Raw genomic sequence first — 243793 nt, forward strand, 5'->3', positions numbered from 1 at the left:
ATCTCAGCAGAAGTTACTTTTAAACGAATTTGAATACTAGACAGCGGATACCGATGTATTTTGGTAGTTGGGATTCAATTAACCACAGGAATGGTCAGCCTCTGTTCAAGAGTATACCTCATTAACATGTCATACATATCATCCTTATCTAACTGGATCATGGGAGGGGATTGCTTATTGTTCACTAGTTGAACAGATTACAACTTACACATTAGAGGAAAAAGTAATATATCTTATATTAAAATTAAATATCTAAATTATTTACTTTAATTATATATCTAATTAATTAATTATCTTCTTGAAGAAGAGAAAGCTCTACAGCATCCTGAGCCTCGTAGGGGAAGACACCCGGCTTGTGACGATCCCATCACCACCCACCTCCAGAAATTCCAACAATTAATTTTCCTATATTCCTTTTTATTCTGGCTGGATCTCTGCAACAACTCCTGATGAATGATAATGAAATGAATTTTTTTGTAGCATATAAAAAAATACCCTTCAATAAAGGCTAAAAATGTGAAAAACCGGAACTCAAAAGCAGAATTTCCAGATTACAGGCTTAGATGATATCACTCTACTACGGAGATCGACTAACTTGTATTAAGTCAATAGTTTAACAAGGTTTTTTATTTTTTATTTAATTGATTACAAAAAAAGAGGTTCTAAATTTAACCCAAATGTATTATTTTATGTAGGGCCTATGTTCAAGACTTTTACAATAAATGCACCTACTAGTATTTCGAAGATTTTTGTTTTTAATTATATTTTATAGAGAGGGATTTCCTTTTGTTTTATTTCCTTCCTTTGATTTCCTTCAGTTCATATCCGTGGAAGAAAGAAAAATCTTTAAAGGGATGTTACTTAATCAAGCCGAAGATTTGGAAATACTTAAAAATTCTTTTAATTGTCATCGTTGTTTAGTAATGGATTGTTATAGCACTATTATTCTGATATTTTCAATCTTAAAATAAAACTTCAAAAAATTACTTAGAAAATTTATTTTAACGTATCATAATATTAATCCTAATATAAAATATAAATTTAAAACCGATTTTTAAAACGAATTGGCTTATATTTTATACGAGTGTTCGTGTATAAAATGACGGAAAAACTGTTACAAATTTACGTATGCGATACAATATTAGTGAACGCTCTTTACACCATCCTTCTGATTTCCCCTTTCCTTATTTTTTTATCAAGAAACAAGTTTTTTTTATTTTTGTGTTTTTGATAAATTATTTTTTCGATTGAGGTAGGTTTTTTCTCCTATCTACATTATAAAAATAAACGGTTCTTGTAAAATTAACTTAAAAAACTTTGAATTAAATAAATTTTAAAGTCGACAACTAATTAAGAGTTATTAATTTGTAAAATTATTTTACGAAATTGTCAAATAAGATAGGCTTAAAAAGTGGTGCATAATTTTGCACCACTATTAACGTAATAATATTTAATTTTTATGTGGTGCATAATTTTGCTGCATTAAACTTTTTTAACAGCGCCAAAGTTAGTTTAATAAACGTTGAAATCGAAAACCTAACAAAATTCTTTCCGAATTTTTAAAAATTTGAGAGCCCAAGTATAAAGAAGGCATTTTTATTGATTATGATGGTTTACAAAATATAAAAATTTAAAGATAAAAATTTTGAATAAAATGTTTTTTTTTTTTTATTTTAGGGCTCGTTACTCTAAGGGAAAAATTTAGAAAAAAATAATTTATAAAAATGTGATCCCAAACAAAAAAATAAAAATCTTTCTAAAAATATTCATATATAGATTAATCTTAACCAAATTTACTCTGGTAAAGTTATCTCTAAATCTAACAAATCCTTTAATAAAGGCTAAAATAAGAAAAAGGACATTCTCAAAAACCCTTTTTACATTCTCGGTCTAGGTTTATAATTAAAAAAAACTGAAATATACATTCCTTGATAGCTCTTTACATTAACTTTCAAAATTTTCTTGAAAAGTATTTAAACCGAAGAGGAAGATAGAGAAAAATAATAACATATATTTCGGTTTTAAGAGGTAGTGGGATGGTTGATGTTTTGAATTTTTTGTTTTTTTGATTATTTATAAATGCATCGTTGGTAACAAATTTGCTTTAATATAGTTTTCTCTAAAATTCCATTGAAGAAAATCGAAATTTTTCTTCAAAGCTACGTTTTTTTTTTTAATTATATTTTTTAGACAGGGATTTCCCTTTATTTTATAATAGTTTGAATAAATTTTCAAGGCTATTTATTTTATAATTTCGTAGAATTCTATACAAAATAATAATAAAGAATTTTGAAAAAAACTTATACGATCAATTCTCCGTATATAGATTATAGGGCGTTTCATAATGTTCTTAGGAGTTATAAAAATTCAGTACAAAAAAGTATTTCACTAACCTAAATGAAAGTTGTACGAGGTGATGCAGAAACTCAAACGGTTTTTGTTAAAATTTATAAATGTTCAATATGTGTTCCTCTGGTGACACGGCACACATCAACACAAAAGTCTAGCTCTTGCCAAACTCGTTCTAACATGTAATTTTCGAAAGAGCTGATTGACCTGTAGCTTATCGATTCCACCAATGCGTGCGGCATTGGTGGAATAAACACCTTATCTTTCACGTAACGCCAGAGAAAGAAATCACATGGCGTGAGGTCTGATGATCTTGGTGGCTACAGCATAATGTGTTGGTTTTCTTCAGACGCACTTCCTATCCAGGGCCGATGTAACGTTGTGTTAAGGTACTGTCGAACCACGTTATGAAAATAGGCAGGACAACCATCTTGCTGGAAAATGAAGTCGTTGAGTAGCTGAGGCGTAAGCCATAATTGCAACATATCCAGGTATATCATGCCGATTACTGTCATTTCCATAAAAAAGAACGGCCCATACACTGCCTCACGAGAGATCGCACAAAAAACGTTTACTTTCGGAGAATCCCGAATGTGTTCCACATAAGCGTGTGGGTTTTCAGTTTCCCAAACTCGCACGTTATGACGGTTTACTTTGCCGCTAATACGGATAATAGCTTCATCGCTGAAAATTATCTTGTTTAGAAAACCTTCATCTAACAACATCTTTTCCTGTAACTGTAAACAAAAATCGAGCGTACGTGTTTTACCTCCATCAGAAAGACGCTGGATTAATTGAAGACGGTACGGTTTGCATAATAAACGTTTACGGAGAACTCTCCACACTGTTGTTTTCGGAATTTGTGATTCTCTGCCTGCAGCCGCAGTCGATTTTGACGGGCTGCGAATGAAACTTGCACGCACACGTTCGACATTGACTTCTGAGGTTGACGGACGACCTGATTTTCGCTTGCACAAGCAACCGGTTTCACTGAATTGTTTATACCGTGCATGAATTGAATTGTTACTTGGTGGCTCCTTATGAAATTTCAACCGAAATGCACGTTGCACAGAAATTACTGACTTTGACAAGTGAAATTCTAACACACAAAACGACTTCTCGTTTCTCGTGGCAGCCATTTTCTCTACTGTCGACGCCTAGCGAGCAAATGGTTTACTAACTGCCTAGTATATGTGGAAAAAAACTATTTGAAGTACTCTTTTGTACAGTACTTGTTTTATTATTATGAGTGAAATAGTTTTTTGTTAATGAATTTTCGTAACTCCGAAGAACATTATGAAACGCCCTATATATGGAATATACAGAGTGTTTCGAGGCATATTCACCGAACTTCAGGAACTGATTCAGGACACCAAAATGAGCAAAAAAGTTCATGTCGACATAAATCCTATTTTGCTTTGTTTTCCTTCTGAACGCCATTTTGTAATTCTCAATAAAAAAATTTATTTCTCAGGAACGGATAAACCTACTTTAATTAAATTTGACAGATTTAAGACTAGTGCCTTGTTCTAAAAAATAAAAAATTTTGAAAACGTCACTTTTCAAAAATTTAAAAATGGCGGCTATCTTAATATTTGAGACATTTAACCCGTCAGTACGCTGGCGGATCGTAATGCAAGCTGATAATTTTTTGCCTGTTTTTACTTCCTTCACAAAATTAATAAAAATTATTAATAATAAATAATAATAGTAAATTAATAAAAATAATTTAGTAATAATAATAAAAATTATCACAATGCACACAATATTCAATACACATGTAAACAATATTTATCTTTAAAAACGTTTACTGTAATTTATTTTGAACAGCAAAGAAAAAAAACAAATGTAGTTACTGGTTGTTTAGGATTAACGTCTTCAGTTCTCAAACTTTCCAACTACACCGTTATACTCGTATATCCATCACTACACGAAACATCAACTACACAAAGTGGTGAAATTTCTTGCTACTGCCCTAGAGAGGAAATTAAATTCATGCGGTATTGATATGCGCTTTGAGCTAATTAATTTTAAAAAAATTTAAGATGTTAAGAGACATAGAGGTAGATGTTTTTTATTTTAGTCATAGAAATAAAATTAATTATTCTGCTACTATTACCATCTCTCTCTCTTTTTCTGTTAAGCCTCCAGAACCACCGTAAGTCATTACTTCAGAGGATGACGTGAATGAATGTAAATATAGTGTAATCTTGTACAGTCCTACAACAGTCGACCATTCCTGAGATGTGTTTAATTGAAACCCAACCACCAAAGAACACCCACCGGGTTGCTCTAGTGGTGAACGCGTCTTTCCAAGTCAGCTGGTCTGGAAGTCGAGAGTTCCAGCGTTCGAGTCCTACTGAAGTCAGTTATTTTTACACGGATTTGAATACTAGATCGTGGATACCGGTATTCTTTGGTGGTTGGGTTTCAATTAACCACACGTCTCAGGATTGATCGAACTGAGACTGTACAAGACTACACTTCATTTACACTCATACATATCATTCTCATTCATCCTCTGAAGTATTATCTGAAAGGTAATTTACCGGAGCTAAACAGGAAAAAGAAAAAAAAACACCAAAAAACACCGGTATCCACGATCTAGTATTCAAATGTGCATAAAAGTAACTGCCTTTTTCTACTGGTGATAACATTAACTACAAAAAATAATAAATATAATAAAAAAATTTAATATTTGTAATAAGGCAGGTGTAAAAAATGAAAAGCGTTAAAAACATAATGAAAATATAATTTTTTTTAAATTAAAAAAAAATATTAAAAACAGCTTCAGGAATATTTACTAGCATATAAAGAAAATATAATTATATACTATGAACAAAAATAATTATAACTATATGCAGTAAACAAAAATAATTAATTATGTTGACCATATTAGAAAAAAATGAATATTTAAATCTCTCACATATGAAAAAAATATACATTACAACAAAAAAAATTAAAAAAAAAAATTATAAATTCATAATTAACGAATAACTAAAATGGTAACTAAAATGGTACTTATTAAATTGCTTAGGATTATAATAAATTTTATTTATTAAATTAATAAAATTTCGTAATTAACATTTAAAAATCCACCGGGTTGGTCTAGTGGTAAACTCATTGTCGCCAGCTGATTTCGAAGTCGAGAGTTCTAAGGTTCAAATTCTAGTAAGGACAATTACTTTTTACGGATTTGAATATTAGATCGTGAATACCGGTGTTCTTTGGCGGTTGGGTTTCAATTAACAACACATCTCACGAATGGTCAACCTTTGACTGTATAAGACTACATTTCATTTACACTCATACATATCATCATCTGAAGTAATAACTTACGGTGGTTCCGGAGGCTAAACAGAAAAAGAAAAAATTTAACATTTAAAAGTATATTAAATAAGGAACCAAAATGATAATCTCGTTATATACCAGTAAGTTGTAATAGTAGCAAACTAATATATTCTATTTTAATAACTGAAGTAGTAAATGTTTATCTATTTTTATTCATTTTAACCAGTATAAAGTTACAAGCATTCCATGCCAGGCTTACTAGGAAAAGTAAGAAACGGTTTCCCAATTGCTTTTTCATTGAGCCAAATATAATAAAAGTCAGTTTAGGTATCAACAAGGTTAGATTAAGTAGTACGCAGAATGGCGTTTGGTAGCACGCTACTGTGATTACGACATTTGGGGTGGCTAAGCAGTTGATTGCCCGGCGAGTGAAGGTAGGCTGGGTGCATCGGGTCCGCATGCGTGACCCTAAGGACCGATGCTTCTGGTGTTGGGGCCTGAGGCATATGTCGTTTGGATGCATGGGTCCTGACCGCACCAAACTGTGCTTCAACTGTGGTTAGGAGGGTCATCGGCGGGCCCAATGTCCTACTTTGCGGAGGTGTGGTGTTTGTGGTTCGGAGGGCCACACGCTGGACCGTTGTACAGCCCGGTAATGGGATTTTTCCACTTGCTTGCTTGTCGAATTCTTCTACTGAAGGATAACAGCTCTCTGCTGAGCTGCCATTCGTTTGTGCTAGCAGACGTGGAGGGCAGTGATGAGGCACGGAGACTCTCTTGTCTTCTTGTGGGGGGAATGAAAAAGACCGTAGTCCTGACGAGGATGCCCTTTTAGGTGTTTCTGTTAGAGGCAAGAAGTCATGAAGACCGAGTCCCGGTTCCTGGGGTGGGGGAACAGGAACGGCATAGTCGGGCCTGGTAACTCTACCCCTGGAGTTAGAGGCAGATCATAACATACGATCCGATTGGCAAGCCGGCCTGTCCGACCGATAGGCGGGGAGGCTTGTTAGAGTAAATGGACACCCCCAGACTTTGTCGTGCTTCGTTGTGGAATCCGATCTAGGGAAGGAGAAAAAAAATGTTAGCTTAGGTAATCAACTTTATATATACGAGTATATATACAAATTCTCAGTATTCTATAAATTGAAAGGGCCACCTATCAGAATATACAGAATATGTTAACTACGTGAATGAACGATAACGATACAAATAAACGATCAATAGTTTGCCCTTTGTTCAATTTTTTTATAAAAATAGTTTTATTCAACTTTCACCATCAGTGCATGCTGAATTGTGGTGAATTTGATTAATCGCCTCCAATGTTGGAGAGTAACATATATAATTTGTATATTTAACGTTAATTAGATGAGGTTAGCGAGAGAAGCGAGCGTAGGTTATGTTTGGCTTAAATTTAAAATTCCTTTTTTTTACGAGGGTTTCTCGTAATCTATTTATCTTAGAAATTGGTATTGGGTAATTTTTTTTTAATTTCTAGTTATCGTTTCGATCTCCAACCAACGTTTATCTGTATTTGTCGACGGCGAAGATCCGAATAAGCAAATATTTCGGTCTTTCACCGATGTATTTGGTATATTCGATATTCACCGGAGAATATTGACATTTTCTAATTTCAGTTTATAACCGGTAACATAAAAGCACGACACACCAAAAAGTCATATTTGTTTACTGCTGTTTTTTTGTTACAATATATATATATATATATATATAAATTGTACGCGCACGCATGTGTATGTTAAACAATAATAATATCGTGGACGATTTCTTTACAAATATAGTATTGAAATGATAATGTTTTTTCAATGTCTAATTTTTGAACATTCGTAAGTGAATGATAAAATTTATTTTACTTTGCGTAATATGCTACTATTTTTATATGTTATAAATAAAGTTTAATTTTGTTTTTTTTATGTAAAATAATAACTTCTAAACCAATAGTATTGATATAAATCTTAAAAATTCAAATTCTGGTTGAAAATTAGAACAACAAAATTTCCTGGCTCATCGAATTATGATGAAGAAAATTGACGTATTTATATTTAAAAGGTTTTGAATGAAAATATATTTTGCAATCGATACTTAAATAAAAAATTGTGTCCGAAAAAAATCATGGAATATAGGCAATTTAAGTTTTTAAATTGGAATAGTATAGTTAAAAGAAAAAACGAACTTATAACCACATATTAAGGCATCCTAGAATAGTCGCTTAAATATGGGAGGGACAAGTAGAAGGAAACAATTGTGCAGGCAGGCAACGTTTGGTATATGTAAAACAAATTGATAGGGATGTAGGATGTAGGGAGTATACCAAAATGAAACGACTGGTACTAGATAGGGAATTTTGGAGAGCTGCATCAAACCAGTCAAATGTCTGAAGACAAAAAAAAGTTTAAAAAAATTGTGTTACGTGCTTTCTGATTTCTATCGTAACTTAATAAAAACAACTTTTGTGATAATTGTACCTATTTAACGATATTTTACAAATGACTCGAGTAAATTATAAAAAAATATTTTTCTAGCGGGTAAAAATTATAATTTTAATTTTAAAATTACAATAAAAAAAATTAACTTATAATAATCCAATTAATTTTATTGGGGTAAATGAAAGGTCAATTAAATGTAAATAAAGTTAAAGTAATAGGTATATTTAAGTTGCGGTAGATTTCCATAAACCCGTTATATTGTTACAATGACAACAGTACTTAAAGAACTCCCTGTCACACTAAACTATGTCCTCGCCTAACAAAGTGTAACCTCATGTCCTTCAGAGTTAACTGAACTGGGCGTAGTCCAAGGTTGACATTGATAGAGTTCAAAATTCAGCCAACCAACGGTCAGTCAGACGATTGTAGCTAACTAGACTACGAACCAGTTCCATTTAAAAGTATGAACTGAATTTATTATAGAATCTACTAGGCTAAAAATAAACTGCCATAAAATATACTTTGATCGCTCCAAAGAGTAAACAATTATGTAATTTATATTTTTAAAAATCAAGTATGGTCCCTACACATAAATATAGATATATAAATAAATTATTATTCTGAAAACCGTTTGATCTCATCAGCATTACATCAGATGCTATACAAAATCTTAATATAACTGGTAAATTGTACTAACAAAAAAAATAATAAGGTGGCTAGATTATTTTTTTAAAGTAAATTAAATGGTAAATAAACAATGGCGTAGCTGAATAAAAGTCTGTATAAAAAATTATTACAAATTCATACTATGCTGACAAGATTTATTAATAATTAGCAGACCCGGCAATGCTTCGCTATTGCCAGTTTCCTTTTTACCCTTTCCCGTTTTCCCCTTTTCTCTTTCCACCTTTCCCCCGTTTTCTATTTTCCCCTTTTTCCCTTTTGCTCGCGCGTAAATCGGTCTATTAGTTTTTTGGTCTTTAGCGGACACACATACGAACATGCCTTTTATATATAAATATATATATATAGAATAAAAAAGTATGTTTGTATCTTTGTTTGTTTCTTTCGTAAATATCTCGACACCGGCCCTACCTAGCGGGTATAGTTTTTGCAAAAATATTTATTTTCACGTAACTAATATTCATATTCTGAATATGAACCAAATCGGACCTTAAATATAATTTTTCTAAATATCTCAACCCCAGCGTCATTTAGCGGGTTTATTTTTTGCAGAGATAATTATTTCCATGTAACTAACATGTATTCTGAATATGAGGCAAATCGGATCATAAATACAAATGTTTCGAAATATCTCGACGCCAGCGCCACCTAGTGGGTCCAACTAATTCAGTCACCTTCGCGAGCGTGCGCACAACAACTCACTAAAGTTTCATCGCAATCGGATGAACGGTTTAGGAAGGCATAAGAGACATATAGACAGACAAACATTCATTTTTATATATATATATAGTTAGATGAATGTTAAGTACCTACCAAATCAAATCAGCTGATTTTGAAGTCAAGAGTTCTAAGGTTCAAATCCTAGTAAAGGCAGTTACTTTTATACGGATTTGAATACTAAATCGTACAGTCTCAGTTCGACCAATCCTGAGATGTGTGGTTCATTGAAAATCCAACTACCAAAGAACACCGGGATCCGCGATCTAGTATTCAAATCCGTACAAAAGCAAATGCCTTTACTAGGAGTTGAGCGCTGGAACTCTCAACTTCCAGATCAGCTGATTTGGGAAGAAGCGTTCACCACTAGACTAACCAGGTAGGTTACAGATTAAAATAGTAATGAGAATAGGCTCACGGTTCCTAAAGGAATAACCGGTCCTTTTTCATTATTCCCTTCCTAAGAATTGTATGGTGTATAGAAATATTAACCGAAATAAACGTATATAGACCGTTCATCCAGAAACTAAAAAAAGATAAAACTAAAAATAAAAACGAATTAATTTTAAATCACCAATTATATAACCCAATCTATATAATAAAGGACCAAAGGAATAGAGGATCTGGTTTTCTTGGTCTTTCGTTTTTCTTTTTTTTAAATATAAGGTAATTGCGTAAATTTTTTCACTAAATATCTATTTACAAGACCGGATGAAGGAGTGCAGTTATTGATAATGCAATTAGCTGACGGCTGTCTAAGTAAGTAACAGTTGCTTCCGTAGCGGAACTTGATAGAAGTTAACCTGTAAATCAAATTGTCTGAAGTTTATTTCCTATTCATGGGATATAATCACAGATTTCTATATAACTGGGTAGAGGATCCCGTGTATTGAAATTGGTAAAATTTGAAGCATAAACTAGCAACACCAAATGAACGGTAGAACTAAATAAAATGAAACGGTTCATGCGCAGAGGTAAGAGTGGGAATAAAACCACGTTTTAAACCGATGCAGTAGAAGCGTTCTGATTTTGTACTTTGAACACCGATCTCTATATAACTGTATTTCTAATCTCTATATAAATTTTCTACAGCTGTCTGTAAATTTCTACTTGTGTAGAGAAAATGACCGTTCGGTTTTTTTTAAACTCCCGGACAACCGTTAGGTATTGCTTCAGAGGATGAGATGAATAATTTTTAGCGTGTGTGAAAATTCCATGCCTGACCGGGATTCGAACCCGCGACTTCCGGATGAACAGCCGAGACGCTACCTTTCGCGCCACGGAGGCCAGCTCTTTTGGTTATCTGATTTCAGTAAAATAAACTTCCCTACCATCACGATTATAGTCGCGCAAGAGTACAACGGTTTTATTTAGTTCCCAGCCACTCATTTGAGGCGCTAGAGTATGCTTCAATATTGAACTTGCTTTACGTGATTAGGATCTCCTATCCAGTTATATAGAGATCAGTGGGTATAATCTATGGTAAACTAGTTTCTTATGTTCTTGCTGGATAAAGATGGGGATTTATTTTTCTAACAGTTTAGATTTATTTAATATAATGTGCACCAAGAAAGATCATACAGACAAAAATTTTGAACCATCTCTAAAAAAAAAATATTATCATACAATAAAAAAAATAAAGTAAAAATGTTGATTGAATCTGAAACTATTTCTGCATATAACCGATACGGTATCTTTTACTAATCATCCTTAATTTACGTGATAAAAAAAGAAATCGTTTTATTAAAAGTTTTTCACTAGTTGACAAAAAAAAAAAAATAGGTGTTATATACTTATTAATTAAACTTCGGTATTAATGTAGTAGGCGATCTACCTCTGTTGTTAGTTTGTATATGGCTCCAATGAAATGCTACATTGAAATAAGAAAATAAGTAAATAAAATTATAAATATAATTAGTAGTATAGAATGTTTACATTTAGCTGTAATCACCCCCCACCACTTTACAGCAGAAACTCACTAAATTATACAATACATTAAAGAATCTCCCCCCCCCCAAACTTTACAGCCGTATGTAAGTAAATTATACAGTACATTAAAGAACATTCTTTCTAGTTAAATTTTCTCCACGAAAGCGTGTATTAAGCACAATTCTGTGTTACAAATAATTAAAAGTTTATAAAATAAACTAATTATGAAGGTTGTTTTATTACTTTGCCGGTTAACAGTGAGTAAGTCACTATATTTTCATATATTAATAAACAATATGCGATTGTACTTGGTTTAAAATTCTCTACAACTTCAATATTAATTTTCAAATTAATAACGCCATTTTTAACTATTCATCCTGTCGTGAATAATCAGTCACGTACAAGGGATATTTGTTTTTACAATCTGAAAATGTATATGGTGAATCGGTCAATTTATGATAAGAGTGTTTAAATTTGACAAACGTTTTGTACATCAACATTCAGTCTCCCTCTAAATCCTCGTATGGATAACAGTTTGAATTTATGAATACTTAAATTTTTTTAACGTTACACGAATCAAATTCTGACGCAGAAACCCTACAATAACATATATAGGTTTATCTAATTGTGATGATGTTTTTACATTCCAGATCATAGACTTTGTCTGTGGGACTATTGGATTCTGATGAATTTCTCAACTTCTAAATGGTATACGCAATTCGTCATTTTTTTCTCTCAATTTAGCCAATTACAACTAATATTGACTCGATACCTTTAAACATGATACAAGCCATCCAACATCTGTTATTTCTAGTCTAGATTTATGATCTGAAACGGTGGAAAATATTGCGTTCACATCATCACTAGTACGTTTCAATAATAATTATAGTCTGTTGTTTATAATTATTTTTTTGATATAAGCTAAAAATTAAGTTGGATACTATAAAAATTACTCCGAACCAAAATAAAGAGAGACTTGTATTCTGTGTATAAAAAATGCACGTAAATAAAAATAAATGGTCGCATTTCCACACCACGCAGGAGGTAGCAACCGCGGCGCGTTGAGATTTTTTTTAACGAGTGATACCTCTCCCCAAATAATTCGTTCAAAGTTCACGGTTTTTTGCATTCTTATTATAATGAAAATAATTTTAATAATGATGTGGTATTGATGCTAACATTCACTCTTTACACGAGGGCTATTCAGAAAGTAAGGAACGTTTTGGAATTTTAAAAACTTTTAAAAAACCAAGTACAAGTAAAACATTTTATTATATACATGTGAAAGAGGGACTAAAATACTACTTTTCAACATAATCACCATACAAATTCAGGCACTTATCATAGCGGTGGACAAGCTTTGAAATTCCTGTGTCATAGAATTTTGCCGCCTGTGATCTCAACCACTCAGTGACGCGTTTTTGGCACCCATCTTGCACAAAATTTGTGGTAGCCTAGCTTCTGTAAAACAATTTCAAGCAATAAAGTCCGTGAAACTTATGGGAAACATAGAGAAAGCTCAGTTATTGTGAAACGGCGGTTTTCACGAATCTTTTCGTCAACTTTGGAGACCAGATCGTCATTCACAATGCTCGGACGTCCACTCTTCTCTTTATCGTGAACGTTTGTTCGGCCATTTTTAAACTGAATGCACCACTTCCTGACAGAGAAGAATTCAAGAATTTCTCGGTAAACATATTGATTCACAATCTGTTCTGTAGGCAAAAACTCCTTATGGACATTGCCATTACTATCGAAGAAACAAATTAGCGTGGTTTTGATTTGTTTATTTTTGCTTTTTTGGGATGTGGTTAGTTTGAAGTGTGCCACTCCTTGCTCTGGCGTTTTGTTTCTGGGTCGTACTCAAATATCCAAGATTCATCACCAGTAATAACATTTTTTTAGAAAATCAAGATGAGTTTCAATCCGTCCTAGATCGCGACACACTTCCACCCTGTTATTTTTCTGTTCAGTAGTGAGGTTTTTTGGGACCAATTCTGCACAAACATTTATCACGTCCAATTCGTCTGTCAAAATTTGATTGACTGTGGTACGGTTCAAATTCAATTGTTCTGCAATCATTCTAACAGTTAATCACCGGTCGTACAACATCAAGTCTCGACTTGCTCAACATTGTCGTCACTTTTTTACGTTAAAAGTCTTCCAGAGTGTGGATCATCCGCAACTGATTCCCGGCCATCTGAAACTGCTTTAAACCACCTAAAAACTTGGGCTGGTGACAAAGCATCATCTCCATACATCCTTTTCAAATCTGAAAACGTTTCAGTAGCATTCTCACCGAGTTTAACACAAAACATGAATGCACAACGTTGCTCATAATTATTATCACTCATTTTTGTAACGCACAACAAAAACTCTTTTCACAAAAAGTTTGTTTGCGTCTCACATGGCAACATTAAACTAAAGATATTAATACCTAATATAAATCAGCTGTTCATATAACCATATGTTTACTAGTAACTTTACAGTGTTGCCACTTTGGCTACCAAAAAAAACTAGTCTCATCTCATTACTTTATTTACAGGTCTTGTAAGTCAAAGACTGCATTGGGAGTAATAACACAACATTTAAGTGATGTAAAAATCTATTGATAGAAGAAAATAGAATAGATGCAAATGCTCGGACAAAATGTATTCAACATGTAATCAAAGACGATAAAAGCATGGGAAGTGGACAAAAGTTCAACAAACAATGAAAATTTCAACAGACAGCAGCTTATCGGGTATTGAATAAACACCTTGAGGTAACAGTATTTTTTTTTTGTTTTACTTGATGAAATTTTAATATAGCAGTAACATACATTCTTAAAATTATATTTTTAAAATAAATATATCATTTTATTACAATTTTCTAATCTTTGTATTAGAAAATTTGTTTTCTAATACAAGTTATTTTTAACTCATTTTATGTTAAAACTAAAGAGAAGTGATTTTTCTAGGATGGACTGTGCTGAATTAAATAAAATTGGAATCATCATACTGTAATGTTTTGATTTGCTGCGCGCTTTTGTGAAACAAAATATAGACTGAATATCTTAAAATTAGGCCATAAAATAAAATGATCAATCTTTTGCAATTTGATAGAATCTGATTGAACAGTCCCTAGTCTAACTACTTTAACATATGATATTATTAGACTTCTTATTATCTTTGTTTAAACACAAAATTAATTTATTTTAGTTATTTCACTTACTACCAAAAAGACATTTTCTTCAGAACAATATACTTTTCAAAAATGTGTTGGTTCTTCATAATTCTAAATATTTTTCTCAAACATTATTGTTTGGGAAATTACAATCTCAAAATAGCGATCCTGAAACCATCAATTACATTTCTCTCTAAGACCTGATATGATAAATTTTATTATATACAGTACCTCTACAGAATCCTGCATTCTATTGGAAATCTCTATTTCAATAATTCTTTTGTTATTTTACATTTTGTATTAATTTTATTACTAAAAAGGAGAGGAAACACTGACAAAATTATAAACCAGGTTAAATTTATTACTTCAAGTTCATGGTTATCAGCAATAAATGCAGATTATTCTGAGAAATCTCTTAGATTTAGTTTCTTGATTACTGGTTTCCAACAAATATCTTGTTGTTGAAAGGGTGGAAGATTGATGATTATTTTATAGATTTATTATGATAAATTAATCATCACCCTGATTTGGAGCTTGTGTGGGGGAATATGAGATAGAACTTTAGTAGGACGTGAAAAAATGAGCTACCTGACTGGAATTCAAACATGGGACCTTCTGGATGGAAATATCTTCTTTTTTTTTAAAAAAAAGAAAGACACTATCACTCCATCATGAAGGTTGGTAATTAATTATGTTTTATTCAACTTATAACTTATTGAAATTTAATCTTTTCGAATTGTTTGGCATAGTTTTTTTAATAATTAGCTGAATGCATTGTAATTTTTATTTTGAAATCAGTATCCTAGTAACCAATTTTAATTCATTTAAACATGTTTTTCATTTACTTAAGGATAGTTAAAAAATGCATAATGCAAAAACGCAAAAACGCAAAATGCATTGGTGAAAATTAATATTAGTGAATTAGCTATAAAAATTTTAATGAATTTAATTAAATATTTTTGTGTTGCTACAGATTAAAATGGAAATAATATACACTCTGAGAACAAATTGAATTTCTACAAGAATGGTAAAAATCTACAAAATCAGAAATGCAATTAAAAAGAAAAAAAGGATGAACAGTAAAACAAATGACAAGAATGAAAGAGAAATTTTTAAAAACTACAATTACAATTAATATTCATAAGGAAAATTTCAATATTATATCTTATTGAAGAGAAACTGGACAGATAAATAGATATTATTTTTAGTCTATATTAATAAGAATACAGAATAATATATATTACTCTTAATTTTATTCAAAAACATACAACATATGGTAAGTTTTAAATTTTTTATATTTTTTCTGTATTTTACAAGATCTTTTCGTCCATCCTTTGATACTAATGTAAGTAAAGATAATCATCCCATCTCATTTATTTTTTTATAACTGTAAAACTTTGTAGAGTAAATTAATTAAAACTGAAAAATTTTACATTAGATTATAATGTGCAATTAGATAGTGTTCAGCCTATTAAAAGATGAATCACACAGTTCTTTTCAATTTCCAAACCACTTTTGCAATGATAGAATGCAACATTTATCATATCTTAATTTTGATAATTTCTGGTTATTACATGTGATTTTTTTTCATCATAAGAAATATTAAGGTTTCTTTGAAAAAAAAAGAAATTATTATATACATACAAAATAACAATTTTATATATATATATATATATATATATATATACACGAGTATATTATGTATTGTTTAACGATTTAAATAAAAACATAAGATATTTGTTAAAGAATATTTTTAATTCAAAAGCTACTTATATATATGTATACATTATATATATAAGTATGAAAAAAATAAACATTGTTACCAAATACTATATAATTACCGTTTAAAAATGTTTCCCAATTAAAGGATAAGTTGTGTAACCTACAACCAACAAGTTACAATGTTTTTTTTTTATGTAAGCAATAAGTACTTATCTAAGTATAATACAAAAATATTGTATTATTGAATTTATAAACTATGCATGAAAACAAAAACAAAAATTATAATTTAAATATATTTTCTAAATTTTTATTTTAGTGAACTGAATTCAATTAAAATGTTACAGAATATTTTAATTCAAATAAATAACCTTTAAACCAATCAGAACATAAAAATACATTTTATAGATCAAAACAATTGTATTTAAAGAACATATTAATTAATTAAACATAAACACGTAAAGTTATAATAAAATATAAAAATATTTTTCGTTAGGCACAGTTAGATTTTATCAGTGACAGCATATTGTTGTTATTCACTGGAGTTTCAGCTGAAGTTATAGCAATACAATTTTTATCCAATACGTTTTTATTCACGCAGTAAAAATAAGGGAAACCAATGACGACACTTTAGATTTTAGAACTGTCAGAAACTTCAGACATTATCCTACTTTAAAAATTAATAGATACATTAAAGAACAATAAACAAAGTTCAGAAGAAAAAACACTTTTGAAGTAAAAAAATTAGAATAAATAATTAAAAAAGTTAAAAATCATCCGTGCATTAATATAAGGTCCTTAATAATAAAATAACTAAACTTTAGTAAATTTGGTAGTTCAAAGATTCAATGAAGAATTAAAAATGGTCTAAAATAACACTGACTGGATAATTAGAAATAGTTTGTGGAATTGGCATCAGATGTATTATTTCCAATCTAAATATTCTGAGTTTGTAACAACAAAAAATCAGTAAAGTAATATATTTCAGTAATTTGGGTAATAAAATCTTGTAAAACTATAAATTATAATTAAGATTTATTATTGCATATTTGTAATTCAAACCAAAGGCTTAATTTTGTAAACATACAATTTATACCGATGTTAAAATAACAGTATATTATGTAATCTGTTACATATAATATGATATTACATTTGCGTGTAATTCTGTTTTATATACAGGCACAATAGGTTATACAAACACCCTTTTTTTTATTAATATTTATCTTTGTAAGTAGTAATATATATGAAACTGACATCTGGATATTAATTTTATGTTGCAGATGCAAAACAGAATCAGAAAACAGAAAAAAAGAAGAAAAATGGAATCAGTGAATACAAAACATAGAATACAAGAGATATTTTAGGGTCAGATATTTTCAAGAGGATGTTGTAATCAATAAAAGATTTTGAATTTGGTATAGGGTTTTGATTTTTGGGATTTTGTTTTTTTTTGTATCGGGTATAAGTTATAGGATTAGTATGGTAATAGGATATAGGGTGTAGGGTATAGGATTTGTAAATGGTAAAAGGGTATTTTTAAAAGGTTGCTATAATCAATAAAAGATTTTGATTTTGGTATAGGGTTTTGTTTTTGGGTTTTTGGTTTGGAATTTTGAGTTTTTTGGTATAGAGTATAAATTAAAGGCTTAGTAGGATAATAGGATATAGGGTATAGGATTAGTAAAGGGTAAAAGGGTATAGGGTGTAGGGTACAAGATGCAATTGTGTAGGTCAAAATTATAGGTAGCGATTTCATATCCATAACCAATAAAGTTTATGGAAATGTAATTGCTACCTATGCTACCTTGCTTAACCGTACACGCCCGTAGGAATTATACAGGCTGTACATCCTGTGTTGTATGAAAGGAGAGAAGGTTAGCACTCCCCTAGACAAGACTGTACATCCTGTGTTGTATGAAAGGAGAAACGGTTAGCACTCCTCTAGACAAGGCTGTACATCCTGTCTGTACATCTGGAAAAACAGCCTGTTAGACGGTTCCTACGACCGGCAAAGGCATTAGGAATGGTAATATACAGCTGCCAGCTCCGAGCTGGGAAAACAGCCAGTTGAACTGTTCCTATAAGTGGTTTTTTAAACCTCACGGAGGTTGTACGACCAACTTGGTATATCCGAAAGGATTGGGTGATTGGGGGTAACAGACGAAAATTAAATCTGGTGTAAATTCAAAATTTGTTAGGGTATATCATCCTCCCTTGTTGTTGTCGTGTACTAATCTCCCGCCTTTGACCGGGGAGACTTTTGAGTCTTGGTGAGTGGCGTCGGTTAATGTAGGGTAGGAAAATTTCCGTTTACTATTCACAAAATAGCGCGACTTTTTATAGAAATCAATTGTAATCAATAAAAGATTTTGATTTTGGTATAGGGTTTTGATTTTTGGGATTTTTGGGTTTTTGGTTTGGAAATTTGAGATTTTTAGTATAGGGTATAGGATTAGTAGAGGGTAAATGGTATAGGGTGTAGGGTACAAGATGCAATTGTGTAGGTCAAAATTATAGGTAGCGATTTCATATCCATAACCAATAAAGTTTATGGAAATGTAATTGCTACCTATGCTACCTTGCTTAACCGTACACGCCCGTAGGAATTATACAGGCTGTTTATCTTGTGTTGTATGAAAGGTGAGAAGGCTAGCACTCGCCTAGACAAGGCTGTACATCCTGTCTGTACATCCAGAAAAACAGCCTGTAGGACGGTTCCTACGACCGGCAAAGGCATTAGGAATGGTAATATACAGCTGCCAGCTCCGAGCTGGGAAAACAGCCAGTTGAACTGTTCCTATAAGTGGTTTTTTAAACCTCACGGAGGTTGTACAACCAACATGGTATATCCGAAAGGATTGGGTGATTGGGGGTAACAGTTTAGACGAAAATTAAATCTGGTGTAAATTCAAAATTTGTTAGGGTATATCATCCTCCCTTGTTGTTGTAGTGTACTTATCTCCCGCCTTTGACCGGGGAGACTTTTGAGTCTTGGTGAGTGGCGTAGGTTAATGTAGGGTAGGAAAATTTCCGTTTACTATTCACAAAATAGCGCGACTTTTTATAGAAATCAATTGTAATCAATAAAAGATTTTGATTTTGGTATAGGGTTTTGATTTTTGGGATTTTTGGGTTTTTGGTTTGGAAATTTGAGATTTTTAGTATAGGGTATAGGATTAGTAGAGGGTAAATGGTATAGGGTGTAGGGTACAAGATGCAATTGTGTAGGTCAAAATTATAGGTAGCGATTTCATATCCATAACCAATAAAGTTTATGGAAATGTTATTGCTACCTATGCTACCTTGCTTAACCGTACACGCCCGTAGGAATTATACAGGCTGTTTATCTTGTGTTGTATGAAAGGTGAGAAGGCTAGCACTCGCCTAGACAAGGCTGTACATCCTGTCTGTACATCCAGAAAAACAGCCTGTAGGACGGTTCCTACGACCGGCAAAGGCATTAGGAATGGTAATATACAGCTGCCAGCTCCGAGCTGGGAAAACAGCCAGTTGAACTGTTCCTATAAGTGGTTTTTTAAACCTCACGGAGGTTGTACAACCAACTTGGTATATCCGAAAGGATTGGGTGATTGGGGGTAACAGTTTAGACGAAAATTAAATCTGGTGTAAATTCAAAATTTGTTAGGGTATATCATCCTCCCTTGTTGTTGTCGTGTACTAATCTCCCGCCTTTGACCGGGGAGACTTTTGAGTCTTGGTGAGTGGCGTAGGTTAATGTAGGGTAGGAAAATTTCCGTTTACTATTCACAAAATAGCGCGACTTTTTATAGAAATCAATTGTAATCAATAAAAGATTTTGATTTTGGTATAGGGTTTTGATTTTTGGGTTTTTGGTTTGGAAATTTGAGATTTTTAGTATAGGGTATAGGATTAGTAGAGGGTAAATGGTATAGGGTGTAGGGTACAAGATGCAATTGTGTAGGTCAAAATTATAGGTAGCGATTTCATATCCATAACCAATAAAGTTTATGGAAATGTTATTGCTACCTATGCTACCTTGCTTAACCGTACACGCCCGTAGGAATTATACAGGCTGTTTATCTTGTGTTGTATGAAAGGTGAGAAGGCTAGCACTCGCCTAGACAAGGCTGTACATCCTGTCTGTACATCCAGAAAAACAGCCTGTAGGACGGTTCCTACGACCGGCAAAGGCATTAGGAATGGTAATATACAGCTGCCAGCTCCGAGCTGGGAAAACAGCCAGTTGAACTGTTCCTATAAGTGGTTTTTTAAACCTCACGGAGGTTGTACAACCAACTTGGTATATCCGAAAGGATTGGGTGATTGGGGGTAACAGTTTAGACGAAAATTAAATCTGGTGTAAATTCAAAATTTGTTAGGGTATATCATCCTCCCTTGTTGTTGTCGTGTACTAATCTCCCGCCTTTGACCGGGGAGACTTTTGAGTCTTGGTGAGTGGCGTAGGTTAATGTAGGGTAGGAAAATTTCCGCTTACTATTCACAAAATAGCGCGTCTTTTTATAGAAATCAATTGTAATCAATAAAAGATTTTGATTTTGGTATAGGGTTTTGATTTTTGGGATTTTTTTTTGGTATCGGGTATAAGTTATAGGATTAGTAGAGTAACAGGATATAGGGTGTAGGGTATAGGATTTGTAGAGGGTAAAAGGGTAATTTCAAGAGCTTGTTGTAATCAATAAAAGATTTTGATTTTGGTATAGGGTTTTGATTTTTGGAATTTTTGGGTTTTTGGTTTGGAAATTTGAGATTTTTAGTATAGGGTATAGGATTAGTAGAGGGTAAATGGTATAGGGTGTAGGGTACAAGATGCAATTGTGTAGGTCAAAATTATAGGTAGCGATTTCATATCCATAACCAATAAAGTTTATGGAAATGTTATTGCTACCTATGCTACCTTGCTTAACCGTACACGCCCGTAGGAATTATACAGGCTGTTTATCTTGTGTTGTATGAAAGGTGAGAAGGCTAGCACTCGCCTAGACAAGGCTGTACATCCTGTCTGTACATCCAGAAAAACAGCCTGTAGGACGGTTCCTACGACCGGCAAAGGCATTAGGAATGGTAATATACAGCTGCCAGCTCCGAGCTGGGAAAACAGCCAGATGAACTGTTCCTATAAGTGGTTTTTTAAACCTCACGGAGGTTGTACAACCAACATGGTATATCCGAAAGGATTGGGTGATTGGGGGTAACAGTTTAGACGAAAATTAAATCTGGTGTAAATTCAAAATTTGTTAGGGTATATCATCCTCCCTTGTTGTTGTCGTGTACTAATCTCCCGCCTTTGACCGGGGAGACTTTTGAGTCTTGGTGAGTGGCGTAGGTTAATGTAGGGTAGGAAAATTTCCGCTTACTATTCACAAAATAGCGCGTCTTTTTATAGAAATCAATTGTAATCAATAAAAGATTTTGATTTTGGTATAGGGTTTTGATTTTTGGAATTTTTGGGTTTTTGGTTTGGAAATTTGAGATTTTTAGTATAGGGTATAGGATTAGTAGAGGGTAAAAGGGTATAGGGTGTAGGGTACAAGATGCAATTGTGTAGGTCAAAATTATAGGTAGCGATTTCATATCCATAACCAATAAAGTTTATGGAAATGTTATTGCTACCTATGCTACCTTGCTTAACCGTACACGCCCGTAGGAATTATACAGGCTGTTTATCTTGTGTTGTATGAAAGGTGAGAAGGCTAGCACTCGCCTAGACAAGGCTGTACATCCTGTCTGTACATCCAGAAAAACAGCCTGTAGGACGGTTCCTACGACCGGCAAAGGCATTAGGAATGGTAATATACAGCTGCCAGCTCCGAGCTGGGAAAACAGCCAGTTGAACTGTTCCTATAAGTGGTTTTTTAAACCTCACGGAGGTTGTACAACCAACTTGGTATATCCGAAAGGATTGGGTGATTGGGGGTAACAGTTTAGACGAAAATTAAATCTGGTGTAAATTCAAAATTTGTTAGGGTATATCATCCTCCCTTGTTGTTGTCGTGTACTAATCTCCCGCCTTTGACCGGGGAGACTTTTGAGTCTTGGTGAGTGGCGTAGGTTAATGTAGGGTAGGAAAATTTCCGCTTACTATTCACAAAATAGCGCGTCTTTTTATAGAAATCAATTGTAATCAATAAAAGATTTTGATTTTGGTATAGGGTTTTGATTTTTGGGATTTTTTTTTGGTATCGGGTATAAGTTATAGGATTAGTAGAGTAACAGGATATAGGGTGTAGGGTATAGGATTTGTAGAGGGTAAAAGGGTAATTTCAAGAGCTTGTTGTAATCAATAAAAGATTTTGATTTTGGTATAGGGTTTTGATTTTTGGAATTTTTGGGTTTTTGGTTTGGAAATTTGAGATTTTTAGTATAGGGTATAGGATTAGTAGAGGGTAAAAGGGTATAGGGTGTAGGGTACAAGATGCAATTGTGTAGGTCAAAATTATAGGTAGCGATTTCATATCCATAACCAATAAAGTTTATGGAAATGTTATTGCTACCTATGCTACCTTGCTTAACCGTACACGCCCGTAGGAATTATACAGGCTGTTTATCTTGTGTTGTATGAAAGGTGAGAAGGCTAGCACTCGCCTAGACAAGGCTGTACATCCTGTCTGTACATCCAGAAAAACAGCCTGTAGGACGGTTCCTACGACCGGCAAAGGCATTAGGAATGGTAATATACAGCTGCCAGCTCCGAGCTGGGAAAACAGCCAGTTGAACTGTTCCTATAAGTGGTTTTTTAAACCTCACGGAGGTTGTACAACCAACTTGGTATATCCGAAAGGATTGGGTGATTGGGGGTAACAGACGAAAATTAAATCTGGTGTAAATTCAAAATTTGTTAGGGTATATCATCCTCCCTTGTTGTTGTCGTGTACTAATCTCCCGCCTTTGACCGGGGAGACTTTTGAGTCTTGGTGAGTGGCGTCGGTTAATGTAGGGTAGGAAAATTTCCGTTTACTATTCACAAAATAGCGCGACTTTTTATAGAAATCAATTGTAATCAATAAAAGATTTTGATTTTGGTATAGGGTTTTGATTTTTGGGATTTTTGGGTTTTTGGTTTGGAAATTTGAGATTTTTAGTATAGGGTATAGGATTAGTAGAGGGTAAATGGTATAGGGTGTAGGGTACAAGATGCAATTGTGTAGGTCAAAATTATAGGTAGCGATTTCATATCCATAACCAATAAAGTTTATGGAAATGTAATTGCTACCTATGCTACCTTGCTTAACCGTACACGCCCGTAGGAATTATACAGGCTGTTTATCTTGTGTTGTATGAAAGGTGAGAAGGCTAGCACTCGCCTAGACAAGGCTGTACATCCTGTCTGTACATCCAGAAAAACAGCCTGTAGGACGGTTCCTACGACCGGCAAAGGCATTAGGAATGGTAATATACAGCTGCCAGCTCCGAGCTGGGAAAACAGCCAGTTGAACTGTTCCTATAAGTGGTTTTTTAAACCTCACGGAGGTTGTACAACCAACATGGTATATCCGAAAGGATTGGGTGATTGGGGGTAACAGTTTAGACGAAAATTAAATCTGGTGTAAATTCAAAATTTGTTAGGGTATATCATCCTCCCTTGTTGTTGTAGTGTACTTATCTCCCGCCTTTGACCGGGGAGACTTTTGAGTCTTGGTGAGTGGCGTAGGTTAATGTAGGGTAGGAAAATTTCCGTTTACTATTCACAAAATAGCGCGACTTTTTATAGAAATCAATTGTAATCAATAAAAGATTTTGATTTTGGTATAGGGTTTTGATTTTTGGAATTTTTGGGTTTTTGGTTTGGAAATTTGAGATTTTTAGTATAGGGTATAGGATTAGTAGAGGGTAAAAGGGTATAGGGTGTAGGGTACAAGATGCAATTGTGTAGGTCAAAATTATAGGTAGCGATTTCATATCCATAACCAATAAAGTTTATGGAAATGTTATTGCTACCTATGCTACCTTGCTTAACCGTACACGCCCGTAGGAATTATACAGGCTGTTTATCTTGTGTTGTATGAAAGGTGAGAAGGCTAGCACTCGCCTAGACAAGGCTGTACATCCTGTCTGTACATCCAGAAAAACAGCCTGTAGGACGGTTCCTACGACCGGCAAAGGCATTAGGAATGGTAATATACAGCTGCCAGCTCCGAGCTGGGAAAACAGCCAGTTGAACTGTTCCTATAAGTGGTTTTTTAAACCTCACGGAGGTTGTACAACCAACTTGGTATATCCGAAAGGATTGGGTGATTGGGGGTAACAGTTTAGACGAAAATTAAATCTGGTGTAAATTCAAAATTTGTTAGGGTATATCATCCTCCCTTGTTGTTGTCGTGTACTAATCTCCCGCCTTTGACCGGGGAGACTTTTGAGTCTTGGTGAGTGGCGTAGGTTAATGTAGGGTAGGAAAATTTCCGCTTACTATTCACAAAATAGCGCGTCTTTTTATAGAAATCAATTGTAATCAATAAAAGATTTTGATTTTGGTATAGGGTTTTGATTTTTGGGATTTTTTTTTGGTATCGGGTATAAGTTATAGGATTAGTAGAGTAACAGGATATAGGGTGTAGGGTATAGGATTTGTAGAGGGTAAAAGGGTAATTTCAAGAGCTTGTTGTAATCAATAAAAGATTTTGATTTTGGTATAGGGTTTTGATTTTTGGAATTTTTGGGTTTTTGGTTTGGAAATTTGAGATTTTTAGTATAGGGTATAGGATTAGTAGAGGGTAAAAGGGTATAGGGTGTAGGGTACAAGATGCAATTGTGTAGGTCAAAATTATAGGTAGCGATTTCATATCCATAACCAATAAAGTTTATGGAAATGTTATTGCTACCTATGCTACCTTGCTTAACCGTACACGCCCGTAGGAATTATACAGGCTGTTTATCTTGTGTTGTATGAAAGGTGAGAAGGCTAGCACTCGCCTAGACAAGGCTGTACATCCTGTCTGTACATCCAGAAAAACAGCCTGTAGGACGGTTCCTACGACCGGCAAAGGCATTAGGAATGGTAATATACAGCTGCCAGCTCCGAGCTGGGAAAACAGCCAGTTGAACTGTTCCTATAAGTGGTTTTTTAAACCTCACGGAGGTTGTACAACCAACTTGGTATATCCGAAAGGATTGGGTGATTGGGGGTAACAGACGAAAATTAAATCTGGTGTAAATTCAAAATTTGTTAGGGTATATCATCCTCCCTTGTTGTTGTCGTGTACTAATCTCCCGCCTTTGACCGGGGAGACTTTTGAGTCTTGGTGAGTGGCGTCGGTTAATGTAGGGTAGGAAAATTTCCGTTTACTATTCACAAAATAGCGCGACTTTTTATAGAAATCAATTGTAATCAATAAAAGATTTTGATTTTGGTATAGGGTTTTGATTTTTGGGATTTTTGGGTTTTTGGTTTGGAAATTTGAGATTTTTAGTATAGGGTATAGGATTAGTAGAGGGTAAATGGTATAGGGTGTAGGGTACAAGATGCAATTGTGTAGGTCAAAATTATAGGTAGCGATTTCATATCCATAACCAATAAAGTTTATGGAAATGTAATTGCTACCTATGCTACCTTGCTTAACCGTACACGCCCGTAGGAATTATACAGGCTGTTTATCTTGTGTTGTATGAAAGGTGAGAAGGCTAGCACTCGCCTAGACAAGGCTGTACATCCTGTCTGTACATCCAGAAAAACAGCCTGTAGGACGGTTCCTACGACCGGCAAAGGCATTAGGAATGGTAATATACAGCTGCCAGCTCCGAGCTGGGAAAACAGCCAGTTGAACTGTTCCTATAAGTGGTTTTTTAAACCTCACGGAGGTTGTACAACCAACATGGTATATCCGAAAGGATTGGGTGATTGGGGGTAACAGTTTAGACGAAAATTAAATCTGGTGTAAATTCAAAATTTGTTAGGGTATATCATCCTCCCTTGTTGTTGTAGTGTACTTATCTCCCGCCTTTGACCGGGGAGACTTTTGAGTCTTGGTGAGTGGCGTAGGTTAATGTAGGGTAGGAAAATTTCCGTTTACTATTCACAAAATAGCGCGACTTTTTATAGAAATCAATTGTAATCAATAAAAGATTTTGATTTTGGTATAGGGTTTTGATTTTTGGGATTTTTGGGTTTTTGGTTTGGAAATTTGAGATTTTTAGTATAGGGTATAGGATTAGTAGAGGGTAAATGGTATAGGGTGTAGGGTACAAGATGCAATTGTGTAGGTCAAAATTATAGGTAGCGATTTCATATCCATAACCAATAAAGTTTATGGAAATGTTATTGCTACCTATGCTACCTTGCTTAACCGTACACGCCCGTAGGAATTATACAGGCTGTTTATCTTGTGTTGTATGAAAGGTGAGAAGGCTAGCACTCGCCTAGACAAGGCTGTACATCCTGTCTGTACATCCAGAAAAACAGCCTGTAGGACGGTTCCTACGACCGGCAAAGGCATTAGGAATGGTAATATACAGCTGCCAGCTCCGAGCTGGGAAAACAGCCAGTTGAACTGTTCCTATAAGTGGTTTTTTAAACCTCACGGAGGTTGTACAACCAACTTGGTATATCCGAAAGGATTGGGTGATTGGGGGTAACAGTTTAGACGAAAATTAAATCTGGTGTAAATTCAAAATTTGTTAGGGTATATCATCCTCCCTTGTTGTTGTCGTGTACTAATCTCCCGCCTTTGACCGGGGAGACTTTTGAGTCTTGGTGAGTGGCGTAGGTTAATGTAGGGTAGGAAAATTTCCGTTTACTATTCACAAAATAGCGCGACTTTTTATAGAAATCAATTGTAATCAATAAAAGATTTTGATTTTGGTATAGGGTTTTGATTTTTGGGTTTTTGGTTTGGAAATTTGAGATTTTTAGTATAGGGTATAGGATTAGTAGAGGGTAAATGGTATAGGGTGTAGGGTACAAGATGCAATTGTGTAGGTCAAAATTATAGGTAGCGATTTCATATCCATAACCAATAAAGTTTATGGAAATGTTATTGCTACCTATGCTACCTTGCTTAACCGTACACGCCCGTAGGAATTATACAGGCTGTTTATCTTGTGTTGTATGAAAGGTGAGAAGGCTAGCACTCGCCTAGACAAGGCTGTACATCCTGTCTGTACATCCAGAAAAACAGCCTGTAGGACGGTTCCTACGACCGGCAAAGGCATTAGGAATGGTAATATACAGCTGCCAGCTCCGAGCTGGGAAAACAGCCAGTTGAACTGTTCCTATAAGTGGTTTTTTAAACCTCACGGAGGTTGTACAACCAACTTGGTATATCCGAAAGGATTGGGTGATTGGGGGTAACAGTTTAGACGAAAATTAAATCTGGTGTAAATTCAAAATTTGTTAGGGTATATCATCCTCCCTTGTTGTTGTCGTGTACTAATCTCCCGCCTTTGACCGGGGAGACTTTTGAGTCTTGGTGAGTGGCGTAGGTTAATGTAGGGTAGGAAAATTTCCGCTTACTATTCACAAAATAGCGCGTCTTTTTATAGAAATCAATTGTAATCAATAAAAGATTTTGATTTTGGTATAGGGTTTTGATTTTTGGGATTTTTTTTTGGTATCGGGTATAAGTTATAGGATTAGTAGAGTAACAGGATATAGGGTGTAGGGTATAGGATTTGTAGAGGGTAAAAGGGTAATTTCAAGAGCTTGTTGTAATCAATAAAAGATTTTGATTTTGGTATAGGGTTTTGATTTTTGGAATTTTTGGGTTTTTGGTTTGGAAATTTGAGATTTTTAGTATAGGGTATAGGATTAGTAGAGGGTAAATGGTATAGGGTGTAGGGTACAAGATGCAATTGTGTAGGTCAAAATTATAGGTAGCGATTTCATATCCATAACCAATAAAGTTTATGGAAATGTTATTGCTACCTATGCTACCTTGCTTAACCGTACACGCCCGTAGGAATTATACAGGCTGTTTATCTTGTGTTGTATGAAAGGTGAGAAGGCTAGCACTCGCCTAGACAAGGCTGTACATCCTGTCTGTACATCCAGAAAAACAGCCTGTAGGACGGTTCCTACGACCGGCAAAGGCATTAGGAATGGTAATATACAGCTGCCAGCTCCGAGCTGGGAAAACAGCCAGATGAACTGTTCCTATAAGTGGTTTTTTAAACCTCACGGAGGTTGTACAACCAACATGGTATATCCGAAAGGATTGGGTGATTGGGGGTAACAGTTTAGACGAAAATTAAATCTGGTGTAAATTCAAAATTTGTTAGGGTATATCATCCTCCCTTGTTGTTGTCGTGTACTAATCTCCCGCCTTTGACCGGGGAGACTTTTGAGTCTTGGTGAGTGGCGTAGGTTAATGTAGGGTAGGAAAATTTCCGCTTACTATTCACAAAATAGCGCGTCTTTTTATAGAAATCAATTGTAATCAATAAAAGATTTTGATTTTGGTATAGGGTTTTGATTTTTGGAATTTTTGGGTTTTTGGTTTGGAAATTTGAGATTTTTAGTATAGGGTATAGGATTAGTAGAGGGTAAAAGGGTATAGGGTGTAGGGTACAAGATGCAATTGTGTAGGTCAAAATTATAGGTAGCGATTTCATATCCATAACCAATAAAGTTTATGGAAATGTTATTGCTACCTATGCTACCTTGCTTAACCGTACACGCCCGTAGGAATTATACAGGCTGTTTATCTTGTGTTGTATGAAAGGTGAGAAGGCTAGCACTCGCCTAGACAAGGCTGTACATCCTGTCTGTACATCCAGAAAAACAGCCTGTAGGACGGTTCCTACGACCGGCAAAGGCATTAGGAATGGTAATATACAGCTGCCAGCTCCGAGCTGGGAAAACAGCCAGTTGAACTGTTCCTATAAGTGGTTTTTTAAACCTCACGGAGGTTGTACAACCAACTTGGTATATCCGAAAGGATTGGGTGATTGGGGGTAACAGTTTAGACGAAAATTAAATCTGGTGTAAATTCAAAATTTGTTAGGGTATATCATCCTCCCTTGTTGTTGTCGTGTACTAATCTCCCGCCTTTGACCGGGGAGACTTTTGAGTCTTGGTGAGTGGCGTAGGTTAATGTAGGGTAGGAAAATTTCCGCTTACTATTCACAAAATAGCGCGTCTTTTTATAGAAATCAATTGTAATCAATAAAAGATTTTGATTTTGGTATAGGGTTTTGATTTTTGGGATTTTTTTTTGGTATCGGGTATAAGTTATAGGATTAGTAGAGTAACAGGATATAGGGTGTAGGGTATAGGATTTGTAGAGGGTAAAAGGGTAATTTCAAGAGCTTGTTGTAATCAATAAAAGATTTTGATTTTGGTATAGGGTTTTGATTTTTGGAATTTTTGGGTTTTTGGTTTGGAAATTTGAGATTTTTAGTATAGGGTATAGGATTAGTAGAGGGTAAAAGGGTATAGGGTGTAGGGTACAAGATGCAATTGTGTAGGTCAAAATTATAGGTAGCGATTTCATATCCATAACCAATAAAGTTTATGGAAATGTTATTGCTACCTATGCTACCTTGCTTAACCGTACACGCCCGTAGGAATTATACAGGCTGTTTATCTTGTGTTGTATGAAAGGTGAGAAGGCTAGCACTCGCCTAGACAAGGCTGTACATCCTGTCTGTACATCCAGCAAAACAGCCTGTAGGACGGTTCCTACGACCGGCAAAGGCATTAGGAATGGTAATATACAGCTGCCAGCTCCGAGCTGGGAAAACAGCCAGTTGAACTGTTCCTATAAGTGGTTTTTTAAACCTCACGGAGGTTGTACAACCAACTTGGTATATCCGAAAGGATTGGGTGATTGGGGGTAACAGTTTAGACGAAAATTAAATCTGGTGTAAATTCAAAATTTGTTAGGGTATATCATCCTCCCTTGTTGTTGTCGTGTACTAATCTCCCGCCTTTGACCGGGGAGACTTTTGAGTCTTGGTGAGTGGCGTAGGTTAATGTAGGGTAGGAAAATTTCCGTTTACTATTCACAAAATAGCGCGACTTTTTATAGAAATCAATTGTAATCAATAAAAGATTTTGATTTTGGTATAGGGTTTTGATTTTTGGAATTTTTGGGTTTTTGGTTTGGAAATTTGAGATTTTTAGTATAGGGTATAGGATTAGTAGAGGGTAAATGGTATAGGGTGTAGGGTACAAGATGCAATTGTGTAGGTCAAAATTATAGGTAGCGATTTCATATCCATAACCAATAAAGTTTATGGAAATGTTATTGCTACCTATGCTACCTTGCTTAACCGTACACGCCCGTAGGAATTATACAGGCTGTTTATCTTGTGTTGTATGAAAGGTGAGAAGGCTAGCACTCGCCTAGACAAGGCTGTACATCCTGTCTGTACATCCAGAAAAACAGCCTGTAGGACAGTTCCTACGACCGGCAAAGGCATTAGGAATGGTAATATACAGCTGCCAGCTCCGAGCTGGGAAAACAGCCAGTTGAACTGTTCCTATAAGTGGTTTTTTAAACCTCACGGAGGTTGTACAACCAACTTGGTATATCCGAAAGGATTGGGTGATTGGGGGTAACAGTTTAGACGAAAATTAAATCTGGTGTAAATTCAAAATTTGTTAGGGTATATCATCCTCCCTTGTTGTTGTCGTGTACTAATCTCCCGCCTTTGACCGGGGAGACTTTTGAGTCTTGGTGAGTGGCGTAGGTTAATGTAGGGTAGGAAAATTTCCGCTTACTATTCACAAAATAGCGCGTCTTTTTATAGAAATCAATTGTAATCAATAAAAGATTTTGATTTTGGTATAGGGTTTTGATTTTTGGGATTTTTGGGTTTTTGGTTTGGAAATTTGAGATTTTTAGTATAGGGTATAGGATTAGTAGAGGGTAAAAGGGTATAGGGTGTAGGGTACAAGATGCAATTGTGTAGGTCAAAATTATAGGTAGCGATTTCATATCCATAACCAATAAAGTTTATGGAAATGTTATTGCTACCTATGCTACCTTGCTTAACCGTACACGCCCGTAGGAATTATACAGGCTGTTTATCTTGTGTTGTATGAAAGGTGAGAAGGCTAGCACTCGCCTAGACAAGGCTGTACATCCTGTCTGTACATCCAGAAAAACAGCCTGTAGGACAGTTCCTACGACCGGCAAAGGCATTAGGAATGGTAATATACAGCTGCCAGCTCCGAGCTGGGAAAACAGCCAGTTGAACTGTTCCTATAAGTGGTTTTTTAAACCTCACGGAGGTTGTACAACCAACTTGGTATATCCGAAAGGATTGGGTGATTGGGGGTAACAGTTTAGACGAAAATTAAATCTGGTGTAAATTCAAAATTTGTTAGGGTATATCATCCTCCCTTGTTGTTGTCGTGTACTAATCTCCCGCCTTTGACCGGGGAGACTTTTGAGTCTTGGTGAGTGGCGTAGGTTAATGTAGGGTAGGAAAATTTCCGCTTACTATTCACAAAATAGCGCGTCTTTTTATAGAAATCAATTGTAATCAATAAAAGATTTTGATTTTGGTATAGGGTTTTGATTTTTGGGATTTTTGGGTTTTTGGTTTGGAAATTTGAGATTTTTAGTATAGGGTATAGGATTAGTAGAGGGTAAAAGGGTATAGGGTGTAGGGTACAAGATGCAATTGTGTAGGTCAAAATTATAGGTAGCGATTTCATATCCATAACCAATAAAGTTTATGGAAATGTTATTGCTACCTATGCTACCTTGCTTAACCGTACACGCCCGTAGGAATTATACAGGCTGTTTATCTTGTGTTGTATGAAAGGTGAGAAGGCTAGCACTCGCCTAGACAAGGCTGTACATCCTGTCTGTACATCCAGAAAAACAGCCTGTAGGACGGTTCCTACGACCGGCAAAGGCATTAGGAATGGTAATATACAGCTGCCAGCTCCGAGCTGGGAAAACAGCCAGTTGAACTGTTCCTATAAGTGGTTTTTTAAACCTCACGGAGGTTGTACAACCAACTTGGTATATCCGAAAGGATTGGGTGATTGGGGGTAACAGTTTAGACGAAAATTAAATCTGGTGTAAATTCAAAATTTGTTAGGGTATATCATCCTCCCTTGTTGTTGTCGTGTACTAATCTCCCGCCTTTGACCGGGGAGACTTTTGAGTCTTGGTGAGTGGCGTAGGTTAATGTAGGGTAGGAAAATTTCCGTTTACTATTCACAAAATAGCGCGACTTTTTATAGAAATCAATTGTAACCAATAAAAGATTTTGATTTTGGTATAGGGTTTTGATTTTTGGGATTTTTTTTTGGTATCGGGTATAAGTTATAGGATTAGTAGGGTAATAGGATATAGGGTGTAGGGTATAGGATTTGTAGAGGGTATAAGGTATACGATTAGTAGGATAATAGGGTATAGGGTATAAGGAATAGGATTAGTAGAGGGTAATAGGGTATAGGGTGTAGGGTATAGGATTTGTAGAGGGTAAAAGGGTAATTTCAAGAGCTTGTTGTAATCAATAAAAGATTTTGATTTTGCTATAGGGTTTTGATTTTTGGAATTTTTGGGTTTTTGGTTTGGAAATTTGAGATTTTTAGTATAGGGTATAGGATTAGTTCCGCTTACTATTTCCGCTTACTATTCACAAAATAGCGCGTCTTTTTCAGAATAGGTTTTTTACATTTTCAGGTGAAACACTGATGAAGAAACTATTTTTCATTAAATGCAGCTGACTAAAAAGATGAAGTTAGATGATGTGAGAAATTATGAAGATTAAATGCCGCTGACTAAAAAGATGAAGTTAGAAGATGTGAGAAATTATGAGGAAGATTACTTTCATGACAAATGAGAATTAGAAAAGAAAAAAAATAATGTAAGCACTTTCTTGTCTTAGTTTACAGATTTTATTTCTAATATATTTAACATTATCTATAAATGTTATTCTCTTTATACAGGTATGTGGTTTTTATATTCATAAATACAAATAAGACGTATTAATTTTAAATGAAAACAATTGTTCTGTTGAAATTTTTAATTTATCATAAGTACTGATATGATAAAATTATTCTATTTATCTGTCCAGACATTTTCAATAAGATTTGAGTTAATAAATGGCATACTGATTTTTAATTGCTCTTAATAGTTATTAATTTTATTTTGAATAGTTTTTGTTTCTTTTGATACTGATAAATGTGGCGGAATTGTGTTGTTCCTGGATCATTTATCAATAAATTCCTTAATAGTGAAAATTGTTATCTAGAGTCCACAGACAGAAAAAATTTCTTTCAACTGTTTGTCTTCTGCCGGTGAATTTGAAAATATGTGAAAACCAGTGAATGAGCTGAAGATGTGGATGTTTCTACCGATAGTACATTATCACTATATAGGTAAGACAAATTCTTAGTTTTATTCTTTTTAATTCAGTAAGGTTTAATTTATTACATTACAATATAAGAAATTATGGTACATTATTTTAATATTTTAAAAACTGTTTATCTATGCTGTAACATAGAATTCTCTATCTTGAACAATCTTCAATTATTTTTAGTTGTAGTCTTGTAGGTCAGCTGCTGAATTCTAGCGGCAATATCAATATTAAGAAATTTACAGAACTATTTTTTAACATGGCTAATATATTCACAAATTAATTCTATAGTAAATGGATTAAAAGTTATTTGTTATATAATTTGTTCAATATCACCATTAATATTATCTAAAAATGTAATTAAATCATTCTAGTCAGACAGATTTTTATAATAAAATACTAATTTGCTAGCATTATCAATTCGTTCAAAGTACATGGTTTTTTGCATTCTTATTATAATGGCCTCCTCTATGAATCATGACACCTTGCCGTTGGTGAGGGGGCTTGAGTGCTCAGGGATACAGAGTAGCTGGACCGAAGGTGCAACCATATTGGAGAGGTATCTGTTGAGAGCCAGACTAAGGAATGATTCCTGAAAGAGGGCAGCAGCTATTTCAGTAGTTGTTAGGGGCGTGAGTCAGGACGACTTAAACGGCCATATCAACATCACTCAGTCCTCTGAGTACTGCGCAGCTGAAAGCAATGGAAAACTACAGCTGCTTTTTTTCCAAGAAAATGTGGCTCTCTGCATTTTCATATAGCAATGATGGAGGCGCCTTCCTTGGTAAAATATTCCTGAGGCAAACTAGTCCCCCGTTCGGATCTCCGGGTGGGGACTACTAAGGAGGGGGTCACTAGAAAATTAAAAAATAACATTCTACGTGTCGGAGCGTGGAATGTTAGAAGTTTAAAAAAGGTTGGTAGGCTGGAAAATTTAAAAAGAGAAATGGATAGGATAAATGTGGATGTAGTAGGAATTAGTGAGGTTCGGTGGGAAGAGGAAGGCGACTTTTGGTCAGGTGATTTTAGAATAATAAACTCAGCTTCAAATAATGGGCAGGCAGGAGTAGGTTTCATAATTAACAAGAAGATAGGGAAGAGAGTAGAATATTTCAAAACGCATAGCGATAGAATCATAGTAATAAGGATAAAATCAAAACCTAAACCGACGATTAACGTCTATATGCCTAAAAGCTCCCATGATGATGAGGTAGAGTGTGTATATGAAGAGATTGATGAAGCAATTAAACACGTAAAAGGAGATGAAAATTTCATAATAGTTAGAGATTGGAATGCAAGCATTGGAAAAGGCAGGGAAGGAAATATAGTAGGTGAATACGGGCTGGGCAAAAGGAATGAAAGAGGGGACAGACTTATAGAGTTTTGCACAAAGTATAATTTAGTAATTGCCAACACCCAATTTAAAAATCATAATAGAAGAATATACACTTGGAAAAAGCCAGGCAATACTGCAAGGTATCAGATAGATTATATCATGGTTAAGCAAAGATTTAGTTATCAACTCGTTGACTGCAAAACTTACCCTGGAGCAGACATTGATAGCGACTATAATTTGGTGATAATGAAATGTAGATTGGGGTTTAAAAACCTGAAGAAAAGGTGTCAGATGAATTGGTGGAATTTAGAGAAGCTTGAGGAAGAGGAGCTAAAGCAGATTTTTGAGGACATCGCAAGAGGTCTGAGTAAAAAAGATAAGGTAGAAAATGTAGAAGAATCGGAGAATGTTAAAAAGAAAATTATTAAATCAGAAGAAGCGAACTTAGGCGGAACAAAGAGAAATGGTAGAAAACCTTGGGTTTCAGACAATATATTGCAGCTGATGGATGAACGTAGAAAATATAAGAATGCTAGTGATGAAGAAAGTAAAAGGAACTATCGACAATTAAGAAATGCTATAAACAGGAAGAGCAAACTAGCGAAAGAAGAGTGGATTAAAGAAAAGTGTTCAGAAGTGGAAAGAGAAATGAACATTGGTAAAATAGACGGAGGATACAGGAAAGTTAAGGAAAATTTTGGGGTACATAAATTAAAATCTAATGTGTTAAACAAAGATGGTACACCAGTATATAATACGAAAGGTAAAGTCGATAGATGGGTGGAATATATTGAAGAATTATACGGAGGAAATGAATTAGAAAATGCTGTTATAGTGGAAGAAGAGGAAGTTGAGGAGGATGAAATGGAAGAAACAATACTGAGATCTGAATTTAAGAGAGCATTAAAAGATTTAAATGGTAGAAAGGCTCCTGGAATAGACAGTATACCTGTAGAATTACTGCGCAGTGCAGGTGAGGAAGCGATTGATCGATTATACAAGCTGGTGTGTAATATTTATGAAAAAGGGGAAGTTCCGTCAGACTTCAAAAAAAGTGTTATAGTCAGGATACCAAAGAAAGCAGGGGCAGATAAATGTGAAGAATACAGAACAATTAGTTTAACTAGTCATGCATCAAAAATCTTAACTAGAATTCTATTCAGAAGAATTGAGAGGAGAGTGGAGGAAGTGTTAGGAGAAGACCAATTTGGTTCCAGGAAAAGTATAGGGGCAAGGGAAGCAATTTTAGGCCTCAGATTAATAGTAGAAGGAAGATTAAAGAAAAACAAACCAACATACTTGGCGTTTGTAGTCCTAGAAAAGGCGTTCGATAACGTAGACTGGAATAAAATGTTCAGCATTTTAAAAAAATTAGGGTTCAAATACAGAGATAGAAGAACAATTGCTAACATGTACAGGAACCAAACATAAACAGTAATAATTGAAGAACATAAGAAAGAAGCCGTAATAAGAAAGGGAGTCCGACAAGGATGTTCCTTATCTCCGTTACTTTTTAATCTTTACATGGAACTAGCAATTAATGATGTTAAAGAACAATTTAGATTCGGAGTAACAGTACAAGGTGAAAAGATAAAGATGCTACGATTTGCTGATGATATAGTAATTCTAGCCGAGAGTAAAAAGGATTTAGAAGAAACAATGAATGGCATAGATGAAATCCTACGCAAGAACTATCGCATGAAAATAAACAAGTATAAAACAAAAGTAATGAAATGTATTAGAAATAACAAAGATGGACAAATGAATGTGAAAATAGGAGAAAAGATTATGGAGGTAGAAGAATTTTGTTATTTGGGAAGTAGAATTACTAAAGATGGACGAAGCAGGAGCGATATAAAATGCCGAATAGCACAAGCGAAACGAGCCTTCAATCAGAAATATCATTTGTTTACATCAAAAATTAATTTAAATGTCAGGAAAAAATTTTTGAAAGTATATGTTTGGAGTGTCGCTTTATATGGAAGTGAAGCTTGGACAATCGGAGTATCTGAGAAGAAAAGATTAGAAGCTTTTGAAATGTGGTGCAATAGGAGAATGTTAAAAATCAGATGAGTGGATAAAGTGACAAATGAAGAGGTATTGCGGCAAATAGATGAAGAAAGAAGCATTTGGAAAAATATAGTTAAAAGAAGAGACAGATTTATAGACGACATACTAAGGCATCCTGGAATAGTCGCTTTAATATTGGAAGGACAGGTAGAAGGAAAAAATTGTGTAGGTAGGCCACGTTTGGAATATGTAAAACAAATTGTTAGGAATGTAGGATGTAGGGGGTATACTGAAATGAATCGACTAGCACTAGATAGGGAATCTTGGAGAGCTGCATCAAACCAGTCAAATGACTGAAGACAAAAAAAAAAAAAAAAAATATTATAATGAAAATAATTTTAATAATGTGATTATTGCTGTTAACATAAAAGAGTGGTGATAGATTACAGCAGTATGTAAGGTAGTGGTGGAGGGAGATTCTTTAATGTATTGTATAATTTAGTGAGTTTCTGCTGTAAAGTGGTGGGGGGTGATTACAGTTAAATGTAAACATTCTATACTACTATAATTTAATCAAACTTAACCCATGCTCGCTTCGCCCGCTAGTCAAGGTTAGCTAGCAAGTGAGCGTAGGTTGTGTAATTAGATTATATTTATTTACTTATTTCAGTATAGTGTTTCAGTAGTACCATGTAAGAACTTACTAATAACTACAGCGATAGATCGCCTAATACATTAATACCTAAACTTCTTTACAAACTTGCTAAATTTCAACTCGATTGAAATCGAGTGATTTTTAAATTGTCCATTGGGATTTTTATAACGTTTAAATAGATAATTATCGGGTGTCCAAGAATTATCTGAAAACTTTGATGTCTTATTAGAAAAAAAGTATGTTTTATAATGAATGGTTGGGCTCTCTTTAACAGGTAACTCATAAAGTTTCCTTCAGTAAATACTAGATAACGCTGTGATAGTATACGTAACCGATACGTCAGTCGCCATGAATCCACAGATGAAAGAACAATGCGTAGTGATTATTGAAACAAAATCAGACACACTAGTTCGACACAATTTTAGAACTCGGTGTAACTTAGCCACCCTCCAGTACAAGTATTCGTTCACGGTATGATAGATTTAAAGAAACTGGCAGAGTAGGGTGCAGGCAGGCCTAGAACATAAGATGAAAAAATGGAGATTATTCATCAGCCTTATATTCGCAGCCTGGGAAGTCGACTCGGAGTGCAGCGCGCAAGTTAATTCTTCCACAATGTACCGTTAACGACGTTTTGAAGAAACGATTAAAACTGCGTCCATATAAATTACAAATATTGCAGAACACAAGAGATCATTGCAGCAAGACCACACTGCTAGAAAGAAATATGCTGTAGAAAAGAATTGAAAATAATTATTACCTTAAAAAAGTTATGTTCTCAAAGGAGGCTAAATATCAAGTACCTGGAAAAGTGAACACTCAGAACGTTCGAATATATCAACGAACTTACAAGTTACACTTGACCGTATTATAGGTAGCCCAAAAATTGTTTGGTGCGGACTGCTTCACGATCGTGTGACTGGACTTCTTTTCTTTGCGGAAACGGCAGTAAACACGAATATCTATGTGGACTTTTTGGAAGTGTTTGTTTACCCTCAGCCAGGAATCTGTATTTGATCAATGAGGCAAAACAATCGCCGACTTTCTCTTCCTAATAGGGGAAACTTACATCGACATCACCTTGAAGACGGGCGATTTTCACAGGAGTACCAGTAGTTGGACTGTCTGGCCTAAGGCCAGTGGGAGTGATCATAGATTTATAACCTATGAAGTTACTTACGGAGGCGATCTCAGTGCTCCAGATTGAGGTTGCTATAAAATAAGGAATGTGGATCAGGACAGGCTGAGGCGCGAGTGCGTAGTTGCATTACAGGAGTTGGAGTTTGCGAGAGGGTGGAATTGGTGGCTGAGCAGTTTGGCCATCAAGACTGCCTGCGACAAAGTCCTACGGCGGCCAAGGCTGATGCACAGACTCTTGTGGCCAGTCAGCTGATCTCACAGTGCCTGGAAAAATCACTGCCTACAAAATTATGTTACCAACCAAAGTCATTGAATATTCTGTCCAGTATTCGAAGCAGGTTTGGTAGTCGGGATACCACTTTAACACCTGTGGCAACCTACCAGGCGTTCCTTCATACTCTGTTTCCAGACGTTCAGGAGGTTGAAGCAGAAATCGGCGTCTGGGCGGGGGTAACACCCTTCCCTGGCGTGCAGGCTGTGGATCCTGTATACATTGACTGGTATCTTGAATGGCACTGAAAAAGGCACCAAGTGTTGTCCAACTTACCAGGATATTTTCCATCATTTGCTGCCTGTCATAAGAAAGCTGCTTGGCAGACTGTTCTCGGGGTGCAGGTTGCTTCCTGAGTTTTTGGAAAGTCGCCTTGGTGAGGTCTGGAGAGGATTCTAGTGAGGTTGGCAGTTAGTACAGAAGCCGTTAATGAAAACTATTTTGGACACATAATGTACCCATTGAACGGGATGCAAAGAAATCGTGGTGTTTGTCTTTTTTCATTACTATTATTAAAAATTTTATCAACATATAAGATTGTTTCCTTAATAGAAAATTTTTTAACTGTATTTTAAATACAACGGCAACGGAAGCTTAATAAAACCCTTTCTTGCAAACCAAAATATGAGTCCATATAGTATGAACTTGATTAAGATTAAAAAGAAATTGTGTTGCTGAGTCTTTAATGAAACTGTGAATGAAACAGAAATTATATCTGCAAATATATTCAGTTTGCTACGAAATAGTTTTTACAGAAATGTACCAGTCAAATGTGTAAATTAACATTTGACCCTTTGTTATAAGTCTTGTATTAAAAACTTACTTTCTCTGATTTCTTAAATCTTTCATAATTTTTTTTTATAAATCTGAGAAGTTTAAATAAAAATAATGTATTTTTCTTATTATAAGAGAGATTATAAAGAAGACTGATTACGCACATATTGGAAGAAATAATTAAATGCTATCTGAATGGGAAAACAGGAATAAAGATTGGAGGAAGAAGATAAGACATTTTACATGTATACATTTTGCTAATGACATGTATCTTTTACTGGCGGAGAGCCAAAGTAAACTAAATCAAATGCTTGATGACTTAAATGAAGCTTTCGAAAGTCAGAGTATGAGGATAACAAAAAGAAGACAAAATGTATTAGATAGAAAACAGGAGAGGATTAAGATAGGAAATGAAATTTTAGAGCAGGTGAAGAAATTTCAGTACTTAGGGAGTTTTATAACTGATGACCTGACTTGCATAGTAGAAATTAAAGCAAAGCAAAAATATCAAGAAGTAAGCAGGCAGTTAATAAGAAGGAAAGATTGCTGCATGGAAAGTTAAACTTAGTATTAAGGAAGAGATTAATGATTTTCTTTGGAGTGTGATGCTCTATGGAGCTGAAACATGGACGACGAGAAAGATAGGTGGAAAACAAATTGAGGCTTTTGAGATGTGGGTGGGGCACACAATGATAATTGTCAGATGGCAAGATTATGTTATAAATGAAGAAGTATTAAGGAGAATCAGAAAGAACAGGAAAATGCTAGATTTGACTGAATATAGGAAAAGGAACTGGCTAGGACATTGTATGAGAAGAAGGTTTATTAGTGGATGTGATGGAAGGCTTGGTAAGTGGAAGGGAAGAAAGAGATTTAAAATAATGAATGGAACTATGGAAAAGGGAAAATATGCAGAAGCAAAGAGGTTAGTGAAGGATAAACCAAGGTGGAGAGCAGCAGCTGTGACAGGACCTGCCCTAATGGCAGAACAATATGAATGAATTATTGATTACATAAATGCAATACCCATATTTTACTTTTTACAGAAGAAAAATGGAAATATTCCTTTTCTAGCATTAGCCTTGGTCTATTCTGTGGTTACCTGTGTGGTTGAATAGCTGCCATACTGGTAAGGTGAATATTGAGTTAAATAAAATCATGAGAATAATTACTAATACAGTCTCCTCCATCCCATGTAGATGGCTTCCAGTGTTCTAATATAACCTCACCCCCAGTCTCAGTTGCCAGAATGACCTCGCACTATTATGGAAAAAGATTATTAATGCAGTGGAATCAATCAACATGACTCTCAGTGGATTAACTAATTGGCGCCTAAAATCTCAAAATCTGCATGGGAACTGGTCCAAAAGGTTTTTAGGAGGATTTTAGTATCAAACAACAATGACAAATCTCATGGAATGAAAACTACAGCTGTCAATGAATGAGGTGGTCAAGCACAAGTGCTGAGCTTTAGTCTACCAAGATAAGTATGGTGCAGATTTAATCACATCAGAACTGCACATGAAAATGTAATTACTTTTTTAATAAATGAGATATGACACCTATGCCTGATTGTGAGTGTGGTAAGCTACTCCAAACTGTTGAACATATCTAATTAAGAACTGTCCACAGCAAGCATATGAGGGAGATCTAAAAGATGTATATTGTGTTACCCCACCTGAAGTCAAATGACTGAAAAAACTGGATGTCAGCTATCCTAGAATTTGTAATCATATCTACATAAATATTATATATATTCTGCTTACTTGAATATTTAGTTTAATTATTTTGGATGCAGCACATCTATATACCATCAAATAAATAAATAAAAGATAATATGAAAAATAATAAATGTATAAAACAAATGAACAAATAATTGTTGAAATAGCATTAAAAAATGATTAAAAAAGTTATTATAACATCTAGTATTTCTGGTTTTTCTGTTAAAATAACTGATAACAAATGGGATTAATTAAGGAGTGGATAAAACATTACATTTAGTTGTGACTGTCCTTGCAGCATGCAGACATTTTTCTCTCTTGCGCAATGAATTTTTATAACAGATTTTACTTGTACATACTCAATCAATGTCAACACAACCCTTATTCTTAAAATGTAGATAATTTAATCAAATCAATCAAAATATAAATTTAAGAATATATATTTATAAAAAAAACATTTATTCTGATAGACTTAATGCTTGTTTAGAGCAACATTTTAGTTTGTATTTGTCTCAATTTGAAATTTGATGGTTTTATTTAAAATTTAGTATGCTTAGAAAAGGTTTATTACATAAAAGGGTAAGGTTTTATTAAAACGTTTATCAAGTGTTTTACCGGAGAGATTTGAACGATCTTTACATTGTTCAAAACATTTTTGGGCATATCTGTTTAGAAATTCTTAGTGTTATCTTTTCTTGGAAAACCAATTCTACAATTTCTTAATTGTAGATAATGGATCAAGTTTTGATCTTTTTTAATTGATTCCCTACCTAGAAAACCAAAGAATTTTTGTGTCAAAATGTTTTTGTCTCAGGTTTTCAGTTTCTCAGTTTTTTAAAAGGTGTTTTAAATTGACCAAATTTTGAATTTGTAATTGGCTGATACTTTCCTGTTCCTACCTATATTATTAAATGCCCTTCATAGATTACATGCATCAACTTACTCCTTCCCACATTAACCAATCTCACCACTTCTGCTAAGATTCATGTTACAATCAGTTCAGTGGTAGTTAAGAAGTCAAATTATACATACATTTACTTTCATTTACAATTTGCTCATTTATTTCCACAACATAAAATAATATTATAAAGAAACATTACGTACGAAGAAATTTAAAACGTTTGACTGAATTAAAAAAAAAAAATTTAGTTATAAACAATGCTCTCAAATAAAAAATTAAAAACTTTAAAACCCATAAAATAAAAATACTATAAAACTAAAAATTAGACTAAAAAAAAATTTAAAAGTACGCAAACAGTTCCTTTTCCTGGAAGAATTAACAACCTACAAATGCTTCATGAAAAAATTGCATTTTAATGAAAAAATTGCCAACAGTTTCCTAGAACCCATAGTATGAAAAAGTGTAGACGGCTTTATTAATATTACATTTTCTTGCTTTGAGAAAAATTTAATGAAACCACAGACGAAGAGTAAGTAGAATTTTAATTTGACATTTTAATCTTTTAAAAAATCTAACAAAAAAATCTTGTTGTTTTATACTTCTAACAATCTAAAGATGATTAAGAAAAATTAATTTATTGCTTTCACATAGAAATTATTACATATGCCATCGTTACTTTCCCAGCTATGATATATGCTGCTACTTCAGTCATAAAACATAAAAGGGTAAACATCGATAAAAAAACCCTACAAGTGTGGTATTTTTTAAGTTTTGTGCCTTAAGGAAACATTAAAAAAATAGATATAAATAAATTATAAAAATCTGTAAAAAACGTTTTTATTCCAATGCGCCCACGTCCAAAAAAATTATTTTTGTCTGATGGATGTTTGTGCTTATTTATGTCAGCCTGTATTTGGTCTTACAACTCTGGACTCTGATAGTAGAGTCTTGGTAGTAAGGTACCAAAGAGGTATTAAATAAGGGGAAAAATGTACTAAATTTTTCCAAAAATTTGAAAAAGCAGTGGGCTGATTGGCCAAAAGAGTCTCAAATCTTTACTGGGGCACTTTAGCAAAAAAATTTCTCTTTTACAAAAGCTAAATTTTTTTTAATCAAGAAAACAAATTATCAAAAGTTATGTAATATTCACTCATCCCACTCTTGGTAAATTATTCCATTTACCAATCATCTCAAAGGTACAAATCATAAATCCATCAACACAGACAATTACCTTATTGTTATATACAAATTCAGCAGTAAAAAGACCACATCTTATCACACTTGGTTATGAAATTATAAACAAACAAAGATACACAATCTAACCCACTTTTCGACAACCTTTCAAACGTATATTTCAGTCTAATAAAAAAATAAATAAAAATATCTATTTTTCTTTTAAATACAGCTATTTATTTAATTAAAAGAAGAATGAAAAAAAAGTGATTCTACATCACCTGATGTAGAATGAAGTAGCATCATCAGCTATTGAAGATGATATGGCGAATAATAATAATAATTTGAAATTAATTATTAAAAAATGTTTATCTATAAAATTTGATTCTGTAGGTTATTTCAAAAATTTACACTTTCAAAAAGACGAACACATTACTGATGATATATATGTCTTGAGTATGAAGTATGTATGTATGAAAATGAAGAGGCTATATATATATATATATATGGTAAATATGTAAATTTACAAAAAAGTAAATGTTTGTTAGTTGGATAAATATATAGTATATTGCCAAACAGTTATGCAAATATTGGAAAGGAAACAGGTTCTAAGTAAAGAAATAATTCATATTATTTAAAAAAAAAGATATTTATTTAATTAAAGAAAGGAAAGGAAGAATGTATTGTAGAAAGGATAGAAGAAAATAGAAATTAAGAATGTTGTGTTGCGTGAACATGAATTATGGACCAGTAAAATTTTGAATATTTAATAGCTCTGCAGTTTGTTGATATAAGTGTACCAGTTTAAGACGTAAACCAATTTTTAATTACTAAATTTTATTCATGCTTTAACTTGTGGGACAACAACATGAGGATGATTAACACCAGGAGCGATTGCTTGATGTCCGACAAGAAGAGGCTGCCCGGCATAAGTTAATGGTTGTGCAGAATAAGCAGTTATTCCATGATGTCCGACTTGGTGAGGAGCTCCATAAACATGACCAACACCAGCAGGAATTCCAGAAGCTACATATGAACCAGGAGTAATTACTGGATATTGACCTAATATAAAAACATCAAATGTCATTAGTAGCGGTTAAAACTACAGATTAATAAGTAAACTAAATTCATGAGAGCTCATATGGTTAGCACAGAATAATTGTCTTCATTAATATAGTACAGTGATTTGCTAAAATAAATTTATTTTCTAAGAATAACTTGTATGATTACAATCAGTCTTGTCTTGAAGCAAAAGCATAAGTATTTTGTATACTTACGTATGTTAAGTGCTACAATATTGTTATATAGGTTGCAGTTGACCTGACTTGAGTAACAAGTCACTCCTGAAAATTTCACAGTCACTCTCAAGAATAACAAGATCTCATGTTAGCCTTACTGAGGAAAAGTGAAGAGTAAAGTGTGAAGTGGTTTTCTGTTGCCTTTTTTTATTGAGTCTAATGTTCGATTTTTTATTGGCATATTAAGCTTACTGAAATACAGGTAATATTCAGTCCTATAAGTGATACCTTCATTCTATTCACAACAATGAATGACTGTTTAACTCATTGGGTAGGGTTCTTTTTTATTAATGCACATAATTTTTATGCATTATAAGTCCCCATTGTCTGGTATTCACGTCTTTACCAGTGTGTAAGCTGTCACTTTTTCTAAACCTATCTATCAATCATTGATGAAATATTTGTGAATTTTATATTCAAATGGTGAGGTGTAGGATATCAGTCGCCCAGGTCCTGTATGAATTTAATCTTTCTAATGTAGGATTTAATCTGTAGAATTATTCAGTGTAATATAAAGAAATAAATGAGGAAGGTAGATAAAAATACAATTGTCACACAGAAGGGAGACTGAGGGAAGAATAGGACACCTCTGTAAATACTTGTACAGGTCTTAAATGTTAAAGAACATCACTATTTTCAAAGAAAACAACTATGCCTGGTGTCTCGTACTTCAAATACTTTTTATCCATTACAACCATAGACTGAAAGAAGTAATGTAAAGCAAATGTACCCCATTTGTTATAAAAAATGAGTACACTGCTTCAACTCAAAAGGGGATATTCTTATATGAAAGTCCAAAATAAATAAATTGGAAGAGAATTGATAATTTTTATTGTTTTCAACATTGTTATTCTATCTAAATTTAAATTTTGTCTACGATCAAATTGATTTGTAAGTTTCATTAAAAATGAAATAGTATTTCAGAAATGATAGTTTAATAATCATGCATTTAGACAGAATTTCATTTGTACAAATACTAGATATTTATTTTATAAACTTAATGTTATTTATCCAAGCAGTGTAAAAGTAACTGCTACTCTAAAATTATGTGAAGGACTGAATAACATTTTAAAATTAGTATCACCTCTGTGTTTGCTAAACACAACTGTAGATATACAGTTATATATATAGTGTTTACAATTGTAATTTTAAATTCCATCTATTGTAGAGACTAAGAAGAACAAAAAAGTTTACACTTAACAAATTATTGTATTATAATTTCAAGTAAAATTATTTTTAAAAAATCAATTTTCTTTATATTAAATTATTTTAATTACCAGGCAATGCTCTTGAGAATGCGGATGGTTTAGCAGACATAGAGCTGGCATGTTGGATAAATCCTTGTTGATCATGTACTGAGTATGCAAAGTTATCACCATTTCGCTCAGATGTTACAACAGAGGAACTGTATACTGGTGCTGGGACAACAGCAGCATTTGCAGCAACAACAGAGAGAAGTACAATAATAGTGGTCTGAAAAATAAAAACAAATGTATAAATATATATAGATAATAAAAAACAGTACAAATGAATGTTTTTTTTTTTTTTTTTTTTTTTTTGTATTGCATATGAGCAACCAATTGATATATCAAAAATTGCAGATTTAATTTTTGATTTGAGGTACACATTTTTTCATTATTCACTATTAATTTCACTATTTCCATAAATATTCAAACTTACAAAAGAAACAACCATCAAAAAATAAATTAATAAAATAAAATAAAATGGCGGGTAACTGAAAAATACACAATAAAATATTTTTTTACATATTCATCATTTTGGAAACATCCAATTTTATGTTTCCATTTTATTGGATGTAGTTTTCTTTTTCTGATTATAAGCAGGATACATTAAACATTTTTGAACTGATTTATATATTTTTTTTACTTGATTTATATTTAAGGTTTTATAACCTTAACAGATGGAATGACTTGTGATGAAAAGCCAATAACTAATCAAACTGAAACAAACATTCCATAAAATAACAAGCACCATTATATCAACTACAATTACTGTGTATATAATGAAGATTTCTTATTTTCTTCACGGAGCTTAATGTAGTGTTGCACATCAACATGCCAAGCTCACCAAAATGTAAGTGATAAACAATAATCGACACCTTCACTCTGTTCAAAGGGAATGCTTGTAAAGTGACCATCATTACTTTTAGGAAAAGTAGTACTAACTGGTTTGTCTTGTACTACAAGTTCAATAATTAAGTCACCATCATAAGAAAGACTGACATAGATAATATAAATAAAAAAAATTAATTTATTCCTTTCTGTTGTAAAGCAATTAATTATACACACTACCTTGGAATAAGAAAAAAAGATTTAAATAACTAAGATAAATTTACATTGGTTTAAAAATTATAACAAGTTTTTTTAGATAAGGTATCTCATTTTACTCATCAGCTTATAAATGCTGCTCTATTTTCATTGTTGCTCTTCAAATGCTCTTGAAAATTATAATATTAATTTTCAACAATGTTTTTACAGGTACTTACTTAAATTAAAAAGAAGAAACAAAATTTTAAAAAATTATCAACTTTTAAAAGTTTATTAATTTTCCACATGACATTAATGAAAAAGTAGGCGATTAATAATTGTAAAAGATGGACATATATTAATTTTGTTTTATATATTTTTAAATTAGTTGAATACATTGCTCACATTAACATTCTACCAAAATGTGTTAGGCCCATCAAACTGTGATTGGCCTACTGAAATGCAAGTAACTACTACTGACAAGCCACACCTTCATTCTGATCACACAGGAACTGGCTGAATAATGAACATCATTACTCTTAAAAAAGCAAATATAAGTAATGACACTTGAACCTCAAGTTACTTTATTCTACTTAAAATGGAGAGGAACATTATTCAATAAAACACTGTCTGATATACTTCTGGAGAAGTTCCTAGGCATTTTATAGCAACTGGTGGTAGGACTGAGAAAACAAACTGATGGTATGAATGGATTGTTCATGAATACAAACAATAAAAAAATACTTTTATGATGCAAGTAATGTAAAGTATGGCAAAGGTTATATATACTATTCCACAGCAAAAGAATTACTGTACTGTAATTTATTATTTACGCCTAATAAATTAACGATAAAACTTTGGTTACAATAGCTTATACTCTTAAAACGAAGAAAGAATCTATATATATTAATATCTGAAATACACAGTGATCTAGCTCATAAAAATAAAGAAAAACATATATTTGGATAAATTCCTTGTTTTTCACTTCATTTTCCCTCTGTTCACAATTTTTTTTCTTCAGTAAAAATTTGTATCATAAGAATGGATGGAAATATTTTAATGGAATTTGATTTTACTTATGAAAATTCCAAAATATTTGCCACCAGAATTTTTTAATCATTAATAGCTTTGTAAATATTAGTTTTATCAAATGATGTTTCATTAGATGAAATTTTAAGATGATTTTTTCATACAAAATAAAACCAGAATTTTCTACACTTTACTCAACATGTTTAACAAATATTGGTTCTATTTATTAATTATCTTCACACAATTGCTTAACTATTATTTCATATTATCTATTAATACACCTTAACCACTACTTTTTTTTATAAAATTATTTTTATATTTAATAATACTGCTCTAACAACGTTTTCCCTTGATCCTTCCAGGTAAATAGCGGGACAGTTCCTTTTTGTACTGTTGTAGTAACACGTCTGTTCATTCAAGCTGTGATCTACTGAATTAGTTATTTTTTTACCAATTTGAATAAAATTTTTTATTTATTAAAAACATTTTTTTTTTAAATATAAATTTTAATGAATCATACTATTTAATGTAAAACATACATTGTAAAAGTAAATTCCACCACTATGGGAAGTTTTAATTATTTTAAGTTATTCATAAAAGGACTTAAAATAATGGAATATAATAGGAAACAAACCTTTTATTTTGTTAAATTAATTTTTTTTTTTTGAAACTAGTTTTACTGTTTTAAAGTCAGAACTGAAAACAGATTACACATCAAAGCTTATAAGAGTTTAAATATTACATTAAAAAAAATAATTAAAGCAATCGATCAAATTATTTTATTTATAGTATTGAAAATTTATATAAAATAACAAAAAACAGTGCACATTGGTATCCTATCTAGAGATTAGTAATGTCATGGGAAATATTAAAAATTGATTTTGGCAATGAACTTATAAATAATACTAATTGAAAAAATAAAAACCCCTAATTTTTTCACCTCTATTATTAAAATGCAAACAATTTTCATTAACTTCTGAATCTTAATTTTGTAGTTATTTTTTTAATTAGTACCTTTACATATTTAATTTACCATTATTTCATGTGCTTAATATTTTTAATTATTAATTTGCATTTAAACAATTGTATTTTTTTTATAACTCTTTGTGTATTTTATGATGCTGCTCTGATCAAGGTTTCACCATATTTTTGATATTTTCCCTTAATTTGTTTAAGTAAATGCTGCAACAATTACTTTTTTCATTAACAGAGTAGCATTTCTACCCATTCCTAATATGATTTGTGTAATATTTTGCTATGTACTAGTCAGAATAAAATGTTTATTTATAGAAATAAGAAAAACATAATTTTTATAATAATAATTTTTTATCTGTTAATTATGTATACAGTATAATTTTATTTGTTTAAAATTGGTATTGTTCCTTTACCTTAGATACCAATTACTTCATGTTAACTAAAACCAATCAAATTATTGTTACTTTTTGTAAGAAGTTTTTGATACTATTAATATTAAAATTGAAATTTATATCAATGTAAGATTGATTAATTTATTGTGTGATAAGATTGATTTATTAGTAAGAAATAATTATTAAGCTTAAAATATTAGATAATAGAAGATTTAAAATTTCTATTCTTACACAGGCTCAATAATTTGCTTTGATTGAATAAAACATGATAGTCTTACCGAGTACATGATGATAAAGAATGCGCTATGTTCGTAACGACGTAAATGTGGTGTGATGAAGTTAGGTACAAGAACTGTGTAAGCTGAGAAGATTCTCATCAGTTTTATACTCTTCGTTGAAAGTAAAACAACCAAAATTAATTTCCTTATAAAAGAATAAAGTAGAGAGAAGAAAACAAGTATCCTGAACTTTTAAGTTTTTTTTCTTTAATTTTATTATTAGTTTTGCTTCATTTTATTTATTTAATTTTTGTTGGTCCTTTTTCTATTCTTCTATAGGATACCTGTTAAGTCATGATTGTGGCTGTTGTTGCATTATAAAATCCTGTCAGGACAACATTTAATGTTTAATTTTATTTTATTTTTGTAATTTCTTGCCTTGTATATCTATCTGCTTAGAAATAAGGACTTGAATAAATTAAGTATGAAATACAAAATAAATAAATAAATGATTAAATCTGAAATACGACAATCTATACTAGATATTATTAATGTGACTTAGGTTCTTACATAATTATTTTTTTGACAAGAATGAAGGACTATGTACACACAAGCATACACACACACACACACACACACACACAACAAATATGCATTTACACACTGACTTGTACTACTGTACTCTTTTTTTCTTATATCATCTCATAATAGCATCCTGGGAAAAATATTGATAATGTGGTATATAAAATTAAATGTTTTTATTTTTTACAAATTATAAAATAATGTATTATTTAAATAAATACAATTTCAATCTAATTTTCTTAAATAAAAAATTATAATTTTAAAATAAAATGTAATATATATGCTAATAAGAAATAAAATAAATTTAATGTATTGAGTATTTTGTGACAAAGGAATCATATTCAATGTAAAAGTGTCAAATTCTAAATTTTTGTTTTTAATATAATACTTTTATTGTAATCAAATAATGACATTAACATATTTGTTTAGTTCACTGATCATGACAAAATAAAAAAGTCGACTTATAGAAATATTAAAAAATTAATGGTAAGTATAGTTCTTTAAGAAGATCTTTTCAAAGCTAATTATGCAGCTCCTTCTTTAATGGAGTGGAGCTGCTGCTAATGTCACCTATCTTCAAAATAGTTACCTTTGAAATTATTTTCTGGAAGAATAACTCCCTTTTTTCTTTTTTGCTCACCACATAAGCTTGAAGCTTGTGCATGAGATATGGAAATGGAATTATTGTAGTGTATGAAAAATGCCATGCCTGACTGGAATTTGAACCCATAATTAATTTATAAAAAACTGTTGCCACATCAAAAAAAAATATTTTGTATCTTTACATTATCTGTTCTAATTTTCCTGTGGCTGTGACATGTAAAATACAAGTGGCACTAATGATGAGTAAATACAAGTGGAAGTAATGATGTTCACTATACAGTAGCCAGTCCCTGTGGTAAACAGAATGGAGGAATTATTCACTCTTAAGTTCTTCTAAGAAGCCTGGCCTGATGTGATTTTTTTAAGAATGACTGCATAATTTTTGGAATGACAAATACATTTATGGGACTTATATGTACATACACACACAGATATATATATAATATATACAGAGTAAATCAGGTCAATAAAGTTTTGGGTATAGATTAGTCAGCGAAAGGTAGTTGACCTATAGACTGATTCTGGACTTCCAGAGGTGGCTAGACTGCAAGCACAAGGAACTGGGGTACAAGTTAACCCAGTTCCTGATTGATCTCAGAGTTGCTTCAAAGCATACCCATGTGCATGGGCATTGAGATCTTTTACCAAGTGGTGTTATTGCTACAGAAGGGAGGACAATGAAGAAGAGATAGTGTTTGAATGTAACCGATTCTTGTACCACAGGCAAGTATGCCTGAGAGAATTTGGCATGCTTATTCCTGATAACAATTTGGGAAATATGCTGAAAAATGAATGGGCAGAGCATGCGATGTTGAATATTGTGCTAAAAATTATCTGTACAAAGATGGAGTTAGAAGTACAGGGGTAAATTTTCCTCTACTTTCTCTTGTGGCTGTGTTTGTAATGAAAGAGAGTCTCGCCCCAAGGGAAGGTAACAGAAAAAAAGAAAGAAAAAAGGTCTTCTTGGATGGATATATAGGATCAACTTAAAGCTAGGAGGTAATGAATTAGATATGAGTTTAGGTTAAGCAGTCAACATGAAATAATGGAATCAGGCCTGAAACTAAACATCCCAGTAAAAATTAAAAAAAGTAATCTTTCAAAGATTCTATACAGAATTTATGTATGTAAGTATGTATGTTAACTGGTATAATCATAATCATTGTAGATGATCAAACATTGCTCCCAAAAACAACTTACTTGCTCCCTATTAAACATAGGTATCAAGAAAAGCAATCATCTTATGGCAGGTTTAAAAGAAAAGAGTGAAAACAATATGCTACTGATTTCTTCACTGAGCCAAATGTATACTTGCATATCAGCTTTCCAAAATGTAGGTGATACTCAGCTCTAGAAATGACACATCTCTCTGTCCATCACAGCAACTGAGTTCATAATAAACATCATTCCTCTCAGGAAAAGCAAAACCAACTGTTGCCTCTTGTATGTCAGGTGCTTTGCATATGTCACAGCCAAAAGAAAGACTGAGAATAAAGCAAAATATTAAAGTATAGCTACTTATATTTTAAATATGCCGCCACAGTCAATAAGATCTGAAAGCTATTTAAATTAGTTTAAAAAAAATTTAAAAGAACAGGTTTGGCCCCAAATATTTAGTAAAAGAGAATAAGGGCTGCAAGATTATGTTAATGATAGAATTACTGTTTGTACAATTTTTGTTTTTATACAGTAATACCCCGAACTTACGCGATGGGTGGGGCCGAGCGATAACCGTGTAAGTCGAATTCGGGTAAGTTAGGGTACAATTTTGCATATGAATACATACAAATTATGTTTAACTGGGATCGGGGACTAAAGATAACAATAATTTAGAAGAAAAATGCGTAATTAAATCATAGATAATACAGTACTTACAACAAATTATGTTACATATTATGAATTGCAAAAACCTAAACCGAAGATATTTGACGTAGAAATCTTCATAAAATCAAAAAAAAATCTTCTCACGGATCAACGACTTTTTCTTCTCACGCAAAATTTCCTCGTAGCTCGCTAATATTTTTAAATCCATGTTTTGTAGCAGAAATGCGCTCTTCGTTGGAGTCTATGTTTTCCAAAATTTGTAATCCATTTTCAATTGAACTTTCTCTCTTTTTCCTGTTTAGCCTCCGGCAATTACCTTTAATACTTCAGAGGATGAATGAGGATAATATGTATGAGTGTGAATGAAGTGTAGTCTTGTACAGTCTCAAGTTGGGTCTTGGTGGTTGGGTTTCAATTAACCACACATCTCAGGAATAGTCGAACTGAGACTGTACAAGACACACTTCATTTACACTCGTACATATCATCCTCATTCATCCTCTGAAGTATTATCTGAAAGGTACCATTCCTGAGATGTGTGGTTAATTGAAACCCAACCACCAAAGAACACCGGTATCCACGATCTAGTATTTAAATCCGTGTAAAATTTTCATTTGAACTGGCCTTCTCTCAAGTTTCCAACTGTCATTTGATCTTCTGATTGAACTGAGTCTAAAGAATCAGATTCTTAAATGTTTTGTTCTTGCTCACGTATTTCTATGGCCTCGTCAGTTGACAGCACCTGATTATGTGAATCCAGCAGAGAGACTACTGCAGAACACTATATATCACCTTGAAGCTTGGTCCAGGATTACTGGTTTCACATTTTCATCCGAAAAAACAAAATTGTGTAGTTTTTTCTCGGCTACGAAACCCTTCTATTCCCCAAATTTTTCTGAACGGTGAGACTATTACTATCTCTACTTACGTCAAGTTTTTAGGTTTAATTTTTGATAGCCGTCTTACTTGGGTCAAACATTTAAAAGAATTGAAAACAAAATGTTCCAAAATTCTAGATATGATGCGAGTCCTTACTAACACCAACTGGGGAGCCGATAGATCATGTATGATACGTTTTTACTATTCCTTTGTTCGCTCCCGTTTAGATTACGGTTGTGTGGCCTACTCATCGGCTCGTCAAACCGTGCTTAAAATGCTGGATAGTGTACATCATGCTTTCCTTCGGCTTGCCACAGGCGCGTTTAGATCTAGTCCTGTCGCAAGCTTACTGGTAGACTGTGGTGAACCATCACTTTGGGATAGACGAGACCAGCTTTTATTATCGTATTTTGCTCGTCTCAGAGGACAACCAAATCACCCGGCTCTTGAGTCAGTCTTTAGAAATCCTAATCTAGGAAAGTATGAGGACCATCCACGTCGTACTGCACCGGTAGGTATCCGTACCTGGCGTCTGCTGCAGCATATAAATGTTGACAAACCGTCATTCTTTCCTATATATCCTTGTTCATATCCTCCGTGGAGAATAAACCTTATAAATTTTTATTTTGACCTGACCACATACAATAAACAATCAACACCATCTATTGTCTTTCAGCAAATGTTTCAGTGTGTTCTCTCCAAGATGAAACCAGACGCGGTTGTATACACTGATGGATCGAAACAAAACGATACAGTTGGGTGTGCATTTGTTGTTAATGAGAGAACTTATATGTTTGGTCTACCCGGTATTACGAGTGTGTTTACCGCTGAACTATACGCTATAAATAAGGCTCTAAACATCATTAACCCTAAATATAGAAAAATTCTTATTTGCAGTGACTCGTGTAGTGCTCTCCAAGCCTTAAAGAACTTTTATTCCAAACATCCTATCGTCATTGAAATTTACAACGCAATCGCTGAGTTGAATAATCGCAACACAGAATTAAGTTTTTGCTGGGTCCCTAGCCACGTAGGGATTCCAGGTAATGAACATGCAGATTCCGCTGCCAAAGAAGCATGTAACCAGCCTCCTTTCACCACCCGAGTTGCTACTTCTGATTTCATTAACTATGTAAAACAATTATTAAGAACAAGGTGGCAAGGTGATTGGACAGCTACTGTTGATAATAAACTCCGTCAGATTAAAGATTCTGTGTTACCATGGAACTCCTCATACAGAAAACCCCGGCGTGAGGAAGTAGTTCTCTGTCGATTGCGGATAGGACACACGAGAGTCACACACGAGTACCTGTTTACATGAGGACAACCACCTCTATGCGCAAGATGCAACTGCCGCGTGACTGTGCGCCACATACTCGTGGACTGCATATGTTATGCGGCATTGCGTCGTAAATTTAAATTACCTAGTAACATCCGTGGTATCTTGCGTGATGATAAGGAGGTTTTAAACCGGATGTTTATATTTTTACATAGTATAGGGTTAATGCAAAAAATTTAATACTGTTGCTTATATTTTTTAATACTTTTAGTTTTTTAATAAGTTTATTGTTTTTATTATTTTTTTTTTTTTCTCTGAATGTTTGATATTTTTATCCGATTAGGAGCCTTTTACACTCCTTATCGGAATTTGTTAAATTTTATAAGTTATTTTTTAATATTTTAAAGACTGACTGTGATATTAGTTGTAAGATTTTTGTGATATTAGTTGTAAGTTTTAACTCCTTTTTTAATTTTAAGTTTTATTTAGTTTTAATACGATAGTTTTTAACATAGTAGTTAGTTTTAAGTTACATGTTAGTATTTTTGTTATCCGAGAATGGGCCTTTTACACCCATTCCGGATTTGATTTCCTGTGATAGTAGTTTTAAGTTTTAATTACTTTTATTTATTTATCGATTCTCCGGGCGATGATAACGACCATTCGTTTTTCGCCCAAAAAAAAAAAAAAAAAAAAAAAATTCTTGAACGTCAATCACTATTCACTTCTAAATTTAAATTGTCTGGTAAGACAACTTCTTCAATCACATTACTAATTTCATCAAACTCTGGCGCTGATTCCACCTGAGTTTCAGTGGTGAGAAAAAAAAAATTGCCACAGTTTTTTTCAGACGCCATTTAAAGTTTTTTATGAAATTTCATTCCAAGTTTGTCCAATGATTCTTACGGCATCTAAAATATTGAATTGTTTCCAAAAGTCTTCCGAGAGCTCGTTGTTTTGTCTCAGCTTCATGGAGACACGCAAACGATCGTCTCGTGTAATAAGCTTTGAATGTTTTGATGACTGCCTGGTCCATCGATCGAAGCAAGCTGGTTGTATTTGATGACAAAAATAGAACTTTCATGTGTGGATCGAAATTAGTTAAAGTAGCAGGATGATGACCTGGTGCGTTGTTGAATAACAGCTCACTTTAAATTGGATTTGTTTAAATTGGCAACAAAGTTCAACTTCAGGTATGAAGTGATGACCAAACCGTCTTCAAAAAGGGAAGCGTCACCCAAGCTTTACGATTCAACTTCAAAATCACGGGCAAACCAGCTCTAGATTTATTTTTTAATGCTCTTGGATTTTCTGAGCGAGAATCACCAGCTACATTCGCGCCAACCATCACTGTCAATCGATCTTTCGCGGCCTTAAAAGCTTTCTTTTTTTTCTATTTAGCATCCATCCGGTAATTACCTTTCAGATAATACTTCAGGGGATGAATGAGGATGATATGTATGAGTGTAAATGAAGTGTGTCTTGTACAGTCTCGGTTCGACCATTCCTGAGATGTGTGGTTAATTGAAACCCAACCACCAAAGTACACCGGTATCCACGATCTAGTATTCAAATCCGTGTAAAAAATAACTGACTTTACTAGGACTTGAACGATGGAATTCTCGACTTCCAAATCAGATGATTTGGGAAGACGCGTTCACCACTATACCAACCCGGTGAGTACGGCCTTAAAACTTGGAAAGGTTTTCTCTTCACGCGCGATAAAAGTTATTTTAGGCATCTTCTTCCAGAACAGGGCAGTCATTGTTTCCATCTCAGCTATAATTCCATGACGTTTACAAATGATGCTTAAATTTAAAGATTGAGCATTTTTCATAGCTTCAAGAATTTTTTTCCTTACCTTATATAATAAGGTAAAATAATACCTTAAACAAACAACTGTTCTGACTGTCGATTCCGGTAGATCAAACTTCTTTGCCGATTAAAAATGTTTATTTTTGCATCTAAATCTTTGATAATGTTAAGTTTACATGCGTTGACTCCGCGCGAACTATGAACGACCATGTCGTAAGCTGAACTGAACACTAGTGGGGAATTGCGTTGAATCGGAAGATCAAAAAATCGCGTGACTGGATCGGCGTAAGACGGGGATAGCGTAGGTTCGGGTACTACTGTATTTTACAATTAAAAGTAAAAAACAACAAATAAATGTCTTCAGCACACAGAGAAAGTAAACACAGTATTATTTAACTCTGATATTTTATGGAAATCAGCTTGTTTAGTATGAATCTTGCTGTCTACACTTAATTGTTATTTTATAACCTTCACTTTCCAGAATCCTGGTGTTTCAACTGTTGGGAAATCTTTATGTTGTAAAGAATATAGTTTTTCGTGCAGAAAAAGCATATTAAGGTACCTGGTTTTTTTTGTCCATTAGGTCTTTGGACTTATTTTAGTAACGTAATTTTCCAACTGCGTCTTGGCTAGTTTCCTGCTTACATTTACTATTTTCAAAATGTTATATAACAGGTTCTGCAGAGAGATTTGTATCTTTTTTCAACTGTGTAGGTATTTTATATATAAATTGACTGAAATTTCACATAGACTTAAAAACAAATTGTAACAGTGTAAACATTGTAAAAAAATTGTAAAATACCCCTTTGTATTGCAAACAAAGTGGCACCCTTTTAAAATAGAATTCCAGTTTTCAGTAATGAAATTTTATTCACTTGAAAATAAATAACAGTAATGATAGAATAGGTTAAAAATAATATTATAAGCTTATAAGTTTATATTATAAGTTATATAATAATATTATAAGTTTTCCCATAATTTAATAAAAACTAAAAATAGTCAAAATGCCTCTTCACAGTTGTGCGTAGAAAACATTGCTTTACAAATAAACAAGTCTAAAACAGTGATTAAACAAGTTGTTAGGTTTTAAACAATTTCTTCTCATTAATCTCTTTAAGCCCTAATTAATATTTAGATTATGGAAAGTATACATACTCAATATATCCAGTACAGCAACTGGTATTGAAATACACCTGCAGTTTTAATCTGAAAGAACGTTATTTTATTTGTACCTTATATACAAATAGAGTTATACAAACCCTATCTAAATTTATGTAAATAGGGTTTGTTTGTATATGCATTGATTTAGCAGCCAATCTATTTTATTTATATTGGCTGGTAAATAAAATACGTACCTACAGCCAATAAAAATACAAAACTGGTTATAAAAGAAACAAATTAATATAATATAATCTATGAAGTTCCTGATAAGATTCCACAGAAAACTTTCCTTAAATTGAAAATAAAAAATTGTTGCAAAAATAAGAAAACTATCTATTGTAAGTAATTATTCAAACTGACCAAGATGATAAAAATGTTCTGCCTCTCTTACAAACCTGATAACTCCGAAGAACTTTAGCAATCATGTAGTACCATCTTCTTGGATATTAAAATGATGTGAATTAAAGTAAAATTTCTATGACCAACGCACTTTAATTTTTAAGTGAAAAATAAATAAACAATTTAAAGGTTTTTTTAATTATTCAAATTTTTACATATATGTAATATTGTTGTTTTCTTATTTGTACATTATATTATTTCATGATCAAGAGTAAAAATCAAATTAACTAATGATAAATTCATAATAATTACTACATTTTTCATCCAAATCTTACAGATTTGTATCTAGTTCAGGTAAAACACTCCTAACAAATAAATTCTCTACCTCATGTCTTCTGTTTTAGATTGTTATAAGGAACAGAATCTGGGTGTTAAAACCTGACAAATGCTACCCATCTAATTTCAAAACAAAAAGGAGTAAATGACAATTTCCAAAAAATTTGAACAATTTTTGTATTTTAGAGATATAATATGGATGTAAGTAATTATGCAAAGCCGCATTTAAATTCATATAAAATTAAAATTAATTATATTTTAATCTGAAAAAATATGTTAGGATTTAATTAACAGTAATGTTGGAGTGAATTTAGTTATAATAAATGTCTTACACAATTCGGTTAATAAATATTTGTAAGGCAGGATAATATAAAATTCTTATGTATTAATATTTAATACATAGATTAAGTTCAAGATATTCTTGAACTTTTCTAAAATGGTTAAAATTCTAGATATATTAACAAAAGCTTAATAAGAACAAAATAAAAACGATAAAACTTGCAATAGTTTATCTCAAACAGTTTTTTCAATTTTTTTATCATGGTTTTTAAATTTTTCACCATTCTTAATGAGGAAAGTGTTTTGAAGACTTTTATTATGTTTTGTAACTTTAGGGGTTCAGCTACATAAATTGATTTTTTGAAAAATATGTAAGAATCAATAAGAGTAAAATCAAGAAGTTAATTAGCTGTAGAAGCAGTAACATAATATCCATTTTTATAAGGGATGATCAGAGATCAAGGACAATTTAAAAACAGGTGCAAAACTGGTTGGAGAGAGCAAAGGACAAAGAGGACAAAGGACGTATTGATTTCCCTAATGTGAAGGCCTTGAGACATTGCAGTTTCCTTTTTTTATGTTTTAGAATCTCAATTGTCACTTTTACAATGTTTATAGGTGTTTGCTTTATCTGCCTTACCATCCCACTCATTTTGTCTTCTGTTCTCTCCTTATCCAACAGGGATATATGTATGCGTGGCTAGTTATTTAATACTTACTAATATTATAATTAGATCTAATATATAATAAGATATCTGAACAACTTAGCAAACAAATTATTTACTACTAAGGTTACAAATTAACTACAAAAAATTAACAGGTTAATATAGACTGGTTGTTGCTGACTAGTACATAGAAATTAGCATATATTTTACATATAAGAGAATGCTTATAGCTAATTTGATATTAAAACGTGATTTACACTCAAAAATGTTACATTCAATATCTATTTCTAAATCATGCTAGACTTGCTTTCATCCAGAAATCCTGGGTTCAAATAATCCCGGTGTTGGCATGGTATTTTCATATACTACAAAAATTAGATTTCTATTTCCCATGCACAAGTTTCATTACTTCCAATGGTGAATTAATTCAGTAAAAAAAGGCTCTCCTTATGTATTCTGTAAATCTAAGTTACTCTACCAGTTTGCTGATCAAAAATAAAGAAGAATAACAAGTTGCTGAAACTGATTTGTTTGAATCTCATCTAGTTATACGATAGAATCTTTATCATTTGTAATTTTAAGCAAATTACAAATTTTAGGGAAATAGATTTACAAATACATTACACCTTATTTGGTTTCTTAATCTCCTAAATAAGTGACCTCACATGACTTCTAAAAAATCACATAGCTATTCTCAAGAATAATAAGCATACTGTGCCACATTTACCAAGAAAATTGAGTAATAAAATGTTTTCCTACTATCTTCGTAATTATATTTGTTCATAAGCGATAAGTTCATACTTTTCACACCAAGGACTGGCATAGAAAAAATCATTACTATCAGCAAAATCACCTTACACAGGTATATATCAAGTGATTAAATGCACTAATGTAAACTGGAAAACTATTGTTAATATACATTATTATATAAAGATTAGTTATAAAAATAAAACTACTTCTTGTCAACATATACCATACTAGTTTACGACTGTTTACATAAACAATATTTTACATAATATGCAACCCACATCAAAATTATTAGAAGGGAAAATTTAATAAAAAAATATAAGTACTCCCAAAAAACTTGTATGAAAAAGAATAGGCATCATTAGTTGCCTATTAAATAATTACATCATTTTAATTCAATCTTAAGTAAACATGAAAACAATAATAACTTTTTAATTAATTATAACCACAAGATATTTTCTTTAAAAAAATCTTCTGCTAATGTTTATTTAAAAAAACTTACTACCAGGTTGAAAATGTGTTTTGTCATGTATAATCCTTTAACATAAATTAAAAATAAATAAAAATTTTATTGAGTTTGGTATCTTCTCCTTTTACTCTCTGGTGAATATAGCTATAATAAATGAGGAAGTTATGGTACCTCATATTGGGTTTTTTTGCAAATCTTTACATTTTAGGGTTCAACTAGTTCATCTACATCACAAAAACAATATGTTTTTGTGTACATATATATGTTGAAAAAAACTTTATTAAAACAAATGTTTCCTACAATGCATATATAAAGAATCTGAAAAACATTTTTTTCAAAAAATCAATCCCCTCCTCTTAAAATAAAAACATATGTTTTTTGTCCTTTTGCTCTATCTCCCTTCGATTTAAATATTTTTCAACAATTTTTTTAAAGTTTATAATTCATATATAGAGTCATCAAGAAATGTTTACAATTTTTTAAAAATTATTTTTGTTTTAAGTATACATTTGTAATTTTATATTTAACATTATAATAACTTACTAAAAATATTAAAAAATTTGATTACCAGAAAACTTTTTGAATGGTGTTAGTACATTTTTGTTATGGTTTATAAAAATCCCTTTCAGCATGCTGGAAGGCAGAGGTAGATTTCACTGGTGCTAAGTAGGGACTAAAAAAGATTTCCACCTTAAAGTTAAGAAAAATTTCAAATTTACTCCATATGACAATGGTTGCACGTGAAAAAGAGTTTCACATGTTTAGCATACACCAAGCCCCGTCTTCTTATAATTCCAGCAAAATTTGGTCATGACTTGCCATTAGGGTTGGTCATATCAAAAATTGTTTCTGACAAAAGTTTTAGGTAATGTTTAAAGGGCTAATGACCACTTTAAACTGACTCGATACTATACCTATTAAGGGAGATGTGACTTTTTTGTCGTCGTGCTCCCATTTTTTCCATCCCTTGGACCAATGGTTGGTGATATCAAAAAACTTTACTTAGATAAGTTTTAGGCCCTTATACAAATAATAATAGGAACTTTAAACGAATTCAATACTTAAAAAGAAAGTTATAGCAATATTTTGTTTTTTTTAAAAAGGCTCCCATTTCCACTCCCATGGTCTGATTTTGCCCGTTAACAAACTTGACCAAGATTTTGGGTCATTATACTTTATGTATCAATTTGAAAGTGATTGGTGGAAAATTATGGTAGTTATTGTGTCCACAAGAATGTGAAACATACATAAACATGAGTATATAAATGTATATATAAACTTTTGAACTGATGGTAGTTTTGGGGTCTGTGGGATGTGAAACGTGAAAATATGTCAAAATTTTCTGGAAGTCGAATCATGGTACCCATTACAATAGATAGCGTTCTTATGAAATCTACCTAAAAAGATTAAATTATTTTATTGTAAAAATAAAAGACAGACCAGTAATGTTTGAAATGCAAAAATTTTTAAGTTTTTTAACAAAAAGTTGATAAATAAGATCTCTGTATTAAATTGGGTGTCATTTTTTATGTTCAACCACTTATTTTTAATGTTATATCAGGGAACTGATGATTCTGGTAAAATAATCACAAAAAATAAATTAAAAAATATATATATTTCAATATCTATTGTATTTTTTATTAACAATGCAAATAAATATTAGGTGCCATAACTATAATTGTTGTCGGTGACCTTACACTAGAAAATGGTAGAGCCATTCTTAAGAATAACAAGTTTCTCATGTCAAGGTTACTAAGGGTAGAGAAGAATACTAAGCCTTTTTTACTAAGCCAAATATTTTGCATTATTACATGTCAGCATTTTAAGGCTGATGAAATACAATAGACGATAGTTGGCTCTGTGATATTTTACACTGTTTACCACAGGCACTGATTGTATAATGAATATCATTACTCTTAGAGAAGGTAAATATTATTAATTTACTTGTACTTAGGATGTTTTACCTGGGTCACAGGGGTAAAAAAGTCTGTAAGAGATAGTGTAGAGAAACAAATTAATGTATCTTTTTCTATGAGATTAATGGATAATATTTTTAAATTCCACTCATCAGGGAAATTAAAAAAATGGTTCTCTATATTATTTAATACTTAAGAGTACTCCTCAATACAAATATGACAAAAAAAAATAATTATGAAAATTATGAAATAAATTGATAAAAAAAATTGGAACTTAATTTTCTTTATTGAAAAAATGGACCATTGAACCCTAAAAGGACCTTGGAATACTGAATCTATTAATATAAACAAGATTTATTAATACAGATATGAATACCAGTACAGTAATTTTTGAAGGATAAAAAATAAAAATTTTTAACAAGTTTGAATTTACTAAAATTACAGTAAATGCTATATATAAAAGTACAGATTTTGTCTTATCAAAAATAGAGTATTAAAAGTAGTAAAATTTTTTATTTTCATTATTTTGTTATTTTTATATATTTGGTGCTTTTTAATAATTAGTTTAATAACATAATTTTATGTAAGGTTATTAATGTTAAAGAAAGACTAGCTTCAATATAATGTAAAAATCGTGAAATATAGTCGTAATTTAACAAAAAAAAAAAACCCACAAAACTACAGTGACTGACTTCTTACATAATGAAACAATATATCTAGTTTGATTATCTCTTTTTAATTTAGTTAGTGAAGCAGCATTGAACATGATCGGACCTGATATAAGCTCTAGTTTTGCGGTCAAGATCAAGGTACTATCACAAAAACTAAACAAACCAATAACTGGAAATAAACCGGTTTCTGAGATTTATGGAGACTTACAAGAATTAATTATTTTTATACTCCTTTATGCCATATGATATCAATAGTTGTTTTATTTAAAATTCTTTTATTTCTGAATACCAAACCATGTTTTAATTCTCATGATTATAAAAAAATTCTACCATCTGTCATATTAACAAATAACCAGTAATTTATTTTAAATTGAAAACATTTATTATTTGTTTCTTTAAAACTTTTTATAATATTATAAAAACAGAAATGTTATGATAAATTATTTCTTTTATTATATTTAAAAAAATTTATTAATAACAAATGATACTAATTAATAAAGTATAAAAATAAATATATTTATAAGTTAAGTTAAAATATTTATTTTCTGATTTAATAAATTTTTTGAAATAAATGTTTTGATACTAAATAGATAAAATTATAAATTATATTCAGAATCATCGATCTTGAGATCAATTCCCATTATGAATAGAAATTTTTTTATCATCATACATATCTATTTTCTTCAGTTCTGTAGGATAAATCAGTAAAGCTATCAATAATTAACTTAAACTTCATTAACATAAATAAAGTGAAAATGAGAAATTTTTAAAAACCATTAATAAAAAATTTGTTAAAATTTAATACTAAATAATAATTTTGATTTTTAAACTGTTATTATTGGTAAGTAATTAGAAAAAAGTATGTATGTAAAATAAATTTAAAAAATAATATTTTTTTATTATTAATAATTAGGCAATAAAAATAATTACAAACTTTCATTTATATATTTATTTATTTGATCCTTTTTTTGGATACTTTTTCTGGATGACGATTGTTTAACAGCTGAAATGGCCGCTAGTTTTAGATTTTATTTAAATTTTTCTGGCATATTCTTGTTTTTCAATTTATTTTAATGACCATTTATCATAACTCTTTGTACCATACCATCATATGTGTATATAAATATTTGAGATAACTTTTCTACCAAACTGCCTTTATCCTGTCTGGTGAAGTGTTTGTCAAATTCAATTAAAAGATGTGATAATATAAAATAATCTTTCGAAAGGTTCTTCTTCAAGCTTTACGAAGATGTTTTTGTAACATTGCAATATATTATCAGTCACCTATCATTCATAAAGGAAATTTTCCTGCTGTCTTCCAATGAATGTTTACTAATGGACCTCTCAATATTCTCGCATGGATGAGATCAACATAACTTAATTATTTGCTGTTTTAGAGTAGATCTGGATTATTTACATAAGACTGCATTATAATATAAAGGTAATATATTATAAATGTCTCTGTTTAAAATAAATAGTTATTAGTATCATGGTATGTAAAAAAATTTGTCCCATTATTCTATATCTATGCTCTCAATACCTAGCAAATATTTATAAGTTATTATAGTAGATTATACATGTTATTATTATTTATATACAAATAAAGTGCTTATGTAATAGTTACTCATTACATTAGATCCAGTCTAATGTAAAAATCATTTATTAAAAAAAAAATATGTTCCCCATAAGTGGAAATTAAACACAAAAAACAATTTTAAATTAAAAAATGTGTAGAGACAAGAGAAGCAATTTTAGCGTTCAGTTTAATAGTAGAAAAAAAATTAAAGAAAAATAAGCCAACACACTTGGCATTTGTAGAGGCTTAGAAAAAGGTATTTGATAACGTAGATCTGAAATAAAATGTTCAGCATTTTAAAAAATTTAGGGTTCAAGTATAGAGATAGAAGAACTGTTAACATTTAAAGGAACCAAACTGCAACAATAGTAATCGAAGAACATTAGAAAGAAGCTGTAATAAAAATGGGAGTCGGACAAGGATGTTACCTATCCCCATTAATGAAAATCTTTACATAGAACTAGAAGGTTCTATGAAATATAATATATATAATAAATATAATATAATATAATTATATTAAAGAAAAATTTAGATCTGGAGTAACAATGCAAGGTGAAAAGATAAAGATGCTACGATTTGCTGATGATATAGTAATTCTAGCTGAAAGTAAGAAGATTTAAAAGAAACAATGAATGGCATGGATGAAGTCCTATGCAAGAACTACCGCATGCTGATGATATAGTAATTCTAGCTGAAAGTAAGAAGATTTAAAAGAAACAATGAATGGCATGGATGAAGTCCTATGCAAGAACTACCGCATGAAAATAAACAAGAATAAAACAAAAGTAATGAAATGTAGTGGAAATAATGTAGATGGACCACTGAATATAAAAAAATAGGAAGAGAAAAGATTGTGGAGGCAGAAAAATTTTGTTATTTGGGAAGTAGAATTACTAAAGATGGATGAAGCAGGAGCGATATAAAATGCCGAATAGCACAGGCAAAACAAGCTTACAGTCAGAAATATAATTTGCTTATGACAAAAATTGATTTAAACGCAGGAAAATATTTTTGAAAGTATACTTTTGGAGTGTAGCTTTATATGGAAGTGAAACTTGGATGATTGAAGTACCTGAGAAGAAAAGATTAGAAGCTTTTGAAATGTAGTGCTATTGGAGAATGTTTAAAATCAGATGGGTGGATAAAGTGACAAATGAAGAAGTGTAGTGGCAAATTGATGAAGAAAGAAGCATTTAGAAAAATATAGCTAAAAGAAGAGACAGACTTATAGGCCACATCTTAAGTGATCCAGAAATAGTCACTTTGATATTGGAGGGAAAGGTAGATGGGAAAAATTGTGCAAGTAAGCAGTATTTGAAATATGTAAAACTAATTGTTAGGGGTGTAGGATGTAGGGGATATACCGAAATGAAACGACTGGCACTAGATAAGGAAACTTGAAGAACTGCGTCAAACCAGTCAAATGACTGAAGACAAAAAAAAAAAATAAAGCAAAAACATAACAAAAACCTATTTTTTAAAACCAATTACATTACTGTAAGATAAACGTTCACATTATCATTGCCCAAACATGATATATTTGTTGGAAATAAAATAATGTTAGAAAATGTTAAAAATTAATTAAAAACTAAAACCCGGCGATGTAAAAATACATCTTAAAAAGGAAAAAACCTGTAACATATGCTGAAAGCAAAATAAAAACCCAAAGATATGTCACATTATTTATCTCAATTAAAGTAAAAAAATTACCATCTTCTTTACGCAAATGGCATAAATTGCTGAAACACACTACAGTAATTCAAATATTTGAATATAAACTGATGGCGCTAAGAAATCGTAAAACATAAGACATCATCATTTTATTATCCCCTACAATAGTTTGCATATTAGCCCGTAGTTTAAACTTGCGATGCAATGCCACATAACAGATACAAACCACAGGGATATGGCACATGTTAGTTGGCAGTCACAGTAAGCATAAAGGGGATCATCTGCCCCCTATTGTCCACTATGTGTACCCTATGTGCAAATAAGGCACACTAGGGCAAATAGAGCACAGTTTATGTCCCGTAAACTGCATATAACATAAGCAGAACAAAGTTAAATAGATTTTTAAGTATAGATAGATAATGTAATATCTATTAATAGATTTTTAATATATAACTTCTAGTATCTCAAGTGATTTACATCCATTATGAGATGAGGACAGCATGTATTACATTAAGTAAAAATTTAATATACCTCTTTCAGTTATAAATTTATTTCACTAGAATAATTTTTTCTCAAAATTTCTTTTGTGTTTAATTCTTTAATGCAGATCCAGTTCTGGAACTACAGTGGCAATCATAAATGACAAACATAGGTATAGAATTACTATTAATGGTATATTTTCTACTTTTGCTGTAACAATATAAATTCTGCAGTTTTCAGAATACAAATGAATTCTTCAGTTTTTCTATTAATTTTCTTAAATTTTTGTTGAGTTTCTTAAAGTATTGTTAAAATTTTCTTAAGAAACTTTTCTTAAAAGTTATTCATCTTTTGGACAATAGGATGTTATTTTTACACGGATTTGAATACTAGATCGTGGATACCGGTGTTCTTTGGTGGTTGGGTTTCAATTAACCACACAACTCAGGTACGGTCGAACTGAGAATATACAAGACTACACTTCATTTACATTCATACATATCATCCTCATTCATCCTCTGAAGAATTATCTAAACGGTAGTTACCGGAGGCTAAACAGGAAAAAGAAAGGATGATAAGCCAATCAGATAAAATTTTCACATTACATTTAGACAAGATAGATCATTCACAAGATCTTCTCAGCCTTTCTTAAAACTGTTTTTTTATTAATTACTGCCATAAAGTAGACCTTGACTGTAAATAAAAAAATTCTTTCAGATGTCCTCCTTTTTTACAGATCATCCTCTAAAATATACACAAAAAAATTCTATCCCCTTATCCTTACTTCATCAAAATCAAAAAAAGGTTACACAGGAATTTAACCAAGTAAATTTGTTGACTTTAATTATTGTTGCAACATTACTGTATTAATGTTTCTACTTTGAAACAAAGGATGTGATAAAAGATGTCTGGAGAGTTGAGTATGAATTAGAACTTGAAGGTTATTGTATTGAATCCTTGATCTCCTCCATAATGTCTACAAATTCATAACCTCATTAAAATTAATAATATAACCTCATTTATTAATATCAATTATTAATATAACCTCATTGAATTGTTATTTCATATTCAAGGATTCATTAAAGTTTTTATTTGACAAATGTATATCTTTCTTTTTGTTTATAACAATTGTAACTTAAATTTTTAGTAAAAAATACTGACAAAAGTTTACTAAACTTTCTGAGAATTTGCATATAATTTAACATTTTTATCTGGGATTATATTGAAAATTATTATTATTCTTACTGATTTTTTATACATTACTTTCTTTCATTTCTTTCAGGCAAAAAAGTTTTCATTTCATTTATTAAAACAGAAAATAAAAAAAATTCTTTTAAATAATGAGAATTTAAAAAAAAGGAAACAAATTATAAAATTCTTTATTTTCCAGTTTAAAACGTTATATAGATAATACAAACATTATATGTTACACAGATCACATCAGGAATAATAGGTTTGCTAGGTGTAACAAAAAGTAATTTCTTCAGTTATTGCCTGGAAGGTTCAAGGGAAATTATGGAAAAGCCTTTGTAAATATTTTTTTATAGATTTGTAAATATTGAGTTCATGTAAAAATTAAACATAGTGTGTCACAGATTGAAGGTTTTCTAATTAATAGTTATTATTTTACTATACACATATTAAACTGGGCGGTAAAACTTGTCATTGTAAATCAGCTGACTTCCATGTTGAAAGTTCAAAGGTTCAGATTCTGATAAAGGTTCAGTAAAAATGATATTTTATAAAGAGTTTTTGAGCAATTTTGTTAGGATTTGAATACTAGATTATGGATACCACTGTTTTTTGGTGATTTGGGATCAATTAAGCACACATCTCAGGAATGGTCAACCTGAGTCTGTTCAAGACTACATGTTTATCAGTACATTTACAGTTACATCCCAGTTTCTAGTGACTTTAATTGTTGGTGCGACTATAAATAAAAAGATATTAAAAAATATAGATAAAAATAATACAAAATGTAATATTACATTTTAAAAGTATGTATGTATATATAAAATATGGCTCAACTTGAAAGACCATATAATAAATGGGTCCTATAATTTTTTATTATTATGTATAATAAATGTTTTACAAAGACGCCAAGCACAACAAATTAAACTGCTTCAAAGGAAAAAATGTAAATATGCAAAAGTTTAATAACTGCTAAATCAGTTATAAAAAATTTATAAAAAAATCAAACCTATGATAAAATAATAGTTTAAATAATTAAGAGTATATTATTCCCTATATTAAATATTTATAAAGTCAATTATCAGTTTTCAATGTAGTTAAAAGAATAAATTGGAAAACATATTACACCCAAAACTGTTTGAATATCTAAAACTAGATGATCATTTTGGTTGTTAAACAAATTATCAATAAACACAGAGAAAAAAATGTATAAAAAAATTAACTTCAGTAAATTAATACAAATAGAGACATTATTACAATAAGTATTATAATCAACAAATGAACAATTCTTATTTCTTATGAAACACTACAAATTAGCATTTATAAAAAATTTCAGTCTGCTGATCTTTTTTTTTTTGATGATAATGAACAATAATCAAAATACCCATTTAGTTTTAAATTTTTATAAGTAGTTTTTAAGCATAATCTTGTTTTTAAATTTATTTTAATAACAATTTAGCTCTTTATTTGTATTTAAATTTCCATTGTTCTTGATTTGTATTAAAAAAAAAGATGATTTAGGTTAAATATTAAATTGTCTCATTGTACAGTAAGAAGAGTTCAAAATTTATATATTTTCAGAGTTTTTAAATTCATTTGTGATTTTTCTGTGAGTAATGTTTTGTTTTGTTTTCTTGTTGAAGACTCCATTGCACCAGTTTTTTAAATTCATGAGTCATCTTTTTCATGTGTGTTTATTTATTTATATTGTGTTTTTTTTTTTTTTTTTTTTAGGAGTGTCAATGAATATGCTATTATATCTATTTGTAGGCGTTACATGTTTTATATAGCATTGATTCTTTCTAAATGATACTCAGATGAACTTAGGTGTTCTTAGGTACCCACTGGGTTGGTCTAGTGGTGAACTTGACATCGCAGATCAGCTGATTTCAAAGTTGAGAGTTCTAAGGTTCAAATCCTAGTAAAGATACTTTTACATGGATTTGAATACTATATCGTAGATACCAGTGTTCTTTGGTGGTTGGGTTTCAATTAACCACACATCTCAGGAATAGTTGACCTGAGACTGTACAAGACTACACTTCATTCATACATATCATCCTCTGAAGTATAAAACCTTATGGTAGTTCCAGAGGCTAAACAGAAAAAAAGGTGTTCTTAGGCGATCGTATTGGTTTATTTACAAAGAACCTTCTGTACAAAGTCATAAAAGTCAACCCTAATATCTCTTCTATTGTTTATAAAAAAGTGAAGTGTTTCAAAGTATAATAATCAGCAGCAGTTTGTTACTACCATCTTGTAATCAACTGCTGTATAAATACCAATTTGTTAATCTGTTTTAGTGAAAATTAACACTTTTTCCTTCATAATTTTTAAACAAGCTTAGAAATTTTCTCAATCAATTTACAGTATTTATGTTAATTTATGAGTTATAAAATAATTTATTCTAGTTTTTTTGTGATATCTAAATAATAAATAGTTAACTGAAGCAGACTTTTGATTTGATTTTGTAAAACACTTGAAGATGATTTTTTCAAGATTAATTGCTTTTCTACGATTTCATTTCTGTTTATATAAAAAATATAAAATACTATTTTAACTTCTAATAATATTATTGTATCGTTGCAAAACCTATATCAATCCTGATTATAAAAAAGGTGCATGAAAATGCTGTAAAATTATTAACTTTTCTTAACAATTAACAGGTAAAGTTTTACATTAGGTGGTTGCATATGAAATTCTGTCTCTACTTTGGTAATTTTGATGTAAAAGCTAAACATATATATGATGCGATCATTTTATTATGCGTTATTTTAACAGTCTCAAAGTAAAAGTTTGCGTAAATTATCATTGCAGACAGGAATATTGTATGGGAGTGCATAAAAGGCCAAAAAGAAATTAGGTCTACATGCATAGCGAATACATTGCGTAGAGGAACTCAAACCCCTCAGACACTGTTAAAAGTATAAGGTACTGCCAGTGGTTTATCAACCAGGTTAAAAGTAATAGGATGGATATACTGGATGTGTTTTTTAGTAATGAGATATATTTTCTCCTTAGCGGTTACATCAGTAGTCAGAACAACAGATACTGATCAACTCAAAATCCATTCATCTTACATGAATCACCACAGAATGTAAGGGTTTCATATGTGATTTCTCAACAACTAATAGTAGGCTCCATTTTTTTTAACAAAATCCTTGACAGTCTGTCATACCAGGATATAATTATGCAATGTGTAGCTCTTCTACAATCTGATGAATATATATATATAAATATATATATATATATATAAATATATATATATATATATATATAATATATAAATATATGTAATAATATACAATCATCCTTAAAAAAATAATAATTTTACAAAGTTTTGAGCAAATAATTTATTAATTCAGCACATATTTAAAAAAAATTATGTACTTAGATAATGTTCACAGAAAAAAAAAATAAATAAAAAAAAAAAATTCATTTTAGCACAAAATAAAAAACAAAACAACATCAAATTATTCATGTAATGTAATTTTGAATGCAATAAAAGAAACCAATAAACATCTAATTCCAAAAGAAACAGAAACACAAATAAAATAACTAACTTTAATTTTGTAATTACCCATAACTGTTACCAAATTTGTAATTACCCAACACCAAATTTATTGTTTTAAGCTTTTAATTCTTTAGGCATCTCAATCACTGGATATGTATAACCAATATATGGGACTGGAGCACCTGAAAAATAAAAACATAATAATTAGTTATATTTATATCAATTAATAAAAAAAAACATTTAATACCAGGGAGTAAAATAACTTCTTTAAAAAAATTGCTCCCTGAATAAAAAATGTTATTTATTTAATGACGCTAAGGAGGGTTACTCTTGCAAAGTTTTGAATTTAAAAAAAACGAATTTAGATTAAGGGCTACAAGACATATCTGTTTCTTCTAATTAACACAGAAATATTGGTGAGACTTAAACTACCATCAGCAACTTGTTAAGACTATATGGTGTGTCATTACTGATAAAAATAAATTATTGTTATCTCTTCATTTGCTCTACTTGCTCAACCATATTGCTGTAGTCACTACAGCAGGTCTCTTAGTTGTAGAAAACACCAAAAATTGCAAATGTACCAGAAAGAAAAACTGTTTCAAATTTTCAATCCTTAGATTAATTAGTGTGGTTCTTACATAATAATGAAATAGGAGAGGGGTTCTACAGAAAGAAATTTTTGCTATTATTAGTGCTCCCAGAAAATGTTGTTTATGATACCTGGAAATTCTTCCACCAGGCTTTATAACAAAATATTTATGTTCCATATCTCTCAGTACCTATTATTGTATAGTTAAGATATGTTGTACCCCATTTAATTCTGATCTATCCTGATCAGGTGCAATCGTCTTCTTCTTTTTTTCCTCATCCTTTCTTCCTTATTTTTTTACAAGTAACATGGAGGAGTTGTTCCACTAGTAGATCTGTGCTAGCATCTTATGGTAGCATTCTGGAAAAACTATCAAAAGTTGCCACCAGAAAATCGTAAAAATTTTATCTTTCTGAAAAAGATAAAACTTTTCCCAAGATGTCACAGTATTAAAAATACAAATAAAAAAAAAGCTCATATAATGAAAGAAATTCCATGACATCTTGCTACATTTAATTATGATAGAAAAGGATGTTTCATAATATCTTGTACTGTTGAATGGGTTACTATCAGAAGTTAACTCTGAAAATAGATGAATAAAATTAAACATTTGGTTAAAAAAATAAAACAAACTGGTATTAGCACATATATTGAGGAATAGTCACAAGTGGAAAGCCAAAAGCTAGTCAGTGAAAGTAAAATGGAAGAAGGAGTTGACTGACTAATAGGAATGCAATAGAGGCTTTATCCAGTAAGCACTCTGTTATATGATTGAATTTTTGTTCAACCTCCTGATAGGAAGACTTTCTTGGAAGGATCTAGGACGCTTCCAAGAAAAGGAAGGATCCGTCGGTATAGTTTGCCCTGCCAAACTACACAGAAGGAACCAAAGTGGCTGACCCTTGAACTTACCCAAGAAAGAAGGAATAAGGTTAGCACTTACAACTTGAAAGTAATTTACTACTTTTTTATTTTGATTTTAAATATATACTGATAATCGTCTAAATACTAAGCCAGTAAAATATGGCCAAAAAATTGCAGTTTCACATAACACATACTTACAAACCATGGTAATTTAAAAGAATATTTTAAATTATTTACTTACCTTGAGGTAAACCCAAATGTGGAGCATGAATTATTGGATGAGCACCATGTGAATATGCTACTGGTGCTGCTAAACCTGATGCAGCTGGATGTACAAAATTCACTGTTGAAAGCAAAATAAGAAATATTTTTAATAAACGCCATAAAAAATTAACATAATATTATAGGAAATGAGTATTAGTGGGATATCTACACTATATTATTATAAATACATCATATATTTAGATATAATATAAATAAAGCTAAACAACATAAAAACTTGGCATGTGTTATCTGAACTTAAAATAACTTTTTATACAACAAAAAGGAAAATGAGTTTTTTTGGATCTTCAGTCTTGAGAGAGGGAAGATGAAGATACTAAACTAAAAATTGGAGCACATTAAACTTAGAAGTTTATTGTGAATACAGAAAAAGCTTTAAAAATTTATTAAAGACCAATGATTAAAAATGTTGACAAAAGGGTGTTCTTCTACATGACACTGAGCAGCTCCATTCATTAATTTGGACAAACGGTCGAGTAGTTCCAGTGGAAGATATTTAATGTTTGAATATAAAAATATTAAATCAACCCCTCCCCACCCAACAGCTCCATCAAGACAAAGGGTAAATGGGTTTTCCACTTCTTCATTTTTGTAATTGAGATAGTAAGTAGCATTATTTCATTACTAATTACATTACTTCTATATCAATGAATTAACTTAGGGAAAAAATTAATAATAGCAAGGTGTGAAACATTGCGATAACTGTTATAATTATTTATTTTCTATAAAAAATCAAGTTTATCTGAATTATATTCCAATTCTAAACTTTATGTTTAATTCTCATTCAAGTTAACCCATAAAGAACAAGTTATACTGTATAGTTAAATTTCTTATGTAATTTTCTTTTCCTGCAATATATTATTTATATAATCACACTATTTATTTAATGTAATGCTTGTTTAGTTAACAGTACCCCCAAAAAAATTTATTCAATTAATATGAGGAGTCTTGAATCTTGAGGGATTTACCTAAAGGTAAGTAAATAATTTATTTTTATTAATTTTTTATGGCCATTTTTCTTATTTATTCAATGAGTTATTTAAGTGGGATTTGGATTTTTATACCTAGATATTCTTCCTGAAATGAATCATTTTGAGGGTATAGTATATGAAAAACTGTAGAACATGAAAAATAATATCACTGAACATTATTACTGTGATGTCCTAAACGATAAACAATAATAAATAAAGATATAAAAAGTAATTTACAAGTATTATATTGAAATTATTTTCTATGTAAAACACATTTCACTTATCATTTCACTTACATCAACATTACTGTTTTATCATAATGAATCAGTTTATTTATAAATTAAGTCAACATTTGATGAACACAGTTTATTTGTTTATTATAATCTAAGTGTACCTACAAATTTACTAACTATAAATTTTATACAGATGGTATTTAATAAAATATTAAAAACACTTTGTTGTAGAAAAACTTCTATGTCAAATTCTCATTTTTTTTATTCAACATGTAACTTGGCATAATAGATAAATTTTATATATATATATATATATATATAAAATACTCATGAATATAAATATTACAATATTTATGTAATTAAATTAATATAATTCAAATAAAATTACCTGGATTCATCGAATTAATAGCATCTATAGGAATTGTCTTTGGTGCTAATATGCCTATTTGGCCACCATGAGTAGGTGCAGGTAAATGTAAACCTCTTGCTTCATGTATGCTATAGGAAAAATTTTCACCATTTACTTCTTGTTTTACTGAAGCTGATGCAGTATCTAATGGAAGTAATGATGCTGTACTTATACACATCAAAAAAAGAAATCCATATACCTGAAACAAAAATAATAAAGATTTTATCTGAATAAAAGTTTTTTTTAATTTTTTTAAAAGCAGTGTTGTATGTCAGGGAATTCATATTCATTGTTTTTTTAAAAGAAAAATTTTACGGTCAGAAAAATTGTTTTCATCAATTTACGTGTCATCATAACTTATATCATTACTTATATAATAACTAAAAAGTACTTATTAAAAATATTGAATCCTTACATTAACAGGTTGCTCCTAAAATATAGTCATATCTTTTGCTAGGATTCTTAGAATTATGTCTCATACAAAATTCAAATTTACAATTGAATAAAAAATTATGATTTTTTTTCATTGTTTTTGATTTTGTTTTATTTCCTTCTTATTATACTGTATTTAATTTTTTAATTATTTTAAACATCTTTCATTATTTATTAACATATTACTTACATGATTAATTTACTTTGTTCTTAAATTCATAGAGGAGATTCTATAATACTGCATATTATTTTATCAAAAAGAGCAACATTGTTGTATCATTATTGCTACATAAATTGTACAGATAGGGAACATTATTATTTGTGTCCTATTGTTCCTAATTAAAACAGAATAGTTTTCTCTGAGAGTGGTGATTTCCAATTTTTGTGTACAGAGTGAAGGTGTCACTTGTAAGGCTAAATATCACTTTATAATATCATTTTGGTGGGTTTTTATACTGAAGTAACTGTATTTGAAGATACAGCACAGTGATGATAATGGAAAAATACTTCATTTATCATTTTATTATTTTTGCGAATGTTAGTTGATTAACTTGCTTTGTCAAGAAAAATTTCTATAAGAATAATTGTATAGTTGTAGAGCTAAATACAATTTGTACTGGGTTTGGCATGTTAATTTACAATTTTATATTTGGCTAAATGAAGAAGGTGGTAATAGGAAACTACTTTGCACCTCACTTCCTTATAAACCTGGGATGGGATGCTTGTTATTCTTTAAAATGGCTGTAATTTTTAGGAATAACATTATGGTTATGATATTTGACATAAATTTATTTATACAGCTATTGCAATTCATATGTGTATATATATATATATATATATATCTACTCTTTCTTCTTAGCCAAATATTTTCTGATAGACAACTTACCACAAAAAAGAAGATATTATGTGTGCATGATTTTGTAATAATTTACAAACTAAATTTCATAAAAAATAATAAAATTTTAATTTGTTAATTGTTATGTAATATAATACCAAAATTTTATGTACTGCAGGTAATTTTTTAAAAAGTTATAAAATGATACTTGTTTTCAGTTTTAAGAATTTCAGATAGTTGATCACCATTTAGGATATATTGTTTATAAGGACAAACAGCAAACAATTTATCGAAGTTAATCTAAAACTGCCAGACAAGTAGTAACATAAGCACAGAAAAAACTTAAACTGAACTTTATATAGGTTTTTTTCAAAAAAAATATTTTGCATTACCAGAAATTTCTATTTTTAATTAATGTGCACCTATTAAGTTAGATATACACATTTTTTTTTTTAAATGGAAAGTACATAAAATTTTATTTCATTAATAACTTCGGATATTTTTCATATTTTTTTCTTTATTGTTATTATTATTGATTGAGTTATTTATTGTAAATTTTTTTACAGAGGTTAATAATTAATAAATCAATATATTTAAATTAAAAAAAAAAGGAGATGAACTCTAATTCGAACCGATACGCCTTCGCCTTGTAAGATCCAAATATTCATTAATTAAACTTTTATTTGGCTATAACCCTAGAACCAATGAAAATAAGTACCACTTATGATATATCGTTGAAAAGCTCTCAATGAGGGCTTATTACTGCGGTTAAAAAAATTAAAAAATCCAAATTTTTTTTTATTTTGGGCTTTTTTTGGACACTTTTGGTCTAGATTGCAGTGAAAAGGAGAGGTGCACAATTAGATGTTACAAGAGTACTAAATCCAAAATTTCAAAATCCTATGGTTAATCGTTTTTGAGTTATGCGATATACAAACATAGGTACGTACAAACGTCACGCCGAGACTAGTCAAAATGGATTCAGGGATGGTCAAAATGGATATTTTCCGTTGAAATCTGGAAACCCAAATTTTTTGTGATCACAATACTTCCTTTACTTCGTACAAGGAAGTAAAAAACGATTGGGAAATATAATTAAACCATCATCGATTTTTCCCGTTATTTGAAACAAGTTTACGTTATCCTATTAGTATTTAATTCACGGTAAAATAAATATTAAGTATTTTTAAAAATAATATAAACCCGGCGGTCATTCTGGAACTGTAGCTTATCACTATACAATGACATTCAAAAGCTTTCATGCGACAAATACACTCTATTCTCGTTAGAGAAAACATGAATAATGAACATAATTACCTTCAAACGAAGCAACTATAATTGCCATTATCTTATATGCTTTTTATGTATCAAGAAATAAGAAAAACTGAGACGTATCCCTTTAATCAAAACCTTTCTGAAGGAAAAATTCTTCCTAGAAATATTTAAAGTTTTGTTTTAATTTCTTTCCGCAGAACATTTCGGCAAGAATAAATCCCCACAAAGTAAACAGAAAAACGGTTTATAAATAAATCAATTTTTTTTATTCAATAATTCTATTTGATAAAATTTTTATTTCTTTAAATTTAATGTTTAAATGTTTTTCATTTTATCCTAGAAAAATTAGAAAACCTTTTCCTAAAAAAATATTTTTAGGATTATCACTCATAAGTAACTTTATATTTATAAGTAAAATATATTTTACTTCATTTAATCAGTTAAGATGCTTTATAAAAGTCATTTTTGGTTTACAAACAATAAAATGTATAATTTTTTATGTTACATCTTAAGGTTCATAAAAAATAATTTAAAAAAAATTCTTTTAAATAAATATTAAATTTTTATTATATTAATATATATATATATATATATATATATATATATATATAAACAAAAAAAACAAAAACAAGTTATATAGTTAAAATTACATAAATAAAAATTACCGGTCGCATATTGAAGTTTAGTTGTTATATGCTGTGCTAGACGAGTAAGTTGAACGGTATTAAATAGAAGAGAACAGTAGTGTATGGATTTTAAACCGACGCAGCATTTTTATACGGGAAAGAAGGAAGTAAGAAAAAAAAAAGGTCTGGATTGCTGATATTCCAGACTAGATCAGCTTCTAGTATTGCAAGTTAGTTTTGTAAAATAAAATTAAATAAATAAATACGGTTAAGTAGTTTCTTGTCTTCGATAAAAATCATCAAGTTTACGGTCTAGTTATTTGTAATTGTAAAATAAAATTACAATACTTCTAGTAGTAATTCTATATATTTATTAATTTATTTTTTAATAATTAATTATGAGAATGTACGATACTTAAATAGGGGAAAAACTAGTAAATTTTCATACGTAAAAAGCAAAAACCAAGCTGTTTTTAATAACTCAATTTTATTAATTAAAATAATATTTTTGAAAAGTTATTTAAAAACCTAACATCTTCATAATTTCTGGGCCATTTAATATTAATAATACTTTAGTACTTTTAAGCGATGATCAATAATAATATTTGATAAATTCGAATTTTTGCAATCTTATACTTGTTATTCTTTTGAGTAGCATTATGTTGAAATATTGTTTTGCTTAATTTAACAAAATACACCACCTCTTTTGGTGAACCACAAAACAAGTTATAAGTATAGCAAATTACGAAAAGTAATATTGAGAATAATAATAATGGTCACGTCTAGTATGTAACTTACCTAATGGACGTGGCCATCCCATCAAGTAATAACCTCAACATTAAACACAATTAAAAGCTGCAAAAATATACAGAACTTGCTTTTGAAGTTAAGGAAATGTGGAATCAAAAAGAGGTTTATATAATCCCGATTATTATATCTGCGTTGGGAATAATACCATCTACTTTGCGCAACAGTCTTGAAAAACTGAAGATCCAGTGGAAGACCCACGCGCTAATACAAAGGAGCATGGCGATTGACATCTGCCATGTTGCCCGGAAGGTACTTAATAGCAAGCCTATTAAGGTACTTAATAGGTCAACAATAGCAAGCCTAATCTCGTTGATATAAATTACTCCGAGTTTACAGGATGTCACTGGCAAAAAGCTGTGAAAATGTGGAATAATAACAATAATAATGATAATAATATTCCCTAAAAAAAGCCTTGCCTTAAAAGATTATTATTTGCAGACACTACTTCTGCGCAGAAGTAGTGTATGTACTTAAAGAAATGAAAAATTACAAGGCAAGCGGAGACGACTAAAGTTTTCGCAGAAATATGGAAATATGCTGGAGACACAGTACGAATCTCTCTAAACCTGGCATTAACTAGAATTCGGTTAACGGAAAAATTCCTGGATTATTGAACAACTGCTATCATCCATCCGATTCACAAAAAAAGGTGAATAAAGCAAACCAGATAGTTACAGAGGCATCTCGTTCCTAGATTGCACTTATAAAATATTGTCCAGAGTAACTGATAATAGAATAAAAAAACAATCAGAATTTGAATTGGGAGAATATCATCTCCCTATTCTCTGGCGGGAGGTGGTTTAGGCCCTGGAGAAATTTCCCAGAATAAATTATTAGGTTATAATTAGTAATGGCTTATTATAAAAAAATTAAATAAACCTTTAACAATAAACATCGTAGATTTTAGGAAAGTGTACTGTAATTGCATTAATTGTGTACTGTAATTTACATGTAATTGCATTCAGAGACCATCAATGTTAAAAATTCTGAGAAATTTCGGCCTACATCCAAACTTAATTAGAATGACAAAATTAAAATTAACGGTCAACAAATCAAAAGTTAAATTTAGAGGAGAACTCTCTGAACAGTTTCCCAAAAAACCGGATTAAGGAAGGGCGATTGGAGTCTTCTCTTCTATTCAACTCCACCTTAGAATTTATCATACGGGAGTGGTACAAGAAAATCCAAAGTATATCGAAATAATTAGGATAGAAGAAAATCTAAATCTTAACTGTCAAAGATTAGTAGACCTCACTTGCTATCAAACGATCTCCAAGAATCAAAAAAGCAGATAAAAACGCTACAAAATATAGCGCCTGATAATAATATAAGCCTGATAATATCCTTTGAAAAGATGGAAATAATGCTAATAAACTCTCCACTCGCAAATAAAACCACAATAGATGACCAGTTAATAAAAATCAATAGATTTAAATATTTGAGAGAAATTTAGATGCAAATCTACACAAAACAACCGAGTCAACAAATTAACAAACGCACAAAAACTCACCAAAAACACGTACAATAAAAAATATCTGTTCGCAGTTTCGGAACTGAAACATTACAAAACTGTGATCCAACCGGAAACAACAAACGGAAGTGAAATTCTGTTTAAAACAGCTAACTCCGCGGCTGTAGACACAATCCTGAAAATCGAGAGCAGGATAACACGAACGTGCAATAATAAAAAATATCAGAAAGATGGACACTGGAGAATTCTCTCCGATGAAACAGTATACAGAATTAGAACCTATAACCAGTAAGATCAGAAAAAAAAAGAATTTAATTCTTAGGACACTTAATCAGAACACCTAGAAACAGGTTGTCAAGACGAATTATAGAAAAACTCTGGAATAATAAATACAACATAAAATAGATCACGGAAATTAAGGAAGATTTGAAAGATGTTGAAATAACAATAAAAAATTTAACAGTAGAAAAAACCGATGAAATTAAGAAACTGAAAGAAAGAACAAACTACATTACAACCAAGAATGAATAAACAGGAAGGGTGATTTCAAAAAGGAAAAGACAAACAAGGTCTGAAAGGATGAAGAAATATTGTTAAAACAGGAGACTAAAAAATTCTTCTTATTGACTAAAGTGTACCCATATTGGCCAGAAATAACTATTGTAATCCTATTAACAACAGTCAAATGGATGACGTTATACAGAGTGATTCAGGAGGATAGGGCAAATACTTTGACAACTCATTCTAGAGGCTAAAAATAAGAAAAAAGTTCATATAAATATAGGTCCGAAAACGCTTCGTTAGCGAGTTATACAAGGTAACAGATTTCGCCCGAGTTTCAGTTCTTCCGGGTAAATTAAGGCTTTCTGAAATTCTGGGAAGGTCAATTAAGGGGTAAATTCAATTTTTTCTTATGGTTTTTGAGCTGGGAAATCGAAAAAAAGGTCCCAGAACTGTAACTCTCTTAGTTTTTAAGATATCCCATGAAAAACGCCAAAAATAGGGTCAAAAAACACATTTTTTTACGTTTGACGTACAATAACGTTGTTAAATTGGCAATAAATCATACATTTTTTAAACATAAATTATAGAGAATTTAATTATAAGAAGATTGATGTAAATAATGGTAACAGAAAATAAATTAAATTTTAAACATGTCGACTTTTATTAACAACAAAACCGACGAAAGTATGTTTTCTTGTTAAAACCAACAAAAACTTAAACAGTTATATAAAAAAAAAAAACAATAAAACAAATGTGTCTAATAGATACAATAATTTTAGACATACGGAAAACAAGTTGGCAACACTGATTTTCTCATCACAATTTGTTTAAATACTAGTCATTGTTGTCAGTTAATTGTGGCAATGTGTTAAATAACCTTTCGCTGATCAATCGTGTTTGCAGTATTACGTCGAATTCTTATCGTAAAAATTTCAGAAAACTGTTAGGAAGTGTAATTTTGTATTCATTTTACAGTGCATAAAAATCAAGTCTGTTAAAAAAAAATGAAATTCTGTTTAGTTTTATTTTGAAAAATGCCGCGTATCTTCACTAATGCCGAATATACCGACATGATTTTCATCTATGGATTTTGTAATGGAAGTGCTGCGGCAGCGGTTACGAAATATCGACATAGTTATCCTGGTCGTGTTTATCAAATCGTAAAGTATTTATTAGGAATTTTAAATAATCTTCGTGAGAATGGTACACTTCCCAGCGTTCATATTTCATCTGAACGACAAGCACAAATCATGCTGATGATGGTGAAAACATTCTGTAGATGGTTCAACCTAATCCGGCAACGAGCACACAATTAATTGCAACACGGCTCAATATTTCACAAAATAGAGTATGGAGGACATTAAATAATAATGGATTGCATCCTTTTCATATTCAGAAAGTGCAACATCTCCAGCCTGGTGACTACGCCAGCCGGCTGCAGTTTTGTCAATGGGTTAATAGGAATCAACATTTAATTCAATTTATACTATTTTCGGATGAAGCTACTTTCACTCGTAACGGAATAAACACACGGAATGCGCATCGGTGGTCTGAAGAAAACCCACATGCTACAGTGGAAAAAAAACAATTTCAGTGAATGTTTGATGTGGTATCATAGATGACCAATTAATTGTCCTTTCATACTACAACATCGTGTCACAGGGAGAAATTATTTGGAATTTTTACGTAATGAATTTATTATACAGAGTTATCATAAAAGAATGGTGCGGTTTCAGTAATTCATGGGAAGATTGTAGGGAAATTTCTAGATGTTATATTGGTATCCCTGAAAGCCTCCAACCCAAAAGTTTGTTTATCAGCAGTTGTAACCACAACGCCAGTTCTTGTATTGTTGTTGCGGTGAGTTTAGCGAGTTACTATGTTCTCGGATAAAGACAAAGCAAAGTGTGTTTTATTGATAGTTGAATTAAAATTCGTAATTTTAGTTCAACGTGCGTTTCGACGTGAATTCGGAAGAGATCCCCCACACAAAAATAACATAACATGTTGGTTCAAACAATTCGAAGAAACCGGATCGGTTAAGAAACAGAATTCAACCGGCAGACCAATTGTACCAGATGAAACGGTTGAACTAATTAGACGATCGGCAATTAGAACTCCTGGGAAGTCCATCCGCGTCGAATTAGGTATTCCAAAATCAACAGTTCACAAAGTTTTACATAAAAAACTGAAATTACACGGTTATAAAATCCAGATACTACAGAAATTGAAACCCGATGATTGTGTAAAACGTTACAATTTCGCTGTTGAAATGTCGGACAGAATAAGTGAAAACATATCATTTTTAGACGATATAATTTTTACAGACGAAGCTACATTCCATGTGAATGGATGCATTAACAGACACAATTCACGAATATGGGGCTCTGAAAACCTACATGCGATTATTGAGAAACAACGCGATTCGCCTAAAGTTAATGTTTGGTGTGGTGCGATGAAAAATCGTGTAATAAGGCCTTTCTGAAAAAACAATTAATGGAGTTGTGTATCTTGACATGTTAACAGATTATCGCTTTCCTCAGCCGGATGAACTCGAAAACATTCATCGACTTCATTTCCAACAAGATGGTGCTTCCCCGCACTTCAATCCGGTCACGGACGCTTTGAACAAAAAATTTGGAGATCGATGGATAGGCCGGCAAGGACCCATACTTTGGCCTCCAAGGAGTCCAGACCAGATACCTTGCGATTTTTTCTTGTGGGGGTACATCAAAAGCGTTGTTTATACACAAAAAATTCGCGACCTAAACCGCTTAAAAAACAGGATTAATGAAGCAATGACAACCGTTAACGAAGAAATGTTAACTAATGTTTGGAGAGAAGTTGAGTATCGTTTGGACATTTGTCGAGCGACTAAGGGCGCACATATTGAAATTTATTAATTATGTAAAAAAATGTTTGAGACGAAAAATTTGAAAAATAAAAAGCATAAATTGTAAGTAATTCTGTTTTAATTTAAACCATGTTCAAAACCGCACGATTCTTTTATGATAACCCTGTATTGCTGGAAAATATCCTCTTAGCAAAACGAATTGAAATGTATTACCAACTTGATTGAGCTCCTACACATTTCACCAATGAAGTAAGGCAATGTCTTGATGAAATGTTTGCTGGTAAATGGATAGGACGTGGAGGGCCGGTTAATTGGCCACCGAGATCCCCAGACCTCACTCAGTAGGATTATTGTTTGTGGGGACGGTTGAAAAATGAGGTTTACAAGGAAAAAGTAGACACACGCGATGAACTGATTGCTCGCATTCTCAACGCTGCACCTATAATCAAGGAACGCAAAGATACCGTTGGACTGGCAACACAAAATCTAGTACAACGCGTTGAAAAGTGCATTGAAGACAACGGTGGCATTTTTGAAAGTTATTAAACCACATGAAATACTACTTGTAAGCAGCATTTCATCATTATCATAAAAAACAGTAAGTATTCTTTCTTCCTCCAGTTATTTTCTACTGTACATTTTAAAATTTAATTTGTTTTCTGTTGACATTATTTAAATCAATCTTCTTATAATTAAATTCTCTACAATTTATCTTTAAAAAATGTATGATTTATTGCCAATTTAACAACGTTATTGTACGTCAAACGTAAAAAAATGTGTTTTTTGACCCTATTTTTGGCGTTTTTCATGGGATATCTTAGAAACTAAGAGAGATACAGTTCTGGGACCTATTTATTTGACTTCCCAGCTCAAAAATCATAAGAAACAATTGAATTTACCCCTTAATAGACCTTCCCAGAATTTCAGAAAGTCTTAATTTACCCGGAGGAACTGAAACTCGGGCGAAATCTTTTAACCTGTATAACTCGCTAACGAAGCGTTTTCGGACCTATGTTTATATGAACTTTTTTCTTATTTTTAGCCTCTAGAATGAGTTGTCAAAGTATTTGCCCTATCCTCCTGAATCACTCTGTATAATTTTAACTCTTTCAAAGTTATAATAATTGTAATTATTGTCACGAAAAAAATATCTTTGGGAAGTTAAACCTTACAAATCACTTGATGGAAAAAAAACTGGCAAACGGTTGCGTAAATTTTTTAGGTTCATCCTCAAAAGATTTTTATTTCAAATACGCTGTATGGTTTTTAAATATTATTAAGTTTAAATTAAGTTTTGCATACAGCAGTGTTGGTAAAATATAATTTAATTTAAATATAATATTAAAATCAACTTACCAGTGGATTAGTTAATCCTCAAACGTTTTCGGCTATTCCGCCATCTTCAGGAGGATTGATCTTATAATAATTTAGAATTAAAATATAAAAGTACGTAAAATTCACAACATAAAATTGTTAGAATCATAACAACTGATAGTCGTAAATTAAAAGTTTGTAATTGCAAATTCTGTTAATTGTTATTAACAATTGTGACATTGATGATAATATTGTGAACTGTTGTCACAATTCGTATTCTACAATTTGTAAAGGTTCCAAATATTGCCAGCAATATTTCACTATGGGTTAGAGAGCGCTGAATGTAACAACGTTACAGAATAAAATAAGGAAAAATATTAGAAGTTATTAATGAAATAAAATTTTATGTACTTTTCATTTAGAAAAATATGTAATTTAATAGGCGTACAAGGAAGTCGTGTGGTGTCCACATCAGATTCTTCAGATAATGACATTAAATTTAGTAAATCATATAACTGTCTGAAGATGATTACTGACTATGATCGGTACAATATTTCGATATATACAATGCCATTACAACTACTAAAAGAAGTTCTAGGTTATTTATTTATACTTTTTTTTATTATACGATATATATACTAGTTTGATTTGAACTGTGGTAATTATTCCGCGGGTCATAAAAAACCTACCGTTAAAATTTCGTAATAATTGTTTCAATAGTTTTTGCGGTTATCCGGATCAAACGAAAAAGAAATCTTTTTATATAGTAATGAGATTTCTTAACGAAGTTTTAATAAGTTAAAAATCGTGGGATACCGGGAAAACAAAGGTATTTTCCGTTATTTCTTTAAATAAATTGCATTTAAAGTTAATTACATAAATATAATATAAATTTTATATATTCTATCAAATTGTTTGAAAAAAGATCAAAATTAAATAATCATAATACATTAGAAACGGTAAATGTAAAAATAAACAAACATAAAAATATCAAACGCTGTTTTATTTAAACATTACAATTAATCAATATAAACAGACTCTTAATACTTTAATATTAAATGGAACGTATAAAATAACCCACGAGACTGTAAAATATATTTTCGATTGCAAGGTTATGGAGAAACATTAAAATTAATTATTCTTAAAAGCAGCAATAACTGTCAAGAAAATATTTCGAAGTAACGTCTGTAACAGTTAAAAGCAAAACTTTTTTTTTGTTTTAAGCATTCAACCGTTATTTTAACTACGGTTAAAAAACAGCTGTTAAAAGAAGATTTTAATTTATTATTTGATAGTAAATATTCAATGATTTATTATAATATTAATAAACGATGTACGATTTGGTGAAGTTAAGTGGTATTAAATCTGTTGTATTATTTATATAACAATTAAAAATTTCACCGGAACGACAACAAAATGGAACTTGATTACCTCTTCTAGTATCAATCCAATTTTCTTTTTCGCAAAGTCGAAAGTATACAGTAACTTTAACATTAACATTTTTATTTAATGTCTTGCATACTATTTTTCCAACAGTTTTACGTGATGCTCCGTATAAAGATATGCATATTTTTGAACAAGATTTTGCACCTTTTATATTATGCGGTAATGGTATTTTAATATCACTTATAAGTAACGGTCTATTGTCATCATTCTTTTGAAATATCGCGCATGAACATCTTCCGTGAAATATACTAGTATCATTTTTTCTTGCAAATGTTATTGTATTGAATAAAATTGAAATTATGTAAAATAAATTAAAAATATATTTTATTTTTATCATAATAAATAATTAAATCGGAAAGAATAAACGTGAAAGATTATAAATTATCTTGAAACGATTCTGATGTTCCAGTTTTTAAACCTAAAATAATAAAAAAAATACTAAGTATATAATATTAATTTTATCGTTAAATATAAATTTATAAATAGTATTTTCTAAAGTAAGTAGGAAGAAATTTGAACAAAGCCTGGAAGGAATATAAAATAAAATATCTGATAAACATTTTATACTACCATCACCAAAATGATAAAATAATAATGACTTTTTATAAAGATATATTTTAAGATTTTTAAATTGAAAGATTCTTGCCCGAAAACCGTTAACAATAAAATACTGGAATGTCGTGATTGGGAAAAACGTTTATACAATTTTTTCATAAATTTTGACAAGGTAAAGACAAAAAAAAACACTAAATTTTTTTTAATTACGGCATATTACAACATGTCCTGACTGATTCTTAAACGCCCAGAAGGAACTACTGATGAGAATTTATATATATGTTCATACGGTGTAAGTGAACACTAAGAAAGTATAATTTCTGATAACAAATGAAGACATCAATTTGATTTTTAGGGTGTGTAATCTTCATGTGAATATCTAAAAAAGAATTTCTAGATTTTACGAAACTCGATCTTTCAAAATGATTGCAAATTTCTCCCATTTCCGAATATACGAAACGAGATATTCACTAGATTTAAGCTTGAAAAAATACTCTTTTGATAAATATTTAAAAACCATTTTTGGTTTTGTAAATTTCGAGTTTTACGGGATACAACGGTATACGGCGAGACGGCTCAACCAATCCAGCCGTTGTCACTGTTACTGTATGTGCGACGCGACTACCTGCACCTCTCTCTCTTTCTGTTTAGCCTCTACAAGTAGCTGCATATACCAGCAGTTACTTGACTGTAAAACATAAAATAAAAACAAAAAACCAAGTACGGTCACCACCTGGTAGTGCTTATCAGGTAATGCTAACAACCGGGCAAAAAACGTTTTTATTTTTACTATTTGTAAGATGGAGTCGACTATTTTGAAACCCGCATTCTTCAGATTATTCAAAGTTTTGGGTCATGTACTGACCAAATTGTTGCTCTGAAGAAATTACAATACGTTGATAGTTTTTATATATTGAATAGACTTCAATTTTTATTTATCGTTATTATTCTCACAAGCACGAGTTTAATGAACACAGGGGTGTACTCAGAGGGCAGATTGAGAGGGCTGGTTGGAAAGAGCGAATGAACTATTGACCGGTACATTATTATACCTCGATAAAGACAAAAAAAAAGATTAACTTGCATACATCATAACTACGCCGTAAATTATCTTTACATTTCTTGGTTTTTGTTTTTTTTTTAGAGGGATTATGGAACATCAAGAAATGGAAAAAGAGAGAGTAAATTGTGTGTGTGCGCGTGCGCGCGTTTTTTTAGCATTAATAATCCTTGATAATCTTGTTTAGTGGAATCAAATATCTTAAAATTTGGCACATAGATACATAAATGGCATTAAAGTTTAAAATGAGAATTTAAAAGAGATCAGGGGATAGAATGTTCATACTTCGGCCCAAGCCGAGATTATGACCGAAATATGACTTTTATATGAGCTCTTTTAAAATTAACATTATGTTTAAAATTTTCAAATTTTTCCACATTTGGTTCTTTTAGCTTTCTTTTTCTCTTTAGCCTCCGGAACCACCGTAATGTATAACTTCAGAAAATGATATGTATAATTGTAAATGAAATGTCTTGTACAGTCTTAGGTGGACCATTCCTGAGATGTTTGTATGATTAATTGAAACCCAACCGCCAAAGAGCAGCCGTTATGTACGATCTAGTATTTAAATCCATATAAAAGCCTTTACTAGGATTTGAACTTTAGAACTCTTGACTTCGAAATCAACTGATCAGAGATGGTTTTTTTAGCTACAGAGTGATTTTTTAGTCCTGTTATCCGATTTTAAATGTAATTTAAGAAAGGGAAATTTAGGTGGAATAAAAAAATGTATTTGTTACTTACAAAAGAGATTTAATAAAAACCTATTACTTACATAATTGTTAAAGAATATGCTCAAAATGCCCACCCCTTGCGGTTATACACGCACGGACTCTTTTCAGCATATTAGCAGAAACCTTTTTAAGAGTTGCATCGAAAATATTCGAGATTAAGTCTGTAATATTAACTTTAAGTTCATCGATAGTATGAGGATTGTTTCTGAAGTCCTCGGACTTAATATAGCCCCACAAAAAGTAGTCAGGAGATGTAAGGTCTCAGGATCTTGGAGGCCATAAGCCCTTGCATATTATTATTCGATCATCAAAGAACTCTTGCAGAAAATCCACGGTTTCTCGAGACGTGTGGCATGTAGCGCCGTCTTGCTGAAACCGGCAATACCGTTCTTGAGGTTCCAGAAGGGACACGAATTGGCGCACAATATTCCTGCATACTTCAACCGTTTACTGTCTGTTCGAAGAATACGGGTCCGACTATACGATGACGAGATATCGCGCACCGCACACCAATTTTTTCAGGATGCAAAGATTTGTCTTGTAAAGCGTTAGGATTTTCAACCGCCCAAATTCGACAGTTTTGACATAACCATCGTGATGGATCCAAGCTTCATCACTAAAGAACATTGTGTTTAAAAAATCGATTCTCTTATCGTTTACGAGAGACCTAAACCGACGGCAATATTGCAATCGCTTGTTTAAACCTGGAGGCTGAAGCTCTTGGACTAATCGTACGCGATACGGATACGATTTCAATTTTTTAGCGACTTTCTGAACACTTGAATATGACAAACCGTCTTGCGTGGAAAGTTTTCGTAAACTTTTCCGTGGAGAATCCAGCAATCTTGTTTTCACATTCTCTAAAACGTAATCTGTCAAGCGAGTCGGTCGACCGCTTCCGTTTTCTTCGCAAACACTATCTGTCTCTTAAAATCGGTTTGCTAACCTAGAAATTGACATTTTTTCTGGCGGAGGAACACCGACAAATTTAATTTGAAATGATTCTTTTACACTCGCGTACGATTTCGTAGCAAAATATCGTTCAAGAATGAAAACTCGTTGTTCTGTAGTAAAAGACATTCTGTTCGTAACACGACCGGAAACATCACAAACGTTTTCACAGTTCAAGGAGAATCAACTCGCACTGCCGTATCTATACCGGTTGAATAGCGCTACCAACTTCGTGTCACAAAAAAAATTCCCTTTCTTAGAAAAAAATTACCAGACATTAACAATTGGGTAATAGGACTAAAAAAGCACCCTGTAAAACTTGTAGACTTACATTTACCGAAAACTTTAGCAACACGTACTTTTTTAACTACTCGTATCTTATTTTTTATTGTTACCCTCGATCCTTCATACATGTTTTTAAGCGCTACATATTTTGACAATCCATTACCTGAAAAATGTAACTGGTTTTCTATTATTACCGTAGAAAAAAATATAATTTTCAGTCTTAAGCTGGGTGAACCTTTGCTTAATTTTTAAATAAATCACCATGTATAGAATTCAGGATATATTTTTATTTTGCAAAACGTAATTTTCGCAAAGTTTCCTTTGTCTGAGATTTCGTTTCTGTAAGCGGTTAACAACTCTGATGAAAGAAATTGAAAAAAATATTATCTACGGGTTTATCAGCCTTCAGTTCTAGTTTATCGTGGTTCCTGTTCGAATGATTAATTGGGGCGAATCTTACTTTTTTTAACTTGTTACTTTTTAAAAAATATTGTTTGATCAGAAACCTTTCAATGAATATTTGTTTCTTCTGTAGTTTACTAAAACCGATTATACCAAAAACTCCATTATTTTAAGATATTAAACCCTTCCTGATAATGATTTTACATCGCGTGATTACATTTCATAAAACATTTGATTCACCCAATTTTGTAAAATGATGCTATAATGGGTGTAATGTAAATAAAAGCATTTAATGAAAATGTGTTCTTTTTCGGAAGTATTGCAATGGCGAAAAATTTCGGTTTTCAACAACGGAAATATCCAATTTGACCGGCCCTGAATCTATTTTGAGTAGTTTCGGCGTGACGTCTATACGTACGAATGTATCTCGCATAACTCAAAAACGATTAGCCGTACAATGTTGAACTTTTGGATTTAGGACTGTTATCACATCCAGTTGTGCACCTTCCCTTTTGATTGCAATTGACTGGACTAAAAGTATCAAAAAAAGCCCGCATGGATTTTGGGCTTTTTCTTAACTGCTGTAATAAACCCTCATTGAGAGCTTTTCAACGACGTGTCATATGTGGTACTTATTTTCATTGGTTCCAGAGTTATAGCCCAACAAAAGTTTAATTAATGAAATATTTGGATCTTACAAGGGGTAGGCACATCGGTTCGAATCCGACTACATTATATTTTTCATTTAATTTAAATATATTGATTTATTAATAATTATTATCCTCAGATTGTAAGCAATTACGATAAATAATAATTCAATAATAACAAAAAAAGATATGAAAAAAACGTAATAAAAAATATATGTAATTTAATAGGCGTACAAGAAGTCATGTGTGCCCGCATCAGAATTTCTGATATATGCCTTAAGATCTCAAACCGTTATCAAAAATGGTTTTATCAACGATATAATTTGAGAACATGAAGCAAGAATTGGGTTTTTCACCTTTCAGTATTATCCACTTTTCTGTACGAATACCATTTTTACTACAACATTGGACTACATGACTTCTGCCTTTTTTTCCTGATTTTAAAGATATATCGCAAATGTTAAACACGCGTAATACAACTAATCCGCTTGTCTCATATCATTTGTTTCAAACATTTAAAAAATCTATCTCTTTTTCTTAGATTATTTAGAACTCTCTCGAATTCTACGCTTCTAAAATTAAAAAATTTGATAATTGTGTAACCTAGCTATTGCAGACTTCAAATGAGAAAATATAAAATTCCAACAAACTAATGAATTTATCCTAGCGTTTCTTATTAAGTTTAATATTAACTTTCGGTACTTTTTCGCAATCCGACAGCCACTTTTTTCAATTTTTTCTTCCAAATCAGTGGGTATTTAGGATATTTGAAGAGAAATTATCTAATCAAACTTAACCTACGAGCTTAGTTTAAGTTTGGTTAAATTATATTTATAAGAAATTTATTTGGAAGACCCATGTTTGAATAAAATCGACAAGTAGAAATAAAAAAAAATAGATTATCGAAGGAAGCAAGCGTAGGTTAAGTTTAGTTAAGATTATATTTATAATTTCTCTGCAAATACCTCCAGATACCCACTGATTTGGAAGAAAAGATTGAAAAAAGGTGGCTGTCAGATTCCGATAAAACCTTAACTTTGCTTTGTTTCCCTTTTATTTGTAGAGAAAATGTGATTACTAAATTCATTATTTGAGTTTACTAAAAAAATATAAGTACGTAAATAAATATATATATATATACACATTTCTCCATAATTATTTAAAAAATTATATCTTTTTCGCATTCCTAGGTTTTCCATGCATTAAAAAGACTTTTTAATTTGTTTCTGATTTTTTTTAATTAGGAGAATATTTTATTTTTTATCAGGAGTTCATTTAACCTTGGAGTAAAAAACGATCAACAGCCTCTTCAAACAGATTTTAAACATTGTTTATTTTTATTATCAAATATCTTTGTTTTAATTTTTCAATATATATTATTAATCTTTTCCCCAGTGAAAAAAAAAGGTTTGTGTTGTAATAATAATAATAAGGTTTGTGTTGTGTAATAATAATACATAATATAAACGGTTTTTGTTTTAAATGTTAAAAAAACATTTAAAAATAATATTTAATGTTAATTAGTTTTTCTAACCCAACATTAGTCCAACTAATTCAACATTAATCATTATAAGTTCTGTATATAATCCAAACATACGAGTTTTCAGTCTTCAAGAACATTTAACATTTATGAATACCTTAAAGCATAACTAATTAAAAAGATACATATAATTTTTTTTTTAAATTAATTTAAATTTACTTACAAAAAGATAAATATTCTATAAGAAGTATAAAGTTTAATGATTCTTTTATAATATTATTAAAGTTAGAAAAAATCAAATATAATGTTTATTTCGCAGAATAAATTATGTAAATATTAAAAATTATTCAATTATTTTCACGGCCTTGCATTAATATTATTACTGTTATTAATGCAGTAGAATATTTACTCCTTTATTAAAATCAGCTGTTCTGTAATACTAAATAATAAAAAAGATTGTTTTTAATTTATTCTTCTTTAAATTTCAATTTTTTTAGTCGATGCCAATATTTAATGGTTTTTAATTTGGCGTCGACTTCAAGAAGTAAACATTTAAAGTAGAATTGAAAATTTATTATATTTATTTTTTGTTTTTTTAATTAAAAATATGAACAGGCATATAAAAAAAGATACTATACATATGGACAAAACTGTTGCGCAGTTCTACACTAAAACACAAGAATTTTCATTTCCGACGCCCTCACTATTTCTCAGTCAGAAACGTAAGTTGTGCATACTTTTAACGTATAAAATAAACGTATAACAACGTACGTTACATCAACGAGTAGACTCTACACACAAGCATTAAGTTTCAACTGTCTCACCGTTGTAACTCGCTGCACGAATGAAAAATACACCGCTATACATTGAGGTTATGTTGTGTTGTCGACTAACTAAGCATAGCTGAAGAACGACTGGACCGATTTTCATAAATTTTTTACACGCACAACTTCTGATATCCTACCGATAGCGTATCCAAATTTAAATGAAGCTGATCGACTAGTTTTGGAGATTTAAGACCCAAAAAATTTGATAGGTAAACCTGATTTAAAAAAGGAAAAACTAAAAAGAACTTTTTTTTATTATACAATATTAAAGAACAGCTGGTTTTGAAAAAGGAGTAAATATTTTACTGTAATTAATAATAATGGAGCACCATGAAAACAATTTTAATGGATAATTTTACAATGGTGGCATTGATAAAAAAATAAATTTTGTTGTAAATAATAGAAATTTAAGACTGAAAAATCAATATTAAAATAAAGTTTTGTTTAAATAAATTACTTGTGTAAAAACCGATTACATAAGATTAGAAAAAGACTATAATAAACTAATGAAAATTTTCTGATCGTATGCCAAGAAACAAAAAAATAATTTTACCATTTGTTATCACAAATATCAGATTTACTTTTTATTAATGAAGTAATATTACTTTATATTGCATCAACCCACAATATATTCATATATAAAATCAAAGGTCAAATGTAGAATAAGAAAAAGAGGCGCTAATAAAGGTAGATATAATTTACGAAGTATTTTCTAATTAAATCTACCATTTAAAAATAAATGCGTAACTGAAAAATAACGTAAATAATCAATAAGTTGAATCGATATACGTCCATGAAGTAACAAACCAGAAAATTAAAAATTTATTTTTACTTGTATAATTTTATCAAAAATATTTATTATATAATTTGTTATTTAGTTAATTCTCCTGAATTCTAAGCTTTTAAAATTAATAGATTTGATAATTTTGTAATCTAGGAATTGCAGACTTTGAATGCGAAAATAAAAATTCTAATACAAACTAATGAATCTATCCTAGGGTTCCTCGCCAGGTTTAGAATTAATTTTGGGTATTTTTTCGGAATCCGACGGCCACGTATCTCAATTTCTTCTTCCAAATCAGTGGATATTTAGGGTATTTGCAGAGAAATTTTCTAATCAGACTTTTTTTTTTTTTTTTTTTTTTTGACTTTGCTCCCCTGGGCCGGTCCGACTGGTTGGTATTACGCCACTCAGGGGAGTGCCTGTTATACTCTAATGGGCCTCCCCACCTACCGGCTGTATGTCCGGCAAGGCAGGTCGGCCCACCGGTCAGGTCTTTTGAGTCTCGTTTGCCCTTCTGTATCGCTACGCCATACCTTGGAAAGTCGTGACGCATCGACGGGTCTTTTACACTAGTATAGACCTATTCTCCCTCGGAGTCCCCGGTGGATCCTTGGAACTGACACACCTAAGCATGCCAGCCCTCACCACTGGGGCTATCCACCCTACCCCGTTCACTCAGAAGCCCGGTTTCCTCTCGTCTTCGTTTTTTACTGTTAAGATATTCCTGACAGTTCCTTCAATTCTTTTCCGATTGTCCTCACTATGTAGCATGTTACTCGTAATCCCCTCAGGTCTCATCGTTGATAAATTTGTGTCCCGTCTATTTTGTATCCATCTGATGCATTCCTTGAAGGTACGGTCTGCATCGTCCTCAATGCCGCAGGCCGGCGTTTGTCTTCTCCCAACTCTGTGAAGGTAATAATTCTAATCAGACTTAACCTACGTTCTTTGTAACTCTTATCCCTTTGTTATTATGATCTCTTTGCGTAAAAAAATGTGCAAAGAACAATTTAATTTCCATATTTCACAATTCCCTAAAATAGTTTTTTATTTTATATTGGCGCTGCGAATTTTTACGATAAAATTTCAGTTTTATTAAAGGAATTTGCGAGTTTTGTACAAACTACAAAAAAAAATTTAATAGAATAAATTATTTATTTATATCGGTGGTTTGTAGCCGTAAAAAACCCTTGTTATATTAGTTATAATTATACAAAAGTATAGTTTCTTGATTCCATAATAATCTGTTTTTTGCCTTCGATAATATTTAAATAAATTTGAGAAAAATTCTTACAAAGAAATCTGTTTCTTTTTTAATTTTTTTTTATGACCAAGTTAAATCTACTTAAAAACGAATCTGCAATACTTACAAGTTTTATCTCTTCTTTTTTTTGTTTATGATTTTTTTACCGCTAATTTTTTTATTCTGGTTTAACCTCCGGGACCACCGTTAGGTATTGTTTCAGAGGATGAGATGAATGATTTGTAGCGTGTATGAAAATGCCATGCCTGACCGGGAATCGAACCCGGGACCTCCGAATGAAAGACCGAGACGCTACCACTCGCGTCACGATGGCCGGCACTCGCTCTTGGACTATGTATGTGAGATTCACGGTACGAAAATTTCAGTCAAATTTTGAAGCATTTCCTCTTATCTATTTGCTCTGAAATTTTGCATACAGGTTTACTCCTGTTGACAACACATTTTAGTAAAATTTTCAAGTCGCTAAAATGGCCCTAAGTTGCTAAGTGAAAAAAATGCCCCTTGCACTTATGCAAACTCATTTACATGCATATTTTCTTAGCGAAAGATAACCTAGCCTGTTTCGGTAAGTTTGGATTTAAAATTCGCACACGTCTGTAATACATAATTTTACCAAAACGTAGGTCTCTACCTACTATTACAACCGACTGGAGCTAAATGATAACACGCTATTAGTTTTATAAACAAGCGAGACTAGTGTATACAGTTGCTACTAGAAATTCTATACAGTAGCGATCAAAGTTTAGGGAAAATTTAGTACTTTTTAACCGAATCCGAATTTTCAAAGAAAATGCAAATATCTCAAAAACGGTCGGTCCTAGCACTCTAAAAAATCTTTTCGACGCCCCTCCAACATGCTCCATTCGCTCCCAGTAGTACCCTTTGGATGATAATATTTTCAAGTGTCCCCGGGGCGTCGTTCGGAGGAAGTGTGATGGGGTAACACGGTTATATCTCGGCAACCGCTCGTCCGATTTTCACGATCCAAACGTGTGTATCAACAGGTCAAGCGCTAACTGTTTAACGCATCGGGTACACTCCTGATCGACCGGATCTTGGTTATCCGGAAATTAAATCGTTTGGTCCTATGTTTTGATCGCACTCACCCGGTGTAAAACCTACCGACCCGATATTTCGCTAAATACGCTCAAACCTGTGCGCTAGCGCAGCTGTAAGGTATAAAATTACGAAGACTAAAAAGTAGAAAATAAAAAATATGTAAAAAAGTCTTTAAAACATCACTCTTAAATTAAACACATTAAAAGGTAAAAAATAATTTTAGGACGGTATGTCAGAACGGCTTTGACAAGCTTTGATAGCGATATGTAAGTAAGATTATGTGAAGCGGTGTTTTAAAAATTCTTTTTACATTTTTTAAATTTAAATTACAATTTATTCTGTACGAAAATTTTAATAATCTTCAAGCACGCCAACAGACGTACATATGTACCTACGAACATTACCCTCCTTTTGTTGGGGGTTCTTGGGTCACGAAACGTCGGAAAAATGTAAAAAATCCCATACCCCATTTTTTTATCGATCGCTATACTTTCTTTCTTGTATAGCTCTAGAGCTACGAAGCTAGGATAGTAAAAATTAATTAAAACAGTTAATAAAATCAGTTTAAAATAATTACTTCTGGAGTGATGTCCGAGTATAATTGTACAACAAACGTGTGGAGTTATGCCGAGTATTCAAAAAATTATGTTTTGAAACGATAAACAAAGAAAAATCTTATAAATACAAATATTTAATAATTTATTTCAAAACGTTTTCAACTACTCGTTCGTGTATTGTAAAAAAAATTATCTAAAGGTCTGCCTTATTAAAAACAGAAAAAAAAAGTTAACGATAAAATTAATTGAAGCCAGGGTAAAAACAGCAGCAAAAGTCACTGAATACGATAGCAAGAGCCGACTGAAATTGATACCAAATAATTTTTTTAAAAACGTTTTATTTATAAGGTTTAATTCCTTTTTGTCGATTCAAAAGTGTAGTTTTAAATAATTTTTCATTGCCGACCGTAATATATAAAAATATAGTAAATACACAAAGAAGTTTTGTATTGCATTACTTGAAAGAATTTTTAAGAAAGTTCCATTTTTGGTAATCCCAAGAATACAAGGCGCTCCTGTAGTCTTGCCAAATTGTTATTAATATGTGAATCTACAACAGAAACCGATAAAGAGATTTGATTTCAATCATAATAAATAATATACATGATAATTTTTCTTGGCAATATAGAATCGTATATATGTATGTATCCAACAGAGGTTCACTGCCAAGGACAAAATACATGTATAAAATAAGAAGACAAGCGATAATCCTTTAGATGTAACGAACGAACAAGGGACTCTACTATCCAGTTTTCTATATATGGAAAGTCGTCAACAGGCTTTTGTTAAGGCCATTATGTCTGGAAGAACGAACAATAAAAAGAAGAATTAATAGAAAGAGAGACATGTTGGGACTGGATAAAGTAATGTTAAACGGACTGCAAATGGGTGACAGAGAAATAGTTTTCTTTCTTGTCGTCATCATCGGTACTTTAGAATAAATAATTAGCTAATAACTTACAACTAATTCGCAAACTGGATTCTTTAATACTTACAATTTTTTTGTAGGCCTACCTATTAGTTGTAACATAATATCAATCTTGAATATATACACGTACGTATATATAAGCGAGTACACGCAAGCTCGTGCACACACGATATGTGTACTCACGTTTTTTAACAACTACAGGACAAAAAAATAGTTATAACATAATTTTAATTTATTATAACATCATTTCTCATTATTATACGATCACTTGTTTGTTGTATCACGACATTTTATTTTGATTCTGATAAATTACCTTATTATAGAAAAATCAGTGATTGATGACATCAAACAAAATTTTATCTCCCGATATTTTTTAACTCAAAGTTATTAAAAAACTCCAAAAATTGAAACGGCTCATGTAATGCACAGTTAACTGAATAATTAATTACTGCGTGTAAAGCGCATCAGAAGATTAATTTAATTAATTTGAAAGTAAATATTATTCGCTTTATAGCTAGTACCTGTGACGAATAGAATGGACGTTCCGCTTATATAAAAAGATGTCATGGCAAATTTCGCCTGCCCTTCCCATCTAGACAAAAGACTACCTTCTGGATCCCCTTTATGTTCGTTGTAAGAATAATATTGATAAATAACAACAATTAAAGTAAAAAAATCTCTCTTTCCTCAAACGTTTCCCTCGTTCTTGAAATAGAAGCTTTGTAAGCTTCTACTGTTAGATGAAAATATCCCTATTGGTTCTCCTTTCCATTATCCTATATATAGGGGAGGGAACAAGGTAGAGAGCTGAAAATCGGTCACGTTATAAAACGTATAGTCTAGTTTTTTACGTGAAAAACGAAATCAAAAGCCGTATCAGGTCGTCGTCCAAGAAAAAGATTAAAACTTCACCCCCAAGGTGGTTAGGACCTCAATTTAAGGCTTAAAATCTTCCCTTATTTTCTTTTTTCTGTTTTGCCTCCGGGAATTACCGTCAGGTATTACTTCAGAGAATGACTGAGAATGATATGTACGAGTGTAAATGAAGTGTAGCCGTGTATAGTCTCAGGGCGACGATTCCTGAGATGTGTGTTTAATTGAAACCCAACCGCCAAAGAACACCGGTATCCACAATGTAGTATTGAAATCTATATACAAATAACTGCCTTTACTACAACTTGAATGCTGGAACTCTCGACTTCGAAGTCAGCTGATTTCCGAAGGCGCATTTATTCCTAGACTAACCCGATGGGTTTACGTTAACTTTTTTTTCTTTTTCCTGTTTAGCCTCCGGGGATTACCGTTCAGATATTACTTCAGAGGATGATATATGAGTGTAAATGAAGTGTAGTCTTGTACAGTTCCAGTTCGACCGTTCCTGAGATGTGCGGTTAATTGAAACCCGACCAACAAAGAACACCGGTATCCACGATCTTATTATTTAAATCCGTATAAAAATAACTGCATTTACTAAGACTTTAAAAACTTCCCTGCGATAACACAAATGTATCCTAAAAATTTTAAAGCGCTGTTGGAAAAGGACAGAACCGCCACAAACTTTTACATTTATACAGCATGTCCCACGAAGAGAGCTTTTGATTTAGAATCACTCGCCCGTTCTTGCATTGATTCTACTGAAACTTTACAGACCTTTTAACAAAGGTTCTAAAAATTTTCTGTGAAAATTTCAATCTTCTAGAATTTATATAAACAAAATGGCGGCTTTAAAATTAAAACTTCAATTTCAGGTAAACCACATTTTTTATTCGTTACAAAATAGCTGGTAAAAATGATTAAAGTAGATGATAATTACAGCTACAAGGAAGTCCGATGTTACCGAGTGTCAAATGCGCAGAGTCGCACAGTTTCATGGATACATATGATAGATAAGACCTTTTCACAAGTAAGGTTTAACTAATTTAAAATATACTGTAAAATTTGATTAACAAAACTAGAATAATTAAATATAATTGATAATTATTCACGGTTAAGACTAATTATTAACTTGTTTTATTCAATTTAAACAGCTGTTTAACAGTGCATCATCTGTTTTTAAGCATGTTAATAGCCATTTTGTTCATATAGATTCTAGAAGGTTGAAATTTTCACAGAACATTTTTAGAACCTTTGTTAATCGGTGCAGAAATGGGTGAGTGATACTAAATCAAAAGCGAATATCTCTTCGTGGGACACTGTGTATTAGATACGAGTATTTCCTGTATTTCGGTGAGCTTAGCTTATTAATATAAAATGTAATCATTAAAAAAGACAACGGGAACAGGAAACTGCTTTACTTTTCAATCTTTTAGTAAAGCTAGAATGGAAAACTTGTTATTACTTAAAATAGTTGAGTAATTTTGAAGGAGGGCAACTAGTAATTTATGTCAGGACACCTACAACAATTAAAGTAGTCAACGGAAATCACTGAATTACCCGTTGAGGAAGTACTTATACTGTTTCGACATCTTTTTTTTTTGTAAATTTTATATATACCACGTTACGAATACACTATCAGAAATAAATTTATTGAAAAACCAAAGATTAAATATTTAATAAATTAGTGAAAAAGACAGTACTGTACAATAGCAGAAGAATGATCTCAAAGACAAACGTTAGTCGTAAATATGTATTAAATAATATCTAATGTGTAACTACTAAATCACAGATAGAAATGGTGGTTATCGTCAGAATTAGGTTGGGACAGGATGTGACATCACATGTGATGTCACATCCTAGCAGACTACAACAGCTAACCCTCCGGGTTGGTCTAGTGGTTAACGCGTCTTCCCAAATCAACTGATTTGGAAATCGAGAGTTCCAGCGTTCAAGTCCTAGTAAAACCGGTTATTTTTACACGGATTTGAATACTAAATCGTGGATACCGGTGTTCTTTGATGGTTGGGTTTCAATTAACCACACATCTCAGGAATGGTCGAACTGAGAATGTACAAGACTACACTTCATTTGCACTCATACATATCCTCATTCATCCTCTGAAGAATTATCTAAACGGTAGTTACCGGAGGCTAAACAGGAAAAAGTAAAAAGTAAAAAGACTACAACAGCTGTTCGTCAGTGCTATCAACCTTTGAAATATTAACTAAATAATAATTATTTTAAGTGTACAAAATAATTATGTTGGCAACCCTGTACAATTAAAAATTTTCCAGTTCAAGAGGACGAGGGAAAAGGAAAATTCCGTCAGGAAAAAAGGGAAATTACAATATGACGGACCCTACGTCGCATGACAAAAATCCTACAACGGGATTGGCAGTTGGCGCAGTATTCCCATCTTAGCATTACTGATGAAAAGTTTCTCATATCTCATCCCATCTTCATCCCTTTCGTCTAAGAAAAATAGTAACCGCCATTTTATAACAGAATATTTTATGGAAAACCATTATACATACGTTGTTTCGCCTAATAATAAGGGAGCATTATTACGTTTCTAGCAAGGAGCTTGGTAGAAATGATATGTAACCTTGTCATAAAATTAGACGGAATATCAAAAGGTTAAATTAAAACAGAGCATTGCTTCACTCGGTAAGTAGTGTTCTAAATTTTAATTAAATGTAAAATGGGTATTACTGATTAAAGATTTTGAGGTAATATTTAAAAAAGTTTCTTATTACAAGATCTTATAATGTTCAGCTAATAATTTAAATACTCCAATTTTTATTTACTGATATCAAATAAGGGGAAATAATTTTTCAAAAAAAGAAAAAAATTGGTAATCTGTTCGTATGACATCACTGAACAAAAATATATTCATAAGACAGTTGGCATACACCCAGATTACCATAAACAGATCACTAAAAAATACAAAGAAAAGAAATACAAAAATGTGGAAATAGGCCAATAGTTTTATATAAAAAAAGATCTGTAACATGAAGTAAATTTTCAATTCCATTTAAAATAAATTTAAACAATTTTACTGCAAACTAAAACATGCAAATTACTAGTATGTAATAAAATTTTTCACAAACACTGAAACCAGTAAATTTAGTTCTTTTTAATTTGTGATTTGCTGTTTTTAATATTTTACTTTCCAAGCGAATATAGCTAGAATATCTATAATAAAGGTTAAAGTATGGTGAGATCATAACAAAAATGAGGTATCGGGGTTTTTTTTTAATTTTTACGTTTTAGGGTTCAACTACTTCATCTAGACCAAAAAAAAATACGTATGTATGTGCGTACGTATATGTTCATGATTAATTTCAGGATTTACTAATTTCGATTTTCTTCAAATTTGGCTCAAATATTATTTAAATATATATATTATTTAAAAATTTTTTCTAATTTTTTTTTAGACACTAAAGGGGTTTTAAAATATATATTACTGATATTTTAATTTAACCGGAAAGAAACAGAAAGCTAATTATGTGAAGTAAAACATATTAATAAAATACATTGATTTAAAACAAATTAGAAAAAAAAAATTGTATTGAATTATATATTATTATCTAGTTGTATTATATATTAAAATCTGAAAGCAAGATTTTTTCTGAAACATAAAAAAAACTTTTTCTTTATAAAATTTAAACTGAGTTTTAGTTACTTTTTTTACATAATACAAAATTAATTCTGGAAATATTCTGTTTATAATAAAATTTGATAAAATTCTGTACATAGTTTTCTACAGAAAGATAAATGATTGACATGGTATTCTTGTATTTTTGGAACAATTTAAAGTATATAATAAATAAATTTATATATATATTTATAAATTATAAGTATATTTGTAAAAAAATGATTAATTATTACAACAGCAGGACGCGACGCGCTTTAACAGAAGTTTAGTGAATCCCAGCGCAATCTGTCGAGTTAACACTGAAATGTATTACAGTACTTCCTAAAAAGCCTAATAGATTGGAGTCGAATCAAGTCCGCTACGAGATGTCTTTATATGGTTACTTGCTTTTGCCGTCGAGGTCAATTTTTTTTTTTGCAGTTTTATATTTTTTTGTCAAGTAATCGGAGACGGGTGCAGTCAGTCGTGCCGTATGTACAGAAGTAACAGTGGCGTAGCTGTGCTGATTTAACCGCCGCGCTGTTCACACCGTCGCACCTCCCTCAAAAAATCGAAATTAAAAAAAAAGCGAAAATGGTTTTTAGATATTTATCTTAAGAGTATTTTCAAGACCAAATCAATTGAATACCTCATTATGTATAGTGGGAAATCGGGAAAATTTGCAAACATTTTTGAAAATTCTTTTACCTTTCTTCATCCCTTTCAGAGTCGAATTTCAGAAAATCTAGATATTGATTTTTAGATATTCACATCAAAATTACACACTCCAAAAATCAATTTGATATTCTGAATTTGTTATAAAGAAATTAAAAAAAAAAAAAATAGTACATTCCATTGTTACTCCATTCTAACCCTTTAAACTCAGAATTTCAATAAATGCTTTAATATAATAATCCAGAAATATAATAATGAAATAAAAGGATTAATCTGTTTTTTCCTTGATGAATATCTTTAAATCACAACTTCACTCTCATTGGGGGCGAAGAAATAATCAATATCTTAGCCTTCAAGAAAACTAGGGCCTCGGTCGATGTCTTAAAATCTTTCCAGGGATAATAGGAATACATTCTCCAAATTTGAAAGTAATCTCTCAATTGGTTCTCACATGATGCAATAACAAACAAAATGAAAACCTTTATATATTACTTTACTTTATATATTATATATATTAACTTTACTTTACATTAACTGTATATATTTTCGAATAACCGTGAACTGTTAGGTAGAGAGTGTACCTGATGCATGCAAACGTTAGTTTTCAACCTTCTTACAAATATCCCGTTTAAATTTTGAAAATCGGATGATTTTTTGTAGATATATTATAAGAGTACCCCATTGCACCTCCCAAACCAGCACCCCAGGGGCACCTAGTTTGTTACCAGTTGATGAAAATGATTGGTCTAACCTCCCACGAGGTGCTTGCATATCTCACTCTAGCCTCACACGCAATCCCCACGGGAAGCCCATTATTGCTAAACAGAAATTTTCTAATTTTATTTAATGTAAATTTAATTCTATTATTTTTGTAATATTATTCATTCAATTGATTTGAATCATCCAGTTCTTTATAAATATATTTTTTTTTTCTTCAAGATGAAATATATCTAAAAACCTTATGCCAAGAAAGATGGGTAAAAATTTGACTGTGATTGATAGAGTAGTTTTTTGTTTATCCCAAAAAAAACAAACTCCACTCAAACAAACCTGTGGATGTTTGCAACTTTTTGAACTAGCCAATGATGATGATGAAACATTTATGCAAAGGATTATAATGGAAGATGAAAGGTGGGTTTACGGCTATGACATTAAGACAAAAGTTCAATCATCGCAAGACTGGCAAAGGATCTCCATGTCCCAAGAAAGCACATCAGTCTTGATCCAATGTCAAAGTGATGCTTTCTGTTTTTTTTTAGATTTTAATAAAATACTGCATTTTGAATTCTTGCCTCAAGGTGAAACAGTGAACTGTGCATATTATCTAGGCGTTTTACAACTGTTACGTGAAAAAAATCTGCAAAAAGAAGCCAGAGTTGTGGCAAGACAATTCATGTTTCTTTCACCACGACAATGCACCTGCACACTCAGCTTTGTCAATTTATCAGTTATGTGTCAAAAATTGATTAGCTGGATTGTTTTATCTCATACTATGTAATATCATACAGGTTCCTTAAAATTCTGTTAGTAATGTACTTGGTCAAACTCCCTACTCGCCAGACTGGCTCTTTGTGATTTTTTCTTATTTTTTAAATTAAAATCAGTTATGAAAGGATGCTGTTTTAAGACTATTGATGACAAAAATTAAAAAAATAAAGTTCAGTTATTTTCTGAACAGATCTCATATATTTCATCAGCCACCATAATTTTCTACACATTTGACTGCATTCATCTATTTTTGTAGAGATACTATATCTGTTATATGAATCATCACTCAAAACTTCATGTATCTGGAATCTACAATTAATTAGCTTAAATTAATGAGAAAATCTATAATATATTAATTTTTTTTTAATTCTATGAGTTTCGGTATGATAATAATGATTACATGCAAAATGAATGTAAGTAATAATGAGCAAAAACAAGATGAAGAGAGTTACTTACTGATCTTGATCACATATTGGCTAAAAGATGTCCAATTTATTTTACATCATAATGGTTATTAATATTTCCTTCCCCGTAAGTGTTTGTGATTGTCCTTGTCTTTTATGTCTTAATGTTTACTGTGAAGTTTGTGTTTTTAAAAAAATGTAAGGGCCCTTTATACCCTTACATATGATGATCCTGATGGAGATAATAATTTCTTTTAAAGAATGTGACGAAGGCTAATGACCTTAGCAGTCGATGCCCATAAAAATTCAGTTAAAAAAAAAAAAAAATATTTCCTTAAAATGTAATTAAATGTCAGTGTCTTATTAGATATTATCATTTTTTAATATTTTTATAGCATTTATGCCATCTTTGTACCAATTAAATACATACAAAGGTCGGGTAGTTGTTCAGATAGAGTATCAATTAATTATTTTCCCATTAGAATTAAATAAGCGAAAAAAGTATGAACATTCTTATAATTTAATTATTTTATAAATTTTTATATAAAAAATTGTGATACATTTGAATTTTACGTAAGTAAATAAATAAAAAAATATTTCTTGTGATCAGAATATAACATTGTTATTGTCCAAATCTAGATTTCTCTTAATATAATAACAAATCTGCATGAAATCATTATTTTCATGTGCAAATTCATAGATTGTATCAAATTTAATTTGAGATAAATGAAGTCATGATTCCATTTTATATAAAATATGCAGAAACCTACATTCAACCAGTACCTCATTGTTCATGAATTGGCTAGAATATGTTATCACATAAAACATCATTATAGTCAGGAGTACATCCTTTGAATCTCACTTGTTGCTTGCATTATCTTATTGGTTGCTCATCAAATCTTACTAGTTGCATCAACCAATCTCGACAGTCTCTTTGTTTGCATTGAAATCTTATTCTTTGCTAACATCAAGAATGGGTATGTATGTACACACAATTCCATGGCAAAAAAGAAAGTGACCCAGAATCTACCTGGAAAAATGTATGAAACCTGATGAATAACTTGATCCATAGCAGCATCTCTCACAAAATTTAAAACGATGTATTAAGAAAATCCTCATCAGATAAACCATATACTTATTTACTAAATGAATTCAATAAAAATTCAGAAGAGTAATAGAAATTATTAATGAACTTTTTATTAAAAGCTTCAGTTTAGTAAATGTTTATAAATATGGTTAGTATTCTTCAGGGGCCAAAAAGTGAGTTGAAAGCTTATTTAGATATTTTGAATACTTTTATGATTTTTTGAAGGAGTCCTTCAGATGGGAATATAAGTAAGCATATTAATTAAACTGATAAATATAATTTTTGTTTCTTAATATGCGGTACATGATTTTAATCTGTTTTTTGATGCTGAAAACGAATATGTACTCCGAATCTTTCTAACACCCACCATCTTTGAAAAACATTTAAGTTTTAATTAAAGGATTTTTTCCCCTTTTCAATGTATTGTTAGCATTTTAAGCTCCTATATTATATTTTGTTAGCTCATTTTTTATTGTTTAACTTTGTTGTCATAATTTGTAAGCTATTTATAAACAATACTGGACAAATAATTAAATCATATCATAGTCACATATTATCATATCATATCATGGCTATCATATCTAATTCTGAAAAGTTAGCGTTCATGGTCTTGACCATGGACAGACATGATTAATCTTGATTAATCATGTCTGTCCAGTCATAACATGTAGCAATTAATACTGCTGTGTTGTTTAATTAAGCAGTGGATTTAGGAATGAATTAATTTTTTTCAGTCTCATTGCTGCTGTAAGTTTGTTAACAATGCAGTGTATTAATGCCTTGAAATAGTGTTTGGCTTTTGTTATGTATGTGCTGAGATTATTGTAAAATCATATAGAAAAAACATTACACCTTTAATTAAAAAAGCATATCATTTGTACTTTTAGTGTAAAATTGAAAATTGGAGATCAGGATAAGAAGTGGACTCCTCATATAGTATGCAGTTTTTTTCCTGTCTAGCCTTTGGTAATTATCGTTCAGATAATACTTCAGAGGATGAATGAGGATGATATGTATGAGTGTAAATGAAGTGTAGTCTTGTACAGTCTCAGATCAACCATTCCTGAGATCTGTAGTTAATTGAAACTCAACCACCACAGAACACTGGTATCCGTGATTATGCACTAATTGTCCTGTATATTTAAGAAGATGGCTGAAATGTACATGGAAGGCTTTGCCATTTGGTGTACCTATGGTTTGGCGTGAACCAAAGGAGCATGTAACCGATTGTTACTTTTGTTTAACAAGTGTGTCTGGAATTTCTAAAAAATCTAAACATACTATAAAATATCTTTCACTGCATTCTGCAATCAGGCAGATTGTACCTTACAGTGAATTTATTCCAGTTTATGAGCCACCTGTGAATGTATGTTTCGAAAGCAGTAATGAAGAATTGGTACTGAAGAAGACAGTAATGATTTTGATTTTGAATTATCTTCCAATAAGCCACATCTTATATCACAAGGTGAATTGAATGACTTGGCTAGGAATTAAAATTTATAAAAACATCAAGCTGAACTATTAGGATCAAAACTGCAAGGTTGGAATTTAACTCAAAAAAAAAAGCAAAAATGTTGGGCTTTTGAAGCCAACAAAAAGTACTTTCTCAGTACTTTATTGATGAAAATAATTTGGTTTACTGCACAAATATTGATGAGCATATGTTGCACTTAAGACAAGTTTATAAACCAGACGACTGACACCTTTTCACGTCAAAGTATAGTTTAAAAGTGGTTCTACTACACAACAGTAACAAATATCCTTTGATACCAGTTGCTTATGGTAATTATTTGAAAGAGACATACAATGTGATGAAAGGCATTTTTGGAAACATAAATTATAAAAAAACATATCTGAAACATAATATGTTGATCTGAATGTTATAGCTATTTTGTTAGGCATGCAGTTAGGCTATACTAAGCACGTGTGTTTACTTTGCGAATGAGACAGCCGAGCTAGGGATAAACATTATGTTACCAAACAATGGAAGAAAGAGACAACTCCAAATGGGAAAAATATTGTTCATGAGTCTTTAGTTAAACCCAAAAAAATATTTTTACCCCCTCTCCATATTAAGCTAGGACTAATGAAACATTTTGTAAAAGCAATGAAGAAGGATAGACCCGGATATTTAAACATTAGGCAGAAATTTCTGAATGTAAGTGAAGGAAAATTTAAAGAAGGAATATTTATTGATCCTCAAATAAGAGAGTTGGTCAAAGATGATATATTTAACTCAGTGTTAAATAATGTAGAAAGTGCAGCTTGGGCTTCATTTAAAGACGTTTGCAAAATTTTTCTTGGCAAACAAAATTCCGACAATTACCATGATATTGTTAATCAACTTCTTACTTCATACAGAGCTATGGGATGTACCATGTATTTGAAAATACATTTTCTCCACTCACATCTGGATTTTTTCCCGGACAACTTTGGAGATGTAAGTGACGAACATGGTGAATGTTTCCACCAAGACATTTCAGTGATGAAAAGCTGCTGCTATAAAGGGAAATGGAATACTAACATGCTAGCTGATTACTGTTGGGCATTAATTCAGGATGTGCCTAAGGCTATAAAAGAAAAGCATCACCGAACTCATTCTAACACAGGTATGCCATGCAAAATGATAAACTTTACAGATTTTAACTATATTTCCCCTTAATTTTATTTGAAGCATTACTTATTTAATATTAACGGTGATAGAAAAATTGTATTTACAGAATTGTAAATTATGCAAAAAAGCAATTCAAGAAATAGTATCGGACTTAGAGAAACATTAAACAATTTTTTTTTGTCCATCAGTGTTATTTAATATTGTAAATAAGCTTAGCATTTATTGAGAAAGTTCAAGTCGAAACAGTGTTTATTATTAATGAAATAAATCTGACCATCTTTCAGGAATTTAACTTCTAATAAACTAACCAAACATTACACACTAAGGGCAACAAAAATAATAACATTACCACTAAAGGAAATACTACTGGAATCAATAAAAAATAATGGCTGCCTGAGAAGCACAAGCAATAATTAAATCCATATTTAATATTAGGTAGATATAATCTAATAATCCAACAAGGAACAATAATTTTTAAACTGGTAAGTGCTATAAATTTTTTTATTATTATCTTAGACTGCAGAAATGCTGCAAACAGGGTAGCAATGAATGGTCTAAAATTTAAGGAACCAAATTCTTAATATATGTTGGGAAGAGCACGCATGTCAATGACTCCTCACTTGCTTGAATAAAGATTAAAAAAAAAAAAAATAATAATAAACACTTATCAGAAACATATAGAAAATAAACAGGTGATTTTGACTGCCCACTTGCTGGCTGAAAGATATCTTTTATTATGTCATTAATAGTCCATATGTAATAATCCATAAATTTTGATGGTTTCTTCCTTTTATCAACATGTTCCACTTTTCATACAATTCATTGCCTTTATTTTAAAATTTTAGAAAAATAATGAAATAGAAAGAACTGATCACATAATTAGTTACTTTCAACTATATATATCTTGGCTTTCAGTTACGAAATAGGCTTAAATTCATGAATAAAATTCATATTTTTTGTATTTCTTCAGTTTCTGTAAGAAAGTACTTCACACAATCTTTAAAAAAGAATAAATATCTAACTAAATTGTAAATCAAGTGATTTATCTTGTTCTTAACCGGTAATTGACTAATTTATTATCTCATAATAAGTTATTATGGTATATTTCATTAAAGTCTGTTGCAGTAATTTATCAACCTCTATTATTACCGACTGATCGCATTGCATTTATCAAACATTTTTGTACAAACAGACATAGATATACATAAACTAATTAAGCGGTTGGGAAGTTGTGAATCAGCTGTTGAGTGGTGCAAGGATAGCTGAAATTCAGGCTGGCATTTACTTAAATGGCTCTGAAAAGAGCCATATGATCTGACTTCCCAGAGATAAAACAGTGATAGGTAAGCCAGTCTACTAGTCAAAACCTCATCGTAGTTGTTGAAAGAACTGTAGTTTGCCATCTGGTAGCTGCAGTAGGAAACTTTATTGGGAAATTGGATATGGTGAAGTGGCCAATCTTCTTGTGTGTTCAGAGTGTAGAAAGTACTAAAGAAAATGCTCAATCTTCTGAATATGCAGTCTTCTTCTTCTTATGTTTTTATAACTGCTGGGCTGTAGTGATGGGAGAAGGATGGAAGTAATGTTTAGGACTTAGTATTGGTCAGAATAATGATCATTCTGATTGGTAGCTGTGCCTTGCCTGCACACTATTTATCAAACCTGAATCTTTCAGTTGACTGCTTCTAATTGGCTTATAACATAGTAAAATAACTAATCTCAACTGCCAACTTTGAAGTAATTAATACGATAAAGAAACATTTTTAACTTTGATGAAATATACACGTGTGAGGTAAAACATACTTTAACAAATTGTTCATTGAGATAATAAAAATAAGTTATATTGATGAATATTACTATCCATTATTATTTATGGTTTTTTAAATATCTAATAGATTATATGAAATCATTATTTTGAGCAGAAACTTATAACATGTAAAACCTTAATAAAGTTTTATAAATTTGTTCAGTAATTTAAGTAGAGTTTGAATACAAGGAAGAATATATATTATTGACTATCATGTCAAAGAATGATAACTTTTTTTTCATCTGTTATTATTTATACTTGTATGATTGAATCAAAGCCCTAAATTTTGTTTGGAAATTCAAAGAATGATGAAAATTTCACAAACTTTTGTAACTATCATATTTTATCTTTGTCTCAGCAAGAGATGTGCATATCTAATTAATAAGTTAAAATACCTAGTTCAACCTTTGTATCTCTTTTTTTTTTAAATATCTAAAATCAATTTAAGATCATATTATAGGGGGATACATTACTGGCTGTTACAACTTAGTATGCAATAGTCCTACCAATTGCAGAATTGAGATCAGTACTACTTAAATTTATGTTTCAATACATAAAGATTTAAACTTAAATCAAATTTTCATATAAAATCAGTTTTCTAGTAGTCACTTGGAATGCATGATGTATGAATGTTTCTGCAATTTAGTTCTGATCTAAAAATAATGATTTTATAATAAAGTAATTTTAATATGAAGTATCACAAAACTAGACATTTTTATTATTAATATCTAAGGCAAACTAGTAGGATTTCCTCTCTTTTATGCAATTGGGAGTCCCAGTTAGGCATTTCATTTTTCATTTATAAACATAGCTTAAATCTTTCAATTATCAAAGTCCAGTAAGAGTACTTTATTAAAGAATTCAAAATATATGAAGGTAAATAAACTGCATCACTTCATTCTAATTGATTTGAAAATAATAACTGAAAATATGAAGGTGAATGCCAAAATATGTAATAGAATAGCAAAGACTTTTTTTTGTCTTCAGTCATTTGACTGGTTTGATGCAGCTCTCCAAGATTCCCTATCCAGTGCTAGTTGTTTCATTTCAGTATACCTCCTACATCCTACATCCCTAACAATTTGTTTTACATATTTCAAACGTTGCCTGCCTACACAATTTTTTCCTTCTACCTGTCCTTCCAATATTAAAGCGACTATTCCAGGATGCCTTAATATGTGGCCTATAAGTCTGTCTCTTCTTTTAGGTATATTTTTCCAAATGTTTCTTTCTTCATCTATTTGCCGCAACACCTCTTCATTTGTCACTTTATCCACCCATCAGATTTTTAACATTCTCCTATAGCACCACATTTCAAAAGCTTCTAATCTTTTCTTCTCAGTTACTCTGATCATCCAAGTTTCACTTCCATATAAAGCGACACTCCAAACATATACTTTCAAAAATCTTTTCCTGACATTTAAATTAATTTTTGATGTAAACAAATCATATTTCTGACTGAAGGCTCGTTTCACCTGTGCTATTCAGCATTTTATATCGCTCCTGCTTTGTCCATCTTTAGTAACTCTACTTCCCAAATAACAAAATCCTTCTACCTCCACAAACTTTTCTCTTCCTATTTTTATATTCAGTGGTCCATCTACATTATTTCTACTACATTTCATTACTTTTGTTTTGTTCTTGTTTATTTTTATGAAGTAGTTCTTGCATAGGACTTCATCCATGCCATTCATTGTTTCTTTTAAATCTTCTTACTTTCAACTAGAATTACTATATCATCAGCAAATCGTAGCATCTTTATCTTTTCACCTTGCTCTGTTACTCCGGATCTAAATTATTCTTTAATATAATTAACTGCTAGTTCTATGTAACGATTAAACAGTAATGGGGATAGGGAAAATCCTTGTTGTACTCCCTTTTTTATTACAGCTTCTTTCTTATGTTCTTTGATTACTATTGTTGCAGTTTGATTCCTGTAAATGTTAACAGTTCTTCTACCTCTATACTTGAACCCTAAATTTTTTAAAATGATGAACATTTTATTCCAGTCTATGTTGTCAAATGCCTTTTCTAGGCCTATAAATGCCAAGTATGTTGGTTTGTTTTTTTTAATCTTCCTTCTACTATTAATCTGAGGCCTAAAATTGCTTCCCTTGTCCCTATACTTTTCCTGAAACCAAATTGGTCTTCTCCTAACACTTCTTCCACTCTCCTCTCAATTCTTCTGTATAGAATTCTAGTTAAGAATTTTGATGCATGACTAGTTAAATTAATTGTTCTGTATTCTTCACATTTACCTGCCCCTGCTTTCTTTGGTATCATGACTATAACACTTTTTTTGAAGTCTGACGGAACTTCCCCTTTTTCATAAATATTACACACCATTTTGTATAATCTATCAATCGCTTTCTCACCTGCACTGCGCAGTAATTCTACATGTATACTGTCTATTCCAGGAGCCTTTCTTCCATTAAAATCTTTTAATGCTCTCTTAAATTCAGATCTTAGTATTGTTTCTCCCATTTCATTCTCTTCAACTTCCTCTTCTTCCTCTATAACACCATTTTCTAATTCATTTCCTCCGTATAAGTCTTCAATATATTCCATCCACCTATCGACTTTACCTTTCATATTATAAATCGGTTACCATCTTTGTTTAACACATTATTGGATTTTAATTTATGTACCCCAAAATTTTCCTTAACTTTCCTGTATGCTCCGTCTATTTTACCAATGTTCATTTCTCTTTCCACTTCTAAACACTTTTCTTTAATCCACTCTTCTTTCGCTAGTTTGCTCTTCCTGTTTATAGCATTTCTTAATTGCCGATAGTTCCTTTTACTTTCCATCACTAGCATTCTTATATTTTCTACGTTCATCCATCAGCTGCAATATATCGTCTGAAACACATGGTTTTCTACCAGTTCTATTTGTTCCGCCTAAGTTCACTTCTGCTGATTTAAGAATTTCCTTTTTAACATTCTCCCAACATTTTCTACCTTATCTTTTTTACTCAGATCTCTTGCGATGTCCTCCTCAAAAATCTTCTTTACCACCTCTTCCTCAAGCTTCTCTAAATTCCACCGATTAATCTGACTCCTTTTCTTTGGTTTTTAAACCCCAATCTACATTTCATTATCCCTAAATTATGATCGCTATCAATGTCTGCTCCAGGGTAAGTTTTGCAGTCAACGAGTTGATTTCTAAATCTTTGCTTAACCATGATATAATCTATCTGATACCTTGCAGTATCGCCTGGCTTTTTCCAAGTGTATATTCTTCTATTATGATTTTTAAACTGGGTGTTGGCAATTACTAAATTATACTTCGTGCAAAACTCTATAAGTTGATCCCCTCTTTCATTCCTTTAGCCCAGCCCGTATTCACCTTCCTTGCCTTTTTATAATGCCTTTTTATATTTCCTTCCTTGCCTTTTTCAATGCTTGCATCCCAATCTCCAACTATTATTAAATTTTCATCTCCTTTTATGTGTTTAATTGCTTCATCAATTTCTTCGTATACACACTCTACCTCATCATCATCATGGGCACTTGTAGGCATATAGACGATAACAATCGTTGTCGGTTTAGGTTTTGATTTTATCCTTATTACAATGATTCTGTCGCTATGCATTTTGAAATACTCTACTCTCTTCCCTATCTTCTTTTTCATTACAAAACCTACTCCTGCCTGCCCATTATTTAAAGCTGAGTTAATTATTCTAAAATCACCTGACCAATAGTCGTTTTCCTCTTCCCACCGAACCTCGCTAATTCTTACTACTACATCTACATTTATCTTAATTGGTAAATCTACCGGGTTAGTCTAGTGGTTAACTCGTCATCGTAAATCAGCTGATTTCAAAGTCCATAGTTCTAAGGTCCAAATTGTAGCAAAGGCAAAAATAAATTTTTTGCAGATTTGAATATTAGATAGTGGATACCAATTTTCTTTGGTGGTTGGGATTCAATTAACCACACATCTCAGGAATGGTCTATCTGAGACTGTACAAGACTACACTTCATTAACATTCATACATATCATCGTCATTCATCCTCTGAAGTAATACCTTACCGTAGTTCTGGAGGCTAAATGTAAAAGAAAGATAATATCCCTGAAGTAAAAGTTACATAATATATTCGTTGTTTATATTTTAATGTCGAAATATTACAAAATAGAACTATAAACAAGTGTTCCCGTATAAAGTAATAAAAAATATTATTACAAAATACGAATAATACACGCATATAATAAATTATAATATGAAAAATAAGTTTAAATTAGTAATATATTATATTACAATACGAATAGGGAAGGGCAGCTTACACTTTAATATCAACGCTTCACTTTATATTTAAATGGCTTGAAAATAATGACGTGATGTTTAATAATTAAATGTTTAATATAAACAAGGTGATGGTTTTATATGGACTTTTATTAAAAATCAATAAAATATCTTTAATAATTAAAAATAAATTATTGTTTTTATTTTTACGAAAAATATATTTTTTTCAAACGGAATGAATTACCCAGTTTTAAGGGGTTGGGTAAAACCCCACCAAATTACAAAATAGTTTATTTCATTATATTTTTGGACAATTTAATGTTTTAGGTAGATTTCATAAGAAAGCTACCTATTGTAATGGATCATGATTCAACTTCCACAAAATTTTGACATATTTTTGTGTTTCACATCCCCCAGACCCCAAAGCCACCGTCAGCTCAAACGTTTATATATATATATATATATTTATATATAAATGTATATATTTTCTTCTTTTTTTTTCACTTTCTTGTGGACACGATAACTGCCTAATGTTGCGCCAATCACTTTCAGATTGTTCCTTAAAAATAACTGGTCAGAAAATCTAGGTCGAGTTCATTAACGGCCAAAATCAGACCATGGGAATGGAAAATGGGAGCCTTTTTCAAAAAAAACAAAATATCGATATACTTTATTATTAAATAAAATATCGAATTTGTTTAAAGTTCCTACTATTCTTTGGACAAGGGCCTAAAACTTATCGAAGTAAAATTTTTTGATATCACCAACCATTGGCCCAGAACGTGTAAAAAGTGGGGTTTTGAAGACAAAAAATATCATACCTCCTTTAGTAGGCACAGTATCAAATCGGTTTAAAGTGGTCGTTAGTCCTTTAAATATTACCTAAAACTTTGTCTGAAACAATTTTTGATATGACCAACCCTTATGGCAAGGGATGTTCAAAATATTGCTGAAATTGTTAGAAGATTAGCTTGTCGTATGCTAAACATGTGAAACTTTTATACACATGCAACCAATGTGGTATTCAGAAAATTTGAAATTTTTCTTAATTTTAAGGTGGAAATCTTTCTTATCCCCTACTTAGCACCGATGAAATATACTTCCGCCTTCCGGTGTGCCGAAAGTGATTTTATTCAAATGGCCCTTAACCAATTTAATAAGTGTCGGTTGTTACCGTTATAGGTAATTATTTAAAATTGAGATTTTATTTTTACTATTGAAACTAACTCTTGTCCTTTTAATAGCTTTCATTTAAATTAGCGATTTTATTTTTAAAATTGGAACTCACTCTTCTCCTTTTAATATTCATTATAAAAAATAGACATTTTATTTTTATAATTGAAAACCAACTATTCTTTTAATGTATAAATTTAATTTAAAGTAGATATTTCATTTTTAGAACTAATTACTAACTCTTTCCCTTGACATAGTCATTTAAAATAGTGATTTTTTTACAATTCAAAACCTCCTCCTTTTATTCGATTACTTTAATAAGTCATTATTTAAAATAGAGATTTTACGTAATTTTTATAGTCTACTTATGTACTAAAACTAGTAACGGTATTATTTTGAGATAATTTATTGATTCATTCATTAGGAAAATTCAAGATGACAAGCCTCGCGTGACCAAAATACTGCACTACGATTGAATCCCAACATCAAAGAAGAAGTGAAGTGTAATTGGCTCTGAGAGTGACAGACAACTTGGGAGAAGGACATCGAACGTCGACTTAAAATAATATTTATTATTCGCAATGTATAAGTTTGCAATTATACAATTAGTTTATACTTTATATAAATTAAACAAGTACATATGCGTATAAATATTATCTAGAGTAAAAACTGCATAATTGAATAAGTAATACGTTTATTATTTAAAAATGCAATTTTTTTAACATTTTTACTTTTTTTAACTAACTTACTTTTTTTAAGTCGTTTCTCTCACCTGAATGATAATGTAGCTAACAATTTTTTTTTTTTTAAATCGGGGACCACCGTCTGTTATTGCTACAGATGATGACAATTTTTGTAGGGTGTGAAAATGCCATGCGTAACCGGGATTCGAACTCGGGACCTCCGGATGAAAGGCCGAGACGCTACCACTCGCGCCACGGAGGCCGGCAGCTGAGAAACGTTTAGCAGCAGTAGTGTTAACAGCTCGAAATGCTCATACCCCTCGTCATAAAAACATAGAATACGTCATCTTTTTCTTATGAACATTTCTTTTTTTCAGATTGATTTTCGCTATTCCACAATCGATAATATATTAAAAACAATTCTATACCAAACTTAAAAACATAACGGATAAAAACATTAAGCCATACAATTAGAAAAATAAACTTATATTGTTAAATGGAGTTATTTTATTTTTATATTTAGTATACTTTTTTTATCCGCACAAGACCAACGGGTAACCCCCTAGAAGACGTTGCCTCGGTTAACCTTATGTGACGCGGTGATGTCTAGCTACCACCCTTCAACATTTTCCACCCATTAGACCTTCCCAACGGGGTACCTCCTGGTTCATTGAAGCAACACGACCTCCGTTTCTGGATGCCGTGATGCCTCTCCACAGGAGGGCTACCCTCCCGTGACGTGAGAAAAGCACGTCGGATGAATCAAATGGGGATAAAATACTTGGAGGGCTTTGGCTGCCTTGATCATGAAGAGAGCAGCATCTGAGAGAAATATAAACACTCTTTTAACTGCAGAACATTCAGGAAATATTTTTTTAATACGCTCGTTCACAAATCTGGCGATCGTAGAACGATTTGTCTTTTCAAGGTCTTTGTATGTCCGTTCATAGGAAGAAGAAGGCTCTCTAGTTTTAATGCACCGACAATTAAATTCGCAATGTAACGGCCACAACTCTCGGTAGTTTCGTCGGCTGAAATCCAAATAATGCTATTCTCGAGTTCATTGCGCATTTCTTCCATAACATGTAATCTTTACGCAATATTGATTCATCTGGTGTGTTTTGATTCAAGCAATATTTTCGCAGAAAATCTTTGAACGTAGAATTTGTAAGTTCGTGAAGAGGAATATTACTTGTAACCAATGCTTCAGGTAAATCTACGCTAAAATAGTTTTTTTGTTTACCTTTTGAAGTGATATCACTGCTACTTGTCGCTGTTATAAGTTGTTCTTTTACAATCCTGCGATATGAAAACTTGTCTTTACGAGCTGGTCTATTTGAAAATTTTTGTATACGAAATATTTTTCTCGCAAACTCAAAACAACAACATATAAAAAATTTCCGTCGTATGTAAATGTTCCAGGATAGTCAACTATCTACGAAGAGACTTTTTTTTTTTTGGAGGCATGGTACAAATTAAATTTTGCTGAAATAAATAAAAAACTAAACTAAAGAGAAAAGCGCTTCAACAATAACTTGCGTAATTTAATTGCCTAGTGGGAGGAGTGCGCACGCAGTAGGCGTGCGCGACGCAGATCGGTATCGTCCGTCTTTGTTTCGCGTGATTCTGTGTTTTATTTGGGCACATAATAATATTATCCTGCCAAAACCATAGACGCGCGGCTGGAGAGCATAGACGTGAGCTCTAAGAGCCGTGCGGCTAATAGGTTTGACCGGCTACAACGTAAGATTTCATTTATTAACTGGGTATCCTACCGAAAATTATTGTAAATATAGCGAAAATACGCATCATCACTAGATGTTAAGGAAAATATGCAATAACCGGTGAGAATGGGCTTAATATGCAAATACATATAATCCGGTCTCCAATTATCAGCAATAAATGCAGATTATTCTGAGAAATCTCTTAGATTCAGTTTATTGATTACTGATTTCCAACAAATATCTTGTTTTTGTGGATTTATTATGATAAATTAATCATCAACCTGATTTGGAGCTTGTGTGGAGGAATATGAGATGGAACTTTTATAGGACGTGAAAAAATGCATTACCTGACTGGGATTCAAACCTGGGACCTTCCAGATGAATTTTTGTTTTTTTTTAAAGAAAGATACTATCACTCCATCAGGGAGGTTGGAAATTTTTATTTTATTCAACTTGTAACTTATTAAAATTTAATCTTTTCAAAGTGTTGTTTGGCATAGTTTTTAATAATTAGCTGAATGCATCGTAATTTTTATTTTGAAATCAGTATCCTAGTAACCAAACAACTGATTCTCATTTTATTTAAATAATTTTAATTAATTAAACATGTTTTTCATTTACATAAAGATAGTTAAAAAATGCTTACCGTAATTGATTAAAATTAATGTTAGTGAATTAACTACATAAATTTAAATGAATATAATTAAACATTGTTGTGTTACACGTATTAAAATGGAAATAATACACACTCGTGAGAACAAATTAAGTTTCTACAATAATGATTAAAATCTAAAAAAATCAGAAATGCAGTTATAAAGAAAATGGAGTAAGGGGAGAAATGTCAAAAATAAAAGAGAAATTTTCTGAACAAAAATTTCAATTAATATCCATAAGGAAAATTTCAGTATATCTTATTGAAGAGAAACTGGACAGATAAATAGATATTATTTTTAGTCTGTATTAATAAGAATAGAGAATAATAATATATGTTACTCTTATTTTTACTCAAAAACATTCAACATATGGTAAGTTATAAAATTTTTATATTTTTTCTGTATTTTACAAGACTTTTTCATCTGTCCTTTGATACTAATGTAAGTAAAGACATCTCATCTCATCTCATTTATTTTTGTATAACTTTAAAACTTTAGAGTGTAAACTAATTAAAACTGAAAAATTTTACATTAGAATATAACGTGCAATCAGATAGTGTCAGCCTATTAAAAGATGAATCACACAGTTTTCAATTTCCAAACCACTTTTGCAATGATATAATGTAACATTTATTATATCTTAATTTTGATCATTTCTGGTTATTAGATGTGATTTTTTCTCATCAAAAGAAATATTAAGGTTTCTTTGAAAAAAAAGAAATTATATACATACAAAATAAAAATTTTATATATATATATATATATATACACACACACACACACACACACACACACACACGAGTATATTATGTATTGTTTAACGATTTAATTAAAAACAAGATATTTGTTAAAGAATATTTTTAATTCAAAAGCTACTTATATATATGTATACATTATATATATATATGTGTGAAAAAAAAGAACATGTTTACCAAATACTATATAATTACCATTTAAAATTTTTTCCCAATTAAAGGATAAGTTGTGTAACTTACAACCAACAAGATACAATGTTTTTTTTTTTTTTATGTAAGCAATAAGTACTTATCTAAGTATAATACTAGAATATTGTATTATTGAATTTATAAACTATGCAAGAAACAAAAAAAAAAATATATAATTTAATATATTTTCTAAATTTTTATTTTAGTGAACTGAATTCAATTAAAATGTTACAGAATATTTTAATTCAAATAAATAACCTTTAAACCAATAAGAACATAAAAATACATTTTATAGATCAAAACAATTGTATTTAAAGACCATATTAATTAATTAAATATAAACACTTGAAATTATAATAAAATACAAAAATATTTTTTGGTTAGGCCCGGTTAGATTTTATCAGGGACAGCATATTGTTGTTATTCACTGGAGTTTCAGCTGAAGTTACAGCAATACAATTTTTATCCAGTACTTTTTTGTTTTACGCAGTAAAAATAAGGGAAGCCAATGACGACACTTTATATTCTAGAACTGTGATTTATGGATCTTCAGACATTATCCTACTTTAAAAATTAATAGATAGATACATTAAATAATAATAAACAATGTTCAGAAGAAAAAAACACTTTTGAAGTCAAAAAAATTAGGATAAATAATTAAAAAAGTTAAAAATCATCCATGCATTAATATAAAGGTCCTTAATAATAAAATAACTGAACTTTAGTAAATTTGGTAGTTCAAAGATTCAATGAAGAATTAAAAATGGTCTAAAATAACACTAATAAAGTGTTATTAGTGTTATAACACTAATAACACTTAGTTATTAAGTGTTATTAACTTAATAACAAAGTGTCTGAAATAACAGTAATTTGGGTAATAAAATCTTGCAAAACTATAAATTATAATTAAGATTTATTATTGCATATTTGTAATTCAAACCAAAGGTTTAATTTTGTAAACATACAATTTATACCGATGTTAAAATAACAGTATATTATGTAATCTGTTACATATAATATGATATTACATTTGCGTGTAATTCTGTTTTATATACAGGCACAATAGGTTATACAAACACCCTTTTTTTTATTAATATTTATCTTTGTAAGTAGTAATATATATGAAACTGACATCTGCATATTAATTTTATGTTGCAGATGCAAAACAGAATCAGAAAACAGAAAAAAAGAAGAAAAATGGAATCAGTAAATACAAAACATAGAATACAAGAGATATTTTAGGGTCAGATATTTTCGAGAGGATGTTGTAATCAATAAAAGATTTTGAATTTGGAATAGGGTTTTGATTTATGGGATTTTGTTTTTTTTTGTATCGGGTATAAGTTATAGGATTAGTATGGTAATAGGATATAGGGTGTAGGGTATAGGATTTGTAAATGGTAAAAGGGTATTTTTAAAAGGTTGCTATAATCAATAAAAGATTTTGATTTTGGTATAGGGTTTTGATTTTTGGTATTTTTGGGTTTTTGGTTTGGAAATTTGAGATTTTTAGTATAGGGTATAGGATTAGTAGAGGGTAAATGGTATAGGGTGTAGGGTACAAGATGCAATTGTGTAGGTCAAAATTATAGGTAGCGATTTCATATCCATAACCAATAAAGTTTATGGAAATGTAATTGCTACCTATGCTACCTTGCTTAACCGTACACGCCCGTAGGAATTATACAGGCTGTACATCCTGTGTTGTATGAAAGGAGAGAAGGTTAGCACTCCTCTAGACAAGGCTGTACATCCTGTCTGTACATCCAGAAAAACAGCCTGTTGGACGGTTCCTACGACCGGCAAAGGCATTAGGAATGGTAATATACAGCTGCCAGCTCCGAGCTGGGAAAACAGCCAGTTGAACTGTTCCTATAAGTGGTTTTTTAAACCTCACGGAGGTTGTACAACCAACTTGGTATATCCGAAAGGATTGGGTGATTGGGGGTAACAGTTTAGACGAAAATTAAATCTGGTGTAAATTCAAAATTTGTTAGGGTATATCATCCTCCCTTGTTGTTGTCGTGTACTAATCTCCCGCCTTTGACCGGGGAGACTTTTGAGTCTTGGTGAGTGGCGTAGGTTAATGTAGGGTAGGAAAATTTCCGCTTACTATTCACAAAATAGCGCGTCTTTTTATAGAAATCAATTGTAATCAATAAAACATTTTGATTTTGGTATAGGGTTTTGATTTTTGGGATTTTTTTGGTATCGGGTATAAGTTATATTAGTAGGGTAATAGGATATAGGGTGTAGGGTATAGGATTTGTAGAGGGTAAAAGGGTAATTTCAAGAGCTTGTTGTAATCAATAAAAGATTTTGATTTTTGTAGTGTTTTGATTTTTGGAATTTTTGGGTTTTTGGTTTGGAAATTTGAGATTTCTAGTATAGGGTATAGGATTAGTAGAGGGTAAAAGGGTATAGGGTGTAAGGTACAAGATGCAATTGTGTAGGTCAAAATTATAGGTAGCGATTTCATATCCATAACCAATAAAGTTTATGGAAATGTTATTGCTACCTATGCTACCTTGCTTAACCGTACACGCCCGTAGGAATTATACAAGCTGTTTATCTTGTGTTGTATGAAAGGTGAGAAGGCTAGCACTCCCCTAGACAAGGCTGTACATCCTGTCTGTACATCCAGAAAAACAGCCTGTTGGACAGTTCCTACGACCGGCAAAGGCATTAGGAATGGTAATATACAGCTGCCAGCTCCGAGCTGGGAAAACAGCCAGTTGAACTGTTCCTATAAGTGGTTTTTTAAACCTCACGGAGGTTGTACAACCAACTTGGTATATCCGAAAGGATTGGGTGATTGGGGGTAACAGTTTAGACGAAAATTAAATCTGGTGTAAATTCAAAATTTGTTAGGGTATATCATCCTCCCTTGTTGTTGTCGTGTACTAATCTCCCGCCTTTGACCGGGGAGACTTTTGAGTCTTGGTGAGTGGCGTAGGTTAATGTAGGGTAGGAAAATTTCCGCTTACTATTCACAAAATAGCGCGTCTTTTTATAGAAATCAATTGTAATCAATAAAAGATTTTTTTTTTGGTATAGGGTTTTGATTTTTGGGATTTTTTGGTATCGGGTATAAGTTATAGGATTAGGAGGGTAATAGGATATAGGGTGTAGGGTATAGGATTTGTAGAGGGTAAAAGGGTAATTTCAAGAGCTTGTTGTAATCAATAAAAGATTTTGATTTTGGTATAGGGTTTTGATTTTTGGTATTTTTGGGTTTTTGGTTTGGAAATTTGAGATTTTTAGTATAGGGTATAGGATTAGTAGAGGGTAAAAGGGTATAGGGTGTAAGGTACAAGATGCAATTGTGTAGGTCAAAATTATAGGTAGCGATTTCATATCCATAACCAATAAAGTTTATGGAAATGTAATTGCTACCTATGCTACCTTGCTTAACCGTACACGCCCGTAGGAATTATACAAGCTGTTTATCTTGTGTTGTATGAAAGGTGAGAAGGCTAGCACTCCCCTAGACAAGGCTGTACATCCTGTCTGTACATCCAGAAAAACAGCCTGTTGGACGGTTCCTACGACCGGCAAAGGCATTAGGAATGGTAATATACAGCTGCCAGCTCCGAGCTGGGAAAACAGCCAGTTGAACTGTTCCTATAAGTGGTTTTTTAAACCTCACGGAGGTTGTACAACCAACTTGGTATATCCGAAAGGATTGGGTGATTGGGGGTAACAGTTTAGACGAAAATTAAATCTGGTGTAAATTCAAAATTTGTTAGGGTATATCATCCTCCCTTGTTGTTGTCGTGTACTAATCTCCCGCCTTTGACCGGGGAGACTTTTGAGTCTTGGTGAGTGGCGTAGGTTAATGTAGGGTAGGAAAATTTCCGCTTACTATTCACAAAATAGCGCGTCTTTTTATAGAAATCAATTGTAATCAATAAAAGATTTTTTTTTTGGTATAGGGTTTTGATTTTTGGGATTTTTTGGTATCGGGTATAAGTTATAGAATTAGGAGGGTAATAGGATATAGGGTGTAGGGTATAGGATTTGTAGAGGGTAAAAGGGTAATTTCAAGAGCTTGTTGTAATCAATAAAAGATTTTGATTTTGGTATAGGGTTTTGATTTTTGGTATTTTTGGGTTTTTGGTTTGGAAATTTGAGATTTTTAGTATAGGGTATAGGATTAGTAGAGGGTAAAAGGGTATAGGGTGTAAGGTACAAGATGCAATTGTGTAGGTCAAAATTATAGGTAGCGATTTCATATCCATAACCAATAAAGTTTATGGAAATGTAATTGCTACCTATGCTACCTTGCTTAACCGTACACGCCCGTAGGAATTATACAAGCTGTTTATCTTGTGTTGTATGAAAGGTGAGAAGGCTAGCACTCCCCTAGACAAGGCTGTACATCCTGTCTGTACATCCAGAAAAACAGCCTGTTGGACGGTTCCTACGACCGGCAAAGGCATTAGGAATGGTAATATACAGCTGCCAGCTCCGAGCTGGGAAAACAGCCAGTTGAACTGTTCCTATAAGTGGTTTTTTAACCCTCACGGAGGTTGTACAACCAACTTGGTATATCCGAAAGGATTGGGTGATTGGGGGTAACAGTTTAGACGAAAATTAAATCTGGTGTAAATTCAAAATTTGTTAGGGTATATCATCCTCCCTTGTTGTTGTCGTGTACTAATCTCCCGCCTTTGACCGGGGAGACTTTTGAGTCTTGGTGAGTGGCGTAGGTTAATGTAGGGTAGGAAAATTTCCGCTTACTATTCACAAAATAGCGCGTCTTTTTATAGAAATCAATTGTAATCAATAAAAGATTTTTTTTTTGGTATAGGGTTTTGATTTTTGGGATTTTTTGGTATCGGGTATAAGTTATAGGATTAGGAGGGTAATAGGATATAGGGTGTAGGGTATAGGATTTGTAGAGGGTAAAAGGGTAATTTCAAGAGCTTGTTGTAATCAATAAAAGATTTTGATTTTTGTAGTGTTTTGATTTTTGGAATTTTTGGGTTTTTGGTTTGGAAATTTGAGATTTTTAGTATAGGGTATAGGATTAGTAGAGGGTAAAAGGGTATAGGGTGTAAGGTACAAGATGCAATTGTGTAGGTCAAAATTATAGGTAGCGATTTCATATCCATAACCAATAAAGTTTATGGAAATGTAATTGCTACCTATGCTACCTTGCTTAACCGTACACGCCCGTAGGAATTATACAAGCTGTTTATCTTGTGTTGTATGAAAGGTGAGAAGGCTAGCACTCCCCTAGACAAGGCTGTACATCCTGTCTGTACATCCAGAAAAACAGCCTGTTGGACAGTTCCTACGACCGGCAAAGGCATTAGGAATGGTAATATACAGCTGCCAGCTCCGAGCTGGGAAAACAGCCAGTTGAACTGTTCCTATAAGTGGTTTTTTAAACCTCACGGAGGTTGTACAACCAACTTGGTATATCCGAAAGGATTGGGTGATTGGGGGTAACAGTTTAGACGAAAATTAAATCTGGTGTAAATTCAAAATTTGTTAGGGTATATCATCCTCCCTTGTTGTTGTCGTGTACTAATCTCCCGCCTTTGACCGGGGAGACTTTTGAGTCTTGGTGAGTGGCGTAGGTTAATGTAGGGTAGGAAAATTTCCGCTTACTATTCACAAAATAGCGCGTCTTTTTATAGAAATCAATTGTAATCAATAAAAGATTTTTTTTTTGGTATAGGGTTTTGATTTTTGGGATTTTTTGGTATCGGGTATAAGTTATAGAATTAGGAGGGTAATAGGATATAGGGTGTAGGGTATAGGATTTGTAGAGGGTAAAAGGGTAATTTCAAGAGCTTGTTGTAATCAATAAAAGATTTTGATTTTGGTATAGGGTTTTGATTTTTGGTATTTTTGGGTTTTTGGTTTGGAAATTTGAGATTTTTAGTATAGGGTATAGGATTAGTAGAGGGTAAAAGGGTATAGGGTGTAAGGTACAAGATGCAATTGTGTAGGTCAAAATTATAGGTAGCGATTTCATATCCATAACCAATAAAGTTTATGGAAATGTAATTGCTACCTATGCTACCTTGCTTAACCGTACACGCCCGTAGGAATTATACAAGCTGTTTATCTTGTGTTGTATGAAAGGTGAGAAGGCTAGCACTCCCCTAGACAAGGCTGTACATCCTGTCTGTACATCCAGAAAAACAGCCTGTTGGACGGTTCCTACGACCGGCAAAGGCATTAGGAATGGTAATATACAGCTGCCAGCTCCGAGCTGGGAAAACAGCCAGTTGAACTGTTCCTATAAGTGGTTTTTTAACCCTCACGGAGGTTGTACAACCAACTTGGTATATCCGAAAGGATTGGGTGATTGGGGGTAACAGTTTAGACGAAAATTAAATCTGGTGTAAATTCAAAATTTGTTAGGGTATATCATCCTCCCTTGTTGTTGTCGTGTACTAATCTCCCGCCTTTGACCGGGGAGACTTTTGAGTCTTGGTGAGTGGCGTAGGTTAATGTAGGGTAGGAAAATTTCCGCTTACTATTCACAAAATAGCGCGTCTTTTTATAGAAATCAATTGTAATCAATAAAAGATTTTTTTTTTGGTATAGGGTTTTGATTTTTGGGATTTTTTGGTATCGGGTATAAGTTATAGAATTAGGAGGGTAATAGGATATAGGGTGTAGGGTATAGGATTTGTAGAGGGTAAAAGGGTAATTTCAAGAGCTTGTTGTAATCAATAAAAGATTTTGATTTTGGTATAGGGTTTTGATTTTTGGTATTTTTGGGTTTTTGGTTTGGAAATTTGAGATTTTTAGTATAGGGTATAGGATTAGTAGAGGGTAAAAGGGTATAGGGTGTAAGGTACAAGATGCAATTGTGTAGGTCAAAATTATAGGTAGCGATTTCATATCCATAACCAATAAAGTTTATGGAAATGTAATTGCTACCTATGCTACCTTGCTTAACCGTACACGCCCGTAGGAATTATACAAGCTGTTTATCTTGTGTTGTATGAAAGGTGAGAAGGCTAGCACTCCCCTAGACAAGGCTGTACATCCTGTCTGTACATCCAGAAAAACAGCCTGTTGGACGGTTCCTACGACCGGCAAAGGCATTAGGAATGGTAATATACAGCTGCCAGCTCCGAGCTGGGAAAACAGCCAGTTGAACTGTTCCTATAAGTGGTTTTTTAACCCTCACGGAGGTTGTACAACCAACTTGGTATATCCGAAAGGATTGGGTGATTGGGGGTAACAGTTTAGACGAAAATTAAATCTGGTGTAAATTCAAAATTTGTTAGGGTATATCATCCTCCCTTGTTGTTGTCGTGTACTAATCTCCCGCCTTTGACCGGGGAGACTTTTGAGTCTTGGTGAGTGGCGTAGGTTAATGTAGGGTAGGAAAATTTCCGCTTACTATTCACAAAATAGCGCGTCTTTTTATAGAAATCAATTGTAATCAATAAAAGATTTTTTTTTTGGTATAGGGTTTTGATTTTTGGGATTTTTTGGTATCGGGTATAAGTTATAGGATTAGGAGGGTAATAGGATATAGGGTGTAGGGTATAGGATTTGTAGAGGGTAAAAGGGTAATTTCAAGAGCTTGTTGTAATCAATAAAAGATTTTGATTTTGGTATAGGGTTTTGATTTTTGGTATTTTTGGGTTTTTGGTTTGGAAATTTGAGATTTTTAGTATAGGGTATAGGATTAGTAGAGGGTAAAAGGGTATAGGGTGTAAGGTACAAGATGCAATTGTGTAGGTCAAAATTATAGGTAGCGATTTCATATCCATAACCAATAAAGTTTATGGAAATGTAATTGCTACCTATGCTACCTTGCTTAACCGTACACGCCCGTAGGAATTATACAAGCTGTTTATCTTGTGTTGTATGAAAGGTGAGAAGGCTAGCACTCCCCTAGACAAGGCTGTACATCCTGTCTGTACATCCAGAAAAACAGCCTGTTGGACGGTTCCTACGACCGGCAAAGGCATTAGGAATGGTAATATACAGCTGCCAGCTCCGAGCTGGGAAAACAGCCAGTTGAACTGTTCCTATAAGTGGTTTTTTAACCCTCACGGAGGTTGTACAACCAACTTGGTATATCCGAAAGGATTGGGTGATTGGGGGTAACAGTTTAGACGAAAATTAAATCTGGTGTAAATTCAAAATTTGTTAGGGTATATCATCCTCCCTTGTTGTTGTCGTGTACTAATCTCCCGCCTTTGACCGGGGAGACTTTTGAGTCTTGGTGAGTGGCGTAGGTTAATGTAGGGTAGGAAAATTTCCGCTTACTATTCACAAAATAGCGCGTCTTTTTATAGAAATCAATTGTAATCAATAAAAGATTTTTTTTTTGGTATAGGGTTTTGATTTTTGGGATTTTTTGGTATCGGGTATAAGTTATAGGATTAGGAGGGTAATAGGATATAGGGTGTAGGGTATAGGATTTGTAGAGGGTAAAAGGGTAATTTCAAGAGCTTGTTGTAATCAATAAAAGATTTTGATTTTGGTATAGGGTTTTGATTTTTGGTATTTTTGGGTTTTTGGTTTGGAAATTTGAGATTTTTAGTATAGGGTATAGGATTAGTAGAGGGTAAAAGGGTATAGGGTGTAAGGTACAAGATGCAATTGTGTAGGTCAAAATTATAGGTAGCGATTTCATATCCATAACCAATAAAGTTTATGGAAATGTAATTGCTACCTATGCTACCTTGCTTAACCGTACACGCCCGTAGGAATTATACAAGCTGTTTATCTTGTGTTGTATGAAAGGTGAGAAGGCTAGCACTCCCCTAGACAAGGCTGTACATCCTGTCTGTACATCCAGAAAAACAGCCTGTTGGACGGTTCCTACGACCGGCAAAGGCATTAGGAATGGTAATATACAGCTGCCAGCTCCGAGCTGGGAAAACAGCCAGTTGAACTGTTCCTATAAGTGGTTTTTTTAACCTCACGGAGGTTGTACAACCAACTTGGTATATCCGAAAGGATTGGGTGATTGGGGGTAACAGTTGAGGTGAAAATTAAAACTGGTGTTAATTCAAAATTTGTTAGGGAATATCACCCTCCCTTGTTGTTGTCGTGTACTAATCTCCCGTCTTTGACCGGGGAGACTTTTGAGTCTTGGTGAGTGGCGTAGGTTAATGTAGGTAGGAAAATTTCCGCTTACTATTCACAAAATAGCGCGCTTTTTTATGGAAATCAATTGTAATCAATAAAAGATTTTGATTTTGGTATAGGGTTTTGATTTTTGGGATATTGGTTTGGAATTTTGAGTTTGGTATAGGGTATAGGATCAGAAGAGGGTAAAAGGGTATAGGGTATAGGGTATAAAATGCAATTGTGTAGGTCAAAATTATAGGTAGCGATTTCATATCCAAAACCAATAATGTTTATGGAAATGTAATTGCTACCTATGCTACCTAACTTAACCGTACACGCCCGTAGGAATTATACAGGCTGTACATCCTGTGTTGTATGAAAGGAGAGAAGGTTAGCACTCCCCTAGACAAGGCTGTACATCCTGTGTTGTATGAAAGGAGAAACGGTTAGCACTCCTCTAGACAAGGCTGTACATCCTGTCTGTACATCTGGAAAAACAGCCTGTTGGACGGCTGTTTTTCCAGACAGGCGTGTTTTTTTCAGAATAGGTTTTTTACATTTTCAGGTGAAACACAGATGAAGAAACTATTTTTCATTAAATGCAGCTGACTAAAAAGATGAAGTTAGAAGATGTGAGAAATTATGAAGATTAAATGCTGCTGACTAAAAAGATGAAGTTAGAAGATGTGAGAAATTATGAGGAAGATTACTTTCATGACAAATGAGAATTAGAAAAGAAAAAAAATAATGTAAGCACTTTCTTGTCTTAGTTTACAGATTCTATTTCTAAGATATTTAATATTATCTAAAAATGTTATTCTCTTTATACAGGTATGTAGTTTTTATGTTCATAAATACAAATAAGAGTAATTAATTTTAAATGATACAATTATTCTGTTGAAATATTTAATTTATCATAGTACTGATATGATAAAATTATTCTATTTATCTGTCCAGACATTTTCAATAAGATTTGAGTTAATAAATGGCGTATTGATTTTTAATTTCTCCTAACAGTTATTAAAATTATTTTGAATAGTCTTTGCTTCTTTTGATACTGATAAATGTGGCGGAATTGTGTTGTTCCTGGATCATTTATCAATAAATTCCTTAATAGTGAAAATTGTTATCTAGAGTCCACAGACAGAAAAAAGTTCTTTCAACTGTTTGTCTTCTGCCGGTGAATTTGAAAATGTGAAAACCAGTGAATGAGCTGAAGATGTTGATGTTTCTACCGATAGTACATTGTCACTATATAGGTAAGACAAATTCTTAGTTTTATTTTTTTAATTCAGTAAGGCTTAATTTAATACATTACAATATAAGAAAATATGGTACATTATTTTAATATTTAAAAAACTGTTTATCTATGCTGTAACATAGAATTCTCTATCTTGGAAAATCTACAATTGTGTAGTTGTAGTCTTGTTGGTCTGCCAAGAAATTTACAGAACTATTTTTTAACATAACTGAAGGGAATAATATATTCCCAATAGCAAAAAGATTATGAGAATTTTTTCATATAAATTAAATACATATAGTATGTGTTTACAGTATTACATGCCATTTTTCACACTCTTATCTTTCATTACAATTCTTGAATGATCTCTCCATCTTCTTTCTGCAGGTAGTCATTCAAAAACTTTCTTAAGCAAATAGTTCTTACTCATCCTCATTATATGTCCATACAAAGTCAATAGTTTCTGCTCGATTTTATTCTTAAACTGCCACTTTTCACTTTCATTCTTTTACAAAATTGAACATTCAGTGAAATCATAATATTCTACAAGGACCTACAATAAATTTCAGAATTATCATTTGCAAGTAACGTCATGAAAACTGGACATAATTTAATGACATGTAAATTTTATACATGCAGATAAAAATCGTGAATTAAACTAATTTAAATGATATAAATTTAAAAATATATTAAATTTAAAAGAAATAATATATTAGTTCAAGAAACAGAACACAAATCAAATATAATATACTGGATACTCAAATTCCATAATGGATGGGTTTTCTAACAGTTTTATGACAATTGCCACTAACAATGATGTGTATTACTGAGGCTGAACTACATTTTAGAACTGAAAAAATCTTATATAACCATATTTCCAAACATTATTCAGGAAGCAAATCTGTGATATAACTACTATTTTATAAAAATGAAATAAATAAGTTTTCACAAAAAAAATTTTTCAGTTTCAGCAAGTAATATAATTTTATAAATTAAATGCATTTATTGATATGAGAAACATTTCATACACCATTTCTTTATCATACCAAATGAAACTCTAAATAAAAAATTTCATGTAATATACAATTTTGATAAATTTTATTAATATAAATTACATTTGAAAATGTCTTTATTTAGAAACTTTCAGTGTAATCTTTTTTACACTGAAACATTTTTTTAATATATTTTTTATATAAAAAAATTATTTAATCTTTTTTAAAGTTAAATTTTTAAAAAAGAATGTTATATTAACTGATGAGGGTAACCCTTGAAAGCGCTTTTATATAAGTGTAAGGTAAGAAATATTATTGAATTCTGTACTCCAGGTGGTAGACTTTTTATAATTCTGTCTTTGGTATATATATATATATATATATATATATATATATATATATATATATGTACTACCAAATTAAAAACACTTAGCACATTTACGGTAAAGAAATGCAAAATAACTCTTCAAAGAAACACATAAAAATAAAGCTGGTTAAACTGTTGTTCAGCTACTAAAATAATTCATACAATATACTCAACAAAAAATGTGGGTACTATTTTTATACTGTTAAAATTTATTTATTCCATAATTTTTTTTTCTTCCAAAGGTTTATAAAGGAAATCATTAAATTATAATTCGTAATCAGCAAATTCAAGTATCTCGGGAAACCATCATGCTCAACGTCTCTGAAAAAAAGCAATGAACAAACGAGTATGCAACCTGGAATTCGCATATCAACTCATCCAATTCTATGATCACATTTCTTGTATTAATGACATAAGACTCAAAACTTATCCTCATACACATCAAAACCTAAAATAACAAAAGGATCGATGATATGGGAAAAGATATGAAAGAAATAATCACTGATGAAGAAACAAAAACCGGAACACATTTTGAGACTGTCAAAAATTTCTAAAAAAAAAAATTTATTTAAATACAACTGGTATAAAGATAAAATATCATATCCAAAACTTTATTCCCCATTATCAAATTTATATTTTCCTTTTTCAACAATAAAATGGTTTAATATTAGCAAAATACATATCACCCAATATTGTAATGTTTTAAATTAAATAAATTAACTTCAAAAGTGAGAATAAACATTGAAAGCTCTAATAATTAAATTTCTTAGTTTTAAAATACAGGATTTTGTAGTATTAAGATGAAAAATCCCAGTAATTTGCCGGTTCATGATTAAACCTAAGTACCTAATACATTCATCCTGTTATATTTTAACCAAAAATAACAAAATCTGACTCCTTGCACAATACAATTAAAAGATGTATAATATAAAGATTTGGTTTGCTTGGGATTTCTCCTGCCACCACCCCATTCAGTCGCCCTAAAGCATACCACAAAATATCTGTGCCACAAATGGCTACTGAGCATCTAAACAGTTTAGCGACCAGTGTCCTAAATAGCTCCTAGAGCTTACCTAACAGTATAAGCGGACTAAGCGCGGTGCCATACACAACCAGCTTACGTGCCCCAACCGCTCACTTGTCATATATTTACTAAAATGGGTAGGCGCACCCTGTCAACAACTAAAAATATGACATCCATAAATTAAAATTCATTTGTACTAGACAGCAATTCCCTGCCACGCCTAAGCGGCCACTGAATGCCAGCAAGTACCTCCACCACATTAAAGCTCTTGGAGCCTTAATTTGCTGGTGGTCAGCCATATATATCGTAATGTTAGCTTCCCACAGCAGTGCGGTAGGAGTCGTTCCCTTAAGTAATCTACTGATGTCAGTTGAATAAAGCAACCGCATCAAAAAACTCCCACACGGTCTGACAATGTGGTTCTCGCCACATTGACTCAACGCTTGTGAGTGGCCAATTTTACTCTTGACCTCTAAGTTCCAGACTGGCCTGGCCACAGGCCCCCCCAAGAGCAGGACAATCGAACATCAGGTGATCATTTAACTAAACTTCCCGACAAACGCACAGTTGCCAGGCGGAACCAAAACAAATATTGGTTTAACATGGTTGATGAGCACCTGGGCATCTGTTGCCCTTAAAAATGAGCTTGAGGCATACCATCTCCTCAGATCTCGAATAAATTTATACACTGATGTTCACATAGCTGTGGTGTGCCATTCCAGCTGCCATGCATCCATCGCGAGGCTCTGCTCAAAATAAAAAAAAAGCTTAATATTTTAGTAATAAAATAAATTTTGATAAAACCAATATTTATGGATATAACAGATTGAAAAAATAAAGATGGCCACCATTTTGTAATTTGAGAAAGTATTTAATTCCTGATTTTTTTCTAATTTTACAACTTTGTTACCAAGACGCTTACCAAATATTAATGTAATTTGTCTGTCTGAACTTGAGATATAAATTTTTTCATAAAAATAACAATGTGGCGGACAGTGAGAGTACGAAGGAGAAACTGCCATTTTTCCTAAGGACATTTTTTGTTTAGTTTTACAAGTAGAATCTGAAAAAGTATAGCCAGCCCACCACTTTAGAAACACTCTGTATATCTTGAAAGTTATTTCTAAATACATATAGATCTATAAACAAGAAGAAAACTAAAGTAATGACATGTAGTAGAAATAAAGTTTATAATACTAGTTCTATGTGTAGTAGAAATAAAGTATATTCAGTGGTCCACTGAATATAAAAATAGGATGAGAAATGACTATGGAGATAGAATTTTATTATTTGGGAAGTAGAATTATTAAATATGGATGAAGTAAGAGCTTAAAAGTTTTTATAAAATGTTGAATAGTACAGGCAAAACGAGCTTTCAGTCAGAAATATAATTTGCTTACATCAAAAATTAATTTAAACATCAGGAAAGCATTTTTGAAAGTATGTTTTGAGCGTAACTTTATATGAAACTGAAATTGGAATAAGTAAGGGATACTTCCTTTATAACGCCTACAAAGCATTGTAAATGAGAGTAAACTTGATGGTTTCTTATGTTTTTTTGAAATTAAAAATCTAATAAAATGTCTAAGAATTGAATCTACCATAATCTTCATTACCATTAAATTCTTCATCTAAGAGTCACCTTACTTCATTAGTGAAATATTTTGGTGCTCCATCAAGTTGATAATACATTTAATTTTATTTCGCCAGTGAGAAATTTTCAGTCACTGTAAGAAGTTCATCATTTAGAAATTCCAGATAATTTCTCATCACACATTGTTCTCATATGAAAGAGCCTATCAATTAGTTGCCAATCATGCCACACCAAACATTTATTGAAAATCATTGCTGGAAATTTGATTCAACTATAACATGTGGGTTTTCTTCAGATCACAGATTTGAATTACGTGTGTTGTTTTTGTAATTATGGGTAAAATAGCTTTGTCTGAAAATGGTGTAACAGAATAAGTGATAAAAATTATTGTTAACCCATTAAACCTTCAGTCATCTGGTTGGGTCATCAATCTGGAGGTGTGGTACTTTCTGAACATAATGAGTGTTTAAGCTGAAAGACTGGCACAGAATAGAAATGAATAGAGTAGTGCATTAAACCAAATGACTGAAGACAAAAAAAAATCATTAACAGTGGCCTCTATCAGTTTAAGGAAAAACTGAAACAATGTTCACAGATGATCAGTTTGTATTTAGAAAAAAAAAAAAATCATGGATTTACCAATATTAACTCTATCACTTTATACAGAAAAAATGGAGAGGAACAGAAAAAAACTGTATAAGCATTTATACAATGAAAGAACAGCTAAAAAAGTTTGAAAACAGTTTTTGAGTAGTCAAGCAATTTTATTCAATTACACTGGTCAACATGGTTTTTATCTCACGAGTACCAATAGCTGTAGTTATTGCAGTTTTTTTAAACTGTTTTCAAATATGTATTCAGAATTTCTCCATCACCTACAGTTTTTTGTTATTTAAATTTTTTTAAATATTTTTAAAACGTTTTTTCATCCAGTTGTCCATTGTCAAGTAAATCCTCCAAGAGCATTGTAAATATGTTGGAATGAGGGAATTCAGAGGATAGTGTTGCTACTGTTGTGTAGGTTCACATGTGATCTAGTGTAGCACACATTCATCAGAATGATGTCAGTTGTGAGATGGTGTGAACCATTAAACACATCATTGTGTAGCTCTGTGTGTCTGAATTTATTGTGTATTACATATTTACAGCTTTATTTTTTTTAATTAGTTGATAGTTACAAAATGCCTAGAGTTTGTTTAAAGCATCCTAACAATTTTTATTATGTATTTGGTGAAGTGACGCTCAAGCCCCTAAGGTGAAACCTTACTCCAATAGTAAAAAAGAGTTAACTTTATTTTGGGTGTTTGGTCGGGGACCAAATAAGGACCTGGGCCCAATGTATCTGGTGTTTATTGTGTTCCAGGCTTCTCAGTGCATGGAAAAATGTCACATGCCTCATGCCATTTGCATAATCCCTATGATTTGGAGGGAACCCAAAGGTCACTCTTCTGACTGCTATTTCTGCTTAACAAACATTAAAGGGATTACGTTAAAATCAACACATACTGTGGTGTACCTTAACTTACAATCTAAAATGAGACCAGTTCCACACTGCAAAGAATTGTCTATGCCAAAACCTCCTAAACATGTGAAATTAGATGAAGAGATCTCAGATTCTGATGGAAGTAAGGAAGAAAAAGAAACAAATTCTGGTGATAGAATTCTGATTGTCATTCTGAATTTAAAGACTATTTCTCTGAAGAAAATGGCTTAGTGATTTATAATGACATTTCTTCTCTTATGGAGGCACTTTGTAATAAACATAACCAGACAGAATGGCACTTGTTCATTGATTCCTCTAAAGTTAGTTTAAAAGCTGTGCTTCTACGTAATGGCAATAAATTCTCATCAGTACCTGTGGCTCATTCTGTTAATATAAAAGAAATATATGAAAACTTTAAATTTATATTGTAAAAGCTTCAATAGTGAATGAATGGAATATTTGTAGTGATTTGAAGGTAATTGCACTTATTCTTGGTCTGCAACTTGGTTACACAAAATATTGTTGATTTTTGTGTGAATGGGATAGTAGGGCAGAAAAAAAACATTTCATTAGAAAAGAATGGCCTAAACATGAATCACTCATTCCTGAACAGAAAAATGTAAAACATGACCGATTGAGTAATCCTAAAAATGTGTTTCTACCATAGCAAACTAGGATTAATGAAGTATTTCGTCAAGGGCATGAACAATATTTCTGGTTTCATGTACTTAAAACAGAAGTATTCTAAAATGGGTCCACAAATATGATCACTAATGCATGATGAAAAGTTTGAGGAGCTATTACATTCTATGTGAGTAAAATGTTAGAATATTGTCTAGTTAAGAATGCAGAAAGTATTAAAATGTTAGAAATTATATATACCTGTCTCTTGGAAATCTTGCATGATGGGGAAACCGATATAATATTTGAATTCAGGAGAAAAAATACAATTAGAATCACGTACTTCTCTTCCTGAGACAAAAAAAATTCATTTTTATTCCCCAGTTATAGCAGTTTATAATCAAAGAAAAAACATCAAAAATATTAAACAAGATAATGTATTTGAAGTTCTGAAAAGTTAGAATATACTACACAAATTGAAGATGGACATGATGGAATCTGTACAGGAATGAAAAAGCCACAGTACATGGAGGGTGATGTATGCAGAGATCCAAAAATATTCAAGACAAAGATATTAACCAATTAGAAGAGGCTTTAAAAGGAGCTGGAGAGAAAGTAAAAGAGAAAGTATTGTTACAAAATTAAAAAATAGACAAGTTCAGATTTACTAATTCAATTAATATAGCAGAGAATAAAGAAAAGATACAAATCCATACTAGAAAAAGTGGATAGGATTGAATGGAAAAATATATATATAACATTAGGATAAATAATCCAAAAAGAAGATAATTATTTTCAAGAAAGACAGGCAAGCCAAAAATGTTTTTGATTTAAATTATGTACTAAAAGAAGTGAGTTCATTTACTTCTTGGAGAGTAAGATCAATATAAAACGGCAAAGTAAATTAAATATTGTAAACAAGAGAAAACTGTGGGGGGGGGGTTCACAAAAATGTTTCACAACACCCTTGATTGTGATTGAGAGACTTGGATCCTGGGAGCAGATGAGGAGAAGAGACAAAATTAATTTGCGGTATGGTTCTACAGACAATATATGATAGAAATTAATTGTATCAACAAGATAAGAAATTTTCAGAACTGTGATGGAAGCTAAAGTCTACAGAAATCTGCTGCTATAAGACAAATAAAGTTTGTAGGGAATTTGTAAGATATAATGGACTCTTAAAATTGACAGTGCATAAATGCATTAATGAAGAAAGAGAGAGGGAAAAACAGTATTCATGTGATTAGATAATGAAAGATGTAATACAATCGTTACACTGAAATAGAGAGTTAAGTAGGTGTATAGGTTAAGGTAGAGAGCCAACCAATTATCACACTGATCATAGAAAAGATTACTTTGTACATCTAGAATATTTACTAAGTTAATAAGAAAAATACTGATTTTATTGATCTTGTAATAAGATATGTTTTATGCTTCTATTTCAATTAAAAAAAAAAAAACAAATGTTAGAATAACTGTTTAATTTTGCTATTCTTATAATACTATTTTGATTCTGTAACAAGCTAATTTTTTACATAAAAAAATTTGAGGATTTCCTAGTATTATTTATTATCGTAGAATCAGTTGTAGTGTTATTCCAACAGAGAAAAAGAGCTTACTGTGCATAAAAATAATTGGGATTTTTAGAGCAGGTGTTGATATTTCATACCAAAAAAATTATTACAAAAATCCATATAAATTGTAATATACAACTGATTCTTCAGTGGATAAAAGTGGAGAAAATATATTTGAAAAATTATTCTTTTATTTGAAATATATTTTTCCAATAATGGTAAAAGAATCATACAAAAAATAAGCAAGTTTTTAAAATTATAAGTATCCTACTTAAAATATTTAGCAGCTTAACATCTAATTACAGATGGTTAGATTTTTTATAAGATGAATTTTAGGAAAACTGGGAAGCCAACTAGGATATAAAAGAATAACTTGAATTTCATTAAAAAAAATCTGATGTGGACACTACACGACTTCCTTGTATGCCTATTAAATTACATGTACATATTTTTTAAAATGAAAAGAACATAAAATTTTATTTCATTAATAACTTGTGCTATTTTTTCATATACTTTATTTTTATTATTATTATTGAATTATATTATTAATTGTAATTTTTTTCCAATCAGAGGTTAATAATTATTAATTGATCAATATATTTAAATAACAAAAAAAAAGTTAAAAAAAGGAAATGAAGTCGGATTCGACTTATAAGATATAAATATTTTATTAATTAAAATTTTTTTTTTCTCTAACTCTGGAACCAATGAAAATAAGTACCACTTATGATATATCATAGAAAAGCTCTTAATGAGGGCTTATTACTGCATTTAAGAAAAACTCCAAAATCCAAATGTTTTGGATCTTGAGCTTTTTGAACACTTTTGGTCCAATCAATTACAATAATAAGGAGAGGTGCACAACTAGATTTTTACAACAGTCCTAAATCCAAAATTTCAACATCCTATAACTGATTGTTTTTGAGTTATGTGAGGTACATACATAAGATGTACATATGCATGTGTATCTTATGTACATACATAAAATGTACATACATCTGTACGTATGTACTTTAAGTAGTTTGTATATATAAACTAGTCAGGGATTCAGGGATGGTCAAAATGGAGATTTCTGTCGAAATCTGAAAACCGAAATTTTTCACTATCACAATTATTACCATTTCATAATCAATTAACATTGGAATACAAATGATTTTACCACTCCACTGAATTCTATGATGAAGTGATAATATTTTTACCTTTCAAATGAAAAAAAAAATCTTTGTTTTAATCCTAATCAGTCTTGGAATTTTTCTTATAATAAAAATATATATTTTCCCATTTGAGCTTATATAATAAGCTCATAGATAAGCTCATAGCTCATAAGTGATGTAGGTCATAGATAAGAGTTTTTGGTATCTTATTAAAAAAAATTAAAAACTTTATAATTTGGCCTGATGTAGAACCTTGTAAAATAAAGTACCAAGTATAGGTAAAATGCACAAATCAAATTCATGTTTAATAAAACATTTCCTATGGATTTCTAAAGTTAAATAACCATAAGTTGCAGTTTACATTTTGATGGTAATAAACATATTTTTTGGCAATAGGTGATTAATGACAAAAGCATAAAACAATAATCTTCTTGTTTTGGAAACAACCGATTTAAAAGATCAAGGTTCTTTATCATCATCTAACAGGATATGTCAACTTTGGAGAATTTACAAAAGATTCTGCTTTTCCTAGATGTGTTTTGTGAAGAATGAATACCATTATGAACTGAGACCATCCATTTCATCATTTCTTAATATTAGAATTTAAAACATGAGACTAGGACAATGGTCTTTATCATGGCTCAAAAGGAAGTCGTAAGTGAGCATTGCTTCTTATCACAGTAACTAAAGTTTTCAATTGCAAACTGCTAAAATATCAAAGGTAATGGAACAGCAGTTAATATCATTTAAATTTTAAAAAAAGTTTCTGCATATTATTATACGGTAGAAAAAATGTATTAATTAGAAACAATGAAACAGAACTTGATCTGAATATAATATTACATATACATTAATTATTTACATGATATAACATTTTATCCTTAAGGTTATTCATGAAGATTTATATCATTGTAAGGTTAAGGTCAAGATATTAGTAATTAATATGAAAAGGAAAGGACATTGAACTTTTGCTATTTTTCTATTATTTAATTATGATAGTCTTTTGTTTAGCAGAACAATAATAAAAATAAATTATAACAGTATTATTTAATCAATCGGATATATAGTATGACTGATGGTATCAGATATCAATAAATTAATACAGTGATAATTTCTATTTATTTTTTCTGCATTAACTTAATCCTCCAAATGTCCTTCATTGATGGTTTGAGGTTAAATGTTTGCGTGAAAATTTTGTAAATAATTTATATATACATATATTAACATATAACTAATATTATATAACTAATGCTAATTATAAAATTTTATTTGTCAGACTACTTATATAATTTATCACAAAAGTAAGCATTATAATAATGTTTTCTAAATGCACTAAATTAAAATTACGCTTATAAGCTTTGAAGATAGCAAATTGGAATGTGGTACAAAAGGTTTTACTTCTAGATTGTAAGACAATTAGTTTTATATATCACATTACACAGATTGTGATAAGTCTAGTGTTGAGGAAAATAAAATATATAATAAAGCAGTTGGCTTTAGGAAGGAAAATTACAATTGAATGTCTAAGAATGTTGACAGAAAAAGTGTTAAATGTGAACAAATAAGTATGTCTATTTTTATTGACTAGGAGAAAAAAAATCTGATGGATACATGGATAGAATGGAAGAATACAGGATTAATTAATTAATACAGAATTATTTATGAGAAGACGGAATTATAATTCTTAAGTAGGAAATGTAGAAAGTGAAGAAATGGGTTTGAAAGAGAAGGGAGAAAAGATGTTATTTATCATATCTGTTTTTCATCATACACACAAATAAAAAATAAGGAGAGGGCTTTGTAATAAAAGAAGAAACAATGAAGACAACAGTGTGCAGTAAACAAATAGTGTTAATAGAATCAATGGGAATAACTGCAGTTTACGTTGAAGAATACTGAAATAGTATGGGATTAGTGTGAAATGAATAAATATTAAAAAAAAAAATGAAAGTGATGAGAGTTGGTAAGAAACAAGACTGCTTTAAATATAACTGGAAAGAAAGGATTTAGGAAAGGTAAAGTCATTTAGGCATTAAATAGAGGTTTGGTGGTTTTTTGGTGCAGAAGATATACAGAAGTATGACAAAGAATATTGTATGAGGAGAAAAAAAAATTGAAAAGATGCAAGGATTATTCATAATAAAAAGACTGTGACCAGATATTTGTGTGATCTATTATCACATGAATCTAAATACTGAATATCAGAAGTATTTGAATAGTTGTGAATGTAATTGTGAAAAAGAATGGAGAAAAAGATAAATTAGCAAAATGAGAAGTTAGAAATAAACAATGAGAACAGCAGAAGAAGGAAATTAGATGCAGAAATAAAAAAAGTGGAATAGAAATTATCATCAACAAAAATAGAGATGTTTACAGAACATTAATAGAAGAAAATGATGAAAGGAAATGAGCGATGATGATTAGCGGCAATGAAAAGTATGAGCAATGAAAAGTACGAGTATGCTCAGTTTTTGTCTTCAGTCATTTTACTAGTTTGATGCAGCTCTCCAAGATTCCCTATCTAGTGTCAGTTGTTTCATATCAGTATATCCCCTACATCCTACATCCCTAACAATTTGTTTTACATATTCCAAATAATGCCTGCCTGCACAATTTTTCCTATCTACGTGTCCCTCCAATAGACTATTCCAGGTTGCCTTAAGATGTGTCCCCATCTTTGTTACATGAAAATGCAGAGAGCTAGATTTTCTTGGAAAAAAACAGCTGTAGTTTTCCATTGCTTTCAGTTGTGCAGTACTCAGAAGATTGAGTGATGGTTGATATGGCTGTTTGTCTTCCTGACCTATGCCCTTGCTACTGAAAGAGCTGCTGCCCTTTTACAGGAATCATTCCTTAGTCTGCCTCTCAACAGAAACAACACTGAAGGTTGCACCTTTGGTCCAGTTACTGTGTATCACTGAGAACAAGCCCCCTTACCACTGGCAAGGTTTTACGATTCATAGAAGGGGCTATTCAACTATGAAGACATACTCACCAAAGAAGAAATAAATTTTGTAAGTAGTGAAAAATATAAACTTGACAGGAATTCATGTATATAAATGTGATAGAGTATTACTACATATATATATATATATATACATATATATATATATATACATATATATGGAAATAAATAAATCCTCTGGATGATATAGAAATAAATATATTTTATAATATTAATGATGAATACAGTAGTTATGTGAATCAATATTTACTGTAACACTAAAGTACTGGGTTAACATTTTTGTGGAGTCTGTAAGTAGAAGGAATAATTAACAGAACAGCATACTGTTAGTCAGCATTTACTTTATTGGTCTGTGTAATCTAAATAAAGCAAAAAAGATAACACCTTTTCCTTACCAATTGACATTGGAATACAAATGATATTACCACTCAACTCGCTTGTATGATGAAGTGATATCTTTACCTTTCAAATGAAAAAAAATGTTGTTTTAACCCCGATCAGTGTTGACTTTCTTATATTAAAATTATTAAATTCATATTAACATGTCTTAAGCTTATGCAACAAATTAAATATCTAACAAAGAACTTTGGCTTAGGTTATTTTATGCTGTATCAAAAAATTAATGTTATCAGTTCTTACGCAGTCTTGGCTCCCATCAGTTGCTTCCTGTTCTAATCAATTCTGTGGGAGATACTAATAGTAAACACAAGGGTGTTATGAAAGACCCCTGGGTTGTCCATAACACCTATCCTCACATGATCTCACTAAGAATAAAATAACTTTACAGGACTTAATATCTTTGACATGAACCTAGCTGGATCAGATGACCTACATTCATATAACTAAAAACATGGGAAACTGAATCACTTTTAAGGAAGAAAGGTGGGTAATGAAAAATGATCTATCCTCAGAAGAACTGCAGTTCACAATACCATGAAACCCACTCAGAGGAAAGCTCAAGCCTCTTTCAAGCAGCAAAGCCTATTGCAATTTTATGGAAGATTGAATATTTTTAACAAGATGAGGGCAGTACATTATTGAAAAGTGATGTCACATTGACTTGCTTAAGTAAATGATACAACATTATTTTCCTCTAGAAATTGATACACAAGCTACAAAATTTCTAAAGGAACAACCTTGTCCATGCCTGGGATTATTTGACAAGTAGAAGTATCCAACTGTGCTATAAACAATTATGGTAGAACTTTACTGCTAATTATAATTTTGATTATGTTACTATATTTTTTTTTACTACATGATTATATTTTTATATTATATTTTTCCAATTTCTTTTGGGTTGGATATATGGATGACTTTCCTGACACCAACCTAATGGAGCAAACGTAGTATGAAAATTTGTAGCATTTAACATATCTTAAAGGGATTTGAATGTCAAACTTTGAATGAAAGACTCCTCCATGGAGTGAATTATTTAATATTAATAAACACAGTAATTATATTTATTTTAAAAAATCTTTTTTCAATGGTACTTAAATAAAGGTTTAATAGTAATATTAATACTAAAATAAAATTAGCACCCTTTTTTAAACAAATTATTTATATAAAAAAAAATTCTAATACTTGCGAAAATGAATCTAGTCTCTTGTGCTTTTTAAATTTCTTTTGAAAGTCTTAAATTATTTTCTTACTGCTGTAAGAGTTTGCTCAACAAATTGAATTTTACTGTTTTAATAATCTTTCCCATGAACATAAGCATCCATCTTTGACAGTAGTGAAATATTGCTATGAATTATCTATTAATACTTAACACCACTTACCTGTTTATAGCGCATAAACATACACATACACATACACACGCACACATACACATACACACACACGCACACAGAGAGGGGGGTGAGAGAGGGTGAGAGAGAGCGAGAGAGAGAGAGAGAGAGAGAGAGAGAGAGAGAGAGCTCTTTCTCTCAAAAACACTACTGTCTTTTTATTACTCAACTTTCATTAACATTTTAGAAACTCTGATTTATTAAACTACTAAGTCATTTAACATAAGGATATATTTATAACTCCAGTCAAATTAAGAATTTTAGAGAAAAATGTTATCAATTAAATGAGTCTTTTTAAATGTTCTACATTCTACACTGTTGCCAGCAAGCATACTCATATTACATTGTATATGAGGTGTATATGAGGATACATTGTCGCATTTACATGTATATGAGGAAAAAACTACTTTTTAGGCATCTACAGCATCAATGATAAACTATTTTATTATTATAAAAACATGTTAAATTGAACAACTAAAAATGTATGCACAATTATTGTGCTACAAGATTCAGGGAATAAAGGGTGACCTGGTGTATGATAATAAAGAAAAATGAAACACTGACTGGGAGCCATTGTGTTTGGAGATTATTGAAATGTGTGCAGTATAAATTATTGGATAACTTTAAAAGTTTCACAATAACAAAAATTAGTTATTGAAAATTGTAAGAAGGATATAATATTTTTACTAAATTTGAAGATCGAACCCTAAAAGATTGTCTTCCTGGTTTAATTTAAACCTAACATTTTTTGTTGAAATCCCTTAATGTCAGTATAGTATAAAATCTGAGTTGAACTGAATACATTCTCTCTGACTACAGAAGAATCTCTTGGAAATCCAAAAATTGAATGAAAATATATATTCGTGACAACTTCAATAACTCAACTTTGTATCTATGTAATTTAAGTATGTTTAATGATACTGAAATTATGTAAACTTAAGTTAAGATTTTGGATGTTTTATCTATCCATACTCTTATGTAGACCTGAACAAATTATATTTTTCTACTGTGTATATATTCACTAAATAATATAAAAATCCAAGAAATTGTACAATTATGATTAAGTGACTACAGCAGAAATGGTAAATTGAAGTAAATGAAACCAAAACTTCCAAGGATAAGACTGAAATCAACATGTCAAGGAGATTAAAATGTTCTATGAAGAGATCCTTCATTAACTGTTGTGGTTAAGTACAGTGAGTGGATCTAGTAACTGTACTAGGTACATAATATAATAAAGATTTTTTTAATAGCTACTGGTTGTTGCACAGCAATTCAACGAAATGGAAGTATTTGATAGTTATGTAGCTTTTTTAAAAATTAAATTTTATTTTTTAACATTTATGACTTGAATGTAATTTTTAAAATTCAATATTATTTTAAAAGGAACTGGCAATCTGATGGATGATGTACCTCCAACTACATTTCTTCCAGCAATGGTCCCTGGGATATGAGTGGCCACATTACAATACTTAGTGATCGATAATCATAAATTAAGCGATTAATGATCAATCACTGATTAACTGATTCATAAAATGTTCAGTAAATTTACGAATTCTCAATATATCTTTGTTGAAACAGGACTAATAGACAGCTGCATCTCTCATTCATGTAATGAATAGCTCGTTACATCACCAGATCATTTGGTCAGGTTGTTTTTAACTAGAATCTAACAATAGAATGGTGGCTAGGAGATGACATTCAGAAATTGACATTATATCAGTTAGTCCTGGATTCGAATAGTCAGTCTCATTTAAGGAGAGAAAATTTACAGAAGACAAGAGGTGTCTACAGAAGAGTATTTACAGAAGAAGTGTCTTCTGCATAGAATGTGGGTCAGTCACTTGAATTAAGAAGTGTTCAGCCCAACTTTAAACATACGTAAATGAAACTTAATTTAAAATTGTAATTATTATTTTTTAAATTTTGGAAATCATCTTGATTTTTTTTAAAACTAATTCTGAATTAGCTTTGAAGAAGCAAAACATTATCAAATAATAGTGGTACTGTGCTCAAATTCAACCAACACATTATAAGAGATACTTCAACTAAAATCTATCATATAAAATCTATCATATTTGTATATGTTTTCTTATAAAATTAGTGCTTGTAATAAAATAAATTTATTACTAAGGTTACTGTAATTCTTCTGTGGAAAATTTGATGAATAGTACTAAAATGTATTAAACTATTCATAAAAATTTATTCAGAATGACTTTGTCTGGACTAAAATTAGTTATTCCTTAAATCTGATCTGAAAACAGTTAATGTAGCATCACATAATGGATATTATACCAGGTAGCGTAGTGAACAAAAAAACCACTTAGGGTGTTTCAACTGAAGAGTAAAATAATGTTTCCATGGTTTGTTTCCAATTTCACGGCAGATGTAGTACATGGGAAATTTTATATTAGCATCAAAATTATTATATTCTTGACAATTGTGATACTAGTTGTACATACTAGCATATATATTTTATTTTTCCTAAATTTCAGCCTTCAAAATGACGATAAAATTTCCCGCAATGTAAAAAAAAATTATGAATTTTAATGAAAAAACATATTGTAAAATTAAATCAGAAAAAATTAGACAAAATATTTTGAAATATTATTGGTGATTTACACATTATGGTGTATCACATTTATCAGAAATTATACTAACTGTAACAGGGAAGGAATGGAAAAACTTCTGACTCTTAAGGTTTTCTATTATAATTGAAAACTTAGAATATTACATTAGGTTACTATTCTGCCTAGCAACTTATTTAATTAATTATACAATGAAATTAGTTAAAAGGAGATTTGTTTAAAGGAAAAATATACAAAAGTTACATGTAGGGGTTATAAGAAACTGAATATCAATAACAATCCACTCCTAAAAATGATATAACTATTCCCAAGAATCCCATACAAAGTAAAGTGAGGGTGAAACAAGGTGGTGATTTTTGATTAACCAAACACAAGTGATGTTCAGATTTACAAGTGACACTTTTAGTTGAGCACTAAAAGGACAGGCTGTTTAGTGAGAATCCAGAGAAACTTTGAAGCAACTCTGACTTTTTTCTTATATTTCAAGTGATTTACATCACCATAGTCACAAGATAGATTGAAACAGATACCTTAAAGCAACAAATTAATGTATAGCACTTTCTATTGTAAAATATGAATTACTTCTTACACTGTTTCAACTTGGCAAAGGATAACCTTTTAAAATTAAACAAAAATATTAATAATAAAATTATTTATTAAAAATACGTAAAAGATAAGTAATATTTATTATTACTAATATTAAATAGGTTTGTAAGATAATTAAAAGTGACCATTCTGTTTGTAGTTCAAAGTTTTGTTGGATGAATGAGTTACGATTTACATTGTCAAATAGTCAACAAGTACACAAGAACCTGTTTTTAGAACCTAAATAAGTTTGTAAACCTATACAACCTGATAATTCTATGAGAGCTGAAAATCTTAGGAAGTAAAATACTGTAAATTAAAGGGCATAAGTAAGATAAAATGCTATTGTTCAAAACAATATTTAATAAATTGGTTACCATGATCATGAAAAACATTGTTGTGCTGGTTCATTATTTTTTTCTTGGTCATTCATAAGTGACTAGTGGATATTAGATATCTTTTAGGAAAAAAAATTATTTTTTAGGAATAAAAATCCTAACAATCCTTATAAGTCTGTTAGCTTGTCCAACATAATGCAGCTGAATCAATTAAGAAATCTGAACTTTGTAATACAATTATTTTCTCCATATAAATGAGAAAAGTAAAACAATTAAAAAATATGCATGTACTAATTACACGACTGCCCAAAAAGGAGTGAAATGTATTTAGAATGTATGTATGTTCCACCATAGCAGTTCAACAGCAAGGCTATTTATAGCCTAGGCTATAAATATGGCTATTAATAACTTAGTTCATAGGCTACTTTATATATATATATATATATATATATATGTTTAAATAAATTAAAAAAATTTGGAAAAAATTATACTATGTACAAATAATGCAGCAAAATCAATATGTTGAACAAAATGAAGAATATCATTTCCAAGATATAGGCAATGGGAAGTTTATAGTACTTGGGCATTATAACCGAGTTGGATATTTTAACCATGTCATACTGGCATAAAGCCTTCACTGATCCAATGGCAATGGTCTGAAATTTAAGGGGTTCATACTTCTACATTACACTGTCATGTAATGATCTGCAATGGCCGGACATCCTACTTTTTTAATTTTTTAAGTTGTGTTTTTTAATTTTTAACAGATTTAAAACACGTTTTAAATCTGTTGTATACAATATACATTAAAAAGTAGGTTCTGATCTATAGAGATGTAAAGTCGTTGGGAAGTAGGTATAAATGATTAACATCCAATGGTACATAAGGGTGTAATGACTCAAGAACACCCAATAACTTCTCATTCTGTTTAAAAACAGGCACTCATTAAGCTATGTTAATTGAGAAATAAAATTATTTGACTGAAAATTTTAATCAATTTTATTTGGATTTAACCATTAACCAGATTAAAAAAAAACCTTTTCTTCTATTAGTAAGCTACTCAGTACTGAAAAAGTAAAAAATAATTTGTTTGTTGTACATTACAAATTCATAACAAAGTATAAAGTTATTTGAAATTTCTAAGATATTAATTCCAAAAATTGTCAACAAATAATGCTCCCTCTATTTTCTATATTGTTAGCTCAAAAATTCTAAAAAAATTATGGTTTCCATTTTTTAACAGCAAAAAGCACTTATAAAAATTTAAGTTAAAAAAATTAAATTGTCAATTAAAAATATTTTATACTTATAAATGAAATCCTTCAATCTTACATGTCATTTTTTTTGTAAGGACTGGAGGTACAAATCTGACCTTTTTAAGTTTAATAAAAATATTTTTTTAATTTTTTAATTCCAACATATAATGTTTATATGAAAAATTCTGATGTGGACACTACACGACTTACTTGCACACCTAAAAAATTACATACGCATATTTTTTGCTGCACTTCATTTAAACTTACTTCATTTGAAAGTGAGGTATGATACTCCAATTCTTTAATAAAGTGGACGGTTACACAATTGAATTGTGGACACCACATGCATCACATTTTTTTGTGATGTCTGTATCAGCATTTTATATTAGTTTATATATTAATTTTCTTTCGTGGTGCTGAAGTAGTTATGTGGTGTAAGTGAGAACGTGTTGGATCTGTAACCATGTGCACATCGATTCGAATCCGACTTCATACGTGTATTGTTTTTTAACTTTTTTTAAAAAAATTTAAACACCTATTATTCATTAATAATTATTAACCTCTGTAAAAACTTTTGAATTACATTGAAAAGTACATAAAATTTTATTTTACTAATAACTTCTGATTTTTTCATATTTTTTTAATTGTTATTATTGAATTATTATTTATTGTAAAACTTTTTAAAATCAGTGGTTAATAATTATTAAGAAATCAATAAATTTAAATTAAAAAAAAAACTAAAAAAATATATATATGAAGTCGGATTCGAACCGATGTGCCTTCTCCTTGTAAGAATCAAATATTTCATTAGTTAAATTTCATTTGGCTATAACTGTGGAACCAGTGAAAATAAGTACCACTTATGATATATCGTTAGAAAGCTCTCAATGAGGGTTTATTACTGCAATTAAGAAAGAGTTCAAAAGACAACTTTTTGGGTTTTGGGATTTTTTTAACACTTTTGATCCAGTCGATTGCAATCAAAAGGGGAGGTGCACAACTAGATACTACAACAGTTGTAAATCGAAAATTTCAATATCCTACGGCTAATCGTTTTTAAGTTACGCGAGATACAAACGTACGTACAGACGTCACGCCGAAACTAGTCAGAATGGATTTAGGGTTGGTCAAAATGGATATTTATTTTTAATCAACTAAATGTAAACTGATATTATAAAGGGTCTTTAAACCTAACTGTAAATAAATAACGTAACATCATAAAATAAATATAGAATGAGTTACTTTATTTATATCTTGAATCTTTTAAAATTATTATTATTATATCTTAAAACATCTGTTACACCTATCATATCCATAAAAGGTATCATGAACTGTTAGATATTGCGGTGGTATAACGGTACATCATGTTTTCTATACTTTCAGCATATAAAAAAAAAAAACAAAAGAAAACCAACAAAACTGCATTATTATTTTTTATTTCTTTTTAAGAAGAAGGATTTTAATGATTAATAAATAAAAATGATATTTTAAACCAGGTTATAAAACGAATTAATTGTAAGAAAAAGGTATTCAAATAAAAGAAATTGTATTTAAAAAACTTTGAATCGGTATTTGTAAATGAATGAGACACGATGAATAAAAATCAAAAAAAATTTTTATTACTAAATATCTTGTCTAAATTAACTGACTTGTCGATTATATAAGCTTCTGATTTTTTAAAAAATCTAGATTTTCCAAGTTTTTTGATTTAAAATAATTTTACAAATTATTTAAAAAGATGTCATCAAAAATTACTCTTCGAGGAAGGTAAAAAAAAATTGTTAAAGTCGAGTCGAATTTCAGATTCTGAAGTTCTATTTCTTGTTTACAGTATATTTTTTAAATGTAGTTATATATGAAACAAAAAAAAATTGTAAAGAAAAAAAATCACCACCAAAGAAGCGAAATTTTGTTAAAATTAATTGAAACAACAATTTTTTTTTTTGTTTCCGTAGGGGGAGAAAAAAGCTCTGCCAGCCGCCGTCAGGTCCGCACTGATGGCAGTGCGAGGCTCTCACCCACTACAAAAACCTCCCTTCTTATCGGCCTTCTCTCCTATCGTAGTCGAGATACATTCCCGTTTTCGCTATTGCTGAGCATCACCTCGATTATATTATTGGCCCCCTCCACATCCTGATCCTCTCGCATTCATGACAGCGACTTGTATGGCATCTGCCCATCCTGTACAGATAGTCCCGGAAACATCCATGTCCACACAGGAACTGGGTGAATTCGTAGCCTGTTACTATGCTTTCGCTCCACCCAGTTCCACCAGACCGTCAGTTGTTTCCTTTCTGTCCCGTCCGGCCACTATTGAAGCTTTTGCGCTTGTAAGTTTATGGGTGGCACCCAAGCTATAACCGATAACATTTACGTAACATTTTACTAGTTCGTATCATGAATCGAACTCAATCTCAATAGAATGGAAGACCAGTATATTAACTACTTTACCAAAACACTTAATAAAAAGTACGGTTGAGCTGAATTATAATATGAATAACGAAAGAAACAACATTCTGGAAAGAGGAGATCATGAAATGAGAATTACTTATTGAGGGGGTAGATGTCGGGATGAAAACAAATGCAGTGAGACGCCGATTATCCGAACGCTGATTTTCTGGTTGTCCAACTATTCGGTCTGCTTACTTTCGCACTAAACAAATTAAAATAAAATTAATATAATATTTAAATAATCTAAAATACTATTTAAATAAGGCTTTGCTTCAACAGGAAATGTATTATTATCGATTTTTGATTTTACTAGATTTTTTAATTATATTTTTACAGTTCGTATGGCACAAAACATACGTAACCTGTGTTAAACTAATTATAAAATTAACTTCTAGAAACTATAAAATTAATTCATAGTTATATAAATTAGTAAAATCAGGTCGTTATAATTAACTATCTATTTATAAAATTAACTTCTAAAGATCGATGGAAACACATTAATGATCCATTATGATCTACTGTAGATCAAAACTGTATTCTTTGTCCTATCTAAGTTTGATAACCTTACCCAGGGTAGACTGCGTTATTTTAATGACGTCATGATGAAATGACAGTTTGTCTCACTGGATTTACCGTTAAAACCTGATAAATGCACTGATAATCGTAAGAGTGGAAAACACCTTCAGAATGTCAAAGTGAAAATGTGTCGAGAGCAAAGAAGCACCTTTTAAAAAATGGGAAGAACTAAAAACACGCTCCTGGAAGTCACAGAGATGATAGCTAAAAAAAGTACGGCAGTCAAGAAACATACGAAATCGGTTGTCTCATGAAATTGTCAACTTGTATAGGAACGAAGAAGAGGATAAAGCAGTACCAGTCAGTCCTGAGTACATTACGGTAGATTATCGACTGAAATCCAGAGATCGTATCGTCATGATAAAAATTCTTACATCCAAGAAACCCGCAATAAAATTGAGGAGTTGCAAGAATAACGAAACGCGGCTCATGTTCAAAGAAATAAAGAAATTTGCGAACACCTTCAAACCAAAATCTTAGATTATAGAAGAGGCAGATGGTACACTTCTTTTCAGACTATCGGGAAATTGGAGGAAAATAGAAAGAGCACTGCAGCAATCTATATCGTCATGTCTAAGCAGAACTCACACAGGTAGATTTAGTGTCCAAGAGAGAACCAGAAATTCTCAAAGAAGAGGTACGGACAGCAATAGACTGAAAGACAACAGTCAACAAGTTCAGATAGCGTTACTGCGGAAACGATCAAAGCAACCGATGAATTGAATGTTAAGACTACGCACCAGATCTGTAAACACATATGGTTAACCGGTAAATGACCTGATGAGTGGGCAACCTCGGAGTTCATACCCCTATATAAAAAAAGCCGTACACAACGCTGCGAAAATTAAAGAATTATGTCTCCACATGCGAGTAAAATTTTGTTGTATATACTCCATGAACGTCTACGATACTATTTGGATAGATAAATTCCTACAGAGCAAGCCGGATTCGTCAAAGAAAGGAGTACGCGTGAGCAAATTCTAAATAATAGGCAGCTGACAGAGAAAGTCGAGAGTTCAACACTCCTCTTGTACTAGATTACGTCAAGGCTTTCGACTCGGTGAGGTGGAAACATCTGTGGCAAGTACTGAAGGAGATGGGCGTTCCTGATCATCTTATTACCTTCATTCGGTACCTATATGTAAAGAAGGGTGCGATGGTTAGACTGGAAAATGACACAATAGAGCCATTTTATCCGTTGAGAGGAGAACGACAGCGATGTATTTTTTCCCGATCTTATCCAACATTTATGGTAAATATAATATGTGTAAGAGCCTGAAAATCTGGAATAGCAATATACGAATAGAAGACCGGCGTATAACCAATTTAAGGTTTGCTGACGTTACGACCCTGTTCGCAGGCTCTGAAGGAGATCTTCGACTGGGTTCAGCACGAAAGTGAGGCATTAAGAATGAAAGTAAACATCGGAAAAACAAAAGTTACGGTTGTAGAGCAGAGCAGAGCCAACGTCGTTAGATCGTTGGCTCTTCTGCTGAAATACGAAGAAAAATTATCTTGGTGAAGGAGGCGCTTTCAAAGTTGACTGTTATTTGGAAGGTAGGGTAACCACAAATAACACAAAGCTGAGACTGTTTCAGGTATTTGCCTTCATTTACGGCAATGAGACCTGGACCATCAAGCTGGAAGACCGGAAGAAAATTTATGTGTTCGAAATGTGGGCCTAGGGAAGAATGCTCCGTGTCACACGAACGGAAAAGTGGATGAACAACTCGATTATAAACGAGCTGAGTATACAGAGGAGGTTGTCCACAATATGCTTCCACCGCATCCTCAGCTTATCAGCCATATAATACATAGGCTCGGCGTAAATATTGAGAAGCTAGTTATGATGGTTTGGAATTATGTGTCGCAACTCAAAAAAGAAATTTTTCCAGGAAGGTAATGAAAAAAGTATTAACAAAGTGGTGGACACCTTTAATTTTGATAACATTTTTAATATACTCATACCTTATTTAGGATCTAAGTTGTTCGTTACAATTGAAATTATTCGTCTGAAACGCCTTTCACCCGAGTAACGTCCCTCGTAATCTACAAAGTAACCTCACAAAAAATTTCGTAACTCAGCACTGTACAAGTTTAATAAACATTAGCCGGTAAGGAATCGCTTCGCTCGCTCTTCCCGTGTAGCCAAGGAGCGAAGCCCCCTGTACCCTTGCTGTGTTCGTTAGCCTCATGGTTGTGAGAATAATACCGATAATAAAATAATAAATACTGTTGCAAGAATAAAAATTGAAGCCTGAAAATCTCTCTTTCGTCCAACTTTTCCCTCATTCTTGATATAGAAGCTCTGATAGTCCCATCATATCCCCCTCCCCCCACGGGGGCTAGCGCCTCAATCTATGCCTTAAAACTTTCCCTAGAACACGAAAGTATCGTGAAAATTTGAAAGCAATCGGTCGGTTGATTCTCGCAGGTCACTTTTAGTCTTCTATTAGAATATAACATTTGTTTTGCTTGATTTCGTATTAGCATTATGCACGCACACGCGAGAGCTCACATCCAACCACCCTCGCGCGCGCTAACGGACAGACAGACAGACGCGCGCGCATGCTCTGTCATGCACTGTCTCTCTATCGCGCGCGCGCACACACACTCACACAGTTTTTTAAAGAGTATAGATTATTTTTAATAGTATTGATTATTTTAGTATAGATTATTTTTTTAATAGTATAGATTAGTTAGACTAAATAAAGTAAGGTTAAGCTTAATAACCCACCGGGTTGGTCTAGTGGTGAACGCGTCTTCCCAAATCAGCTGATTTGGAAGCCGAGAGTTCCAGCGTTCAAGTCCTAGTAAAGCCAGTTATTTTTACATGGATTTGAATGCTAGATCGTGGATACCGGTGTTCTTTGGTGGTTGGGTTTCAATTAACCACACATCTCAGGATTGGTCGAACTGAGAAATGTGCAAGACCACACTTCATTTATACTCATACATATCATCCTCGTTCATCCTCTGAAGTATTATCTAAAAACGGTAGTTACCAGAGGCTAAACAGGAAAAAGAAAAAAGAAAAGTTAAGCTTAATGTATGGATTTTGGTAAATGTGGAATATATATTATTTATGGAGTAAATAACTTGGTTTAAGAGAAATTTAATTAGGTTTAGGTCAAGGTTAGGTTTTCCTTTCCGCGGGAGGAGAAAAATCTGCTGTCAGACGCCCAGCAGTCCGTACCATAAATAATTTATAAATTTATTAGAAACTTACCGTCATTTATTTGATGAAGTTAAATTGAAGACTTCTGCTCAAATTAACCTAACTTAACCTTAAGCAAATTTAAACTTATTCTTAAATAAGAATAAACTTATTCTTCAATTAAATTTGTTTAAACCAAATTTAAATTGAAACCAAATTATTTAGTCAGCAAATAATGCATATTGCACGTGTACAGTACAAAATAACGAAATATCTGGTACTGCATAACTTATAAGGAACATAACTCTGGTGAAAGGCATTTACGAGAATAATTTCAATCGTAACGAACTTAAGTCCTACATAAGGTATATTCCAAATTTCATAAAAATCAGAGTATACAATTACCCCGGACTAATATCGAATAAGTCTCAAAACAATTTTAATTTAAAACTTATAATTTCGTGCATTAATTACATAAGATCGAGCGAGAGTTACTGGATTTTTAGTTCTTTCTTCAGTTAACCATTTGTTATTAAATTCTAATTAAAAATATATTTTACCCCGGTTGATTTAAAGATAAAATAAATTATTGATAAAAATATCAAATTATAAAGATATCAATAAAAACATCCAATAAAACAGAACTATCATAAGCAAGATGCGTAGCTAGCTATCTATTAGGTAAGGAAGATTATAAAATGAGAACAAAATGTGGTATATTGTAATATAACTTCTTTTAATGTGGCAAAATCTTTTATGTTATAGATAGAATATGGATGTAAGAAACCAATAATTAGTGTATATAGAAGACATCTATTGTAAGTAATATTAGAGTGAAGATTTTCAATGAAAGACAGTAATAGAGAAGAAGAGAAAGAAAATTAAAAAGAAAAAAAGAATCGTTTTGATAAAATCCCAATAACTCGTTTAATGTTTTCATATTGTTAGCCGTGAATCTTTTTTATAGTTAAAAAAGAAATAATAATAACAAAGTAAAGATGGGATACAGTCGACTAGACAATTTATTGTGTGATGAATTCAATCGGAACGTCCTCTACATATTCTATGATAGACCTAATATAACAGAATGAAAAATTTTAAATAAAAAAAAGCATGTTTTCGATTATGATAAATAAAGAAAGAGAAAAAAAATAAGGAAGAAAGGAGAAAGAAAATTGACGATGAAATTGCAGAGGTATTGACGATGATCGAGGCTGTGTACCTGGTAATACGATGGTTTTTTAACGTGTGGTTGCCCCCTACCTCGGATGGGGGCATCGTATTCTAACAGCAACGGCACCGCATATTCCAGGTAACATAGCATAACATCGACACAACACTTCTCCGCGTCCAGTTCAACAGACAGAACTGGTTCTCGATATTTTAAAAGCGAACTTATCAAGTCACCGTTGGTTCAGTCGAAAGCAGTCATCAGCACTGAATTAAATTCGTCGGTTCAAACTTGAACTTGCTAAGTTTGGCTTTACACCCGCTATGATGCTGTGCGGCAAGGTGAGATAATATTATGTAATTATTCATTTATTTATTATTATAAAAAATTGTAAATAATAAATATGACCGATATTTTAAATATCATACTTAATTATAACGTGTAATATAAATATAACATACAAAAATAAACAATTTCTTTACAATAGTTGGTAAACCTGTTTTATTTTATAACAATGATTTTTTTAAAATATAACTTTTATACTATTATTTTTTCAATTTTTTTTTTTAACATGCCTACCGAATTTTTAATTTTAAAGATTTAAAATCTTGACTCCTTGTAAACTAAATAAATTATCTGAATGATAATTTATTCCTAACCATACATAATTATAAAAAAAACCAAGAAAAGCTTTTTTTTATTTATTCTGCTTTTAAATAGTAATAAATTTACATTAATTACATAATGCCTTCGAATGCAATAAATTTAAATCGAATAAAAGTAATTTTTATTCATTATTTTAATGATAATTACTTCTTCACGGAGTCTCCGACCAACGTTTTGTTGTTAAGTTGTATTTAATAACGTATCCTGGTATATAGAAAGCAACAAATGTATGAACAATGGATGCAGCTATTTTCAGACAAAAAATCAAGAAACATACGTTAGATAAATATTTGGAAGCTTCCAAAATATCATATGAATTAATCAGCCGAATAATTAATTAATACAATATAAAATATTAATTATTTTTACCCTTTAAATGATTTTTTCTTTTATAATTATCTTATAATAAAAACTTCAAAAATTAAATGAGCATTTAGATTGTTAAATATTCATTCGTAAATATATGAAAAAAAATTAACAAAAATAAATATAAAATAAAACAAAGAATAATTTATATTTATAAAAACAAATTTTGTGGTTACAATTGTTTTTATTTATCTTTTTAATAAATATAAAAATATTCTTTTTGTACTTTTTGTTGGGTTTCTTTTCTTTTCATTTACTTTTTATATTTTCGTTACACTTTGTTTTTATTTATATTTGCTTCAACTAATTTATCTTTAGCCAATTATGATTGTCCACCAATGAAAATTAACATCTAGTTTTAGATTTTATTTTAAATTAAATTTAATATAGATTATACTTTGTATTTCGATTTTTATTCCAGTTATTGTTTATTTAGCCAAATGTCTTACGTCAAACACATAACTAATTTTTTTTTTGTCTTCAGTCATTTGACTGGTTTGATGCAGCTCTCCAAAATTCCCTATCTAGTATTAATCGTTTCATTTCGGCATACCCCCTACATTCTACCCTAACAATTTGTTTTACATATTCCAAACGCTACCTGCCTACACAATTTTTTCCTTCTACCTGTCCCTCCAATATTAAAGCGACTATTCCAGGATGACTTAATATGTGGCCTATAAGTCTGTCTCTTCTTTTAGGTATATTTTTCCAAATGCTTCTTTCTTCATTTGTCACTTTATCCACCCATCTGATTTTTAATATTCTCCTATAGCACCACATTTCAAAAACATAAAATTCAAATTTATTTTCTATTAACTTAAAAGTTTTTTAAAAAAATTTATATGTTATCATTTTCAAGAATGATCGACCTGAGTATGTGTAAGACTACATCTCATTTACATGTCATGCATATCATTCTCATCTCAATAAGTTTGGGGGGGGAGGTATTGCTTATTGTTCACTTGTTGAACAGATAATAACGTACACATTAGAAAATAGTAAATTTTATCTATTTAAGAATTAAAATATATATATATATATATATATATATATATATATATATATATATATATATATTGTGTGTGTGTGTGTGCATTTATATATTGTTAATATTAAAATTTTTTGTAGGTATATCTAAGTAATTTATTATAACAATAATGAGACTAGCTCAACGGAATAGAGATTAGCATAACTTGTTATTATTACTATATGTATACAATAATGTTTGATTTAAATACGAACACATGTTTTCTTAGTAAAAATAAATTTAATTACAATAATTAATTAAAGGTAAATATTTCAGTGGTCTATAAATTTTACATGTTTGGTGCCCTTTACAATGTAGACAATAACGTAATGTATTAATTAAATTTATTATAAAAGCAAGAAGAAAAGTAAAAAAAAAAAAAATTGTTTTTATTACTACATAGATAAATTAAATTTAAAAAAAACAACGTTTTTTGGATTTATTTGTGTGTTTAGAAAGATTTTTTTGTGTTTACTGATGCTTTTGCGAAATTTTTATATACATATTGAAGACAAAAGAAAACAGATTTTAAAGGTCAAACCTTGACCTTAACTTTTAAACAACTCATCTGTTACATTTATGCAGGATTTAAATAAAAAATAACAGTTATTTATTAAGCAATTTGTAAACATAATAATAAATACATAATTTATAATAAAAATTTATAAACTTTTTTTTAAATAAATTATAACACATCAATTCTTCATTTTTAAAACAAGTTAATTTTTATTTTGTATACCACTAAAACGTTTTACTTGAAATACACTACATTTAATTATTTATATCTAATAATATATATATTAATTTATGATTTTATACTCGTATTACATAGCAAACAAAAAACAAATATTATTTTAAATTATATTAATCTATCTTAAGCTGAGAATGTATAAACTGTAAAATAGATCTATTTCTTATTAATATGTTAGTAATCTGCTTACTAATGGGAAGAACAATTTTTTAACTAATTAATAATAATAATACGAGATGATTAATACAATCCTATTGAATATATTTCGTTGATTATTTCTAGAATAGCTAAACGTATAACTTATAAAAAAAAGTAATAAAACCATTCAATCAATTTATAAGCTTTTACGCATACCAATTTCACAATTAATTAAACAATAGAAATATAATTCTTCGTGTAAATAAAGTAGCTAATTATTATATAGTTAATTCCTTTATTATTATGATCTTGAATATACATAACAGTTAAAAAGAGAAAGATAAGATGTATAAAATTGTTGTTGAAAAATACCAAAATATAACTGGAAATTCGATCTAAGATTAGCTGATTTAACTTAACCTTGTTTTTAAACTACGGTTTTCAATGATTTTTATACTTTATTAGCAGCCTAAAATGAAAATCAGTCTCAACAGAAAATAACATAGTCTTTTCTAATAGTAAAAAGCCATCTATATCAAATCTTATTAGGGAAATGAGGAATGAAGTAGTTTCCTACTATCTTCTTCACTAAACTGAATATATTGTAGTATATCAATATACTAGCGGTGAAGTATATTCCTGAAAATTATATTATAATTACAACATACTTATTCATTTTATTTATCATCAGAGCGATTGATTTTATAGTAATAATCATTACTACCAAAGAAAGTAATCCAAGTTACTACCCCTTCAACCTAAAATACTTTTCAAGCCATAAGAATATATTTTGATATCTAGTTAATAAAAAAAAAAATAAAAAAATAAAAAAAAGAATAAAATATATCATGAATCCTTTTTTGAAAGATAATGCAGTAATGCGTTATACAAGAATATATATTAATTTTTTGTAAATATGAGAAAACTTTTGTGAATTTAAAATTTAAATCACTCTACTGTTAACCAAAAATATTATTTATATCTAAAAAAAAATGTAGGTGGAAAAAAACAACGGATTGGTTCCCTGAAATATAAGATAGTTTTAGAAACCACCCACACACACACACACACACACACACACACACACACACACACACACACACACACACACACACACACACACACACCACATACACAGAGAGAGAGTGAGAGGGAAAAATTATACAGACTTTTATAAAAATTACCGTTATAAAAATTATCTTCTATGTAGGAGGAGCAAAAAAGTAGCCAGGTTTGTTTTAGTAAATTCGTAGTTTGTTAGGTGGTTAACAATATTTACTGTAGGTGGCTGCATGAACATCTAGTGACGTGTAAGAGTGAGTGACCCTTGGTGACCGTGTAACATCGTATATATGTGAAAGTGTGTGTGTGTGTGTGTGTGTGTGTGTGTGTGTGTGTGTGTGTATGTGTGTTTTAATATACTTTAAGTACAATGTAGAATTATATTAAATTATTATTAATTGCTTACAATTATATCAATTATAATGTAATTTACTAAATAACATCATTAAATTCTACATAATTTTAAAGACTATTAATCCTGAATCAACTACAATTAATAATTACATTATTAAAATAACATAAACAAAAAACTTAATGATAATTTTAAAAAATAAACTGGAAACTAATAAATTACTAATTTTTCTAAATATAATAAAACGATTTTGAAAACAAAAAGAACACTTGTAATAACATTTTAAATTTAGGCTTTTATAAAATCAAAGAGAAGAAAATACTAATTTTTAAATTTTGGTTGATTGCAAAGAGTCAACATTGAGAGAAAAATTGGATAGAAAAATTGAATTATTTTATTACCTTTTCCATTTTAATAACTTCCTTTCTTTTTCCTGTTTAGCCTCCGGTAATTACCTTTCAGATATTACTTCAGAGGATGAATGAGGATGATATTTAAGTGTATAAATGAAGTGTAGTCTAGTACAGTCTCAGTTCGACTGTTCCTGAGTTGTGTGGTTAATTTGGTTAAAAAAACCCAACCATCAAAGAATGTTACACGGTGTTAATTTTACACGGATTAAATTAATCCGTGTAAAATTAACCGACTAGGACTTGAACGCTGGAACTTTCGATTTTCAAATCAGCTGATTTGGGAAGACGCGTTCACCACTAAACCAACCCGGTGGGTTCCATTTTAATACCTGTTTTGAAAGTTGTTTATTTTTAAATTATAATTTTTATTATAATATGGCTATAAAAGATCTCATCCGTATGAGGTAATTTTTTATTTAATAAATAAAAAATGTGCATATTAATAAAAAAAAGATAAAAAAATGCAAAGAAACGTTAACTATTACAGAGCGTGAGCTAAGGCTCAGATCGGACTCTACGGGCTCCTTAAAGTCGGGATATTAATTAATCTCAAGTTGTTTAGGTAATTTTTCTTACGTGAAAATAATGACTTTTGGTATTAAATCTTTTTATATTATGAGTGTAAGCAATATAACACAAAGTAATTATAACGACTAATAAACATTAAACATTTTTAAGTAATAGTCTGTTACCAAACATTTTTTTGTTAAAAAAAATCTCTATTTATGTTACCCGGTAGAACTTTATTAGAGGAACAATAGAGAAACCTCTACAAAAATAAAAACGGCTACGAAATTGCTAAATTTTCCCTGCAAATAAACCAAGATATGATACTTGACCGATTCCATTTACCTATCATACCTATATCACCCCGGATCCAAACTTTAACAGGACCGATGCACCTTACATAGAAATCCCAAATTATTAACCCAAATAGATGGAAAACACACACACAAACTTATAGAATTTACCCTTTTTTCATTTCTAGATGTTCCATCACCCCATAAATTCAAAATCACACTTAAAATAAAAACGGGAAGGTTTCTTCAGTGATTACCGTACTTTTCTTTATTTATAGGACATACTATACTTTAATTGCAATAACTGTAATAAAAGTAGAAATAATCATCTTAATCGGTGTACGTGGCTTTAAGTAAACCTTAAACATACATTTAAAATTTACATATGGAAAATATTAACAACGTTCCCCCTTTACTTTCCTGACATCATAGCTATGCTACAAGAAGGAAAGTGTGGTAATTAGACAAAAAATGGAGTACGGATTTTTTGCATTTCTCAACGTTTCATGACCCAGAGAACAAAAAAAAAAACAAACAAAAATAGAAGGGTAGGTATTGACGTGTTTGAAGCTTGATAACTTTTGAGAGGATAAACCGATTTTGATGAAATTCTGAACAGAGACTAGTGACAGTAGGGGGAAACGCGTGGATATGGAGCAATTTGCAGGTAAAAGTTTGGTGTCAATATCTTAAAGGGATGGGGTAGATAGTTTTTTTGGGTCAATTTTCTCAGAATTTTGCAACATAACGCTACATTTTTTGGTTTGAACCACCTAAGGATCACGATGAATAGCATTTAATCTCCTGTCCTTCCAGTATTTAGTCATTCTTTTTACTGTCCATGCTAGGCATTTTAAGATGTTCTTTTTCTCTGGAAGTTTAACTTCTGAAATTAACGTTCTGAAATGTATATGTTTTTTGGTATCTTAAGAAGTTTTAGATACTCATCGATTTCTTGAAACCGTTTCGTTTTAGTTTTCCTTTTCAAAAAAATTAAATATTTGTTTTTCCATTTTATACAGATGTCCGTCAAATTTTAATTTTCTCTTCCTGAAAAGATGATCAATTCTCTCACAGTTTTTATTACCCACTATATATAACTCTGTATTAAGTTCTACTTTTTATTAAGCTTATTCAGTACATTACCGTTTAAAAAAAAGATTTGCCTGCAAATTGTTCCCCTTCCCATATAATTGAAAATATGATATTAGTTGTAAGTCTTTACCGATATTAGTTTTAAGTTTTATTTATTTTTTTAATTTTTGTTTTTAACTTAATTTTAAGTTTTATTTCATTTATTATTTTAGTTTTTAACTTATTTTTTATGTTAGTTTTTTTAGTCTTTCTATTATCCGAGAATGGCCCTCCTCGACACCCACCTCGAACTTTGTTAATTTCTGTTTACTTTTAGTTTTATTTTAGATTTTAGCTGTGATATTAGTTGAAAGTTTTTTTTTAATTTTTTAGACTAGTCTTCATTTCCTTTATTTTTTTATAAGAAAAAAAATTTTCCAGGCGATGATAACGCGTAGGCATTTTTCGCCCTCGAAAAAAAAAATATCTAATTGAAAAAAAAAAATTATTTATTCCATATTTTTAACAGAATTTGTTTAATTATCGATTAAAATATCGATTTTTGAACTAAAAAAAAAATTTTTCATGTATCATTATTATTCCACTAAATAAGAATAAATAACCAAAACCAGAAAAGTATAACAACCTTTAATTATGTCAGCTTTTATTTATGCTTTTTATGTCAGTTAAAAAAAGCTGACAACACACTTGCAGGACTTTCCGTCACGCGGCTGTTTATAAATAAAATACAATTAATATATTAATGACAAATTGAAAATATCCCGTTTTATAATTACAAGATATTATCTAATATTGGCTTGAAGTTAAAATCGCAAATTTTAAATCTGGTATTACTAAAAAAAAGCTTCTATTTCAACAATTTAAATAATTAAAATCATTTCAGCGCCCTTCAAAATGTATAAATTGACACCTCATACGAGCATGTTTGTTACTTTCTGCACGAACCCTAAAGTGGAAGTCAAAGTTCAATTTTATAAAAAAATCTCTTTTAAAACAGTATTGATTACAATAAAAGAAAGGGAAAGAACAATTTAAAAAATGCATGAGTTTTGGTCCGGTCCAGCCGTTTGGTGGGATTAGGAACTCCCACCCAATTTAGTAATTTTTTTTTTTATTTAACCTCCGGGACTACCGTTAGGTATTGCTTCAGAGGATGAGATGATTGATTTGTAGCGTGTGTGAAAATGCCATGCCCGACCGGGATTCGAACCTGCGACCTCCGGATGAAAGGTCGAGACGCTACCACTCGCGCCACAGAAGCCGGTGCGAAAAAAAATTAATATATAGTATATATAGTAAATATTAATATATATGCTTAATTTGACCACAATAGAAGAAACCACAATTAAAAACAACCATAATAGCGATCACAACAAAGCTTTAAAATTTAGAGCATTTTTTTGGGGGTGGTGGCGCAATTTTTCAAAATCTTTTTTTGAAAATATTGTTATTTTTTAATCGTTAACAAATATGCCTAAAAAAATATGGCCTAAGACGAAATCTCGAGATACTGCGGGTGACCTTGCTTTATAGTCTCACCGCCTTGACCTTTTAATTTGAAAATTTAATAACATCAATTCCCTATTATAGAAGTAATCTGACCAAGTTTGATCAAATCGGTCCAGTAGTTCTGGAAATATAAGGTGATTTAGAAGAAAATACCGAACACACACCCACGAACATTAACATCCAGAATATTTCCTCCCGGTCTTTTGGATTTCTTAGGTGTCAAAACATCAAGATCTGGTGAAAACCGCATGTGCCCAAATTGGACCGATTACAATACTTTACCTTCTACAGCTATAGCTATTCTATAGCGCTATCTAGACAGGAAATTAAAACGAAAAACATAATCAGAATACTTATTTTACAACCTCAATAAATATATTTAATAAAATATCAGTTTTCATCTCCTTTCAATTCTATTAGTTTGTAATATAAAAAAAATATATAATATTTTATTTTAATATATTAAAATACCACATGAGATATATTTAAAATTTTTTATTTTGCGATTTCATTTGTAGGACGAGTTATCAATCTACGTTGGTAAGATGTAAAAAAAAAAATAAAAATAAACTTACGTATTAAATTTTAGATTTAATTCATGGTCCAGACATTAACAGCTTCATAGGAACCTAAATAAAGATTCAGTTCACTAAATTCTCTTTATCTCTCTCTCTTTTTGTATCTTCTATCATTATCTATAATTTTTACATTCCAATCCCACTTCACTACCTAGGCTACTTCCTCATAGGTGCGTGCTAGCTTTACCAATATTTGTTAACATATGTACTTAACGGTAAACAAATAAAGTATATTTACATAAGAATGAATGCAATGGATTTTTACTAGTCATTAAAAATGTAGACTTATTTAATAGTAGAAGGTACGATTTATATATTCATGCATATACTTTACGCATGGAGGTAATAGAGTATTTCAACTTTTGGGAGGGGCAAACAATGTTTGAATATTATAATTGTGAAGGTCACAACCTATTAAGGTGGAATTTAATTTAAATACGTATTAAAAAATAAAGGTATGGAATAAATAAAATTAGATATTTAATTTTTCCTAAAGGAAATTAAACTTTGTAAAAATTTCCAATAAAACAATACTTTCTTCAGATCATAACGTAATTATACTTCATATAAAGTATTAAAACTGTAGATTAACTATTCCAAGTAAAACAAAAAGCAACTGCTCTGATATTTTCCTGGAAGAATCAAGGGAAATTATGGAAAAACCTAGATATGCATGACAAAGTAAAAAATAAAAAAAAATAATAACTGTGTGATTTTATTTTGATTATTATTTTTATTTTATAAAATAATAATGATGCAAATATGTGAAGATAACAAATAAATAAAACCGGTACAAAATAAAAATTTAATGGTGTTAATTTCTGAATATTTGAGCATTTATTTACGTATATGTTAATGAAAATATATAAAAACAATTATATAAAATATAAAAATATAAAAAATATATAAATATATAAAAAACAAATATATAAAAAACAATCTATATTATTATCATTTAAAAAGTCACCAACAAAAATACGGTTTCCATAAAAGAGAACATTTAATTTAATTTTAATTAAATTGATGACCAATCTTTTAGATTGTTAAATGATTTATTAAATTAGAAACTGAACCATAATAAGGTCACTTCTCGTAGCTTGAAATATTAACATTAAAATAGTTACGTAACCTGGTTTGATACAAGCGAGTATTGCTGTTTATTTTTACTTCCATGTATGAAGTACAAGAAAGCGCTGTAATCGCGAAAAATTTCGGTTTTTAGATTTCAACGGAAATATCAATTTTGACCATCCCTGAATCCATTTTGACTAATTTCGGCGTGACGTCTGTACATATATACGTATGTATCTCGCATAACTAAAAAAACGTTTGGCCGTAGAATGTTGAAATTTTGGATTTAGGACTATTGTAACATCTAGTTGTGCACCTCCCCTTTTGATTGCAATCGACTGAACCAAATGTGTTCAAAAAAGCCCAAAATCTCCAAACATTTGGATTTTGGACTTTTTCTTAACTGCAGTAATAAGTCGTCATTGAGAGCTTTTCAACGATATATCATAAGCGGTACTTATTTTCATTGATTCCAGAGTTATTGCCAAATAAAAATTTAATCAATGAAAATTTTAATCTTACGGGAAGGCACATCAGTTCAAATCAAACTTCATCTCCTTTTTTTTAATTTAAATATATTATTTATTAATAATTATTAACCTCTCATTGTAAAAAAAGTTTTACGATGTATAATAATTCAATAACAAAAAAAAAATATCGGAAGTTTTTAATGAAATAATATTTTATGTACTTTTCATTTTGCGTAAATTTAATTTAATATGCGTACAAGGAAGTCATGTTTTGTCCACATCAGATTTTTTTTTCGAAGGTTATAAAAATGTACAATGCGCCAAGTATTTTTTTTTCATTGGCTATACGAATTTTTATTTTTGGAAAGGACATTTTATTTATTGTGATACTGTAAAGAAAAATGTATATCTTAACAAAGACAAAACGGTTATTTAAAACTTGTTTTAAACCTGTTTTATTTTAAGTTGGGATTTTCTGAACTTAGAAACATTTGATTTAAACTACATTACCGCCAACATTGTACTTGATCATCAAATGCTATTCTTTTATATACTCAATCCTGTTTACAGTTGTTTCAAGTTTATATCAGGTTTTTCTTAATACCACATTCTCTCATGAATCACAAGCAGCAGCCTCTTAAGGCGTCGTCTTGAATAGTTCCAAGTTAAATAATCGGTTTATCTATATTTTATCCTTAATTTTTTCTATATTTTTAAATTAGGCAAAGTAATAATTAATTCACAACATAAATACAATAACCTTTGCTCGTTTGGACAACGCTAATTTAAAGTTATTACTATTACTTTATTATTTGCAACAGCTAAAAAAAAAATTATACATGATGCATACTTACACGCAGATATAATCATATAACGATTATCATTTGCTAATTAGTTACTTCTTTTTTTTAACATTACCACTTAATATGCTTGAATTTTATTAATATTCAAAAGATGTAAAATTTTATACATTATTAGAAGTAAGATTTAAAACCGTAAACCACTACAAAAGGTCAATCTAATAATTTTAACGGTTATTATTTTTTATTTTTAAAAATTTCATCATATAAAATCTACAAATTACAGATTAAACGCCATCTCAATAATTAAATGAATATTTTTTGCATAAATTTCTGCACACTTATCGGCTATATGGTGGTATAATCTTCGCGATCTCAAAATATTTATTACATCTTAAATGTTTAATTATCTACTCTGTTTCGAATAATGCAATCTTAGAATTCCTTTTCTAAAATTTTTTTCTAATTACTGATATGTTTACTGCTTAATAATTTCGCTTCATCATAAAGTTAAAAAAAATATTAAGGAGTTTTTTATTTTTTTATCATTCCTCTTTTCACACACTCATATATATATATATATATATATATATATATATACACATATATATATATATATATACACTAGCTCCCCGTCGCAGCTTCATCCAGGCTATCTGGTTACTTGCGTTTCCCGTAGCTGTCATCTTTTTATTTTATGATTTTTAATCATACCAGCCATCTTGACCAAGGCGTGACGGAGTTGCCCTTCCAGGCCCTAACCTAATGTTCCGGGCATACCTTGCGTAGGCCCTTTGTACTGAGCCCTCCCTCTCACACCATGACGTCAAAAGAAGCACCGGATCCGCCCACTCTTACGTGCGAGCTTGCCCAGGCGTCTCCTAGTCGCGGGGGCTGTTCCCTTAGCTGTTACCATGTTTCGGCCCTCAATTTTTTTTTTTTTTAACAAGGTTCTCCTCAGTACTTTTAGTCTCGAATATTGTATGGACTAGGTTTAAAACCTATCGTCCTACCTCCGTCCAACCATTCTTGTTTCGGGGCATATGCACAACAACCGTGTACGGGCAGATGTTCATTGATAACCTTCTTCTAACGACGTCCCATTTCTCGCAAAGAAAGAACATCTGCTCGACGCTATTAATCTCGGCATAATATTTACAAGCAGCCGTTCTCCTGCGTTTTAACCTCAGCAAATAATCGCAGAAGTGTCCGTATCCTGACAGGAACTGAGTGAGAAGGAAATCGACCTTCCCGTGTCGCCGCCCCACCTCAGGGATTAACTACCTTGTCCAACCCAACCGCCTCTGGTACATCTCTCCCATCATAATTGCCATCTGGCCATAATTCTCAATCTCGTCTCGACCTTCCAGAGTCCACCAAAACGCAGGTCCCTTTTCTCCGCCAACAAATCTATTCGCGGAGTTCTGGCGATCACACAAATAGCGTCATAGGAGACCGTCCTATTTGGGAACACATCTTTTATCTAAATATTTTTTTTTTCCCGGTAAATTGTGAATAGCGATAACTTTGAGAGCAACAACCCATGCATGATACGAAATCGCGACGGAAATGCTAGTATTTATATAAACATGTTTATAGATTCTAAAGCTGTAGAGTAGTTGCCAGTATTTAATCAGAGTTCGTACTCTTTTTGGATCCCTCTAAGAAAGAAACCCATAATATAATTTAAAAAGGCTGTTTTGATATAATTTTATAGTAAATGATTCAATTTATTAACAATCTTCTAACAGTTGTATCTTTATTTAATTTACCAAAGAAGTATAAAAGTAAAATTGTATGGTTATTATTATTCAATTTTTTAATTAAAATATAGATCTACCAAAATTAGGTCGACTTTAAATTTTTTTCGGTATTTTCCGTATGCCACAAAATTTCCATTTCATTTCACGTACATAAGATCCGAAGGAAGCTAACATGATGAATTAATCATATATAAACAAATTCACATTCACTAATTCAATTCAAACCTACAGTTTTCAAGAACATTAACAATTACGAGAAAAGTCTTTTAAAATATTATGAATACTAAAAATATTTCAACCCGTTTATTATTATTATTTCAAAAACAAAAATACCTCTGCAAAAACCATGTAAACTTATTTTTTATTCAAAATAATATTGAACCATTAAAATTGAATTTCAGGGATTCCAACTACGATTGGAAACCCAATTTCCAATCGGCCGGGGCTCTGTTTCGGCCGACGGATGTGGCTGTTCAATAATGCTCCCCGACGACGAGATAATATATAAGCTTAGCGTCTATTCCTCTATATTCTTTTGCGAGGCCTACGCAATTTATTCCACTTTGAGAGTTATCGAGACCTGTAGTAACGACAACTTCCTTGTAACGAGTGTACTTGAGAGATTGAACCGTAGAAGATCTGAACCCATCGTTCAAGCGATCTGTAGAGCTCAAGTGATCTCAAGAATAAGCAAGATAATGCGTCCCGGGCCATTGCGGCATCCTCGGGAACGAACGGGCTGATTAGGCTGCCAAGAGAGCGGCAAAAAATGGGCTCTCATTAAAATTAACATACGAGTGCTATTTCATAAAGACATTCCGTGTCAAGATACGTACTCGGTGGGATAAGTTCTGGCTGCTAAGTCCTTCCACGGCCTTAAATAGCATTCGGGAGAACGTATTTCTCGAATACAGAAGAGACCCAAAAAACAGAAGAGACTAAGTCATCGTAACTCGGCTGAGGATTGGACACACAAAGCTAACCCACGCCCATCTATTTGGCTCTTCTCACAAGAACTGTGAGGCGTGTAATGTAAGATAGTCTGTAAATCACTTACACATAGATTACTTAATGTTCGGGTCTATTCGACGACAATTAAATCCGGGTTCAGATGTAAAGTGTTTACTCAACCAGAAGAAATACATCAAAAGACTGTCGCGGTTTCTCTCTGATAGTGGGATGAAGAACCTAATTTAGCGGTTTTGCTTACGTGAGATCCCTTACGGAAACTGTATGTGCTGTGAAAATAGACGTAGTGATATTTTAATATTTATTACCGATTTGTTATTCTTGTTCTAGTTTGTGTTTACCGTCTGATGTTTATTGTTTAATTATTTATGATCATGTAGTTATATTTAAGTCGCTAATGACTATTGTCGTTGATGCGACTATACGAGTAAATACACGATGGAAAAACCTACGACTGGCAAAAGTAGATTAATGCAAGAAAGGTTTCCTTCCTTCACTACCTTGACCTTTCCGAGAATCGTTACAGTTTAAACAAAGTTTATTAATAAAAGGATGACATAAGCATTCCAGCACTCCAAATATGTGTATTTAGAGCTACTACTTCATTTTTTATTGTCAATGATTACCATTTGAGGTACTACAACTGCGACCAAAAAAAGAAAGCACCGTATGTTCACTAATAAAAAAGGAAAAGAAACATAATGAAAAAAAAACATGTATTATAAATTTATCGCTACGTATAACATTAAAACACCCACAATTAACTTTACAACAACCCGCCTCCACATAAAAAAACTAGGTATATTCTTAATTTATTTAATTTTATTTTCTGTCTTTTTACTATCTGATTTTGGTTCTTAAAGTTATCAGATATATATATATTATCAAATTTAATTGAACTACTCAAACATCTAATATATTATTAAAAAAAAAATCATACGATTGTAAAATATTTTCCCTGCTTTGTACTCGATAGATTTTTACTTAAAAAAATACGCCAAATGGTTTTTAAAAATCGACGATTTAATTATATAATATTTCGGGTAAAATTGTGAAAAACATCAAAATGTATAGTAAAATAAACCGGGATCTAATTTGATAACCCTAAATTAAATTATATTTTTGCCTTAAAAATTATGTAGCATTAACAGTAAAATTAAAAATAAAAATAAAAATCTTATTAAAAACCTTTAAGGTTCTAGTAAGCCTTTTTTATCATCAATTTGTACTTGGAATACAATTACTTTAAAAGAATAATAAATAATCTATATAAATAAACATGTAAATGTTCGTTTGTTCAAAATCTTAAATCTCCGAAATTTCTGCACAGATTGTTTTGAAATTTCGACACAACGTTGCATTTGAATACGCGCGTGTTTTTATATACCTATTATTTTATATACCAAAGATGTCAAATCTGTGACAGGTAAAAACGTGTTTTTCTTTTTTTTAAAAACAGCGCTATCTGTTGGACGTAAAAGCAACACATGCTATACTAAATATTTTACGATTCCATTTCAATGTTTCCGATATGTGTGTCCGCTATAGACTAAAAAACTACTAGACCGACGATTTACGCGCGGGGAAAAATCTAAAAAGGTAAAAGGAAAGAAGGTAAAAAGGGGAAAACAGAAAAAAGGGGCAAATGGGGAAAAGGAAAAAAGGGAAAGGGAAGAAAGATAAATGGGGGAAGGAAAAGGGGGAAAGTGTGGAAGAGAAAGGGAATATGATAAAAAGTAAAAATGCATAAGGAAATTAAGGAAAGGGGAAAAGAGAAAAGAGATAAAAGCGTAAAAGGAAAAAAGGGAAAAGTTAAATTTTGTGAAGTTCTGTAATGTTCATTTTTTTAATGTTTTATCAAACTTTCAATTGTGTTCATTTAATCTATATATATATATTTATATACTCAAATCTAGCAATAGCGTACCGTTGCCGGGTCTGCTAGTTTTAAATAAATAAATATGGGTTCGATTTTATCCCCTTGTTCGACAGCCAGACTCTGACCCTAGGTACCCATACTATGATCAATGGTTGACGGCACTCAGATTCCACCTCGCAGCTTCATAGCAAGAATAACACCATTAGCAGTCGATCACAATTTTCAAAATTTCAAAAAAATAATATAATATTTCATCCTCTTCTGATTTGAGTAAAGGAATCGTTGGCGAAGAACACATCTTCTTATGTGCCTTGAATTGCATAGGCTGCGAAATGAGGCGTCATGATCTAAAACCTATCTTGTAAAGCAACTAACGGTCCTTGAGAACGGTGACCTTCGATATACGTAGGAAGAAGTTCAAATCCTTTAGTATATGATGCAGTGTAATGATATGAGAAAAGCCTTTATTAGAAATAGCCTTGTTTTAGCCAATGATACTTATGGAAGGACATTATGTGTTCTGGATACGTAAAGTTTAAAAATAATCACTTAAAATTTTTATCAAAGGTGATCTACATTTTATGTTTTTTACTTAAAAAGAAAAAATGCTCTTTAGATAATGTCATATAACAGTAAACATAAAATATCCAGTTACATTTCAATTATCTTGTAGGCTATAAATAAATACATGTTATTGCGGTTAAGCAGTAAAATAAATTACATCACGTTTTCATTGCTTCATGTATTATTTTTGTAAATACACATTTATTATTTATTACACGAGTACTCGTAGATTTTGTAAAAATCCAACATATTTTACAATCAAAACATTCCTTCATGTAATTTTTACCCATTATTATTTTATTCTTCTGGAATTATAGCTCTAAGAGTTATGCTGCAACAAGGGAAGTAAAAAAAAGGGGTATAGGTTTTTTGGAATTTCTCTACGTTTGATGACCCAGTAACACCAAAAACAAAAAGGAGTAATATTCTTGCGTACACATTTACGAATGCATGTGTGTTGGAATGTTTAAAGTTCAATAACTTTTGACTGGAAAAACCGATTTTGATGAAATTTTTGACAGACTCGTGGATATGGGAAACTTTCTTATGACAGGGAGAAGAGTTGAGATTATATACAGTCTTGATTGCTTAAGCTGCGAGTCTTTCTCCTTCTGACGGTGAACAGGAACGATAGGCTTCAGGGGTACATCGAGGGCTTCAAGGCTGGAACGGGCGAGCGGGGGAAAGCATCTACTGGTTTCTCTGCCGACGCCGCTACTAATTAAGAAGAAATTGACTTCAGAAGTGATTCGGACTCCTCAGTGTTGTCGCCAAAGGTATTACTGATTGATAAGCCAACTGGTGTTACCCCTGAGGTATTTATAGAAAAATTATTAAAAAGGTAGAGGCTCAGAAGCAGGCGCTATGAATCGTTATTAGACGAATTGAAGAGGTGAATCAATACGCCATTAAATCAATTGTTGCCAAGCCTCTGAGGCCCCGTATGATCGTAAATGATGTGCCGCGAAACTTGGCGAAGAAGGTGTCTTGAACGCCATTCGTATCCAAAACACGAAATATACATTTTCTGAATTTACTAATCTTGTTAAGTCCATATTTCGGGTGGTAGAAGGGAAAGTGGCGAGTTACGTTATATTATAGAGTGCGATAAAGAATTACGTAGGATTTTCATACGTAGAATTCATAGAGAATTTTTCAATTACAAGTGTTTGTGGATTACACATTTTGTGAGGTTAATGATTACGTCAAGGTGAGTCGTTGTTTTGGGTTGGTGCACGTGATGAAATCTTGTAAAGAAAAATAACTATGTTGGTTTTGAGGAAAAGATGGCCATCATGCAAAAGACTGTTTGATAAAGAGGGAAGGAGAGTGCCCGTATGCCCAAATTGTTCTCGTGTTGGGAAATCGGATGGGCACTAATGTTGATCAGATGAATGTTCTGGGTACAAGCTTGCGCGGGACATATATGGTAATTACTGCTTTTATTTATGTTTTTGTATTTAAGTCGTTTTTGTTTTATTGTTTTGTTTTCTACCATGTCTTTTCTTTTCTTTTTGTTTTTGATTATGTTTATGTTTTGTCAGGCATAGTATTTAATGAATATATGTTTTTTGGGGTATTTAATATTCTGGTGGTTATATCTGGTTTATGTTTTTTCTTTTCGGTTATTCTGGTGTTCTGTTTACGATTTATGTTCTTGTTTTTGTGTTAAATGTTTAGTCGTTTGTTTTTTTTATTTTTAATATTTCTATTTACGTCTATCTTGTGATTCTGTTTTGATTTTGTTCTTGTTTTCTGTTTATGTCTAGGTTACGAATACGTTTACATGTTTATTTATATTTTTGTTTTGGTAGTAGTTTAGATTAGGTAGTGATTTAGCGTTTAGGTAGTAGTTTTTGTATAACACCACCGGGTTGGTCTAGTGGTGAACTTGTTATGGAAAATCAGCTGATTTGGAAGTCGAGAGTTACAGCGTTCAAGTCCTAGTAAAGCCAGTTATTTTTACACGGAGTTGAATACTCGATCGCGGATACCGGTGTTCTTTGGCGGTTGGGTTTCAATTAACCACACATCTCAGGAATAGTTGAACTGAGAATATACAAGACTACACTTCATTTACACTCATACAGTATCATCCTCATTCATCCTCTGAAGAATTATCTAAACGGTATTACCGGAGGCTAAACAGGAAAAAGAAAGAAAGTAGTTTTTGTATAACAGTTGAGTTTTTATTTTGATTTACAAGATTTTGTTTGTTGTAGATATTTTTTTTATATTTCGGGTTATTTTACGTTTATTTATAGTTTGTGATTTTATTTTTTGTTAACTTCCTGTTTTGGCGTTTTATTTTAGATTAGTTATACGCTTACAATATATGTGTTTGTTTATAGTTTGTTTTGTTTGAATTAGTTTAGTGTTAGTTTTAGTGTTTTACATGTTTTTGTGTTTTCCTTGTTTACAATTCTTCTTCTTGTTTTTCGTCTAGCTCACATTTTACCGTTTTCGGGTAGGGAAATACACTCTCACACACACCACAGTCAACAAACACGGACCTCACACCCACAAGATATCAAACATCAGACTAAATATTACCACACATTCCACAACATCCAATCATCACTCAGAAAATCGAACACTATAGTATAATTACCTCAGGGGGTCACCATCGGACGCGGGAGCGGAGTGCCCATGACCTCATCGCACCCAGGCGATCCCCACACGTACGGGGAACCCCCTAGGCTCTCAGCCGCGTGCCTGACTGACCCCCGCATCCACTGACGACCCTTCTTCTACACCTTTTTTAATGTCTTCCTAGGCATTGTTGCAGTGCAACCGACACGCAAAATATTTTGAATTTTTCAAAACTTTTTTTGGTTTATAAAAAAAATAAACATCGTAATAAATAATAAACTGTACTAAACCTATTAATAATAAACTTGTAATAAATAATAAACTTTGTAATAATTAACTATTTATTTAGTAATAATATTACAATAAAATTTCTTCATAATTAATTCCTTATCCTAGAAAAAGAAATCTTAGGTAACCTTTTGTCAGTAGTGAATGTTTTAGTGGATATTTTTTTATTCTATTTAACATAGTTATAGTAGAAAAAAAATTGCAAAGTAATTTTTGAAGCGAGAGACTAGAAAAAATAAAGATACCGACTTTTTTGAATTTTTAAAACGTTTTACGGTTTATTTAAACATATAATGATAATTTTGCAATACAGTTTCATCTCCCACCACACAAAAAATCACAGGTGACTTTTTTCATGTATAATTATTTTTCCGCTAAATAAGAATAAAATAACCGATGCCAGGAAAGTAAAACTATGTTGTAATTTTTTTTTTTATACCGGACTAATTCAAATTCATATTATCACCTTACTCTTTGCACGATGTTTAAATTTTCCTCTTTATCTGATACGTACAAAAAAAAACGTGAATATGCGTGCGTGTAAATTAATGTATACTAAACAAAACAAATCCAAAACATATAACATGTTAAACAAAGGTTACAATGAAATAATTATTTCAATGACAATAGGAGAGGGCAGAACTCAAATCTCTCTTCTCTCATTCGACACTGTCATTCTCTTTCTTAATTATATAATATATTTTTTGCCAACAGTCATGATTAATTTAATTACATATTTTAAAATCGATTAACATATTTTGATTGTAAATCATAAATATCTAATAGAAGATTTTTTTTTATATTACACACTAAAATTTATATACAAATTTAACATAAAAATAACAGTTTTAAAATAATAACATCAATATTACAGACAAAAAAAAACTAAAACCGTAAGAAAAAAATTCGTAATATTATTTTATTATATATTTAATTTTATTTTCCTAATGTGTAATTTGTAATCTGTCTGGCTAAAGAACAATAAGCGATTCCCCCACGGCCCAATGAGATGAGGATGATACGTATGACATGTAAATGAGGTGTAGTCTTGTATAGACTCAGACCGACCATTCCTGAAACGTGTGGTTAATTGAACCCCAACCACCACAGTACACCGGTATCCACTGTCTACTATTTAGATACGTATAAAAGTAAATAACTTTTAGTAGGATTTGAACCACAGAACCTTCAACTTCGAAAATCAGCTGTTAAACAAATTTTTGACGAGTTAACTACTAAACCTACTAAGCCCGGTGGCTTATACGCGTATACTTAATAAGAATGAATGAGACAGAAAGAGCCAATCTGGGTTTACTTAGCTTATGTAGGTTTCGTTATATCACTAATTAACATTTTTCAATTTTTTTCTTTTACATTCCTTCAATATTTCCCAGTATTTTTATTTTCTTTATTCTATCCGGGTATACTTCTTCCGTTCTCTTTGTTTTTCCTAGATGTAATGCAATTTGTTTCTCAGTGGTGAACGTTTTTTGATGTCTTTCTGTTATACAGAGAGTTTTACAAAGTTCTTCCGGGACTTTCGTAACCTATTTTACTTGTGAAAATAATGGAAAAAGTTCATATAAAGTTATGTCCTAAAACGTTTTGTTTGCGAGTTACGGCTAGTAAAAGATTTCGCTTGGATTTCAGCTAACCCGATAAAATGAGGTCGTAATAAAAATTTCTAGACTTTAATTGAGGGACTTAAAGTATTTCTATTATATTTACACTTCGGACCTACTATTTTTCTTTAACATTCATTTATTTTTATTTATTTCCTTTTTTCTGCCTAAATCTAATTATCTAGGATAATACATTGTCCTTTGTTTTTTTGATGATAATGAGAAAATGAGTTTTAATGGCGAGTGAAAAAATGCTAAGCCTGATTTAGATTCGAACCTCCCGGCCTCCGTGGCGCGAATGGTAGCGTCTTTGCTTTTCATCCGTAGATCCCGTGTTCGAATCCCGGTCAGGCATGTCATTTTCACACGCTATAAACCATTCATCTCATCCTCTAGAGCAATATCTAACGGTGGTCCCGGAGATTAAAAAAAAAGATTCGAACCTGGGAACCTTCTGTAACGATGGTTTTTTTAAAAGCAAAAGCAATCACTGGATGGAGGGTATGCGTGGGGAGCATACCTGGATCTTGTGTAGTAGTAGGACGGGAAGGGTAGCCCTCTTGCAGAGGAATTTTCGGGCCCTCCAGAAGCGGAAGGTCAGAACGTTCCGGTGATGCAAAGGGGACCCCCGATGGGGGGGGGGGGGCATGCAACGGCCCCAAGGTAGGGTGGCTTTTAGTTATCGCCACGACTCATAGGTGCGGCTGAGGTAACGCCTTCCAGGCGAATGCCGGTCGTCCTGTGTGAATTGGTAAAAACAATAACTTGCCTACGACAAAAATTATGTATGTAGTGGAATTTTCAGATAGTAGGTTGAACTAAAAGCTAGAAATGGATGATCTTAAAATGTCTTAAAAGACCTTTGACATCGGCTTAATCAAACATATAAAATAACTATTTGTGATTTTAATATTAAAATATACGGAGAACTATATGCATACATGCATGTAATTACATTAAATATAAATGACTATTTATAACTTTTTTTTTACGTGAATGATTATAAAACTTTTTTATGATGCCGTTTATAAATAACATTTTTTTTTTTAAGTTTAACTTATTATCTGAAATTTATACTATATACGTACTTTTTTTGTTTAATTAACTTTATTTATTTGTTTACCACTTTCGGAATTCTTTTAACAAGAACGTTTATTTGATGTACAAATCTGTCATTGTAATAATTAATTTCCACATGAAAACTGTTATATATATATACATAATACATACCAGTATATTAAAATTTAAGAAAATCTGTTTTTTCTTTTACGCATGTTCATCATCAAATGGATACCTGCTGTGTAATAAGTACATTATACATTAAGTCCATCTTTCCTCCATTCTCTTCTATTCCCAACTAAACGTTTAAGATGTTTATATTTTTTATTTTTATTTGATAAATTAATTTATTAATCCGTCATAAATTCTTTAAATCTTCTACGTGGGAATATAGAAATGATATTTTGTAGCGTATTAAAAATGCCATATTTGACTAGGATTCGAACTCGAGACCCCTGGATGAAAGCCCGAGTTGCTACTATTCCGTTACGGAGAACGGAAATATACTTTTAGATCATCTGTAATTTTGTTATTTTTTGGTCCCTTATTTTCTCTTCTCATTCAAGACAGTATTTCTCACGAGGAGAAGTTATCGTTAACATTTAACTATTATTTGAATTTAGTGCAAATTATAAGAGTAGAATTATTTTAGTAACCGTATTATATTTCACGTAATACGTTGTTGTATAATATCGAAAGTAGATTCTATCTCTTATGTTTCTTTAAAATACCTCGTATCTACATTAATAGAATATCTACAGATACTTTATATTATGATTGTTTTATAAAAGCGCACCAAGGTATTTCTATTATTCTAATTTGGTAATAATAATTTTTTCGTCTTTTTTACATATTATTCTAAATTTTAATTCACAGGTTATTTAAGCCTTTTATGCAACGGTTTGCGCTAATTAATATACGAGTAGATCGTAATAATAACTTGATTCGGATTTATTTATTTATTAAATTAAATTATTTTATATTAAAAAAACTAAATATTTTTTTAATATCATATATATACATATATATATATTTTTAATTTATTTAGCTGAAGGTAAAATACAGGTTCACGGTTCTTTTTATAAAAGTCGACGTCCTTGGGACAGCTTTTTTTTAGACAAGTTTGTTGTATAGCAAAAGAAAGCAATAAATAAGTTGTGGACCACTTTAAAATATAAATTAAAACTTCAAAGTTACAAACTCATATAAATTCATAAAAAGGACTCCTTTCTACCTACTGTAGTTAACTAACTACAATATAATCTTGTTTTTTTAAATTAAAATATTAATTCATTAATTTTACAGATGATTTAAGTTATATTAGTAAATAATGAAAAGTTAACTTAAAATAAAAATATAACTTAAAAGGTTACATTATATAAGAATACAAGAAAAGAAAACTAGGAATCTAAATCCAGTTTCGATTAAAAAATAAAAAGAACAAATTATATTCTACCTCTACCAACATTCGTTCGTTAACTCTTTTTCTGACCGCATAATTTTTTTAAAAGAAAAAAGAATAAAAAAAGGTCGTGAAAGTTTTCCATAAATATTTCAATTTAAAAGATACCGGTTTTAGAAGTGTTTTTTTTTTTTACATAGCAATAATTAAATCTTCACAAGATAGCTCCAAAAGGTTATCGGAATGGTTACATAATAAGATACTTTATTCACCTTAAAATATAATTATAATATAAATTATATAAATCATGTCAGAAATGGTGGGTATGTTATTCCATAAATATAAAGAAGGAACTGCTCAAATACCTGGCCTGGTTGGATCGAGGAAAACCTTGATTACAGCAATATATAATAAAGTAAAAAAAGAAACAAAGTGACTTATTTACATATAAAAATGATATTTATATGAAATAGTAACGATACGATTATATGAAAATATTAAAAATAATAAAGTAGACAAACTGTCAGATGCGATTAGGAAATGAATTCATGTACTCTTGACGGTTGATGAGAATGGATGAAACAGGTCCAGGTCCATAAAATACCAATATATAGACAGAAACACGTTAAGACAAAAACTGAAAACATGTGAAGGATTCCGAAAAAATAAAATCAGAATGAATCCAGTAAAAGAGAGGAATTGGGAACAAAAGAAATCCACTGTATCTCCCTATCCAAAATAAATCTCGATCGATCGGGTGAGAAAGATACAAGGGACTATACTGTAAACATTATTATTCGAAGCAGAAAAGTAATGAAACTGATTTTTTTTTAAATTTTACTTTATTTTTACAGATGTTTTAACCTTCAAAGTAGTTCCCGTGCGTCGGCTATTCATCGGCGGAGGCGTTGTTTAAATTCTTCGTAACAATGCTGGAAGGCTTCAACTGGAATTGTCATCAGCTCCTTGGTTGAGCTCTTTTGGATGTTTTTGACAGTACCTAAATGATGTCCTTTCAAGTGGGTTTTGATCTTGGCAAACAAAAAAAGTCAAACGGACTAAGATCAAGCGGAACTACTGGATCTCTTTTACGTCAAACACCGTTTGATGGAGATGGACCTTATGACAGGGGAGTTATGATGGAACATTCAAGTGTTTGAAATTCCCGGTTTGACACGAACCCCCTTTTTCTTAGCCTTTCAAGGACTTCTTTATAAAAACTTGGCTCACAGTTTGTTCTTGGGGCACAAATACTATGCGAATAATCCCCCTAATGTCAAAAAAATAAGTCAACATAGACTTGATTTTTAATTTGCTCATTCGAGCTTTCTTTGGACGAGGAGAAGTATCGGTGTACCATTCTTGGACTCTGACGTTTTGTTTCTGGAATGCACTCAAAAATCTGTGATTCATCACCAGTGATCACTCGACTTAAGAAATCTGGATCGTTTTTGATTCTGTCGACAAGGTCAAGACACATATTTTTCCGACTGTCTTTCTGTTCGATGAAAAGGTTTTTTGGCACCAACTTGGCACACACGAACTCATACCAAAATCATGGGTCAAAATCTGATGAATGGTAAAATGATTCAAGTTTAACACACTACTCATCAGTCTCAATGTTAGTCGACGGTCTGACCTCACAAGATCCCTCATTCTTTCCATATTTTCCTAAGTTTTCTATGTTGAAGGCCTCCCTGAGCGAGGTTCGTCTTCCACTGCTTCTCGGCTCTCCAAAAATACTTTGTGCCACCGAAAAACTTGGGTTCTTGATAAGATATGCTTTTGAGTGAGAAAAAAAATCGTATATATATAATCTATTAGAAGCTCTTTGAAAAGTAGTTGTCGCTCATTTTGTAATAAACTCAACAAACTGAATTCTATTACAAAAACAGCCGGCTATGTTTTGCATAATATTCCTGGTTACGCTAATCAAGTCATCATTACCAAAATTAGACCTAAGCATCAAAATTCCCAAATTTCGAATAAAAGATTTTTTAATTTTAGGGGCTATATTAATCTGGGAAAGTTTAAAAAAAATTATTAAGAAGTGATTCATAACAAAAAAAAAAATTAAAAGAAAACTGAAAAAATAGAGTATAACTTATGAAAGTAATAAAAAAAAGAATTGTTTCTCATTTTGGACCCGGAATGTAACATAGGTGGTACCAGGGTTAATTTTAATAGCCCTTTAAGCGTTGAAGAAAAATTAAAAAAAAAAAATTTAATAATAAAAATTAAAGTAAAAAAAAAAAAAATTAAATTCTTGCCCAATTCTACGCAAGAAGACCAATTTTTCGTTATTTTTACTTTGAATAATTTTTTGTTCAAAAATTATAGACGAAGTTCCAATAGACTAGATTAAAATAAGACTCAATTTTCAATTACAAATATCTATAATATTTTCACTTTTAAAATCGTTTTTTGTATTTGTTAAATTATTTGTATTAAATTATCGTTTATTTTTTAACAGGGCCTTTAGATTAAAAAAGATTTTGAATTAGCTCTTTATGAAAAATGAACAATATTTATTTTTAATTTTTTAATATTACCAAAATGTTCATTGTTTTTCTAAGGTTAACAGTTTTATATGTATAATAATTCAATAAACACACTTAAAATTGTTAGTACAACCAAGAAATACAAATTTCTCCCATAATGATTGTATTAATATATAAAATAATACATAAAATAATATTAATAATTAATATCAATAATATTATACCTATGATATATATATAATATAAAGTATTTGTGATACTCACCTATTTGTATTTATAACTGCTTTATACTAGCTGTTTACCATACAAATAGTTGTTGAAATTAATAAAAAAGATATAAAGTTTAATTTAAATTCATTAAAATTATTTCACTTGGATTATCTCAGACATTAAATCCTGCAAAAACAGACAAGAATCAGTTTCAAGCTATTTTTTTTATTTTTTTATTGTTATTTAATATACAGAATAGTTGTTGAATGACCTTCATTTGTTTCTTTATAAAGAGAGATTCTAAATCTCATTTTATCCTTGCATCATTTTTCTACCCACTTCCTTTTTATTTTATTATTTTTTCTTATTCTTATAACACTGGTAGTTAGGGTTAACGACACGAAATCTAACAAACGGAGATTATTCATATTTAAACTTTTTACCTCAATTCTTTTGTTTTATTAGTGTTTTTCATTTTAAAATGCACTTATATATTCCGTGACATTTCATATATAATTCGTTAAATAAATATACGCAGTTTTTAAAGTATCCTATTAGTTGATGAAAAGAATGTACTCAATAACACATCAAGTGATTGAAAATTAAAAACCTTGTAGAATTTTACTTAAAACTACGATGATTTTTAAGAAATAACTAAGAAGAAAGAAAAGCACGCCTACAGCCCGCCGCGAAAATGTTGTATGATTTATGTTTCATTACACGTGATTTTGTTAAAAGTTTTTGCCAACTGTAACTAAATAACGTTCATGAATTTAGCGTATTAACAACAACAAAATCTTTTACAACCAAAAGCTTCAAAATCCTGAACATTTTTAGCTGTTGAGTGGTGATTTTTTTATCAGAGCTCTAATCCCAATGCTACCCTTTTTTATCCCCAAAACACAAATATAATTTTAGATAAATCTTTCGTATCAAGAAGTATAAATCGTTCAAACAAATGAATCGTTCGTGCACTGCGCGTAGCTGGCCATCTGCCCGGCGCACCACGTGGTCCGCTCTGCGCCAATAGCAGCTAAAATAAAAATGTGAGCACGTACATCAAAAAAACAAACAAACAAACCTACGCGCCATCATTTTTTACAGAGAGTAATAATGAAAAACCTGACAAAGTTGTAGTACTTTCCTGACATTGGTTATTAATTCTTAGTTCAATGGAAAAGTAATTATACATGAAAAAGTTACCTAAGATTTATTTTTCGGGTTGGGAGGGATATTTTATAATTAAATTTTATTGTAAAATTATCAGTACGTGTTTAAATAAACCAAAAAAAGGGTTAAAAATTAAAAAAATTGTATTTTTTATTCTCCCCCACCTCTAAAATAACCTTCGAAGAAATTTGTTTGATTTTTTTTACATTAACTATTTTAAGTGGAAGATACTAAAACAAATCCACTGAAAAATGTACAACCAATAAAAAGTAACCTAAGATTTTCTTTTTTTGGGTAGGGGTGAATTATGATGAAATTTATTGCAATATTATTACTAAAAATTTTGAAAATCAAAAAAACTTTTGAAAAATAAATAAAGTAAGTATTTTTAAACTTTGATCGGGTCTTTCACTCGCAATATTGCCACAATGTATTTTTTTGGGTCGCTTACACTACCAGCCTCGGAAAAAATTTTAAAAAATCGGTTAAAATGTATGCAATAAATATAACGATAACGTTTTTATTTTGAGGAATGATGAATTTTGAGGCAAAATTATTTAAAACTTGGTAAGATAATCATCTACGCATGTTCTGAGTATAAAGTGGGTTACGTCTGAAATGGTTTGAGAAAATTGATCCCCATAAAACGACCTACTCCACTCACTGGAAATAATGATCCCAAAATTGTACTAACTAATTGCCCCATGTACACGAGTCTCTGTACAAAATGTCATCAAAATCGGTTTATCTAGTCATAAGTTATTAATCTTCAAACACGCATAAATACGTACGTAAGAACATTACCCTTTTTCTGTTTTTACGGTTCCTGAGTTATTAAGCGTATAAAACTGTAAAAACCCCATTTCCCACTGTTAGACTGATTAACTTACTTCTACGACGCATAGCTCTAGAACTGTGATACCAGAAAAGTTAAAGTATATTACAATAATAAACCCGTCTCCTAAATTCACGAGGAAGTCCCGAAAACGATTTCCGATGCTATTCGGAAAAAACGAAGTTATTTTTTTCAGATCAACGTAATTTTTCATTACGTAGATCACTTCAAAAATTTTGGTTTGTTATTCCAGCAACAAAAAGGAACTGTTCCAGTAATTGCCAGAAAAAATTGAAAAAAAACGTAGGAAATCATTGATCAGAACAGTTATAATAGGCCAAGATTATAAAATAAAAATAATATGTATTTACAAATTCTGTATTAATAAATTATTTTATAAAATAATATAAGTGAAAAAAATAAATAGACAATATCGGTACAAAATAAAATTCAGTATACCGGGTGTGTAACAAAATACGAAAACCGCTAAATAATTTTTCAACAATTAAACATAGAAAAATGAAATATACCAGATACTCCTACCGCCGCCACTTTACACAGAAAGAGTAGAATTGGAACAGACAATTTTAAAGAGCATTGAAAAAAAACTGACGTAATTCGGGCACAAAAATCTTAATCAATATAGTTACCGTTTAATACTTTTACACCTAGTTTTAAAGGTTGCCTTTTAAATAATTTCTCGACAATGAAACTTTACAAAGATTTTTAAAAAATTAACAAATGCCGTTTCCTCAAAACGAACTAATTTTAAATACGAGCCTACTACTTCAAACTTGTAATGTAGACCGATCCAAAATTAGCTGGGAAAACCTGACTAAATGGTCTCCAACTTTGTTAAGATTACCTTAACCTAACGGTTTTTACTAAAAATCCTTGTTTTTTTAATTAAATTTTTTTTTGCCGTTTAAAATGATGTGTCACATTTCACCCTTTCTATTTAAACTTTCTGAATTGTTCATTCATTAGAAGTTGGAGGTGTAGTGGAATCATATCGAAAATATATTGTTTCGAAGTAGAAACATTTATTAAATTTTAATTCTTTACGTTTATCTTTTACAAGCTATTTAAGTTTGGCCAAATTTTATTAACAAATCGATATAATTGACTCCTCAACATTATTTAAACCCAACCAAAAATTTGTTATTCTTATTTAGGGTTTAATTGTCGAATTGATTATAATTAGAGATGAATCAAACGAAAAACAAAGTATTTACCGGTCCGTTTTTTCAGTAAATACTTCGCTTAGTGAGAATAAAAATAACCCGTAGTCGGGTAAACTTGCAGTACATAGAATCAGGCTATAAATTTGCCTCCGGCATCCACCCCTTACCGGAGAGTGGCTCCTAATTACAAGCCTTTCTGCCCACTATGGTGCGTCACGAAAGATAAGCTTACAAGCAAATCGTTCCATTGGATCCCGCCACCCAAATTTCTTTGGTTCGGAACGCAGCCCCAGAATTTACATAAATCATGAATATCAGCCATTTTTCTATTTATTACCCGCCAGTCCACTAGAAAGACCCCGCAGCAAAGGACGTAAGTCCGTATATTGCAGTAGGAAGGAGTGTATTGCTCCCTCCGACATCCAAGAATAAATAAACATGCTTCCGTCTGTAACTTCCGAACAATTTACTTCCAAATCATAGTATTTACTGTAAACTACAAATAAATCCTTCTTGTGTAACAATAATTTTAAGCAAATACAATGACCATTTTTTTTTGCCTCCGGTAACACTTTTAGGTATTGCTTCAGAGAGGATGAGATGAAATGGAAATTTTGTAGCGTATGAAAATACCATGCCTGACCGGAATTCGAACCCAGACTTCCGGATGAAAGGCCGAAATGCTACCACTCTCGTCACGGAAACCGGCATAAAATGACCGTTTGTAAAGACACTTGACCATCTACGTTCTGCAAAAGGCAATGGAAAAACTCCCGGTTAGATTCACTTTCTACAAACTGCCGCTGAAATTGGTGTAGCAAAACAGAAATGGAATACGATGTTAAAAATACCTTGTATTAACGGTGTAATTGATTGAATTTACGTAAAAAAAAAGCCGACCAACCTTTGCGTCAATTTTATAAACCAGAAAAGACACGCCAGAATAATCATACAAGTAACATGTGACGTAGCGAAAGTAATTACAAGTATCGATACTTATGTTGCTTCAGAGCAGCAACACAATAGTCGAATTTGGAGGCTAAGTAATGGTTCGAAGGTGATGGAAACATTTAAAGCCTTTCAAGAATCCCTTCAACATGGAATAAGAATTGTTTAATAAAATCCTCGCAAAAGAGCTATCGAAAGTGTCTGGACAAATAAAATCAAGCCCTTAGACGGTAAAAAGACGTTTCCCACGGGATGACGTCCATAACAAAATGAAAAAAAAAACGTTGCAGATTGACTTGGTACGCTCGGGTAGATAAAGAGGATAGAAATGTGATAGACGATTGGCGAATATATTGAACGGATAAACGACGCTCACAAACTTGCTAAGAACGTAAAATCACTATTCTGAAATAAAAATGTGTTCCAGTAATCGTTTTCTTGTATTTAATGTAGTTCTATTTCTAACTCCTAAATAATTCATGCAGTCAAGGGTTATTTCAAAAAGTAATCTTCAAATATGTGATCACTTAACCCACCGGGTTGGTCTAGTGGTGAACGCGTCTTTCCAAATCAGCTGATTAGGAAGTCGAGAGTTTAAGCGTTCAAGTCCTAGCCTAGTAAAGTCGGTTATTTTTATACGAATTTCAATACTAGATCGTGGATATCGGTGTTCTTTGGTGGTTAGGTTTCAATTAACCACCCATCTCAGAAACGGTCGACCTGAGACTGTACAAGACTACACTTCATTTACACTCATAAATATCCTCTGAAGTAATACCTGAACGGTAATTCCCGGAGGCTAAACAAGAAAAAGAAAAGACGTGTGGTCACCACGACATAAAAGCAATAACTGTAATAAACAGTAATATATACGGAAAATGCTATACGAAAATATTTCAATGGAAAAGTATTTACTTTAGTTTAGTAAAGGTATTTTCTCTTTTAACATGAAATTAGATAATTTTTTTTTTTTTTTTTTTCAGATGTGGGCAATGATACTATTAACTGTAGTAATATCAGTTACCGCTAGACCAGAAGAGAAGATCGAACCTGAAACTCCACGCCAAATTCAACAACAGCCAATAGATAGGGAAACGAGATCATTTAGTTCATTTCCACGAGAAGGAAGTGATGCGTAAGTAAAATGTAATAATTGTTTAAAAAAATTTCACGTATGATTTTATTTTTTTCAGAATGACGTTTAATGGAAACATTACAAAATTATTATTTTTTGTTTTTGTTTTGTTTTGTTTTACATATAATCAAAATTAATAATTTTATGATTTTCCCAATTTGTTCTAATATTCGTGGTCTTACCTCTAATTTTTTAGCTTTATTAATACAATTATAAATCGCTTGGAAATGTAACGTTACCTTTTTTAGTACAGTTCTCATACAATTCCAGACATTTATATTAAGAAGACATAAAAATCTGTGTGTTCTTAATTTCGATTAATTATGTTAATATTCTTAAAAATCAACAATAATACTTTTTTTAATTGTATAATACGCTCTCACGTCATTATAGTGCTGAACAAATAATAGATTTAATTAAATATTGTAATAAATTTTATCTACGGTATGAATGTTTGGAAAAAATTAGCTGTGTTTAAAGTTATTTCCAAGATGTTATTTTTTTCTCCTAAGTTATTGAATTAATTTATTTTTTTAAGAGAATGTAATACTACTAATCTTTGAAAAACTGCATTTATACTTGCAAGGATGTCATCTTAATAAAAAAATAACAGCGCTCGTATATATATATATTAGTAAATTTTTTTTTAATCTGATCTTCAAGTTTATCTTGGTGATAAACATAGGTGTATAAATAGCAGGTATTTTAGGGTCATTGAAAAGTAATATAAAGCCGTAGAACTGGAATCATTCTTCTAAAAAGAAAAAAAAACGAGTGGCTAACAAAATTCCGAACAAATGTAACAGAATTATATATTTCATTGAAAGTATGACCAATAAAACCGAAGACAAATTATTACTACTGTAAATTTCGTTCAAAATATAACAACAATTGTCAAATAAAATATTAAAAATCCAAAAAATATTTGTACCTATGATTTTTTTTTAATTTATTTATTTTTATTTACAGTCGAAACAACACTTAAAAAGTCATTAACGACTCGAATGTAACTGTAAATGTACCGATAAAAGTTTACTCTTGCACAGACGCAGGTCAATCACTCTTGAGACGTGGTTAATTGAACCCCAACCACCAAAGAACACCGGTATCCACAATCTAGTATCCAAATAGAAGTTTGCTTTACTAGTACTTTACGAAGTGGAGGAACCCCATTTACGGGCGCCGAAGCAGTGTCGGACTTGCTAACAGATTCCGCAAACTACGATATTACAAAAAATGCGCATTACCATCTAAACTTTCACTCCTGGCGATCCCACCTCCTGGGAAACCACTAATAAAGCATTATTTTAAGGAGGGGGGGGGTAAGCACTCACACACACATTCGGTCTCAAGCAAACATCATCCATACCAGACCACTACACGCACACCACAAATACCTAAAGGAGGAAAACATCCAGGAACACAGCACACTTAACAGGTACTAAGATGTACCACACACATTTATACACTCATACAATCAAGCCAACACAAGACAAGCACACAACAATCATGAAGACTAGTTTACTAGGACTTGACCTTTACTAGGATTTGCATCTAAGAACCCTCGGCTTCGAAATCAGCTGATTTACGATAACGAATTTTACCACTAGACCAACCCGTTACGATATTTATGACTTATTTTACGTAAATTTTTGAATTTGTAGACTTCCAATAGAATGCAACCTTCAACTCTAAAAAATTGTTTATAACAGTTGTTTTTTCTCTCTCTTTTACAAATATATCTTGTTCCATCTTCTTGCATACATTTTGATTAATAAAATATTCCTGAAAACAGTTTTATTAATATGACAAAAATTAACTATTTGTATGCGTTAATAAAAAAATAAATAAAAAAAAATATTCTCTATATAAAACAAAAAATTACATATTTGGCAATAAATTTAGAAAAAATAATATAAGAAATTTGAACTAGATTAACCGTCCAATTTGAAAAATGTCTCCTTTTCATCTAACACTAATTTTACACCGTCATTACAAGTTAATTTTTTTTTACCTCCGGGACCACCTTAAGTATTACTTCGAAGAATAAGATGAATAACAATTTTTGCAGCGTGTGAAAATGCCATGCCTGACCGGGATTCTAGCCCAGGACCTCCGGATGGAAGGCCGAGACGCTACCATTCACGCCACGGATGTCGCAAGTCATTACAAGTTAAAATAAAAAATAAAAAACTATAGAGTATATCATGAAGTTCCCTCGGGACTTTCATAACCTATTCTACAAAATAGAACTTAAGAAAATAATGAAAAATGTTCATACAAAAATATGTTCTAAAATGCTTTGTTTGCTTTTTACGGCTAGTGAAAATTTTCGCTCGGATTTCAGATAACCCAGTAAATGAGGTCGTTAAGAAATTTTTAGAACGTTAATTAAGGAACAAAATTAGCGATTTATAATAATTTTTTTACTTAAAAAATTGAATAAAATCTGCAGTAGATTTTGAGAAATCTAGGGTAAAAACCCCTGTTTTTATGTTTCACGAACAATAACGTTTTATATGGGTTGGAAACACATAAACGTTTTAAACAAAACTTGTAGAGAATTCAGTTCTGTATAAAATGGCGTAAAATAAGTTGAATAAAACAAAGAAAAGTTAGAAAAATTCTAATTTCAGTTAGAAACAATGGACTAGACCAAAGGGCGTACCAGTTTATAATGTTCAAAAAGAGTGCCATTTTCAACGTATTTCTTGATACGCTTCTGTACTACTTTTATTGCTCTTTTTAGTTCAGAGCTGTCCGTAAGTTGCTCAGCCGCATCCATAATACGGAGAATTAATGCCTCACAAGAATGTAACTTTGTTTTTTATACAATATTTTTCATCCATCCCCAAATGCAAAAATCTAAAGGTGTAGATCAAGCACTCTTCGGGGCCAGGAATGTAGACCTTTACGACCAATCTATTTCTCATTCAAATTTTTCTAAGACTTTTGTTTTATTCAACTTATCTTACACAGTATTGTTCAGAATTAATTTCTCTACAAGTTTTGTTTAAAGGTTTTATGTGTTTATTACCCATTTAACAAAGTTATTATACATCAAATGTAAAACAGGGTTTCTTACACTATTTACTGATTTTCACCCCAAATTTCTCAAAAACTACTGCAGATACGGTTCTGAGACCTAATTTTATCGATTTTTCAGGTCAAAAACCATAATATAATCATTAATTCTGTCCCTTAATTAACGTCCTAAAAATTGGATTACCTCATTTCACTAGGGTGACTGAAATCTGAGCGAAATCTTGCACGAGCCGTAACTCCCAACGAAGCATTTTAGAAAACATGTTTATATGAATTTTTTATATTATTTTCATGAATAGAATAGGTTACGAAAGTCCCACGAGAACTTCATGATACACTCTGTGTGTATATATATATATATATATATATATATATACAGATTTACAAAATTGTAATGATTATAAAAGAAGTGTTAGATGAAAAGGATGACATTTTTTAATTAGATCGTTAATCTAGTTCAAATTTTTAATTTTATTTTTTTCTAAAATGTATTGTCAAATATGTAATTTTTTTTAAATATTAATGAAATTCATCAACAGTAACAGTAGTTAAATAAATGTTCAAAATTTTATTAAAACAATTTAATTATCTTTCTTCCTCATTTGTTTTGAAGAGAATTAAAATTATTAAATTATGCAATAAACCTTTTTTAATAAATAAACATTTTATTCAAATTAATACATAATATAGAATATATCACATACGTGTGGGTGCTTTTATGTTTATCCACTCATAAAAAGAAAAAAATAATGATTACGAATATAATTACACTATTTATAAAGTTTTGTAAATTTTTTTTTTATTCATTTATTTACAGTGGTTTTACATTCATAAATCAGATTATCAATTGCATTCATTTCGTTTTCTAGATTCTCATTTTTATTAACAATTTAATCAATTAATTTTGACTTTCCAATTTTAATAAAAGTTTTCATGAAAAATTTTGTCATAAACAATGCGTACAAATTTTTCAGAATTACAAAGTGCGTCCTTATACTGAGAATATCTGTTCAAAAAAAACTAAATACAGTATGTATTATTTCACCCGAGAATACATTTTTTCACCAGACAGTCTTCTCATACATCTAATCATGTTACTTTTTGTAGATCAAGCCAGATTCTAGGACGTTATTTATTACATCTTCACCCGTAATTTTTATAAAAGAGCTGAAGAATGAGTTCGTGCTTATGATAACAGTACTGAATAACATGTAAAACAATATTTAGTTTCAAAAATCTGACTCCCTTTCTCTATTTATTTCCCTAAAATAAATAAAAATATTTCACCCGGCATAATAAAAAGACCAAAATAAACACCAATTATTAACAGAATTTAAAGGAAAGCTAAATCGGAACTGTGTGAGTAATAAAATAAAGATAATTGGGAAAAATATATATAAAATAATTAAACATGAAATAAGACCAATTTATGAATATTTGTTTATGTTTATTCATCGTCTCTATTAGAAGAGGCAGTACAAATAAAACATTGTTTATCGACTGAAAGAGTGACATTAATCTGTTGCTTTACATAATTTTTTTCCAACTTTTCCATAATAATAACACCTTAAAGCATTTAAGGTACAAGAGGCTCATTTCAGAATTATTTTCTCTAACAGTAATTACATTCATTATAAAGCCAATCTGTTCATTATAAAACCAGTTTGTGATGTACAGAGTATCACTTTTATTGCTAATTATGATCTTAATGTCAGACTCAGCATGTACTGATATGCAGTCGTATATCTGATTTGATGAAAAAGAAAACAGGAAACCAATTAACTCTTCACTTGTCATAATAATCCTAGAATGAGACGGTCATTATTATTAAGATTCCTGCGATTCTTCATAAATAATTTATTTCTTGTACGGTCGCAAACAACTTTATATGTACGGCATTTAGCAGGCATAGTATAGTTTAGTACCATTCCTTAATTGCATATCATGAAATATTTATTTCATAGATATTTCTGTAACAAAGTAGTAAATAAAATGAAAGACCTTACAGTAAAAGAAAGAATTGAGCTTTCAAATCAAAAATGATAATTCACTGATTTTCATCAAAAACAGCTGATAATTGGATAATATCTGTATTTTTGGAATTTGAGTCCAGTACTTAATGCCCATAATCTTATATAATAAAATAACATGTCAGTTGGGAGTGGTAGATCAGAATCTTTCTTCCAGTGCAAGAATTTAATAGCATAAGACCTGGCCAAAACAGCAATATTTTAAGGCTTAAGGCTATATTATATAATTTATATTATATTTTAATTTAAGGCTTCCTGATACTACCACCAACCATCATTCTGTTGGTAAATTATAATTAACAACACATCCTGGCCTTGCAGTCCATGGATGTAACAGTTATGCTGTTAGGACCTGAATCACGATATTAGATTTATTGACTTGTAGAATATCATATAAATCAGTTAACAGGAGGATAACATTTTTTCATATGGGTGAACTTCAGGAGATATTTGAAGATTAAAACAAGTTTAGGAATATTTTTTAATTATCTGCGATACATGAATTGATAGTTTTATACAATACATCTAAGTCCCAGAAGTTTTAATTTTAGGATAAAAGTCCTAAATGATTATATCTATGCAATTGATATACAAATCGCTACATAATTTTGATTAATTAAATACCAAATATTTTCTTATATATAACAAAAAAACTTTATTATAAAATTTAAGACGACTTCCTAAAACTGGAGGTAACAGTAATTCCATCCTTGACATTTGTTAGAAGTTTAAAAATGATGTGGAATAAAATAACTGGGTGTGAACCTTAAGACATATTTAAAGTAATATTCAATAAATATTTCTGGACATCAGCCAATAGTCACAAATTAAGAGTACAGTTTATGTACGAAGAGGCGTGCAAATAAACAAGGTGAGATAACAAATAAACAATACAAGGTTGGCAACAGCTTGTCATATATTCATTACTTTTGTCATCAACAGATAATGTTGATTTTGTGATTTACAAGTTCGAATTTGTAGCGTTTTTTAAAAGGTCAACAATCTGAAATTATACGTAAAATAAACTTCTTTGGTTTTCACACTTAACTCTTGTAATTTTTTATAGTCAGCACTATTTGTAATTGTCGATTCTTGTTATTTTTACAGTAAAACTAAATTGTTTTCTAAAAACTACTGTTATTAGCTTTTTAATGTTGCATGACCAAAATACATGAAAATGCAAGTTTTGTAACTTTTAGTTGAATTTGATTACCTATGTCAGCACAAATTCTGTTTGAGATCTAATTATTAGCAGTGACTCAGAGTCAGGGTACAACCAACTGTAGAACAATATAAGCTAACATAATAGTGAGATAGAATAACATATAGATTCATTATGATCAGATTGTTTTTTTTTTAATACAACAATCTCAATAAGCAAGGACTTTGTCATTATGAAAAGATATTAATTTTATTCTCTCATTTATGATAAAAATAACTAACTACGTTTAAAATTATAATTTTCTCATTTCCCAACTGTAATAAGCTAGCCTTTTTATGTTTTCTATATCTTAATTTTTTTTTTCTACAATAATTCACGTATTAATCAGCATAACTCAATTTAATGATCGAGAAAAAGATTGATATGTATAAATAATGACAAAATTTGTTTGTAGTTCCAGAAAAAATAAATTAAAAATACTGATGATATAAACATGCTAGTCAAATGTTTACATAAGAATTCATAAGAGATGACAACCAATTACTGTGTAGAACACAGCAATAAACTGCTATAAAATTTTTCAAATATAAACTTAAAACTATTTTTTTTAAATAAATTAAAAAAAAAATATTGATAAATCTTAATTTATCAGCACCTTCTTCCACAATCAAGAAATAAAAAATCAATCCTAAATTGATAAACAGATCATAAAATGTAATATTGTATTATATTTATATTTAATATATATGTCTACTACAGTAAAATATCTTGATTATTAAATAAACTTTTACAGCACTGAGTAGCAAGGAAAACCTCCTGCAATGAAAATTTCAAAAAATTATGAAAAAATTAAATCTATCAATCAGAAAAACAATTGAAATAATAATAATAAAACAATTAAACACATTTTTTAAACCTTTCAAATAAGTTTCAATTAAGCTTCTATTAGTATCAATTTTAAGTCAACTGTTATAAAATAATAAATTGCTAAATATTAGGGTATTAAGTATCTCCTATTTTGTATATGAAGAATTTTTATTTATCCAAGTAAATGAAATAAATAAAAAGGTTTTAAGATGATTTGTTGAGGAAAGAAATTTATAGTGGAATCTTGAAAAGATAAATTAGATTGTAAACCAGGTATTAAAACATTCGATTTAATTAATTTTGTCACATAGGGGAGGGTAGACGTTAAGTACTTTAGAGGAAGTCCTTATCCTTCCCTTCATTTTACAATTACTATTCAGGCAATCACCTACAGATACATGCAACTCTACTTACAAAGGTATTAGATTACTCCACAAATCTAGGGTCCCATCAGGTGCATTCCTACTAGAGCAAAAAGCCTTCAGTGGATGGACTGAAAGGAAATCATGCCGGGAGAAGGATGCAAATACCTTACTAATCTCCCAAGGAATAAACCAAGTAAATTAAGTTTCATAAATGTAATATAAAAATGATTGAAACACAATCTCAAACTCCACCCACCTTAAAACCAAAATAAATATATAACCATCATTACAAAAATAAGATACCCGCCAAATAAATAGAAAGACCCAGCAGCAAGGGGTTATTGTCCAGGCTCTGCAATGAATAGGAGGATAAAATATACCCCAACATTTTTGCACTCTTTTTTTCTTGCAAGGAAGTCAATGATTAGAATATGTAAAATCGAAAACTTAGGATGTAGGATGTAGTAATTTTGTTGAGGTAACAAATTAACACTGAATAAAAAGGAATGGAAACAAATCAAACCAATCAAATGATTAATGACAAAAAAAAATAAACAGTGAAAGAAAACTGAAATGTTATTGTTTTATCATTTTCAATAAATTTACACCTCAAGTTCAAAGAAAAATACTGTTTTAAGAAAACATTTTTTCAAATTTTGTGAATCATTTGAAACTTATCATTAAATAAATTTACATTCAGAAATGTTAAATGCTTAAATTACCAATTATTTTTGTTATCTAATCATTTGATCAATTAATGGGTACAGCTTTTTCAAAAAAAAATTATGAAAGAGAAATTAAAAAAAAAATATTCCAAGTGAAAATGTTAGTACCAAATACTTTTCATCAATGCATCAATATATGAGGCTTTTACTATTAATATGTTAGAAATTTTAGAAACAATCTTGGTAGGAAAGGTTAAATATTCTCTAGCATAACATTCTAAACATTACAAAGAACAGTTAAAGGAGTAACAAGCATAAATATGAAATATAAAGCTACAATAATTATTTTATGCCGAGCTTACTTGGGAAAAATAAAATGAAATGGTTTCCTATTGCCTTCTACACTAAGCAAAATATAATGTTGTCTATCAATATTATATTTTTTTACCTAATGTGTACGTTGAAACCTGTTCAGTGAACAGTAAGCAAATCCCTGGTCGAATGAGATGATGATGATATGTATGACATGTAAATAAGGTGTAATCTTTGTACAGACTTAGGCTGACCATTCCTGAGATGTACCACATCTAAAAAAAATCTCATCTCATTAAATATTTCAATGAATTAAATTTTGTACTAAAAAAAGAAATCATTTTAATTCACTATTTAAAAATTAACATATTTCAATCAATAAATGCTATTTTGTTGCACTACACAAAAATAATATAATTTTAAATCTATAACCATCCAAACTCCTTTTAAATAAGAAGGGAAAGAAATATTTCTTATCTCATAAAAGTCAAGAACTTCCCTATAAAATAATTATGGTAAATATTCATGAAGGAATTAATGGTGTAGTTTTAAATTATTACTCACTATCTAATAAAGCTTATGTTACAAATTTAAATTACAAGATATAACTGCAATAATTAAATTATTTAACTCTTACGAAGAAGTTCCATAATATAGTGAAATGATTTTACTCTTTTTCTTTTTTTTTTTGACTTCATATCACTACGTAAGCTTGAAGCCTGTACATGGGATATAATATAAAAGAAATTTTGCAGCATACAAAAAATGCCACACCTGACTGGGATTCAAACCCAGGACCTATGGATGAAAGGCCAAGATGCTACAGAGGTTGGCATTTAAAAAACAAAGATGATGGGTTGTTGGATAATGACTTCTAAGTAAATAATCTTTTTATAAGATACAGGTTGAAATTAATTAGTTCATTTAATTAATTGCAGCAAATATAGTATCTAACATATATAATTAAATAATATCTTCAGTTTGTACTAGTAGATAACTAAGGAGGATGGGGTTTTGACCATGCATAATTAACACTTAATTACTGTTTATTTTTCTTACGCATTTTTGCTATATATAAATTTTAAACTAAATGAAAATAAATTTAAATTTGATAACAAGAGAATTAATTTCTATTTATTTCAATTTTCTGTTTGAGAATTAATTTAAAAGAAATTTAAACATAAAATTTTTATTGAAGTCAAGTAGTGAAGATTTGACATGAGAATAGACAGTATGTGAAGACGATCCAGCAAACTTGCTGGTAAGAAGAAAAATACATTAGGCCACCAAATATCTAAACCTAAAAGGTAAGAAAACTTTTATAATTTTTTTACAGTTTTTTTTTAAAAATTAAAATAGTATAATGATATAGAAATGAAAGTCTTGTATAAGCTAAATATATAAAATGTTATTTATGTATTAGTTTATACTGCATGCTTATTTTCATAAGTATGACAAAATTTTTATCTTAATTAACATTTGCCAGTTATATAAGTTTCATACTTTATGCTCTGTTATCAAATTTAAATTTCTTGTTGTAATTAGTACTCATGCAATCAATCAAAATCTCCTAATCAAATAAAACATTTTGCGATAGATACAGATTTTTAAAAAAATGGTATAACAGAGCCACAAAAAAACGCAGCAGTAAAAAGAATATTCTAAAAGAGAACAGGTTGGTTCTTTTAAAAACTCAGTTCAGCTTGTTATTCTTTACATTAATGCAAAAACAACTGTTGTAACATTTTATGGTATCTCTCATTAATCTAAATAATATAAGAATCATTATTGATAAAAAAATGACCAGCTAAATTAACTTAAATTTTTCAAGTGCGGTAATGAAACTTAAAAAACATATGTTGGTAAAAAGAGTTTTACATTTTACAATTTAAATTACATACTCTTTTTCATGATTATTCAATAAAATCATTATTTGAAAATTTCCACCATTCCAGTTAAAATTAGTAAACTATCACCTACAAACTAATCTACATACGTTAGGTTTGTTTTTAGAATAATATAATGTATTACTGATGTGGGCGTAAAAAGGAATATTACAATATTGTTTGCGACTTACTTAAAAATCTGATGAAAAATATTTTTCATAAAAACAGCAACAAGATCTTGTTTACCCATTTTTGATTTGGTAGGAAGAGTTGATTTCAACTCTTCAAGTTGTAGTGTACTGCTGTTGATTTCAGTGAAATTACGTCTTTGTTGTTGATTTAAAGATGGAAGGCCTAGTTAATCAAGTAGGTATTATTGCCTTCAATGTAACAAAAAATAAGCTACAAAAACTCAACCCTATCAATAACAATACAGAAAGATCAAGTTTTCTGTTGTTTACAAACTCAATTTGTTGCCCTTGGAATTTTAGTCCATAAACTTTAACAATTTAATAAGCTTAGTTCTTCGACTACTATCGGTGATACTACCTAATGACTGGGAGATGCCCAGATACAAAGATAATTACAACTGACGTTGTTGATGATATAAAATATTTAGAAATTCTAATAATGAAACTAATGCAATATTTATTGATCATGAAATGAGTATAATCGCTACAACTTTACAGTAATTAGCCAGTATTGCCACTTCACAGCTGCTACAAAGACACACGTGAATTGACACAAATAAATCATTAAATTTTCTATCTGGGCTTTATTAAAGTTTTAAATTTTACAACTGATAATAGTAGATCTATTTTTCCTACATAAATGAGATATTTTGACAGTCTTGACAAGGATGAAACCAAATTAATTATTAATTATTTATAAATTATATATTATAAAATACTTTTATTTACTATTTTATAAAAATTCTTTTTTCTATTGAAATTATTTTATTACTATTATCTGTAAGATTTACTGTTTCTGTTAACAAATCATAAGCTACCATACATATTGTAGTTTTTATATAAGTCTGATTGATATATACTTAATTAAAATATAGTATGAGTATTAATTATAATAATAATAATAATAATAATAACCTATTACATGATTAAAATGGATACATTAATAATACAAAAACTTTGTTCCAGGACTGAAAACATAAAAGATGAAAATAATGAGAAAAAAGAAAGTGACGAAAACGTAAAGGAAATTAATGAAGAAATTCCAGTAAAATTATTATATGATGAAGAAAATAATAACAAAAATCAAGAAAATGAAGAAAAATCATCAAGAATTTATCAAGAAACATCAAATAAATTAAATAATACAGAAAGAAATTCAAGAATTGATGACATCAATGTTAAACAAAATGATGGAGATGTTCATGAAGAAACAGAAAAAAATACTACAGAATTACAAAATTATAATAATAATAATAATAATAAACAACCAGAAACATGGGTGCAACAATCAGAAAGTAATTTACAACAAAATTCCGAATTTTCAACCCCTTTAATACATGATGACAGATTAGATTTTAACAATTATCCACCTGCTTTACCAGAGTATGATAATTATGAAAAATTAAAAATAAATGATCAACAATCATTACAATATAATAATAATAATAATAATAATAATAATAATAATAATATAGAAACAGAAATAAAAAATCAGTTTTTTAATGAATTATTACAAAATAATTATGGGGGATATCTTGAATCAAACATTGAAAGTAAAAATATGAATATTAATCCACTGCCATTTTATCCAGATAATTATCCATATAACAATATTCAACCGATGAATTTTGATCCATCGTTAAAAGATATATTTAACTACAATCCAATATTTGATTACATTAAAAAATCAGATTCTGATAATCTCAGAAATTCTGATAATGATAATAATAATAACAATAATTTTGATCAGACACCAACGAATTCTTACATTAAAAGAAAAATACAACATTATCAAACTGTTTATAGACCAAATCCATCAATGTATTATATCAATCGGCATTTATTAACAAACAATAATTTAAACGCATTAGGTTTAAATAATAATTATCAATTAAATCAGCAGCAACTACAACAACAACAATTAGATAATATTTTTAAATACTATCAAATGTATCAACAATATTCTCATAATCAGCAAGAAAAACAAAAACAACAAATAAAAGATAAATTATCATCAGAAATTTCAACAAATGATCTTAAACAAAATTTACCACCAATAATTCCACCTTTAACACCAGTAATAAATGATTTAAATAATAACAATATAAATAATAATCAGTTACAGAGGATCTATGATGATTATTTTCCGATTGTTATACAAAATCCATTTAACGCAATGTGGACAGCCTTTACAAATATTGTTGAGTACGGACCGGAAGCTGATGTGTGTAAAAATAAAAGAAGAAAAAACAATAATAAAAGACGAGGTAGAGATATATTAAAAGAAGATACAGATGATAACAATGACAATATTGAAATACTAGATGAAGAAGATGTTACACGTGAATTTTTATTGGATGATTCACGAACTCCTACGACTGAATCAGCACCATATATTAGAAGATTAAAAGTACGCAGAGGTGGTGTAGCAATTGCAGGACCTGGTGGTATTGCAACCGCTGGTTCTGGTGGTACTGCTATTGTAGGACCAGGTGGTACAGCGTATACTAAACAAGATGGTACAGCAATTGTTGGTCCTGGTGGTAGATTAGTCCATGTACCTGAATTTTTTACATTTCCTTTTTTTAAACATAGCACATCAAGTAATGAAGATGCAGCTAGAACATTTAAAGATCCACCAGGATCAAAATTTATAGCAATGGGTCCTTTAATTTATTATAATTTACCATCAGAAACATCTGATTAAAGAAATAAATCAGTTGATTAAAAGTAAAAAAAAGACTAAGTTTTTTTATAGTTATTTATTATTGAAGAAAAATACACTAATTTGTAATAATTATAGGAAAAATTGAAGTAAAAAAGATTATAATACTTAATTATTGTACAAAAATAAAACGTAGGAGAAATGATGATCGTAAAAATTCAGCAGTACCTTAAAGGTGGTGGGCCAATATGCGATAAAATGAAAGAAATCTTTAAAGAAAATTCCAACTTGTGATAGATAATGTATTAATTAAAAGTAGATTCACATATGAAAAAAATGCGTAACACCTGTAAAACTATGATAAGAGGTACACATTTATAAAAAACAAAATCTTTTTCTTTATTATTTCTACTTTAATTTTCACCTAATTCACGTCATTTTATTGTTTTTAAGTTTTACGCATTCACAAGTAAAGCTATCGTTAGTTTATTATTATTTTTTTACATATTAATCTTTTCTTGTCCTTGCTAGTACAATGCAATTTTTCTTTTAGCAAAAAAAGTATAAAACCTATATAAAAAATATAGATTTACCCACACCTCCACTTGCCTGTTAAAAAAAATAAAAAAAGAAAATGCATTAAGATTTAAATAACTAAATAACAGATTAAAACTATCTTTATACAGTTTTCATGACATATTTGTCCAATTTTTGTTTTTAAAATCTTTCTTTCAGTTCATAAATAAAAAATTTTCTAACTTATAATTTTGAAATCTGGCCTTATTGTAGTCTTGGATGCACTTCACCAGAAGAAGTAATCTTTAGAAAATCACTTTCACAGAGGAGGTCTTTTGACAGTCATCAAATCCTATTTGCTTGTAATCTAGATGAAATGTAGTCTTCAAAACTTAAATTACTTCATAGGACCAAAACATTTTTCCTGAAGAGTTCTCATCCAGTAATTTGGACCCAGGTTATTTGATACAGCTCTACCCCATTAAGAAATCTCTTGTCATATTTTCTGAATTGAGAAATAATTTAATTATTTATTATCAATCACTGTTCTTACTTTCTTCATGGTTAATAATTATATCTATCTGGTTACAAGGTAAAGAATATAAAAGATTACCCCAAAAAATATATTTTTACCTTTCCTAATCATACTGCATACAATATTAAAATTCAGTAAGTAACCAGTAAAAATTAAATTCGCTTTTAATAACTTATTTTTTTAAATACAATTTAAAAACAAGACTCATTTCACACTTCCTTTAATTATAACAAACATACATTTTTAACTTTAAAATTGTTAAAAAAATTATAAACGACTGGCTTAGATATATAAAAAATTGTTTTCAAAAAGATCTTTCGAAGCTAATTCTCCTTTTTCAGTGAAATTGCCCATAAAATATTGTTTGTTATGTCACAATACACAACATATCAAATATGTTATCAACAAAATACTACACAATTTTCTTCATAACCTTTTTAAGAAAAGCGCTATTAATGTTAGAACCATTGGTTACCATTGAAAAAGAGCTGGTAAATTAGCTCAGAAAAATTTTCTGAATAAAATTTTCTTGTGATTTGAGACCAAGTTGTTTTTCTTTTTAATCTTCAATAATTTTAGAAATATATAATAAATTAATAGTTTACGCAGAACTTTTACTTATATTTTAAACGTACAATAAAATATAGCATATACAACTTAAAATTAAAAGCTTAATTTTATACTGAAACAAATAGTACAAATTAATTAGGATGTATCTATAAATTTTTAATTAAACAGTATTGTTTTTTATACGACACCAAACTTGTATTTATTTCACAACACCTTTTGTTTAATCAAGAAATTGATTTTTGGCATTATAATTTTTAAGTAAGTTACACTTTGGTAATTTATTTTTGTTGATATTGATAGTTTGGAGCAAACTAAATTTATAACGACTGGATTTTTCAAAAGCAAATTCGATGATGGCATACAAATACATTCCTCCAAAACAAATAATGAGGTGTCTTATAACAATGAACATGTAATAATTTTTTTAAATAGGGCACATAAATAATGATGAAATTAAAATTTTTAATATGTTACATAATCAAAACCAACGAATTATTGTATTTATTTTACATTTTTTATTTGGGAGGTATACTTTCCAGTTTTGTGGTTCATATTATTTGGATGTTTTTATTTAAAGAAATTAGATTATTTATAACAAAAGCAATTATAATTTATGTCAGTATTTATCAACTATATGCTTATTATTATATAAGTATAATATATAAATATTTGTAGCATTACTTTATTTAAATTTTTCATTTTGTAAATTACTATTAATCTTTATTTTGTTACTAATGTCTAATAAATTTTATAATTCCTCAAAACTGTAAATGCTGCACTCACTCATTAAAATAAGTTAATTAATAAAATATAATTGCTGCAGAAACAATAGAAATATTTGTAGTATTTTATTTTTAATTAAGTTATTGATCAATACACATATAATAAATATAATTTTTTGTTTTTCTTCTTTTTACAAAGAAATCAGAAATAAAAATAATTTATACTTTTTTAATATGGTGATTTATTTTATATTCAACTCTCTACTATATTAATTTCCCATTTTGTTCTATATTTTTACTTTTCTTTCTAACTTACAAAAAAATACATCAATTTACATTTACCATTATCTTATAATGATTATAAAAAAGAATTTGGTTTTTTTGACAAAAAAACGTCCACTAAACAAAGCAAAGAACTTGAGTACAGACAATGGACATATCAAACGTGCAACATAATTTATTTATTACATTGTCCAGAATGTATTATAAAGATGGTCATATTTTAATCTGCTAAGACAGGATGGTACGGCTTCGGTATAAAATTATAATTTTTTTTTTCTGCTCTTATGTATTATATTCTCAAATATTTTAAAAAGTTGATAAGATTATAAATGTAAAATGCCAAAGTCTTTCCAGAGATTTTGGTTTTAAAAAGATTATTTACTTAATATTTACTACTTATTTTGTGTTATCTAAAAAAAAAAGGAAATGAGATACTTCATTAATTTTAGATGATCATATACAAATATAGATTGCAGGATTAAACACATAACTCTTCTTTACGTATCAAAAAAAATTTGTATATATACATTTTTCATTTTATTTTTTTAAGTATTAATTTAAGTTTTAATGAGCAGGTTATTACATACGAGAAAATTTAACAATTAAAAATTTAAGATCAACATTAGATAATTTTTAGGTACTGTATAAAATAAATAACATAATATCTATTCAAGTACATACAATTACTTTTTAAAAATGTCAAAAATTAGCATTTTCATCAGCAAGATAAACAACACTGGATAACAACAGTATTACATCACATCTTTTCAACACTTGGCTGACAAATAGAAAATTTTTACAAAAGTAAGTAACAATACACTTGTATTTATTTGTAATAAATAGTAGCTTAACAAAACTGTATCACTAACACTATATTGTAACACTAAACAATAATTTGTAATATTAATCATTCAGTAGTTAATATCTTATTAATATTACTAATAACACTAACAGTTTTTTTTTTAAATTAAAATTTTTATTATCTGTTATGTAGTATGTTAGTCTTTTATTACAAAATTTTATGAGTTAAAAAATCATTACTTTTTAAGAAAAATATTATATAATTCACAGCATACATAAAACAATTATTTTTACCTTCACTTTTATTTATATATAAAATCAGGTTAACTTTTATTTAAACAACAAATAGATGAAGAGAAAAGTAATTTACCGTTAAAAACAGTAGTAATATGAATTATCTTGGATAACACAGTAAACTGCATCACTTAAACAAAATCATCAACCTGTAACATCTCACAGAATTTTTTTTATCTTACGGAATAAAAGGATATAAATTAATGAGAAATTGTCTAAATAGTGCTAAACATTTAAAGCTCCGTTAAGAAAAATGAGTTATATTTAATTATATTAAATGCCATAACTATATTTGTAGACGACCTAACATGAATTACAAGTCATCCCAAAAAATAATATAACTATTTTCAATGATAACAAGATCCGAAGCCAAGCTTACTGGGAAAAATTAAAAATGAACTCGTTTCCCATACCCTTCTTCATTCAGACAAATATGTAGTTATATATCAGCATGGTGAGCCTTACAAAATATAACTTTACATTTGATTCTACAAGTGATAACTTCATTCTGTTCATCAAAGGGCTGGCAACGTAGTGAAAATTATTACTTTTAGAGAAAATAACCCTGACTTGTCCCGTGGTACCTCATGTCCTTTTCATATGTCATAGCCATAAAAAATATAGGAATAGAGAGTAAATAAATTATAAAGCAAAAAATCAATTTATTTTTGTTGTGAAACAATATATGTTATACACAAATTATCAAAATTAAACAATTTTAATACCAGTTCTCCTTTGGATAGGTAATTAGGCAGTAAGTAGTCACCATAGCAGACAATTGTACGTAAAACTGATAAAAACCTTTACATGAATGTAAAAAGGTAATTGTAAAATGTAAAGTAAATACCAGGTTACATAATTTTCAGGTTTTAAAAATTAACATTAAATTGGTAAGAAGTTATCGAACACCAAAACAACCTGACCTAGTTAAGTAAATTTATTTATTTACAACTGAACTAAATAATTAAAGATAAACAGAAGTCCTGCATAAACACTAAACTGCATCCCTTTCAACTCAATCATTCTGTAATAAATATAGTAAATTTAGATATATCTTAGATGTATTCATTTTGAAAGTAAAACAATGTAAGTTTTGAATTTGGTAGTTATTAATTTGAGGTTTATGTTATCAATTTCTATATTCATGGCATATCATAGAAGCCACTGTTAATATACTTTGCGAGTTCCAAGTTTGTCTATCAAATATCAAAAAATCCGCTTCCTATCCAGAAGAAATAAAGATTTTAAGTAATGGCTGATACCTATTAAGGAAAGCTTCTTCTCCTGCTCAAATCAAGAAATTTAGGGCAGAATACAGACTATTAAGGTCACATTTAATAAATCAGTTCCTGCACATTATCTGTATTCTAAAGTTAAACAATCTTGTATGTAGTTTCTTTCTTGCTGTTGAAATTTATTATTGGCTAATAAATATTAAAAAATAAAAAAGCACTTTCCGTCTTTATCAAAATTTTTAGAAGCATTTATACATATATATGGACTAGTAAAAGTAACATAAAAATATACCACTATGACAGAAGCACTCAAAGCAAAATAAAGCCAAATGTACACAGGCTGGGGATTACCTGCTTGTTTGGCTGAAAGCTAAAGTACACAACAATATATGAAAGCTGTAGAAAAAGGAAATAGAAATTATTCACAATTAAAAAGTCTATCTTAAGTCAAATAACTATGTTAAGCAATAATTAGGTTCCATCCTGACCCTAGTAGGGGAAGACACCCTCCGCCATCCTCTCCATTTCTAGCCCTTATAGGCTTTACCGGAGGTCATCTTCGAAACAAAACACATCTTACAGAGTCTTAAAGCAAGACTGAAAGGACCTAACTGAACAAAGGTACTGAATTGCCTACCTGTAGATGGTAAAAGTGAGTTCAACACACAACATGAAACATAAAAATATTAATAATTACGTTCCAGAAGACTATTAAAACAGCGCATTAATATGTCAATCTTATGATTATAAGTAACCTGATTTGAAACACATCAAACACATCACTCCAAAAAATGACAGCCGTTCTCAAAAATAAGATCCCATGATTATTAGTGAAAGTAAGGAGTAAAGTGGATTCCCCATTTTCTTCTTCAATGAACCTAACGTACTGTTGTGCATAAGTATGTCAAGCCAACCGAAATGCAGTTGATATTCAGTCCTGTAAGTCATATCTTCATTCAGTTTACCACAAAGACAGACTATAGAGTAAATATTGTCAGAGAAAGCTACTCTGAATAGTGATTATTGTATCTTAGCTACTGAAGTCTGTTACATCCATTTTTGGCTATAAATAACTCTCCTTAACCCATTCCTCTGCTTTACTGGGTGGTGTGTAAGGAAAAAGAGTAACTTACTTTTTAAGAGAAAAGAAACATAAAAGAGGAATTTCTTGTTTTCAAGAGTGAGTTACAACCACCAGTAAATAGAGTGAAGTTATTAGCAAGGATTTTAGGAATATACCAGAAATAAATTTTATTCTAATTATGACATCATCCAACCATCACGAAGTATAATTGTAACACCCATCAATACAATCAGAGTTGAAAGATAGAACCAAACTTTAACTCAGAGTAGATGAGTACACGTGCAATGAACATGCTATTAATAATTGCTAACTGATCTATTATTCAGGAATCTGCATACTAATAACAAAGTATGAAATAGTGGACATTGATAAACTTGATACTATTAATATACCTAGAAAAATGTTTCCATGGTTGATTTCCATTTTATTCTCTCTTGGTTTGAATATCTAATTCTTGTAAATTTGTTACGTCATCTTTATATTTGAGAATTAATTATTTTGCCAGTTATACTGTATTTCTCAAAATTCAATTTTAATTCACAATCTATTTATATCTCTTCATAATTCAACATTTCTTACTTTATTCTTTTCAATTCATCTTTCAGCAAAGATATTCATATTTAATTATTCAAACTATATGTTCTATTAATTATTTTTATGTTTTTTGTCAGATTACAAAAGGAGGATGGTTATGTATTTTAGTTACTACTGTTCGTTATTTTTTTTTATGTCCCAGCTGTTCAAAATAACCACACTAATCTCAATAACCGGTTATTAGTCATAAAACAGCTGATCGTCTCAATTACAAGTAACACTAAGTATACGTGAATTTTAAAAAAGATATATGGTGGACAGTGAATGTCATTTTTTCTTCAAATTGAAAAAGTAGCATTGAAAAATTACAAAGTGGGGTATCGAATAAATGTGTGTGCCAAAAAAATTTAACATATTAGAGTTTAGAAAAACAATACTACACATTAAATATATAAGATACTATAAATAAAGTTTAATAGCGTTTAAATTGAATATAACAATTTTTTTTTTTTTTTTTGAGAGATGTAAACAATTTGAAATGAGATACAAGTAAAGTAAATGATCGCATCTTATAAACAAAAAAGTAAACATAATTTAAATATTGATTTTATACCAGTCTAATAAATTATTTATTTTCATGAGTAGTCAAACAAAGAGGCACCAAATAACCCTTTGTTTACATGAATGAGTGATATATTGGAAATATTTTAATAAAAAAAAAGACCTGCTACGTTCATGAGGGTCAATTATATTAATTTAAATTTCAGACTTTTGTATAAACAAACCAAAACAATTTTTTTTATAAATTTTTTTAAAAAACTTAGTTCAAAATGTTTTCAGTCATTTCAGTAAACCATCAGACCACCTTCAATAAAAGTTTATTACAAAAATTTGATTCGGTTTGTTGTTAAGAGTTTTAAAAACTGTTATTACATTTCATTATGCTAATGAACAAGAAGAAATTTATTTACAAACTAGATAGATTTATTGAATCATAAGATACTATGGAAATCTTCATTTATTTATATTTAATCTTCTTAATTCAAGTAGATGAACCTCTTGATCATGTTGTGAGTGAACCTTTTAGCTTATTATGTTTTTGGACTACCAAACCAGTATGTGTTATTAATTAGATTCAAACAACATTAACAATTCTGATGTTGCTTGTTGATACCGCTGTCTCTCAACCTGGTGGTTTGGAGACAGGTATCAAAGAGCTGTTAGTGTTAAAACATAGCTGGTCTAGCTGTATCTCAATTTGTTTATTTCCTGTAAAGGAAAGCAATCCACAACTATATTGCACCACACTAACATACTTTTCTATGGAAAAATATGTCAATATAAACTAGTAAAAATTTACGATAATGTGATTTTTTAAAGTTTTTACTTTTAATTAATTTTTTTTTTAGTTTTACTTTTAATAATTTTTATGAATAGCTTACTTAAATAATTTTTTAAGAATTGAATGAGGATATGTCTAAAATATTATTCGATGAAACCTCTACACAAAACATTTAATCACTTTTTCAGTCATCTTCGATGGCAGGTGATACTGTTTTTCATTCTGGCATCAGTTGATATTATGGCTAGCAGTTTATTTTTTTTGTATTCTCAATTTTTTCAAACAATATTTTATATATATTATATGTAAAAAACGTTTTTACTATCAAATAACATTTTAGAATAATAGTTATCCATTATTTCTACCAATATAGAAGTGCAGTCCTTGGATTTTTCTCTTTTCCTCTGCATTGTTTCAGTGTCCTAATATAATTTTTAAGAAGATAAATCTCAACCTTATTTTAAATAAATAAATGAAAATATTCTGATTATATATACCGCTTTTCTGAATTCCTAATGAATAATTTGAGTCACCCTTCACATTTTGTTGTTTTGTTATTCTTTACTTGTTTAGCATCAAATATTACATATTGTTCTTGTTTTGCTTCATTTATTAAACAAGTCTACAGCTCACTGGGTTGGTCTACTGGTGAACATGTCTTTGCAAATCAGCTGATTTTGAAGTCGAGAGTTCCAACGTTCAAATCCTAGTAAAGGCAGTTACTTTTATACAGATTTTAATACTAGATCGCAGATCCTGGTGCTCTTTGGTAGTTGGGTTTCAATTAACCACACATCTCAGGAACAGTCGATCTGAGACTGTACAAGACTACATTTCACTTACACTCATACATACCATCCTAAATCATCCACTAAAGTAATACCTGATGGTGATTCCGGCAGGCTAAACAGGAAAAAAATAAAAAAATAAGTCTACAGCTGTTGAAATTTTATTTTTACTTTAGACCATTCAATTTTCATAATACTATTCCCTGATCATTCTAAGTTTTGTGAAATTGTCAAGTTATTAGGGATGCAGTAACATTTTACCCAGGACATAAAAACAGCTGTTTAAAGTGGATAGCTTAATTAATTAATATTTTTCTTTAAAAAGTCTTAATTGTTTAATCATTATTTTGTGTCATTGTTACTATTATTCAAAAAGTTTATATATATAATATTCTGAATAACAGCTTATTTGATTATAGTCCTGATAGCCACAATTTTTTTTTTTCTGTAGAGAGTTCCAATTTTAGATTAAAAAATATATCCCTATAATTAACTAACACTAAAACCTCACTTGTTAGTTTAAAAAATAAACTAGTATTTCTATTAAAAAAAGATGATCATTTAAGTTTAACTTCCAGTACAATGTTGGTTAATAGATTATTAATTTATTCCACTTATTGACAAAGGCTGATGCCTGAAAGAATATTTTTCTGTGATCATGAACTGAATCTTTTAAAAATTTCCTATTTCTAGAAGGGAACAAGTCTTAATTCTGTTAAAAATTCTTCATTTCTTTTAAAAATTAAATCCAGCATCAACTGATAAGCATCTAGTATAGTAACAACCGCAACCGACCAACTAAAAAGTAATTTTCATTATAGGAAAAAGAATATTCAGTGAAACCTACTACCAGACATGGAAGTGAAAAATGAAACAGTTTTTGGCAATTGGTGATTATCTTATTATATATATATAAAACATAGTTTCATAAAAAGAATTATGATCTTTTAACAAAAACTAACCAAGCTCTGAACTTAAAATCAATTTTTATTAAATTACTTAGATCATAAAACTTATGACAACCATACAGTATTTATTTGAAAAAAAAAACTGAGCAACTTTTTTATGGCAGGATTCTTTAGATTGGAACTGGTTAAAAAGGCTTTAAGAATACTAAGATAAACAACTATCTTTTACTTTTTTAAATATTAAAGCAGAATTAAACTACCTAAGGGTAACTTTAAAATTCTAAGTATCATACTACATTTTAGTTTCTCATAAACGGTCCAACCATTTATGCAACAGATAGAAAAAAATCTAGTATAAATAGATAATAATGTCAGTTAGTTACTGTATAGTATGTTAACTGCCACAATTGTATTAGTTGAGGGAAAACTGTATTTATATTTTTACATTATAAAAAAAAATAAATAAATAAACAATGGAAAACATAACAAACTTATTTCAAAGAAGAATATGTAAGTCAGAAACTACAAATATAATTTGGGAAATGCACTTTGATTAAACTAAACTAAGACATAGTGTGATCCTCAGCATTTTAAAGTTATCCCTTAGATAGTTTAATTCTAATTTAATTTAAAGTCTAGTATCAGATTAATCAATTTAATGAATCCTAAAACAAATGTTACTTTTATATACAAAATATGATCAAATTGTTAATAAATATCATTAAATTGTACTTTATTAAAACAATTATTCTGTATAAAAAAATTATAAAATAAATATTTAAAGATTTTACCTGCCATACTTCTTCCATATTTATCATTTTGCTTTTGCATTTTAATATTTCCTAATTTTAAAGTTCTATTTAGCAAAGTCTTCGCATCACTGATGCACAATATAATAATGAGACAAACTAGTAGTTAATAAGAGTTGGGGTAAGACATTATGGCATTAAAATTATGTAGAAAACTTTTCTTATTCATAAAAAAACTTATGGTTTTGGGCTGCTTAAGTTAATTAATGAACTTAACGTGCACAATTTTTTTTAAATGAAATAAATATTTACATTATAAAAATAATGAAATTCCGAAATAAGTTTAAAGAAATCTGGAATATACCAAACATCTGTGCAGTAGCAGTTTTACAAACTAATGATTTCCAATACGCAAAGAGTAGTAGGTGGTTGAAGTGCAACTTGAAATTTATCAGCTAAAAGAGTACGATTGAAATAATTGAGTAAGATTGAAATAATATTGTAAATAAGAAATATTTAAATTGTACTTAAAACAATTACTGAAGAAACCTACTAATATTACTTTTTGGTCTATTTATAAATTGGAAGCATTCCTTTTACAAATGTATGGCAAGCTTTACATTTTTTCAAACTCATATCTGGTTTTGTTATTATTGTATGATATTGTTTATAAATTTTTGTTTATTGTTTAAAATATAAACAGTACTTTAACAATAATATTATAAACAAGAGTATTTCAGATTAACTGATAGCATAGATGTGTAAGTGAGCTGCGTAGAGTATTTATTTGCTCTTAATAGTTACTGTTATTTAGTTGTGTCTATACTATCATTTTAGTGTCATACAATCTGTTAAAAATCCGTTTTATTAAACACACATACTTCAGCGCTTAAAATTATTTCATAGTTTTTATTTGTGTCTGTTCCACAAGGTTCATATTTGTTTTCTGACAATTTAGTTATTTTATAACTTTTTTCTGTATTTCATTAAAAATAATTCATAATAGAGGGTTGTATTATTTTTGCATTAGTACAACTGTTATGTTAAAAACAATATTTTATTATTTATAAGCTGAAAAAACATATTCAGCACTTAACAATACCATAGAATTAAAAAAAAAAAATTCAACAATGTTTAAGATAATGTAAAAAAGTTGAAAAAACATGCAATACATCGTAGGATAAAACACAAACAAGTTTATTAAAAAAAAACGCTCAACACACATTTAAAATAAATGAGAAATATATCATACGATAACTATAAAAAAGCCACTAATGAATTGCATAATTTTTTTCATCTATGCTGGTCATGTGTTAATGCAATTCATTTTTCAAAAATGAAATTTAAGAATTTTTTTAGTTTTTCTCTTTTTTAAAGTTGAGAGCTCCCCCATCAGTGGAGGGATATAAAGTTATTTTAGTGATTTTATTGTTCAACAAAGTTCTTTTTGAGGATTAAAAATTGCAGAAAAAAACTCTTTCATTTTGGGGACTCAAAGGGAATCATAATCCCTAAGCGGTAAAAATAAATTTAAAAAAGGACTTTTAAAATTGTTATAAAAATATGAAGATAAGCCTTATTTGTAAAAAAAAAAAACAAAGTTGTAATTCTAGAAAGTGGGTGAAAATTTTTGCCTAATTTTTTTTTCAAGAAATACTAAGGGTAAGGGCTATCAAAAAATTAAGATTTTTATATTTTAAATGCAATGGGTAACTTGAAAGTTGCAGTTAAATTTAAAATAAATTAAAAAAAAGATTTTTTAATTTAAAAAAATATTTTTTGTTATAAAAGACCATTGAATGGAATGGGCAAAAAAATTGTATAGTGGTTTGAAGGCCTATTGGTGTAAAAAATAGAGATTCAAAAAACTCTCAAAACTCCTTTTCTGAAACAAAATATTGCTAAACGTATATACATATAATTTTATTTATTTAATTTTAATAAAAATTTCAATTTTGTTAGAACATTTTTTTTAGTGCCACAGTAAACATTTGAAATTTCAAATAAAACACCTTCACCCCTATCTCCAATTTTTGCAAAAATTTAATATATTCTTTTTCCCTATAGGAAGTCTGAACCAAGTATATCTACCAAAGTTTGAAGACTTGTCTACCATGTTTGAAGAAAATCGGTTATTTGTGTCCAGAGTTTTAAGACCAAATACAGGCCCACATGCATATGTGTATACGTACAAATGTCCATCAGACAGAAAAAATAAAAAGTTATTGGACTTCAAAGTATTGGAATATTTTTTTTTCTCAGATTATTTACAATTTTTTTAAATCTATCTTTTTTTAATTTTTTAAAATATCTCCTTAAAGCAATAAACCTAAAAAAAGACCAATTTAAATTTAATTTTTACTGATCTATATACTTTCCTGATATTGCTACAGCCACTATAACAGCATATATTGTTATAGCCAGTAGAGTAAAAATATCCGCAAATATTATAGAGTTAATTAAAAGTATTTTTTAAACTATAATATAGATATTGTTTTGAATGCCTGCTAATGTAAAAATGAAATCAAACAAAAATGTTAAAATATTGTGAAAGTTTTGATATATCAACTAATATGGAATATAGCATATTTAGTTAGAATCTTTGTGGTTTCCTCACTAAAAATATTTATAATACCATAATAGGAAATTCTATTCAGTTCAAATGCTTGTCATATCAGAATTTCTAAACAGTAAAATATGTAAATTGTGGAAATTCTTTATGTACAAAATTAAAAAAAAAATCATGTATGATGAAAACACAAAAATAAGACGTTAGTAACTTTGTTACAGGTAACTTATTATTTCAACAGTTCAATTATTTAACATGACACAAATTTCTTATCTGTGTTAATCATCAATATTTTAAGAACAGTTTCAGCAAAATTTAAACTCATATTTTTGTTTATCTGCACTGATATGTGACAAGTGAGACACAAGTTACTTAGAAATAAATTAATTTTTAAAATCTTTTTCATGAACTAATTTATTAAGATTTACCATTTCTTTTTTTATTCTAGATACTGGATGTTTCACACTCCAACTAGACCAGTAATGTATATACCAGAATACAACGCTGTATTAGTACCAGCTGGTTCAAGACCACAAAGTGTTAAACCGACACAACCACCAAAACGTAGAAGACCATTAGCAGATCTAATAAAATTTATGCAAGGTAAAACATCAGGAATTGCTGATGTCTCAGATGAAGAAGTGAAATCAAACATTGATAGTAATGTTGATGATATAAATTCAAGTATGACGCAAAAAGAACACGAAGATTTATTAGAAAATATGAGACAACTTGTAAAAATCGGAGTTGTTGATAATATACAAATTATAAATCAACCCGAAGAAGAAGCAAGATCATACCCACATGGTTTGTCATATATTTATCATCATCATCATAATGCTTTTAACAATTTAAGATCAAGAAATTTTAATATTTCTCCAGCCTCATCATCATTAATGTCATCGTTATCATCACTTATAAAATCTGAACAAAATATATTACCGAACAACAATGATAATACTCCTGGAGGTTATCATTATTCTTATAAATATACGATACCATCAGCAAATTCACCAAGTAAATCAGCACAAGTATTTGTACAACATAAGTCAATACCAGATCCGAAACCAATTGTAAATTATCGATCACCAAGACCAGAAATACAAGAAAAAATACAGTTCAATAAACTACCAAGAATAAATACAAATGATGAACAAAAATCTAATAATAATAACACTAAAAACAGTACAAATACTGTAAAACAACAACAACCACGAAACAACCAAAATCAACAACAACAAATAGCACAAGAGGAGAAAAAGATTTTGGTAAAATTTGATAATGAAAATGGTGGTTTATCTGAAGTTAAAGTAAACACAAAATCAAAACCATTGACAGATAATAATAATAATAACAGCAATAAAAAAACAATATTTGAAAGTTTAAATTTAAAAAACAATGAAAATATAAAAGACATACCAGTAGTACAAGTAGAAACACATAGCAGAAAACAAACAGTACATATTATGGACGGTAACTCAATGCATTTTATACCATTAATGGATACAAAATCACCATCTTCAGATGTAGTTATTACAACTGAAAATAATACCAAAAAACCATTAAAAATAAGTCCGATTATTGTTAAAGATAACAACAGTAATAATAATCATAATGCACGAATACTAATAAAAGAAATTAACACACCAAGCGAAGATGTACATGAAAGTATGATAATAATGAGAGGTAGAAAACCATCTGAATTAATATTAAGTCCAATAGCACGAGCTGTTGCTGGACCACGAGGTGTAGCAATCGCTGCACCAATTGCAAAAGCAGTTTTACGACGAGGTGACGATGTTTCATTACAGTTTGACCCTGATTCGGTCGCTATTGCTGGACCAGGTGGTAGAGCTCACTCTCATCCCAGATTTATCATATCATATGTGAATGATACAAAACCAAATTAATATTTTCGATCTCAAAAAAGTATTCAATATTTTTAGAATACAGATTAAACAATTTTATACAAAACAGTATTAAAATAAAAATAAATATTTCATATTGAACTACTTAGTAAGATGTATACAGAAGAGTACTTTAATTTCTTTCACATCACAACATAAATGTTTTCAGAGCTATATCCAAATATCATTTCAAACATTACAGTTTTCAGTCAATATGATAAAATGAAAGTTTAATGAGTAAAAAGTTTTCTAATTAATCTACTAATCTAATTTATAATATAAAATAATATAGATTTTAGATATAAAATCTATATTTTATATCTATATATATTTTATTATATCGATATATTTTAATATAGATTATAGATATATATATATATATATAGATAATCTGTAATAATATCTATCTAATTATCTAACTGAAATAAACAGTCTAATTTATTATAAAACAGTCAGCTGATTAGATCTATCATTTTTTCTCTGCTAATTTAAAAAAATATCGCCCTTATAATTTGCCCTTGAATTCATTAATTTATATGCATTTTTTAACTTAATAATGTTCTCGTAAGATCTTTCTGTTCTAATTCCATAAACTGTAAAATCGCCATGTTTACTTCTATTTCATTTATATTATGTTTGATTTTTATAAGATGCCAAGCTAAATTAGATATATTTTATACCACTCTACATCGTACAAATCTTTATATATTCACATTGGTTACAATTTATTTTACAAATACCACATTCCTTACATTTATCATTATATCAATAAGTTTTAAATAATTTATAATTGTAAGGTTTAAATATTGAGAACAATATGGGGGTATATAAAAATAAAAATATAATCTTTTTCCATTTTTCTCATACCTAAATATCAAGTGGGTCTATTATTCATTTATTCCTACTCACTGTCATACTCTAAACCAAATATTTTACAATTTTCTTTTTCAATCTTCTACCTATGGGTTCACAAAGTAAACTGTTGTAGTTGAATGTTTCAGAAATCATTTTGCTGCTAAATGTTGATCACATAGTGGCAGATTATGCGTTACTGATAATAATTAGTCAGGCACATAAATTTCATCCTTCACAAGTAATGGTTTTTAAATCACCAGATTTATCAATTAAATTCACGATACATATTTTTTTGAAGAGAAAAGTTTAATGTTTCTATTAAAGCATTTCTTCCAATGATACTATTGAGAGAAATGCTGTAAGAAAAAGAGTTAGATGACCATTTGTTATTTACAGACACATTACCAAGAATAGTGATGGAAGAATGATAGCTTCTGTCAGTATTTTGTATGCTAATAAATTTTGTTTTTTTATACTAATAAATAGCTTAGCAAATTACACTGTAAAATAAATTGTTTTGTTAAAATTAAATCATTTTTACTACTTACAGCTTTTTCCCTGTTTATTTCTATTTATTTACTTTCATAGAAATTTCTGCTACTTTAGAATGGGCTTTCTAGTAAAAAGAATAAGAAAACAATAAAAACATAATTAGTATACCTTGGTCATGAAATAAAATAACTACATACTTTTTTTTATACAGTTGAATTTTTTTTTTGACCGTTCCACAATGATATGGTGATAAATTTTAATCAATCTCTGTGCTAATCAATGATCAGTATAAAAATCACTTATGATGATTTCTTTAGGAGTATCATCGTAAAGCAGTATATTACTGCATCTTCAGTTTACATAAAAATTTGTTACTTAAATATAGACTACATAAAATTAGTAGTGTAGTAAGTACACAGTATTAGAACGAAATGTTTCTGACACATCTTTGATAAAAACTATCAGACATTTTATTTTAATGATACATGCTCATTGTTCTAGAAATATTTCAACTATGTTCCTAATGAAAGATCATAAGTAATTTTCTTAAATTGATTGGTGGGATATTTTAATTATTCTTTGATTCAATATAAGAGTGGTTGTTAATTATTTGTAAAAATATTATTTTTAGATTAATAGAACAACGGTCTGTTTGGAAGAAACAAATTAAATTTGAAAAAGTTTAAACTGGAATAATATAAAAATAAATAAACTGCAATAAGTGGTGATAATTAATTGATTTCAAACAAATATTTTTATATCATTCATTATTTCCATTTTTTGTTAAATAAAATATATCGTGTTTTGAAATTAACAACTAGTATTTACCACTTCGGCAATCTCCCCAGCAAAGTGGTAGCTTCTTTTTCTTTCATCCAAAAGATTCTGGGTTTGAATCTCGAAAGACTTGAATATTTTTTTTATAAACTACCGAAAATCATTCTCCTTATCAGTAACAGTAACTGTAACTGAATAAAAGTACCTATTGTTTCTTAAAGAATAAAAATTAAAAGAATTTTGTTAATTTCTTTTGAATAATTTATTTTTCTATTACATTTTACAGTGCTTTTTGGTAGAACAATTTTTGATTAAGGAATTTTGTGTTTTATGAACATTAATAAATATTATACTTTTATTATAATTTAATACGGAATAAAAATAATATATATAATAGCAAAATGAGTTTCACTCTTAAAAATTGATATTTTGAATGCCGATTGTTTGTTTTTTTTACCTTTCACAAAATAAAACTAATTTTTTAATATTTCTATTTGTTTTACATTGTTTATTTTAAGTGCTAAAGAATACATAAAAAAAGATTATACAGAAAAATGTTCTACAACTTATGTAGAATATGTTCTATTGGTGAAATTATAATTCTTTTATGAAAATCTTACTGTCATGCCAAAAATTCTCATTTTAGCAAAAAATCATGAAACGTTTTATAATTAAAAAGAACTATAACTATACTCAAATAAAAGAGTAAAATTTATGTATAAAAATCTATGTGCGTAGCTGAAATAGAATGTTGGAAAACATTTGCATTTATAAAAAGAATAAAAATAATAAAACATCACAGAGTATGAAAACACTAAGTCTAGCACTCTTGAAAATTTATATACAGGCTCAATTTTCCCACAATTGTCAAAACTATATATAGTTATTAAATCTGTTCAGTTAAGATAGATCGTTTTATATGTTTTTAATTAAGTAAAGCTGAAGGAGTTTATAAAGTAACGGAAGCAGCCTCTAGTTGGTAATCTTTATAAATACTGTGACAGTAGTTCAAATGAAATATTTTTTATTTATTTATAAATAGGACTAATGTAATAGATCTTAGTACATTAAATAAAAACAGTATTAATATACTAGTTTTTAATATTAGATTAAATGAACTTCAGGTTGTACCTTTTAAGGTTAAAAATATAATGGAGTGTTGTAATTAAAAGTTCCTATTTTTAAAATACGTAAATTTTATAACAATTAATTAAATAAAATTTGATAAAAGTGTATATTATTAGAAAAAGTAAGATATCTATATCTAGAAAAACTTTTATGCCTACACATAATATATTTTCATTCTTTAAAATGTATCAAGCATTGGCATATATCATAATACACCTCATTTAACCATAACTGGTTTCCAACAAATAAAAATAAATTTATTCGGCATAAAAACAACAACAACACATCATATCAAAATATTGTAATATCACGTAAAATACAACTTCTGTTTTATGTGTTTCTTGTAACCATGTTTTCTAGATATTTTAATAAATTATTCTAGATAAAATATTTGAATATTAATAGACAATCATGTTTTTGAATATAATTAGTTTTAATGTATAATGTATTCTGTAAGAATAACTAGTATGTATTCACTTACAGATACACAAAATTGGCAGAAATAATGTTATAAATTTTATAACCAATATAATAAACACATTTTAAGTACAATTTACTGTTTTTACTTTAATCATATTAGAAGGATTTTTTAAAAACTATTTCCCGTCTGTTTAATAGTTGTACTTGAAGGAGAAAAATTAATTTTGACAGTTCTGTTAGATAATGTATAAATTAATACTTGTTAAAGTATGTTTATGTGGTGGGAAGGGCCTTGGTATCTTACCTAATAACTCTTTTATCAATAATAAATATATGAGTTTATTTTATAATTATTTTTGACCATAAACATAAATGTTTATCGGTAACTTTATTGTGAACACACTAGGAGGTTGAATAGCATTATCCAATGATCTGTCATTTTAACATTTACTAAGAAAATTCACATGTCCAACCAAGACCCAGTTTTCCCTAATTCAGCTACAGTCACACCAATCTTTAAAAACAAAAAAAAACCTTTATAAAAAAAACTGGAATCAAGTACTCATAGCTTAAGTAATGGTCTGTTTTATGTTGAAGACACTGGATATCCTGTCATACTGATTTCATGTAACCCAAGATCTTAACAAATTTGAAATAACTACTGGAAAATATACTTATGTTTATTATAAAAATAAAACATACATTATAGGGAGCAAACAATAAGAAAATTTCCTTATCCATAAAACAAAAAAATTAAGTTTCTAATGATAAAAAATTATTTCTAGTTAGAATGAAAGAAGCATAATATGGAATATCCATAAATAAGATAAGGCTGTCTAATTTGGCTTTCTGTTTGAATAATGTTGCTCGAAATAATTAATATTAAAAACTATTACACTTTATTAATTAATAAATTATTGTGCAGATATTTTTTATTTAAGGAAGGTTTCATGGGAAAACCAAAAATTTCAATTTAAATCCCTCTAATGTAAAGGATCTCTATCAGTTACCACAGTTACCAGAAGAAATACACAGTGATGATCAGCGTAGTCTGGAATTCTCAGTGTTCTTTTATTCAATTTGCATTATGTCCTCAATTAAAATGAGATTAAACAGAAAAAAATTGTTCGGTTATTTACTATAAACTTTTGCTTTAGTTTTAACTTTTATTACTTTTTTTTTTAATTGTGATATAACTTTATCTTTCAGAATTATATTTAACAGTAGTTACCTAATTTCATAATATAATTAAATATGAAAGCCTGATTTATCAAATTATTTTTCAATACAATATAATATTACAAGATTTTTCTTTTTTTTGTCATTTTTCAAATTAAAATAGTAATAATTATGGTAACCCAGGATTCTTACTTAAATTTTAATTGTCTTTTTGTAGATTAATACTAAAGCCACATTTCTCCCCATCAACTATAGCCTTGCATGGGATGCGTTAATTAAAATAATAAAGAAATGTAGGTCAGGTGAATTGCTAGGAATTTTGGTCATCTGTTCCTAATTGCTCACATGCTCTCTGAACCACAATTTTTAGTATGTACCATGTTATATTAAAAACAGACTAAAAAAGCTACACGTTTGAAAAAAATAGCTTTAAAAATGTATGAAAACTATTTTTAACAACCAGGGTAATAAGTTAACACAGTTTTATTTTCATAGATATTTCATGGTCTTATTATGATAACAAAACCTTTAATAAAGTACAAAAACTATTTTCTACTTAAAAATCATTATGAGACTATATCTGTTTTTCTGCCAAGTAGATCAATGTTCATCAGTTACTAATCAAGATGTACTCACTAAACGTGGTACTTCCTCGTTGCATTAATTTCCAATTTGTTTACCCTCTGGAACTACCGTAAAGTATTACTTCAGACGATGGAATATATGAATGTAAATGAAGTGTAGTCTTGTACAGTTTCAGGTCAACCATTTCTGAGGTATGTGGTTAATTGAAACCCAACTACCACCAAAGAAGATTGTTATCCAAGATCTAGTATTCAAATCCACTTAAAAGTAACTGCCTTTACTAGGATTTGAAACTTAGAAATTATTGACGAGTTAACCACTAGACCAGCTTGGTGGGCTAATTCATAATAAATCTGAAGGGGTTATATAAAAGAATTCTACAAAAAATGAAGAAAATTTGGTAAATTGACTAAAAACGTTTGGTAAACATTAATTAGTATGGAGATTCCAATGATAAAACTGAATATCAATTCCAAATGACATAGCTGCTTATCAAAAATATTACATTCATTGTGTTTAAATACTGCCCAAAAATCTTGTTTTGTCATTAATAATAGCGTGAAAATTAACTGCCTGTTCTTATTTAATATTTAATTCCCTCTCGTAGAAAAATACAGAGTTAACTTAATAAAATAAGTAAATAAGAATATTTTCATTTCAAATTCTTTTTTTTTGTAGGTCTCATCATAAGTATTTCAAAAAATAAACAATAGTAGCTAACCAAATTAATTTAAATCTGCTGTACCTTCATAAAGGATTTATGAGATATGGGAGTAAGTTTGGGTCAGCTTTTCAAAATTAAAGACAATTTTAAATTTATTGTTTTGAATTAACAAGTAGTATACTTGTTAAACTGAAACATTAAACACGTTAAACACTTGTAAACATTAAACTGAAGAAAATTAAGAACAAAACTGAATAAAGCAATTACACCAAACGAATATTTTAGGTTATTTATACTAGAATTCATCAATAGGTATTTTCAGAAAAAAGATTTTTACAAAAAAAGATCATTATTGATAAAAAAAAAACCATTATAAAAACGTTTCAATCTGGAAAGTATCCAATCATTACAAAATTAAATACAGTATTAGGCCAACAGCCTAATATGGAATGGTCTGTCATGCATGACAATAACTTCAAAACGTGTATTCACGAACTCTAAAATGTGCTTGCCTGTACGTGTGCGTATGTATTCTAAGAGTGTGGTATCAGAATAAAAAGTAGAGTATTAACCTTAACATGATGAGAATATATTTAAACTTACTTTAAATACGCAAAACAGTTCACATACATCTATTTAGATTACATAAAAAGCAGTTGATAAGAAAACAGTTAGCAATTTATTGTTAGTGTAGTAATTAATAAACAAACCAAACAAAATGAGCAACCAATTGCAGGGAAAATAACTGCCATTTGGAAGAATACCTGAGATATTTTTAATGTCCTATGTTTCAAATTAGAAGGAAGCGTAGAATAGTACAATCTTTAGTATTTTCTGAGTAAGACGGTAGGAATCTAACAGCTGAACGTTTAATCAAATCATGTCTCTAGTTATTGAAATATTAATTTTCAAAATAACTTTACCTTAAGGAGTCTATATTTTTTTTTTTTGATGGAAAACAGGAAAAAATTAAAAAAGTTTAAAGTAATAAAAAATATATATTGGAATGGAGACCAAAAACAAAAAATAATCCTTTTATAGAGAATGAACATACTGTAATTAATTCAAAAGAATATTTTAGTAAATTAATGGATTATACAAAATATGTTGGATTAGAAAGTTGAGCTACATCTCGGATAAGCAAAAGACCTGCTCTAGAACTTGCCTGGATTAATAAAGGAGAATCATAACAAAACTTTGGAGCAGCATTATAAATTAATTATAAAAATAAAATATAATTATGGTTCAAAAACTCATATTAATAATATAAAATATAAAAACATGTAATGATGTTAAAGAAAATACGAAATTAAATATATAAAATAATTACAAAATAAATCAATTCAACTTTTCTTTATTATTTAACACCATCGTCTTAAGTAAATGTTTTGTTTCGGTAAAAGAAAATGTTTCACTTTTAATTAATTATCTGTTTTAATTAAACTAATTTGTTGTTGGATGATCTGCATGGGTTTTGCCAAGGCCAGAACATGGAAAACACTATTCTTAAGGTTATGAACACTGTTTCTTCTAGTGAGTCTTGAGTGTGTCTTGGGTATTTTTTGGGATATATTAGGGGCTTTTAAAAATTGTTGATGGCCCTCTGCCCTGTTTCAGCTGCAGAGGCATGATTATACACAGAATGAGCTGAATATGTTATATTATTATTTCAGCAATCGAGACATTGGTTTTCAAGATTGCATCTCTGCAGTAGAAAAAAACGCTATCTAAAGGTTGTCTGCTGGATAGTGTTTTAGGATCCCTGCTCTGGGTTGTTGAATTCTATTCTTTGATGCAGTTGAGGTTATCAAGTGGATGCAGAGTTATCGCATATGCGGATGACAGACTTTTGCTGGTTAAAGAAGATTTGAGGAATGAGATCGAATTCAGGGTAGTCCAAGCTTGCAGGGTACTTCAGTGTGGATTTTGCAACATAAGATGGTGTTTAGCTCAGAGAAAACAACGATGATGTTGTTCAAGGGCAAACTAGCTATTACACAACAACGTATCATATATCAATGCCAGGTCATTGAATTATATACGTCCCGCTGCAGAAGTATCTAGGTATTATCCTGATGAGAATCTTCAATTCAAAGAGCTCTTCAATAAGCTTCCAAAAAGGTTTGTTTCTGCTTTCTTCAATGTTTGCAGAGCAGTCATCCTGATTTTTTGGGGACTTAATTTCAGAACAATGCATGCTCTATATAAGGGTATATGCGAAGCTGTAATGGTATATACTGCACTGGTCTGAGCTCATCAAATGAGGTACAAATGTTATAGGAGTATTCTGTTGAGAGCCCAGCGTCTCCTATTGCTATCTGTGGTGCTTTTAGGACTGTCTCTTGAGAGGCGGTTCTTGTTATTTCTGGTATTAAGTCCATTGATACCCTTGTGACTGAGCACCAATTATGTTATGATGCTAAGAATGTAGGCCAACTTACCTCTGGGCACGTAAAAAAAAATAGATGATCAGGATTTCCATTTATGTTAGGTCAAGTGGGCTGAATCACCTGATGGCCGTTACACGCATGGAATTTTTCCTGATGTGAGAAGTATGCAAGGAGTTAGATGGATTTCCCTAAATTGGCACAGATTCTTTCTTGACATGATGCTATTCGAGATAGGTTGGCCAGATTTGGTTTGATTAATTCAGGCTTGTGTCCAGAGTGTAGGGCCATTGATGATGTGCCATGTCTTATATGTCTTCCCCAGGTTAGATGCTGAATATACCAAAGTAACTAGAGAGCTTGCGAGGATCAATTGTGGTTTTTGTCTGCAAGCTAACTGGAAAACCGAAGTGAATAGAACATATTTTCTGGCTTCCTTACATTCTTAGCCCTAAGGAGGTTGGTTGAGGGTGTCTGATGCTATTATAGATGTATAGATAGTATAGCAAATCAGGTGGCTAGAGACCGACATAGGTGCTTACTTGACCAAAATAGGTGTTTTAGGGGATGGTGTGGTGACCAGGATTGTCACAAGGTGGGGGTGGTCTTCCCCTATGAGGGTCAGGATGGGTGTTTTAATTAAATTAATTTTAAATGTAGATTAGATTTTAATAAAAATATTTTAATGAAAAAAAGTAATTTTATAATAATGTTTAGTTAATAAATGATATAATTCAACTTCAGATTTAAAAATAAATGACTTGTAATAGTCTAAGCTAAACAGATGAAATATAACAAAACAATAAAAAATGCAAAATGAACGAATCACTTTATACTGCCTTCGGCACTTGCAGAGCAATATAGTCTGTAAACACTGTTATCCAAATTATCTGATACTGATGAAAAATAACTAACAGAAGGGAAAATTCCTTTACTGTATTTTCAGAACTTTCAGAAATTCAGTAAATTTATCCACAGCTACATAACTGGATCAGCAGTAAGTTTTGGATAGAAAGCAAGCTATATTTATATTCATTTTTTGTTTAGTGATATTTTAGATAGTTGAACAAATCATGTTCTATTGAGAGATAGCTATAAAGTCATTCCTTCAAGTGAACTTTGAAAGATTGTCTAAACTTCCCTTTAATTTATCAAAATCAGGTAATCTGTTTTTTGAGAAATTACAGATGTAATAAAAATGTTATACTGTGAAAAAATAAAGCAAAATCTATTCTTAATTTGATAATATGTGTCAGCCTATTACCTAAATGGATTAGTATGATAATGAATACAAATCCATTACCATAGTTTGTGTCTATGTTGATGTTATACATAAATGGCAGAATTATTTTATAATGATAATTGACTGGCAGTTTGAATTTACTAATTAATTACTAACTCGCTTATAACTTCAGTGTCTTATAAAAGTTTTTCAAGTATAATTTTTTTGATATTGCCTGGTCAAATTCAACCATATAATATTTACACAGCATTAGCTTTTAAACTTGATCTGACATTAGAAACAAATTATTGCCATTCCTTAAATTGCAACTTCATTTGAATTTTTTTTCACATCTTTGTAACTGTCTGATGACTTTGAAATATAGTTTACAATCATAAATGACTCAATTTTTATTTTTATGTAGAAAAGAAGGGGTTAACTGAAAAGGTTTTGGTATAGATTATACATTTGGAAGCAATTTCTGACTAAATTTTAATCATGACTGGTTAAACACTGTGACCAGTATTATAAAATTCAATGTTGTAATTTCCTAAGAATAAAAAATTGTAAATAAAAAAATAAAAAATAAACTATATCTATTCTTGCATTTGCACTTTAGAAGATTTGTCAGGCTTTTTTGCACAACCACCACCCTTAGTGTGTATTTAAAAAGGATCTAATCTACATCCATAGTGCTCAAACCAGAAAAGATGATTTATCTATAATGCACTCACAGAACAAGAGGAACAACTCTCAGTCATTTTAAGCACTCACTCTTATTAATAAAGTTAAGTAATTAATAATAATTATAATAGTTTATTCCAAATCATTCTGTACAGAACTTAATACAGTAACAAATAATAATGATTAAGTGTAATTTTATATGTTTAAAGCTTATTAGAAATACATTTAATTAATAAATTAATCTATGGTTTTCTTTGTAGGTTGAAGCCAGAGCATCGATCATTAGAAGAAGTGAAACAACTAGAATATTATGGAGGTGCAAAAGGACAATATTTAATAATACATCCATCAGGACAAATGTTTATTTCTAGAGGAGAAACAAGAGAAAAAGAAGAAAATAATGAGAGTGAAGAAGAAGATGTTGGAATGGAAGAAGGAGGTACTCAAGGTGGTGGTGGTGGAAGTGATAGTGTAACTATTAAACCTCCACCTGACAACGCATCTATAGCTGAAGCAAAACCGGTCGGTTTAGCGATCGCAGGACCAGGTGGTGTTGCTGCTTCTAGACCATCTGCCACAGCAGTTGTTGGTCCAGGTGGTCTGGCGATAGCACGTCCTATAGCAACCGCTATTGCTGGTGTTGGAGGAGGAAATGGTCCACCTATTGTGGTATCCCCAGCAGCAGGACATAGTCCTACAGGACCATTACCACCATCTAATGTACCGGCACAACCTAATGCGATACAAACTAATCCTTATATACCACAATTCTATTACCAACATCCAGCTGTAGTTCACCCTCAAACACAACAGGTCTTTTTATACCCTCTTGGATATTTAAATCCACACGGACGTCAACACCATGCTTAATAATAATATTTACTTATAACAGACTTAGAAAATTGTGAAAAAAATGTTAAAACTTAATAATGAAATACTGTATAAAAATTTAATGAACTCAAGTATTAGATAAATTTGGTTGATGAATTCACTTTAAATCTTAATGGTAATACACAAATGTCCCAGTTTTAGTTCTGAAAAGGTTAGAAATTTAGAAGAATTCTTTTGAGTACAGGTATCATCACTAATGTAATGTAAGGGGCTTTGTGTACATCTTCCAAAGATTATAAATGAACTAATAAAGAAAATTTCCCGAATTGACCCTAATTAACATATTTCTTTCTTAACTGAGTAAAACCTTTCTGAAACAAAATTTAATAGGAATGACATGAATTTTGATAGTTTATCTATTTGGAAGCAAAATTAAATCAAAAATAAATGAATCAGTTTTCATAGTTATTATATTTTATTATGAATACATCTTTTAGGTCAATTAAATGATAATATTTGTTTAATGGTGAAATAAAAATAATTGAATAATATTAAAAATTTAAAACCATTTTGTAAAATACAGTGTAACTAGTATTTAACATTTTATAATAGCTTGTTAATAAAGCATGTGAAGCCTAACTTTCAGACTGAAAGTTCAGCTTACACAATATTTTCAAAAAATAAAAAATGAATAATTCTTTAATTAAATAAAAATTTGGAAAAGTTAACTGACCTTACATCAACAAAAAAAAAAGAAATAAAAATACCCCAAAATTAAATAAGGGCTAATATAAGTAGGATATTGTAGGAATTACAATAAAAAAATTATAAATATAATATCAACATTTTCAATGTTAGTTAATTTATTAAAAAACAAATTAATTTTCTTTACTGTTATTACTATAAAAAGACTGATTTATGTTTCAGAATTTATACCTCTACATAAAATATTTCTGTACTCTTAAATTATCTATTGATGATACTAGTTATGTTTATATTTTATATGAATTAGTAAGAAATATTAACTTTTTTTATTTTAACAACCTGCTCTTAAATAAAAAATGCATGTTAGTGTATTGTGCATACATATATATATATATATATATATATATATATATATATATATATATATATATACATATATATATACTTTTTTATTAGATGTATACTCCTAATTAAGTTTCTAAAATTAATTCACTTTTAATAATCAAAATTACAATTAAAAACAAAAAAAATTTATAAAACAGTCAAATGATCATAAATATTTTTTTAATTTTTAAGTTAAAAAATAGTTTTCTGTATTTTTTTACAATAAAAATATTAAACTTTTCTGTGTTATATTAAACTTCCTTATAATTTTACCTTCCAGAACGGGAGTCTGATTCAATAAAGAATTTATGTAAATGTAAAGAATTTATGTAAATGTAAAGAATTCCACAGAATTGTTTATACCAAACAATTCTGTGGAATGTGTAACAACTTTCCCTAAGAAGTTTGTTCCTGTTCTTTCAGGCGTCTCTTTACTACCTGAAGGAAATGCAGCTTGTTTTGAACTATCAATTAAAAACTATTAATCATTAATGTTCTGCTTACATTCTGATTAAAGGTACCCAAAGGAAGAGATGCTCTTGTCTAGAGTGGGCCAAAATAGTATTTTGGGTTAGAATATTCCAAAATTGGTAATAAACAATCTATTAAGAAAAGTATCAATTCCAAAAAAAAGACTAACTTTTTACATGATATCAGATGCCAATCATTAAAAAATTGCTAATGTTGTATGCTAGTTAATACAATTACAATATAATATCAGATAGAAAATACAATTAAAAACAAATGTATTAATTAGTCATAATAACATAATTTTAGTTTTGTTGTAGTCAAATTACTATAAAAAAAACTACCGAAAGTGTAAGAATAAAAAGGGCCTAAGCCTTTCTCATCAGTCTATAATTACTAAAAAAGTTATTTCTTCCAGCATTTATTTGAATGTCAGTGCAAAATTATTGGCCAGTGATGGGCTACTCTTATCCTGGATAAAAACATGTAAGTTCTAGAAAGATACGAAGATATGGCTCCTTGTTTCCAGGAAAGGGCCAAAATACTCTTTTGGCAGGACTTCTGTAACAATTCATCAAATGTCAAGTCATCTTTTCTCACCACCTACCAATTTTCGTTAACCTCTTTCCCAAGGTTACACTCATGGGATAAAAGCAGGAGTTCGCTGGATTGAGTACCTTCACTTTTGGTCTAGTGAAGGTAATTCTGTTCATGAATATTCTGCTATGGACTTGTTTATTCTGTCATTTATCCAAAAATCTGGAAGTTCCAGGTAATTAAAGCTATACCTTTTATTCTTTCCCTGTATAATAAAATGTAAAATATTGGTGAAAAAACAGTATTTTTACTAACTTTACAGCCATAACCTGGAATTCTGTTAATATGAAAATTACTTTATTATACTGGGCATAACCCATTTGCTATGGCAGATTTTGACTATTCTGATCTCATATTTGTTAGATGTTGACTTCTTTAGTCATTCTTAGACCTATTTCACTAAAAACATACTCGGACAATGTTTTTGACAAGTGCACCATTTATAGGAGGAAGGTGGTCTGAAGAAATTACTTTACAATCCAAGTAATATCTTGACAAAATTAATCTATGAAAAATATATAATTTATTTCCATTTTTTAGGAATAAACATTAGGCGGTAAGCTGAGCTTAAAGGTACATATACTCTTAAGATGGAATAAGTTTCTGTTATATATTCTACCACCATCATTGATGTGAAAAGGAAATAACCAGTCACTTTTCACAGACACGTTATATACCCTTGATAAGTAACTTTATATTATCATGAGCTGTTTCATCTTCAAGTTATTAAATGTACATAAAAACAATCTACAGGTAGGTAAACTAAAAAAACTGAATTAAAAATAGAAGATTTTTGTTATTAGAAAAATAAGAAACATGTGATGAATTTCCAGATTGAGTAACAAAATGAGTAAACAAATAAAATACCTTATACAGAATAGAAACAAATTTGATTAGCCTAGAAAATCTCCTCAAAATCAAAAGGAAAATCTTAAAGAGAATTTATGAACCCAAAAAAACAGAAGGGTATAAAATAAAATCAAATCAAATAAGGAAATCTATAAAACCCAAGAAGATTTGTTAATTGTAATTAGAAAAAGATTATTGAATTTCCTTGGATGCAGATCTGAATGAATCCAAAAAGACTAAAAAAACAAGTTTTAAAATTAAAAAGCCAAATGAAAGAGGAACTTCAAAACCTAAGGATAAAGGAGGAAGACTTTAACGATGTTTAAAATAAGCTATGATGAAAGATTTTTGTGGATGAAGAAAGAAAGAGGACAAGAAAATGAACTAAAGAAGGAAAATGAATGCATTCTGAGAAGATGAAGAAAATATAAAAAAGAACAAAAAAGAGATGATGTTGGGATGGTTTCTAATAGGCCAGTTTGAGATAAAAAAATATTTCAACAAATGATATTATAACAAAAAATTAAAGGGAATGCAAACTTATACAGAAAACAAACGTTTATTTTACTTCTTATAACATTTTTGTAAAACTAAAACAAAACATATCTAAATCAGTTATCAGGAAGTGTCACAGTTTAAAAAATTTTAGTCAAAAGTTGTCATTAATAAATTTATAGGCAAGATATAAACAGACTTCACTTCAGTCTCTGCCTTAGGTGGTTCTTCATCTGAGAGGTCAGTAGTTTGTTTATACTTAAAGAACAACATTCAATACAAATATATTACTTTTAACTTATGAAAAACCCAAATTTCACAAAAAATAGGCCTAATTTTCTCAAATAAATCTTTCATACAATGCACTGTTTTAATAGAAATGCTTTTTTGAATATAAAAAACGAAAACCAACAAGAGAAGACTGATCAAAGTGTAAACCTCTTTGCTGTAACATTACTTAAAAAGTAGACAAATTTGTTTGCTTGAGAAACAGTTAAAGAAGTTAAAAATATGCAAACAACCAAGAGTAAAAGTAACAAGTTACATTATTAATTTTATATTAACTATCCTTTATACTGCTGATCTCCGTGACGGAGTGGTAGCGACTTGGCTTTCCATCCAGAAGTCCTGGGTTCGAATTCTGATCAGGCATAGCATTTTTCATATGCTACAAAATTCCATTTCCATACCCCACATACAAGCTTTAAGTTTATGTGATATCATCAAGCCCAAAAAAAATCCTGTGCTGTTTACTTAAATACTTGTAACTACTTTTTAACTTTATTGAATAAAAACAAAACTGTTACAGCTTTACTGGTAAATTAATATGCAGAACAAGTGATTACTAAAGTTAAGTTATAAATAAGCTAAACAAAATTAAAATATAATTATTAAGAAATGATATAAAAATGAGAGCAAAAATTTGATTGTTTGTAAGATGATTGTTTAGAGATATGTAATGCTTTGTTTTTTCTTTTTATCGTAAATTATTTGTGACAAGTGAATATAAATAAAAATCACTAAACCATTACAAATAAACCATTCTCATAAAAATCTCTGAAACTGAAATTAAGTAACATTCAGTGAGACAATTCTCTGGACAACTTTATTTACAACATAGGTGGAAAATAACCTGCCAAAATGTCAATTAATGCAGAAATTATATAAAACAAAGAATAAAGTATAAACAAAAATTATGGTAATTTATTACTTAGACTTAAAATTTATAAATAAGTTAATTCAATTTCGTTTTCTTACATATTTGTATCTTCTAACATTACTTTTACAAAATGCACAAATTTTGAATATTCTTTTATATTTTGTAGAAGAAGTTCTTCTAACGAACCCTTGGTAAGTTTCTTTCAGAAACTTACCTTACTTATTACTTACTTATTGAAATGAAAACTCTAAAAGGATTTTTGAAATGAATTATTAACACATTTCACAGTCAATTTGAAGATGCTTCTAAATTTATTTGTCATTATGACTAGATGGTACTAAACCGTTGAAGTGTTATTAAACATATTTGCTGTACAAATCATCATTGTACAAGAAATTTTGATGGAAAATAAGTACTAACTTGCCCTAAAGATAAAAAGTAAATTTAAAAACTATTTGGAAAGATTTCTGAATGGAAAGTGCAGGAATAACATACATTTCTGCTACTAATGAGAACTTAGCTTATGATTGAAGCAATAGTTCTGCATTACTTACCTTATTTTTATCAACATACAGTTTTTATACTTTATCTATTTTTAAATAAAAAATAAATTAAATAAACTTTAAAACAATAACAGTATTTAAAAAGTAAACAAATAAAAATAATAGTAATGCTAATTTGTTTATTCTACTTTCTGAAATCTGTAAAAAATGGAGTTGCAGATTTTAGGTAGTCTTGTCTTCAATTTTGAACAACTTCAAAAATTTGAATTTAAAGAGGGATCAGAAAAGTTTTTTTTAAAACTGAACAAGTTGCTTAGATTGTTTTTTTTAACTAATAATCATAATTTTTAAAAAGTTTAATATGTTCAGTTTTCAACATCACAATCTTTACTACTACACTCAACAAGTAATTTTTCCTCTAATCTGACAGAATTTTTTTATAGAATATGACTTCTGATATTATAATTCACCAAATTTAAATCTTACAAAAGCTTTTAATTTGAGAGTACTTAGAATATACATTATCACATAATGTAAAAATATTCTGTTTATTTAGAGCAAATTAATGTTTACTTTATAAATACCATTATCTTAATCTTACATCCTCAACATTTTCAGTTTCAGGGAAAATAAATTCATTAAAAGATTAAATGTAGGAACTAAAAAAAAAATTGAACCTAATTAAAACATTTTAATTTCTTCCATTATTAGCTTATTTTAATTGGTGATGCTCACTATAAATGAAGTCACAGAATTTTACTTCTCAAATGTTAACAATACAAATATTTTGAAAATTTAATTTATGGAATGAAAACATTTTTAAAATTTAGCTAAAATAAATTTAGTTTTTTAATAAATTAAAAAACTACCTCCACGCAAAGAAATATACTTTAGTACACATAATTTAACAAAATGCTACATAATTTAACTCGTGAAATATCTGTAAAAAATATACCAGTGTACTTTACACATTAATGACTCTTTACTGTTAAAGGACTCCCCTTCTGCTTCAGCACACGGTTTAAACAGGGTTTCTGTTTCTGGTAACTAGCCTGGACCTCTTTCAAAAGAATGCTTTTGAGTTTTTTCATCACATTGCACTAGATAATAGAAATATCAAATATTTTTCACTTAATTTTCTAATTTTTGGATCAAAGGGAGCTAAATCAGGTAAATATGTAGGTTAACCTAATTTAACGATTGATTTGTTGCCCAGAAAAATTTCATGATGAGTGCACCTTGCTTTACTCTTTAGTGATGGATGTTCGCAACCACATGTTCATGGACAGGCCATAAACACAGACCTGTTTATTTTCCTGCTGATAAAAAATTCTGCACTATTTCTACATATTTAATTGTCGGTCAGATTATAACAAATTTTATTTTGTTTATATCTGCATACATCATTTTTGTTTTTGCTGCCCATTTCTGGGACCATCGTACACATCTTATCAGCTATCTTTGAATCTTCTATGATACTCAAAGACATTTTACCATTCACCATTTTGAGCTGTTCCAACGTTTCAGTAGGAATTTTAATATCACTGAATATAGTTATAAAAAATTGATTACTCTTTCTAATTCAGTTTCTGAAATATAGCTGTGTTCATATGGTAATGCTTGAACTGAGACATGATACTTGTGTAAGTAGAAAAAAAAAAAATTTATCTGGTTTTCAATGAATAAATGGTTTTTTTTATTAACTGAAGAATTTTGAAATATTTTATCAAAAATAGTTGAAAATAATTATTAAATTCAGTTAACACTTTCTTAAATCTATTTTTTATTTTACTAAACACAAAATTAGAAGGTTCTAAAATAATAACTATTGTCAAATGCCTAATTTTTCTGACTATCAGATTACAGATTGTACTAATAATTCCATTATACTGAATGGGCTCTTAATCTAGGCAACATTTTTGCGAACAGCGATACAATTCTTTGCTGTATAATAAACTTGCATTGCTATTCAAATGATGAAGGTAGTATAAAAATTTTATCAAGAAAAATAATAACTTTAATAACAACATCCTTTTAATGTTGACTTTTAATACATCTAAATTTCAAAATAATTCATATCTTGAATATATTATATTGGGATCATTATATAATGAGATAGAATTCACATTATTTATTGCAATATAAATTACAATTTAATTTTAAAACAATTTACAATTTTTTAATGTTTGATTCAAACAGTAAAGGTTCAAAATCACTTTATTATATGAAGTTACCATCATCACCATGATCGAGAGCCAAGGTTCAAGAGAAACTAAAATTTAACTGTAGTTAAAAGTATAATTACTTTACAATTAATTAATTACATTATCTCAGTGAGCTGACATAAGTCTAAATACGACTCTCATGAATTATACATGTCACTTAATTCTCAGTTCAGTTTTCAATTATCACAATTCCTCTTTTCAGAAATTAATAAAGAAAAATATTTTTTAATTTCATTCATTTTTAAGGTAGACTTTAATAAATTATAAGTATCCATTACACATGAAAATGTTATTTTTTTGATGTTAAATTTTACAATTAAATTATAAAAACTTGCTCTGTAATTACTTTTTACTTAGAGATTATACTTATGTGAAACTTATAATAATACCAATGAATAATATATAATGTGTTAAAATACTATATAATCCCAATTAGGAAGTAACATCAGTACTACAAGTACAATCTGCATTACACTCAGGTACTACAAGGTCTTCCTCAGTTTTAGGTTGATCAAAATTTGTATATTATTATTTTATTTAAAGATATGGATGATTCACATAGCCGATTAACAATAATTTTGTGTAGAAAATATTTTATACCAAATTCTTACTCTCATTAACAGAGTTGCTAATTAAGATATTAAAAAGGAAAAATTTAATTCACATTAATGAAGCTGATAATAATTTACAATTAATCATTTTTTAACATTCAAGGTATGTCTACTTTCAGATTTTTATGTTTTTACGAACACTTACATTTTTTCATTGTGATTTTTTAAAAACCTTTTTAGTATAGTTCTATCTGTTCAATACTAATAAATATATTGAGGTAAAACTAATTATTAAATCATTCTCAGGTGTAAATCAAATTAAAAATTCCACGTTACTTAGTAATTGTTTTTAAAAATTATCCACGATAGACTTCTAAAAAACATTTGATCTATTTAATTTTTTTTTTAGAAAATTGATTGTTTTCGTAGGTAAATAACCAAAACATAGTGATTTAACAGTCTAACACACATTCCACTATATCTTTCCTCAGATAAACACATTTATAAAGTAATGACTAGTATTAATAATCATACATGGTATTATATGATTCATAACATAATGACTTTAGAATCAATGTCCAGATAGTTACAGAAGACAATCAGTTAAAATTTAATTAAGAAGTTATTAAAGAAAATTACCAGAATCATAGTGTAACAATAAGATTAAACAATTTTTTTTAAAAAATGTTGTTTACTGTACAGTAAAAAAAAGAAGAACTGTATAGAATAAAACAAACTATCAGTTTTATGTTCTATTAGAAATGCAATGATGTAACCATTAATCTGAATAAACAGTATTTAAAAAATCTATACAAATAAATACAGTGTTACCTTAACAAAAATTTATTACAATTGGCAATTATGAAAACAGTTTTAATAAAGTAATTATTAAAAATATTATTAGTAGCATCTTTTAATTTTTAAATCATAAATGATAGTGTAGTTTTAACAGACTGAATAGATTATATAAAAAAATGTGAAGAATTAATGTGGATGAAGAAGTACCCATAGATTAAAAAAAGTATAACTGTTACCATACAAAAGAAAGAAAAATGAGCAAATAAATCATACAAATATGATAATTACTGCATTATCTGTCAATCTAACACCTAATTCACTGAAAATACTCACTAGAACAGTCTACAGGAAAATAGAATCTGCAAAAGAAAGTGCACTGGACAATAACCAGTTAAGATTCGATAAAAAGAAGATCTTCGATAAAAAGAAGATCACTTTGGCTTTCAGACTAATTTTAAAAGGGACTTTACTGGAATCATGATTAGCATATTTTTAGAAAAAGTATGTATGTGAGTTATGTACATTCCAACCTTCACACTACTCTTAGAAGGCAGGTCTAAGGAGAAGAACCCATCTTTATGAATTTATAAATCTGGAGAAGACAATTGATAGTGTAAAATAGAACAAAATGTTTAAATTAAAAAAAAAAAAAAAAAATGGACTGAATTACTGGAAAAGGAGGTGATTTTTCAAGATTATTATTAATAGATATCAGGTAATAGGTAAGATTAATAAGAGTAGAAGATAAAGAAATTCAAATTCTGATTTAGAAAGGAATGAGACAAAAATGTAGTCTTATCACAAATTCTTTTTTTATGTATATGTAGAAAAATAATATAAGAATAGAAAGAAAAATTTGAGAATGTAGCAACTAACCCAGGAGAAAAGTTAACATTTTTAGATTTGCTAATGACATTGTTCTTTCAGCAGAAATTAAGAATTTTTTTTTGCTAGGTAGTAAAATTATAAAGAATGTACAATGTAACAATCAAAAGTAAATGATATAAGAAAAGTTTTTGTACAGAAAATAGATTAGTAAAATTAAGATCTAAAAATTACAGACATTTAAAAAACATATATTTATATGGTAAAAATATGTGAGCAATAGGAAAATCAAAAAAATACTTAGAAGTAAAAAAAAACTTAGAAGTATAATATAAAAGGAAGTTAAAGATTATATGGGTTGCTAGAGAATGAAATATACAGAATGAAGAGGTCTTACGACAGTATATAAGATAAAGAATCTGTGACAGAATCATGTTATATATGAAATAGTTTGACAAGTTACATAGAAGATATCTTTGAGGTGCTGGCCTTGTGGCACAAGTGGTATCGTCTAGGCTTTCATCTGTAAGTCCCAGGTTTGAATCCTGGTCAGGCATGGCATTTTCACGCCCTACAAATCATTCATCTCATTCTCTGAAGAAATACCTAATGATGGTCCTGGAAGTTAAAAAAGTTTTAGAGGAAGAAACTCAAGCTCTGATTTAGAAAGGAATGAGACAAAGATGTAGTCTGTTTCCAAGTTTCTTTTTTTATGTTTAAAAAATTACACCTTCTTTTACATAGCGTACTAAAAAGGTGTACTTTTTAGACTCACTGCTCTAGTCAGTCTTTTCAGTGACTGAGAAGTTGGACTGATAGTGCAGTAGTTTTCATATTTACCTACTCATTTTTTTCTTTTGTATCGTAACAATTACACTTATTTTAATCTATGAGTACTTCTCCATTCAGATTAACTCTTTACTCTTGTGTAATTTAGTCAGTCTGTTACAAAAAAAAAAAAAACAAAGGTGTCAAAACCAATTCTTTAGCCTTTGCAGGCAACATATCCCTACTAGCTAAGACATGGGATGAAGCCAAAGAACAGGCTATAGAATTTGAAAAACAAGTAGCAAAATTACGTTTCAAAATCTCCTTCAAAAAGATAAAAATAATGACAAACATCAAAAACCCACTAAGAGCTCTTAAAATTGGAGAGCAAAAGATAAAAATAGTCAAAGAATTTAAATATTTCAGAGAATGGATCAGCTGGAATAAGAGAAAAAGGCAATGGAAGCCATTAGAAACAAATTCGAACTAGCCTTTCAACTCACCAAAATTACCTACAACAAAATATCTCTATCTGGAATGGAAAGATACAACACTACCACATGGTAATCAAACCAGCAGCCCTGTATACAGCTGAAACATTATCTATCATCAACTACCAGTTCAATCGAAATAGAGATCAAAGAAAGGAAAATCTTAAGAAAAATCCTAGGCCCCAAATTCCAAAACTAATCTACATCAAAAACCAACCCTATACTAAAAAACAGAAAAATTCTCAGACAATTAAAAAAGAAGAATCGATTTCTACACATATTCTCAAATTAGCGCAAACAGACTGACCAAACAAATCTTTGATTATTTCCACAACAAAAAACCAAACCAGATTGGTTCTAAAAAACAGAAAAATATCTAATAGCACTCCAGATCACAGAAAGCATGCTCCTGGACAAAACCGCCAAAACAATCACCAAGGACAAGAAAACAAGTTTTTAAGTGAAAACCAAACGTAAATTCAATTCTCCAAAGAAAGGAAAGTAAGATCGAAAAGAATGAAACAATACTGAGCTAAAAGAAGTGCACAGAACACATAAAAGTGGTTAATCGAACATACCCCAACTGGAGTGAAATAAAAAAGAAGTAGAAAAATAACATTTAATGAATGCTAAAACTCCTAACTGTCGCCAAAAATCATCAATTATGAAACATCTACTTGCAAATTCTTGCAAGTAATTAATGTAAATGAAACTTCCTTCAACAGCACTTCTTTATCAAAGAAATTAGCTTTAATTTTTAAGCACAAGATTTGATAAAAAATTGTTGCATCTACGTCATTCTACCTAATGGCATAGAATGTTACAGTTAAATTTCAAAAGAACTGGAAAATTTGATTGGGAATAAGCGTTTCATAAACACAAAAACAGATGAACTGCAAAAAATTGAATTAAAAATACAATCGCTTCTCTCTTTCAAAAACCAAAATCGCATAACCTCAACTTTTGTGATTAACTATAAAAACAACTTTACTACATTTTTTACGAATTGACAAATCATTGCCATGAGCCGTTTCCACTTTTCTATAACGTGTTCAAATTCTAGTTAAAAACTATAGTCCTTACGGAATTTTATACATATGTTGGTAGATTTGACATCAAATAATACGTTATAAATAACATTAAAATCGTTGATATGCTTAAAAAAATAAGCTTATGTTGTCCACAATGAATGAAAAAAAAATAAGAATATTGACCTCGAGAAATAACAAAATTTGTATAATAATACCTTAATCAGTTTCGCTTCATCTTTTTTCAAGTGCGTTACGAACAAAACCTTCTTGCTTATAATAAAACAACATGTTTCTATGAACAGATTTACTATCCCACGGCTTGATTAATCTATTTTCATGGTTTGTATTTTTTTATAAAAAAAATACCAAAATATTTATATAAACTCTAAACAAATACGTCGCTTTAAAAAAAAAACAAACCTTTTTTGTTTATTATAAGAGTGTTTATAAATGTAATAGGTAATAAATAATTTCTAATAAAATAAATAAATAACGGCTGATTAATTTTACAATATATTGAAAGTAGTATTAAACAATGTTAAACCTATAAAATAGGCCAAGTTTAGTATTATTTAATTATTGCGAAGTTTTAGAGATGACCAAACAAATTCAAGTTAACAGTATATGCCAAGAATTGAAACAATAGATTATTGTTGGCATTTCAATCGATTTATATTACACTAAGAGTCAATACGCAACAATTACTGACCTATGGTAATTTCGTGTACATGCATACGTGAAATCGTGTATATATATATATATATATATATATATATATATATATATATATTTGAATTTATTGCATTCACATATTAAATAATTTACATTAAATGTTACTGACATTATTTTTTTTTTTCAACCATAATTCTTCAACAAGTTTCGACAGTTATCATCATCATCAGAAAATATTTAATTAAATATTTTCACAGATTTCACTCATTTTTCGGTTACATAAACATTAAATTATAGATATATAAAATTTTAAAAATACATGCTGTTTAAACTTTGGCCATCAAGAAGTCTAGATTTAACGCCTTCTGACAACTTTAAGTGGGGTTTTATAAGACAGTTTTTGTACTCCCTGTTCTGTTGCTGTAGGTGATTTAAAACAATGTACCACAAACATTGTTGCTATGTTGACCTAATGTAATGCTTTGACGTATTTTAAATGTCAAAATCTTTTGTGTGACTCACAATGCATACACGACTGATACAAACTTTAAGAAATTCCCTGCAAAACCTTGTAAGTAATAATCTCCACATTTGAAAAATAATTTTTTTACAAACCATTGGAAGTGTTTATCTCATTAAATAATAGAAATTATCATCAAAAAAGCTCCTTTCTGTACCATATAAGAGTTCCTTTCTGTTGTCTATCATGTACAAACAATATATATTTATTTAGATAGTTTCTATTAATTCCTTTTAAAATTCTCTTTCTATATCTTAGTCTGTACCAGATTACATGTTTACCAGTACATTAACATTTACACCGTACTATATCTGCAGCTGTGTCAGGCCTGGCAAGCTGGTAGCAGTAATTGAGTTTGCCTATACACACGTACCCAGACTTGGCACTAGCTGGAAACCTGGTAGGAGAAATATGTACTTATTCAAAAAATAACAACTTAACCACCTAATGTTGATGAATTTGAATTTAAAAAAAAATACATATATATATATATATATATATATATATATATATATATATATATATTACTTTCCTGGAAAATATAGCTAGAATAGAATATTAAAAGGGAAAATATGGAGATCAAGTCAAAAATGGGTTAACCGTTTTTCGTACAGATCTTTTTAGAGTCCAGATAGTTGATCTACATAGACCAAAAATACAAACGAACGTATGATGATGGATGAATGATGAATCACACTGGTTTTGGTCTTATATCTCAGGATTGACTGAACCGATTTTCTTCAAATTGGGCTCAAATATACATACATAGCATTAATGATATTAATTTTTTTCAAAATTCGTTCGAGGGTGAAGGGATACTACAAAAAAAAACAATTTAAATTTTCTTCAAAGGTATTTCAGAAAAAGAGAACTTTATTTAAAGAAAATTTGTTACCTACAAAGCATATATAAAATCCAACATTTTTTTATTTAATATTAAAAAAAAACTAGTTAAACTTTAACACTTTTAGCTTATCAGAAAATATTAATGTAGTACACATTCCGTATTTAGTGATATTTGTGATTTTTATCATAAATGCCAATTAACTTTTGCAGAATGATAAAAATAATTGATGTAGATATGATTATGATATGCATAAATAGAAGTTTTTAGAGTGAAAGGAAATAAAAAATAATATGTTTATAAATGATTTTACAGTACCAGTTATGAAGTTTGGTTTTGCGCAGAACGAAGACGATGCCAGAGGTAAATGTGAATTGTCAGTTTTACAATCGTGTTTTTTGCTTATATTTTTTACTGTGCACTGCGATAATGATAGTAATATTTATACTATTGGTATCTGAAAACAGAAGGCAAAAAGCATTTAAATGCTGTGTATTCATGATTTTATCTCTAAAATAATTGATGATAAAATATGACATGAAGATGATAGTTTTATATTCAGATGCTGCTGGCAGTCAAAATAAAGATATTATTATCATATCTTTTTTATCTTGGCTGTCAAAACATTTTCTTTGCAGATTGAAGATATATACTGTAACAGATCACTCCTACTGTATTTGAGACTGAAACTTAGGGTTATATTCTCAGAAAAATGAAAACAGTTGAAGTAATTGAAAGGTTTTCAAAAGTTTTTTTGATATTTGTGAATGTCACAGTTTTCCTAATAATTTTAAAATTATCAACCAGTAGATTTATTAAAACGTTGGTTATCCATGTTTGAAAACCATATTTTCAAAGTACTTTTTTCTTTTTCAGTTTAAACTCATTCATCCTCTTCAGAGGATGAGGATGTTATGTATGAATGTAAATGAAGTGTAGTCTTGGACAGTATCAGGCCGACATTCCAGAGCTGTATGGTTTTCAAAGTATTAGTGAGAAAAAACTTAAATGGACTATCCAAAAATACATCATTATGAAGAATGCTAGTGAGTACTGCATGTTAAATACTTACAAGTGGATTCCATTAAGTCCTTAAAATGACATAAAATTTCAAAGAAGTGGAATTGATCCTTCTAGAAATCAAAATTGAAGAAGCAAAAGTAAAAGACTTCATTGCTGCCATATATATCAGAAGAAGATCGACTGTGGTTAAAAAAAATATATAATAAAAGTATTGAAGTAGTAATAAAAGTAATATCTGTTTAACTATGCTTTTTATGCTTTTTCTTTGTATTTAGTTTCATTTTTATAAAGAACTAGCCAGTCAGGGCTTGCTTTGCTTGTCCTTCCAATCAAACCAGGGGGTTCCACCGCCGTGAAACCAACCGTGTTCATTATCTTCATGCTTGTGAAAATTATACTGATAAATAACAAGCAATTCCTGTTCAATTTATAAAAACTATCAGTGTATTGTAATTTTTTTCAGAATAACATTTCTGTCAGTACAGGGTTTGAAACTTTGAGTGATGGTTACCCTTCCTTCTTATGAGTAGCTGGTTACCCATTCTTCTTATGGGTAAAAACATTTGCACTGTTCTTAGTGTTAACTGACAAACACCACAAGCAGGTGAATGTACTGATTTTTTTTTATTTTATGCTTGTTTTTTGAATAGTCCATTTAGAGGGCATGCTTAATCAACTTTTTAGCTCATGCTTCTTTCATTTTTCTAGAGTGGTGTTCTTTGTTTTCTTGAGTCCATTTTCTCCCTCTTCTACAAGTGAGTTTTTTCTTCTCCTGAAACTGTAATTCCTGCATTGTTTTTTTCTAAATGTTGCTCTGTCTTTTAAAATGTCTGAGTCTATTGAATTGTTTACTAGGTTATGCTTTTACTTTTTCTTGTTTTTTTTTTTTTTGGAACAGTTTGTGAACATAATCTAAAATAAAGACTTGTATACAATATTTACAGCTTTTCTCTGTAATATATATATACAAATTGTTCCCACAGGAGACCCTGGAGCAAGCCATATACAGTTGCTCATCGACACTGACTCTCCAAATAGAGACCAGCAACTAGTGACTTATTTACTGTCCTCGAAAAAGAAACTTTAAGTGGAAACTGCAGTTGTCTGAAAGTGAAAGGGGAGTCTAAAAGAATGTACGGCGTACACTGTGGAACTTTTAAAGGTTCTTTTTTCTATAACCGAAGAGATGTAAAAAAAAAAACCTAAGAAATCTTTTTTGTAGAAAATTTAGTTTCAAACGCTGCAAGTGGTCTTAGAATTCGATTTGATGAACGGTTTTTCCATAGTAAAGTTGAATATCTTAAGGAACATAATCGGGTTTTCACAGCAAGCCAATAAAACAATCATCTTGAAACGGTGAAACATTTCACATTTCTTAACGGTAATTGTCCTATGTTCTTTCCAGGCATAAATATATATTCATGAAAAATGTTAGCTCTATCGGTTAAGTAATTTTTGAGTGAAAAAGTAACAAACTCGCAGAAACCACCAAAGTATATCTATATATTTATAAGTATATATAAGTGTAATTATTTACTATAAGTATATACATTTATATCTACATAAATAAAAGACAAACATCGTTTTGCATGTGCCCCAATAACTCAAAACTATTAAACCGATTTCGCTGAAAATATCACAATTTATTATTATTTGTCCCGGGATTGTTTACATGTTATTAGTTTCGTAATATTTAATAACATAATATTTAATCACGCTTAAATGTCTGAGGAAACGATATTGACATAGACAATGATCGATATCTCTCGATATATACAACGGCATTAAATTTTGTTAAAGAAGTTTTAGGTAATTTATTTATACATTTTTACTTCCTTGTACGAACTAAAGAAAGTATTGCGATCGCGAAAAATTTTGGTTTTCAGATTTAAACGGAAATATCCATTTTGACCACCCATGAATCCATTTTGACTAGTTCGGCTTGACATCTGTACGTTCATATGTATGTATCTCGCATAACTCAAAAACGATTAGCTGTAGGATGTTGAAATTTTAGATTTAAGACTATTGTAACATCTAGTCGTGCACCTTCCCTTTTGATTGCAATCGACTGAATCAAAACTGTCTAAAAAAGCCCAAAATCCAAACATATCTGAATTTTGGACTTTTTCTTAACTGCAGTAATAAGTCCTCTGAGATGTTTTCAACGATGTGTCATAAGTGGTACTTATTTTCATCGGTTAACCAAATAAAATTTTAATTGATGAAATATTTGGATGTTACATCAGTTCGAAT

General features: G+C 30.2%; 2 protein-coding genes and 31 pseudogenes across 2 annotated transcripts; 31 read left to right on the plus strand and 2 right to left on the minus strand.

Annotated features, from left to right (window-relative positions):
• The first annotated feature begins 18147 nt into the window (after positions 1-18147).
• On the plus strand, positions 18148-18191 carry LOC142331862 (U6atac minor spliceosomal RNA; annotated as a pseudogene).
• Positions 18192-18202: 11 nt separating this feature from the next.
• Positions 18203-18263, plus strand: LOC142331883 (U6atac minor spliceosomal RNA; annotated as a pseudogene).
• Positions 18264-18921: 658 nt separating this feature from the next.
• LOC142331888 (U6atac minor spliceosomal RNA) lies at positions 18922-19035 on the plus strand (annotated as a pseudogene).
• Positions 19036-19645: 610 nt separating this feature from the next.
• Positions 19646-19759, plus strand: LOC142331889 (U6atac minor spliceosomal RNA; annotated as a pseudogene).
• A 601-nt stretch (positions 19760-20360) lies between these two features.
• Positions 20361-20474, plus strand: LOC142331890 (U6atac minor spliceosomal RNA; annotated as a pseudogene).
• A 766-nt stretch (positions 20475-21240) lies between these two features.
• LOC142331829 (U6atac minor spliceosomal RNA) lies at positions 21241-21354 on the plus strand (annotated as a pseudogene).
• A 611-nt stretch (positions 21355-21965) lies between these two features.
• On the plus strand, positions 21966-22079 carry LOC142331830 (U6atac minor spliceosomal RNA; annotated as a pseudogene).
• Positions 22080-22846: 767 nt separating this feature from the next.
• Positions 22847-22960, plus strand: LOC142331831 (U6atac minor spliceosomal RNA; annotated as a pseudogene).
• Positions 22961-23565: 605 nt separating this feature from the next.
• LOC142331832 (U6atac minor spliceosomal RNA) lies at positions 23566-23679 on the plus strand (annotated as a pseudogene).
• Positions 23680-24290: 611 nt separating this feature from the next.
• Positions 24291-24404, plus strand: LOC142331833 (U6atac minor spliceosomal RNA; annotated as a pseudogene).
• Positions 24405-25171: 767 nt separating this feature from the next.
• Positions 25172-25285, plus strand: LOC142331834 (U6atac minor spliceosomal RNA; annotated as a pseudogene).
• Positions 25286-25890: 605 nt separating this feature from the next.
• Positions 25891-26004, plus strand: LOC142331835 (U6atac minor spliceosomal RNA; annotated as a pseudogene).
• Positions 26005-26614: 610 nt separating this feature from the next.
• On the plus strand, positions 26615-26728 carry LOC142331836 (U6atac minor spliceosomal RNA; annotated as a pseudogene).
• A 601-nt stretch (positions 26729-27329) lies between these two features.
• LOC142331837 (U6atac minor spliceosomal RNA) lies at positions 27330-27443 on the plus strand (annotated as a pseudogene).
• Positions 27444-28209: 766 nt separating this feature from the next.
• Positions 28210-28323, plus strand: LOC142331839 (U6atac minor spliceosomal RNA; annotated as a pseudogene).
• Positions 28324-28934: 611 nt separating this feature from the next.
• LOC142331840 (U6atac minor spliceosomal RNA) lies at positions 28935-29048 on the plus strand (annotated as a pseudogene).
• A 767-nt stretch (positions 29049-29815) lies between these two features.
• Positions 29816-29929, plus strand: LOC142331842 (U6atac minor spliceosomal RNA; annotated as a pseudogene).
• Positions 29930-30539: 610 nt separating this feature from the next.
• On the plus strand, positions 30540-30653 carry LOC142331884 (U6atac minor spliceosomal RNA; annotated as a pseudogene).
• Positions 30654-31264: 611 nt separating this feature from the next.
• Positions 31265-31378, plus strand: LOC142331885 (U6atac minor spliceosomal RNA; annotated as a pseudogene).
• A 611-nt stretch (positions 31379-31989) lies between these two features.
• On the plus strand, positions 31990-32103 carry LOC142331841 (U6atac minor spliceosomal RNA; annotated as a pseudogene).
• A 12034-nt stretch (positions 32104-44137) lies between these two features.
• Positions 44138-49989, minus strand: LOC142330982 (uncharacterized). Its single transcript, XM_075376477.1, has 3 exons — positions 49772-49989; positions 46108-46303; positions 44138-44594 (listed from the first exon to the last, which is right to left on the minus strand). The coding sequence occupies exons 1-3, from the start codon at positions 49868-49870 to the stop codon at positions 44374-44376; spliced, it is 516 nt and encodes a 171-aa protein (XP_075232592.1). The 5' UTR covers positions 49871-49989; the 3' UTR covers positions 44138-44373.
• Positions 49990-71538: 21549 nt separating this feature from the next.
• LOC142330983 (uncharacterized) lies at positions 71539-238787 on the minus strand. Its single transcript, XM_075376478.1, has 4 exons — positions 238694-238787; positions 75039-75258; positions 73406-73507; positions 71539-71890 (listed from the first exon to the last, which is right to left on the minus strand). Exons 2-4 carry the CDS (start codon positions 75235-75237, stop codon positions 71823-71825), a joined length of 369 nt encoding a protein of 122 aa, XP_075232593.1. The 5' UTR covers positions 75238-75258; positions 238694-238787; the 3' UTR covers positions 71539-71822.
• On the plus strand, positions 121872-121985 carry LOC142331860 (U6atac minor spliceosomal RNA; annotated as a pseudogene).
• LOC142331865 (U6atac minor spliceosomal RNA) lies at positions 122746-122859 on the plus strand (annotated as a pseudogene).
• LOC142331867 (U6atac minor spliceosomal RNA) lies at positions 123624-123737 on the plus strand (annotated as a pseudogene).
• Positions 124502-124615, plus strand: LOC142331868 (U6atac minor spliceosomal RNA; annotated as a pseudogene).
• On the plus strand, positions 125378-125491 carry LOC142331866 (U6atac minor spliceosomal RNA; annotated as a pseudogene).
• Positions 126256-126369, plus strand: LOC142331869 (U6atac minor spliceosomal RNA; annotated as a pseudogene).
• Positions 127134-127247, plus strand: LOC142331870 (U6atac minor spliceosomal RNA; annotated as a pseudogene).
• On the plus strand, positions 128012-128125 carry LOC142331871 (U6atac minor spliceosomal RNA; annotated as a pseudogene).
• Positions 128890-129003, plus strand: LOC142331872 (U6atac minor spliceosomal RNA; annotated as a pseudogene).
• On the plus strand, positions 129602-129656 carry LOC142331857 (U6atac minor spliceosomal RNA; annotated as a pseudogene).
• Positions 129657-129773, plus strand: LOC142331861 (U6atac minor spliceosomal RNA; annotated as a pseudogene).
• Positions 238788-243793: the final 5006 nt, after the last annotated feature.

The sequence above is a fragment of the Lycorma delicatula genome, chromosome 10 (assembly GCF_047948215.1).
Source record: "Lycorma delicatula isolate Av1 chromosome 10, ASM4794821v1, whole genome shotgun sequence".
In the NCBI taxonomy this organism is placed as follows: domain Eukaryota; kingdom Metazoa; phylum Arthropoda; class Insecta; order Hemiptera; family Fulgoridae; genus Lycorma; species Lycorma delicatula.

What these genes read in the sequence shown, in the direction of transcription:
- LOC142330982 (XM_075376477.1), bottom strand. Translation starts at nt 49,870, where the DNA reads ATGAGAATCTTCTCAGCTTACACAGTTCTTGTACCTAACTTCATCACA. An exon ending in TCTTTATCATCATGTACTCG is followed by an intron (nt 46,304 to 49,771) that starts GTAAGACTATCA and finishes TTTATTTTTCAG; the next exon opens with ACCACTATTATTGTACTTCT. An exon ending in ATTCTCAAGAGCATTGCCTG is followed by an intron (nt 44,595 to 46,107) that starts GTAATTAAAATA and finishes TTTTTATATTAG; the next exon opens with GTCAATATCCAGTAATTACT.
- LOC142330983 (XM_075376478.1), bottom strand. Translation starts at nt 75,237, where the DNA reads ATGTGTATAAGTACAGCATCATTACTTCCATTAGATACTGCATCAGCT. An exon ending in TATTAATTCGATGAATCCAG is followed by an intron (nt 73,508 to 75,038) that starts GTAATTTTATTT and finishes TGCTTTCAACAG; the next exon opens with TGAATTTTGTACATCCAGCT. An exon ending in ACATTTGGGTTTACCTCAAG is followed by an intron (nt 71,891 to 73,405) that starts GTAAGTAAATAA and finishes TTTATTTTTCAG; the next exon opens with GTGCTCCAGTCCCATATATT.